Source organism: Canis aureus, chromosome 5 (assembly GCF_053574225.1).
Source record: "Canis aureus isolate CA01 chromosome 5, VMU_Caureus_v.1.0, whole genome shotgun sequence".
NCBI classification, from domain to species: domain Eukaryota; kingdom Metazoa; phylum Chordata; class Mammalia; order Carnivora; family Canidae; genus Canis; species Canis aureus.
The window spans coordinates 69,204,133-69,425,837 of record NC_135615.1 but is presented as its reverse complement, the minus strand read 5'-3'; the positions used below and the strand labels follow the sequence as shown (position 1 = coordinate 69,425,837).

Sequence of the window (221,705 nt, the reverse complement as noted above, 5' to 3'; positions counted from 1 at the left end):
TGCTCACAAGCCGAAGGGTGAGCGTCCCCTGGGCCTGGGGCCTGCAGCCGGGCTCATTAATCCGTGTGTTTGGGTGTGCTGCCTTCAGCTGTATATTTATATCTCTCTGTCTAATGCAAGGGGTTGGGAGATTAACACCCAGGGTAGCCACATACACCCTTGTAAGGCATGCACGAGAAAAAGCTGGGTTTTAAGGAGGCAGCTGGTCATTTTCTGACTTACCCCTAAAATATTCCAGGGGAGGATGTTGGCAGGATCTCAGCTGCTGGTCACTTGACAGCTGCTGCCAGTCGGAGGGTAGCTGAGGGAGCAAGGGCTAGGCCGGCCCAAAGCCCTGTTTGCTGTGGGTGCTAGGCAACAGGTGGCAAAGGTGGCATTAAGAAGGGCTGTCCCTGCCCCTCCACCTCCCCAGCCTGAGAGCTGGCCCTGGGCTGTCCCCGAGACTGAAGAGACTGAATTCCTCACCCCCTGGGACCTCCCCTAAGGCTCTCTTTGGGCTGCAAACTCTGGATCTCCCAGGGTCCCAGAGGCACTTCCACCTACATACCTTAGTTTTGCTGTTCCATCTCTGCCTTGAACACCTTTGCAGCCCTTCACGTCCCTGTTTCTACTCTTTTTTATTTTTATTTTTTTAATTTTATTTAGGGATCCCTGGGTGGTGCAGAGGTTTAGTGCCTGTCTTTGGCCCAGGGCGTGATCCTGGAGTCCTGGGATCGAGTCCCACGTCGGGCTCCCTGCATGGAGCCTGTTTCTCCCTTTGCCTGTGTCTCGGCCTCTCTATCTCTGTGTCTCTTATGAGTAAATAAAATCTTTTTTTTTAAAAAGATTTTATTTATTTATTTATTCATGAGAGACAGAGAGACGTGTCATCTCCTCAGAAATGATGTCCCTGCCCCCTGGCATAAACAACTATCCATTTACTATTTTTGGTCCAGCACTTATCACAACCCACAATAATAATGTTTGCTTTCTATTCTCTCCTGTTCTACTTTCCCCACTAGAATGGAAGCCCCATGAGAGTAGGGACTTTGCATGTCTTGTTGACCTCTGTGTCCCCAGGGTCCAGCATGGGGCCTGGCACATAATAGGATCTCAAATACATAAGTAAAGATTGTTGGGGATCCCTGGGTGGCGCAGCGGTTTGGCGCCTGCCTTTGGCCCAGGGCGCGATCCTGGAGACCCGGGATCGAATCCCACGTCGGGCTCCCGGTGCATGGAGCCTGCTTCTCCCTCTGCCTGTGTCTCTGTCTCATTCTCTCTCTCTCTCTATGACTATCATAAATAAAAATTAAAAAAAAAAAAATTAAAAGATTGTTGGATGAGGGAAAGAAAGAAGAACGGTCCCATCTAGGCCAATTCAGACAACATTTGATGCCTGCTATGTGCCAGGCCTATGCTGCTCGCCACCAAGGAGCCTGGGTGTACTCAGGGAAACAGTCACATGTGCTCAGATTGTGTATACCAAGGCAGAGCAAGGTATGTGAGGACACGGGACTCAGGTCGGCCTGTGCTAGGCCCTGTATCAGAGCATTTGGCCCTATTGGGTCAAGGCCCCTGCCTGCAAAGAGCTCACAATGTAGAGGATGCAAGCACTCCTGTCTAGGGAGACAAACCCATGCAGAGAATAGTGTTAAGTCAGGGAGCTGAGTGATATGGCAGGCAGTGAGAACCGGGGAGGTCAGGGGTGGGAGGAATTCCAGGACTGAGACAACCTCACAGACAGAGCAACCTAGGTCTGGAAGGAGGGTGCCTGTGTCCGGTACAAGAAAAGCATGGCTACTCTGTCTCTCAGCCTCTCCACAAAGCCAAGTCCAGGAAGAAGGCCCTGGGCTGGCTGCTCTTTGCCTGACCTCCACCCTCCATGCTTCTCTGCTTGGCTGCAGGTCCTGAGGCTGCCTCGTGCTCGCTGTCTCACCTTATAGTTTCAGAAGAGTTTGGCCAATAGGAGACATTATAGGAGATCAGTGCAAAGGAAGATAGTTAGGCTGAGATATTTCTACTACCCACCTCCCCCTGTGATTTTGGCAGTTACTGTGTTCCTCCACCAAAAGCCACACAGCTCTTGTGGGGCAGGCTGCACCCACAGGTACCACTCTCTCCAGGTTCATTAACAAAGTTTCCTCCCCTTGCCCTTCAGATCCCTGGGGACGATTCCACCCCAGTGCTGTGAGCCCCAAGATGCTTCACCATTCCTGCCCACACCTCTGTGAATAGTTCCTTCATTAATCCCTCTTCTGGCTGATGGTTTGTGTTTACTTTTTCCTGCTGAAACCCCTAAGGTAAGAACTAAACCAAGGTGGGCGCCTGGGTGGCTCAGTCTGTTAAGCATCTGCCTTCAGCTCAGGTCATGATCCCAGGGTTCTGGGATCCAGCCCCACCTTGTCAGGCTCTCTGCTCAGTGGAGAGTCTGCTTCTCCCTCTCCCTCTGCCCCTCCTCTCTGCTCATGCGCTCTCTCTCTCTCTCAAATAAGTAAATAAATAAAATCTAAACAAACAAACAAAAAAACTAAACCAAGAGAAGGTGAGCCCTCAGTAGAGAATTCAGGAAGACCCTCATTTTTTTTTTTTTAAGATTTTTATTTATTTTTTCATTAGAGACAGAGAAACAGAGGCAGAGACACAGGCCGAGGGAGAAGCAGACTCCATGCAGGGATCCCAATGTGGGACTTGATCCTTGAACCCCGCGATCACACCCTGAGCCAAAGGCAGCCGCTCAACTGCTGAGCCAGCCAGGCTTCCCAGGAAGAACTTCTTTCTAAATTGCCACAAAATTGGAATCAGAAAAGTTGTAAACTGATCAAATCCCATCCTAGGTGAGCAGTGACCTCCTGGCCACCACTCTGGGCAGGAGCCCAATCTAAGAGGTTCCTCTCAGCTCATTTTACCCAGGCTTATGCCTACAGTTGCCCTGGCCAAGACAGTGGGGCAGGGAGGGTGCCAGTAGGGGAGGGATGGGCAGGGGCGGTGATGACTGGCAGAGGGAGGAGCTTGGTAGTGGATACACACAGGGAGTGGAGCCTTAGGAGCAGCCTCTGTCATATTCCAGAGCATGCCCTATAGGACCTTGGGACGCCAACCTCCCTGAACCTCAGTTCTCTGTCCGTGAAATGGGCAATTAATACCCTCGTCACAGGATTGTTGTATAAAGCAATCAAATGTGAGGTTCAGCACATGAGCGAGTGGAGTGAACTTGCTCCAAAAGCTGAGCATAGCGCATTCCTCATTATTACTGGTGCAGGTAGAGGCCATTCTGCTGAGTTTCTGTGTGCCAAGAGCACCCATCTAGAGGTGGGAGGAGGATAGGAAGAGCTCGCCCTGCTTCAAGGGAGCCAGGGCACAAATCCAAGCCTAAACCCTGCCTCTGCAATTCATCACCTTAGGAAAAGCACTCCACCTCACTAGTTGTTTTTTTTCTCTGTAAAATCAGATAACACTTTTAACCTCATAGGTTTGCTGTGAGGATGAACTGAGAGAACACAAAAAGCACTGTCGAGTACCTGATGCGTTCTAAGTGCCCAAGAAACAGTAACTATTATTTTAAAAACTTTTCTCCCCCTTACTCTCCCCAAAACTGAAACCAGGGCTGACTTACTGCAGTATCTTCCTTCCTTCCTTCTTTCCTTCCTTCCCTCCTTCCGTCATGCCTTTATTCATTCATTTCAACATTTAAAAAAATATTTTATTTACTTAGAGAGAGAAAGAGAGCATGCATGGGGAGGGGCAGAGGAAGAAGAAAAGAGAGAAACCCAAACAGGCTCCACACTGAGCATGGAGCTGATGAGGGGCTCGACCTCACGACCCAGAGATCATGACCTGAGCTGAAATCAAGTCAGTCGCTTAACCAACTGAACCACCTAGGCACCCTGTTTCAACATTTATTAAGCCAGACAATGTGCTAGATCCCAAGAACACAGACTAGGAAGTCGTTAAAGCAAAAACAGTATCATATTTCTTTCTTGTTTTACCTCTAGTCCTTAGATTTTCAATAAAGGCCAAATTAGTAAATTGTATCAGTTATTTTCTTGAGCACCCACTACATGCTAGTGCCTAGTAGTTCATTTTATCTCCATTATTGCAATGGATCCTCAGAACGACAGCCCCCAAACAGAAGGCCTGTAATAAAGCTCATTGACTAATGGTAAGACTGAGGCTCAGATCGATTAGCACTTAGTTGACTAAAATCACACAGGCAAGAAATGGTGGCACTCCAATTCACTATACTGCCTTGGCTAATGATTGAATCATTTTAATCATCATGGTTGTCACTATGCATGACTTCCTCGGGCTTATTTTATAGTCTAGTGAGGGTTCGGTGGCCTTTTCCTCCTCAGACTTACCCACGAGGGGCCCTGGCAAAGCTCAGACTTGGGTTCGAATCCAGTTCTGCAAGGCTGGGCTTTATTTAACCTATTTTTTTTTTATTTTTTTTTATTTAACCTATTTGAACCTCAGCTTCCACTGCTGGGAACTGAGGTTGGGTGGGTGTTCCACGAGAACATGCGGAGGGAAGGCCCAGCACCTTGCTCCATAAATGTTCTCTTTATTTCCTCCTCCCTCCCTGCCCGCTGTGGCCACTGTCTGGGGGTCTTTGGCCTGAAGCTGTCCTGACCTACCGCAGAGGACCCCTCACTCGGCGGTCGGGCTCTCGCGGCGATTCCGACCGCTGCCTCCAGGGGGCGCCACCACACCGACCCCCCCGCATCTCGGGGGTGGCTGTTCCCACCGCCGCCACGCGGGGCCGCCTGGGCCCGGAGTTTTGGGGGAGGAGGGCGGCAGGGCGGCAGGGAGGTCTGAACAGCTGGACCAGAGATGTCTTCGGCATCACAGTCATAATTAATAATAAACAATAATAATAGTAATAGCAGGGGATCCACGGGGAACCGGGGGTGACCGAGACAAGAGGCGTATTCGCTCGCGGGAGGCTGTGGGACTCCAGGGAAGGAGCCAGGCTTAAACTCAGACCCGGTTCCAATCTAGTCCTGCGACCCTGGCCCTCTCTGAACCTGCTTCCTCAGCTTTAAAAGGGAAAGTATGATAATATTCTTGGGGGCAGCCTAGATGGCTCAGCGGTTTAGCGCCGCCTTCAGCCCCGGGCGTGATCCTGGAGACCTGGGATCCAGTCCCACGTCAGGCTCCCTGCATGGAGCCTGCTTCTCCCTGTGTCTCTGTCTCTCTCTCTGCGTGTGTGTGTCAAAAATAAAACAAAAAACAAAAAAATAAATAAATAAATAAATAAATAAATAAATAAATAAATAAAACAAAAAACAAAAAACAAAAAACATCGTTCTTGGGAGAAATAAGTGAGCTTCTGGAATGCTCAGTGAGAGCAACTTGGGAAAGTGCATTTATTGCAATCCTTACCTCTCCCTTGTAAGAGAACTATTGTCAGATCCTCCTGGGGCTTTCCCCAGGCTCCCCGGCCTACCTGTCACTCTCTCTCTCCCCCCACCAGCACAGCACAGAGACTGGTCCAGGAGCTCATCCCTAAACCGACCGACCACCCAGTACCACTCTTCTCCCTGGAGTTGCCCCTTCACCTTCAGAACTGTAGGCTTCTCTGGACACTGTCCCATCCATCCCCAGGGGCAGGCCCCGGCCAGAAAACTTCCCCTGGCTATCCCACTACACTCCACCCCAACCCTCACCTTGAAGTTATGACCCCCATGCAGTCACCTCATCCAAAAAACCTTTCCTGCACACCCTTTCCCCAGCCCAAAAGCCTGCTATTCAGGGCCCAGCTTAAATAGCCTATCTTCCAGAAAGTCCCCCTCCCTTCTCTTCCTGCTGCCCCCTGGACTTCCTTTAACTAGGTCACAGCATAAAGGAATTGCTTGTTTAAGTGCATCTAGCCCCAGCACATAGGGATGCCCTGGAAGCCACAGCTGCCACACCTGTGGAGGGCTCCGCGGTGTCACAGAGCTGAGCCTGGGGACCTGAACAAAGTGCACACTCCATAAATGCATGTCCTGTGAATGAGTGATCCACCCAGCTGGGTCTGCTCACTGAGCCTCCTCCTCGGCAGCCACAGCTCCCAGGCATATGCACACAGAAACAGAAGCACATACTCAGAGGCAACAGTCAGAGTCACATGCACACACGGTCGCAAGGAGTCCTATGCAGAAAGCTGAATTCATCCATTGCTCATTTCTGCGTCTCTGTGTTTATGCACCTTTGTGTCATTCGCTCCTTTCTTTTGTGACTTGAGGGGCCTGAGAACAGTGCTGTGTCTCCTTATCAGCCCGGTAGCCCCTTAAGAGAGGGCGAACTGCTCCCTTCAGACCAGGAATCCCAAGGGAAGTCTTATAGCTCCTCAACCGGTTTGGGGGGTTGGGCCAGGAAGTCTCTTCCCCACCAGCCTTAGAGCTTTAGAAATAGTCTGTCTCCCACATCAGACTCAGAATCCTTGGGGACAAGGCCCTTATCTCTCCCCACTAACTAGCATTGAGGACCCAAGGTCAGAACGGATCTGACTATGCTGGGTATTCCAGGAGCAGACCTGAGCTTGATCTCCCCTATCAGACTGGTGACTCCTTGGAGGCAGCAGGATCAGACCGGCTCCAGCAGGGGGTGAGCTGGCTTGGGCCAGTTTGTCCTGGCAACTCATTCATATGTCTTCCATTCACTCCCAAACCTGTCCGAGTCCCTGGGCCTGGCTCTGCAGTATGCAGCCTCTATTATGTTCCTTAGTTCCCTCGCCAGTCCAATCTGGGGGGACCTGAGGCTCAGGCAGCAAGTGACTTGCTATGAGTCACATGGCTGGGAAGTAGCAAAGCCAGGCCTCACCCTGCAAAGGCCACCTTCCAATCAGGTTTGAGGAACGCAGGGGAGATCAGTCTGACAGGGAGCAATGACTGCGTGGGGGCGTGTGTGTGGCTGTTGGAGGCAAGGACTGCCAGAGGATGGGGGTGCCTGCTGGGCAGACTGGGAATACCGAGGAGGGCAGGCTGGACAAGCAGCCAGCCAGGGCAGGCAGAAGGAAGGCCTGGAGCCCAATCTTTCCTGTCCCAGTTCCCAGCACGAGCATCCTCTGGCACTGGAGTCCTGAGTTCAAGTCCCATTCACCCTCGGACCCCTCTGTGGGCCTCACTTTCCCCATCTGAGTACAAGAGCAGAGACCTGATGAGGTCAGCGCTTGGGATTCCCACTTCTTTAAGCTGTTCTTGGCAAGGGTGCAGCCAGCAGCAGGTGAGCGAGTTGCCACATCAGCAGGGCGAACCCCGCCCCCTTCTCCCCCCCAGCTCCGGAGGGAGGCCCCAGAGGCCCCAGAGGACAGTGGGAAGTGGGTGGGGAGAGAGGGCTGAGCCTCGTTGGCTGCAGATTGGGGGAATGGCCGCAGGGGTGGGTGAGGGAGGCGGTGTGTGAGTATACCTGGCTGTACTAGCCTGTGTGTATCTGTGACGATGTCTGGATGTCCCGGAGTATACAGGAGTGTGTACACAATAAATGGGTGTCTTTGTGAGGATGTACTCGAGTGTACAAGCTGGTGTATAAGAGTGTGTGAATGTTTCAGAGCACATCTTTGTGTCCGTCCGTGTGTCTGTGTGGGTGGCCCTGGATGGGCAGGAGGGCGTACGATTGTGTCTGAGTGTGCTCCTCTGGGTATCTACGTGAATGCACTTGAGAGTACAAGGGAGTGTGTCTGTGCATTTGCCCTTTTGTCTGTGGATGTTGTGTACAGGATTGAGTGTGAATACATCTGAATGCGTGTCTTGTGTGTGGATGCACTTGAGTGTAAAATGCATGTGGATGCATTTGCCAACGTCTCTGAGTATGTCTTTGTGTCTATGGGTGACTGTGTGGATGTTCCTGAGTGTACAGGAGTGTGTGAACATGTCCGTGTGTTTTCCAGAGTGCCTTTGTGTGACCATGTGGACAAGTGTGTGTGTGACTATGTGTGGCTGGCAGGGTCCTCTCAGAAGAGGTGTGAGCCTTTGAGAATCCACCTCTAGCAGACCCCTCCAGCTGACCACAGGCCCCTGGAGGCATAAGGCCTGCCCCAGGCCTCAGAGCAGCCCAGCCCCTGCCCGCCCGCCCCCCCTCACTTCCTGGTGACTCACCTCCCTGCTGTCTCTGTCCCCTCCAGCCTCCTGCCTTCAAGGGCAGTCCCCCCTTGCTTAGTTTATCCTTCACCCACCCACAGGGAGTCTGAGTCCTTTCTTCCAGTCAGCCTGCTGGGACCCGAGAAGGGGGACCCAACACTAGTGATGCATGTTCTGTTGAACCCTCCTCACCTGACAGATGAAAACAGGCTCAAAGCACCGTGGTGACCCACTGAGATCATGCTGTGAGTACAGGTGTTTAATCCCATGACTCCAAAAGCTGAGGGTAGAAGCCCTGGCCTCCTCCAACCCCACAGATGGCCCCAGCCCAGGCCCTGAACCTGAGAAGGAGAAAGAGAACTGACATTCAGGGAACCCTCCAGCCATATGCTTGGCCCTTCCCGTGCTGTCATTTTTAAGGTGTTTTTTAAAATTAGTTTATTTTAGAGAGAGAGAACAAATAGGGTAGGGGACAGAGGAAGAGATAGAACCTTAAGCAGACTCTGCACTGAGCATGGAGCCTAACATGGGGCTTGATCTTACAACCCTGCCCTGAGATTACCACTTGAGCTAAGATCAAGAGTCAGATGCTGGGGATCCCTGGGTGGTGCAGCGGTTTGGCGCCTGCCTTTGGCCCAGGGCATGATCCTGGAGACCCGGGATCGAATCCCACGTCGGGCTCCTGGTGCATGGAGCCTGCTTCTCCCTCTGCCTATGTCTCTGCCTCTCTGTGTGTGTGTGTGACTATCATAAATAAATAAAAATTAAAAAAAAAAGAGTCAGATGCTTAACTCACTGCCCCACCCAGGCACCCCTCATGCTGTCATTTTGTTCACTCCTGTCTTGCTCAGAGAGGTGAGGCAGCTCGTCCAGGGTCAGGAAGCAGCTGAGGGGATCCCTGGGTGGCGCAGCGGTTTAGCGCCTGCCTTTGGCCCAGGGCGTGATCCTGGAGATCCAGGATCGAATCCCACATCAGGCTCCCGGTGCATGGAGCCTGCTTCTCTCTCTCTCTCTCTCTCTCTCTCTCTCTCTCTCTGTGTGTGTGTGTGACTATCATAAATAAATAAAAAATTAAAAAAAAAAAAAGGAAGCAGCTGAGGCAGGATTTGAACCCAGGTCTCTCTAGCTTCAGATGCATGTTACTAGGGGCAGGGTTGGAGTCGAGGGTGACTGGCCACCTGTCCTCAAAAGAAAGGTAGAAAGATGAAAAGGTATGGGTAAAAATGAGGAAAGGTGGCTCGAGATAGTTTCCATGCAGCATCACACCAAGAGCTGAGGTGACACAGCCTCATGTGAGTGCCAACGACAGCCTGATAGGACTTCCTGTTCTAACCAGAGTCCGGCTCCCTGCCTGGGCCCCTTCCCCTGGATTCAGGCACTGGGTGGACTGAAAATGTGACTAAGTGGGCCCAGGCTTAAGCAGCCTCCCTACCGGCTGGTCACAAGTGTTTGGAATTCCACAATGCCACTGACCTTTGTCCCTCAGAGGCTCTTCTTTTATTTTTTTATTTTTTTTCTTCTTTTACTGTTTATTTTTTAAGACTTTATTTTTTTTATTCATGAGAGACACACAGAGAGAGGCAGAGACATAGGCAGAGGGAGAAGCAGGCTCCCTGCAGAGAGCCTGATATGGGACTCGATCCCAGGACCCTGGGATCATGGCCTGAGCCGAAGGCAGATGCTCAACCACTGAGCCACCCCGGTGCCCCTTATTTTATTATTATTTTTTAAAGATTTTATTTATTTATTTGACAAAGAGAGAGACCACAAGCAGGGGGACCAGAAGAGGGAGAGGGAGAAGCAAACTCCCTGACGAGCGGGGAGCCTGATACGGAACTGGATCCCAGGACCCTGGGATCACAACCTGAGCTGAAGGCAGACGCTTAACTGACCGCTTACCTGACCAAGCCACCCAGGCACCCCTCAGAGGCTCCTCTTTTAGATCAAAACCCCACCCAGGCTCCTGGGGAGGTGACTTGAGCCCCCAACTCAGCCTAAAGGAGTCTGGTTGGAGCCAGGGATCCCAGCTGGATGGGATGCCCTTCTGGAGTAGGGAGGGCAGCAGGGAAAATCAGATGGAGGGCCAGAGGGAGCATGAAGGGTGGACCCCAGGGGGAGGCTGGAGTGGCCTCTTGTCATCCACCATCTCATGTCATTCTTGCAGCAGCCTCTGGGGCTGAGGGCATCACTCCCATTTCTGATGAGCAGCTCTGAAAGGCAGATACGTGCTAAGAGCGGGACTTGAATCTCATCTCTGGACTCGAGTCCAGGCCTCTTGCTACCATATGTGGCTCCCTCTGGATCCCAGGGCTGGCTTGGCTGGGAGGAGGCCAGAGAGGCAGGGATGCGAGAGACAGTGTTCCTTTGGCTCTTCTGGATGACAAGCGCCACAGAAATGCTTATGCAAGAGCTCAAGGAGACGGGACTTGTAGTGAGTCTACATGGGGAAGTGAGGAAGGCAGGGACGGTGCCCCACTTCTCCGAGCCTCACAGCACCCCCTGGGTGGTCAGGAAGCAGAACACTCACATTGACCTGGACTTCTGGTCTTTGCCTTGGTTGCAGGTGCCCGACGCTGTGGCTGTGCAGTGGGGCCTGGGAATCCTGCATCCTTGTCCAGGGCACTTCAGGGTCATCTTTACCTCCAAAATCAATCAACCTTCCAGCTTCTAGGCCTGTGGGCTTGGGTATCTCTCACATGCGTCTGTTCCTCTGTGTCCTGGAGATGTCTAGAACCCCTGGTGGTCAGCCCTGCCATTCCAGACTCAGGGGTGTGAGCACACAGCCTCTCTCTGCCTGCAGGTCGGACACTACCCCTGACCCTGGAACTCAAAGCCTGTTTCCCTTGCTCCTTGCTGCCTGGGTGTCCTTCTGTTTCCGGCCTCCATGGGTGGCCCTGCCTGACCCTGTCCTGGCCTGAGGGGTAGGGTGGGGGAATGGGAAGGGTGTGCACAGTGCTGCTCTTGTTCAGGGGATCAGGGAGGGACCAGTGCCCGCTCTTGTGTTCCAGCCCCTGGCTTGGTCTTGGCAAGCCGGAGGGTGAGCTGCAGCTCTACCTGCAGCATCATCTCAACATCCTTCCTGCCGGCAGAGCAGGCCCAGAGCCACTATGGAATCTGACCAAGAAGGCCCTTAGCTGGGCTCTCATTTCAGGCTATTACTGATCCCTCTGCCTCTAGCTGCTCTGCCTCATGACCTGTGCCACATGATGAAGACAGGATGTGGGTGGTATGGATATGTCCAGAGACACAGTGGACGCAACACTGGTCCCAGGGCTGCAGTTTCAAGTGTCCCATCTGGGAACTGGAGGTTTGCAAACAAGGTTTAGATTCGGGAGATAGGAAATCAGCCAGAGGGTGGGGCCCAGTGAGGAGGTGGGGCCCAGTGAGGGGGAATAGAGGCTCAGTGGGGGGGGATGGGGCTCAGTGAGGGGGGTGGGGGCCAAGTGAGGGGGGTAGGGTCCCTGTGAGGGAGATGGGGGCTCAGTGAGGGGGATGGGGGCTCAGTGAGGAGATGGGGCTCAGTGAGGGGGGTGGGGGCCCAGTGAGGGGGATGGGGACCCAGTGAGGGGGATGGAGACCCAGTGAAAAGATGGGGGCTCAGGGGATGGGGGCCCAATGAGAGGGTAGAATTCAGTGAGGGGATGGGGGTCAGTGAGGGGGTTGGGCTCAGTGAAGAGATAGGGGTTCAGTGAGAGGACAGAGGTTCAGTGAGGACTTGAAGTAAAAGAAATGAGTAGATAAGGCTCTGGGGACATTAACTCAATGATCCTTTCCTAACTGAGCTTAGATACCTGAGCCTACCCTGGGGTCTACAATAAGCATGACTGTTAGGGACATGGCTGGGCACCTTGGTGTCAGGCACTCCTCCTAACAGTTGGAGGGAAACTGAGACCTGGAGGGAAACTGAGACCTGTGTCTGCTGGGGAAGGACTCAGACAGACAACACTGCAGTTCTGAGCAGTGAGGACTCTAGGAGCTAGGAAGCTAGGTATGGCTTGGTGCCATGGAGGTCAAGGGAGACTTTCCTGGGAGCTCCCTCCTACCTCTGGGGTCCTGTAGGCTGCACGCAACCTCCAGCAAGGCATTTGGAATCCTGGGATGGCCCTGCCCAGGGATCTGGAGGAGTGCCCCTCTTTGCCCCTCAGGTTACAGCCCTTGGCAAGCTTCCAGAATGGAGGGGGAGAAAAGGATGGGCATTGGGAAGATAACAGGGCAGATTCCTAAGACCTCTCTTGGGTAAACTCTCACCTTTCCTCCCCTTCCCCAACGCGCTCCTCATCGCGGAGTCCTCATCTCTTTTACAGAGGCCCCCTTGCCCTTGATTGAGTCCATCCCTCTCCCTAGAGAGTCCCTAGCTCTTTCTGGATCTGCGTTCCCTGACTGAGCTCAGATTCCCCCTCACATAGCTGTCATACCAGAACTAAAGCCAGTTTTAAATTTTTTACTTGAGTGTTTTAGGCACTGTCCTTTCTCACTAGCAAGGAGGGCTGGATTGACCCTGGGCCCATTCACTCAGGCCCTATTGTCTGAAAAACTGAAGGGGGGCAGCCCTGGTGGCTCAGAGGTTTAGTTCCGCCTTCAGCCCAGGCCCTGATCCTGGGATGGAGTCCCCTACTGGGCTCCCTGCAGGGAGCCTGCTTCTCCTTCTGCCTGTGTCTCTGCCTCTCTCTCTCTCTCTCTCTCTCTCTCTCTCTCTATGTCTCTCATGAATAAATAAATTTTAAAAAAATCTAAAAAAAAAAACAACACACAAACCTGAAGGGGCTGCTAATGGTAATGCCCTCATTTGTGTAGCATCATTTAATATTCAAATATCTGAGCCTGGGCTGGTGAGGAATGGCTGCTGGTATGCATACTATTTGCATGCTTCCCTTTTAGTGAGGAAAAACTCAAACTCTCCTCCCCCTCCAGCTCCCCTGTTTGGAGTCTGACTTGAGGAGAGTCCCAGTTGGGCCCTACAGAGAAGGTACAACAATGCAGAATGTTAAATGGGAGTTGTTTGGGTACTAGACCGCAGATGTTTGCTAAGGCCAGGCCCAAGGTGGGAGAATACGCAAGGATTCTCTCCCCATTTGCCAGAGGAAGCCAGGTTCTAGAACAGGGAGTAGAATGAGAAGAGGAGATGTTCTTATGATGCTAAAAACTGAAGTGATTCTTAGGGGTTTCTTAGACCGTACACAGTGGCTTCACAGGATCTACAACTACCAGCCCTTCTGCATCTATGCCAGACATGATTAGTTAAGCATGGCACTCTGAGCCCAGAGCCACTTCATTTGAGGCAGCAGTTAGCATGTGCAATTATATTTGTCTTTCCTGAGGAGTTCAACCCTTCCTTTCCAAACAGGGAGACTGAGGCCCAGAGAGGATACAGGAAATGTAGGTTATATCCACCTTCACACTACCTGCTCATCCTGGAAGCACATGGGTTAATCCTCTGGAGGGTGGGGAGGGCGGTTCTATTATGTGTAAGAAAATCATCACAAGGGATACCTGGGTGGCTCAGTGGTTGAGCATCTGCCTTTGGCTCAGGTCACAATCCTGGAGTCCTGGGCTCGAGTTCCACATCAGGCTCCCCACAGGGAGCCTGTTTTTCTGTCTGCCTGTGTCTCTGCCTCTCTCTCTGTGTGTCTCTCATGAATAAATAAATCTTTTTTAAAAAAGAAAGCAAATCATCACAAAAAAGTCCTTCTGGGTGGAATTACAGGTGATTTTTATAGATGACTTTGTGTTTTTCTACATTTCCCAAATTCACTTTGAGCATGAATTCATTTTGTAATCAGAAATCTCTCAGGGGATCCCTGGGTGGCGCAGCGGTTTGGCGCCTGCCTTTGGCCCAGGGTGCGATCCTGGAGACCCGGGATCGAATCCCACATCAGGCTCCCGGTGCATGGAGCCTGCTTCTCCCTCTGCCTGTTGTGTCTCTGCCTCTCTCTCTCTCTCTCTGTATGACTATCATAAATAAATTTTAAAAAATGTTTAAAAAAAAAAAAAAAAAAGAAATCTCTCAATAGGGACGCCTGGGTGGCTCAGTGGTTTAGTGCCTGCCTTTGGCCCAGGGTGTGATCCTGAAGTCCTGGGATTGAGTCCCACGTCAGGCTCCCTGCATGGAGCCTGCTTCTGCCTCTGTCTTTCTCTCTCTCTGTCTCTCATGAATAAATAAAATCTTAAAAAAAAAAAAAAAAAAGAAAGAAATCTCTCAATAGCAATACTAGCTTTTTTGGGGGTAAACACTATGTGGTACTTGCTTTAGGCATTATCTAAATCTCAACCCTGACATGGGGCACCAGGCTGGCTCAGTCAGTGAAGCATGTGACTCTTGATCTCAGGGTTGTGAGTTCAAGCTTCACATTGGGTGCGGAGATTACTTACAAATAAAATCTTTAAAATAAATAAATAAATAAATAATCTTGACAACCACCCTGGGAGGGAGGTAACATTATTGTTGTTATTCCCAATTTAAAGAAGAAGACAAGACTTAGGGAAGTCCAAAAATGTGCCCCAAGATCACATAGTGAGCGGCACAGCTCTGACTCTAGCCACATTAAATACAATTAAATAAATTAAAAGTCAATATCAGTGATGATCTGGGTCTATGGAAGAATGCTGGTTTGCATGCTCTTCTGAATAATAGAAGTGGAAAGCCCATTTGGGAGAGGGAAGTAACTTGCCCAAGGTCACACCGGATGTGCCTGAAGAAACGACCTGTGCCCCAAAGAAAGCTTCTGAGTAGCCTAGGACAAGAGCAGAGGTCTGGCATGGTCCTCTCGCCTCTCCTCGGGACCTGGACACCTCTCTGCTCAGGACAGTGGGAACACTATGCCCCAGCAGAGTGCAGAATGGCAGGACACCTCCTGCTAAGGCTCCTGCTATTCCTCTCAGCACAGTGGAGTGAAGAGACAATGAAAGACACTGAGGAATGAGAGGGATGGCTCAGAGCTGAGCCAACAACAGCAAAGCCAGAGCAGGGTGTGGGTGAGAAAGGAGGGTCTTCCCTCCACTGGGACTTTGGGAAGAGACCATTTATTTATTTTTAAGGGTTCTGGGTTTTTTTATTTAAATTTTGTTTTGGTAATCTCTACACTCAACCTGGGGCTTGAACTTACAACCCCGAGATGAGTCACATGCTCCTCTGACTGAGCCAGCCAGGCGCCCCCCGGGAAGGGGCCGTTTTAGCAGAAGCATGGGCCAAGTGCCTTCCCGCACTTAGCTTTGCAGTGATCACCCACTGGTATGCCAGGGCCCCTTGGCACTGTCTCCAGACACCACCAACTTCTGTGTGACCAGAGCATGGGATGAGGACACCAATAGACCAGCTCTCCATATCTGTGTGGCCTTGGCCAAGCCATTTTGTGTCTGAGTTTTCTCACCTGTGAAATAGAGGTGATAAACCCTATGTTTCAGGGCTGTTCTGAGCATAAAAGGTGGCCACAGAAGCAAAGGAGCCCCACTGGAGTGGGAGAAGCAGCCTGCCAAATTCTGGTCGTTAATAAAGCCTGCCCCTCCCAGCGGGCAGTGTCAGGACTGCCCAGGGAGCTTGTGGGGGAGGAGCCTCTTCCTTCCTACCCCTTCCAGCTGGGTATCAAGATCTGAGACCAGATGTGTGGCTGAGTGACTCAGCCCTTTCCTGCCTGGAAACTCCTCCCTGCCTGCCTCACCAGGCTGGGCCAGGGACGGTGAGACAGCACATTGGAGGTGGGGGTGGCTGGTCCTGAACAAACTCAGGGGAGCAGTGGGGGGCAGAGTGGGGGAGGGAGAGGGAAGGAGGAATGAGGATAACATGGCTTGGCCTGCAAGATGGGATGGAGGAGGAGGGAAAATGTCGGGACAGTCCTGGAAGAGATTGAGAGTGTCCTTGAGTTGAGTGGCTGGCTCAGCCTGAAATGCTCACCCCCTCCTCCTCCCAGCTGCTCGCATCCTTTCCCCAATATTTCAAAGCCAGCCCCAACCCCTTTGCCCTGCCCTCTTAAGTCCACATACCCTTAGGGTGCTCCCTTCTTTCCCGTTCTCTCTTCCTCCTCTCAGCCAACCACCTCCACTTCCTCACCTGCCACTCAGCAGGCCCCTTTACTGACTCCTCGCTGCACATAGAAGCAGCAATCTGGATGGTTGACTCTTGGTTGCAAAATCTTAAACCCAACCCAGCTTGATCCCTCAGGGACAATAGGCCCTGCTGACCCAGGCCCTGCTTGGAGCTCTTTTCTTCTCCTGACACACCACCCTGCTGGTTTCCCTTCTATCTCTTGGACACTTCCCTCTCTCATCTGGGCTTCCTACTCCCAACCTTGTAAATGTATGTGTCTTATAAGATCAGTCCTTTCTAGTCTACTGTATGGAAAAGGGATAAAGTGCATGGACTTTGGCATTATATGGACCTGGATTCAACTCCTGGCTCTGCCCTTTACTAGCAGTGTAATTTTGGAAAAATTAATTTAATTCTCTCAGTTTCAGGGATGCCTGGGTGGTTCAGCGGTTGCACATCTGTCTTCAGCTCAGGGCGTGATCCCAGAGTCCAGGGATGAATGGAGTCTCGCATTGGGATCCCTGTGGGGTGTGGGCTTCTCCTGTGTCTTTGCCTCTCTGTGTGAATAAATAAATAAATAAAATCTTTAAAAAAAATTCTCTGAGTTTCAACTTTCTCTTCCACCAAATGGATTAGTATTACCTACGTCTTGGGGATGAAATGGGATAATACCAATGATGCATTATCTGGCAAACGGCAGGTATCAGTTACTAGTTGGGTTTTTTTAAGTTGTATTTATCTAAGTAATCTCCACACCCAACATGGGGCTCGAACTCATGACTCTGAGATCAAGCGTTGCATGCTCCACCCCAGGTGCCCCCTCAGTTACTGTTAATATCCTTTCTTCCTGGATACCAGTTTACCTCCCCACTCCACTCCCAACTCCTACCTACTGAGCACATCCACCTGCATGTCCTAGTGGCACCTGATCTGCAAATGGTCAAAAGCAAAGTTTCATCCCTTCATTTTCCTCCCCACACACTAGGTTTTCCTCTTGATGCTCCTATTTCTGTTAATGCTCCACCATTCAATGTCATTCCATTCACTTAGCAAGTGCTTTCTGAGACAGCAAAGCCAGGTGCAGCAAAAAGACTTGAAAAAGAATCATTGTTTTTGCCCTTAAGGAGCTCACAGTCTGGTGAGGGAGACAGACAAGCAATTAACTATAATGAGATAATTGCTCTATTAGAGGTTTGCATGAAGGAAGCCAATCCAGGAAGCCTTCCTAGAGAAGGTAGCATTTGAATTGGCACTTGTCGGCTGAATAGGAGATTGCTAAGGTGGACAAATTAGGAAGAGCCAGGAATCATTTCTGGGCAAGGGTGTGGCCATGTGGGTATGAGAGGGCAGGTCCTCAGAGCCAGAAGCTCCCATTTGTGATTGAGAGTTCCCTTGGAGCAGCACAGGGGTCTGCTGGAAGGAGGCGGAAGTGGAAGAGACTGGGAGACCCAGCAGGAGGATAAGGGTTCAAAAGTTGCCATACACAGGCTGTGCAACCTTGGGAAAATCACCTGACCTCACTGAGCCTCCATCCCTCATCTGTCGAATGGAGACAATTATAGGCACCCAAGGGGATGCTGGAGAGGGCAGAGTGAGCTAATGGAAGGGAAAGTGCTGCACAGATGCAAGCTGTTGTTATTGTAGAAAATCTGCCAGGCAGTCTTCCAGCCACAGCCCCACCTCAAAAATGGCCTCCTTGAGTCTACTCTGAGCTGGGCCCACATCCTCCCTGCTGGGGGTGGGGCGCCGGGAACATGTGTATACACCTGACTCTGGATCCTGGCTCATAGGATGTGTGATCTGGGACCAGCATCTTCCCCCTCTGAGCCTCGGCTCTCCAGCTGCAAAAATCAGGCTGAGAACCCAAGGTGCAGGGCTGTTGGGAGAATTCTGTGCCACCTGGTAGGTGATCATTAATTGTAAACATTTTCCCATCCCCTGCTCTCTGGTCCCCTTCTCCCGGACCTGGCACCAAGCTAAGCAGAGTGGGAAACAGTAAATATTTAATAACATACTGGCTCAGAGCTCCTGACTAAAGGGACGTGTGGAGAGCTAGAGGACACCTGCCCCCCAGCAGGGTCTGTGCAGATGTCCCTGGGCTCAGGGACAGCCCCTGCCAGATCCTGAGGAAACTCTTGCTTCAGTGACTTCTTGGGGAATCCTGATTAGCAGAGGGGGTCCCCATCCCCCAACATGTCTCTCCTATCCTCTCTTATTCACTGGGGGGGGGCAGCAAATGGATGGGCACCCCATTCAACAACCACTCAGTGAGTCCTTCTCCACTCTGCCAAGCTTGTGTAGCCACCAGAGATTCAGAGATGAACATGTTCACCCTAATGTGATGGTATGTGGCTTGATCAAAGACTGACTTTCAAGAAAATCAGACTGAGAGGAAGGGACTGAATCTCTCTAGGCCTCCATTTAACCCTCTGTAAAATGGGGACAATGGTTCTTATCTCTTCAGGGCTGTTGTAATGACTAAGGGAGACGATTATATAATGCACTTAGGGCAAGTTCTGGAAGTTCATCAGTCTATCAGTGATGATGATTTTAAGTCTTTTTTAAAAAAGATTATTTATTTATTCATGAGAGACACACAGAGAGAGGCATGGATGCCGGCAGAGGGAGAAGTAGACTCCCCATGGGGAGCCTGATGTAGAACTCAATCCCAGGACTCCGGGATCACCACCTGAGCCAAAGGCAGATGCTCAACCACTGAGCAACCCAGCCATCCCTGATGATTTTGTCTTTTTTTTTTTCTTAAAGATTTTATTTATTCATGAGAGAGGCAGAGACATAGGCAGAGAGAAGCAGGCTTCTTGCAGGGAGCCCGGCGTGGGACTCGATCCTGGGATCAGGATCACACCCAGAGCCAAAGGCAGATACTCAACTGCTGAGCCACCCAGGCGTCCCTGATATCAAGTCTTGAGGTGGATGTCTGCTGGGCAAACTCTGTGGAGTGGGAGTAGGAGTAGGGGTGGGGGTGGGGGCCCGGAGGCAGGGAGGGAGTCTGCCTGGGGAGTTGGGAAAAGTTCAACAAGAGGAGAATGTGAGCCGGTCCTAGAAGGAGAAGTACTTGACCAAATGGAAAAATGGGGGAGAGGCAGGCTGGGGCCGGGAAATGAAGGGCTCTATGTGTCTGAGAGGCTGGGATTTATCCTGGAGACAACAGGAAGGGATTTAAGCAGTGGAAGGACAATGTCCAGATTTAGTCTTAGGAGAGGTTCCCCTGGGGCCTGTGGAGCAGGATTGGGAGGGCAAGAGGGGTCAGGGGACTGGCAGGAGCTGGTGTGATAGTCTGAGTGTTGGAGCTGTATGTGGATCACTTAGTCACCTGCATGGTACGTACCTGGGGTCAATGATTCAAAGGTTCCAGTCCCAGGAAATACTTTTACTCCTTAACAGAAACTTACAGGGACAACGCCTGTAGCCAGAGGAGCCACCCGAGAGACCCAGAGCAGTCAGGCAGAGAGGCTGTTGGGCCTCCCTTCCTCTCCAGCGCAGAGGTGCGGCCCCTCCCCCGGCCCCTGGGCCTGGGCCTCCCCTTTGTGAATCTGTCTGTGAACGTGTGGTTGTCTGTGGGCTGAGGCAGCAGAAAGAGCATTTTGGAGAGGACCAGAGCTAAATCCACATCCTGATTCTGCCACCAATTAGCTCTATGATCTTGGTCAAATTTCTTAACCTCTCTGCTTTGGTTCTGTGGAAAATGTTTGGATTTGTAGTGTCTTTACATGCTTATGTGTAAATGCATAGAAAAAGTATATACTGCCCACTAGCACTGAGGACTGAGAACATTCTCCTTGGAAAGCAGTGAGCCCTGTGTATCTTGGGTCAGGAAATTAAGGTTTGGGTGGTCAGAGGACTGTGGGTGAAGAGTCACTGCCCCATTTTATCCTGTTTCCTTCTGTATCATTTGGGCCTATTACAGGCGTGGGTATATCTACATTGTCACATTTGTAAGGAGCAGGGATACTGCTACCAACTTCACAGATTGTCCCAAAGATTTTTTTTTTTTTTTAAGATTTTATTTATTTGTTCATGAAAGACACAGAGACAGGCAGAGACACAGGCAGAGGGAGAAGCAGGCTCCGTGCAAGGAACCCGACGTGGGACTCGATCCTGGGTCTCCAGGATCACCCTGGGCCAAAGGCAGGCGCTAAACCACTGCACCACCCAGGGATCCCCCGTCCCAAGGATTTTTAAAGGATCGTACAGATAAAACTGCTTTCCTGAGACCTGTGCAGAATTGAGCGTCAGCAGGTTTTAGCTCCTTTCTCCCCTGCACCTGGATCTGTGTTAGGTATTTGTGTGTCTGTGTTTCTAGCTGTAATCATTTATCTCTTTACATCTGTGTTTGTGTAACAGGCCTTCTGGATACCTCTCCCTGACTTATGGGTCCCTGAGTACCTGTGTTGTTCTTATGTCGGTGGGTGTCTGTAGATGAGGGTCTGTGCATCTAGGAATGTATATATTTGCATATCACGTGGGTCTGTGAATTGGCATGTCCGTATATGTGTTTGGAAGTGTTAGTAGTGTGTGTGTATGTGTGTGTCATACATCTGTGGATGAGTTTGTGTTTCAATATGACCCCATATCTATGTGTGTTTATTTTTTTATTTTTATTTTTTTTTAATTTTTATTTATTTATGATAGTCACAGAGAGAGAGAGAGAGAGAGAGAGAGGCAGAGATATAGGCAGAGGGAGAAGCAGGCTCCATGCACCGGGAGCCCGACGTGGGATTTGATCCCGGGTCTCCAGGATTGTGCCCTGGGCCAAAGGCAGGCGCCAAACCGCTGCGCCACCCAGGGATCCCTCTATGTGTGTTTAGATGTCAGTCTGATGTGCACCTGTGTATTTATGGGTATCTAGATATGTCGATGTGTGTCTGGGTATGTGTTTTAGTATGTGTGTCCATATATCTGGGTCTGCCAGAGTGAACTGGTGTCAACCTGTGTTGGTGTCTCAGTGTGTTTGTATAGGCTTCTGTGTGGATTGTGGGAGGTTTCCCTGACAATCCACATCCAACTGTTTCCCTCTGATCGTGGGCAGGGAGCTCTGCCCACAGATCTTGACCCTACTCCCAGCTTCTCGAAGGCCCTAAGCGTGGGTGTTTCCCTCCTAGCCCTGCCCTTGGGCACAGGGCCAGGCTTGCCGCCAAGGACTGGTGGAGTGGGTATCTGTAGCAGCCCCCTACACAAGTCTCATCAGCTGGCCAGTCAGGCTGGTGACTCTTCTGGGGGTGAGAACTGAGAATGTTCTTCTTGGAAAGCAGTGAGCCCTGTGGACCTTGGGTCAGGAAATCCCTGGTCTCTTGGTCTAGGTCAGTGTCCATCTGGCCTGGCTTTTTTGTGCTTGTCAGAGGCAGCCAGACAGTTGGGAAACAAAACACGTCTCCATGGCAACCCGCCTCTGCCTTAGAACTTGGGCAGTTCAGTGGTTTTGCGGACCCTCCTCAGGCCCAGTGCTGGGATGGGGGTAGGCGGTGAGGATGAGTAATGAAGTTTCCACTTATGTGCACTGTACCACCCCCCCCCCCCACCACCACCACACACACACTCAACACGCTCAGATATCTCCACATGCTCACTGCTTTCCCAGGTGAAATCAGATGCTCAGGTGTGGAACCTGGTGCCCAGAAAGGGCAAGTGTCTCACCCAAGGACACCCAGCAAGTTAGTGGCAGAATTGAGATGAGAACCAGGTTAGGCTAACTTTTTGACAGACCGTTAGGGGCCATCTGCATAAGTCATTTTTGGGTAGACCTCAGAATAAAGCTTCTCGGGACATTTTTACTGAGTTGTTAAAATTCTTACCATGTGACCCCACTTGTCTGTGAGTGCAGTATTTTCTAATTACCTATTAAAACAAACTGCCAGGGGGCAGCCGGGTGGCTCAGCGGTTTAGCACCGCCTTCAGCCCAGGGTGTGATCCTGGAGGCCTGGGATCGAGTCCCATGTCAGGCTCCCCGTATGGAGACTGCTTCTCTCCTCTTCCTGTGTCTCTGCCTCTCTCTCCCTCTGTATCTCTCATGAATAAATAAATAAAATCTTAAAAAAATAATAAACCGCCACAGAAACAACTTGAAGGCTGGTTCTCAGGTAAAAGCCAAACCATCACTTATAACTCAGCTTTCAAATCTGTAGTCCATCCCCACTGACTTACTTTGTGGCAAGTAAAGGTTACAAGTTGATTTATAAACTATGTGTACATGTAGGAAACGTTTTTATCCATTTTCTCTCTCAGATAAAAGGCAGGTAGGTAGCTTTTGTATCAGAGGAAAAAGAAAATTCTACTGCTAAAGGAAAGTTTGAAAACACCTTTTCTACAGTGTGTACAGTTAAGAGAGTGACAGTCAGATCACAGAATAACTGGTCCATCTGGGGGCCTGGAGCACAGAGCTGGTGCTCAGGAGATGTTTGCTGAAGGGAATTAGAATTCGTTTCACACTGGAGACTGGGCAGTGGCAAGAGCTACCTCTCCTTTCTCACTTGCTCTCCTGCTCCCTCCCCTCTTCCCTCTCCTGTCTGTCTCTGTCTCCCCTTCCCTCTCAGCCTCCTAGGAGCTGGCACCAGTTCAGAGCTGGGAGCCCAAGGCTCCATCTCATTCTGGATCCTCCCCACCTCAAGCACCTTGGATGCTTTTTCACCTCTCAACCCAGCAGGGGAAATGGGTGCAACTAGGCTCAGGACTTGATTCTAGGAGGGGCCTGGATGATTTAAGAAGACCTCAGCAGGTGTTGTTTGCCATGTTAACCTGCTGCCTCAGATGCCAGCAGCCAGGGCAGGAGACAAGAGAATGCTCACAGTGGGGATGGGACCTGTATGCTTCCTCCCACCCCCACCCCCAGGTTAAGAAGGAGGGAGGAGGAGGGCATCCTGCAAGGGCCTTTTTCTATCATATCCTCCCATTGAAAAGGATCAAAGGGTTGATTTTTAGTTGGTTCTGAAATAGGGACACCTTTGGTAATCTGGCTAAAGCTATGGAACTTTCCCTCCCAAAATGCATACAAGTGCATTCAAATTTAAGCAGAACATTCAGGAGTCCCCAGGAGAAGGACTTTCTTTCCCCAGGATCTTCACTGTCTACCCTTTAAAGCAGCTGGCGTAGGGTAGAGAGGCTTGACCCAAAGCAAGTGCACAGTTAGGAAACACACACAAACACATGCGTGAACACAAGCCATTTTTAAATTCCACCTCTGTCCAGAGGTAACTGTGTGACTGTTGGCAAATTGCTCCACTTCTTCTGAGGTATCTTCTTAGGAATACTATTAATCACTCAGTATCTCAACTTCGCAGAACTGCTCCTCCCTGCACTATACTTTCAGCCCCTCCAATTGGTCTAAGAACTGAGGGGAGTCACAGGTGCTCTTACCCTCGGCTCTGTGATTTATGGGCTCTTCTCCTTCCTGGTGTTCCCCGTAAAATGAGGGAGGCTCAGCCACACCCTGGCTTGGCTGCCCAGTTTGGAGTTTGTGAGAAGGCCAGGCCCAGCAGAGGACAAAACTGGAGCCCATGGGAGGCAGGTCTCCTTGGAAGTGGGAGGTGGGGGAATCTTGGCTGGGTATGGGGGCAACATCAGGGTGGCCCTAGGTTTTCCAGAAAGAGAGAGTCAAAGCTGGAGGGCTTGGGGGCTTCTGCTCCAAGCCTGGTTGCTGCTGGTCTATCTCTGGGGCGGCAGCTTCCTGCCTGGTCAGGTGACAGCCTGGTTCCAGGATGGACTTTGGGCCCTGTTGACACGGGCCACTGGAAAGTCTGTTTCCTTAGCTGCCCACAGGGCCAGCAGAGAAATATAGCTGAGCTGAGTAGTCATGAATCTAGAGGACAGAGTTGCAGGCTAGCCCTTCCCAGGCTAGCCCTCTCTGGGTGTCTTGGAAGTATGTCTGTCCGTTAGGTCAGGGGACAGGAGGGAACCTGGGGCTGCTGGTCTGAGGGTGAGCCAGGTTGGAGTTGGAAGGTGAGAATGTCTGGCTGTTGGGAGTTAGAAGCAGTGAAGGGAAAACCCTGATCTCGCCCCACTTCCCTCCTTCCCCACCTCCAAATCAGGGGACCTGATCTCTGAGCTGACTCCTGGAGATTGCGAGTTTTTTTTTTTTTTTTTTTTTTTCATTTTTTAAAAAAAGATTTTGGGATGCCTGAGTGGCTCAGTGGTTGAGCATCTGTCTTTGGCTCAGGTGGTGATCCCAGGTCTAGGATTGAGTCCTGCATCAGGCTCCCTGTAGGGAGCCTACTTCTCCCTCTATGTCTCTGCCTCTCTCTATCTCTCCTGAATAAATAAATAAAATCTTTAAAAAAAGAGGTTTTATTTTTAAGTAATCTCTACACCCACAATGGGTTTCCAACACACAACCCTGAGATTGAGAGTCACACACTCCACCAACTGAGCCAGCCAGACGCCCTTCAGTTTTTTTTTTTTTTAATTAAGTAAGCTCTATGTCCAGGGTGGAGCTTAAAGTCAGGACCCCAAGAGCAAGAGGTGCATACTCTACCAACTGAGCCAGCCAGATGCACCTGGGGGGGATTGTCATTTGAGGGGAACTTTTGCTAAGGAATTATATAAGCCACCGGCAGGGCCAACTTCATAGGCCCAGTCACCCCTGACCCTGATGTCAGAAAGGCCCCCACACTTGGTTGAATGCTCTGCTGTTGTCTTCTTGAATTTTTTTTTTTTTAAAGTAGGCTTTAGGCCTAGCATGGGGCTCAAACTCATGACCCTGGGATCTAGAGTCTCATGCCCTACCTACTGAGCCAGCCAGGGGCTTGTCTTCTTGAAAATCTTAATAATTTTTATCTATCTATCATCTATCATTTAAGAGAGCATGGAGGAGGGGCCGAAAGAGAGAAAGAAGCAGACTCCCTGCAGAGCAGGGAGCCTAAGCAAAGCAGTCGATCCCAAGACCCCCAGATCATGATCTGAAGCCAGATACTTAACCAGCTGAGCCACCCAGACACCCAAAATTTTTAATAATTTTTGAACAAAAGGCCCTGCATTTTCATTTTACACTAGGCCCTGCAAATTATGTAGTCAGTCCTGGCCACTGGGAAGAAGGAAATGCTGAAAGGGTTGGTGGGGGGTGAGACTGACCAATATTCCTCTCCTGATGGCTCCTTCCAAAAGCCAGAGTATGTTTGCTTTCCTCTCCTCCCTACCCAGTGCTTCCAGACTATCCACCAGGCCAAGGTCCTGCACATTGCTCTTTCTCTGAGTCTTAGCCTAGTCTATAATACTTCTCCTTTGATACTTACCAGGTGAGGAAGAGGAAGCGTCCCTAAGGCTAGTGCTGGCCCCGGTAGAGAGGACATGAAACAGAACCCATTGAGATCCTTATGTCTGGCCCAGTGCCTAAACCAGAAGGGTACTTTGGGATGTGGGCTAGACCTGAATGAATGGTGTAGAGCATCTCAGCGGGGGGAATCCGGGCCCAGGCAGAGGTGCCCTGGGGCCTGACAGGTGCCAAGGGTAAACTGAGGCACGACTCCCCTCATCTTCCTCACTAAAGGGTGAAGCGGGAACGCAGGAAGCACGGATCCCAGCTCCACACTGAGCGTTGACACTGGGGGAGGGTTAGGAGTGATGGGGAGACTCGGAATCGCCAGACTGGAGAGAAGGCCCACGGGCGGGCTCGAGTCTCAGGTGCGTCAGTCAGCAGCCTCCCCTCCGTCTCCGTCTCCAGAGCAAACCTCCGATTCCGTCCGGGTCCTGGGAAGAATTTTCTCAGAATTCCCTTATTCCAGGAGAAGAATGCCGGAACCCCCGTGTCTTCCCAGGCTGCACTCGGGATGCCTCGCTGTCCCGGGCCCAGCCCCAGCAGGTCTCCGCCCCTTCCCCGTACCTCTGACCGCCAGGCGAGCTCCCTTCCGCGCCCCCGCGGCCCCGACCCCCGGAGGCCCCGCCCGCCCGCGCCCCCGCCCTCCCGGCCCCCGAGCCCCGGAGCCCGGCAGGGGCCGGAGGCGGCGGGGAGGGCGGCAGGCGGCGCCGCCCCAGCCCCGCGGCCGCTCCCTCCCCGGCTGCCGGCTCCGCGCCCCGCCCGCCGCCCGCCCCTCCCGCGCCGCTCCCGCCGCCCGGCCGCTCCCCGCGGCTCCGCTTCCGCCGCCCAAACTTTTCTCCGGCGCGTCTCCCCGCGGCGGCCGCCGGCCCGCGCGTCCGCTCCGCGCATGGGTGCCCGGCCGCAGGGGGCCTGAGCGCCCCCGGCCCGGAGGTCCGCCCGCCGCGCCATGGCGGCCCGCGCGCCCCCCGCCGCACCTGCGGCCGACGACCCGGGGGGCCCGGGAGGCCCGGGAGGCGCCCCGCGCAGGAAGAAGTCCCGCTCCGGCGCGTCCGGCCTCCGCCGCGCCTTCAGCTGGCTGCGGGGCAAGCGGCGCAAGAAGAAGGCGGCGGGGGCCGAGGGCGCCGAATCGGCCGCCCCCCGGGCCAAGAAGGCGGACGACAAGGCCAAGAGGGCCAAGGGTAAAGGCCGAGGTAAGGCGGCCGGGCACCTGGGCTGCGCGCCGGGCGGCGCCGAGGGTGCGGCCCGGGTGGCTCCCGGGGCGCGCGGCGTGTGGGAGCGCTGAGCCCCGAGGCGCCGGCACCGAGGCCGCGGGAGCCCCGGCTCGGGCCGCTCCCCCGCTTCTCCGCCGCCGCCCCCTCCCCCAGCAGTTCCCAGACTCTGCCCGGCCCCATTCTAGGGGGAAGGGACCCCGGCTGGGGCAGGAATCTCCTGGCTGAAGCAGGAAGTGCTGGCCGTCTGGCTCTTGGGACGGTGAGGCAACCCCCCTCCCCCAGGCTCCACCAGGTTCTGCCCTCTGCTGAGTCAGGGGGTCAGAGACTTGCGTCCGGCCTGGGGCCCGTAGGAGAGGCAAGTGGCCTTGCGACTCTGGTGGGGATTGCTCCAGGTCCGGAAGGTCAGCTGCACCCAAAAGGTGTTTCAGCCCCACAGAGGACCCAGCGTGGGCCATAGCACGCTTTGGGCTCCTAACGAGGTTAGCCTTTCCCACCCAGCCCCCCTTATCGCTCCCCTGGGCCAAACCGCAAAACTACATCTCCTGGGGGTGGAGAGCTCTCCGGTGAGAACCAACCAAACGTGGCGCCCCTCCCCATCACTCCTTCTCCCAGTCCTGGTAGAAACATGCCAGCGTTGGAAGTGTGTTTACAGATGGGGGAAACTGAGGCCCAAATTAATGGAGACGCTGTACCTGGGCTGCGATGGGTACTTAAAATACTATCGCCAATTCCCTGTCTCTGGGCTCCCTCTGGCCTGATGGGGACAAGATGCTTCTGTCTGAGGGGACGGAAGGGGTGGCTGACTTGGCCCATCCCTGCTGGGGCCACTTTCCTTTTGGGCACTTGCTTGGTTCTTTTCTCATTTTCCCCCTGTTTCTGTCACCGGTTTGAGAGGCAGGGCATGAGTGTCTCTGCAAGAGGGTGGGGCTCCCTTGGGGCTTGCCCTGCTCCGAAGTCTACCTTTCCCGATGGCCTGAGCTGCAGTGCCAGAGGTGAGGAAATGGCGGTGTGTGCAGGCCCATCCCATTTTGTGTTTACCCTCCCAGTGTCCTTTAACCACCTCCTCTGCAAGAGAATTGGAAGGAACATTTGAGGGGTCAGGAAGAGGGTGAAAAGCCTCTTGTGTGATTGCATCCGGCCTGATCTTCCTTTTGGATGAGGGCCTTTGGCCCAGGTACAAATAGAAGTCAGGGTGCTAGGGCCAGGATGGCTGGGACAAGCCCTGAGGGAGGGTTTTGGGTGAGAGGTGTTTCTGAGGGCTCTATGCTCCCAACTGGATGCAGAGTCACTCCTAAGGCTGTCCCATGGGGTTCAGTCTGAAGTCATCCCCATCTCAAGAGGGCATGGGTCATAATTGCAGCAGGATGGAATCTGGTCCGATTGTCAGGATTGGAGATAGAAGGCGAGTGGTGTACTCCAGGGCAGTGGACCCTTTCCCTTTGGAGACCACCCTGGAGGCAGGGGCTGGAAAATCTGACCCTGTAGGTCCCTGCTCCAACAGCCTGGGTTGGGGTCATGGGGTCAGTGGCTAGGCCTCCCCCTGCATTGTGTTAGGTATCTGGTAGCACTGGGCTCTCTGGGCAGCAGGTCGGCCTAACTTGAGTCCACGTGCATAGGAAACACCTCCCTGCCCCTGGCTGTTGTTTCTCCATGTCTGGGGGTGGCCCCAGGTACAACTAGAGGAAGTCCTGCTCCCTTTCGCTCCAGCCTCCTATTATTCCAATTGTTTCCTTGTCACCTGCCTGGCCCAACTTCTCTTCTGTTTATTAAGAGAAATAAATCCAATCTCTCTAATCTTCATTGGCACTGCTGGTCAGGAAGGGGAAGGCCAAAGAAGGCTTAACTCTTTCTGGGGAAAATGTTCAGAATGGAGACTGGAGGAGACGGGAAGAAGGAATATACAGACAATTTCTAAGAGGTCAAGGGCCTTTGCTGGGAAGCTCCCCAATCCCAGTCTTTGAGATGCAGGGTGTGGCTCCCTTAATCTGACTCCCCTACAGTACAATGGGGAAACTGAAATTGTAGTAGAATTTTGAGCACAGACCTAGAAAGAGAGGAAATCTGACAGTTATTGATTATTCTGAATGTGCCAGGAGCTGTGTATCCATTAGCTCACTTGAGCCCATTTGCAAATGGAAAAATTGAGGGTCGGGGACAGTGTGTGCTTCGTTTGCCCAAACTGGGATTCGAACTCACACTATCTGCTCCAAAACTGGTACTGTTGTCATGAATAGGACATGGGGGTGGGACACAGGCCATCGGGTCAGGCTGAAAGATCTCATCCAACCCATTCTATGGGTGGCAGGAGACCCCAGAGAGAAGTGAGGGAAGCTGACAGAGTGGGAGGAGTAGGAAAGTCAGGCAAATTAGAGCTGGGATCTTGGCTCAGTCACTAGCAAGCCCCATGACATTGGGCAGCAACTTCTCTGTGGCCCTATTGATTCCATTACTGTCTCAGGAAAGGGAGGAGACCTTCTCACAGGGGTGACCCTCTGGCTAACATTGCCTTGGTGGGTCTGTGAACTCCCAAGATTTCTGTGTCCATAAGATTCTCTCAAGAGTGGCAGGGCATGAGTCCTGGGTGGTTCAGTGGTTAAGCATCTGCCTTTGGCTCAGGGTCCTGGGATCCAGCCCCAAGTCAGGCTCCCTGCTCAGTGGGGAGCCTGCTTCTTCCTCTCTGCCACTCCCCCCAGCTCATGCTTTCTCTCTCTCTCTCTCTCTCTCAGCTGTCTCTGTTTCTGTCTCAAATAAATAAATAAAATCTTAAAAAAAAAAAAAGATTCTCTCAGGAGTGAATGTGGAAATCAGGAATGTGAAATCACCACAGAAATGCAAGGGCTTAATACTATTTATCACCTTTACCTGAGCTCTAAAGACTCAGCCTGGAGGGAATGGGCTCAGAGGCTGACAGGACAACTCTGCTCCCCCTCCCAGGCCACATGATACCAGCAGATTGTGAACCCCTCTGAGCCTCAGTTTCCTTATCTATAAAATAGGAAGAATAAATCCTGGCTTTACAGGGGTGTCCTGGGGGTCAAATCAGATAATAGACAAGCAAGTGCCTTGTGAACTGTGGAGAATGGTCTAGATGGGAGCAGGTTTCTGTAGTTGTGATGCTAAGGACTTGGACATTGGCTGATCCATATTCAGAAATCAGGTCTTGGTTACACCCCAGGAACTCATAGCAGGGGTGATGATGATTGAGGGGGGCAGCCACAGAAGCTGGAATCGACCTTTGTCCAATGGAAGATTCAGGCATAAGGAAAGGTAAACAAATAAGAATCCATATTTTCCAGAAATATTACCTGGACTCTAGACAAGTATGTGGGGAGGAAGTGTTTCTGGGACAGATGCCAAGACCAGAGCCCAACAGATAACCAGGGGAGGCTTTCTGTAGGAGGTGAGCAGAGTGTAGAAGGAGGGCAGGGTGCTGGCTAATTTAATTATTTATTTGAGAGAGAGAGAGAGAGAGAGAGAGAGAGGAGGGGGAGAAAGAGGAGAGAGAATCTCAAGCAGCCTGCACTGAGGAGGGAGCCAGAAGCAGGGCTCAATCCCACAACCCTGAGATCATGACCTGAGCCAAATCAACAGTCTACCGCTCAACTGACTTGAACCACCCAGGTACTCCAGATGCTGGCTAATTTGAAAAAGTAACATGACGGCTGCTATGTGTCAGACCTATGTTGGACATTTTCACAAATATTTTCCTTTGTCCTCACAATAACCTGGGAGGAGGTAGTTATTACCATTTATAGGTGAGAAAACAGACCCAGAAGGTGAGAGTAAGTTGATCAAGGTCACTCAGCTTCATTGAAAAAGACATACTCTGTATTACTCAATGTCAGGCACTGTTTAGGGTAATGTGAATACCTGGGATGAGACGGGCAAGGTCCCCACCTGCATGGAAATCATGTTCACAGCACGGCAATGACAGAAGCAGTCTGCCTCCAGAGGCCATACTCTCGAAACAAAGCAATATGAGGCTAGGTGTGTTTCTGACTCTGGAGAGGAGTACCCACTGTAGGAGTGTATGGTGTGTAGCCCTCCCAAAGGTTGCTCTTGGGCAGTGGCAGTGGCCAGGCTGAGGCTGGGGTGTGTGTGTCAGAGTGCGGGTAGCTTCAGTTCTGAAAGAATTCAGGTCCAGTAGATTTGACCTGAAGAACTCTGGCCACTCAGGAAGAATGGTCCTTGGTGTGGGGTTGTGGAGAGACTTCTGAGTTTGAGTTCTGCCCCACTATGAGCCACACATGCCCTGTCTTGACAAAGATGGGGTTTTATGGGCTCTGAGAGCCTTTCTGGTTCTAGAATTCTGGTTTGCGAATGGGCTGGGACCACAAGAGTGGGAGCTATGCTCAAGAAAGGAAAGTCTGCCCTTTGGCCAGTCATTGACAAGACATTGGGATCCAAGGGCACCTGGATGGCTCAGTGGTTGAGCATCTGCCTTTGGCTCAGGTCATGATCCTGGAGTCCTGGGATTAAGTTCCACGTCAGGCTCCCACAGGGAACCTGCTTTTCCCTCTGCCTATGTGTCTGCCTTTCTCTGTGTGTCTCTTGTGAATAAGTAAATAAAGTCTAAAAAAAAAAAAAAAAAAAGACATTGGGACCTGGTGGGCTACAGGGTATAGTAAGGTGGGCAAGGAGAATCTGTGTGAATGATGCCATCTCTCTCTGAGGGAGGGGCCTGTGTAGCTCTCTTAAAGCAAAGTGAGGACCCAAAGGGACTTTGGGTAATGGACACCTTGCTTATTTAAGGGCAGGATAGTGTCTGTTTCCCTCCCTCCCTCCCTCCCTCCCTCCCTCCCTCCCTCCCTCCCTTCCTTCCTTCCTTCCTTCCTTCCTTCCTTCCTTCCTTCCTTCCTTCCTTCCTTCTTTGAGGGTCGAGAGGGACAGTGGGAGTGGGAGAGAATCTTAAGCAGGCTCCACACCTGACCCAAAGCCCTCATAGGGTTCAATCTCACAAACCCTGAGGTCATGCCATGAGCTGAAATCAAGAGTCAGATACTTAACTGACTGTACCACCCAGGCACCTCTCTATTTGCTCTTCAATAAACACTCCATGTAGTTCCACATTCTGTGCCATTGTGTGCACTGTTTCCCCTATTTAGGGTGTGCTTCTCTTTATTTTTCTATCCACTGAACTCATTCATCTCTCAAGGCCTGGTGCCAGTGTCATCATCTCTGTGATAGCCCCCAGAGAGATTACTGCCTCCAGACTAGAGCAGGGTGCTTACAGGATTTGGAATTGGACAGTCTGTTTTTCTGGCTACCTTCTTGGGTAGGACATCTCAGTGTCCTTAGCCTGGGGTCTGGACCAATGTGATAGGGGTAGGGTTCCCTCTGCTGTGGGATACATCCAATGCGGGAGTGACTTTCATAGAGGAATCTGCATCCACTTCCTTTAGGCCCCTGCGAAGGGATGGGCATTATCTGCCTTGAGTCCAGGTGGGAGAGGGAGCCTCACTAATGTACTTCAAAATACTTAGTAAGTGTTTAGGTAATAAGTACTTTGTGCCAGACATGGTCCTGGGGATGAATGAGACACAAGGTCCTAGTCCTCATGAACCTCACAATCTGAGGAAGGAACCAGACATTGAACAGGTAATTAAGGGTCAAGAAGTGTGACAAAGGAGGGAGCACAGTGATCCCAGAGGGGAGACCAGGGATGGCTTCCAGGAGGTAACATATGAGCTAAAGTGGAAGGATGAGGGGAAGCTGGGGTTGAGGGATTTGTAGTGCTGGAATCAGGCATGGCACCTGCAAGGCGCTGGAGCCAGCTGGCTGTCTGGGTTCTGTGAGCACAGGAATCGCCCTACCCCACTGTTTTTGAATACCTGGAGGGTGGGAGCTGGGTTGGTGGTCCTTTCTCTCTGCCCTGCCCAAAGTGCCTGGCACTTTGGGCCTGGCACAAAGTGCCTTTGTGTTGTAGGTGGGTGATCCGAAATGGGCCCCAGAGCATGGGCATCTGCTGGTCCTAGATGCTCAGAGTTGATGGCCTGAGCTGCCACAGGCTGCCCTCATGCCACATACAGACAAGCAGTGGAGGCCCAGAGGACGAAGTGTTTTGCTCAAGGTCATACAGCCAGCCAGCATTAGAGGTGGAGCAGGAGCCCTCACCTGCCAGGTTGCCCTCAGCTTCCCTACTCCTTTGTTCAGACTTCAAATGGAAAATCCCATCCCAGAGAGTTGCCTCTACCAGGAGTGGGATGAGCTGAGCAGGAAGCTGAGGCCCAGAAGGCCTCCATCCCCTCCCTTACCTCCAGCACCTTCAGGGGCTCATTCCAGCTGCCTCTCCCTCTCCCTCCTCTTGGAGGCCCCAAATCCCCACCCATGGCACACATCCCAGCATTCTGGAAATCCCCTTCAGGCTAGGATGGGCCCTCCTCCCACTCTTCTGTCCCTTTCCTGCCCCTGGAGCAGGGCCACCAGCAAGGTTTGCTGAACGGGGGTGGCCAAAAAAATCTCCACTCTTGTCAGAAGAGGGCAGAGGGAGAGCCTCCCCTTATTCAGCTGTCCCCCAAGAAATCCCCTTCTCCCCAGCCCTCAAAGCTGTCTCAGCTGCTCCTGGCCTGTCACATGCTGATGAAAACTAATGAGAGGAGGCATTGTATATTGTTTGGGCTACAGTGAAAGTGGTGGGGTGGGGAGAGCAGGTATTCACACCTCCACCTTCCTCCTGCCTGTCTGCAGACCCAGCAGACCCCTTGACCTCCTCTAGTCCCTTGGCCAACTTGGGGGAGAAGTAGGTGGCAGCAGCTTCCTGGGGCAGGAGGGGTGAAATCGTCCATCTCTCCCATTTTTATATTCCACTGTCTCTCTGCTTTTGTGTCTCCTGCCCTCAGGGGCCGGTTCATCAAAGGCTGTCAGCTCTCTCTCTGGGTGCCCAGCCCTATGACTGGCACGGAGGGGAGACAGAGACAGCTCAGCTTGCAAAGGGTTTCAACCCCGATTCTTCTGGCAAAGTGCATAATTCCCAGAAGGCTGCTGCTGGGGTCTGCTCCAAGTGGGGCGTCTTGTCTGCTTAGGACACCCCCTCCTCCAAGCCCCTGGCTAGGCGAGGTCTTCCCCACCGTTCAGGGGAGTCACGAGGCACTCAAGCCCTGTGTTGTGGTTGCCAGGAGTTCTGGTCTTCTATCCCATCTACTTCTTCCCACGGTCCTACCCCAGGCTCTCATGCTCTTGGCTGCAGGCAGTACTCTTCCTCCTGGATCCTGGAGCAAGCACAGCCTCTGTAGTGAATGAACGTGAGACTGGGACTCTCCTGCCTGTGCCTCTTCACCTCTCCCAGTACTTAAGTGCCATCATCACCACCTATGTCAGCAGCCAAACCCCACCAGGCAAGCCCACTGTTTTTTGCCTCCACCAGTTCCTGTTCAACACCCACGGCACTCCTGCTGTGTGCCCAACACTATGCTGCTCTGCTTCAGATTACTAAAGGGAGGGAGGCGATCACTGTCTTGAGGAACTGGTTGGAAAGATACTAAAACAAACTGCTGTCTTGAGACAAGTGTTGGGATGGTGTTACACAGGGTGCTGGGGGGCCCTGAGGTATGATCCATTCTATCAGAGAGCCATACTACTGCCTGTGGGAGCACAGGGGGCTGAGCTAGGGGAGGAGGGATGCAAGGAGGACTTCCTGGAGGAACAGACTGTCCAGCAGGGTGTTGCGAATGAGGAATCTTCCAGGCAAAGGTGGAAGAGGAAGCAGCACGTGGAAAGGCCTGGAAGTGTGTAGTTGGTGGTGTGAGGGTGGGTTGGGGTGGTGGTGGTGGTAAGCAGGGTTGTGCAGCTGGAGCTCTGAGAATGAGAGGGGTGTGGTGGGAGATGAGGTTGAGCTGGGGACAGGACAGTTGCTGGAAGGCCTCCTACAAAGGCTAAGGCACCTGCTACCTTCCAGACATCCCTTGAAGCTCTTTGCATACCTGCCATCGCTCAACTCATGCCAAGGGATCTGGATGTTATCATTGAGCGTTGTCTCCGTTCCTCCACACCAGCTTTCTCCGTTATGGGCTCCATCTGTAAATTAAGGGAATTGGGCTAGCAGATACTAGCTCTCTTCCAACACTAGGACCCCCTTCTTTGTGCAAAGCGGGAGCCTGATGCACGCAGCTTGGTATATAGTGCATGCTTGACAAGAGTATTTTCTGGTTGGATGAATAAAATATAACCCCTCAGGGGCTGTACTGTTGTTAACCTCAGACTCTCAGCAAGACATAGGCCTCAAGGAGGGTGAGGTTCAGCTTTGACTCTCCAGTTTTGCAGGGAGGGACGGGGTGCCCTGGAGCCACTGAGCATAAGATGCAGCATGGTGTAGTGGAGGGGCTTGCCCAGGTGGCAGAAAGGATGAGCAATATGGGGATTAGAACTGATGGCTCTGGACTCCCAGCCAAACAGTCTCTCTGCTACACCAGGCTGCCCCTAGTTGGAGAGATGGGGCAGAGCAATGGTAAAGGAGAGGCTCTGGGCCCTGGGCATAAGGGCACCTGTAAGGACACAGAGGTGAGGACAGCCTGGAAAGTTTTTGGAAAAGGTGAAGCTTGGCCTAGGTTTGAGAAATTGTATCAGGGGAGCTGAGTGAGGGGCACACAGACATGGGTGGCTTCACGTACATTTACCTATACACTCCATTACTTCCAGTCACAGGCACAATGTGACAGAACCAGTCACAATTAGGCAGATACACAAAAGCACACATCCAGACATTTGAAAACAGGCTCCATATGGATACAGACACACAGTCACACACACACATGATTACACAGAGGGATCCAAGTGTTCAGGATAACAGGCATAGATACAGGTACACAACTACACAGCCACATTCAAGCATACAATTATCAATGCCCAGTTTACACGCAGAGGCACAGATAAACTAGAGGGGTCAGTGGTTGTCGCAGGGTCAGTGGGTGTCGGAGTCAGTCTGGGTTTGAGTCCTAGCTCTGTAGCTTACTGCTCGACTTTGGGCTAGTCAGCTGACTAGCTGACTTCATGGAACCTCAACTTCCCCATCTGCAAAATGGAGATGATAAAACTACCTACCTCGTAGAATTGTTAGGTGGCATGAAAGCAGTTATCAGAGCGCCTGGCACACAGTAAGCGCTATATAAAAGGGTGCTGTTATTTTGGACACGGAAATACAGAAATACGGTCAGATCGATACATTTGTACGCACAGGCACAGCGACGGGAGATACACAGACACGTGACACTCACAGGGTGGTGACTGGGGGGCCCTAGCAGCCGCGGGGCTCCGGACCCCGCCCGCCTGGGGCCCTGCTCCGAGTTCTCTGGGCTCCACTGCAGTCCTCAGAGAGGCGGCCCCGCGGCTGGGAGAGCCCGCCGCCCGCCTGCCTCACCTGGACGCACCGGCCTTCCCGAGCGCCCTGGGTGGGGTGGCTCAGCTGGTCTCCCAGGTCCCGGGAGGGGCGGAGCCTGCGGGACGCGCGCCAGGCCCCGCCCCCCGGCCGGCCCCGCCCCCGGCCCGGCCATTGGCCGCGGGGCCCGGAGGCGTGGCTGAGCTGGGGCCGGGGGCGCCTGCGGTGGCCGCCCGCGCGTCTCTCTGCCTCCCTCCCGGGGCTGCGGGCCCGGCGGCCCGGCTGGTTGGGCTGCGCTAGGCTTTCCGCGCCGGCTCCCGCGCCCGCCATGGGCAACTCACACCACAAGAGGAAGGCCCCCAGCGGCCCCCGGGCCCGCAGCTTCTGGCGGTTCGGGCGGTCGGCGAAGCGGCCGGCAGGTAGGGGCCGGGGGTGGGGGCGGGGCAGGCGGGAGGAGGGTCTCCCTGCCGCAGCCGCCGCCACCGCTGCTGCCCCCTCCCGGGGCTTGGTGGGTGTGAGTGTGGGGGGCCGGGAATCCCTCGCACAGACCCCACCCCTCACATGCGCAAAGAGGCACACGTACATACTAATACCCACGGGCGGGCGCACGTACATGTTCACAATTCACACGGCCACACACAACACCCACTCACATGTACGGACATGGAGACACAAGATCGCATACACACAGCCACAGCATCGCCGTAGGACGCACAGACCCTGAGGCAGGTACAGCTACCTAGGTATACGGTTTGTACAGCCCCGCGAATCATACCCCACGCGCAGGTTCACACAACCGCACACACACATCAGTCCTGTAGGGACAGTTGCCCGTGGCTTAGGCACACAGATGTACACACGGGTTAAGAACTGCACGGCCAGCCAGACTCCCACACTCGGGCTGAAAGACAGACCCTCAGGCACTTGTGTACACACACACTCACACTTGTTAGCCCCCAACAGGCTGAAAGTTTGCAGGAGGGAGGGGAGACAAAGGTACAAGGGAGAAGCAGGAAACCAGGGGCTGGAGACTCCGGGGCCGCCTCCATCAGGCGTGATCGGGAGTCGGACTGGTTCTCTGGGCTCCCTCCCCACCCCCACCTGCGTCGCCGCTGCCTCTCCTCCCCCTTTCCCCCACCCGCGGTCCCCGTGGTCGCTGCCGCATGTCCCCCCTTTCAGTGCAGCCACCGAGCTGGAACGCAGCCCTTCCCAGCTTGCTGCGGGATCTCTCCGCGGGGTCACATTCCAGCCTCCAAGTGGGGGGTGGGTGGAGGGGGAGAATGGAGAAGGCCTCCAATCCTAGGGCTGGGAGATGGGATTCCTGGTTTCCCCCAGAAGGTGCGATAGTTCAGGGTATCCCCCAGAGTCCCAGGGGGTGCTGGAGGAGGGGCTGTGGGGGGTGGCTAGTTCCCTTACCTGGTGAATCCAGAGATGGGGTAGGGACATGGAGGTAGATCTACCCCTGGAGAAGATAAGGGGTCTTCCAACAGAGACAGGTGTTCCTTCTGGTCTTTGGGAGTGAAAGAATTCTGGAGAAGGTGGGGTGGGGTTCCTTCTCTTGTGGTGAGGGAATCCACCCATATCTTCCTAGGGTGGCCCACATTCCTCGAGGTTCTGAAATGATCCTGATGATCTCATCCCTCCTCACAGGGGGTGACAGGAAGAACCTGGGTTGGGAATGAGGGGATCTGGGTTTTCAGTGTGGCTCTGGTATGGGCTCTGGTGACCTTGAGCAGATTGCTTTCATGTCTCTGGACCTCTTGGCTCCTACAGAGGGGTCTGTTGGTGGATTGGGGGGGGTGGCACATAGCTTAGGTGACCTCTGGGACCCTTACAGTCTGCCTAGCCATTTTGTGGATAAAGAGACTGAGGTCTACCCAGGGCGCGATCCTGGAGACCCGGGATTGAATCCCACGTCGGGCTCCCGGTGCATGGAGCCTGCTTCTCTCTCTGCCTGTGTCTCTGCCTCTCTCTCTCTCTCTCTCTCCCCCCTCCGTGTGACTATCATAAATAAAAAAAAAAAAATAAAAAAAAAAAGAGACTGAGGTCTAGAGAAGGTGGGCTTGTCCAAGGTCGTTTGCTAGTAGCGGTTTGAAGAATAATTATGATAATCAAAATAACAGCAAGAAAGGGTTAATTACGTTCTGGTGGGCTCTCTGAGGATTCCTCAGAAGGTAGATTGATGAGAGACTCCAGGACCTTCCAGGAGTCCCTTTGTCCCAGCAATTCTGAAATCCTGGATGTGTCCACCTGTCTTTCCTCTCGGATTCTGCACCGAGGGGTGGGGCTGGGGCTCTTCCCCTGCCTTCCTGTGGCCACTCTAATCTGATGGTTTCCTGAGAACCAACTGTGGGTCTGGACTTGTGACCATTTGTGGTGGAGAGAGAGAGAGATGAAGAGGCCTGTGTTCACTGTCTCTTGCCCACTAGCCCTGTGCTTACAGTTCCTGCTGCTGTTCAGGGACTAAGCAGGCTTTAAAGTGGCCCTACAAAACCAGAAAGCAATGTCAAGGCAACGCAGAAGTAAGTGTGGGGGCTGAGGTATATTCAAAGGCTTTTGGGTTGGGGTCAGTTTTAGAAGATGGAGAGGGGGTGGTGGTCTTAAATTTTGGTCTTTGAAGTATCTATAGGGTTAGAATGAGTCCTGAACTGTTGAGTAAACCAGAGAGATGACCAGGGATGCATTTCATCTCTGGGAAGATGGTCATCAGCAAAGGCAAATTGTTGAGCCTGAGTGTGGAGGCTGGAGAGAAATGTAGTTGAGACTCCTTCCTTTGCTTGAGAAGAGAACGAGTTCCATTGTGAATGCAGGCTCCAGTCCCTTTGGTCTCACCTCTGCTGAGGATTCTAAGGCTTCCCCAGCCTGGGCCTCTGCTGTTACATGCCTAGGTATGGGACTGGGGTTTGAGTACTTATCCATTTGATTCATCTGTGAGAAGATGAGGGAAGGAATGCAAGGCAAACAGAGAGGGATAGAGTCTATAGACCATAGGGAGCCAGTGATGGTGTTTGAGCAAGGGAGGAGCCTATGAAAGTGGTGTGTAAGGAAGATGGCGCCAAAACAGGGGCAGGTGCAGGCAGGACAGGTTGGGAGGTGGAGTGGTGAGAGTGGAAACTTAAGAGAGCAGTCTGGAGGCTATTGCAGTAATCCAGGGGAGAGGTGGTGAGGAGGTGACGGCTGGGGACAGGGTGGAGGCTGTGGGAGTGGGGAGGAGTGGCAGCTGCAGAGATACTGCAGAGGAGGTGCCAGAAGTGATAGGACCTGGGATTAACCAGATGTTGGGAATAAGTGCTAGAGAGGGGCTGCGAAGGCTCTGTGCTCAAGGCTGATTGGCTGGGGGACAGGGACAGAGATGATAACTCAGAGCTAAAAATAAGGGCCTATGCTAAACCCTTTACGTTGGTTAAATCATTCATCCCTCAACAGTCTTACAGGCTAGAAGCCATTATCGTCCCCATTTTACAGATGAGGAAGCTGGAGCTTGGAGAAGCAAAGTCACTTAATCGTGGCCACTCAGCAGGAGGTAGCTGAACAGAGATTCAAAACCAAGCCTGTCACATTCTAAAGCCTGTGCCCTTTATCACTTTGGGAATAGACGGGTTTCTTCTTATGATTGAGGTGCCTGCAGATCCTCTGGGCAAAGAAAGCTTGAGGTCCTGGGGGTTTGGACTCCAGGGAGCACAAGTGGAGGAAGCGCTGTGGGAGAGGGGCAGGTTTGAGGACAACGCGTTGAAGCCCCCCCAGGGCTCAGAGAGGGAGCAGGTGGGAAATGGAAGGAGACCTGAGATTTAAGGAACTGTTGGTCCATTGGATCAATCAATGCCCTTGGATGAAAGGGAAGGATGAAGGGGGACAGGGAGAGGCCTTCTCACTGCTGGAAAGATACTGTAACCTGCTGGCATTGTTTGGCCTTCAATCTCAGGAATCCAACCCCACCATACCCTCCCTGGGTCCACTGGGCATCTCTGGTCCTGGGCAGTTTGAGGGATTGGTGGAGGATGTGAATTGGGAGCCCAGGGAGCATCGCCCACCATACCGCCTTCTTTTTCCGAGACATTGTACTGTCAGATTTATACACATGGATGGATCCTCCCCCTCCCCTGCGCCCCCCCCCCCCCCCCCCCCCCCCCCCCCCCCCCCGCAGATGAGGAGATTGAGGGAATGGACTTAAGTCATTGGTGGAGTCAGACCATCTGGAATTCTTTTCATCCCTCCCCCTATCTCTGTACCTGGAGTGCCAGGGTCTTTTGTAGGTCCCAAACCTGGGAAAAGTCTGCTCCTCTTACTTCCTACCCCAGCATCTTGCTGTCTCCCCCATTTGTATGTCTGGACTTGGTTGTGGAAACCCTGGGCTTCCAGACAAGGGGCTGACCCAGCCCTCTCTGGTCTGAGGGATCAGAGATCCCTTGCTGCCCCAGGCCCTGACCCACAGCGGGGACCACTACCCTCAGAGGGGCAGAGCTCTACATGCTGAGGGATCTTTAGAAATGGCTCGCCAACCCTCCCATCTCACAGATGAAGACACTGAGGCTCGGAAAAGACACAATCTGGCTCAGCATCAGGCTGCAGTTGAGGTTCAGGGAGAGCTCAAACCTGAGGCTCCTGACTCCCAGGGCTGTGGGGTCTCTGGTCTGGCCTTAAAGCTCCCTACCCTCCAGAGCAGAAGGGTTAGGGCTAGGTCACTAACGGGCCCATAGGGAACTCATGTGAAGTGTCCCTTATCAGACCTTATCTTAATAATGGTCCTTAATGCCACTTGGGATTTGAAGAGAGCTCCAGAAGTGGGTGGGAGAGGAGGCCTCTGGTAGCATGGGAAGAGCAAGATTTTGCAGCCCGTCAGAGCTGGGCTCATATACCCCGACTTTGCCAGTTACTAGCCGTGTGACCTTAGGTTGGTCACAACCCTGAGAGGGTGCCTCTGTGGGGTGAGGGGGGATTTCATGAGACCACGCATAAATGCCAGTTGTGAGTAGAAAGGCAGAGGGGCCCCGAGAGGGACCTTTACCCATCCCTCCACCCTTGAGAGGCAGAGGCTCCCTCTGAGCACACCACTTTGTGTTTGTACTTGGTAGTGTGATTTTGGCTTTCCCAGGCACTTGGTGAGGCAGGTGTGAGTCCTACTTTACAGATGAGACTGAGGCCCAGAGAGGCTGATTCATTCGTCCGAGGCCAGACCTCCTGACTCCTGGGCTATTCCTCTCTCGACTTCATTGTGGCTGCCTCTCTACCATCTAGAAAATAGGAATAATCGTGCCTTGAAGGAACAAAGGAAAGAGCTCTTGGGAATTCAGACTCGCACCCTGGCCGAAAGAGATTATTATGTCATTGTCAGGAGCAGAGACTGACCCGGAAACTCATTATGACATTTATTAATATTATTGTAGCTAATTCCTCCCTGCACTGCTGCTGGTTCCCCCAGGTGCCTGAGGCATGGGATCCTCCTCTCCTTGTCAGGGGCACTCCCTGCTCCCCCATATTTACCTTAGAACCGGCCTGTCAGCTCTGCAGCTCTGCAGCTCAGCTCTAGGGCAGCTCAGCTCTAGGGCGGGTCTTCCACTGAGGGAAGGAAGGAGGGGGATTTCCCTTCTGCAGAGGTGGGGTGTAGAGCTCCCCCTCTTTGGGCAGGAACTGAGGTTGCGCCCCCCCCCCCCATCCCTTAACTTCTTCAGACTTAGGACCATGAAAGTGTTGGAGACCCAGGTTTGAATGTGGGCTCAGCCACTTCCTGGTTGGGTGACCTTGAGCAAGTCACTTTCCCTGGACTCGTTCCCTTGTACTCATTTGTGAAAAAGAAAGCCATACACACCTTTCAGGTTTCTTGTTAGGTGTTCTGTGAGACAGAAGAGAGAGAAACCTTCACTGGGAAGTTTTTGTGATATTCATGTCCCTTTGTCTTATCTCTAAGAGAATAAAATCTCCGTGTGTTCTGAGGTCTGCCCCTATTAGAGGGCCCTGGTTTGTTCACCAGTACAGAGTTTGAGACTTAAGACCTCTGAACACTCTGAATCTTGGCTTCTGGGTTGGCCTGCGGTCAGGTCAGATGTGGTGGTGGGGGAGCAGGGTCAGGCCCAGGCCCAGGCCCAGAGGGTTCCAGCTCCTGAGCAAGGCCACCTGGCCAGCTGTGCCCTCCCCCCTCATTCCTCTCCCCTGAGTCAGGCCTGCCTGGTTGTGGGCGCGCCACCACCCCCGCCCCTTGCTCTGGAATGGGGCAGGTTGAGGCCTCACCCCATGCAGGATGTTGCCAAGACAGTGTGTACGCGTGCGCACAAATGTACACTTGGCCTTGGGGGTTGGGGGCTCCCTCCCTCTTTCCTCCCTGTCCCTAGGCTCAGGAAAGCCCCAGAGTGGGGGGTACAGGCACCTGCCTTTGTGTACACACAGCCACCTGACTGGGTCCTGTGTGAGTCTGTAGTCTTGTTCGTGTGTGAGGAGGACCTGGAGTAGGGTGGCCTGGGTGTACTTTGTGGATGTGGTCCTGAGAGCACACACCTGTGGGTGGGCCCCCAGGGGGACATTTTGGAGGTCCTTGCGCACATATCCTCTGCTGGTGGACTTTCTCTGAGTTCCTGAACTTGGCTTGTGTGCTTCCTGGTGTGACCTTCATGTTAGGGGTGTGGCCAAGAGCAAGGTGTCTTCTATCCCGGAAGCTTCCTTCCTCAGGCAGGTGGGGGAGGAGGGGAGGTAGAGGCTGCTGGTGAGCTTCTGCCCCAGGCTGTACCTCTGGACTGTGCTAGGGCAGAAGGTCCTGGAACAAGAACTCTAAATGTGGCCCGGGGCAAGGTCCTTCCACTCTCTGGGCCCCAGTTTTTTTGTGAGGCGCCTGCCGTCCACCTGAGACACAGGTTGCTGAGCCCCTCCCTAAGCAAGTCACAGGTGTGTGGACCCGAGCCTTGGGTGGCTCAGAGAGACCTCATGCTCTGGCCAAGCTGTGGGTGGGTGGGGGGAGGGGTGTTGCTGGAGCAACCAGATGTTATCAAGTGTGAGAGCCTTGAATCCTCTGGGAATTTGCAGCTGTGGCCCTGACCACCAGCTGGGGGTCTGGGACCTTGAGCTGATGTTCCTCCAACACCGCCACCCCTCATCCCGAGTTTCCCTGGCCGCAGAGGCAGGGGGGGGAGCTGAGGATGACTGTCCTGCGTGGTTAAAGGCCTCAGTCTTGGAGCCAGCCAGAGCTTGGGAAGTTACCTAGCCCTCTGAGCCTCACAGGTTCAGGATCAGTTACTGGAGAGTATGTTCGAGAACCTGCATTGAAGGGCCGTTGTCAGATGCACGAGGGAAGAGACTGTTTGCCTTTCTCCAGCAGCTGGCATGAATCGCCCTGCAAGTGTGAGGCTACTGCTCTCCTCTGCCTGAGCTGGGCGCATTAGGGGGCAGATGGGTCTGGCCTAAGAGGGGGGTGAGTGGAGGATTTGGCAGAGAAACCTCGAATCTCTGGGGATGATAGGGTCCCTCAGCCCTTCTTCAGAGGGGAGATCAGGTCTGTGGCTGGCATGGTAGACAGAGCATAGCTTTCAGGTTCAAGTTGTCGTGAGGGCAAATGCCACCTTGCCCTTCCCAGCTTGCCCTTTCTGGCCTCCATTTCCTCATCTGTCAAGTGGGGATAATTAAAGTACCAACTTAGGTTTGTTGTTCATATTTAAATGATCTGTGGATGTACAGATGGTACAGCTGCACAAAAGTTTGTTCTCCAGAGAGCGAGGGCTCAGCCTCTGCTTGAGTGGTCTCTGAGAGGTGGGGTAGCAGATGGGGAAGGGGCTGCAGAGGGGTCTTGCAGCGGGGGAGCCATTGTGAATTCTTAGACCCCTCGTGACTCCGCGAGAAAGATGCTGTGAGAGACGGGTATCCTGAGGTGAGTTTGGGGACAGTCTTCACACAGTTTCTTGCCCATAGCCTCAGCTACTCTTTCTGGATTGCCCAAAGGGATCTCTTAACACTGTCATTAGCCAGTTTAACCTTCCATGCTGACCTGTGGGGCCCCACCCGTCCTGGCTCCTGCCATTCTCTCCCTGGCTCCTGCCATTCTCTCCCTTGCTCACCGTGTTTCCACCCCATGGCCCTCTGTTCTGTTCTGGGAGACCCTCCCACCACCCCCAACTTCCACCACTCCTGCCTTGAGGCCTTTACACTTGCTACTGTCTGTCCAGAAGTCTCCATGCCCACACTTGCCCTGGCTGGCTCTTCCGCTTTCTGCAGGTTTTGCTTCCAATGGTCTTTCCTTGATGCCCTCTGGAGGCACCCCCTTCCCTGTCACAGCTCCTCAGTCTTCACTGATCTAAAATTGTATTGTTAGTTTACCTCACTCATGTATTTTTTTTTGTATTTGTCAAATGTTTATTGAATCCACAATATGACAGGCACCGATTTAGGTCTAGGGTGAACAAGTTAAAGTTTTCCTCCTTTCGCTGTAATCTCAGGTTCTAGCTTAATAAATACTTGCTGATTGAATGAATGGGCATAGCAGTCTTATAAAGAGAAGTTCATTGGTCATGTTTCCATATGAAGTCATGACTTGTGTGTGACGGAGGTGAGTTTGAACTTGGAGCTGACTTCCCTCCAGTTACCTCCTCCCACTCCCTTCCCTATGACCGGGTTTCTTGGCTAATTCCGTTCTCTCTGCCTGGTGAGCCAGCAGAGTCACCAAGTCACAGTGAGGCCAGTGGGAAGGATCCTGGGCTGGAGGAGCAGGAGGTATACGATGAAGCCTGCCTCTGCTGTGTGACCTTGGAGACTTCACGGTGCTTCTCTGGGCTACTTCCCAGAAGACCAAAATGGGAAGAAAGTCCTTTGGAAAGCATGGGTCTGTACATACACATGAGGAGTTGTTCCCACCAGCCACTGTGTTTCTACTCTGGGCATCTCCCTGGCTTCCCAGGGTCCCTGGGTCCTGGCTGGCTGTCACCCCTCCACGGGCCTTTGCCAATGGCCTTGCCATGGCAGGCAGTCCTGGGCCTCTGCCTGGATTCTCCACCTCTGAGTTCCTTCCCCAGAGAATTACCCTCACCAGCCAGGAGGACTTGGGGATGGGCATCATGCCAAGTGTAGTCTGGTGGCTCTTCCACCCACCATCTGGCAGCCGGGGACCCCTGCCATGGCTTTGGCTCCTGACTGTTGAGGAAAGGACTTTGGGGACGGGATAGTGGTCTGACCCCGGGACTGAGTATTTTCAGCCCTGCCGGTCATACTCTCCACCGGAGCCAAGCGTCCGCAGGTTCCGGGCCTCAGTTTCCCCGTCAGAATGTGGGAAGGTTCCTGCTCTGCACTCCACTTGAGGGGCGGGGTCGGCGGGGGGCGGGATCAGTGGCGCAGGTGGGAGGAGGACCTGGGGAGCAGCCCCTCCCCCCGCCTGGCGCCGGCTCTGCAGCTGGGCGGGCGACTCGCTCCGCTCGGGCCGGTTCCGGTGAAGGCGGCGCCCGGCGTCGGGAGAGGTCGGCCTAGGGGACGGCCCGAGTGGCGCCCGCGGTCATGGTGGTGTTCCTGGGCCGCCGCCTGCCGGCCCTCCTCGGGCTCTTTAAGAAGAAGGGTGAGTGGGTGTGGCTGGGGAGGGGGAGAGGAGGGACCCCGACACCTCGGTTTGCCAGACCTTTTCCTAAAAAGGGGGATCGAGGCTGGGGAGGGGTCATGGGTGGGGGAGGGGAGCAGTAATGAGGCCAGGCCGCCCTGCCCTCCGCTGCGCCTTTGTCCAGCGGCTTTTCCGCTGCCTTTGTCTGCTTGGTTGGGTTTGGGCGGCTGGATGCAGGTGTCTCTGACCTTGAAGCCTGCAGCGCTTGGGTGAGACTGCTCCCGCCAGGGCTGCCCACACTATGCTGGGTACACCCCAGTACCTCAGTTCTGAGAGGCAGGGCACCCCCTCCCAGGTCAGCCAGCCCCACAGTGTGTGGGGAGCAGAGTAGAGAGGAAAGTAGTGTCCCTGGAATTTGGGGCGTGATCACCGAAATGCTGTTTAGAGGCTGAGGGCGGGGCGGTGGAGAAGTTTTGGAGGGAGGGTTCTATACCTGCTTTCTGCTTCTGGAACTGGGCTTTTAGGCCTGGATTAAGACATGGGCCACCGTTCATTGGACTTTTGATGGGGAAGGAAGGTCCTCAGGTTTTTTTTTTTTTAAGATTTTATTTATTCATGAGACACACACACACAGAGGCAGAGATACAGGCAGAGGGAGAAGCAGCTTCCATGCAGGAAGCCTGATGTGGGACTCGATCCCTGGACTCCAGGATCACACCCTGGGCAGAAGGCAGACGCTAAACCGCTGAGCCACCCAGGGATCCCCAGGTCCTCAGTTTTGAGTGTGATCCAGGAGTCCCCTCCAGGAACCTGGAGCTTGGTCCTGGCATTGACTCTGATTTGCTGGATGACCTTAGGCAAGCCCTTTCCTTTTCTATCCTGTTTCCCCAGCTTGTAAAATTCAGGGATAAGGCAAGACTCCATGGGTTGGGCTGTTAGGAGACCCAGGAGCTCTGACCTTGTAGGGTTCCTGCAGGTTCCTGGGGCAGGAGCTGGCTGTTGAAGAATGGGCCAAGGAGGGAGGAATGGGCAGGTGTCTAAGCTGAAGACCCTGATCCTGGGGTGTGGCTTGTTTTGTTCCTGCCTCTCTACAAGGTGCTGCCAAGGTCACATGACCCTCCCAGTGCTTTTGCTTATGTTGTGGGTTCCATTTAAAGGGGGGCTGGGGCTGCAGAGTGCTGACACAGCCCCCAATTCCCAGGATTAGATGACCAGCTTCCCCATGGGCGGGGCCGGTAACAGGATCCTTTGTAATGGATCCCTGGCTCCTGTGCACTGGGGGCTGGGGCCTCCAGGAGTGGGGGAATGCCTGGGACTGTTCTCCCAAGAGAGGCTAGAGCTGCCTTGTCTGGGGGTAGAAGGCCCCAGGGGCCTTCTCCTCTCCCCTGCCCATCCTTCCACTAAGGGACAGCCACATGGGTGAGTATGGGACACAGAGGCCATGTCCCTGGTTTGTCCCTCCTCCCAGGACTTCCTGGGAATTCTGGTCATGACCCCTGCTGGCCTCTACCCCTTTCTAGTGTCCCACAGTGTCTTCCTGGGCCTGGGCCAAGGGGGTATAGGAAGGGGGTTGTTTGTTTTCCATAAAGTGGAGCTTGGCATGTGCGAGACAAGAGAAATATACTTGCTATGGGCCATACGTATATGGGGTGCTTTGCGTCAGGCCCTGAGTGATGTGCCAGTACAGTTGTGTGTATATCTGGGTACTGTTTGAGTATGTACAGAATGGGGACTGTGGATATTGTGTATATATGTAGGGGCTAGGTGTGTTCTGTGGGACCCCCTGTTTGATGTTGGTTTCCAGATGTATTTATACTTGGGTGCTGTTTATTTGTGTACATCCTGAAACCTGTGGGTGTTGTGTGCATATATGGTGGGCTGGTGTGCCCTGGGTATATGACCTGTATGGGGTCCTTTGTGTGGTGTGGGTACTCAGATAAAAGTGTGCTTGGGGATAGTTTGTATGTGTATGCAGGGGTTGTGTGTACTGAGTGTGTAACTGAGAACTGTGAGTTGTGTGTACAGATTGGGGGAAGTAGTCTTTGCCTGTCTGTGCAGGGCTGTGTGCAGTCTCAGGATCAGGGGTGCCGTTGTTGTGGTGCCTGGTACCTCCAGGACCCAGATGCCCTCGGGCCTCACTTGTCTTCCTTCTTCATTCCACTAGGCTCTGCCAAGGCTGAGAGTGACAAACGTCTAAGTGCAGGGCCTGGCCAGGGGCCAGGGTCTATCGTGGATGAGCACCAGGACAATGTCTTCTTCCCCAGTGGGCGACCGCCTCACCTGGAAGAGCTGCACACACAGGCCCAGGAGGGGCTCCGTTCCCTCCAACACCAAGGTAACCTCCTTCCCTCCAGTACAGCTCTTGGCTCCCAAGGTCAGGGGCCTGGCTCAACACACTTTTCTGGTGTCTTCCAGAAAAACAGAAACTGAATAAGGGTGGCTGGGACCATGGAGACACCCAGAGCATCCAGGTGAGCCCTGCCCCCAGCTCAGTCCTGACTCTGCTTTTCCCTCCATGGTTAATTTCTGGCAAATAGGTCTCTGAACCCTTTTGGATTTCCATTTCCTTCTTGTATCCTGAAGGGCTAGACTAGATGACTCCTAAGGGCCAGGCCAGCTGATGTCTGCTCAGTGCTAGGTGAGGCCAGGGAGAGTTGGAGTCAAAAGCTGCCCCAAAGGGGCAAAAGCAAGAGGCCTACATAGGCTTCTGGGCTGGTCTGATACCGGGGCCTCATCTCCTTCCACCAACAGTCTTCCCGGATCGGGCAGGATGAGGATAGCATCTCCTTCTGCAGTCAGACCACATCCTACACAGCCGAGAGCTCCACAGCAGAGGATGCGCTCTCCATCCGCTCGGAGATGATCCAGCGCAAAGGTGTCTGCTCACCAGCCCACATTCTTGGACAAGGCGGGGTGGGGTGGGGTGGGTGGGCATGATCTGGGGTCCTAGCCCCTGCAGCTTTCCTCTTTTCCTCCTAATCTGGCACCCTCCTGTCCAGGCTCTGTGAGTCAGTGAATTCAGGAAACGCAGTATCCTGCGTCTTCTTGGAGACTCATGACACACACACACAGACCACAAAGCTGGACAGTTAGGAGTCAGGAAACCTGGGTTTGAGCCTGATGTTGCTACGTCGCAGCTGGGTGACCTGGGGCCAACCTATAACCACTCTGATCTTCCGTTTGATGTTCTATAAAAATGAGAATAAGAGTACTTGCATTAGCAGAATGAATGCCAAATATTTGGCATGCTAACACATAATAATTGTTCACTAAATGGAAATTATCCTTGGCCTAGTAAAGCCTTCCAGCAGTCTTACAGTAAAGAAGTGTCTAGCTTTGTTTAACCTAGCTTTGCCCACGCCTACTTGATTATGGAAATCTTTTTTTGCAGAGCTCTTGTTAGTTATTCTGCGAAAGCAGTGCTCTGCAAAATGTGCCCTGAGACCTGCTCTCTAATGGTTTCTCTCCCCTGGACTGGCCCCCAGGCTCTACCTTCCGACCTCATGACTCATTTTCCAAATCATCCGGGAAGTCAGGGCGGCGGCGGCGTGAGAGACGGAGCACGGTCCTGGGGCTGCCTCAGCACGTGCAGAAGGAACTCGGTGAGCCCCAGAGTAGGAGGGTCGCGGGGGGTGTGGGGACCTCCGGCCCAACCCTCTGCTGACTCATATGTCCTCCCTGTCCCATGCAGGCCTGCGGAATGAGCGTGAGGCACCGGGTACCCCTCGGCCTCCTGGTCCCCGGGATGCCGTCCGCATCCCCACAGTGGATGGCCGCCCAGCAGGCCCAGCCTCGGGGACAGGGGCCCGGGTGTCCCTGCAGGCGCTGGAGGCACAGGCTGAGGCTGGTGCCGAGGCAGAGGCCATGCTGCAGCGCCACATTGACCGTATCTACCGGGATGACACCCTCGTTGGTCGGTCCACGGGGGCCCGGCCCCCACCGGTGACCCGGCCCATGTCCTTAGCGGTGCCTGGACTCACAGGAGGGGCAGGGCCTCCAGAGCCCCTGAGCCCAGCCATGTCCATCTCGCCCCAGGCCACCTACTTGTCAAAACTGATCCCAGATGCTGTCCTGCCGCCCACAGTGGACGTGGTGGCCCTGGGCCGCTGCAGCCTGCGCACATTGAGCCGCTGCAGCTTGCTGTCAGCCAGCCCTGCCTCTGTCCGCTCGCTGGGCCGCTTCTCCTCGGCCTCCAGTCCGCGGCCCCGCAGCCGCCACCCTTCCTCCTCCAGTGACACTTGGAGCCACTCTCAGTCCTCTGAGACGATCGTGTCTGATGGCTCCACCCTCTCCTCCAAGGGTGGCTCTGAGGGTGGGCTTGAGGGCTCTGTGGGTTGCAATAGTGCAGCCCCCCCTCCACAGGGGGGCAGTGGGAGGGGCTCCCCCAGTGGGGGCAGCACTGCTGAGGCCTCAGATACAGTCAGCATTCGGAGCAGTGGGCAGTTGTCTGGCCGGAGTGTGTCCCTACGTAAGCTGAAGCGGCCCCCGCCTCCTCCCCGCCGGACCTACTCACTCCATCAGCGGGGCTTGGCCTCACCTGATGGGCCCTTGGGGTTGCCACCCAAGCCTGAGCGGAAGCAGCAGCCGCAGGTGCCCCGGCCGCCCACCACTGGTGGGTCAGAGGGGGTGGGGTCAGCCCCCTGTCCCCCCAACTCAGCAGGCCCCTGGGTGCCTGGCTTGTCTCCAGGTGGCTCCCGGCGTCCCCCACGCTCCCCAGAACGGACGCTCTCACCCTCCAGCGGGTACTCGAGCCAAAGCGGTACCCCTACCCTCCCTCCCAAGGGCCTAGCAGGGGCCCCTGCTTCCCCAGGCAAGGCCCAGCCCCCTAAGCCAGAGCGGGTCACTTCCCTTCGGTCTCCTGGGGCCTCTGTCTCCTCCTCCCTCACGTCCCTCTGTTCCTCATCCTCTGACCCAGCCCCCTCAGATCGTTCTGGTACACAGATGTCGACCGCTCTGGGTGACAGGTTTGCCATACCTCCTCACCCCAAGGTGCCTGCCCCCTTCTCTCCACCCCCTTCCAAGTCCAAGAGCCCTAACCAAGCTGCCCCGGCTCCCGTTCCTCCTGCTGCGGTCCCTGGGCCTGTCTCTACCACTGATGGGAGTCCCGAGCCCCTGCCAGCTCTGCAGACAGCTCTGGTCCCACCACCGGGGGCTCCCACTGCCTCTAAAGACAAGTCCCCCCCACCCTCCCCACCCCCATCTTATCATCCTCCCCCCCCACCCACTAAGAAGCCAGAGGTGGTTGAGGCCCTGTCTGCCCCCGAGACTGCTGAGGAGTCCCTCCAAGACCCCCACTGGCCCCCACCCCCGCCTCCTGTACCTGAGGAGCAGGACCTGTCCATGGCTGACTTCCCCCCACCCGAGGAGGCATTTTTCTCTGTGGCTGCCCCTGAGCCTGCAGGCCCTTCAGACCCCCCAGGGCCTGTCAGATCCCTGGCTGCTTCGTCCTCTTCGGGTACCTCTTCAGGTACCGTCTCTTCCCAGAGCCAGCTCCTCAGTTCCCCAGACCCTCCTCCAGCTCCACCGGCCCCACCTCCTGCTGGTTCTGTCCCAGGGCTTTTGGCCAAGGCCCCGCGGAAGGAACCCGTGGGCTGCAGCAAAGGTAGTGGGGCTCCCAGGGAGGATGCTGCTGCACCCCTGGTCACGCCCTCCCTCCTGCAGATGGTGCGGCTGCGCTCCGTGGGCACTTCTGGGGTAGCTCCGAGCTCGGCATCAGGGCCATCGGCCCCCCAGAAGCCCCTACGAAGGGCCCTGTCGGGCCGGGCCAGCCCCGCGCCAGCCCCCTCCTCGGGGCTCCATGCTGCTGTCCGACTCAAGGCCTCCGGTCTGGCTGCCAGCCAGGACCCCGCGAGTGTCCAGCCCAATGGACCACCTGAGGCGGAGCCGCGCTCTCCCCAATCCCCTGCCTCTATGGCCAGCTTCATCTTCTCCAAGGGCACCAAGAAGCTGCAGCTGGAGCGGCCCGTGTCCCCAGAGACCCAGGCTGACCTCCAGCGGAATCTGGTGGCTGAACTTCGGAACATCTCAGAGCAGCGGCCACCCCAAGCCCCAAAGAAGCCACCTAAAGCTCCCCCACCCGTGGCCCGCAAGCCCTCTGGGGGGGTCCCATCACCCAGCTCCCCCGCCTTTCATCGGGCTGAGTCCCTTCCTGCTCCTCCCACCAACGGGCTCCATTCCGAGGACAGGACTAAGGGGGAACTGGCGGAGAATGGAAGTGTCGTGCAGCTGGTGGGCCCTGGGGAGCAGAAGCTGGGCCCGCCTGGCTCAGGTACAGTGGACAGTGTGTGTGTGGGGGGGAGGGGGGTACCCATCACTGGTGATGGGAAATAGCTGTCTGAAGTCCCACTACTAGGGATTTGTTACTGGGTCTTTAAGATTTTTCTGGTCTCTGGCTCTGGGAAGGGTGAGCTGTCACCCTGGATAAGCTAGTGAAGCAGTGTGGTGTGTGGGACTTTGAAGTCAGACCTACTGGGTTCCAACTCCAACTTTGCCATTTTCTCTGCACGTTCTGGCTTTAAGTTGCTCACCATAAAGTGCAGGGCAGTGGTTCCCACGTGAGCGTGCTAGAGGTACTGTTTGTAAAGCATCCAGCTGGTGCTGCCTGTGGCTGGTCAGTTGAGGGGGTGAGGATGTGTTTGGGGCATCCAGAACCAAGCTGGGAGGCCCCATGCTGAACGTCCCTTTCTCCCCCCACCCCCTGCAGACCCACAGAAAGAGCTGGTCTGACCACCAGGCACCTTGCTGGCACTGCTGACCCATCCCAGGAATACAATCTCAGGGACCTGAGCAGCTCCAAGGACGAGAGGATACGGCAGACACTTCATCTAGTAGGGAGGATGCCTGCAGCCTTAACCTTCACAGCCTTCGATATTTATGCAAGCCTGGTGTTGATCTGTCCTCCAAGTCATCCAGCTCCTGCCTCTCCCCGCGCCCCCAATGGATTTCCCTCTGGCAGCTGCTGCTTGTCTTGGCCTTAGCCTCATTTTGAAGGAGGTAGCTAGTGGGAGCGGGTGGCTGCGCCCCCTGCTGGCCTCGAGGCCACACAGTTGGGAGCAGAGCACCTCACTTGTTTCTTTCCCTTGCCCCCCACCCCATGTTCAAATCATGCACATACTGTAGTCCAGAATCAAAGCACTTTTGAAAAGTGGCTGCATGTCCATCCTCCAGGGCCCGTGAAGCCACATTCCAGGGGCCTGTTTACATGGCAGCAGCATCAGTCCACAGTAGCTGGCCCCTAGCTGGGACCAATCTGTCCCCTCCCTCCGATCCAGTGTGCCCATTCCTTAGTTCTTGGAGGTGGGCGAGTCACTGTATCCCCACAGGCTTCTCCAGGCTGGAGGCAGGAGCGGGGCTGTGGAATTCCAAAGCACAAAAGGTGCAGCAGGGGTTAGCCCTCTTGTGCCTCAACTTACCACCAACCACCCTCCTTGCCTTCCAGTTTTGCCAGGTGCTCCATGTGGGGGACAAGTGGGAGATTGCCAGGGTCCCGGTGGGGTGGGGGAAAAGAACCAGGTGTCTCCGGAGAGTAGGAGAATGGAATAGGTTGACATCTCAGTAGACGCTTTGGTGATGCCAAACATCCGCCCCTTGTTTCACTTGTACAGGTTGGGGTGGGCAGGCGGGCACAACACTTCAGAGCCCATGGGCTGTGGCAAAGCTGTGTCCTTTTCAGCTGGGCAGGAAGTCCTGAGGAGGTGGGTGGAGGGGTCTGGCAAGGGGAGTGCTTATTTGGGCAATGGGCCCAGACCTAGCCCTATAGATTACATTCTGTGACCTTTCTCTTTACTTGGTGCATGTTCTTTCTGCAGCTGCCTTTCAGCGCAGGTGGTTTCACAGGGGGGAGCTGACACTGAGTGACAAGGATGGGAAACCAAAGGTGCACTCTATTCCAGGCTCTTTCCTAGTCCGTGTGTGTGTGGGGGGTGTTCAGTGCTCCTAGGGAGCAGGCTGGGTGATTGCCCCCTAGCCATCAGCCTCTGCTACTGATCTCTCCTCTAGGAATTTTAATGACCTATTTTCAGCCTGTGCCACCTATCTAGGTAAGCTGACTTCCCCACTGGCCCTGGTACCTCCCTCCACAGTCGTGTGGCTGCCACCAGGGTCACCCCTTCTGTCTTGATCCTCTTTCCTCAACAGTGATTTGGGCTTGAGCCTGGCAAAGAACCTCACTTTTAGCTGCTTCTCTGGAGAGACTGAACCCCTCCCAGAACAAGAGCTGGGAATATAGGGGATGTGGTACGAGAGCCCAGGTCCCTCTGGCCCTCCCTCATGACTGTCTTCTCCCTGTAGCTCTAAACCAAGGCTGCTCCCTTGCCCCGTGGGTTAGGGAGAGCCGCTCCTGGGTACTTGTCACACCTGCCCAGTGAGCTGAGGAAAGAGGATAGTCCGTATGCATGGCTCTGCTCAGAGCTCCTGACCAAACCCCCTGGGAGCCAAGACCAGGTTGAAGACTCCATGAAACAGGCCCTGGCAGCAGCTCTGGAGCTGCTGGAGGTAGGAGGGAGCCCAACTTCTGTATTTCTTTCCCTCCCCTCCCCTCTCAATGTTACTTGAGCTCCTTATCCTCAGCTAGAATCTTCTGAGCTTGTTTCCCCACTGGGTGGGACAGAGTACAAAGGAGAAAGGAGGATCTAGAAGAGGCAGCCCTTCTTTGTCCTCTGGGGGAAATGAGCTTGACCTAGTGCAAATGGAGAGACCAAAAGCCTCTGATTTTTAATTTCCACAAAAATGTTAGAGAGAGAAGTATATATATATATTTCTTTAAATTTTTGAGTCTTTGATATGTCTATACAAACAATCCATTCCCTCTGCCCTGAAGCCTGAGTGAGACACATGATAAAGCTCTCTGTGTGTTTCATTCAAAGGTGTTAATTAAATGATTAAAACTTGGCTGTGGTTTGCTGCTGCTTAACTGGAGAGGGACAGGGGTTGGGAAAATGTTCTTTCTGCCTGCTCTAAGTATTGGACCCCAAAATGGGCCTCTTCTGCTTTATCTTTTTTTGAGAGAGCGAGAGAATATCTTAAGCAGGCTCTGTGCTCTGGGCATGGAGCCCAACGCAAGGCTTGATCTTACAACCCTGGGATCATGACCTGAGCCCGAAATCAAGTCTGGTGTTCGACTGAGCCACCAGGCGCCCCAGGCCTCTTTTATCGTCAAAGGAAAAGTCAGTGTCTGTGATCCATCCAATTCATCACAGTCCCTGCTCCTGCTAACATTACAGGGTCAAAAGTCCAAGATACAAGCAGCCTATGCTGGGTGAGGGGCCCGGCAGCTGCTCCACACTTGTGTTTCTCCCTCCTGAGATGGTCCAGCTCACAGTCCCCATCCAGACACTCTTGTTCAGACAGTTTATTTGAATTCATGACAGTGATAGTGATTCTGATTGATGCCTTATGGAGAAGTACCCCACCCTCTCTGAAGAAAGATTCAGGCTGCACATCTGCCGTACTTCTGATATTAACCCACAGCTGGTTTAGGGAATGTCCCAACCCAGCAGGATCAAGGGAAAAAAATCACAGGAGCCCCAGGGCAGGCCCTGCCCCCAGTGCCAAGCCTCAAGCCTCACGGTTGGCAGGCACTGGGGAAAGCTGCCCACCACTTGGTAGACCACTGGGTTCTCTGTCTTCCCCTCCCTTTCCTTTTCGAATCCCACAATTTCCTGTTGGGGAAAGGCTGTAATTACCCCAGTTCAGGCACCAGATCCCAGACAGAGGCACAGCTGCTGGGATAACTCTAGGAAAACATGGGAACCAATATTTTTCCAATTAGAAGGACTGTGGCAGAAACCTTTTCTATGAGTTATATTGAAACCAGGTTTCTCCAGTCAGCTGCCAGGGGAAGAAGGTAGAGCTGGACTCCCTGCTGCTGCCCCGACCTCAATACTACCCAGGAGATCAGTGGCTCACCACAGCAGCCCCGACAGGATGTTTCTGGATTCTGGGGAGATTGAGCTGCCACTTACTGAGTTCCACACCTAATAAAGTCCCAAACTTCCTGCTTTGGTGTCCTGGGAGATGGGGAAACGGGGTGAAGGACGGAACAAACTGAGACAGCAGATGACTCAGGGTGACAGGAGAAGGGAGCAGGATGCTGGATTAGCTAGCTGATGTTCCCTCCTTTCAGTGATTTACAGGAGACGCACCCCAGCTTGGTCATGAAGTTGGTTTGCTTCCACTGTGCGATGCAATCCTCAGAGGTTTTAAAATCAGCCTGCACAAAAGAAACAAAAGCAGTGAATGTGGTGGCCACGGGGCTGCAGGAGAGCAGGCTCTTACGCTCCAGTGGTGCGGACAGACCTGCTGGACAGACCAAACTGCTCTGCCAGTGGCTCACCATGGTCTCTCAGATCCAAACAAGCACATCTGAGGCATTTAGTTTAGGAAAACAGTCTCGAGTAAGTGCAAAGAACTATGTATCAAGATATCTATTGAATAGTGAAAACCTGAGAACCTCAGTGTCTTACATTAAAGATTAAATAATTTTGTTACATTATGGTAATTATGATATAATACTATGCAATCAGATACCCCCTCTCAGTGTTTAAGAAGATGGGGAAGTTTTTCTGGCATCAAGTTAAATAAAAAAATAAACCTATAGCAGGACTCAAAGTATAAATACATTATTTCCATACATAGAGTCCACAAAGAAATCCTCACTGATGCTATTTTCTGGTACCTCTAGGCAGCAGGACTATGGATATTTTGTTTTCTTCATGTCCCCTATATTTTGGACATTTCTGCATGGGAAATTTATTTTATAGCCAGATAAAATAAATGATTCAAAAAAGCAGCCTGGAAATGTAGTAAAGAGGAAATGGATAAAACCACCAGCCTGCCACACGCAGGAGGACAGTGGTAGAAAGCACTCTGAACACCTCCCAGAAACACCTGGCGGAGCGAGGATGTGAGGGATTAACTAGGGAAAGCCACAGGTGTAATGTTAGTGCCACGAGGACAGTGAACTGTTGTCGTTTTATTCCCTGATGCAGCCTGAACCCCTAGGGCGATAGCTGCCCCATCTATCGGGCTCAGTATCTGTGGGAAGAAGGAACACATTCAGGGGTTCCAGGGACGGGCTGTATGTGAGTCCATGCCCCAGAGGGCAGAGAATGAGTGCTCTAAGACCAAGGTGGGCGGGGGGATCCCCGCTCCATCACTTCTGGTGACCCTGTGTGGCCCTGGCTAATATCCTGCCAGACAAAATAGGGATAATCCTCTGATCATGGACTGAGGATCAGAAGAGGAAATGTCTAAGTCCCTCACACCCCCTCAAATAGTCTATCCACTCTCAGTAGGTGCCAGAGCTCCCGTGCTCTGCAGGCACCTCCTCTAGAAAGGTCTGGACTCAGGAAGGGAGGGGCTTAGAGGCAGGAAAGCCCAGCGTGGGAGCAAAGGCCATGGTGGACTCAGTAGCAAAGCAGTCTGGGGACACAGCACAGGTGGCCCAGGCAGGAGCCAGGGCATTGCCACCTACTTACCTGCAACTTCTCAAAGACTTTCTTCTTGGGCTTGAGCTCTTCATCTGGTTGGCCCTTCTCATAGCCCTTCACAAACACTCGCTCCCCAGGAGCAGAGCCTGGCGGAGGGTCCAGAGGCTCAACTTTGCGGTTTACTCCTTCCCTGAGAAGACACACAGGACGAGGACACGGTGAGGCTGTGGACTGCCCACAGCGGCCCTGGAAGCCAAGGCATCAGGGCCTGTATGGAGGGGCCACAATGCTGGAGGCCCAGGAGATCCTCAGCACTGAGTTACATTTCTGGACGGTATCAGCGTTGCCTTGACCCTCTGTTGGGAGAGATACCAAAATCTGGGCTTTTGGAGGAGGAAGTAGGACAGAACAGAGACAGCAAGGCCCGGACAGCTAGTCAGAATTAGGTTTGACTCCTGGCTCCATCTCTCACTGGTAGAGGGACTTGGGCATGCACAATACTGCTTTGAGCCTTCAACTTCTGTCTTAATAAAACTGACTTTGGGTAAAGTGCTTCACGCACAGTACTTGTACAATAAATAATTCCTTCATGCATCATCTTTTGGATAGTGCTTGCAGGGTTTCCACTTGGCGCATGGAAGGGCACCATGTAGGCTGATTCCCTCCTCTCCCCCCACACCCCCTTCTTGCACTCCGCCCCAAGTTCTCACTTACATAGAGGCACAAAGAAGCATGCCTTGGGACTCGATGCCTCTCATCTTCTGGGGTTTCAGATTGCACAGCACCACCACCAGCCTATCCTGCAATTCCTCCTTGGGCACAAACTGTACCAGGCCGCTCACGATAGTCCGGGGTTCAGCTTCTCCCACATCAATCTTCTCCACATACAGGCTGTCTGCATCTGGGTGCTGCCAGCAAGAGACATTAGTCCCAGACAGTGTCATATGGAATGGATCACGGGCGGGGCCCGATGAGCCCTCTGACTGCTGAAGTGGGCGTCCATTCCTCAGCAGAGGCTCCTAAGGGACCCTCTGGGGCAAACTCTTTCCAGGTCCCGACGACAGTAGAATGGGTTGTAAAGGTACATTTTAGCCTCCACCAAGAGGCAGGCTTTGAGTAGAATGAGGCGTGCAAGGAGTGTCCTCCAGGGGTGAAGACAGGCCTGGACTGTCTGGGTGGCTACATGCTGCGCCAGCCTGGTGGATGGGTGGGGGACAACGCTGGCCGCACCATCTCAAAGAGCACTGGCAGCTATCTCAAGGTTGTTTCAGTAGTTGGGTCTACAGTGAAAAACATTGCTGAGAGAGGGAAAAAAAGCCACAGCAATGGTCCCAGGTCACATAACCTTCTGTCTCTGGGAAAAAGGAAGTCCCTTCCCCATTTTCAGGGGTGGGTGGGATGGGACAGGGCGACAAAGTGCTCATCCAAGATAAGGCCTGCAGCTAAGTCCAGACAAACTGGTAGAGACCAGAGGAGTCTATGGGACCGGATTTAGCGGATAAGCAAGCTCCCTCTGACTAATATCTTCCCCCTCTATGAGTTCCTGGCTGTGGTTGGTTGCATAAGGTCCAGAGGCAGCAAAGGGAAAAGCCTGACACCTGGAGTTAGGCGCCTGTGTTCTGACTTGCAATATGACCTCAGGGATGTTACTTCCCATCCCTGGCCAGGTTTCCTCCAGACGGAAACAGACAAATGTGACCCCTATCTGCCTCTCTGGGATGTGATGAGAAATGAGTACCTTGTCCACACTAATGACTTTCCCCACACGGATATCCAGCCGGGATGGGATGACCTCCTCTGGTTCTGAATTTTTGGCAAGGCCTTTGGCAACTGGCTCTGGGAATGAGAAGAACCCGAGGGGTCAGAACTCTCCTCCTTCACCATGACAGGTCAACCGCTGAGCCCACCCAATGAGGACACCAGCAGGGGTTTAGCGCAGAATGCCCAGAACATACCCACTTTTTTATTTACTTACTTACTTTACTTATTTAAAGATTTTATTTATTTACTCATGAGGGACAGAGAGAGAGAAGCAGAGGCACAGGCAGAGAGAGAAGCAGGCTCCATGCAAAGATCCCGACGTGGGACTCGATCCCAAGTCTCCAGGATCACGCCCTGGGCTGAAAGCAGGCACTAAACCGCTGAGCCATCTGGGCTGCCCCAGAACATACCCCTTTAGTTATATCTTCTTTTTTTTCTTTTTAAAATAATCTCTACACCCAATATGGGGCTCATACTTATGACCCCAAGCTCAGGAGTCATGGGCTTTTACCAAATGAGCCAGCCAGGTGCCCCTAGTTACATCTTTAAAACAGGATCAGCAACCTTTTAGAAGTGACATGCCAGATTTTCATCTATTCTCTCCCTCAGTTATTAGCTGGAGAGGAGGGAAGAAGAGGGATGGTAGTAGTTTTGCTACCTTTAGGTATTTCCATTCATGCACTCCACATACATTTTTCGAGTCTGGAAGGTCACACAAAACCATCAATGTTAATATCTCAGCATCATGGATAAGTGGATGGCTAACTAAGAGCCACTCAGAAGCATATGGAAAGGTATTAGACAAAGCTGAAGATGAGCTTCCCTAAGGAGCTGTACAAGCTCTGCCTGAACAGCTGTGTTACCTCATGGTCTAACCCAGCTGGTCTCTAACCAAAGAACATTTAGTGAAGCATCATAGTATGTATCTCACACCAGGAGACTTCATACAACAGGATGTAATCACTTCACAGTATCGCCCAGACCTAGATCAAGATGACTCAAGTTCCATTCCAGGAGTTAATGGGGTAGGATATCCTTGCACTTCAGACCCCCTGGCTTCTAGGGCTCTCAGTTTGAGACCGACCTTTCCCTGAAGCCCACTGACAGGCTCTCTGTCTGATGTCATGCACCCGTTGGCCCTTCCCCGCTCCCTGGCTGGCCTTACTCTGCTTCGAGGGATCTGGGTAGGCAGCACTGGCCAGTTTCTTCAGTGCAGGAGTATTAAACTTTTCCCGGATAGGATCCAACAACTTGTTCAGGGCGACTTCGACAGAATTCTTGAGGTCTCCAGGGTGTACAACCTGCAGAAGTGTACAAAGGCCCAGTGGAAGGAGGTATCAGAGTGGGGCACAGGATATCTGAGTCTACTAAAGATAATGTGTATGTAGAGTACAGGCTGTTGATCCTCAGAATCACCTTAGGAAGCTGACAAAGCCAAGAGGGGGGAGAAAGGTTTAGGAAGATTATTTTACCTGTCTGAGATTTAGGTTTTTTGACTCTGAATTCCATACTAAATTGAGGATTTTTATTTTATTTTTTTTTAAAGATTTATTTATTTGAGAGAGAGAGAGAGAGAGAGAGAGCGCATGCAGGGGCAGAGGGAGAGAGTGAATCTCAAGCAGCCTCCATGCCCACTGTGGAGCTCCATCTCATGACCTGGAGATCATGACCTGAGCCAAAGTAACTTGAATGTTTTTATTAATCAAATTCTTCTAGTCCCTCCATTCATGCTTAGAGTAGTGGCATGAACCAGGTGTCATTTGCAGGCGGAGAAACAGAGAGGCAACCCAAGGAGACAGCCTGGCGGGTAGCTAAGTAAGTGAGAAGAGCGAGCAAGTGCGTTGGAGTTGAACCAGGGTTAGAGTCCCTGCTAGCTGTGTGAGCCCTGGACCAGGCACTTAATAACCTTCTAAGCTTTAGAGGGTTATTAAGATGCTTTACTTAAGAACTGAAGAGAATATCTATACCTCAGAGAGTCAGAATGAGGATTCAATCCCACAATGTGGGTAAATATGGTGAGTGATTCTAGTGCGTGGTAGGAGCTCAGCAATTCAATTTTTCTTGTGTCCTGTGACTAGTACTTTTATACTTTTCAAATCTGCCCTGAAAGGCTCTGCTAGATATTCTAAGGGGTATCTCTTAGCCATGAATACCTGTAATACAACAGTGCCTACATTTTAGTTTCTGATGATATTCCTTCATTTCCTTAGGAATTTTTTTTTTTAAAGATTTATTTATTCATGAAAGACACACAGAGAGAGAGGCAGAGACACAGGCAGAGGGAGAAGCAGGCTCCACGCAGGGAGCCTGATGTGGGACTCGATCCCTGGCCTGCAGGATCATGCCCTGGGCCAAAGGCAGGCTCTAAACCGCTGAGCCACCCAGGGATTCCCCCTTAGGAATTTTAAAAGTGCTACTGGCTAGTCATTTATTGGAATAATAAGAAGGATAGAAGAAACATATCTGAAAAAAGAGCCTGAAGTAGCACTAGCCAGTAGCACTTTCTGTGACAGTGGACATGTTCTGTATGTGCTGTGTCACATAGGTGCCACTGGCTGTGTGTGGCAGGTAAGCCTTACTATGTGCCCAGGGCAACTGAGGAACTGAATTGTAGTTTACATTTAAACAGCCACATGAGGCTAGTGGCTATCATACTGGACAGAGGAAGCCTAAAGCTTTTCTATTATTAAAATATGGGGTTTGTGGCCTGCCTCAGGCTGGAGGGAGAGGGTTTCAGGGCAATGGCTGTGAAAATCATCCAAAAAATAGGCCACAGAGTTCATAGGTCTTTTCCTCTATTTGATGTTCAAACCCCCACACTAGGTTGCCTGCAGTGGGCTTCTGGTCTCTGCTTGAACACCTCAGTGATGAGGTCACAAAGTTAAGTGAGGCAGTCCAGCTTGTTGTCATACAACAAAGGTTGCTGCACAGCTCTCCCTGATGTTGATTCTGAACATGTTTCACTATGGTCCCCACCTGTAGACCTGGCTTAGCCCTCTGGGGCCACAGGAAGAAACCCAACCCTTCTCCCATGAGTCGGTCATGTTATCTGAGGAGGATTGGACACAGGCCTGATTCCCAGCCAAACATCCCCAGTTCTTTCAACTGTGCTTCCGTGACAAGGGTTTTGGTCTATTCCCTATCACAGCCTCCTTCCTCTCCCCACCAACACACCCCAGACTATCAAATAAACCTCATAAAACTGAAGTCCAGGGCTGAAGGCACAACTCCAAATGTACTCACAACAGTCGAGAACTGAATGGACTATTGGCTCCCTGGTTCCAGACTCCACATTTCTGATGTCTTACACCAAGGCTTAACATTTCTGATCATCCAATCACACTGATTCAACCCAAAGTCAGAGTCAACCAAAAGCCCCCATTCCAGTCCCCATATGCACCACTATCACATCTTCCCTTTATGACCTGGCCCCTCCTGTCTTGCCCACAATAATTCATGCCTCACCTTTTAGATTCATGTCAGACCATGCCATTTTGCGATTCCACATCATGCTATTTCACCTTCTGTGTCTTTTGGATGTTGTCCCCTCTGCAAAGCTTTGCCGGACAGCCAGGTAATCACTTCCCCCTATTTTACCTTTGGACTGTGTATACATCATCATCATATAGTCACACAGCAATACTATTTGTTTATACGTCTGCCTCTCTTTCTGGACCATGAGCTTCACAAGGATTTAATCCTCTGGTGCCTAACTCATGGGTACCTAGTAGTTCTTTTGTGAAGCTGTCTGTTGAGATCAGCAGGATCCTCTATGCTGTCCTTTCCTAGATGTTTCTTTTTTAAACCTTGACTATGCACCTCTCCCTAAAATGGTTCATCTTGCTGGGTTTGGTCCTTTATTCCAGGTTAAATCCTTTGCAGAGTGAATAGGATACTAATATATTAGTTTTGTGCCATTTGCTTGCCTAACCTGTGAACCACCCAAATCCTCATTAAGCCATTACTCACAATACACAGCCCTGGAAAGCATCAAGCAGAAACTTGGGGCAGGTACTAGAAATCTGCCTAGGCCAAGAAGGAGAGGTCCATCAGAAGGAATTCAGTGGGGATTACTCCTCCTTTGGGATTACCTCATCAGCAAAGTCCTTTTCTAGGTCCAAGTAAACGGTATAGGTTTTGTTTCCACCCCATTTCTCATCTCGAAGGATCACAAACTCTGTAAGACAAAGGATCCATGCCAACAAACTCATCAATAATGGCAGAGTCAGCATTCCTAGCTCAATGTTATGGATATTTAGAGTTTTTGTTGTATATTTTAAACTTTATTATATGGCATTTTATTGTTCTTAAATCAGATGGGCTAGCAACCCAGCGGCATCCAAGCTCAAGGGAAAGGATCGTGCATTACATTTCTTCCATACTTCTCTAATTCAGCATGCCTGTGCCCACCCTCATTTCTACAACCCCTGCCCACCCTATCACCCTATGTAGAGTAACCCAGTGACAATCTCATGGGCAATGAAATGATATCCCAACTGCAAATGTACACTGGTGTATTAGAAGTCAGAGCACAGAATCAGGGAAGCCCATCTCTGAAGGAAGACTCCTGACAAACCACAAGTATGATCACAATACTAGTTTTGCTACTTTGGCCTGGCCTCTGGGAAGCAACCAAGGAGTGTCTTACCGGACTTGAGAGGAAAGAGGACATGCTTGATGAAAGACAAAACTCCATTGTTCTCCACATTTCCTGGCTCACAGAAGGCCTTCTTCAATTTTTTCTTCACATCTTCCTTCCGGTCAAGGAGATCAATCTTGGACTCCTAGAAGCCACGGAGGAGAAAGGACCTCTTATGGTGAGAAATGAGATATGCTCAAATACTCTGTGTATTTTAATGTTTTTTTTTTAAATAGTTAAACATTAACAACTTTAATAAAAGCAGAATTAATCAGAGTCAAGAACCACTCACAACATTGCCAAAAATAATGATTTCAATGTTCCTGTGTTCTTCTAAGGCCTTCAACACAGAACATTGTTACAAATTTATAGTTCTTACAAACTTCTAGTTGGAGAACAAATGTCTACCCTTTGCTTTTTCACTTGAGACTATATTGTAAGTATTTCTGAGTGGCTACCTAGTCTTTCCTTATAATTTTTATGCTGTATCATATTCCCAATTATTAGTGACAATATACTTTCTAAATTGTTAAATTATTTTCTAATTTTTGTAAATTATATGCAATATTACAATGAACATCTCTGCAGAGGTTTTTTTGTTTTTGTTTTTGCTCTCTCTAGGATTCTTTCCTTAAGCTACCTAAAACTGCTAGGCCCAAAACTATTTTCTCAAAGGAGCATACTAATCGTTACTGCCCAAAACAGTGTGTGAGAGGACTTGCTACATGGCAACCCCCAATACCAGGTACTGTCTAGTATCTAGAGCCGTTTTCCCTTTCAGGGTAATAGGTATTGTTTCTTATTTTGCAGTGAGTAAGCGCATGGTTCTTGGTGTTCAGTGGTTACCAAATTCTGGTCCATGTATGTCTGTATATGAATCATCTGGAGTGCTTTTAAAAAAAAGTAAATCACTGGGAGATGAATCAAAATCTCTTGAGGCTGGGCCAGGAATCTGTATTTTTAAAAAGCTCTCTGAGTGATTCTGATGTAGTCATGTTCAGAAACTGCTACTAACTCTGATTTCCAGGGTTAACATACAGTGAATGTTACTAAATGGTGTGAGTGGTATGATAGTTTGTCAAAGAAATAACTAATACATGGAGCATTTTAACACAGAGAAAAACAAATGAGTATATTATTCTAAAAACTCTAAGTTTCCATGCATAAATTTACTGATCTCTGTTCAAAAAACTGAGAAGCCAGACTGAAGCTAGATGAACACCCAACCATGACTTTAATCAGAATCACCTGGTAAAATATGAAAGTAAATACAGATTCCTGATATTGTCCAGAACTACTTTATCAGAATCTCTAAAAACAGTCTAATCGATGCTTTTTTTTTTTTTTTTTTTTTTTTTTTTTTTTTAATTCCCTAGGTATTGCTGAAGCTCAGCTGTGTTTGGGAATCCAGAATTCAACCTTTCACATCTTTGGGTTCCACTAAGGCCCCCATTCTGTACCCTTAGGGATCAAAACAAAAGTGTACTTTTCCTAAGCAGGACTTTTAAATGTTAAAAGATACTGAAAAAAAAAAAAAAAAAAAGATATTGCAGTTATCATATTAGTTATGTCAAACATCACCTGAGAATTAAGATGCTATTTGGTAAAATGCAACCCTAGCCTCATTAACCTCATTAAGAAGGCTGAATTTTATCACAGTTCTATGAATGAAGAAATTACTTTTGCTTGTGCGTTTTATCAGCAGCAATAAAACTGTTAAAATTATGATTGGATCCCATCAGGACTGCTTCTTGGTCCTTTAGTAGTCAAGAACCACTGAAATTAATTGGATGACTTTAGGTTCCTCATAACTCAAATTTACAAGAATTCTAGTTAGCCGGGTGACTCTTTTCTCGAGCCCGCAATCTCTTCATCTCTTGCTGAAGATTTCTGAACTCAAGTCAGAGCTAGCAAACCCACCTCTTCTGAGGAACTCATTTTGCTGCCAGTTAATCCCGGAACCATAGGATTCATCAGATGGACCCGTTTTGAGTAGCCAAGTGCAGGGAGATACTGAGGAGTTAGAAAGAAATGCACAAACCAAGTATTAGTATAAATTTCTCCTAAGTGCTCCAATCTCATCTAATTTGGCCAGCAACTTAATAGTTTGATACAGTCCTTCCAATCTTTTTTTCTACCAAATATACAACCTTTCCTTCTTTCTTTTTTAAAGTTTCTTTTTAAACTTAGTTAACATACTGTATAATATTAGTTCAGGAGTAGAATTTAGTGATTCTGCACTTCCATACAATGCCCGGTGCTCATCACAAGTGCCCTCCCTCCTTAATCCCCATCACCTATTTCACCCCTCCCTTACCTCCTTCCCGCCTCTGGTAACCAGCAGTTTGTCCTCTATAGAGTTAAGAGTCTGTTTCTTGGTTTGCCTTTTTCTCTTTTTCCTCCCTTCATTCATTTGTGTTTTGTTTCTTAAATTCCACATATCAGTGAAATCATATGGTATCTTTCTCTGAGTGACCTATTCTGCTTAGCACTATACTCTCTACCTCCGTCTGTGTCATTGCAAATAGCAGGATTTCATTCTTTTTTTTTTTTTTTTTTTTTTGTCGCTGAAAAATATTCCATTGTGTTGAATATACAACCTTTTGATGGTGTATATATAAAGTTAGGGACATCTCGGTGGCTCAGTGGTTGAGCGTCTGCCTTTGGCTCAGGTTATGATCCTGGGGTCCTGGGATGGAGTCCTACATCAGGCTCACTGCAGGGAGCCTGCTTCTCCCTCTGCCTATGTCTCTGCTTCTCTGTGTGTCTCTCTCATGAATAAATAAATAAAATCTTTAAAAAATTATTTTTTTCTCAACCACTTTTCTATTAGTATTACAGTGTGATTTTTACATTACGATGGATTTACTCTGCCACCAGAAACAACCATAAAAGGTAAGGTGGAAATATATAAAATGACCATTTGTAGGCATTCAATAGCAATAGGTGTACACTATAAATCTTGACAGGAGGGAAAGCAAAGGTGACCCACACTCACCCTTACTTTCTCCTTGAGGGCTCTTTTCCCAAACCAGGTGTTGAGAAAAAGAGAACAGATGTCTGATGAAGCAGAGGAGACAGAGATTGGGGTTCAGGGCTCCCAGGAGGCTAGGATTTGGGAAGGGTTCCAGAGTGAAGTGAGCACCTTACCCCCAAATCTAAGTCAAAACTCCCCACTATTTCTGTGCTAACTCCTAGCTATGTGTGCATACAGAAGGATGCCAGGGAGCCTAGCAGATAACAGGTGCTGGGAGGCTGGAGATCTGCACAGAGATTTTAAACACCATATAGTGCTGGGGAAACAGAGGTTGAAGTTTAGATCCACTCAGAGTGGAGAGGTCTTTGTGAACACCCTAAGATTTGGGTTTGAGACTCCAGAAAAGTCATATAACAGGAATACGGACCACATCACAGGAGGAAGGGCAAAATTGAAATAGACCTGTTCTGACAAAGCCTAGAACCAGCCCCATGACAGGATCAAGGTGATAAGGCAGTAATTTAACAGTCTACAGAAAGCACAGCACACTATAAACATAATCCAGAGTCTCTACAACATATCTACAATGTCTTTGATATAAAAAAAAGTATTAGAAACGAGAAACAGAAAAAAAATGGCTGATAGTTAAAACAGTCAATAAAAGCAGACCTAGGAATAATCCAGATATTGGAATAAAGATCATAAAAAAGATCTATAAATAAAGATCTATAAAAGAGAACCAACTGGAAGCTCTAAAATGGCATGATATGATTTAACAGAGGACAGGATTGGTGAACTTGAAGAAATGTCAGTAGAGAATAATCAAACTAAAGCACAGACAGGACGAAAAAAAAAAAAGGGAAACAACAGAATATAAGAGATGTGTGGGACATAGTCAGGAGGTCGACCCTATGTATAATTAGGGTCCCAGAGCAGGAGAGAGAATATGACAGAAGCAATATTTAAGGAAATAATAGGGGACAATTTCCCAAAACTGCTGAAAACACTCAGGAAGCTCAGCAAAATCCAAGTAGGATAAATACCAAGAAAACTATATCCAAGAACACCATAGTCAAATGCTGAAAATCAGAGACAAAATGCTAAGAACAGCTGGAGAAAAGCTGTATTATCTATAAAAGAGACACAATAATATTTACAGGTGATTTCTCAATGAAAACTAAGGAAACCAGAGGCAATGGGATAGCTCTTTAAAGTGGTAAAAGAAAAATAACCGCCAACCTAGAATTTGATATCCAGGGAAAACAAAAGAAAGATGTTTTCAGACAAAAGATAGCTGAAAGAACTCATTATTTATGACCCGTGCTACCAATGGCAATATTGGGGCAGAGGGGAGGAGGCATTCTTTAGGTTGAAGGAAAATGATCCCAGATGGAAGCCCAGAGCCACTGGAGTGCTGGAAGGAGTCAAGAGTACCAGGAAAGGTGAGTAGGGCTAAGTATATACATGAAAATTGATTGTTTAAAAAGGAATTTATAATAAAGTCTTGGGACTTAAAATACATGTAAAAGTGAACTATATGACAATAGCACAAATAGCAAGAAGGACTTAGATAGAAAAAATTGTAGGAAAAAAAAAAAGAAAAAATATTAGGTTTTTACATCATTGAGATGTGGCAAAAATATCTAATTTAAACTATAACACATTACAAAGACCCATGTTGTAATCTCTAGAGCATGGGTGGGCAAACTTTTCTGAAAAGGACCAAATAATATTTTAGACTTTGGGACTTGGCACACACATGGTCTCTCCATACACACACATACCATTTTTTTTTTTTTTCACACATACCATTCTTTGAGCTTGTGAGTTTCACAAAAATAAACCATGGGCCATCTCTGCTAGAATAATAAAAGTAGATTCAACTAAAAAGTTAACAGAGGAGGGCAGCCCAGGTGGCTCAGAGGTTTAGCGCTGCCTTCAGCCCAGGGCGTGATCCTAGAGACCCAGGATCCAGTCCCACTGTCAGGCTCCCTCTGGGGAGCCTGCTTCTCCCTTTGCCTGTGTGTCTCTGCCTCTCTCTCTCTATCTCTCATGAATAAATAAAATCTTAAAAAAAAAATAAGTTAATGGAGGAGATAATATGAAATACTTAATCAAAAAATTTACATTTTAAGCATTCCTCATTCATTAAATATACCCCAACACCATAAGCCAGTCTGAAAAAGATATGACCTCACTCATATGTGGAATTTAAGAAAAAAACAAAGTAGCAAAGGGAAAAAAAGAGAGAGAGAGATAAACCAAGACATAGACTCAATTCTAGAGAACAAACTGATAGTTACCAGAGGGGAGGGGGATGAGAGGATGAGGGAAATAAGGGATAGGGATTAGACGCACACTTGTCCTGATGAGCATTGAGTAATGTAAAGAACTGGTGAACCAGTATATTGTACACCTGAAACTAATATAACACTGTATGTTAACTATACTGGAAATAAAATTAAAACAATAAAAAGAAAATCCAAAAGCCATTTAAAAAATACTATATAACATTTCATCGTGATGAGTTATCATAACATATATCATTTAACAATCCCTTGCCATTGGATGTGGGTTTATTTCTAGATTTTTAAAAAATATTTTATTTAAGTATTTTTTCTTTTTTTTAAGATTTAATTAATTTATTCATGAGAGACAGAGAGGGAGAGAGGTAGAGACACAGGCAGAGGGAGAAGCAGGCTCCATGCTGGGAACCCAACGTGGGACTCCATCCAAGGTCTCCAGGATCACGCCCTGGGCTGAAGGCGGCGCTAAAACACTGAGCCACCTGGACTGCCCAAAAGATTTTATTTTTAAAAAGACTTTATTTTTAAGTAATATCTATACCCAGTGTGGGGCTCAAACTCATAAGCCTGAGATCAAGAGTTGTATGCTCTACCCACTGAACCAGCAAGGCATCCCTATTTCTAGATTTTACCTTTAAACTGATAATGTGATAAAATAGTTTCATACATAACTGAAGTTGCACTTTTAAGATTATGTCCTTAGCACCAATTTGTATAATTATTATGGCAAACTACCCTCCAGAAATTGACATTTCCGCTAACAGTGTTTTCTCCATACTCTTGCCAAGATGAGGTTTTGAGAAGCTTTCAGAAATAACAACCATTTCTCAGTAGCCCTTTCTATTTTTTTTATTTTATTTTATTTTATTTTATTTTATTTTATTTTATTTTATTTATTTTATTTTATTTTATTTTATTTTATTTTATTTTCAGTAGCCCTTTCTAACTTACTCAAGTTCTTCCCCCAAAAAGAACTATTAAGGGTATGCTCTGATTTCCTCCTTTAAACCTTGTTAAAGGGCAGCCCCAGTGGCACAGCAGTTTAGCGCAGCCTGCAGCCCAGGGTGTGATCCTGGAGACCAGGGATCAAGTCCCACGTCAGGCTCCCTGCATGGAGCCTGCTTCTCCCTCTGCCTGTGTCTATGCCTCTTCCTCTTTGTGTCTCTCATGAATAAGTAAATAAAATCTTAAAATAAATAAATAAATAAATAAATAAATAAATAAATAAATAAATAAACCTTGTTAAAGAGTTTCTCAGAAATGAGTGGTTTATGTGAGATCCAGAGCAATACGGGCTGAATGCTCTGGGAAAGGCCAGTAGTTCTGACTGGTGGTCCTTGTCCCTAGAAATTATTAGGAAAGAGCAAATCCAACAGGTCTGGGGACAGCTTCCTAGTAGCAGCAAGAGCATGGGCTATTTGAGTTAGATAGGTTTGAGTGCTAATTTCTGCTCAGTCACTAGCAGTGTGACAACTGACAACTTTCTTTCTTGACACTTAGTTTTCTTGTCTGCAAACCAGGGAGAACAATACCTACCAAACAATATAGTTATGAGTAGTGGGACTGGCATATTCAAAAAAATTTAATTGCATACCCGAGGTACAAAAGGAAAAAATATAGGAAAGAGGATACGTACCTTCTCTGCAAAGGTAAAAATCTTTCTCTGATCAACACCTCCAAATTGGGCATCTACTTTCAAATACTCTTCATCTAATGCCTGTGGAAAAAAACACATGAGCATAAACTCCTACTGTATTTCTTCTATATGGATCTGAGATACCAGAAAGTTTTGAAAATCATACTTTTTTTTTTTTTTTTCCAGAAAGTAGAGCCAGGAAGCAAATATAGCATCCAGCCTCCTTGTAGGCCTCAAGAGTGGCATAAACATTTGCTGAGTGCCTGAGGTGAACCGTACTCCATGTAGATGTCATGAAGGAAAATGTTAACAGCCCCTGCCTTCAGGAAGCTCACAGACTAGTGGGGCAGGGAGGGAAGAAGACACACCACAGTCATGTCAAAGGTACCCAGTGAATAAGGCAGCCTGTGACAAATGTCAAATAATGGCATAAGAGGGCCCCCTGGGTGGTTCAGTTGGTTAAGCATCTGCCTTTGGCTCAGGTCATGATCCCAAGGTCCTAGATGGAGCCCTACATTGGGCTCCCTGCTCCTCAGGTAGCCTGCTTTTCCCTCTTCCTCTGCCCCCTCTTGTCCTCTCTCTCTCTCTTTCCCTCAAATAAATAAAATCTTTTTTAAAAATGGCATAAGAAGAATGTGCTGTGAGAGCTCAGAAACAAAAAGCAAGACTAAACTGGTAAACAAACAGGTATTATCACATACTACATGCCAGGCCTAGTGCCAGCCCTTTGGATGCAGAGTTGAATTGGATCCAAACTCAGCCTTCAAGAAGCCCATTATTCAGTTGAAAAAAGAGGCATATAAACATAATTTCAGTACAGTGTGTAAAGGGCTATCCCAGATGTTCATTTAACGAACAGTGCTAGTAGCTGGTCAGACAGGTGGCAGTGAAGGCTTCCTGGAATCAGACTGTGGGCTGAGCTTGGTTTTGAAGAATATATAGATGTTTTTCACCATGGAGAGGAAACAGATGTCAGAAGGCAGGGAGGTGTGAAATGTTTAGGGAAATTATGAGTGATTTAGTTTGCAAAAGCACAAACGTAAGCGGATGGAGGAAGTGGTTAGTGAAGGCATCAGAGAAGTAAGGATCCTGAATACCACACTAGGGTGTCTAGCATCATCCTGGCCCACACTGTAGAAAGATCATACCAGTCAGAGGGCAGGGCACAGAGTGGAGGCCTTTGGACTGGAGACAAAGAGAACGGTGAGGAGGCTGCTGTGAGTCCAGGTAAGAAACGATGCTGAACGATGTCAGTGGGAATGGAGAACAAGAATATATGTAAGAGATTTTAAAAGTAGAATTGATAAGATTTCATGTCTGATTGAATGGAGGGAAGAGGAAGAAGGAGAGGAAGAGAAAGGTGAGCAAGCAGGAACAATCTAGAAGAGCACTGTCCACTAGAATATTCTGGAATGATGAATATGTTCTATGTCTGTGCTGTCCCAATAGGTTAGCCACTAGGTGCATGTGGCCTGTGAACACTTGAAATATAGCCAATGTGACTGAAACCTAAAAACTTTAATTGTAATTTTTTTTTTTTTTATTTTTTATGATAGTCAGAGAGAGAGAGAGAGAGGCAGAGACACAGGCAGAGGGAGAAGCAGGCTCCATGCACCGGGAGCCCAATGTGGGATTCGATCCTGGGTCTCCAGGATCACGCCCTGGGCCAAAGGCAGGCGCCAAACCGCTGCGCCACCCAGGGATCCCTGTAATTATTTTTAATAGCCATATATGACCGTAACTAGAGGAGAGGCTGCCATAGGGGACAGTGCAGATCTAAATGTCTCCAGGCTTAACACATAGAAAGCTCTTTTGGAAGTGATAAGGGAAGACTTGATATTCTTATACCAAATATATTTTTTAAAGAGTTTATTTATTTATTTATTAGAGAGAAAGAGAGAGTGTTTGTGCTCAAGCGGGAGAAGCAAAGGGAGAGGGACAAGCAGACTCCCTGCTGAGCATAGAGCCTGATGCAGGGTACCATCCCATGACCCTGAGATCATGATGTGAGCCAAAATCAAGAGTTGGACGCTCAACTGACTAAGTCATCTAGGCGCTTCTCTTATACTAAACATTATAGAAATACACAAAGAGGGGCACCTGGGTGGCTCAGTCTGACTCGGTTTTGGCTCAGGTCATTATTTTCGGGTCATGAGATGGAGCCCTGCATTGGGCTCCAAGTTCAATATGGAGTCTGCTTGAGGATTCTGTCCTTTCTCTCTATCCAGCCCCCCACTTGAGAGTGCACATGCTCTCTCTCTCACATACACAAATAAAAATCTAAAAAAATATATACAAAGAAAAAGTTAAGTCTATTATCATTTTTGTGATACCTTTTGTCCTACCTTTTGAGCTAGTAACCAGTATTAACAACTTGGTTTGAATTTTTCTATCTTCTCCTTGCTCAACAAATACATATGAAATATGATATGTTTTGTTTAATGGAAACTATTTTCCATTAAACCTAAAAAATATATATATTTTGTTTTATTTTTGTTAAAGATTTACTTTTTTTTTTTTTTTAATTTTTTAATTTATTTATGATAGTCACACTGGGGGAGGGGGGCAGAGACACAGGCAGAGGGAGAAGCAGGCTCCATGCACCAGGAGCCCGACATGGGATTTGATCCCAGGCCTCCAGGATCACACCCTGGGCCAAAGGCAGGCGCCAAACCACTTCGCCACCCAGGGATCCCAAGATTTACTTATTTTAAAGAGAGACAGAATATGCCTGTGGGGTGTGTGTGGTGAAGGGAGGGACAGAGGGCGAGAGAGAAAATCTCAAGCAGACTCCCCACTGAGTGTGGAGCCTAATGCGGAGCTCGATCTCATAACCCTGAGATCATGACCTGAGCCGAAATCAAGAGTCAGCTGCTTAACTGAGCTACCCAGGCACCCCACCAAAAATTTATCTTTACACATCACTCTGAAATTTTCTTCATTTCAGAGATCATGATCAATATAAAGAAGATGTGTGACGTTGCACAGCATTCTCTGGGAGAACTGGCTTCCATGTGTGTACTGTATTCTGCAGACATGAAAAAAAAATCCATTTACTATTTATGTGTAAATAGCCTGGTTATCAGGCCATTTTCAGCCAATAGTTACATCCAGTGTACCTTTGCACAAAAGACTTAAGGTGTGGTATGCCAGTATGATCTGTAAATAACTGGTGTGAATTCCGTGTATACCTATGTAAATACATTTGTTAACTGAAATGAACATAAAGAAAATATAAAATCTGGGGGCACCAGGCTGGCTCAGTCAGTGGAAGGTGTGGCTCTTAATCTCAGGGTTGTGAGTTCAAACCCCACACTGGGATATAGGGTTTACTAAAAAACAAACAAACAAACAAACAAAAAAACCAAAAAAAAAAAAAAAAAAAACCAAAAAACAAAAAAACCCGAAAACATAAAATCTGCAAATAAGCTGATTTATAAATTAAAAAAAAGATGTGTGAGACGAGCAGTGTTTTAAAGGGCAGATAGATAGGGGAGGACCTACAGCTGAAAAAGTCAAAAGGCTTGCCAGAAAGGGGGAGGGAGACCAGAAGGCCTGCAGCACAGGGAAGGAACAGCAAGTACTTGGGCTTCATTACAACTGAGAGACGGATTTGTGACCCGTGGTTAGAAACAGAGTAGAAAAGGTCATTGGGCAACTCCACCCCTCCTGAGTACCTGTAATCCGGGGTACAGCAGACCACTCAGCAAAGGGTGCTCCACCTGCTTTACCACCTCAGCCCCAGCTTTCTTGGCATCGTGCTGTGTGACCACAGAGGAGAGTCTGTACACATCTAGTGTGTACTCTCTGAAGACGAAAGGAAGTGGGGAAGGCGTGAGACTGGGCCGAGACCTCACTTGATCGTAAAGCATTAATTCATTCTCCCAATCTTAAGACAATCCAAGACAACTCTGCTGCCTGGTAGCTTCTAAAATGTGACTGGTTCTTCCTTTTATACAAAATACCACTTTATTTTTATGTCTTTTTCTTTTTTACAGATTTTATTTATTTGAGAGCAAGAGAGACAGAGGGAGCACAAACTGGGGTGGGGGGGCAACAGAGGGGAGAGGGAAAAGCAGACTCCCAGGTGAACAAGAAGCCCACAACGTGGGGCTTGACTCCAGGAACCTGAGATTATAACCTGAGCCAAAGGAAGACACTCAATTGCCTGCGCCAGTTAGGTGCCCCTGTGTCTTTTCTTTTTAAACATAGCTTCAATTAATCTTCTTCACTTATTTCTTGAAATACTGCTTCTTTACCCTTCCATTCTCTTTTTCTGGAATGCCTGTTAAATAAATATCAGATTTTGCTATCTTCCATGTCTTTTTTTTTTTTTAAACTGAAATACATATAAGGAATACTGTACCCATTGTTCAGTTTAAGAAAGAGGACTTAATTACTTCTGAAGTAATTAAGCTCCTATGAAGTTTAGAAGCTTCACAGCTTTAGAAGCTCCTGTGCTCTACCACCTGCCATAATCCTATACTACTTCCTCTTCTTCCAGAGTAACTACTATCCTGAACTTTTGAGTTTCTTTCCAGTTTTATATATTTGTATCTATAAACAATGTGTTAAAAATATTGTGTGTATAACCTGGTATACAAATGCAAGTTTCTTTCTACATGCCTAGGAATAAAATTTCTGGATCATAGGTAATTTGCATCTTGAGCTTTGGTTATTAATTTTATTACCTAATATTATCTTTATTTTAAATTTTGCCAACTTGATAAGCATGAGTGGTTTTTTTTAAGATTTTTTTTTTAGGGCAGCCTGGGTGGCTCAGTGCCTTCAGCCTGGGGCATGGTACTGGAGTTCTGGGGTTCAGTCCCACGTCAGGCTCCTAGCATGAAGCCTGCTCCTCCCTCTGCCTGTGTCTCTGCCTCTCTCTCTCAAGAATAAATAAAATAAAATAAAATAAAATAGGAATTGCCTTAAAAATTTATTTATTTATTTATTCATGAGACAGAGAGAGAGAGAGAGGCAGAGACATAGGCAGAGGGAGAAGCAGGCTCTTCCCAGGAGCCCGATGTGGGACTTGGTCTTGGATCCCGGGATCACAACCTGAGCCCAAGGCAGCCACCCAACCGCTGAGCCACCTAGGCGTCCCAACATGAGTGGTTTCTTACTGAAGTTTTAATCTAATTTTCTTTGAATAATCAAGGAGGTTCATTTCCATATATTTATTGGTCATTTGATTTCTTCTGTGAAATGCCTATTTGTCTTTTTCTACTGGACTAATTTTTTTGACAGTTGAATTTGTAGTTTTTGACAAATACAGGATGTTAATATTTGCCAGTTATGTGTTTTAAATATTTTCTCCCTGTTGGTTGCTTGCCTTTTTACTTTATTTTACTTTTGATTTACTGAAGGTCTTAATTTCTTTTTTCTTTTTTAGATTTTATTTATTTATTCATGAGAGACACAGTGAGGCAGAGACACAGGCAGAGGGAGAAGCAGGCTCCATGCCAGCAGCCTGACGTGGGACTCGATCCCGGGTCTCCAGATCACACCCTGGGCTGAAGGCGGCGCTAAACTGCCGAGCCACCCAGGCTGCCCCTGAAAGTCTTAATTTTAATTTGAATTCATCAGTCTTTTCCTGTAGTTTGTGCTTTTGGTGTGTTTTGTTGAATTTTCCATGCCTTGAGATTAAAAGATAGCTTTGTGTATGTACGGTCTTTTAAATGTTTCATAGTTTGGCCTTTACAGTTAAATCTTTAATCCACTTAGAACGAAGGGATCATTTTTTTCCCATATGGATAACTAATGGTCTTTGCACCATATTTTCTTAAAAAGTTCATTCTTTCTCTGCTGATCTGTAATGCTGGCTCTGTCATAAATTAAATTTCCATATTTATGAGGATCTATTTCTGAATTTTCTAGTCTGTTTCAATGGTTAATGCTCTATCCCTATACCATATAAATGAGAAAGGATTTGCTTGCTATCTAGGATACATATAAGGAACTCAAAAAAAAAAAAAGAAAGAAGAAAAATGGGCTACTTGCATAGATACTTCACAGACAAGGATACATAAATGACCAATAAAAACATGAAAATAATTTTTTTAGATAAATATTTTCAGGTAATTTACTCTTACACTTGAATGGTAGTTTAGGTGGGCATAATTGTTTTCCTTTAGAATTTTATTTTCTTTTTTCTGATTATTTTTTTTGTAAAGAATTTTTATTTATTTATGAGAGACACAGAGAGAGAGAGAGAGGCAGAGACACAGGCAGAGGGAGAAGCAGGCTCCATGCAGGGAGCTGGACGTGGGACTCGATCCCGGGTCTCCAGGATCACACTCCGGGCTTCAGGCGGCGCTAAACCGCTGCGCCAACCGGGGCTGCCCTATTTTTTCTTTTAAAGATTCTTTTTTTTTTTTTTTTCTTTTAAAGATTCTATTTTTAGGACGCCTGGGTGGTTCAGTGGTTGAGTGTCTGCCTTGGGCTCAGGAAGTGATCCTCAGGTCCTGGGATCCAACCCCACTTCTCCTTCTGCCTATGTCTCTGCCTCTCTCTGTGTCTCTCATGAATAAATAAACAAATCTTTAAAAAAATAAATAAAGATTGTATTTTTAAGTAATCTCTACACCCAACATGGGGCTTGAGCCTGTATGACTGAGATCAAGAGACCAAGCCAGCCACGCATCCCTCCCTCAGAAGTTTAAAGGCTTTGCATCATCACCCTTTGGTTGTCAGTGTTCCTTTTCAGAAATGCAAAGCCATCTTGATTCCTGAAATTTTGTATGTGACTTCTTTTGTCCTTTTGGAACTTTGTAATACACTTTATTTATTGTTCCTAGTGTTGTGAAATTTCAAGATAGTGCACTTTAGCATGGGTTTATTTTCATCCATTGTGCCAGGCACTTGATGGGTCCCTTCACTCTGGAAACTCAAGTCATTTACTTGTTCTATAAATTATTTCATTGATGATTTCCTTCCCTGATTCTTTGTCCTCTTTTCTGGAACAATTATTATTCAAATATTGGACCTCCTGGCCTAGTACTCCAATTTTCTTTCTTTCTTTTTTTTTCCTACTATGTTCTGTGAGGCCATAGAAACCAAAGTTCAATCCCATATAATTCAATGAGGTCTCTTGAGGTGCTACTAGTCTTAGTGTTCTATTAATTATATCTTACAGATTATAAAATCCATTTTTTGCATTTTATTTATTTATTTTTTTAAGATTTCATTTATTTATTCATGAGAGACAGAGAGAGAGAGGCAGAGACATAGGTAGAGGGAGAAGCAGGCTCCATGCCGGGAGCCCAATGTGGGACTCCATCTCAGGATTCCAGGATCATGCCCTGAGGTGGAAGGCAGACGCTCAACCATGGAGCCATCCAGGCATCCCCCAAGATTTTATTTAATTTTTTAAAATTTTTAAAAAAGATTTTATTTATTTAATCATGAGTATACACAGAGAGAAGAGAGAGAGAGGCAGAGACACAGGCAGAGGGAGAAGCAGGCCCCACGCAGGGAGCCCAACGTGGGACTCGATCCAGGGTCTCCAGGATCACACCGTGGGCTGCAGGCGGCGCTAAACCGCTGAGCCACCGGGGCTGCCCTATTTTTTTAATTTTTAAAAAAGATTTTATTTATTCATTCATGAGAGACACAGAGAGAGAGAGAGAGAGAGAGAGGCAGAGACACAGGCAGAGGGAGAAGCAAGCCCCATGCAGGGAGCCCGATGCGGGACTCCATCCCAGGACTCCAAGATTATGCCCTGGGCCGAAGACAGGCACTAAACTGCTGAGCCATCTAAGGATACCCCCCCAAGATTGATTGATTGATTGATTGATTGATTTAAAGATTTTATTTATTTATTCATGAGAGACACAGAGAGAGAGAGAGAGAGAGAGAGAGAGAGAGAGGCAGAGGGAGAAGCAGGCTCCATGCAGGGAGTCCAACGTGGGACTCCATCACAGGTCCCCAGGATCAGGCCCTGGGCTGAAGGCGGCGCTAAACCACTGAGCCACCGGGGCTGCCCCCCAAATTTTATTTTATTTATTTATTTATTTTTTATTTTTATTTTTTTCCAAAATTTTATTTTTAAGTAATCTTTACACTCAACGTGGGGCTCAAACTTAAATCCCTGAGATAAAAAAAAGTTGCATGCTCTACTGATTGAGCCAGCCATGCGCCTCTGAAATAAATACCTCTGTATTCCCACTTTTGTTTGGTTTCCAGCCACTGAGTATTCTTGACTAATTTATCAATTGACTGATTTGAAGCATTCAGAAAGTTTAAAAAATATTTTATCCAGCATTTTTAATTGTTTCCCGTAGTAGGTCTGGTTAGAATACCCACTGTGCCAGACTGCTGGAAGCAAAAAGTTCTTATTTACATCTCAAATACTCTTACAGTTTTTTTGTCCATCTCTCTGGGTTGCATTCTGGGTGAATCTCTTAGTACTATCTCTCACATCTACAGTTTTATTTTCAACTTTGTTCAGTCTAGAGTTGATGCCATCTATCAGTTTGTGGGTTTTTTTGCTTTTTTGTTTTAAAGTTTATAATATTATTTATAATTGTGTTTTGTTTATAATGTCTACACCTAAGGTGGGGCTCGAACTCACAACCCTAAAATCAAGAGCCATGAGCTCTTCTGAGCCAGCCAGGTGCCCCTGTAGTGTTTTTTCGTTTGGTTTGGTTTGGCTTTAATGACTGAGTTTTACATTTCCAAGATTTGTAAACGATTCTTTTTATTTCTATATATTCATGTTTCATTTTTGCCCCTCTCTCTTCTATCATTTCTTTTTAAAACATGGATGCTATTGCTTGGCATGTTAGAACTTATGTCTTTTTGGTAATATCATGGATATAACACTCATGAATGGTGGGCAGCTTGGTTTAATTCTTGGTATGCATACAGCTGAGTCTCCACAGGCCAAAGCTTGATAAAAGTCCCTAATGACCCAAGCAGTTGACTAATAGTGCCCCCACTCCCTGGCTCTACTTTCCTTGAGGGGTAGGAATGGGAATGAGAAGAGGGTAAAAAAGCCCTACTTTATCCTCTGGCTTTAAGCAGTAAGCCTGGTTTGTCTCCACCATTGGCTTCCTGATTAGAGCCCAGCAAACCTGTAACTTCAGCCCAACTCACCAATTTGCATTTCAATTCTGTTTCTCTTACCACAGAGATGTTATGCTTGTCTTTTGAATCTGGCTAGGTCCTCTGTTTCTTTAATGTTTTTATCTATCATTGCTGTTGTTTAGAACAGAGGTAGTATATCAAAGTGTATACTTACAAAGCTATCTTCCTTTGAAGTCACTTTTGTATATATAAAAATATCAAGTCACTTTGAAGTAAGGTAGCTTTATGTATCCCATCTTCCCATACCCCAAATTCTGTTCAGTTCTGGGAGAATAAAAGCCTTCCCTGAATCATTTACTGTTATAATCCCAGTACCTAGAACAGAATCTGGCACATAGTAAAAACTCAGTAAGTGTTTGCATGACTCAATCCCTTACCTTCAGGTCTCAGTCTAATATCTTCTTATCATGGAGGTCTTCTCTAGCCACCCTATCTACATAGAAACCCCCCACTCCTCAAGAACTTTCTCTCCTCTGCCTGCCTGCTTTGTAGCACCTGTCACCATCTGACACAGTGTGTGTGTGTGTGTGTATACACACACATATATAAAGTAATTGATATATACATATATAGATAGATAGATAGATAACTTTTCATTTGTTTCCTTTGGCCATATTCCTTTGCTGAAATGTAAGCCCCATTATGATAGGGGTTTTTGTTTTCAGTAGGTATTGTTTTTTTTTTTTTTAATTTTTATTTATTTATGATAGTCACAGAGAGAGAGAGAGAGAGAGGCAGAGACATAGGCAGAGGGAGAAACAGGCTCCATGCACCGGGAGCCCGATGTGGGATTCGATCCCGGGTCTCCAGGATCGCGCCCTGGGCCAAAGGCAGGCGCCAAACCGCTGCGCCACCCAGGGATCCCCGGGGTTTTTGTTTTCATTTATTTTTGTATACCCAGGACCTAGATGGTGCTTACCATCTAGTAAGTGCTCCGTAATATCTGTAGAACAAATGTAAAAAATAAATGAATTGCAGGCACTCTACTGAGGCTGTGGATTCAAACACCTGTTTATGTAAGAAAGTTATGTGCCTTATTTAAAACTCTAAATGTCCAACAGTGAGGAATGCTAAATAAAATTATGATCGGGGTGCCTGGGTGGCTCAGTTGGTTAATTGTCCGACTCATGGTATTGGCTCAGGTCATAGTCTCGGGGTTGTGGGATCAAGCACGCATCAGGTTCTGTGCTTAGTGCAGAGTCTGCTTGTCCCTCTCCCTCTGCACCTCTCCCAACCCACTCGCTTGTTCTCTCTCAAATAAATAAATAAAATCTTAAAAAACAAAAGATAGGGATCCCTGGGTGGCTCAGCGGTTTAGCACCTGCCTTTGGCCCGGGGTGCGATCCTGGAGTCCCGGGATCGAGTCCTGCATCGGACTCCCTGCATGGAGCCTGCTTCTCCCTCTGCCTGTGTCTCTGCCTCTCTCTCTCCCTATCATAAATAAATAAATAAATAAATCTTAAAAAAAAAACAAAAAACAAAAACAAAAAACCAAAAGATAATTATGATCAATGAAGTTAAAAAAAAATGAACTTGTAGGCAAGAGATCTGGGTTCACATCCTGGCTCTTCTGTTTACCGCAAGTACGAACCTGAGAAAGTTACATCTGAATCTGTTTCCTTATCTGTGAAATAGGACACACCAATGCTTACCTTAAAAAGTTGTTCTAAGGGTTTACGTGAAAAAGTGACCAGTAGTGATGCATGGCTTAACTGAGGTTTTAAAAGTCAAACAATGTGAAGACTATGAGGCAGCATGGAGGAATTATTTAGGAAATTACTGAAGTTAAAAAAATCAGAACACAAAATCGCATCTATGCTAATATTACAAATGTGAATAAAATTGATAAAGATATGAAGCAATAAATTGTTGGGGAGGTGAGAAACAAGTGAAATATTTTTCTTTCACATTTCTTATTTTTTTTATATATTCATTCATTCATTCATTCATTCATTCATTCATTCATTCATGAGACACAGAGAGAGAAAGGCAGAGACACAGGCAGAGGCAGAACAGACTCCATGCAGGAAGCCCAATGTGGCACTTGATCCCAGGACTCCAGCATCATTCCCTGGGCCAAAGGTAGGCGCTAAACCACTGAGCCACCCAGAGATCCCACTTTCACATTTCTTTTTTTTTTTTTTTTTTCTTTCACATTTCTTTGATCATTATTTGCTGAGGCTGGAAGGAAGAAGGGAGCTGAATTGTTTATCATCTTTCTCCCATATGATGTGGGCTCTGCAAGGCCAAGGACTTTGTTTTGGTTACATTCTTATCTCTAGCAAAATGGATAGTACACAGGCATTTACTAGTCAGTACATTTTTGATGGATGACTTAAAAGGACAAAGAATATAAATTTTTTAATAGTTTTTAATTGGTAGGGCCAAAGCACTTCTAAATCCAAATTTAAGGAGTGCCTAAATTCCACAGACCTGTAATTAGTTAGGAGCATAAGAGTCACAAGGAGCGTGGATGATTTAGAACTTACTTGCTGAGCTGGTAATCAGTGCCTTTGATGAACTTGAGCTTTTCCAAGGGCACACCAATGCTTTCCAGCATTGCCTTGATCACATTCTCATAGTAGCTGGTTCGGAGTTCTAGAAGTTCCCATGGAGCTTTCATGTTATCCAAATATGCATGAAGGTCCGCAAATAGAATCGTTACCTGGACATTAAGAGATAAGGCACCACCAAATGTAAATTTGTCCAAGTACCTCCGAACCCGCCTCTCTGCCCTGCCCTTGTTAAATCTCTTTTTTGGCCATTCCCCAAGGAATGCTTGTTTATAGAACATTATTTCTTACCTCACATCCTGCTTTCAGGAAGTCTGCAATCTTAGACATAGGCACGAAGTAAGCCACATGTGGCTTGCCTGTGGTTGCTGTTCCCCAGTAAACTTTAAGTTCCCGCTCTTTGAGTATCTCCTTCAGCTTCTCTTCCCCTAGAACCTCCTGTTGTGGAAGCAGAAGAGCTGGTTTAATGCTGGTGCCCCACCTTGCTCATCCTTTACCTTGTGACAAGGCAAACAAAGGCATGTGTCACTGAGGGTCTAAGGTCAGAGCCAGGAGGGAGGTCCAGCCATGTTCTCAGTGCTGAGGGAGAGCCAGCCTAAGTTGGTGCTGTTGCTAGTACCACTCCAGTGATATGCCACTGATGTTAGGGAATGGGACATGTCCCTACCTGCATCTTCCCCTCCATCCACTAGAACTCATGTTCCTTCCTTTCAGAGCCAATTCTTGAAATAGCTGTCACTTCTTCTGGTCTTTATTCCTCATCTCCCACTCCAGTTGAATTCCATACAGCATCACACCACTGAAAATGCTCTGGCTAAGATCACAGATGACTCTCATTGTTGCTAAATTCAATGAAAATTTTTAATTTTTTAAAATTTTAAAAAAGATTTTATTTATTTATTCATGAGAGACAGAGAGAGAGAGGGGCAGAGACATAGGCAGAGGGATAAGCAGACTCCATGCAGGGAGCCCGAAGTGGGACTCGATCGCCAGACCCTTGAATCACGCCCTGAGCCAAAGGCAGATGCCCAACCGCTGAGCCACCCAGCCATCCCTCAATGAAAATTTTTTAGTCCTCACTTTCTTACTCCATCCCTAAATACTCCCCTCTTTTGGTCCTTCATTTTTCTATTCTCTTAAGTTTTCCTCCTGTTTCTCTGGCTGCTGCTTCAGCGTCCTTTGCAGCTGTACTTCCTAATCATTAAATATTAGCAATCCTTGCAGCCCTCTCTCTTCTCTTTACATTCTCCCTAACTGATCCCTTTCACGTTGCTTCAATTATTACTTATAAGTTAGTAACTACCAAGTCTCCTGCTCACATCCATATATGGAACAATGTACTTGTTATCAACCCAGTTAATTCAAAATCAACTTGTTCGAAATTAACCTCCTGCTCTCACCTTCCCGCCTCACTCCCCACCCATCTTTTTCACTTACAGTTTCACCCAAGTGCAGTAAATGGTACTGTCATTTACCAAGTTGCCAAAGTTACCAAAGCTCCTACCTAAATCCTCCTCCTTCTCTCTGCCTCCATACCACCACCCTAGTCTAGGTCACTATCAGATCCCACCAGGACCTACTACTACCCACCTAATAGGACTCCTGTTATCTATTCTTGCTCCCTCCAGTCTATGTTCCAGAAGGCAGCCAGAGAGATCTCTAAAATCCAAAACTTGATTAACTCATTCACCTATTTAATACTTTAATGGTTTCCTTTTGCCAGAAGACAATATTGGAAAAATCCTAATAGCTCAGTATGCTGCTAATAAAAGAGATTTTAGTGATTCTTCAAGTGAAAGCCATGAAAGGCCATGAAAGGCAGAAACTGTTTTGCTGGATTGAATCATCTATTAGCAGGACTTGTTAAAATCTGTTTCGAGGCAGCTGGAGTCTGGATCCTGCACTTCCAAGCCCCTGACTATTTGGAACTTGGGGGAATTCTTGCCACTCAAGGAAAGGTCACATCACTTACCCTTTAAAACCTGAGTCAACACCATTAGCTTTTTGTATCTTTTGTCCCCAACCAGCATTATTTTTGTGGAAAGAGACTAGGATAAAGAATCTGGCTAAGAGGAAGCACGTAAAAATTACTCGTTAAGATCAAGTTATGAGTGGAAAGAACCCAAATGTCCACCAACTGATGAATGCAGAAACAAAATCTAATATATTCATATAATCATAAATATTTTTCAGCCGTAAGGAATAAAGTTTGGTAGATGTGACAGCATGGATGAAACTTGAAAACATGCTAAGTGAAAGAAATGAGACATAAAACCCACACATTACATGATTCTATTCATATGAAATGTTCAGAATAGGCAAATTAAAGACAGCAAGTAGATTAGTGTTCCCCTAGGGCTGCAGGGAGGGGGGAAATGGGCAGTGATTGTCAAATGGGTACAGGTTTTATTTTGGTGATGAAAATGTTCTGGAATCAGATAGTGGTGCTAACTGTACAATCTTGTGACTATACTAAAACCCACAGAAATGCACTTTCTTTTTCTTTTTCTTCTTAAGATTTAACCTATTTATTTGAGAGAGAGACAGCACGAGCATGAGAGAGCACAAGTGGTGGAGAGGGAGAAGCAGGGTGCCCATCAAGCAGGGAGCCTGATGCGGGGGGGGGGGGGGGGCAATCTCAGGACGGTGGGATCACGACCTGAACCAAAGGCAGATGCTTAACCAACTGAGCCACCCAGGCACCCCAAAATGTACACTTTAAAGGGATGAATTTTTTGGTACGTGAATTGTATCTCAAAAAAGGATTAAAAAAAAAAAACAAAACCCAAGCTGTGGCCTAACCAACGTGTATATCACTGCTCTTAGAATAAACTTCACTTTTAAACACAGCCTGAAAGGCCCTCATGACCTGGTTCCTGCCTACTCCTTTTCAACAAACAAGTAAAACACATAGTATCAGATGGTGGTACTTCAGCAGACAAACAACAGTGAAAAAGACTATAGAGGAAATGAGACAGTTCTGGTGGCAGGGGGTTTGTTATTTAAATAAAGTCGTCAGGAAAGGCCTTCTCTATATTGTGACAATAGAGGCCAGAAAGAGGTAAGGAAAGGAGCAATATAAATATTTATTAATATTTGATCTGCACTTTGCTCACTCTACTCCAGCCCAATTAGCCTTCTCTCTGAACCAGTGTTCTTTCTCCGCTCTAGGTCTTGACTTGGCTTCCTTCTACCTAAAATGACCCCCCAACTCACTCTTCTTCAGGTTAACTTCTACTCCTGCAGTTCCCGGAGACGGTAAGAACAGATGTGGAGTGAAGTGATTTGCATCATCTAGGCGCAGTTTCGAGGTTACTTCCTCAGCCTTCCCTGACACTCCCTCCAGTCCTCGCCCCTAAATTCTTTCCAAAGCCCCACGGATAGTACTTTGCAGTACTTGTTTCAAAATGTAACCAAGTTTTCGAATTAGGGGGTCTTTCTTAACGTCCAGTTCCCTCCAGACAAGCCCTGGGAGGGCAGGGCTCTGACGTATCCCCAGTGCCATGCACCACGCCTGGCACATAATAGGGTGGGTGGGGTGGGAGTCCTGGATTCAAGGCTCGACCAACACAAGGTAACTGCACACAGGAGGTGAGCCCACTGTCATTTTTGTGCGACCGACATATCGCGGCTTGACTGGCTGACCGACCGACCAACCAGCAGCGAGGGCTGTAGCCTCTGGGCTGCCGCAGCGCGGAGTCCCCCGACCCTACACACTCAGGACCCGACAGTGAGGCTCAGGGTCACTGGACCTCGAGCCCCCAGTCCCCCCCAACAGCGTAGTTCCAACCCTGAGGCCCGACCTGCAGGTTCCGGGTGATAAGGTGCAGCTTCTCTTCAGGGCTCGGAGCGTCCCCCATGGCTCCGCCGCCCCTATCTCCCGCGCTTAGCCCGGCACCGCGCCGCTTCCTCGGTCGCCGCCGCCGCCGCGTGCCGGGAACTGTCACGCGGGCCGAGTTAGGTTGCATCAGCTGAACTCGTCGCTCGGCTTGCTCGGCCTGAACCCTTCGCCTAAGAGTGGCGAGGAGAGTCCGGAGCAACTGAGAGTCGAGCGGGTCGATGAGACGGGAAAGGGGCGGAGCCAGTAGGCAGGCGAGGCGGTACGGAGGGCGGGGTTGCGGCGCCTGCGCGGGGCACAACCCCCCGAGGGGCGGGGTGGTTTCCTGCCAATCACTGCCCGTTTGCCCGCCCCCTTGCGCTGGCCCGACAGCCTCGGGTGGGGGAGGTCGGGGAGGGGGCGATAAAATGGCGCAGGGGGCGGAGTGAGGCGCAGTCGTTCGCCCAGGCTTCGGCCCCGCTTCCGGAGGTGAAGAGCGGGAGGGATGAGGGGGTCTTCGTTCCCGGCTGGGAGGGGGATGGGGGCGCCTGTTGCGTCTCCAGGGGGCCGTACATGCCCGTCCACCCCGTTGAAGGGTTGGGAGGCCTTTGCCCTGCTGGGAGAGGGCTGGTTGTCGTTCCTCAGGTGATGGCGGCGGGAGGGGGAGTGTCCCTGCGCCCCACCTCCCGTCGGCGGGCGGTAGATGAGGAAGAGGAAGGCTGTGGGGTCACCTGCGAGGCAGGGACCTCCGCCAGTCTCCCTGCCCAGCGAGGGTGGAGGAGGAGGAGTGTGTCGGGGGTGCTGGCGGTGCCGCTGTCCCGGCCCCAAGGGGGGGCTGTTGCTGGGGAGAGGATCGCGGTCTTCCCGCCGCGGCTGGCGGGTGGGGGAGGGAGAGGATGACCCACCCCTGGGGCTGGCGGGGCCGCGGTCCCGCTGAGTTGTGGGTGTGAGTGACCACCCTCGGGGGGAGGGGTGCACCACGCAGGCCTGCTGAGGGGTCAGTTGGGCCCCTGCGGGGGGAGGGGCGGGAGCAAGCCCGCGCTTCTCCCGCCTTCCGCGGGGAGGCGGGAATTCTTGGTATTTTGGGGGGAGGGAGTAGGGAAGTGCGAAGGCCCAGCCCCGAGGGCGAAGCCGTTCTGAGGCCGTCGCATTGCTAGGGGAGAGCAGGGGGGAGCCCAAGCAGTATTCTACGGAGGGTGGACATGGGTTACCCTTACTCTTGGCTCTCAGGGCTGGAGGTGCCACCGGTTCCTGCCTGGGCCGGAGGGAAGGCGGCTGGCACCGCCGGGTTGACCCCCGGAGAGGGGAAAGATGTGATTGAATTGCCCACCTGCTGATCTCCAGTTTCTTGTGGATTTGTGAGAGGCTGCAAGCTTTAGCAATCCTGTCTAAATTATTTTTGAAACCTTTCCTTTTTAAAAAGAAACCTGTTGCTGCAGCTTAGTAGTATTTAGTTTCTGTGCCCCCGTGAGATGAGGGTCCTGGAATCCTTATCTAGTGAAATGCTCAGCTAAAGCAGAGATTTCCACCCCAGGTGGTTTTTCTGTCCTACAGTAGTATTTCCATTTCAAAGGAAGTTGCAGAATTCTTACAGATAATTCCAGTTCACTTTGATTTTGTTTAAATGTTATGCCCATTTTTATGGAGTGATAAAAGCCTAGTGAGTGAGTGTCTTTTGTGCTATGTGCCGCCTTACCTGTGGAGAAGGTTGGAAATCAAAGGCTTGGAAATAATCTTTGCCCTTGGCCATTCATATCAGATCTAGCTTGGTAATGGTCTTGGTTTTAGAACCTTGAAAGGAATATGGGATTGTATCTGGTGTTGCAATTTTAGTGGCCTGAATAAAATAAGACTTCGTGTTCTAAGGCAATAGGTTTTCTTAGGTAGGATAAAAATAGCAAGGGAACCAGTTTCTGAGGTTGCAGCTAGGTGGTTAGAGAACAGAGCGAGGGGGTGGTAAACTGAAGTGTGAAGAAGGGGGTGGACAGGTGAGAGAGATGTGGAAGGACAGAATAGGGTCACAGAAGGGATGGGGAGCAGAAGAATTAAGAGATAGACTTGGGAGATGGGAAAAATATTCCTCCCTTAAAGAGATCCTCATTTTAGGTGGAAGTTACAAAGCAAGTGCCAAGAAAGGCAGTTAACAGTAAAATGGTAGAGAAGTGCCGAGGCTGTCTTATGGAACTTCACTTTAGAACTTAATTTTATCTGAGATTTTTTTCCCACCCTCTGGCAAATTGATTAAATATCAACTTTCATTAGTATATGGCTTTTAGGTTTAGAATACTTTTGTGAACATCCCCTCATTTGATTCTCATGATAATCTCTGTTTCAAGTTAACAGTGTATAATTATCCCCCATTTTTCAGATGAGTGTTCTCATCTGAATTGAGGTCCAGCGACTTTAAGTGACTTGTGAGGTCTCTGAATTTTAGTTCAGTCCCTCTATACAGGATACTTCAGTAACTATTAGTTCAAAGGATTTGCCTGATATATTTTTATTTATTTATTTTTATTTTCTTAAAGATTTTATTTATTTATTCATGAGAGACACACAGAGAGAGGCAGAGACACAGGCAGAGGGAGAAGCAGGCTCCATGCAGGGAGCCGGACGCGGGACTGGATCCTGGGTCTCCAGGATCAGGCCCTGGGCTGAAGGAGGTGCTAAACCGCTGAGCCACCTGGACTGCCCCTGCCTGATACTTTAGATGTCCACACAGCCTGGCCTTTAATTCAGTGGCAATATGGTTGAATGCTTGGTTAAATTAGAAGAGATTAGAGTATACTATTTCTTAACAAGCAAGGAACTAGATTAGTATTCTTTCCTGCCATTGCTATGCTTCATTAAGACTTTAGAGGGCAGAGAGGTGATGCTGGTGGGGTGAAGTAGAAACTATAACCACTACTTACTGAGCTTTTCCATTGTGCTTGCAGTAATAAGTGGTTTATGTTCATGGTCTCATTTAATTCTGGCAACACGTTGAGGTAGCTGCTGTGATGGTCCCTATTGTATAGGAGAGGACATTTGAAACTACAGAATGTAATCATTGCCTTTCTCTGCTGACTTCTTAATTAAAAAATATTTTTATTATTAATTTTTTTAAAGATTTATTTATTTATTCATGAGAGACAGAGGGAGAGAGGCAGAGACATAGGTGGAGGGAAAAGCAGGCTCCCCGCAGGGAGCCCGACGAGGGACTCTATCCCGGATCCTGGGATCATGCCCTGAGCAGAAGGCAGACGCTCAACTGCTGAGCCACCCAGGCGTCCCTATTATTAAATATTTTAAACATATGAATTTATCGGAAGTAACGTAATGATACCATTATATACATCATTCAGCTTTATCTTATTGATGTAGGCAGGCTGAATCTGAAGGGGTCTCTCAGATACCAGCTGACAGGGTCCTTGGCTTCGCACAGGATGGAAATCAAATGGGAACCAGGAGCAAGTGAGCAGAGTTCATTGAATAGTGTGATAGAGGGGATCCCTGGGTGGCGCAGTGGTTTGGTGCCTGCCTTTCGCCCAGGGCGTGATCCTGGAGACCCGGGATCGAGTCCCACATCGGGCTCCCAGTGCATGGAGCCTGCTTCTCCCTCCTCCTGTGTCTCTGCCTCTCTCTCTCTCTCTCTCTCTCTGTGACTATCATAAATAAATAAAAATTAAAAAAAAAAAAGAAAGAAAAAGAATGAATAGTGTGATAGAGTATAGCAGATGAACTGTCTGGGAGACCCAGGAAATGAAAAGTTAAGTCTGTCACTTGAGGTTGTGGATTTATATTGGAAAGAGATCCAGGGTAAATATTCCTTCAGGAACCCAAGGTAGCCTCTGACCAAAGGTGAGTGTCAGGTGATCAATAGGTGTTATTACATTTATCACTGAAGGTAGGGTGCCAGTGTCAGCCATGGTTTGTTTGAAGCTAATGTCTAAGAACATGTTTGGGATCTGGTTCTTGGATGTTATCAGGTGTTTGGGGCCTAGGATAGAACTTAGAGAATGATTAACTTTCTTGTCTCCCCTTAGAGGGGCAACATAGCTTTGTTTTACTCAGATGCAAAATATAGAACATGAATAAATGGGACTTAGCAGAGAAACAGGAGAAATGTAATCTTTCTAACATGGTTTCTCGGTCTCATTATGTTGCTCCTCCCTCCCCCCTTTTAGCCCCGGCACAGGGCTTGAACTCAAAACGCTGAGGTTGAGACCTGAGCTGATATCAAGAGACAGTTGCTTAACCAACTGAGCCACCCAGGCGCCCTGCCACGTATATCTATTTTTAAAGTAATTTCTATGTGCCCAATATGGGGCTAAAAACAACCTCAGGGTCAAGAGTCCCAGCCAGGTACCCCTTGGCATCTTTCATATAGGTCTTTAAAAAAAAATTTAAGAAATGAAACATTACAGATATAATTGAAGTTAATCATGCCTCCTTGCCATTTCTCTTCCCCTCTCCACCACCAGAGGTAACCATTATCCTGAATTTTGAGCTTCTTATTCCCATGCACGTTTTTATAATTTAATGATACATATATGTATCCATACACTATATGGTATTGTTTCTCTAACAAATTGCAAGAAAAAAGAAAGATGAGGAATCTATAGATTAGAATATAAAACATATCAGCCAGTTGTAGTGTGTAGATTTATTTGGATGCTGATTTTTTTTTAATCCTTAAAAAGTAAGATGTTAAAATAATTGGGATACCCGAACCATGTATTTTATCGTAAGGAATCCTTGTTACTTACAGGTGAAATGATGTGGTACCTGGGATTTGCTTCAGTATAATCCAGTAAAGTGGAGGAGTAGATGGGACAAGATTTGCTATAGGTTGATAGTTGTTGGGGTTGAGTGATAGGCATGTGGGGTTTGTTTTACTGTTATTCTTGTATATCCTTTAAGTTATGTGTAATAAAAGGCATTTTCTTAAATGAGGAATTAAAATTGTGGAGAGAATGATTTGTACAAGGTAAAAATTGTATTGTTTTGCATGCTTTTGCTCCCAAGCATGTTGGAACATTCCCTGAAAGAAGCTCAGGAAAGCCAGCTCTGTGCCTCTGGTTGTTATGTAGGAATTCTTTCACTTGTTATGAAGGATATTGATCATGTGTATATAGTCAAGTTTGCAAGTAACGATGTTTTTCTTCCAGTGAGACTTGGCCACATTTCTCATGTTCTTCCCTGGGAATTCAAGGGAAGCCTGTGTATAATAAAGTGGCTTAAATTATTTTTGCCAAGGGATCAGAGCCCTCTTCAGTATCTTTATCTTTCATAGTATATTAGAGAATGTACTGAAATTAGAAGGCTCTGCCATTTGCTGACCAACCCTGGGCAAATCAATGACAAGGGTAGCAGAAAAGACATTACCTTTGGAATTAGAACTGGGTTTAGATCCTTGTTCTAGTATTAATTGGTCTGTGTGCTTGTTAAAGTGACTTAGTGCCTCTTAACTTTAGTTCCTAAGAGTGAACATTTATTGAACTCTTCATTTGTTCATGTCAGCTGCTTGAACTAGACTTTTTGGAAGGAGTTTGGATGAGAGTGGGGATAGTGACTCAGAAAGGGCTTTTCAGAAATATAGGTCCTTAACTTCAGTGCCTGTGATACTTGTGCTTGACACCTAAAACTTTAAGTAGAATTTTTCTTAGTGCAGCCTAAAGAAATAATATAAAATAATCCCGTCACTGGGCAGAGAAAATTACTTTTCTCTTCATAGAGGCACCTACTTCAATGCCTGCAGTACCTGGAACTCTCTCATACAATGCTGGAATATTGGTAAAATAAGATAAAAAGTCTTAGCAGCCTAAGTTTAAATACAACAGAAAGCTTAGTTTATTTGGTAAGGTCTATGTTACAGAGTTATGTTGAGGAGTTAAATTTGAAGTTTTAAAATGTTTCACAGTGCTTGATTTATAATAGGTATTTAATATTTCTTTCTGTCCCATCTCATAAGATGAGTAAATTTAAGTTTCTTTTTAAAATTTTTTATTTATTTATCCCCCAGTTTTATTGAGATAAAATTGATGTATAATAGTGCATATTATTTTAAGACATATGATATAATGATAAATGTACATATTACTAAATCATTACCACAGTAAGAGAAGTTATCATACATCACCTCACGTAGTTACAATTTTTTTTTCTCGTGATGAGAACTTTTAAAATCTATTCTCTTAGCAATTTTCAAATATAAAATACAGTATGGTTAACTATAGTCACCATGTTGTACATTATATAAATCCTAACTCTAAAGTTCTATAATTCCTCTCCTTTCCTTCTCTTTCTCCAGTACTTTATTGTCCATACCATTTTGTTTTCTCATATTGGTGCATAACTTTCAATGTTATCTCCCTAGGAGGATTATACATTTTTTTTAAGTAGGCCCCACACCCAGCATGGAGCCAAATGTGGGGCTCAAATTCACAACCACAAGATCAAGACCTGAGCAGAGATCAAGAGTTGGACACTTGACTGAGCCACCCAGGAGCTGCATTATACATTCTTTAATGGTGGAAACCATATCTTTATTTTTAAGAAGTCCTATAGAAACATATTATCTTGTTCAGTGCTATATGATGATATTAGCTCAGAAAATGTTTTCTGAAAGAATGCATGAAATAAATATAAAATTCAGGATATGGAGGGAAAGTGGGGTGGGGGGAAATTTACAGTTAGAATGCTAATAAGGAATTTTCCAAATTATTAAGTTTAGTGTTTAAGCATTTCTTACAGCTTCTCAGATGTTGACATGATATGTGAAATGGAAGTTTTTATCACCTTTCCTATCTAGAAAATTATTTATTTTTAAGATTTTATCTATTTATTCATGGGAGACAGAGAGAGAGAGAGAGGCAGAGACACAGGCAGAGGGAGAAGCAGGCTCCATGCTGGGATCCCGGGTCTCCAGGATCATGACCTGGGCTGAAGGCAGTGCTAAACTGCTGATTAGATTAGGTCCATCATTGACTGTTTAAAAGCTAGGTTTTAAAGTAATATACAAATATTCAAGTAGAAAAGTAGAATGACCCTGAAGTCTCCCCTTGATAGCTCTTGGTCCAGAGGATATAATAGTCATCAGTTTTGTGTTTATATTTTTCTGGATATGTTCTTGCATTTATTATATAAATTGAAAATGAGACTTTAGCATGTGTGATCATGATTAACTAGTAGATCTTGGTGGACTTTTAGACATTGCCTAGTCCCCCTTCTCCATCCTGTCCCCATTTTATAAATGAGGAAACAAGTCCAAATGGTTAAGTGGCTTACCCAACTAATTGCAGCTGGTTAGTGACAGAACCAGGACTGCAAGCAAGGTCTCAGTACTCCCAAGCCAGTATTCATCTTTGGAGCAATGATATTCTGAAGAAAGTACAAAATTGTTGGGAGGAACAAAACTAGTTCCTTAGTTGCATAATTTTTCCTCTAAAGGTTTTTCTTTGATGTTCTTGACTCAAAATCCAACTTTCTGGTATTTAAAAAAAAATCAAGATCAAAATTAATAGGTGGAGCACCTTAAAGCATAATACAGTTGACTTTGTAATTAGCAGAGTTGAAAGTGATGAGAAGATCCTCTAATTTTCTTTGTGCCTGCAGGAAGGTGGGAGTCAATCATTTTGACAAGTCTCCTGAAAGGAACAGCTAGCGGGAGCTGAAACCTTTTTCCATTTGGTCTCGTGGCAAAGAGATCACACCAGCAGCTCCACACAGTATGGAAGACAATTCTTGTATTCTTAAAGTTTTTTTTTTTTTGTCTAATTTCAAATTATACATTTGTTTTTCTATACATTTCTATACATCCAAACACTTTACATAATATATATTTGTTTTGTTTGTATGTTGTGGATATCATTCCATCTGTGATAGTATATACTGACCTATTTCATTATGTTTAAAATAGTTGTAAAGTATTCCATAGTATGAATGTACCATTATTTCCCTGAGCAGTTCTGGTGATGGACTTAGACTGTCTAAGTCCATGGATGGATTTAGATTGTCTCCAATTTTGAGTAATGCTGCTTTGAACATTCTTATAAATGTATCCATGTGCATTTGTGTAGATATTGCTGTGGGAAAAATTCACAGAATTGAAGTTGTGGGGTCAAATGGTATTGCAGGTTACTCTCCACAAAATATTGTGCTGACTTAACACTCTTATACTGATAGTGTGTAAGGGTGCTTATTTCCTATACCCATACCAACTTAGATACTATGACATCTTAATTTTCACTATTTTGTTAGAAAAAAAGTATGTAATTATTCTAATGTGTATTTCCATGATTCTAGTAAGGTTAAATATCTTAAAATTATTTCTCATCTTACAAGTCACAGTGCAAAGAATTCAAAATATCAGGATATCACCACTGTAAAACAAATAGAAGTTTAAGGGTATTTAAATAAGGGTATTTCCTGTTCCTCAGTGAAATTGCCTCTTCTTTTTCCAGATATGACGTGCTCACTAGTGCCCTCTGAACAGTCTTCTGGAACTTCTCTCTTGCCTAAAGACAATGCCCCATTTTCTTGGGGTTCCTTGGATGAGGATGGATTGGATGACTCCTTGCTGGATCTGTCTGAGGGAGAAGAAGATGATGGCCATTTCAGTTTCACAGAGGAAGATATTCAGGAGCTCCTGAAGGATGATGACCTATCAAATGAGCACTTTTCTTGGGGAGGAGGGTTGCTTAAAGATAATAGGCATGTTGAGAAGGGAGGGAAAGGGAATGAAATTCTATTGGACACTTCCCAAGAGAAAAATTCATTGTACAGCTTGGGACCAGTAGCCGAGACCCCTGGCCTCTTAAAACTACCTCAACTAAGCACATCAGTTGGTAATGGACCAACTCCTACTAAACCATTAAACAGACACTTTGCACTAGAAAAGAATCTTATAAAAATAACAGTTGTTGCACCATTTGATCCAACAGTTTGTGATGCTGTGCTTGATAAGGACAAGACTGATTCATCCAAAGATACTGAAAAACCCTCCTCCCTTGGGGAAGAGATGAGAAAAGGTGGTCTTAGTCCAAATGAGAACAAACTCTGCAGTGAGTCTGAAGGGATCAGTCCCAGTAATTCTGCTTGGGATGCACCCCCACTCTCTTCTCCTTCAGACAATGACTTTGAACAAACTGTGTCTGATAAAAATATGCCTGACAGTAAGAGACCTACACCTGTATTCTCTCAGATCTTAGACCATTCAGAGACTCCTAATACGGGGTCATCCTGGAAAAATGGATCACATAAATCAAATTGTGAAGTGAGGTTTCCAGTTGTTTCCAGTTCATCAAACAAAGTAAGTATATTTTTTTCAAGGTAAAGAGAAAAATTATTTTCATTCATAAGCTGTATAGCAGAGCTTTGTATTCCTCAAACAAATTGGGATTTAGGTCCCAACTAGAACTATGAACTTGGGAAAATTATTTAGCCTCCGCGTTTTGTCATATTTCTTCCCTATAAATTATACTAAATAAATGCTTCATAGTATAGAAAGGATTAATGAAATAATGTATTTATAGTAACTGGTATATAAAATTACTACTTACTGAATAATTACTAAGATAATGGTGATTTTACTATTCTATTTCCTTTCTTTAGGTTTTAGCTTAAAATCTCAATCTTTGGTTGCCATGCTAAATGAGATACAGCACCTGATCAGCTACTGAAGAGCTGAAAAATCTTGGGCAATTTACTTAACTCCTTTGAGCCTGATTCCCCCTCTATTCAATGGGTGTACCACTTAGAATTTCTTTCTTTTCCTTAAAATTGCAGTCACTATGTCACTTAAAGCATCTGTCATAGTGCCTAGCACACAGGAGGGTTCAAGAATATGCCTCTGTAGCCTTTAGTTTAAGAATATGTCCATAAATAGTGTTGTCAGCTTTTTCCTTATAATTATCTTTCCTTCTACTCTGAATGAAAGCAGGATGTTCTTGACAAGGATTCTGGGAAACTGAAAGTCAATGAGAGAAGACTGGGCAAAGTCATTCCTGTTCTGCAAGCCAAAAGAAGGTAACAGTATGATAATATTCCAGTCTCTATTGATTCTCTTCAATATCTTTCTTCCCTCCTCAGTTTTCCCTTAGTGTAGAAAAAACAAAAAACAAAAACAGGTATAAACGTACTTTTAAGTTCTGGGACCACTAACATGTAGCTGTGTGACCTTGGACAAATCAAATGATCTGTGACTTCCAATTTATTTGTCAACAAAACGAGACTAATGAAGCCTTCTCTGCTGCCTCCACAAGGTTATTTTGAAAACGTAAAAAAGACATATTTGAAAGCACTGTGTAAATGTAAAATTGCTTTTCCTCTGTGTGGGGAAGCCTGGTCACAGATATGACAGGAGGTTAGAATAATTTTAACAAAAATATTAAAATACAATTATGTAGAAAATACTTTTGTCATCTCTCCCAACTGGAGTACAACTGTCCTTGGGGAAAGATTCTAGTGGAGGTTGCAGATTTGGGTACCTTTTCAATCTGTTCTCTTGTTGCCAGAAGATGGCAGTGTCTCTACATGGGTTTCTTAATTAGGAAAGCTATTTTTTAGGTTGAGTCAGACTAGCTTCCTTATAATGAGATTAAAAAAATTGTTTTGATTACAAAGATCCTAAGTCTGCTTTAAATTTTTTTTAAGGATGTTATTTATTTATTCATGAGAGACACAGAGAGGGGCAGAGACACAGGCAGAGGATGAAGCAGGCCCCCTGCAGGGAACCGGATGTGGGACTCCATCCTGGACCCCAGGATCACACCCTGAGCCAAAGGCAGACAGATGCTCAACCACTGAGCCACCCAGGCATCCCCTGCTTTAAATTTTTAAAAATATATTAAAAATAAAGCTAAAGTCCCCTTTGACTACTATCCCTAATCCCAGTTTTTTGGGTTTTTTGTTTTTTGTTTTATTTGCATATTTGAAGGAAACTTTGTGACTGACTTACAATGAAAATTATACCAAGGAGCCAAGTTAGGCCACTTGGAACAGTTGTGTATTTACTATCTCAATATTCTCATCCACTGACTCCATAGTACAATGCAATCAGGATGAGCAAAGGCCAAACATTGTTCTTGTCAAGGTCACCAATGTTCTGATTGCCACATCCAGCTGGTTCTTTTTGGTCTTTATCTCATTCAGTTTTTCTGTGGCTCTGTCAAGTTAGTTGTGTCCTGATTAACCTTAAATGACTAAGTGCTTTCTTTCTCCAGGGACTAGGTAACCTTCACTTTCTTATGCCTTGTTTATAGAGGTTGTATCTATTTCACATCTTCCCTTTTTTTTGTTACCTCCATACTCTATTTCAGCTTTATTATGTGACTAATACTGTCTTCTGTCACTGGATCTTAAAGACTTTTTGCTTCTGAAAGTTAGTTCTAACTGATCAGCAGTATATAACTTCTCCCTGCAAAGCACCATACTCATGGTTCTAATAAACTGTTTTTCCTCCTTCTGGTTTGCTTTGTTCAAGGACTAATGTTCCGACGTTTTCACAATCAGATCTAGAAAAGCAGAAGGAAAGTTATCTCAAGGAAGTCATTGCTCATATAGAACACCCAAAGGACACTAACCAAGGTAACATGGTAACCAAAGAATGGCATGTAAAAGATGTGATGGGATTTTTTTTCCAGTGTAATACAGATTAAACTGGGAGATTATTTTGAATTTTCTTAAATTGATGTGAAAGAGAACTTTCTTACCCAAAGATTTTTACTTAAAGGGATTGCCTAATTGAATAATATCCAAAGTGGTTTGGCTAACTGGTATTAGAGGGGGATCCAAGGAGACTTATACCAGTATATGAAGAGTGCCTTCCCCATGGTTGAGGGCTGTGTCCAGACCCATAGTTTTTAGATGGGGAATTTTTTGTCTGAAAAAATAGAAATGGATGACCAGGGGTTACTTAGTAAGTGTTAGTTTTTTTATTTATAATTACTTATTTTCCCTGTTTCCTTTAGGATATAAGTGTAAAAGGCAGGCATTTCAAATACCATTCTGCCTCTTGATATTTGAATAAAAGCTCTTAAAAGGTTTTGACTACCTTCCAAATTATTCGAGCTGAGTTCTCCCTGGTTCATTAAAGGCTCTTACAAACCAATATGGCTGGATTCTTTCTCCAACTCTCAAGAGATTATAGTCTGTGTTATTATTCATCCTGGACTAGTAGCTGATGGAAAAACTCCTAAAGGGAGGGGAACTTGTGGACTATACTGAAGATATGAAGATAAGAAAAAAAAATCCCTTGTCATAAAGATTGCTCTGTATTCGGTCATCTCTAGCTTCTTTGTTCACTTAGCAAACCTTTCTCAACACTTTCAGTGGTGTTAGGTTTGAATATTAGGGATTGGAAATGTAAAGAGGACCAGAGTAGTGTCTTGGCTCTCTAGGAATTGATAGCCCAGAGACAGAAAAGATCATCACACCACAATACTAATGAGAGTATCTCTAATCAATGGAGATATAATTCTAATAGAGTTATGTCTAAAGTACATTAGGAACAGGGAGGAGCACTTCTGTTTGTGTTTGGGGAAAGTAGAAGATGGGGAAGGAGGAAGATGCCCTAGGTAGGCTTCATGGGAAAGATAATTCTGTTATTCTAAGATCTGTCATAAATCACTGGGAAGAGTTTTAGAGGAATTTTTGGCCAGAGATTTGGAAGAGACTCCTTTTCTTTACAAATCTTTAATTATTTAGTGGTTTTACAACTGAGGCATCAACCAGAAGGCTTGTTACAGGTCCTTTTATTTTTTAGTCAAAGATTTCGTTAAGCATTCAAATACTACTTGTACTAATTGCTCAGCCTTTTGCTTGTAAGCCCTCTTTGTATGAACTATTTTAAAGGTCTGGTGGAACTAGAGACACTCCCTCCCACCAGCCTGGACCCCCCTCATCTGGGTCATTGACTAGAGGGGCAGGTTAAAAGAAGTTTGTGTATATGTAACTTCTGTGGAAGAGACTTGAGCATTGCTTTTTCCTCTACCAGGTGACTTTCTTTTATGTCTTTGGCACTTTATACTGATGATATCCAATTATATTTTCCTTTCTCATTTGGGACATTTAGAAAATTTCACAAGAAAAGCAGTGAAAAGCTGCTCATGTTGTAGTATCTTTTCCATTCTCTTTCACATCCAGGAGTCCTTCTCACACTTTACCGTAATAATCTATATCCCACAAGGAACAGCTAGAATAATGCATGTAGAGGAAAGATAACATACTTTGTGGTTGGGAAAGTAAACTCTAGTCTAGCGTTAACATCTGGGTTTATACCCTAGCTCCACTGCTTCCTGGGTGTGTGATCTTGAGCCAATAAAAATTCAGTTTTCTCATTTGCAAAATGGGTATAATAATGAGCCTTAGCTTATGTGAATATTTTAGTACAAGTGTAAGGCATAGAATAGTACTTAGCCATAGCAGCCAGCATTTATTGAATATTTGGTATTATTCACAAGAAAGGATATCCTTTCAAACTGAAATTTTTATAGGTAAAATAGTATGAATGTCAGGTGTTTGTTTTCAAATCTTGGAAAAAAAGCCAAAACCCTAGAAAATTAGAGAAAACAGCTTTAATGAAATGTTGATGAATGAAGCTTGAGTAATAGTTATGGGGTTCATTATATTATTTTCTACTTTTGTGTGTATTTGAAAATATTCCTTTTGACATCTAAGAATTGTCAACATCAATTGTTCTAAAAATTTCACAGACCTCCAGTGCTTGCTTCTACTTTCCGGGAACCCAGTGTGATATCATGTTCTTATTACTTCCGACTGCCCACTATTCATGCATCTGAAGTTGAAAGATAATATACTAAATTGCAGAGGAGATTGGGGGGGCATATTCCTTTTCTTATCTATTTAGATATGAAGTAAAGAGCAACCAGAAGCAAACAGGAAGCATATAGTGCCTCCTGTCCTTTTTGATATGTATAGTGTTATATCACCTTAAACAAGTATAACTTTTCAGATTCTTTGTCAGATACATAGAAATTAAAATTAGTAGATTCAAATGCAGTTCCTGCCAATTCAGTTTGAGTCCTCTCCATTGGGTTAATCATCTTTCACTTTATCAGTGGTGTATATATTATTGGTATAGAATATGATAATGTAAATCATCCTTCACCTTCATTATTCTAATATACATATGATCTCTTTTTAGTTTAGTGCCACATGAATCTCTAATAGCATTAAAAGAAATACCAATAACTTCCTTTCTGACATTCCAGCTCCTGGAAAGCTTTTAATGAATCACATGTTCCTAGAGTAGAAAAGGATCATTAATATCTTCTCTTTAATCTCCTAACATATAAATCTGTCCCTATATCTTTGCCAAGTGACCATTCAGCCATTACTTAGAATTCTAATACAAAACTCATTAAATCATGAAGCAGGCCATTCATTGCTTAAAAATTTTAGTGAGAAGTTTTGCATTAAGCCAAACTCTGCATCCCTGTAGTTTCCAGTAGTAGTTTCTAGTTCTGCCCTCTGGAATCACAAAAAATAACTTATCTTCCAAATACTTAATGTATTCTAAGGACCTCTTCACATTACATATCTCAAGATTTGTAATGATTACAAAGTATTATATAATTTATTATTCCATCTTGGATAAGTAGGTTGTGCCCATTTTCATTTTAGTAATGCTGCAGTGAACATTCTGGTCAACAAATATTTATGTACAACTCTTATTTCTATAGGATGAATACCTAGAAGTGGAATTGCTGGGTAAAGTATAATAAATATTTTAAAAACCTCTGTTACATGTTACCAGATTGTCCTGCCCCCCAAAATTGTATTAATTTTTATTGTCACCAATCGATAGGTATATTTTAATATATTTTATTTTAATAATTAGTGAGGTTAAGCATTTTTATTTATGTTTATTGGAAATATATATTAAATCATAATTATTAAAAATCATCTAATATCTAGTTTATATTTCAGTTTTCCCAGTTGTCCCAAAAATGTCTTCTGTAAATTGTTCAAACAGGATCTAATCAAGGTTCTGGTGTTTAATTATTGTTTCCTTAGTCTCTCTTAATCTAGGTCACTTGTTTTGTAGATTGTCTCACATTCTTAATTGTGTTTAATTGTTTCCATGTGGTGTCATTTAACTTGTTCTTCTATCTCCCTATATTTCCAAATAAACTGGAAATTGGATCTAGAGGAGGGATTAGATTCAGAGTAAGCAGTTTTGGCTGGTACAATTCAAAAGTACTGTTATGTATTCATCCTGTATCAGATTAGGAGGCATCATCTAACAGCAGGGTGTTCTAATAGGGATGCTAAGTTTGATTACTTTATTAAAGTGTTAACTGCCACATCTTTCCATTGTAAGGCACATGTAATCCCCCCTTGTAATTAGTAAGTCATCTGTGGGGTGTTGCTTCAGTATCATTTGAATACCTTGTTCCATAGCAGTTGTTAATTATTTAAGCATTCATCAATAATCCTTACCTAAATCAGCTACTACTTCATAGAGAGTTGTATAGAAAGTATTTTCTGAATATGTAATTTCTTTTACAATGATTATCTACCATTTTTCTATAAAGATTTTTTTTAGTATCACTATTACCTCACAGATTTTTAAAAATTAACGTGTTGGGATCCCTGGGTGGCGCAGCGGTTTGGCACCTGCCTTTGGCCCAGGGCGGATCCTGGAGACCCGGGATCGAGTCCCACATTGGGCTCCCGGTGCATGGAGCCTGCTTCTCCCTCTGCCTGTGTCTCTGCCTCCCTCTCTCTCTCTCTCTCTCTCTGTGATGACTATCATAAATAAATTTAAAAAAATTAAAAAAAATTAATGTGTTATAGTTGATAATAATCATTGCTTTTTTTTAAATGTATTTGTCTCAAATTTGACCAATGGGAACTCCTTCCTTCAAGTGGGCTCCTGTGTCTACTGACAGGACCCCATTAATCCTTTTTTTAAAAATTCTGGTAAGAAAACATTCTTGCCATAAACATGGCAAGAAAACAATTGGTTTAATTGACCAATTAAACCATATTTATTTATTAAGATTTTATTTATTCATGAGAGACACACAGAGAGAGGCAGAGACATAGGCAGAGGGAGAAGCAGGCTCCCTGTGGGGAGCCTGATGCAGGACTTGATCCCAGGACCCTAGGATGACGACCTGAGCCAAAGGTAGACGCTCAACCACTGAGCCACCCAAGTGCCCCCAATTAAACCACTTTTAATGCATGCAATTCACTAGTGTTAAGTTTATTCACATTAATATTTTTAATCTTGCAAATCTCATACTCTGTATCCATTGGAAAAAAACTAGTCTTTTCCCCTTACCCGTAGGGGAACTACCATGCTACTTTCTGTTTCTGTGAATTTGCCTATTATAGATGCTTCATATGAGTGGAATCAAACAGTACTTGTCTTTTTGTGACTGGCTTATTTCATTTAGCATAATGCCCTCAAGGTTCATCTGTGTTGTAGCATGTGCCAGAATTTCCTTCATTTTTATGACTGAGTAATAGTCCATTGTATGTATATACTACAGTCTGTTTATCCATTTATCCTTCAGTGGACATTTGGGTTGCTTCTACTTCTTGGCTGTTGTGAATGATACTGCTATGAACATGGTTGTGCAGATACCTCCTCAAGACCCTGCTTTCAGTTCTTTTGGATATGTACCCAGAAGTATCGTTAGATCATATGGTAGTTCTACTTTGAATTTTTTGAGGAACCTCCTTACTGTTTGACACAGTGGTTGCACTATTTTACAATTGTACTGATAGTGCTCAGGGGTTCTACATCCCCACCAACACTTTTTATTTTTTGCTTTCTGGTAGTAGCTGCCTTAATGGTTGGTTATATCAGTATCCATCAATATTATAGCTATGTAAATATTGCCCACTGCAAAATCAAATAGTATACTATGGTTTTATTTTCTTTGAATCATTTGTTTTTCTGGAGTGGTTAATTCACTTGTTTTTTTTAAACAATGAATTAATTTATCCTTATTTTTATTTACTTATTTATTTATTTTTTAGAAATAAAGAAAGAAAGATCTCATTCTTTTTTATGGGTAACTAAGTTGCAAATGCAACTTCTAATCTTTATGTTGTCTGTGTATCTGTATTGTGCCCTCCCCCCCTCAAATGCTCAGACATACCCAGTAATCTATCAGTTCCTTTAAGAAATTTTTCTGGAGGCCTTCCTAGAGCATTGTGTCCTTCTGCTCCAATCTGTACTGCTTGTTCTTTTTTTTTTTTTTTTTTTTTTTAAGATTTTATTTATTCACTCGAGAGACACAGAGAGACAGAGAGAGAAGCAGAGACACAGGCAGAGGGAGAAGCAGGCTCCATGCAGGGAGTCCGACGTGGGACTCGATTCCCGGTCTCCAGGATCACACACCCTGGGCTGAAGGCGGCACCAAACCGCTGAGCGACCCGGGCTGCCCAATGTACTGCTTGTTCTCTATCCTTGCTGCAGAGCTGTCATCCTAGTGTTTCCCTTTGCTGCCCTCCTGGATTGAATCCTGTTCCTGGATCCTCGTTTCTTCCTCTTGATCTGTTTTAGTGGAGCACGTTCTTTGAGAATTTCTAAGAAAGGCTGATAGATAAATTTGGGTGGCTCCTTCATATCTGAAAATGTCTTTATCTTCATACTTGATTGGTAGTTTGGTATAGAATTCTTTTTTTTTTTAAGATTTTATTCATTTATTCATGAGAGACACAGAGAGTGACAGAGACATAGGCAGAGGGAGAATCAGGCTTCATGCAGGAAGCCTGATGTGGGACTTGATCCCAAAGTCCTTCAAAGTCATTTTTTTTTTTTTTTTTTGGATTTTGAAGTTATTCATCTAGTGTTCTTGTTAAGTCTGTTATTCATTTAATTTTTATTCCTTTTAGTGTAACCTGCCTTTTTCTCTTTGGAAGTTCTTAATCTTCTCTTCATCCATTATTTTATGCAAATTATCCGCTTCCTGGAATAATTTCCTTCTTCTTGACTTCATTATTTTTATATTCATATTTATGATTTCTAAGTTTTTTTCTTTTTCTTCCCTTTGTATATTCTTATTTTATGAACTAATTATCAAGATTTTTTGAGTAATTCAAATATAGTAATCTGCACAAATTGAACGTGTTTAACTTGAGTTTTAACATTTCTTTTTAAGATTTTATTTATTCATGAAAGACATAGAGAGGCAGAGACATAGGCAGAGGGAGAGGCAGGCTCCCTGTAGGGATCCTGATGCAGGACTCGATCCCAGGACCCCGGGATGACGACCTGGGCCAAAGGCAAACACTCAACCACTGAGCCACCCAGGTGCCCAGAATTTTAACATTTCTAAACACCCATGAAACTCACTGCAATTAAGATAAATATACCACACCACATCTTCTGCTTCCTTGTAATTCCTCCCTCCTGCCTTTCCTTGTCCCCTTCAATTCCCAGGTAATCACTGGTCTGCTGTAACTATAGTTTGTAGCTTATAGAATTTTATGTTGATGGACCCATACAGTACATATACTAGCTTCTATCCTGAAGCATAATTATTTTGAAATTCATCATTTTGTTGATAGTTTATTCCTTTTCATTGCTGAGTAGTATTCTATTATAGAAATATACAGCAATTTGTTTATCCATACCCAGATGCCCACGGCAATTGGGTTGTTTCCAAATTTTGGCTATTACAGATAAATCTGTTACGAACATTTGTGTACAAATCTTTGTATGGATATGCTTTCATTTTTCTTGAGTAAAAATCTAGGGATAAAGTGATTGGGACATATGGTAGGTATCTATTTAATTTTTTAAGAAACTATCAAACGCAGGATACCTGGGTGGCTAGGTTGGTCAAGCATCTGACTCTTGATTTCATCTCAGGTCATGACCTCAAGGTTATGAGATCGAGTCCTGAGTTGGGCTCCAAGCTCAGCAGAGAGTCTGCTGGAGATTTTTTTTTCTCTCCCCCCCTGTCCCCCTACACCCTCCCCACTCATGCATGTACTCTCTGTCTTTCAAATAAATAAATAGATCTTAAAAAAACAAACAAACAAACTTTTCCAAAGTGGTTGTATTATTTTGTATTCTTACCATCTGTATGCATTCCAGATGCTCCCATCCTTACAAAGGATTGTTTGTTGCCAGTATATAGAAATTCAAGTGATTTTCGTGCATTGACAGTTCACTTGTTGGTTTTGATACCTTTTTTGTATATTGCATCAATTTCTATATCTATGATCGTGTCATGAGCAAATAAACACATTTTTTACTTGTCCTTTCCAATTTAGATGCCTTTTATTTACTTTTTTTTTTAGCCATATTGCACTGACTAGAACCTCCAGTGTAATTTTAATACAAGTAACTTATTGCTGATCTTAGGAGGAAAACATTTAGTCTTTCACTGTTAATAACTACTATGTTAGCTGTATCTCCTAGATACCCTTTGTCAACTTTACAGTGTTCTCTATTTATAGCTTGTTGAGTTTTTTTTTTTTTTTAAAGATTTTATTTATTTATTCATGAGAGACACACAGAGAGAGAGAGAGGCGCAGAGACACAGGCAGAGGGAGAAGCAGGTTCCATGCAAGGAGCCCGATGTGGGACTCGATCCTGAGTCTACAGGATCACACCCCGGGCTGCAGGCGGCGCTAAACCGCTGCGCCACCAGGGCTGCCCTGCTTGTTGAGTTTTATTAAAAATGGAGTTTTATTGGAAATGGATGTTAGCTACTTTCTCTGCATCTGTTGAGATGATCATATGGTATTGTGTGTTTTTTAAAGTCCATTAATTAGAAAATTATATAATTTGATTTTCCATCATTAATCCTGTTTTGCATTTCTTGGTCTTAAAGTATTATCCATTGCATTGATTTGCTAAATTTTGTTATGCATTTTTGCATCTGCCTTAATTAGGGACATTGGTTTATACTTTTAATTTCTTGATCTAGTCTTGATATTAGAATAATGTTGGCCTCAGAATGAATTGGGATTTTCTACCTCTTCGAATTTTCTGGAAGAGTTTGTATAGAAGAATTCGTATCTCTTTTTAGTTAAGCTTTGGTGATCTTTCAAGGAATTTTGACCATTTCATCTATGTTGTTACATTTATTAGCATGAAGTTAATAACATTCCCTTATTAGCGTTTTACTTATTTATTTTAAAGATTTTTTTAAAAAGATTTTATTTATTCATGAGAGACACAGAGAGAGAGGCAGAGACAGGCAGAGGGAGAAATAGGCTCCCTGCAGTGAGCCTGATGGAGGACTTGATCCCAGGGCTGAATGACCTGAGCCAAAGACAGACATTCAACCACTGAGCCACCCAGGCATCCCAACATGTTTGTTTGTTTATTTATACATATATATATAGAGAGAGCGCGTGTGTGCGCACGCTTGTGTGCACGCACAAGTGAACACGTGAGCAGGAAAAGGGGGAAAGAGAGAGTATCCCAAGTAGACTCCATTCTGAGCACAAAATCCAATGCGGCCTTGAACTCATGACCCCAAGACCTGAGCCGAAATCAAGAGTCAGGCGATTAACAACTGAGCCACCCAGGCACCCTGGCAAAGTTTATATAGTATTCCATAGTGATGTCATCATTCCCATTGTTAGTATTAGTAATTTGTATTTTTTTCTTTTCTAATCAGTCTGGCTAAAAGTTTATTAACACTATTATGTAATACTATCTTTAAAAAGAACTCAGCTTTTGTTTTACTGATTTTTCTTTGTTTTTCTGTTTCAATGATTTCCATTCTGATATTTATTATGTCCATTTTTCTGCTTATTTGGAGTTTCATTTGCTCTTTTTCTAGTTTCTTTAGTAGACCTTTTTTTTTTTTTTTTTTAAGATTTTATTTATTTATTTATGAGAGACAGAGAGAGAGGAAGAGACCTAGGTAGAGGGAAAAGCAGGCTCCATGCAGGGAGCCTGATACGGGACTCGATCCCAGGACTCCAGGATCATGTGCTGAGCCAAAGGCAGACGCTTAATCGCTGAGCCACCCAGACGATTAAGAGACCCAAGAGACCTTTCTTTTCTAATTTAGTAAGAGATGTTAGGAGCAAGAAGAGATAAATTCTGGCGGTCATTCTGTTTCTCTGGATGTATGCCTTGACCTTTTTCAAAAATCAACTTTATTGGTATGTCTGGGTGGCTCAGTGGTTGAGTGTCTGCCTTTAGCTAGGGTAATGGTCCTGAGATTAGTCCCGCATTGAGCTCCCAATGGGGAGCTTACTTCTCCCTCTGCCTAGGTCTCTGTGTCTCTCATAAATAAATAAATAAAATCTTTAAAAAATAAAAAAATAAAAATCAACTTTATTGAGGTATATTTTCATGCAATAAAATGCACCCATTTTTAGGGTACATTTTGCTGAGATTTTTAGGGTAATTTTTTCTGAAATTTGTGCACCTGTGAAATCATCACAACAATCAAGATTGATAGAATATTCCTAGTATCCCCAGAATTTCCCTTATGCTCCATTTCAGTCATTCTGTCCCTATCCAGCTCTTGCACTTGGGAAAGCACTGATTTCTTTTTGGTAATTAGACTTGTCTTTTCTAGAGTTTCATATAAATGGAATCATCCTTTATGTTTGACTTGTTTTACTTGGATAATTTTTTAATATTTACCCATGTTGTGTGTATCAGTAGTTCTGTAGTTTATTGCTGAACTTTTCCTTGCGTTGATGTACTTTAGTCATTTGTTGAAAGACATTTGTGTTTCTAGTAGTTGGCTGTTATGAATAAAGTATCTATGAACATTCATATATGGGTTTTGTATGGGTGAGTGTTTTCATTTCTTCAAGGTAATTAGGAGTGGAATTGCTGAATCATAGTGTTCACATAACTTTCCCAAGTGATCATCCTATTTATTGTGTGAGTTTTGTGTCACAAAGGCTTAGGTTGTTTTTTGTATATGCCTGTCTAGTTTTTCTACCACCATTTGTTGAAAAGATTATCGTTTCTATGGGTTTCTGAATTCTCTCTTCTATTCCATTGATATATGTCTATTCTCATGCCAATATTATACTATTGATTACTGTAACTCTATAGCAAGTCTTGAAATTGTTTTTATTTCTATAATTTTTTTGAAGATTATTTATTTGAGAGAGGGAGCATGAGGAGAAGGGATGGGCAGAGGGAGAAGGAGAAGCAGACTCCTTCCTGAGCAGGAAGCCTGTTACAGACTTGGTCCCAGGACCCCCAGATCATGACCCGAGCCAAAGGCAGAGGCTTAACTGACTGAGCCACCTAGGTGCCCGATGTCTATAATTTTTTTAAAAATTAACTTCAGTTTGTCAGTTTGTCTGAAAACACCTGTTGGGTATTTCATTGAGATTGTGTTGAATCTATAATAGATCAGTTTGGGGAGAACTGACATAACAATAGTGAGCCTTCTAATATGTGAACAGTATATATTTCTCCATTTATTTGTGGTCTTGTTAATTTGTCAGTAAATTTTGTAGTTTTTGTACTGATCTTGCACATATATTGTTGAATTCATTCATCTTAGTGCTTTTTTTGTAATTTCATAAATGGTCACCACCGTAAGTGTAGTCACCATCTGTCACCATATAATGTTATTGACAATACTGTATATGCTGTACTTTTTTTTTATGCTGTACTTTTTATCTCCATGACTGATTTATTTTATAACCTGAAATTTGTTACCTCTTAATTTCCTTTATCTACTTCACCCATTCTCGCCCTCGCCTTCCTGCTAGCAACCACCAGTTTGTTCTCTTTAAGAGTCTGTTTGAGCCTTTTTTGTTTATTTGTTCATTTGTTTTGTTTTTTTAGATTCTACATATAAGTGAACTCATATGGTATTTGTTCTCTGACTTATTTTCGCTTAGCATTATACCACTTAGGCTCATCCATGTTGGTTGCAAGTCATGAGATCTCATTCTTTTTTATGGGTAACTAAGATTCCTCTCTGTGTGCAACATCTTCTTCTTCTTCTTCTTTTTTTTTTTTTTTTGACATCTTCTTTATCCGTTCATCTATAATAGACAATTAGGTTGCTTCCGTATCTTGGCTATTGTAAATAATGTTGCAATAAACATAAAGGTACATTTATCTTTTCAAATTAGTGTTTTCCTTTTCTTTGGGTAAATACCCAGTAGTGGAATTACTGGATCATATGGTATATCTATTTTAAATTTTTTGAGAAACCTCCATACTATTTTACATAGTGGCTGCACCAGTTTATATTCCCACCAATAGTCCACAAAGGTTCCCTTTTCTCCACATCCTCACCAATACTTGTTATTTTTTGTTGTTTTGATACTAGCCATTCTGACTGATGTGAGGTGACGTCTCATTGTGGTTTTGATACTTTTGGTAACTTTTTAATAAATCCATTGGGCAGCCCCAGGTGGCTTAGCAGTTTAGCACCACCTTCAGCCCGGGGTGTGATCCTGGAGACCCAGGATCGAGTCCCACATCGGGCTCCCTGCATGGAGCCTGCTTCTCCCTCTGCCTGTGTCTCCGTCTCTCTCTGTCTGTCTCCGTGATAAATAAAATCTTTAAAAAAAAAAAAAAATCCCTTAGGATTTTTTGTACCAACATGATAATAACTACAAATAAGGACAGTTTATTTCTTCCTTTCCAGTCTGTGGGCCTTTTGTTTCTTTTGCCTTGCTGCACTGGCTGCGACCTCTAGTACATTAAGTATGATACTAGCTGTAGGCTTATCGTAGATATCCTTTATCAGGTTTGAAGAAGTTCCCCTTCTACTGGTAGTTTGGTTGAGGAAGTTACCATTCAGTTTTTAGTTTGGTGGGAATTATTAGGATTGAATGGTGAATTTTGTCATTTGAATTTTCTGCATTTATTTAGAAGGTCATATGGTATTTCTTCTTTATTCTGTAATGTGTATTACATTTATTGATTTTTGATTGTTAGGCCAACTTGCATTCCTGGGATAAACTCACTGGCCTTAATGACTTACCCTTACTTCAATATGCTAATATTTTAAAGAGTTTTTATGTCTTGTTTATAGGGTTATTGGTTTTTAGGGTTTTGTTTTGTTTTTTTGTATTGCCCTGTAAGTATCATGGTAATACTGGCTTCATAAAATGAGTAGGGAAGTGTTGTTTCAGTTTATGTAGGTTTGGTGTCATCCTTTATTTTTTTATTTTTATTTTTTAAAGATTTTATTTGACAGAGAGAACACAAGCAGAAAGAGTAGAAGAAGGAGAAGCAGGTGCCCTGCTGAGCAGGGAGTCTGATGCAGGGCTCTATCCCAGGACCTTGGAACATGACCTGAGCCAAAGGCAGACACTTAAGCAATTGAGCCACCCAGGCACCCCTCATTTCTTCCTTTAATTGTTTGATGAAGGGGATCCCTGGGAGGCTCAGCGGTTTAGCACCTGCCTTTGGCCCAGGGCTTGATCCTGGAGTCCCGAGATCGATTCCCAGATCAGGCTCCCGGCATGGAGCCTGCTTATCCCTCTGTGTGTCTCTGCCTCTTTCTCTCTCTCTCTCTCTCTCTCTCTCTCTCTGTGTGTGTCTCTCATGAATAAATAAAATCTTTTTTAAAAAATTTTTAAAAAAGTTTGATGAAATATATCAGTGAAGCCATCTAATCCTGGAGGTTTTTTTCAGAATTTCTTTATCCTTCAGTCCATTTTGATAATTTGTGTCTTTTTTTTTTTAGATTTTAATTTATTTATTCATGAGAGAGAGAGAGACAGAGACACAGGCAAAGGGAGAAGCAGGCTCCATGCAGGGAGCCTGACATGTGGGACTCGATCCTGGGTCTCCAGGATCAGGCCCTGGGCTGAAGGCAGCGCTAAACTGCTGGGCCACCTGGGCTGCCCAATAATTTGTATCTTATAAGGAATTTGTCCATTTCTGTCTAAATTGATGAATTTATTGGCATAAAATTATTCATAATGTTCCCTTATTGTTCCTTTAATTTCTGTAGGTTCTGTAGTGATGGTCACCATTTCATTTCTAATATTGATAATTTGTCTTGTTTTCTTGGATAATCTAGTTAAAGTTTTATCACTTCTACTGATTTTTTGCCCCCAAAGTAAATTTTTAGTTTCATATTTCTGTATTGTTTTTGGTTATTAACATTTTTGTCTTCACTTTGTTGCTTCTCTTCCACTTGCTCTGGGTTTAATTTGCTCTTGTTTTCTAGCTTTTTAATGTGGAAGATTAGATCACTGATGTGAGATCTTTCTATTTTCTGTAAGCATTTAAAGCCATAGGTTTTCCTTTAAGTTCTGCTTAGATGCATCCCACAAATTTTGATATATTTTCATTTGGCTCAAAGCAATTTCTAGTTTCCCTTGTGATTACTTCTTTGACTTATGGGTTTTTTAGAAGTGTGTTAATTTCCAAATATTTAGGAGTTATCAGCTATATTCTAAATATTTCCAGCTTAATTCTGTTGTGGTCAGAGAATATTCTCGGTATGAATTCAATTCTTTTAAATATACTAAGATTTATTTTTATAGCCCAGCATATGGTCTGTTTTGGTGAACGTTCCATGTGCACTTGAAAGTGTATATTCTGATGTTGTTGGAGTGTTCTATACATTTCAGTGAGGTTTTATAGGTTGCTGGTGGTGTTCAATTCTATATCGTTACAGATTTCCTTACTAAAAGGAGTGTTCATATCTCCAACTCTAATTGTGGATTTTCCTGTTTCGCCTTTCAGTTCTGTCAGTTTTTGCTTCCTATATTTTGAAATTCTGCTGTTGGATGCATATACTTTTAGGAACGTTATATCCTCTTGATAAATTGACCCTTTGACCATCATGAACATTTTTTTACTCTTAGTAACACTCAATATTTACAGTCTTTTTCTTTCTTTTTAAAAATTTTAATTTATTTATTCATGAGAGACGCACAGAGAGAGAGGCAGAGACCTAGGCAGTGAGAGAAGTAGGCTCCCTGAAGGGACCCCTATGTGGGACTTGATCCTGGTTCCTGGGATAACGCCCTGAGCCAAAGGCAGACACTCAACTCCTGAGCCACCCAGGAGTCCCAGTATTTACAGTCTTAGTAATAATTTTGATTGGGAGTCTACTTTATTTCATATTAACGTAGCGATTCCAGTCTTCTCACTACTATGTGCATGATGTATTTTTTTTAATCTTTGTACTTTTAATCTATCAATATCTTTTTCTTTAAAGATTTTATTTATTTATTTGAGAGAGAGCACAAGTGGGGTGAGCGACGGAGGGAGAAGCAGATTCCCCGCTGAGCAGGGAGCTCAATGTGGGGCTTGATCCTGGGACTCCAGGATCATGACCTGAGCCAAAGGCAGACACAACGATGTGAGCCAACCAGGTACCCCCATATCTTTGTGTTTTAAAGTATATGTCTTGTGGTTCCTAGGTGGCTCAGTTGGTTAAGCATGTGACTCTTTATTTCAGCTGAGGTCATGATCTCAGGGTTGTGAGGTCAAGGCCTGTGTTGGTCCCAGGTGCTGGGTGTGAAGTCTGCTTAAGATTCTCTCTCTTGAGATTCCTGGATTGCTCAGTGGTTTAACACCTGCCTTGGGCCCAGGACGTGATCCTCGATCCCAGGATCAAGTCCTGCATCAGACTTCCTGCATGGAGCCTGCTTCTTCCTCTACCTATGTCTCTGCCTTTCTCTCTGTGTCTCTCATGAATAAATAAAATCTTTAAAAAAAAAAAAAAAAGATTCTTTCAGGACGCCTGGGTGGCTCATGGGAGGCTCAGCATTTGGGCGTGTGCCTTTGGCTCAGGGCGTGATCCTGCGGTCCCAGGATGGAGTTCTACATACGGGCTCCCTGTGTGGATCCTGCTTCTCCTTCTGCCTCTGTCTTTGCCTTTCTCTCTGTGTCTCTCATAAATAAATAAATAAAATCTTTTAAGAAAAAAAAATTCTCTCTCCCTTCTCCTCTCCCTCTGTCCCCCTCCACTCCGAAATAAAATAAAACAAAATAAAGTGGATTTCTGGGAGACACTATATAGTTGAATCTAGCTTTCTTTTTCCAGTCTTCCAGTCTCAGTCTTTTATTTTTTTTTTTTAATTTTTTTTTTTTTAAAGATTTTATTTATTTATTCATGATAGTCACAGAGAGAGAGAGAGGCAGAGACACAGGCAGAGGGAGAAGCAGGCTCCATGCACCGGGAGCCCGATGTGGGATTCGATCCCGGGTCTCCAGGATCGCGCCCTGGGCCAAAGGCAGGCGCCAAACCGCTGCGCCACCCAGGGATCCCTGGTCTCAGTCTTTTAATTTGAATGTTAGTCCAGTTAGTATGGCTGGTTTTATTTATTTTTATTTTATTTTTTTAAAGATTTTATTTACTTATTCATGATAGACACACATGTGAGAGAGAGAGAGAAAGAGAGAGAGAGAGAGGCAGAGAGGAAGAGACACAGGCAGAGGGAGAAGCAGGCTCCATGCAGGGAGCCTGACCTGGGACTCCATCGATCCCAGGACTCCAGGATCACTCCCTGGGCCAAAGGCAGGCGCTAAACCGCTCAGTCACCCAGGGATCCCCAGTATGGCTGGTTTTAAATCTGCCATCCTATTGCTTGTCTTCTATTTGTTTATTTGTTCTTTGTGTCTTCTTTCATCTTTTCCTGGCTTTTTAAATTTTTTTTTTTTTTTTTTTAACTTTTATTTATTTATGATAGTCACAGAGAGAGAGAGAGAGGCAGAGACACAGGCAGAGGGAGAAGCAGGCTCCATGCACCGGGAGCCCGACGTGGGATTCGATCCCGGGTCTCCAGGATCGTGCCCCGGGCCAAAGGCAGGCGCCAAACTGCTGCGCCACCCAGGGATCCCTTTTCCTGGCTTTTTAAAGTATTTTTTAGTATTCCATTTTGTTTCCATGGTTGTTTTATTACCTATATCTCTTTTATTTTTAGTGGTTGTTCTAAGGTAGTAGTTCTCAAAGTGTTTGGCATCAGGACCCATTTACAGTCTCACAAATTCAGGACCCTAAAGTTTTTGTTTATGTGGGTTACACCTATCTTTACTCCTATTGAAAGAACTGAAAAATGTCTCTCTTTTTTTAAGATTTTATTTATTTATTCATGAGAGACACACAGAGAGAGACAGAGACGCAGGCAGAGGGAGAAGCAGGCTCCCTGCAGGGAGCCTGTTGTGGGAATTGATCCCGGGTCTCCAGGATTACACTCTGGGCCGAAGGCAGGCGCCAAACCGTTAAGCCACCCAGACGTCCCTTAAGTCTTTATTAATATATTTAAAAATAAGCTCATTGCATGTTAATATAAATTTTTAATAAAAATAAATATTTTTTAAAAAGTAGACTCTGTTCCCAACATGGGGCTTGAACTCATGACCCAGAGACCATGGCAGGCTCCACTGACAAATCCAGCCAGGCACCTCTACGAATTTTTTTTTTTTAAGAGAAAGGGAGGGTCAGAGGGAGAGAGAATCCTAAGCATGCTTCACACCCAGTGCAGAGCTTGACACAGGGCTTAATCTCACAACTCTGAGATCATGACCTGAGCCAAGATCAAGAGTCCAACGCTTAACTGACAGAGCCATCCAGGCACCCCTAAAAATAACTTTTTTAAAACAAAACCAAAAATTGAGGGAGAAGAATGGCATTCAGATTTTCATAAGTCTCTTGTAATGCCTGGCTAGATCCTTACATGTAGTTCTGTGCTCTGTATCATGTCAGATAGCCTCTTGAGAATTCCATAGCAGGCTTTTGAGAGAATGCAAGTGGAAAGAACAAATAACATCTTAATGTTGTTACGAAAATGATTTTGACCTTGTAAAGCCTCAGAAGGGTGTTGAGAGACTCTCAGGGACTCTTGAATACACCTTGAGAACTACATTTCTATTGTTTACCAGTCTGCCTTCAAATAATACACCACTTAACATATAAAATAAGGCCCTAATAACAGTACACTTCCAAATCTCCAGGAGTTTTTTGTTGTTGTTTATTAATTTATTTAAGTACTCTCTACAGTCAACGTGGGGCTTGAATTCATGACCCGAAGACCAAGAATGCGTGTTGTTCCAACTGAGCCAGCCAGGCACCTCTCCATTCTGTTTTTTTTATGCTATTGTTTTTATACATTTTACACATACACATATTTTTAACCCTTCAATACATTATTTTCACTTTAAACAGTTATCTTGTAAAGACTTTTTTAAATGAAAAAAGTTATATTAACTCACATATTTACCATTTTCGGTGCTTTTTGCTTTTGTTTTATTTACGAAGTGTGTGTTTTGCCTTCATTTTTAAACTTTTTATTTTGAAAAGTTAGAGACTCAGAGACAAGTTTCCAGGTTCACCTCCAGGTTCAGGTTTCCCTTCTCACAGGAATAATGAGTCTGAGCAGTCTGAAAACAGTTGTTTCACATATTTTGTCCAGTTTCTAGTTACTTACAATGGGGCGTAAGCCCATTCATCTTGCCTAAAAGTAGAAGTCTCTGCTTTGATTGTTAAAGGAGATCATAAGCAGTGATGGTTACTATATACATTCTGCTTCTGCATTTGGCATTATTGTTGAGAACATTCATATGTAGCCCCATCTAATACATCACTTCAGAAATTAGTTATAAATGTAATAATGCCTATTTTTTCTTTTTCTTTCTTTCTTTCTTTCTTTTTTTTTTTGCCCTGTCTGCAAGGAAAATAAGTCAAGATTTGCACTAGACCATCGCAGTTTTGTTGGCCTAGAGGTGACACATTTGCATTCTTGTTTTCCAGTTAATCTTTTTTCCTTTTTATTCGTGTATTTATAAAAGCAGTAGCTTGCACCCCTATAACACAGTTTTTTTTTTCTTTCTTTCCCTTCTCTGTTTTAGGTATTTTTTTGATTGCAAGGAATAGAGACCTTGTGATTGCCTTTAAGTAATTGAGTTTAAGGATTTACAGGAGAAGATGGAGATTAGGCACTTAAGAACATAGTTAGTTCTTACAGTAAAAAGAATCAGCCATGGATCCAGGCCCCATTCCCCCTCAGAAATAGGTGCCTTTGTTCCCTGTTCAGGTTTTCCTTGCTAAGTTATTCTCATTCTTCTAATCCTTCTCTGTGACCAGTGCTTCTACTGCTCTCCATTAGCTGCCTCATGTGTCTGTTGTCTCCTGGAGCCCTGTGTGTTGTTCTCTCTCATTCTCATTACTAAAGCCGACAGTCACATTCCAAAAGAGAGTGTCTGATTGATTGACTTAATGACCTGTTGATGTCAGGCTAGCTCTTATGTCATTAGCGAGCTAAGAGATTCTCTGTTTGTGGGTCATGTGACAATTAAACAGGGTCATGTACAAAGTATGGTGGCATCTAAAACCTGTCAGAAGGGCCGTTGGCAGAGCAAGCATACAGCATCTTCCATTCTTCCTTTGTAACAATTGATTGACCTAACTTATTAAGGACAGTTATTAGACTGGATTGTCCCCAAAACTAGCCAGCTACTATTTATAGACTAAGGTTTAGATGAATTGCTTATCTCATTCCTGTAATGTTAAGGGTTTTTTTCCTTTTACTTTCATTCTTAGATGAATTTCATTCTTAGGCACAAAACAAAGGACAGTCTTCGCCACCTTTTAGCCACAACTTAAAATAAACCCATGGTACTGATTGTTGGTCCAAGAAAGCCCATCTGTTAGAGACTGTGAAGAGAAAATTCAGACGTTTCCATTCTTGTCAGCATCTTTAAATTTGGCAGAAGAGATAGGAATTATGAGCTGAAGTAGGGTTTTGGATTATTAGCTCCACCTGGGTTTGAATCCTGGCCTTCCCATTTACTAGATGATAGATGAGTATCTTTTCTAAACTTCAATCACTAATAAAATGGAGATCATGTTATTCGCCTCATGTGGTGGTTAGAATTGATAGGGTGAATGCAAAGCAGTTAGCAGAGTGCCTGGCATGTAATAAATGCTTGGAATGTAGCTCACATTATCTCTAGATCATTAAGTTTTATTAAAAAGAGGTTATACGAGTCCATCAGTAAGTTCTTATTGCTAAGGAAAACTAACATTTCTTGGTGTATGGGCAGAGACCTGATTATTGAATACTTGTTTACACAGTGCTGTGCAAGGTACCAACTGGTTATATACAGAGACATACTGTGATATGATTCTTGCTTTCTAATCTCCACTATGAAATATCAGTCCCAGAAAAATTTTTAAGGGAACTCCACTCAATGGTATTGTTGGAATTCAGGTTCTGTTACTGTGTGACCTTGGGCAAATTATTTCTCTGTGCCTCAGTTTCTTCATCTGTGAAACAGGGAAAACACCTCATAGGATTACTATAACAGTGAACAAGTGAGTTAATATATGTAAAGCTCGGGACGCCTGGGTGGCTCAGCGGTCGAGTGTCTGCCTTTGGCTCAGGACATGATCCTGGATTCCCGGGATCCAGTTCTGCATCGGGCTCCTTGCATGGAGCCTGCTTCTCCTCCCTCTGCCTGTGTCTCTGCCCCTCTCTCTGTGTCTCTCATGAATAAATAAATAAAATCTTAAAAAATATATATATATATATATATGTAAAGCTCGTAGGACAATGTCTGATAACATGGTAAGTGCTATGTATAAGTTGCTACTGCTAGATTGTGCTAGATTGTGTAGAGAGAGAGGCAGAGACACAGGCAGAGGGAGAAGCAGGCTCCATGCACCGGGAGCCCGACGTGGGATTCGATCCCGGCTCTCCAGGATCGCGCCCTGGGCCAAAGGCAGGCGCCAAACCACTGCGCCACCCAGGGATCCCCCCCCTTTAGTTTAAAGTGAATTTATGTATGTATGTATGTATGTATGTATTTATTTGACAGAAAATTCAAGCAGGGGGAGGGGCAGAGGGAGAAGCAGACTCTCCTCTGAGCGGGTATCCCCCGCCCCGCCCCCCGGGGCTCAATCCTAGAACCCTGGGATCATGACCTGAGCCGAAGGCAGACGCTTAACCAACTGAGCCACCTAGGTGCCCCAGGATAGGTTTCTTTGTTAGGGGGCTTACAGTATATCTTTAGCCTCTATCATCAAGGCAATTGTATAGGATCTAGCTGGTAAGAGATGAGCGAGCTGAAGGGCATGGTCTACAGATAATCTCATTCCATTTTGAGATTGGACACCACGATACGTGTGTCTTGCAACCCCTCCTTTGGTGATGCTTTGGCAGGAAAAACATATCTCGAAAGTCTTACAAAGCTGATTTTTCACTCACTGAAACTTTTTTTTTTTTTTACAGGCCTAGAATGAATAGGGTGCTAGTGATTTGAATGTAGGATATCGGAAAGGCAATCTGAATTGAAACCTTTGATTTTAGCTTAACATATCCAGCAGGCAAGGGGTTTTCTAATCTAAAGCTACTTCCCTTTCCTTTTTTTTTTTCTTTTTAAAGATTTTATTTATTTATTCTTAAGAGACACACAGAGAGAGAGGCAGAGACATAGGAAGAGGGAAAAGCAGGCTCCCTGCAAGGAGCCTGATGTGGGACTTGACTGCAGATTCCAGAATCACCCCCTGAACGGAAGGCAGATGCTCAACCACTGAGCCACCCAGGCGTCCTGCTACTTCCCTTATTAAAGGAGAATTTTTTTTTTTTTTTTTTAAGATTTTATTTATTCACCAAAGACACAGAGAGGCAGAGACACAGGCAGAGGGAGAAGCAGGCTCCATGCAGGGAGCTCGACGCGGGACTTGATCCGGGGTCTCCAGGATCACGCCCTGGGCTGAAGGCAGCACTAAACCGCTGAGCCACCTGGGCTGCCCTTAAAGGAGAAATTCTTTTGTGGTTTTATATTTCCTTCTCAAGAAGTGAGATTAATATGTTTTCTTCCCATATTAGTAAGATAAAACATCTTTTCATTATGTTTATTGATCATTTGTATTACTTTTGTGAATTGCCTACTTGTGTCCTTTGACCTCTTTTGTTTATGAAGAGATTACTTCTGTAGAATAAGGGCGTTAAAACTTTGCCAGCTCTGTTTCAAATATATTTTTCATTTTGTTAATTGTCTTCTTTTACCTTAGGTTGTAATTTTTTTATTTTAACTGCACAGAAGTTTGTAATCTATAAATTTTTCCTGAAGTATGCCATCTTATTCTGGTTAGAGAATTTCTGTTGGGTGTTATAAAACATGTCATAGTTTATGTGTAGACTGATCCACTTAATAAACACTTTTCCCTACAGAGAGAGAGGTGATTGTCACATGATTTGAAAAGTCTTTGCAAACTAACATAGGCTTGTGGCTGTAACACCATAACAGTAGCTAGCACATACTGCACAATAGCTTTTGTCAGGCACTATGCTAAATCTTATATATACTGTGTTCGTAATATTCAGCTTCATGCTGGATAGTATTAATGTCTATATTTCATAGATGAGTCAGGTGGGCCTAGAAGAAGTAAAATGATTTGCCCAGGGTCACAGAGCTAGTTAGTGGCAGGATTGGAATTTAATTTAACTCTGTCTAATTTTAAAGTGTATACTTTCTCTACAAAGCTTGACTTCTTGAGGCTTCCAATAATTAGAGTGGTCCTAAAAGTTAAGTAAATATCTTTCACCAGAACTTGAAAAGATGGTACGTTAGCCTAGATGAACTACTTTTGATTTCTGAGAGTGTAGTGGAGAAGGTAATGAGAAGTATGTAAGCTAGTCGAAAGAAAAGTCTCTACTGTCCAGGGTAGTAGTTTTCAACGTGTGGTTCCCAGGCCAGCAGCATCAGCATCACATGGACATTTATTAATGCAAATTCTTAGGTCCCACTGGAGACATACAAAATCCAAAACCTCTGGGGTTGGGATCCAGTAATCTGTTTTATAATACTTCTGCTGATTATGATGCATGTTAAAATTTGAGAACCACTGGTCTAGGGAAATTATGTTGTTCTCTCTGATCATAATTTCTGTTTTTGTGAGCTTTAGCCCAAGTCTCAGCCCTTATGTGCAAAATTGGCATTATTGGATGGTGGCAAAAGCATGGAGTCAAACAGGGGCTAGTTTTGAGATTGGTTTAATTAGCACTTAAGGCAAGTCCACCTCTGTGAGCCACAGTTTGCCATCTCCAAAAAGATGTTCATAACATCTATCTCTATATGAGATATTTATTAGAATTAAATGAGATAGTTTGAAAAGTGCATAGCATCTTGCCAGGCTCCCAGGGGTTTCAGAAATTGCCTCCAACAATTGTTCTTGTTTAGCAAAAAGCCCCAGCTGCCTTCTATTCTCAACTTCTCTTGTTTTTTTAATGTATTTTGCTGTCTTGTATCTCCGGGCCTTTGCATTAGCTCTTTCTCTTGGATACCTGCACCCCCACCCCTCTTAACCTCACTAACTTCTAGACATCCTTTTGATCACTGCTTCTGGTTTACTTCCCCTGGAGAGGGCTTTCTCAAATCCCCACCCTCCAGTCTCTGTGCTCACATAGCAGCCTATGTTTCTCCTGTCACTGCACTCATCACAAGATTTGGAATCGCCAGTCTCCTCTATAAACCTAATTGAGGGCAGGTACAGTGCCTTGTCTACCACCATATTCTAGGGACCAGTAAAGTTCCTCATATACTGTGGGAGCTAGTAAGTGTTGAATGAATGAATGGTGGCTGTCATTATTGCTGCTCCATCATCATCATCATTATCATCATCATCATCATCATCATCATCTGAAAGCAAGCTCCCCTCTCTGGCTTATAGTTTTTGTGCTGACTGCTTGTGATAATCATAGATAGTATCAGGACCAGTGCCTGTTTTCTCTTTCCCTGAAAACACATGCTTTGATCTAGGCTGACATGGTAGTTCACTGAGCTGCTTCCTAACCACGATCCCTCTGTGTCACAGGTGCCTTGGGGGAACTGTATGCCTTGATGGGTCAAGTTCATCATATGCAGAACCCAAAATGGCAGCATCCTTCGGACCTCACCATGCGGTGAGTGGGTGATTAGGAGGAGGAGGGCAAGGGTAGAATTTGGCTACAAGAGGAATGTGGTGGGTAGTTCGGGTGTAATTGTTTAATTCCAGAGGTGGGAAAAGAAACAGAGTATAATGGAATAAGAAGTGAGCTGAAATTCAGGAAATGGGTTCTGTTCTAGCTTTGCAGTTTATAATGTAGCTATATGATTTTGATCAAGTCATGCCACCTCTTTGGTCCTTACATCACTACAACTAATAAGTTGGACTTACTGATGTCAGAGGGCCTTTCTATTTTGAAATCTTCTAGATTCTTGATGTAGTATGGCTTTACAGATTTATTCAGTTACTTTGATCCAGATACTGAGAAACTTTGGAGTCACCTTGACTCCTTTCTCACCCCATATTCAACCTATTAGCAAATTTGTAAGCCCTACATATAAAATATATCCCAAATCTGATAATTTCTCATCATTTTCACTCGAACTGTTGCAAGTCTCCTACATGATCTCCCTGCTTCTGCCTTTGCCTGTCTACTATTTTCAATTCAGCAGCCAGAGATTCAGATTCTCTTCTTTGCTCAGAATGTTCCAGTGGCTTTCCATGTCACATTTCCCATCTTCATGATCCCCTAGAAGGACCATGGCCTGGGCTGACATGGTTAGCTTGCTGACTGCATCTCCTACTACTCTTCTTCTTGCACATTCTGCTCTAGTCCCTCTGGCTTTGCTATTTTTCGAATGTCACACATGCTCCTACCTCAGGGCCTTTATACTCAGTGTTTCCTCTAGAGTTGCCAAAATTATAGCATCATTTTTTTGGTAGGATTGTTATTAGCATTAAATGAGGTGAAGTATTTAAAGAATTCAGTAAGTACTTGCATATAGGGTTAGATAAATGTCATAAAATGTTTAAATTATTTTTAACTTTGGCTGTTCACAATCACTTTTGGAGATGTCTAAAAATGAAGATGTCGAGACCCTGCCTCAAGGGATTCTAAGTCATTATGTCAGGGAGTAGGGGCAAGAATCTACCTTTAGAAAGCTTCCCAGGTGGTTATTAGGAATAGCTGGAGTTGAGAATGAGATCACATTACTTCAGAGGGTCTTATGCAGAATCCCAGCCTAAAGGACTGGTGGTGACTAAAGATCAAGAAAGTTTACTTTGATTCCGTGCTATTAATTATTTAGTCTCTAAACTTGCAGTGTGATACTCACATGATGACTTACCTTCTCTGGGAATTTTATTCTAATTTTAACTCCTGTGTCCTGAGCAACCTTGAGCTGTGTCAGACAATGAAGTCCTGATGCAAGCAATGAAATATAGATCCTGTTTTAAATGTTCCTTGAGGGAGAAAATATTTTTTCACTACTAAAACATTATTATACATCATATATTAGGTTTTCTTAATATTTGTGAATATGGCACACTTCACCATAATACCTGTGCAGCAACTGGTTTTAGAGTTAGAAAGAAATAGCACTTACTCTGTGCCTTTCTTTTCTTTTAATTTTTTTTTTTTTATTTATTCATGTGAGAGACAGAGTGAATGAGAGCATGAGTGAGGGGGAAGGAGAGAGAGAGAGGGAGAAGCAGGCTCCCCACTGGCAGGGAGCCTGACGTGGGGCTCGATCCTAGGGCCCTGAGTTCATGACCTGAGCCGAAGGCAGGCGCTTAGCCCACTGAGCCACCCAGGTGTCCCACATTGTGACTTTCATATAAATAAAATAGTATAAAAATTCTAAAATTAAGATTGAAAGGTAAAATCAATATCTGATATCCAAAAATAAATTCTTAAGATAGTTGTCTAGGCCATTTTCTGTGTACAAATAGCCATTCCAGCTGAAACTCTCATCTTGTTTTTATTTTCCTTCTCTCCTAATAGAAACTACGCTCGGTTCCGGCAGAAACCTTTGCAAAGATACAGTCTGACTCAGTGGGTCGACAGGAACATGCGAACCCACCATCGTTTCCAGCGTCTCCCGGACTTCCCAGCGAGTCCATTTGTCTCATCCCATCAGCAGTGAAGGTCCCTATCCAGGGTCTTGTTCAGAGCAGCATCTCATCTTTTGCTCTTTTGTGCTTAGTAGATTTTGAATTTTATTTTTCACAAGATTTTTATTTAAAGAACTTGTCACCTTTGGAAATTCCCATTGCTGACTTGAGAATTTTTTTTTTTGTATAAGGTCCTTCTTGTTTGTCTGTGTGCATGCATTTAAGCACTGTTATTTTTTATTTTTTTAATTTAAATCAAAGGTGGCCACTTCTTGAAAGCCAGCATTAAGCCAGAATACCTAGGCTCAAGCCAAACCCCAAATGCAAACCCCCACCTCTACACAGAGGTGAAGTCTACTTCTGGTGCCCAAAAGAAATCATCTTGTAATCTCTTGTAAGGAAGAGATTACCAGGCTGCAAGCCAGTGTGAATTATTGCTGATGACTTATAAATGGACATAAGTCACTTTTATCAACCCCTCTTACTTTTTTATTTGAATCTCCGAGTACTTGTCAGTATTTTAAAGTTGGTAATCCAGGACATTTGAAGTAGGATGGAACAGGACAAAAATCCTGTTGAAAGGACAAGTTAAAAGTGTAAATGTTCTCTCCTTTTTGTACTTACTAGCTGCCTTTATTTATTTATTTTTGCTCCCCCACCCCCATTCTTTATTAAATTTGTTTTGCACAATAGATTTATAAATCTTACACATCTTAGCTCTGACATAGGACTGCTGACTAACCCTTGTTAATCTGTGGTCTTGTGACTGATTGTCTTTTCTGCCTTTACTCAAGGATTTTCCTTCTTTTTTCCCTGGCGACCATTGTGCTCCTTAGGTTCTGTTGATGTGTTCCTGTATCCTGTTAGACCCAGTTATGCCTCTTAAGAACGCCTCCCTGCTCTCTTCATCAAGGAGCTTCCCACATAGTCTTAACTCCAGGAGGGTTAGAAAGCCAGTACTACTGAGGTGTGAGTTGCTCTTCAGTTTCATCCACTCAGCTCCACCTTCAGTCTTGAGTTGATGTGTCAGTCCGTAAGCTCCATCCTGTGGGAGAGACTTGGGAGAGGTGTTCTTTTGTCTCTGATTAGTTAACAAGCAGTGCCTCTAGCTTCTGGATGTTACCATTTTCTTTGGTCATACTCCTGGGACACAGTTTGACAGAACTGCTCCTGTGGGTCTAATGTATTTGTGATTAAGCCTATGTACAAAAGCATTACCTGATCTTAAGGTTTGGTATTCTAACTTAAGTTGATGGACTTTGTGCAGCCAGCCTGGTGGATGTCTGAGGAGTTTGTTCTCCTTTCTTTACAGACGGCTTTAGATGTCTTTCGGAAGATCTTGCAGTCGGGCATTCATGCTGTTGCTCACCCTCTTTGAAGGCTGGGACATAGTTATCAGCATCGCCTGTGGTGCTGGGCTAGCAGCCTCTCTTGGGTTTTGTTGGTTCATCAGCCCCACCTTTGTATGTGAGAACCCCATCTTAAATACCCTACCCTGCTTTAGAAACTGACTTGGTGAAGGTTTGGTCATTCAAGCCACCAATAAACTTAGATGGATGTCCCTAAGTGTTTACTGTTTTTACCTAGGTGAGGATTCTCTTCCTTGGACATTAGGTTTAGATTCTGGGACCAAATGCAAAGTTCTGTTCAAAGGCAAGAGTCAAAATCTATTATTTTAGTTGGCATAATGGACATTTACTACATTATTCACTTTTCCAGATTTCCCTAAATTAGCAAGATGGAGTAAGAGAAGCAGACATCTACCTTTGGAATGACAGCATAATAAAAATTAATTGTAGCTGGAATAACTAGCACTGTAGCTGTCTAGTTCTCCACAGACAACCCAAGGAGTGAAAGGACAGCATTTCGCTTAGGCTCATGTTCCTGCATTCCTGGTACAGGAGGGTTTAAGTCTGAATGTGTGATGGCAGCATTGCCTTTGCCAAATCAAATGAGTGACGGGTTAACTAGAAAATGTGACAATCACATTTCCTCTTTGCTCAAATAATTCTGTTTTTCCAAAGCGTTAGCAGCTTAATTAAATCTGTTGGACTGGGGGAGGAGAGAACTGTTCTCTAGCGGTTAACATGGTATTCTTGAAGAAGAAAAAAAACAAAGCCAAAGAAAACTCATTATCAGGCATGTTTGCCTTAGAAATGGTAGTGGGTAAAATCTGGAGTTCTAATCTGTTTTTAAAGCTGCATATCTCATATGTGGTCTTGGGCTCACAGTCTAGTATTTCCTGAGTTCTTGAGTAAGGGTTATGTGCATTTAACTGCCTACCTAGCTTTCTTCCTTCAGGAGACATTTCTCACCACAGTGGTCTTGACAAAGAGTAACAATGTGCTATTTACAGAAGTTTACTTATAAGAGCCTGCAATAACCTATAGCTTTGCATCTCTCACAGGCCTGATTGACTTGAGTTGTCAGGATCAATTACGAAACCGAAGTTTGGTGCCTCCTCTTTATCATGTTTTTCCCTTGTACCAGTTGTGTTTAATGTCATTAAAAAGAAATAAAAGTTCTTGTCGTGGCACATGTACTGCGGCCGTCTGTTGCAGGCTTTGAAAGGAGGGTTCCATCCTTTTCTTGTGTAGGCAGGTTAGTGGGGTCTGGGCGGGGGTGGCAGTTAGTAGAATGTGGTACTGGGGAGGCGAGGGTGCACGCTCCCTATTCTTTTGAGGGTAAATTACAGTGTTGAGAAAGGCTTTCTAGCAGTCAAGAAATGTTGAAATTGATTGGGATTTGCAGCTACATATAGTGCATGTCAGGAGCCTGACATAGGGGAAGCCTGAAATATCACTGTGCTGCTGTTTTTGCAGAAGGGGGAGACGGCTCAGCCCGATCAGACAAACACTGCCTCACATTCCTTCCCATGGCTGTGTGGTTGACCCCTGTCTGCCTCTCCCAAACTGGTGCTGATCAGGGAAGAAGCTGAGTTAACCCAGAGCATTCTCCCTTTGAAGAAAGGGATATGGCAAACCAGAACTGATCATCCAAAATTGATGGTAGTTCTTAATCCAACTTCTCCAGAAACTGACTGCTCCTGAACCTGGGATGCAGGTGGAATAAGTGTGGGTAGATAGGGGAGACATAGCGTTCCTTACATCCCTTTTGTGAACCTAAGCTTCTTAGATTTACCCCAGGAAACAGGATGAAGGCAATAAAAGCTTGTCACCTATATTAGCCAATGCTTATAAAATCTCAACTCATGCTGAGTAAATAAGTACCAACATGTTTGGACAGACTCTGTCTTGCTGTTACATAAGTTTTGTCTAATGGCTGTTCTGTAGTCCAGGCAAAAGCTTCAATACAAATTTGCTAAACACTCAGCTATTTGATACTGTCTCACTCTGAGGTACTCCTAACCTATACATACCCATTTTGTTTCTCTCAGGTGCAGATCCTTTGTCTAGTAGTTGCTTATTTCCTTTTTAGCAATATGTTACTGCAGACATCAAAGGTTTCAGGGACCAGGCTGCATTCTCTGAAGTGGTGGTGTTCCTTACTTACCCTTAGTTCATTTTTATGTTATGGAAAAGTGAGGAGGAGGAGAAATGGACCTTCTCTCAAAAGAATGGGGTCATTCTCTAGCTTGTTTGGAGCTTTTTACAGGAAGAAAAAAAAAAAAAAAACCCAACCATCTAAAACTAGAAAGCAGAGTTCCCTGCTTTTCTTTGTGTTGTCCTGCTTTTCTAAGAGAAAACAATTATTCCTAAGCTGGTCCTAAGGTATGCTTGCTTTGTATGTCAGAACACCTGTCAGGAAAAAAATTTCCACTTGTCACAGGAAATATCAGCTGGTCAGCAGTGGAATTCCTTAATGAACAAGCTGCGCCTTTTCAATCCTCCCCACCTGTCCTCCTCTAATGACAACTGGAACATGTCACAGACAGAAAATCTGACCTTCCCCCAGCACCCATTGAGATGGGGGTGGAATGTAACCTTTTGGACAACCTGTAAAACTCCCCATGTAGTAGTCCAGAATCATTATAGTTATCATTAAAGGAACTATTTGTATATGAGGATCTCCTCCGACTTAGCTTCAAGTGACACTTGAGGGTTTGGAAATATTGTACTGATGGAGTTTGGTGGGGCTGGAGCCAGGGCGTGTGTCCCATTTATGGAAGCAACTTGTTCTTGGAGGCCACTTAAAAGCAAAATCCTAAAACTCAAAAAGATTTCAAGAAGGTGAAAAGTAACATAACAGTCTGAAATGTCACATGCCTGGAATGGTACGATACTACATGTTTTTATAAAGGGCTGAATTTAAATAAATAAATAAATAAATAAATAAATAAATAAAGGGCTGAATTAGAGTTCTTAAAAGTAGATTCTAGAAGAGGCCACTCTGAAAAGCCTGGTTTGAAGGAACAGGATCAGAAAGGGGAAAGGACTCTTGGCCCACACAAACAGGGTTCTTCTTCCTCTCCCAGACCCTGGGGCTTTCCCTCTTGTTGCTGGGAGGAAGGCCCCCTGGCACCTACTCCAGGTGGTCAGTAGGCTCTGGGGTCCTGTTCTTAACCTTTTTCTTGACAGATAAGGAAACCCACCCCCCCCCCAGAAGTAGCTGGCCTGAGGGGTCACTTGGGGTCAAGGCAGAGTCCCGCCTCTGTCCAGCATCTTCCCACAGGCCCTGTGTGGCCTGCAGGTCAGGCCTCAGTCTCTCAAGAACTTGCCCACCCCTGTTCCAAGTCACAGTTATAGGGTTCTACTGTATACGATGGCTGGTCCAAGAAAAACTCAGTTGTAGAACTTGGGGTTTTAGGGAGGTAACTAAAGGGAATAGGGTTTATCTAAACCAGAAGTGTTCATTAGTCTCCCGTCCCCCTTAACCCTCTGCTGATGTGCTACCGGCACTGCTAAATTTCCATTAGCAGTGGAAATTGTCAGAACACCTATCAGTGTTCTGCTAAATTTCCATTAGCAGTGCTTGCTGGCCCCATATGGCTATCTGTAGGTAACTGCTGCTGACTCAGGGGTGTCTCCACCAGGTGGCACTAGATGGGCACACAAGACAGAGGGCCCAGCAAGTACCTCTCTTGGGTTTAGAGTTCTGGGTGCTGGCAGATTTCCACTTTCCCACCCAGCCTTTAAGACTTGCTTTCCTTGGGGATCCCTGGGTGGCTCAGCGGTTTAGTGCTGCCTTCAGCCCTAAAATCGAGTCCCACATCAGGCTCCCTGCGTGGAGCCTGCTTCTCCCTCTGCCTGTGTCTCTGCCTGTGTCTCTGTGTGTGTCTCTCATGAATAAATAAAAATCTTTAAAAAAAAAAATAGACTTGCTTTTCTCTTGGAACCTTCCAGAACAGTCTACCCTAAGTCCTGCTCATCTGACCTTTTCTCTCCAACCTCTTGCTGGCTCTGGACAGGAGTGTTCGAGGTGTACCATTTACTTACTGGTTTGCTCACTGGCTAATGACATCATTACTCCACCCTTCAGCCTGCTATTGGGATCCTAATGATGTTCCTTTAACCGCCTCAGACAGCATGCTGGGAACACTGGGCTGCAGCAAGCAGCTTCTGCAGTTCCTCTTCCTTTCCCTCCCCACCCTGGGGAGAAACTAGAATTGCATTCCTTCGGTCAGGGAAATCACCCAGCCCCATCCAGAGGGGAAAACCCTTCGTTCTAAAAACTGAGCACCAGCCTGTGTACCTGTGCAGCGAGGCAGCCCAAGCTTGAATTTGGGGGCCTCAGTAATAGGATGATGGAGGAGCTATTTTCTCCTCCTACACGTGCACCCCCATCTGTTCGAGATTTCCCTTCCAACTCCAGCTTGGCTGGCAGGCATGTCCCTAAGAAGCTGCAGGCCAAAATGGAGAGAGAGAATTGACTCCCTCCTCCACACATCCTGACTTGCTGCCAATTGCCAGAAAAAGAGGGCAACATTTGGGCATTTACCAGAAGACAAGGATGTGCCTTTTCATTTGTCTTTTATTTTCCATTTAAAAAGAGGTTATTGCTCTAACTGGATCAGAGGTAAGGACCTCTCCCCTAAGGAGCTTTGGCCTTGCAGCCCCATTCAGCAGGGATGGAAGTCACAAGACAATGAGTGGAGCCTCATGCCCTCCCATGAGGAAGCCCTTAGTATTGCTGACATCTGCCTTTCACCCTGTCTCTCCTCCCTCCCTGTGCTGTCACACCGGGGCGAAGCAGAGTCGTGGCTGACCGAGCCAGGAGAGCTCTTGTAGACCGGAAGGAAGGGGCGGTCATTGGGTGATGGCTTTCAGCTCTCTGGCTTGGGGGCCACTGCTCTCATCATTCAGTTCAACAGGTGTTCACTGAGCGCCTACTGTGTGCCAGGCTTGTGCTAGGCGCAGTCCTCCCACACGCCCATCCTTAGCCACCAGCGGAAGACGCAGAGGCCCATCTCTTCCCATGCAGGCATTCAGCAGCCATAACTTGTCAGTCCTAGGGAAGAGTCTGCCTTCCCTTATCAAGCACCATTTTTGTTTTGTTTTGTTTTGTTTTGTTTTGTTTACCAGAAAGGGGCAGTGGAGAGAGAGACCTGTCACCTCACACCACTCAGGCTCTAGGGAAGGACATGAGGACCCTGGGGAGCTTTCACAGAACCCTGGATGAGATGGCAAGATATGGAGACCCCAGGGGCCAGGGCTGCTCTGACTGTCCACGGTAATGGCCCAGGCCTGCCTTCCAACAGCTTCTACTCCAGAGTTGGTGATTCAGCTGCCCACGTGGACATACCTTTTCAGTTGTGTAAGCCGGCATTGTTACAACTCCAACAGCCTCTTCCGAAAGAAATGGGGCCAGTACCTTCCAGGTCTCTTTCCCACTTCGTCTTCTTAAGACTCCAAACTGAGGATGTTACAGTCCAGATGAGGGCCAAAGAAGACAGAGGCCTCAGGCAATCAGCTCTGGGAATTCCTCTGCCCTCTGGAGTGAAGCCCTTCAGTTGTGTTTTCCAGAGAGATAAGACATACCATCTTACACACTCGCAAAGTTGTGCATCACACCACAAACAAGTCCTTGATGGCTGGATCCAGAAAAAGGCTTGCTGGCAGCCATGACCCTGCCCCATGGCTTCCCTGATGGCTCTCGGTCTGAAAGACACAGCTGGAGTCGGTCTGGGTGCTTGTCATCTCCCAGGAACTTTGTGCATTTTCTCAGGGAGGAAGCCAGTCCAGGAGAGGCAAGGAGGCAGAAAGAAGGCTGTGTCTCATGCAGCTTTGCCTTTTCCAGAATGGGGCCAGGCCTTTTAGTTTTGTGGCTTATTTTTTTTGCAGAATTTGGGTTTGTAGTTCAGCCTCCTTCACCAGACTAGGATGGGGAAGAGGGAGAGTTGTGCCTTCCCCCACCGCAGTCCCTGTCCCTGTGCCCATGGACCTGGGGACCAGCAGAGAAGAAAAATGAAATCCTTCTCCCTGCAGACAGGCAGTCATGCTTCGATGATGTTCACCGAGGGCTTGTTTGGAAACTGGGAGGGAAAAAATGAGAGAAGCAGCCAGGGCTAATTGAATAGACTTCTTGCAAGGTTGGAGATGGGGGAGGGCACGAGAAGAAAGGAAGGAAGGGCTGCCTCCTAAAAGCCCGGCTCTTGTCCCGCGTGGAAGGGAAGGAGTGGCCCTGCCTGCACGTCTCATCTCTCTGCCTTCTCAGACCCAGCCTTCGGCCTCACTCACTTAGCAGCCAAGACTGGGTGCCAGGCCCCCAGTTCCCCCCAGCAGAGCCATCCAGCCGGCTGGTTCTCTCACATCCTGCAGACCCGCCTCAGAGCGCGGCCCCGGCCACTGACACTGTCGAGGTGCTTCTGGAGATGGGGATTACTAAGAGGCTTCGGGAAAATGCCCCAGAAAGAGAGAAGCCAAGAGAGAGGACAGTAAGCCAGGGGGTGTGAGGAGATGGAGGGAGGAGGAAATGTGGAGAGGGCCAGATGTTTGTTTGTTGGATAATCATCGTCAGAACCATGAGATCCTCCCACTTCTCTACCGTCTCTTCTGAGCTGCTCAGAGCAAGCACTGACAAGGTTGTCATATCTGTTTTGCAGAAGAGGAAATGAAGGTAGAAAGAGGTGAAGCACCTGCTCAAGGTCACACAGCACGGCAGGGACAGAAATAAGCCCAGAACCCCCTCTTTGTGCTGTCCCATACCAACCAAGAATTCTCCCCTCCTCAGTCACGCTGCATTCTGTTAACCACACTGGCCCCTGGCACCCGGCAAGAGGAGAAGGTCCAAAATCAATTTGCAGCGTCCCTGGTGTCACACAGGCTGCAGAGGCCAAGCTTGGCTCTGCTGGGCTGCAGCCCGTCCAGCCCTCAGCTGACCCTGCTACAGCCCCGGGGCCACCCACCCAGACCCGAGACGTGCCCTCACCTTGCTGCGGAGAAGACCTCCCCCTTGGTGCTCCGGGGTGCTGTTTTCTGATGCGCTCTTGGTTTTCTCCTTGTTGTTATTGGGTTCATTGTCCTTGATAATGTCATACTGGCGGCAGAAGAGAGCAATGACACCTAGGGGGGTGGGAGGAGGATGAGGAGAGCAGTGAGAGGCCAGAGTCCCGCCTGCCCGCTTCATTCCCACTGGCACCTGCCGAGCTCCTGTTAGATACTGAGCTCCAGATGGCCTCTCCCCTACACCACTGCAACGGCCTGCCTCTGGTTCCCATGTCCACCTGTCCCCCACCAGCCGTCTCCTTCGCTGCTGCTGGGCTGATCTTCCCACGATGCCCATCTGATCCCATCTCCCCTCTCCCCTACAGCTCTCCTTTCCAGTTAGGGGAAATAGAAACAGTAACGTTTGCTGAGCGTGTGCCAGGCCCTATGCCGTGCACTGACAATGCCCATGCCACTGAGTCCTCATTATCACCTCCAGGTTGCCAGTGAGGACACTGATGCAGAGAGCCTAGGAACCTACTCAAGGTCCTGAGGCGGGAGAGCTGGGAGAGCTGGGACGTGCACGACAGGGCCTACGCTCTGCTAAATGTTTACTGTTAGCAGACAAAGAATATGTGAGTGTAATAGTTTTTGAAAGTCAGATACAATTATGGAAGCCAGCTCCAATTCTGGTAGGTGTCTTCTCCATTTTTACCTCTATGCTTTATTTATAGTGCTATTTCTTGATCTATCTGTTTTAGATACGATTTTGACTTTCTTTTTTTTTTTTTTTTTTCTATTTTGACTTTCTATCGTAGGTACAGGGTAACACCTCCCCCCTACTTCCTTTCTCGTCACCCTGACAGACTCACATCATAATCTTGGGTTGGTCCACTATGTTTACATCGTTACGATTATGTAGATACTGTCTGCACCAAGTCTGATAACATACCTTATATAAACCTCTTTTGTACAATCCTTTGTTTTTTCTGCCTTTTGTTTTTACAAGTGTCTGTTTTTCGATGTGTCTACACAACATTTTTTCCAAATGCTTCTCCAATACAGCCTGCCCTCTCAACCACCATGCTAATACAGCTCTGGCATGGTGTTCAGGTCCCTCAAAATGGGCTCCAGCCTACTTTAAAGCCTCACCATCCTTGACTGTCCCCATTTCTACTTCTTCTCTTGGGTCATAGCTGCACTGAACCAGACTGTGCTGAATTTGTTCCTTATTTTATTTATTTGAGAGGAAGAGAGAGCATAAGAGCAGGGGGAGGGAGAAGCAGACTCTTGGCTGAGCAGGGAGCCCGACGTGGGGCTTGATCCCAGGACCCTGAGATCATGACCTGAGCCAAAGGCAGACACTTAACTGACTGAGCCACCCAGGTGCCCCTGAATTTGTTTCTTATACATGCTGTCATCAGAACACTGTTCCTTTTTTGGCTGTCTGGTGACTTCCTATTCATCCTTCAAAGCTCAATCCCCATGTTTCCTCCTCTCTGTGTTTTTCCTGATTTCTACTCCTAGCTCTAGAATTAATTCCCTCTCCCATGCCCCCATACGTGGCACTTATCACATTGAATTATAGTTAAGTATGGGCCTGGCTTCTCCTAGACCCAGTTCCTTGCAAGCCCAGGGCTCTTTAGTCATGACTATAGTACTATTACCTGGAACAGAATGGCCATTCAGAAAATGCTGGTTGAGTACAGAGATGAAATTTGTTCTTTATCAGAGGGTAGCTCACAGACAAGTGGGAACAGGGAGCCCCATGGGCCCAATGACCTCAGCTGGGAGGAGCTAAAGGGAGGGATGAGCAGTACACTGTGAGAGTAGTAGGCAAAACAACCTTTCTCATGGATGGATGGGGGAGACCTAATGGAGGTGGTCACAGAACCAGAGCTAGAAGGATGAGCAGCGTAAGAGGGTCCCAAGCCTGGAGCACCTGGAGGCCCAGCAGCCCAGAAGGAGGCATGCTCCTGCAGCCATGGCCAGAAGGTACGAGTCCGCCCAGGTGTCCAAACTATTCCGGAGGGAATGAAGGGCAAGCGCTCAAATAATCCGAGGCAGCTCTCAATCGGCTAAATTCTTTGTGAGACGTAAATTAGAGAATGGGTCCATCTCTCAGCTGTCTCCACTTCCAGGAGAGAAGGGGCCCAGCCAGGGGCCTCCGCTGCCCAGAGGCCAAGCGAGGAGGGGCCTGGAGGCACTCACCGGCCCACATGAACAGGACCACGACGATGATGAGCACCTCGCCGGTCCGCAGCTGTTGGCTCCCTGCCATCTCCTTCATGGTTACCTCATCTGCAGGGAGGGAGACACTAGGTCCGAGGCTCTTCTCATCCCCAGCCACCCCTCCAGGGCCAGCCCATGAGCTTAAATGTTTATCTCTATAAGTACCCAGACACCTAATAAAGAGATTCGAGAACATGCCGATGGGTACTTGGGGCGGCAGCAACATGGCTTGACCCAACGCTGAGAGTTGATATGCCCACTGTCTCAGGGACTAGGGTGACAGCCTCTCTTGGCCACTGCTTTACTAGACAACAGGGGCTTGGGGGCACTGGTGCTTTCCTCCAGCCACCCCCTACTCTGGCCCTGACCACAGCTCACGCCACCCCCGCTAACAGTGCCCCGGCCTGCCTTTGTTCTTGGATGCCATCTTCTCAGCCTCGCGCGGGGTCTTGAAGAGCACTGGCTCGCTGGCGGGGCTCTGGCCCTGAATGGAGATGGCCTGCACGTGCACAATGTACTCGGTGTCCTCTTCCAGGTCCCAGAGGGCACACGAGCGGGTGGTGGTGTTCACCTCCTGGATGAAGCGCAGCATCCGCACATCCTTCTTCTGCCAAGGCAAACCCCAGGCCCGCTGCAGTCAGCGCCCTGTCACCGACCCCGCCCTGCCCACCTCTCTGGCGGTGACCGGGCTCACCGGGCCGCTAGCTCAAGCCTTTACACACACAGGCTTCCCCACGCACCCCTCATCTCCATGGGCAGCTATGGCTCTTGCCACTCCATGTTACAGAGAGGGAGACAGTGCGGGTGCAGAGAGCTTGGAAGAGTTGCCCGAGGCTGTCTCCCCAGTGAGGTCTTGCACCGCGCCCGAAACTCAGGTCTGTGTAAGATCCAAACCAGGTCTTTGATTCCCAGTTTCCAGTCAAAGGCCTGGGAGCCCTCCTCACTGATCGTTCCCCTCTGGGGTCCCTATTCTAAGCCATATGTGCAGTTCTTCTGCCTCTGTCTCTCTTGCTCTCTGCTCCTTTTCCCTTTCTACTTCTGCACACCCCCCTCCGCATCCCCTGCTACTATCCCGATGTGTCCTGCCCTCCCAGACCCTCGAGGGCTACCTGCTGAGATATGGCAAATCCGATGACCACCTCATCCTCCAGGACGTCCCAGCTCACCACCGCAGAGTTGGCCTTGAGGTGCCTGACAGTGACATTCACTGGGGCCGAGGGACTGTCTGGGGGTGGGGAGGCACCTGAGCCTCAGCACCCCTTGCCGCGAGGCCCAGGCCCACTGTCTCCTAAGTGGGAACCTAGGGAAGGCCGCACGGTGGGGGAAGGAAGAACGCAAGGCCTCCGATGGCACTGACACACGGGTCTCAGTTCGTTAGTGATTGAAGAGCTATAGCCCGAGAGGCCCCGGGCTGTGCGTGTCCAGGGTGAGGAGCCCCCACTGGTCACATTGGCCCTATTAGGGGTCCAGGCTAAAACAGATGGGCCTGGGCTGGGGCCAGATCTAATGGAAGGGTGTTAAGAGGTTGGGGGGGCGGGGGTGCAGGCACAAGGGAGGCATCGGTGGCCAGGGCTGCGAGAGCTGAAAGTTAGTCTGATGAAAAGCAGTCAAAAGGACTCCCAGTCCAGTGCTCTTTCTACAAGACCACACTGTCAAGTGAGTGACCTTGAGGGAAGGAGAAAGACCCAGAGGTGGAGGAGCCAGGCTAGGGTGAGGCCTGGGTTGGGAGTGAGGATCAAGGGTTGGGAGTGAGGTTCAAGAGAGGAACCCCCATACTGTAGTGAGGCAGACAGATGAAGACGGGGAGGGGTCTCTGTGAGCCTGTTCTCCACATTCTGCCAGCCCCTGGAGGCAGGGGGGAGGTCACTCAGAGCAGGATCTGGGTGGGGGAACCATGAGTATAGGGCAGGTAGTGTCTTCTGCATGTGGGAAGGAGATGAGAGCGGGTCAGTTGGGAAGGGAGTAGGAGAGAGAGTGAGGCACAGAGATGGTGGAGGGCAGGAAGAAGGGCTCCAGGAGAGGGGCCTTGTGTCTGCGACCCCAGGGGGCGAGTGCTGCAAGGGGAAGACCTGGCCCTGAGCAGCACCCTGCACCCCACAGAGGAGTGGACCCGAGGCCCCAGGGGCTGGGCCTGGGGCAACAAAGCCATCCCTGGAGACAGAGAGAGACAGAGGGACACAGACAGGTGGCAGCAGACACAGAACCAGAAAACAGACAAGTGGGCTATCAGGGACAGACGTAGAGGAAGCAGGGGGGCGGGGGAGAGGGAGGGAGGGAGGGAGAGAAGCACTGAGCCACAGAGGGATGGGTAGAGGGAGTGATGAGTGAGGCGCCAGAAGCCAAAGGGACAGATACGGAGCCTCAGGAGAGGCTGGGCTGGGTGAGGATGAGGCCGGCACTCGGGGCAGGCCGGACCCTGACTGCAGCAGGCTCAGGGGTCCACCCCACCCGCCCCGAACCCGGGGGTGCCAGTTCCCATCCCCCTCACACATGCTCACGCAGACTGGGACCCCATCCTGCTCCGACCTGCAGAGTTGTCCTGCAGGGCTTTGGGGACAGGGAGGGAGGCCCAAGGTGGGGGGACTGGTGTCCTCAGCTGCTCCCCGGGCCCGAGGAGGGAGCTCAGCTCGGGTACCTGAGGCAAAGGCCTGGGGTCAGGGCAATGGGATGGGGGGGCCTGCGGACCACAAGACCCCAGACCCAGGGCTGGGGCGGCGGGGCCGGGGTCGGGGCCGGAGGTGGGGCCTGGGGGTCCGGAGGCGGGGAAGAGGCCGGGGACGGGGGGCAGGAAGGGGCCCGAGGACTCCCGCCCGCCCGGCCCGGGCCCCCTTACCCGCCTGCACCAGCGCGAGGCAGACGCAGCCCAGCCACAGGCGGAGCGCGGCGCGGGGCGGCCCGGGGTGCATGGCGGCTCCTCCCGCCGGCCGGCCCGGGGCGGCGCAGGGGGACGCGGCTCCGGCGCCCGGCGGCCGCTGGCGCTCGCGCTCCGGCCCGCGGCCCGGCCGCCCCGCGCCGCCCCGCGCCGCCTGCATGTCGGCTCCGCGGACAGCGACTCCCGCGCGGCGGCGGCGGCGGCGGCGGCGGCGGCGGCGGCGGCGGCCGCGTCCACGTCGGGCGCCCGGGGGGCGGGGCGCCCCCGCTGCGGGGAGAGGCGCGGGGCGGGGTGAGGGCGGAGGGCGCCCCCGCAGCCGCCCCTCCCGGCCCTCGGGCCGCCCCGGCTCCCAGCGCTCGCCCGCGCGCCGCCCGCGCCCCCGCACCCACCCCGGCCCCCAGCGCTGCCCTTCCCGGGGGGGGGGGAAGGCGCCCCGAGACACTCAGCGGGTCCCCCGGCGCCCAGCGCTGGCCCGCCTGCCCTCGGCCGGGGCTCCCCCCCCCACCCCGCCCGGACCCGAGGCCTTGGCGGCCCGGACGGACGTGAGCAGCGGGGAGTGTCACCGCAGGGACGGGGAGTGGGGGCCAGAGCGCCGAGGAGGTGCTGGGGTGCATACAGCAGGTGCTCGGTGTTGCCGCGGCCGGCCGCGAGGAGGACACTCAGACTCACTGGAGACTTAGCTCGGGGACCCCGGCCAGCCCTTCCCCCCCTTTGGGCCTCCATTTTTGTCTCCATGAGAGTAACAACCCGCACCTTCCAGGTCCCAGACACTGCCAGGAGCTTGACTTGCATCTTGCCCCTCCTTCTCACGGGGCCCCTTAAGGGGTGCTCCGGGCCCCCCGTTTTGCACGGGAGACCGCAGCTCGGAGAGGTCACTTGACTTGCCCCACGACTCGCGGCAGAGCCAGGATCTGAACACAGGCTGATCGGACTCCCACGCGTGTGCTTGACTCGATTGTGTCCCCACCCAGAGTGAACTCACCCACCCCACCATCCCTGAGATCCTAGAACCTGCGTGTGCCAGCTTGCTCCTCAGAGAACAATCTGGAACAATCTTCCCAACAGCCAAGGGTGGCTCCAGCCCCCTCCCCCACCGTTCTAGTCCCGCCGGTGCAGCGAGCCGGGAAGGAGCTAATGACTCTAAAGTGCAGGGGGCTTTGGGGACTTGGCAAGTAACCGCGGTTCAGAAAGGGCGCGGATGGCTCCTTCCCACCACCCTGGGCACACCCATATGCCTCCTGCTGTGCCCACCTCAGTCTCGCCCCCTCTTCTGCCCAATTCACCCCTTTTCTGTCCTTGAAGAGGCAGAGAGCTGCACCTGCCCCGGTCTCCCTAACCAGGGAACCTCCGGGCCAGCAGGCAGCGAGGGAAGCCCCCCCCCCCCCCCCCCCCCCACCTGGGGCACTTTCCAGCCCGAGTCCCAGTCAGAGAAACAAGGCTGAGGAGGGAAGCACAGACCGGGCCCTCGCATCTCCAAATGGGCCCCCTCCCCCTCATCTGAAATTCTACCATTAGGGGGCATTCCTTTGGCTCTTAGAGGCCTTTTTGGTCTTCCAGAAGCTCCTGGAAGGGGCTAATCCTTTTTGAAAAGGGACACTTTGCAGAGTTATCCCACCAGAATGTCTTCAAAATCTCCCACGCCCACCATTTGAGATTGAGAAACTGAGGTCAGAGATGGAAAGAGCTCCCCGATCGGGAGCAGCAGTGGGCCCTCTCCTCCCGGTGCCCACCCCAGGACTCTTGCACTGACCCCCAAAGTTTCTGTGGGTCACCTTGGAAAGGGCAGGGTGAGAGGAGGCTCCGGGGTTCTTACTGGCCCCTCAGGACCGCCAGGCCTGCTCTGCGTGCCAAGCTGAAACCCCCGGCCCCACGGGCTTCCCCAGCCACATACCTGTGCTGAGGGGAGGCTCAGTTGGGACCTCCACCTGTTTGGGGCAGGAGCCAAGGAACCAAAGCACCTCTCTCCTCTCTCTCTCTTCTTTCTCTCTCTCTCTCTCTCTCTTCCCCGGCAGCTGCCTTCGGCCCCACCCCGCCCGGCCCCGCCCCACCAGCTGCAGCTTGGCCCCTAGGGACCCCCAACCCCAGCAGGCAGGAAAAGACAGCCCGGGGCTCGCAGGAGCAGCTGGAGGCTCCTTAGGCCTCACGCGGGAGCCAGCAGGAAGGAGAGGGGTCACTTAGAGGTCACGGAGTCCACTCTTGTCCCCGTTAGGGCGAAAAAGAGAGAAGGGAGAGGGTCCGGGGGGCTCTGGAGTCCAGTGTAGCGCGGGGGAAGGGGGAGTCTCGGCGCCACCTGCTGGCCTCTCTCGGTATAACCCCGGGTAGATGTAGGGCACCGGGAGGGGGGGTGGCAGTGTCTAAGGCTTTGAGAGGGAGGGGGAAGGTGGTTGAAGGAGGGCGTGAAAGACAGGGAGGATTCAGAGAGTCGTGCCTGTGGGGGTGCAGCCCTCTCAGGCCCCAGGATGCATGGGGTGCTTGGGCATTACCACCGTTCCGGGAAAAGCCTCGATGCCTGGAGTCTGGCATTCAGGGGAAGCTGGGCAGGAGACAGGAAAAGTTGGGAGGATTTAGAGCCCCCTGGTGATCTTGGGAGGGGGCTCTCAGGACCAGTTACTGTATGGGCACCATCTGTACACCATCTCTTAGCACAGGGCTACAAGCAGTAGGCACTCAATAAATGTGTGTTGAATTTATGGAATAAATTCTCTCTTGCAACATATATCTATTGAGCACCAATTATGTACCAGGCTCCGTGCAACATTCTGGAAATACAGCCTTAGAAGAATGAACGAATGCATGAGTGATGGGCCTCCGTCTTCCCAGGCAGCGCTGGACTCCATTCGGGGAGGACTCCACAGGCATCTCCCAGGGGGCTGGCTAGTCCTGAGCACTTGGATCCTCCAGAGTCCAGAGCTGCCCAGAGTCCTAGTACCTAATTCAGGCTGCAGGTGCCCAAGCCAGACCACCCAGGTAACCATTTAGAATGGGAAAGCTCCTCTTCACAGCCTAGAATGGTCATGACCCTGTCTAGGGAGTTCCCTAGATACGTATATACCCCCAAAATCACAGGAAAAATCAGAAGGGCAGGAGATTGCTTTGGGTATATAAATAATCAAGCACCTACCAAGAGCTTAACTTTTTGTCCATGTTATTCTGAGTCTCAGGCTGGATGGAATGTGTTCTTAGCTCCTGTTCCAGATCCAGAAGCGGAGGCTCAGAATGGTGTGAGAACCTGCCCTGGATCATACAGCCGGTGAATTATGGAGGTTGATCCAGTCTGCCTCCCTCCTCCCCTCACCTCTAGGATCCTTAGAGTAGGGATCCCGGCCAGGGTCCACTGAAGGACATTCATTTTCCTCTCCTGGAGGGCATAAGGGGGCTTGCTGCTTGCAGAGGCAGTTGCTAACCCCAAGACCACACCAGGGAAGGAACCTACCACTCACCCGATATTTTCCACATGCTAGCACATTACATATATGACAGAAGCTGCTTTTGAATCCTCACAACCCTGAGAAGTCAAGATTGTTATACTCATTTTACAGATGGAACTGAGGCTCCAAGTGAGGAAGTGGCTTGCCGTGGGAAACCCTGGTCTGACCTGTCTAGTCCCCAAAGCCCCCATCACAGCAGTGATGATGCTAGCCCAGCTCTCTGTTTCCCGAGTGCTTGTGCCAGGGCAGCCTGGGCCTGGGTGCTGAAGACACAGTGAAGAACCAGATCGATCCTAGCCCTTGAAGAGCTCCAGTGGTAGAGGAAAGCGGCATGCTTAAAATGCAGAGAGAACATGACCCTCTGTACCAGAAGGATCTAAAGAGGTCAGAAGGGAGCATTAATTTAAAAGGAAAACAGGGAGGCCCCCTGGAAGGAGGTGATGCCTGAGGTTAACTAGTACTTGAGAGTCAGGTGGCAATTAGTCAAATGAGGGTCAAGGGGCAGAGGGAAAAAGGAATCTTTGGCCCTGAAGCCCCGGAGAGCATAGTGTTCATGGTGTGGGGATGCAGAGGAGACAGAGGAGGCTGGCAGGGAAGGGTGCGGGGCGGGGTGGTGGTGGGGGTTGCTACAAGCTCTGGGCTGTAATGATGGGAGCAGGGAAAACAGCCCTGGATTTGACAGACTGTTGCAAGCTGCAGAAGTTGGGCTAGGGAGGGCTCTATTCATGCAACAAATATGTAGGAACACCTACAAGTACCAGGTCCTCAGCTAGATTCCAGGGACACAGCCGTGACCAAGCTGGTAAGATTTCCGCCCTCGTGGATCTCACATTCCAGTGGGGGAGCCAGGAGATAAACAGTGAGCTAATGACTAAATAAAATCCCATCAGGGACTCCCAGGGGGTACGAAAAAGATGGAGTGATGTGGTAGGGAATGGCTGGGTGGGGTAATGTTAGCTGGTGTGCTGTAAGGGGCGAGCCAAGGCTTCCTGACTGGGCAAAAGAGACCTCCTCAATTTTCTTCAGTTCTTCAGAATCTACAAAGGAACTAACTTCTATCTGACAGGACCCAGAGAGGTTAAGAATCTTGCCCAACCCCACACAGCCAGGCAATGCCTCAAATTGCCTCAAACCCCGGGGCCCATTTTGCTTTGGGAGACGTTCTCAGCTACAAACTGCGGTTCCCCAAGGTCCCTCGAGGGTAGGAGGGCCAGAAGCCCTGTTTTCAGGGCCCAGATGTGGAGGGGGCTACAGTAGGAAGTGGAGGCAGCTGGAGTAAAACCTCTTGCTCACCAGGGAGGGCAGAAGGACAAGAGCCTGGCAATCAGACGGCCCTTAGACTCCAACCTTAGCTCAACCTTAACCAGCTGGGTGACCTCAGGTACCCCCATCTGAAATGAGGATCCAAGGCCCCAGGGCCTGCCCACGCCTCACATCCCAGGGCCTAGAGGGCCTCCCCTGGCCTGAGGGAACAGGGTTCTGCAGAGCCAGAAATGGCCAGCAGAGGGCGCCTCATTGGCCATAGTGAAGCCAATGTTGCCCAGAATAGGAACTGGCTCCAGGACCTGGGAGCCCTGACCCAGGGGAGGCTGTCCTGCTTTGCCCAGGAGGCCAGCTGTGGGGTCGGCGGACCACAAACTCAGCAGCCAAGCACAACATAGGTCTTGCTGTCCCTGCCCGTGCATGAATCACTGACATTTTTTTTTTTTAAGATTTTTTATTCATTCATGAGAGACACAGAGAGAGAAGCAGAGACACAGGCAGAGGGAGAAGCAGGCTCCATGCAGGGAGCCCGACACCAGACTCCATCCCAGGTTTCCAGGATCAGGCCCCCGACTGAAGGTGGCGCCAAACCGCTGAGCCACCCGGGCTGCCCCAAGTCACTGACCTTTCTGAGCCTTGGTTTCCTCATCTGTAAACGGGCCTAACAATAGCGCCCGCCTCTTAGGTCCCTATGAGGAGTCAGCGGAAGAGCAACCACACAAGGGCTGAATATGTAGGGGCTGCTATTTTTATTAGCAGTAGTGGCAGTCGTATTTTAAGTGCCTACGCGAAGGATATCCAATCAGTGGTGGCTCTGACAAAGACAATGATGATGACAATGATGCAGGGCTCAGTCACTGTTTATTTTGAATTGCCTAAGCAGGGGGCACCAGCACCTCCTGATCTGGGATGCCTGCAGTGACAGGGAGCTCACTATCTCCTCAGCAGCCTATTTGCACTGCCAATGCATCTTCCTGCCGACAGCTCCTTCCTGGATGATGCCCCCCTGCCAACTCCTTGCTCAGGTTGACCTGGCTGGCTTGGCCTCCAAACTCAGGCTCCCTCACTTCTGAGGGGTCTGCCTGAGAGGCCCATGAGGTTGGAGAGCCAGGACCTCAGCAGCTAGATTCCTACCTTTGCTGGAAGGGCAGGGAGCTCACAAGTGAACCCGGTGGCTTCACCAGCAAGAGGTTCCTGGTGGGTCTTGGTGTTCAAAATTCCTTGTCTGCTGCCTGGGAGAAGTAAGTGGAAGGCAAGTGCTGCTGTCCCTTGGACCTCCCTTCACTCCCCAGTCTCAAGAATGGCTGGGGGCTGGAGAGGGAATCTCATGACTCTCATGAGCCACAAGTCCAGGAACCCTGCATTCTAGTTTGGAGGCCCCAGTTCCTGTCCTACCTACTATGAGGCCTCCCCATCTGTTTGTGGGTCCCAGGCAAGTGCTCATGGGTCTGGCACCAACAGGTCTGGGGGAGGTAAGGTAGGAGCCAAACAACCCTGGACTCAAACTTTGGCTTGGCCCACATCTACTGTGACAACACCCCCCTTCTACTCCCAACGAGCCTGTTTCCTCACTGGGCACCTGTCTCAGAGTGGCACTGTGGAGAGTACAGATGTTATACGTGAAAAGGAAAATGCAGTACCGGGCGCATAGTAAGCATCTATATATGTCTCAGTGGGTATTATACAGTGGAAGTCCCTCATTTCCCTAAGACCCTCCCTGTGCCTGAGTGGGCCAGGGTGTAGGTTGTGTCAGGCATGGTCATATCCTGATCCGTTTCTTGGTTAATGGGCACCTGGCACATGCACCTGCTTGTACTGACATGTGCAAGGATGTGCACGGGTGTTCACAAGGGGGGCATGGGGGTGTGCACATGTACATTGGGTGTGCATGCGTGTGCAAGCAAGTGAGCCAGTATGCATGGGTCTATGTGCTTGTCCTTAAAGCTATCCATCCCAGGGATTCCCAGGCACATGCATACTGGCAGATACCCGTGCAGTATCCCTGCACTGATTCAGGAGACCCCTCTGTTCACTGTTACTATGGAAACAAAGAGGCAATCCCCAGCTTCAGGGAGAGTCTAAGGTGCCAGAAATGAGAGCTGACCCCATCTTCCCAGTGAGGGAGAAAGATCGGGAGCATGAGGTCTTCAGCTTCTGAGGGCTGGGTTGTGAGACTCTAGGTCCCTGGGAACCCTCTGGGAAGCCTGTACTACTCCAAGGCATCCTGGCCCACTGGAAAGAGCTCAGGAAACAGAGCTGGGTCCCTTCCTGATCTGGCTCCCATCCCAGGCACAGTCTCAGGCAGGGAACTCCATTTCTTTGTGCCTCTGCTTCTTCATCTCTAAAATGGGAACAGTAGTGGGTGCCAGCAGAAGCCTTGAGCGAGGATGTCACCTTTCTTCTCCCTGGAGCACCTACCCTCCAGGCTGTAGGAGGGTGCACCCGTGAGCCCTGCAGTGTCACAGAGCAGCCTCCTTCATGTGCACTACCCTGCAGTGTCTTGTGGGCTCCTCACAGCAGCTCTAGGAAGGAGGCTGTTTACAGCGGAACTGAAACTGCAGGAGAACACAGCTGGCCGTGGAATCAGATCAGCTGCCCCCACTCCTGGGGGCCCAGCCCTGCAGCGCGTGTGCAATCCTTCAGGCCGTGGAGCCACTGCAGAGGTGACTGGGGATTCCATCAGCTCTTCTGGGTTGGGCATGGCAGCGGGGGTGGGATGGGGTGGGGGTGGGGGTGCAGGAAAGTCATCATGTGGCCCTGGGCAAACCCCCAGGGCAGAGCTGGGCTGCTGGAAGGCTTCTGGGAGACAGATCACAGTGTAGGAAGGACTTTAAAAAATATTTTTGGGGACACCTGGCTGGCTCAGTCAGAGGAGCTCGAGACTTTTGATCTTGGGGTCGTGAGTTCAAGCCTCACATTGGGCATAGAGATTACTTAAATAAAAAACTTAACAAAATGCTTTGACTCTAGATTCTGACTCAAGTTGTGAATGCAGTTGAGTGTGTGCATGCAGGTTGTAGACATGCACACAGAATTGTGTCTACAGTTACAAGTGAACACTCAGCCTCCTGCCTTTTATCCCACTTCCAAGGGTGACCATTGCATTTGTGATGACCCCAGGAGCAATTTTCAAACAGTTAGTGATACACCAAGAATTGCTGCAGGAGCAAACTGAATGTGTAATGCAGTAAAAATGTGCAAGAAAGATCCAAATGCTTATTTGCCAGAAAAGGTGCCACAAAAGGGGCCATTTTCTCATTTGAGGTGGAGGAAGAATGGGCCCAGAGGGAGGACCTAAGGCAAGCCATCAAGCCTGAGGCCCTTTCCAGCTAAGAGTTGCTTTTACCTGCAGAGGGAAGAGGGAATATTGTGCCAACAAGGGGTGGCTGGGATGTGACCCCAGCTGCCTGCATCACTTCACCCAGGTTAAAACCCATATGCAGGGATATGGGGGTCAGAGGGGTCCTTTTCCCCAGCCTTGACTCCAGATCCCTTCTTCAGCCTAGGGGAGATCCTGGTCATCTGTAGAGGAGGTATTGGCCCTTGGGGCATTTATCAGAGGAAGGTGGAGAGCAGGAGCTGGAGTGGGAAGCAAGGGTTGGGCATGTCATGGAGAGTCTCCATGCCCACTTACTTTGGTAGGCAGTGGGGAGCCATGGAAGATGGCTGGAATATTAAGCAGGGAGGAAGGGGATTAGAGGTGGAGGAACCAAAGGCTGGGGAGCTGTAAGAGGACCAGGACAGGGTAGGCCCAAGAGGCATCCTTTGGTTGAACTCTGACTTGGGAAGGAAAGAAGGGTGGGATGAAGAGGAGGGAGGGTCCCCTCCAGGGGGGGAGGGGACCCAGTCACAGTGCAGGCTTGGTGGAGGGCCATGAGTTGGATACCGGCTGGCTTGAGTCTGAGGTGCCTGTGTGCTTCTGACAGCAAGTCCAGGAAGTGGCTGGAAATACTGGCTTTACTAAGAAGAAGCAGTCAGTGGGGTGGTTTTTGTCAACTTTCCCAAAGTTGGGAAGGAGCCACATCAAGATCTGAACCTGGGTCTGTTTCCCTCTGATGTCTGTAGGTTCACGCTGAGGGACCAGTAAAGGTGTGCCTTTGGGTCCTGGATTCTGAGCTTGGCAGACAGATCAGCTGCTCTTACCCGGGAGGGAGTTGGTGCTTTTCCTGGGAGCTCTGCAGAGGCCGGCAACCTCAAGGGCTCCGCACGCAGGATCTTCAAGCCCAAATTTCTGCTCTGTGAAGGGGCCATTTCTAAGCAGCCCCACCTTCCCAATCCCCCAACACCAAGCTCCACCTTCCCAATCCCCACCTTCCCAATCCCCCAACATCCCCCTGGAGCTGACATTAACTGTGTACAGCCCAGTGTCCCCTACTTCATAGGCTTCCTCTCACTCAATCCTCACAAAGACCCTTCAGGAAGGCGTTAATATTCTTGTTTCCATTTTATAGATGAAGGAACCAACAGAACCTTCCAGAGGTGAAGGGCCTTGCCCCCACTCCACTGTGGTGACCAGGGGCTGGAGCTCAGGGTGAGGCTGTTGTGTGACGTGGCCCAGCAGCTCTCTGAGCACCATCTGTATAGTGAAGCTTGCTGGAAGGGCCCCACCCCACCCTGATTTCAAGTCTACAGTCCCAGCTCCCAGGACATTCCCGACACCCCCACCGCCCCCATTCTGTTCTTCATGGCCCAGCTCCCTTGGGAACAGCCAGACCTACCCCCTCCCCCTCCCGGGCTGTGCTCTTGGCAGCTCTGCCGCCCTGGGCTCTGGTCCGGGGGTGGTCCCCGTTGGTGAGAGGGGCGGGTGGGCAGATGCTGGGATCAGTTGGACTAAGACTGGGGTATCCGGAGCCCCTCCAGGCCCCCACCTCTGGGTCCATGGTGCTCCAGGCAGGGGTGGGCAGGGCCCTTTGGAAAGGGGTGGCTTGAGGTTTAATCACTTTATCAATGTTTGTTTGTGTAATTCAGCCCTGAGATGCTTTTCCTTCCATCTGTCCCCACCATCTGCTCCCATCAGGATTTTCCAAACCATTTGGGACCTGAGAGAAGAGGGTGGGGGCTGTGTCTCTGAGGGGGCTGGGGAGGGGCTGCCTCCACCTACCTCACTTGAAGCTCTCCAGGGGAAAGCCTGGGCTCCTGAGTCACATGGAACTGGGTTCACAATTCTGACATTGTTACTTGTATTACCTCTAGCAGGTGACCTTACTTCTCTGAGCCTCAGTCTCCACATCTGTGAAATGGCAGTAACACTATTGACCCCTCAGGATTAGTTCAGATCAAAGGAGGTGATACATGCAAAGTACTCTGCATACAGCAGGTGCTCAAGAGATACGCAATCCCTCTCCATTCATTCCCCACTGGCTTCTCCCTCTGGCATCCCTCTTTAATGCTAGGGGAAGGTAGCGGCCTCTTTCTATACCCCAGCCCTTTTCCTCAGATCCTGGGGACATCCCTCCCCTGGGACTTGCTCTTTCTTCCATCCCCCTTGGGTCCTGCCCATTGCTCAGTTCTCTCAATGACCCCACTCAACAGCTACGCTAAGCTGTGCCTCTCCTTCCCTCCTAGATGCCTCAGTGTGGGGTGGAAGGGGGATGAGCGTCATCAGTAAGGACACCCGCCACCCTCACCCTGACCACAGGCCTTCATAGAGCCTTCCAAATCTACAGGGTTCCAGGGCCACTGGGGCCTCATCTCTACTATGCTCAGGTAGGCCTCTTGACAGCTGCCCCTCTGGGCCCTTTTCTGGGCTCTCTCTCAGGGCGCTAGGTTTTGGGCCAAGGGCCTTGGGGTGCAGTGTGAGGGAGCCCCAAGCCTTCTGTTTTGGCTCAGAGGGGTGCTCCCAGTTCTTCCTAGGACCCCCAAGAGGGGAAAGGTGGCTGATGGGTCCAAACTCGGCCCCCAGATCTACCCTACTGACTCAGGGAAAGTCAAAGGGAGGTGAGGCCTCAAGGTAGAGAAGACATGGTCCTGCCTTCAGAAGCCCCATCTCCTGGGAAGACAGGATTCAGACTAGGGGTCCTGAGGGCAGGGCATCAGAGTTTCTCTCGCAGGGAAGAAAAAACGGTGGAGATAGAAGGTTCCTGAGGGGTTAAGCCAAGAAGTCAGCCTGGGGGAGGTGAGGCTGGGTAAGGAAGTGAGAGGACAGAGAGAGTGGCTGAGCAGCACCCAGTGAGGGTAAACTGAGACCTCACGAGGAGGGAGAAGAAGATCCAGACCAGCCTGGGAAGATTCTCTGGCTTCAGGCCGAGAGAGAAGAAGGAGGAAGAGTGGGAGAAGCTCAGGCAGTGAATGCAGGGCTGTCCCCTCATCCAGTCCCAAACAGAGCAGACTCTCCAAGTCTAGTGGGAAGGAAGTAGGGAGCTTGTTGCTCCAGGGCCCTGGGGTGGGAGCTGAGTGGCAGCTGGCTCCCTGCCCCCAGGGCCTCACACAGGAGACAGCTGGGAATCACCCACGCATGTCTGGCATTTCTCACGCCTCCACTGGGGGTCCCAACACCAGAGCCAAGACACACAGATGAACTGATGTTCTAGAGGGCCCAATTGGCCCCCATCCCTCCGCCTGGCTCCCCAGCTCCTACAGCTGAGACCTCCCCATGCTCATGCAGGAAGTACTAAGGCTAGACTTCTAACACCTAAACTGCCTGGTCTAGGACCTGGAGGTGGAGCTTTGGTCTGAGCCCTGGAGAGCCGGGGGTCTCCCAGCTGCTGCCACTGAACTGGCAGGAGCTATGCGGTCAGAACGCAAATGCTGTGGGCTCACCTTCAAAATAACCAGACCCATCTCTCTCACCCTGAAATGGTCCCCTGCTTCTACCCTGGCCCCCACTCCTCAAAGTCTGTTCTTGACAGAATGCCCGAGTTAAGCTTGACCTGAAAGTCAGACCCTCACTCTGCTCAAAGCCCCAAGAGCTTTCCATCTCACCTGGAATAAAATCTAAAGTCTCTGGGATGGTCCTAAGCAGCACCACCACCCCAACCTCTGAACACCAACTTTTCCCCAAACACTTATCTAATACATCATAGGATTGACTTGTCTATTCTGTCCATTGTTTACTGCCCGCTTCTGTAACCCCACTGCCTAGAACAATGCTGGGCACAGAAATAGTGCCTGATGAACATTTGTGCCATGAATGGATGAGGCCATATGGAGTCAAGCCCAAGCCTTCCACTCACCAGCTGTGAGACATGGGGAAAAATCATTTAACCCCTCTGAGGGGTTGCTCATTTGTGAAGAGGGGACAGTAAGGACCACCTCCTAAAAATAAAGGAAAAACTCAAGCCAAGGATGTGGGGATTGTTGCAGAAGCTGGGGGAAGGAGGATGCAGCCTCCATCCTGGCAGGAGGAGCTGTGATGGGGGTCAGGGACTCGGGAGAAGGGCTGTCCTGTCTACAGGTGAGGTCCCTACGCACTTCAGAACCCCTCCAGACTGAAGATGCTCCCCAGTCCTCACCTAGGACCAGAGGCGGGGGAGGAAGGGTATGGGAGGAGCAATTTAGATCAATGTTGGGAGGTGGGATTCATTCTGAGAGGAGCCCAGGTAGGAGATCCCGGGCGGTGGGCAGGAGATGGGGGCGGGGCTCTCTAAGGCCGAGGTAGGGTAGGGGGCGTGTCTTTCCCCCGAAGACCTCCGGGACCGGAGGAGTGGGCGCTGCCCCTCGCGGAAGAGCCCCCAGCTCAATTAGTTCCCGAGTTGAGGCGCGGGGGCAGGGAAGGTGCCTATCCAACCGCCCAGGCTCCGGATTCCGCCCGCGGAGCGACGTGCAGCTCCGCGCCCAGGTAGGGATGGGGCAGGAAGGCGGGCGGAGCTGCCGGGGTTGTCCCCGGTTCGGAAAGAGGTCTCTGGGCAGTGACCCCCCCGACCCCATTCGGGCTACCTGATCGAGATGCTGAGGAGATGGAAACCTCTGTCCTCCCCCGGCGGGCGCTCCCTCACGAGGGGGCCAGGGAAGTGAGGGCGTCCCTTCCCCTCTCCCGGGCAGGGGCGGGGCGGAGCCAAGCGCACCGCCCCCTCCCCCCTCCGGGGCTGCAGGGGAAGGGGAGGAACGGGGACCCCCCCAGGGGAGGGGCTCCGGGCGAACGCCGCGGGGCGTCTCCCTGGCAGTCCCTCCCCCCGCCCCCCGCCCGCCCCTCCGGCCGCCTCTGCCGCCGCGCGCCGCAGCAGCGCCGCCTTCCCTGCGCAGTCGGTGTCTCCGCGTCGCTGGGTGAGTGGGGGCCGCTCCGGCCGGGGCCGGGGGGTGCAGGGAGGGGGCAGCCCAGAGGGAGGGGGCCCCGTCGAACCTCTCCAGCCCCGCCGCTCGCGCGCCTCCCGGGAAGCCTCCCGCCCAGGGCGCGGGGGGGAAGGGGGCTCCCCCGGGGAAGGAGCGCGGCGCTCTCCAGGGTCCTGACCGCCGAGTGGCCAGCGGGGAGGAGTCGCGTTCTGGTCGCCTCGGAGCGCCCCCTCCAGGAGGGGCCCCGCGTCCGGCGCTCTGAAGCGTGGGCTCAGGGCGAGAGCTGGGGAGAGGTTTGGAGAGGATCCCCGGGGTGAGTTGCTCAGGTCGAGCCGTGGGTCCTTCCCATCTGGGGGACGAGGGAGTCTTTGCGGAGACAACAGATTCTCCTACCACCCTCGTTTCCAAGTCTCCCGATTGGGAGGGGCAGCTCTGAGGGTGGCAGGGAGGAGGGGGCACTGGAGGATCTCTCCTGCTCAATGCATCTCTCAGCCCCCGCCCCGATGACCCAGTTCCTTGGACCTTGAGGAGGGGACTAAGGGACACACTCCTCCGCCCCAGCCCAACGCATTTCCTCAGTCCCCTCCCCCCCCCCACACACTTGTTCATTGGGTCCTCAGTCTGGGGCAGAAGAGGCTGCTTTAGAAAGGAGGGTCATCAACTTACAAAAACATGCATGTGACACACTGCTGAGGACACACACAAGTCCCCCAAATGGCCATTCAGGCACATCCCCCTCATACTGTGATGGGTGCATACCTAGTCACATGCACATGTATGGACTGAAACACACGGGAGTCAAAGGCAATGCAGAAACCAGGGGCATATGTGCATACATGAACGCTAGCACTCACACAGATACTCATCCACATGTGCACAGAGCTTCATGCAGATGCACACACAAGGAACCCCTTCATCCTGTCTCACTCCCAGTGCCAGGCTGCGAGGAGGGAGTCACCTGCATGCTCCCCTACATCCCTGCCTGGAACTGCCTGGCTGTCTCCTCTCCCTTGCCTTCCCCTCAGCCATCCACACCCTAAACTCCTACATGAAAAGGTAAGTGTTGGGGGAGGGTTGGCTGGCCGGGGCTCTCCCTGGAAGAGAGGCCCCCCAGTAGGTCTGAGAAGGGTTGCGGCTCCCTCTCCTGGGACCTAGAAGCACCCCTGGGAAAAGAAAGATGGCAAGGGTTCCTGAGGGTTCCACGTGCAGCTGGCCATGTGAGAGGTGTCGGCATGGGAGTTGGCTTGTGATGGCATGTGTGAGACATGTGGGGTCGTGGGCTGGTGTCTTGATGCATAGGGTATGGGAGCTGTTCGTGAGTGGTGCCGTGTGTCAGAACATGTGAGTTGTGGAGCAGAGGGAATGCTGTCATGTGTGGAGGCATGGTGACCCATGGGTGGCTGTGCGCTGGTGTGTGAGTGGCATGGGAGCCAGTGTGTGGATTTGGTGAGTTGTGTACCACAATTTGTGTGTGTATTCATTTGTATATTGTTGTGCATAAGTCTTGTGGCACCTGGGTCCATGTAAATCATTTTTATTTAACACTTACATAGCACATATATGTGCAGGCATCACTGTAAGTGCTTCACATGTATTAACTAATTCAATCCCCATAATAATGAGGTAGGTACTATTACCCTCACTTTACAGATGGGGCAGAGAGAGTATAAGAAACTCGTCTAAGGCCACCTAGCTGGTAAGAGGCAGAGCTGAGGTTTAAACCCAGGTGGTCTGGTTCTGTTGCCTAGGTTAACATCTACCTTACTTGGGCCTTTGTCAGGCACACATGTGTGGAAGAGAGAACAGGATAATAGGTCAGTGCCTGGGCTGCAGGTGTATTTTGTAGTGAGCAGACATATGTGAAGCAAAGAAGGAGCAGGAGGGAGGAGGGAGGACCAGAAGGCCTATTGCACCTCCCTGGGCAACTCTGGGAGTCAGCCCTATCACTCCATGGCTATGTGACCTGGGCCAGATCTCCTTACTTCCTTGAGTCTGTCTTCCCATCTGTAAAGTGGGGCTAATCTCCAGGCTTCACTTTGTGAGGGTGAAATGGTACACACCTGTGATGGCTCAGTGGCTGGCACTGAGCAGGCCCTCAGTGAATGGGAGCCCCCTTCCCTTCCTCTGTCTCCTGGTCTGTTCCCTGGGAAAGTATAAGCTCTGGGGAGATGATGTGGAGCTGGTCACAGAGGCAGGATGCTGACTTTGGGCCAGCTCCTCTCTTTCCCTGGGTCAAATGAGAGGCCAGGTGGCTGGTGTCTGGGGCCTCCCTGGAGAGGTGTCAAGGGGCCAAGAGGGTCTGACCATTCCTCTCTGCCCCTTGACCCCCTCGGGATCCAGGTGGGACTTGGCTTGGTGGCCATGGGCAAGCAGAACAGCAAGCTGCGGCCGGAGATGCTGCAGGACCTGCGGGAGAACACGGAGTTCTCGGAGCTGGAGCTTCAGGAGTGGTACAAGGGCTTCCTCAAGGACTGTCCCACGGGCATCCTCAACGTGGACGAGTTCAAGAAGATCTACGCCAACTTCTTCCCCTATGGTGACGCCTCTAAATTTGCTGAGCACGTCTTCCGTACGTTCGACACCAACAGCGATGGCACCATTGACTTCCGGGAGTTCATCATTGCGCTGAGTGTGACCTCACGTGGCCGCCTGGAGCAGAAGCTCATGTGGGCCTTCAGCATGTATGACCTGGATGGCAACGGCTACATCAGCCGCGAGGAGATGCTCGAGATTGTGCAGGTGGGCCCCTGGGCCCCTCAGAATGCCAGGAGCAGGGCCCAGCCGCTGGCACCCGTCATCCCTTTTTATCCTCTCAGCAGCCCTTGTGGGTAGGTAGTGGCAGGTGCTACTCTTGTGACCCATTTGAAAAACCATTAGGAAATAATTTCCAATTTAAGGAAAAGTTGAGAAAACTCCCATATACCCTTTACCCAGATTCACCAATTAACTTTGGCCATATTTGCTTTATCATTATATGTGTGCGTGTGTGTAATGCTTTGTTGTTGTTCCGAACATGGCCCTCTAACCCTGACTATATCAGGATATATTTCCTAATAACAGGGACATACTCTTATATAACCCATAATATGATTATCAAACTCAGGACATTTAATGTAGAAACAATGCTATTATCTAACTTACAGACCATATTCCAATTTTGCCAACTGTCTCAGAATGTTCTTTATAGCCCTTTTTACCCAGGTCCGGATCACACGTTGCATTTCGTTGTCATGTCTCTTTAGCTGCCTTTAATCTGTAGCAGATTCTCAGCCTTTGTCTTTCAAAACTTGACATTTCTTCAGGGTACAGGCCAGTTATGTTTCTTTGATCTCCATTTCCTAGTACTAACCAAGATGTTTATATATATCCTTACAATAACTCCATGAGGCTCAGAGAGGTGAAGTGACTCGCTCAAGGTCACACAGCATGTAAGTGGCGTTAAGTTCAAGCTGGCCACTACTCAGAGCTGCCCCTAGAGAGGGGTCTGGCTTCCAGTTCTGGAGTTGGCTTCAACTCCTAGATTTCTCATTTCAATTTCCATGATTTCTCATTTCTCATCTCAAATGAAGATGATGAGACTGACCTCACAGGGAGATTTAAGGACCTGATATGAATGCCCATTCTTTTTTTTTAAGAGTTTATTTATTCATTCATGAGAGACACACAGAAAGAGAGAGAGAGAGAGGCAGAGACACAGGCAGAGGGAGAAGCAGGCTCCATGCAGGGAGCCCGATGTGGGACTCGAACCCGGATCCCCAGGATCTGCCCTGGGCTGAAGGCGGCGCTAAACTGCTGAGCCACCTGGGCTGCCTGAATGCCCTTTCTTAGTACAAGTTTAAGTGTAACACATGTTAGCTCTACCTCAGAAACCTTCCAGAGTGCCCATCCCTTCAGCCTGTCATTGAAGTCCATCAGGGCTCTGGTTCCATTTTTTTTTTTAAGATTTTATTTATTTATTCATGAGAGACACAGAGAGGCAGAGACATAGGCAGAGAGAGAAGCAGGCTGCATGCAGGGAGCCTGATGTGGGACCCAATCCCGGGACTCAGGGATCATGCCCTGAGTCAAAGGCAGATGCTCAACTGCCAACCCACCCAGGTGTCCCTGGTTCTATTTATCCAGTTCCAAGTTCACTTTTTGCCTAAGCCTGTGTTTCTTTACCCATATAGTAGGGGTGTTAGCCCCCAACATCACCAGGCTATTGTTGGTAAAGAGAGTGGGATAGGGGCTCCAGCAGAGGATCCAGCATATACTTGTTACTTGGTTAATGTTAGCAGTCGTCACTTAGTATTGTCTCCTCTGCACATTCTCTACTCTAGCCAGAATGGCCTTTTCAGCATCCTTCGGATATGCCCTGAATAATCCCACTGCACAGCTCTGCACAAGCTCTTGTCCTGTTTCCTTTTGCCTCTCTGAATCCTTTCTCTCTGGTTCCCCAGCTTTGCTGCTTCCCCCTCCACCTCATCCAGACCCTACTGGATTCTTGCTTTGGCTTCTCTCTTGCTAAGCATTGGGGTCTGCTCTTGAGCTAGAGTAGAATGGGCTGCTTTGGAATGTGGTGCCCTCTCTGTACCTATCATTAGGGTAAAGCCTTAATGTTTGTCTGTGACTCCCATGGGTCAGGCATTAACTCTCTAGTTGATGGATAGTGGGAAGTTCTGGGGGTCCTAGTGGAAGGGTTGGGGCAGGTGGGGTGATAGCAGATCCCTCAGGGATTGGGCAGCAGCTGGATACCAACCAATATGAGGGATGTTCACGTTTTACCAGTTAGGGTGGTTGCACTGGTATATACTGATACATATCAGCCCTATTGGAGGCACCAAGCCCGACATCAGTCAAGCTAGCCTCATTCCTTAGACATCCTTAGGACCTCTGCTCCCCAGGCCCTGATTTCCTTTACGGCATCCGGGTGGCCTGAGATGGCCAGTGCTGTCAGAGCTCTGCAAACCCCAGTGACATTAATTACAAGTCGGCTCAAGTGAAACAATGAGTGCACAGCAATTCCAGACAATTAATTAGGAGGCCCAGGAGAGGGGTGTCATGAGGGGAGCAATCATTCTCTAAATCACTCGCCCATCCTTCTAAAGATCCAACCCTGCGGTCAGGTGTGGGCACATTGCAAGGGAAAAAAAACGCTGCATCTTGGCCTCTTAGGACTCCCACTCTGGTGGGAGGGAACAAGTGTTCAGCCCACACTGATGAGCTAAATGTGGCATCTGAGAGTCTAGGGGACTGAAAGGCAGGGAAGACCTGAGGATGTGATGGATGAGTAATGATTATAATATGAGCTGCTGTTTACTGACCACCTACTCTAGCCAGCTACTATTCTAACTATACACACTGTCTCATTCAATCCTCTAGATAGTCTTCATGAGGGAGACATGAGAAACTGAGGTTCACAGAGGTAAAGGACTTGTCCAGTAAAGTGATTAGTGGAACCAGGAAGCCACCGCAGGTGCACCTTCCTTCGAAGTCCCGGCTGGTCATCACCACCCACAAGCATCTATCCAGCAGCTAGGAGGGAACAGATCCTAATTCAGTCTCTGCCATCAATTCCCTTCCAAGCCTCTGTTTCTTATCTGGAAAATTGGGATGATACCTGCTTTTCAGGCTGTTGTAAACTCGAGAAATAATGCATGTAAAGTACCTGGCACATAGCAGGTGCCTGATAAGTAGTAGCTAGTAGTATTATTCCAAGTGGAAGCTGTCCATTCTGGGAAACCTGAAAGGCATGGAAGTGTTTGGTTGTGGTGGGGTCACCCACCAGGGGAGGCCTGATAATGGAGAGGTCAGTAAGGAGCAGAGCACCAAGTCCCTTGAATTCCTAGGACTGAATGGTTTGGACTCAGTAGAGAGGACAGTGGGAGGTGCCAAAGGCTTTTAAACAGTGGAGTCCCTGCCAGATGCCAGACACTGTGCTAAGTTCTGAGGATATGGACACTAGCTAGGTGTCCATGATCTTTATCTGTATGCTGGGGACTAGGAGCAATCCTACAAAGGCAAAATAACTTACAAAGAGGTGTCCCCAAAGGAAAAGCCCAGGAGACTCTGGGCCAGCATGGGGGCCTTGACCCAGCTGGGATCGGAGAAGGCCTCCCTAAAAAAGTGCCATGTAAGTTGAGTCCCAAGGAAGAGTGGGAGGCAGCAGAAGGAGCGTGGGGCAGCATCCAGAAGGAGCTGGGTGCATGGTGGGCCTGGAGGGAAGCCTGCGTGTGTGATGGGAACGAGGGGGTGGCCCATTGGGCTGTGGACAGGGCGGTGATCTGTGTTTGGAAAGCTTTCAGAGGCAGTATAGGGGACAGACCTGAGGGAGAGAGGCCTGAAGAGACCAGTACGCAGGCTGCGGCCGGATCTAAGGCAAGGGAAGTTTTTGGGATGGGAAGAAGGGAGGCTTCTGGGCGGAGGTGTCAGTAGCAAAAAGCTGGAGGATTGGGGTGATCGATTTAGTCCTTGAGCTGTGGGGCGCTGGGACCCAGCCTATCCCACAAGCCAAGCCTTACGTGCTCTGTGTACATGTAGCACAAATACCCTACCCTCCCTCGCGTTGCCTCCAGAGCTCCTGCACGTGGCAGCTGCAGTTCTGGGCACCACGGAGCGCATACTGGCCCCGCCCCCGGCAGATGCTCTTTTGAGTTTATTTGCATAACGTCTCCGCCCCCTCTGAGCCCAGCTGCCTCGGGCCTTCAGCCCTCAGAGAGACCCTGCGCCCCCTGCCGGCCACAGAGGCCCCGCAGCCCAGCGTCGCCTCCTCTGCCCAGCGCCCCCTGCAGGCCCCCGAGCGCTGGCCGCCCAGAGCCCCCAAGTTCCAGAAGAGCAGCGCCTGGCCCGTACTTACCCTGCAGCCTGCGGCGCCAGGTGTTCTAGTCCCTTCGCTATCCGGGCCCTGATAGCCTCCAGCATCTCCTCTGGTCCCCTGCACTCAGACACCCCAAATTCTCGGCGCCGACTCCGAGCTTCCCGCCGCGGGGCCTCCGTACGTGCAGGCTGCTCTGCCTGCAATGCCTTTCCCGCCTGGCGCGCCAAAGGAACTTGGTCAGGGCCCACTCCAATAGCCCCCTCTTCTGGGAAGCCTTCCTGAACATCCCCCCCCCGCCCTCCCGCTTCTCCGCGACCACCTCTCCGCCTCCCCCAGGAGCTGCGATCTTCCGCGTCGCTGCGGGCGGCTTGGGATGGGGGGGTGGGGGGCTCGGGCAGGCTCCTCTCACTCCCTGCCTCCCCCTCCCGCCCCTCAGGCCATTTACAAGATGGTTTCGTCCGTAATGAAGATGCCGGAGGACGAGTCGACCCCAGAAAAGAGGACCGAGAAGATCTTCCGCCAAATGGACACGAACAACGACGGTGAGGGGCAGGGGCGGGGCGGGGCGGGGCGGGGCGGGGCGGGCGCCACACCCCGTCGCTCTCCCGCGGCCTCCTCCCGCTCACTGCCCCCCTCGCCCCGCAGGCAAGCTGTCCCTGGAGGAGTTCATCCGCGGAGCCAAAAGCGACCCGTCCATCGTGCGTCTGCTGCAGTGCGACCCCAGCAGCGCCTCCCAGTTCTGAGCGAGAGGACCCAGGTTCCCCCTCCTCCCTGCCTTCACTGGCCCTCTCCCGGCTCTCAGCTTCCTCTCCCTTGTGTCTGTCCAGCCTGGGGGTCAGACTGGGCTCCCCCAGGGCCTGCATTCCGGGGTCTATGGAGAAGGGAACCCCGCGGTAGCCCCAATGCCCAAGCAAGCAAGCGGTCAGCACCTCCCGTCGAGGCAGTAGCTCCCTGAGGCCGTGGTTGAGACGCAGGCTCTGGCTGGGTCAGCCTTCTCTTACCATTCTCCTGCCCCCCCCCCCACCCCGCCCCTACCCGCAGCCTCAAGCTCCTCCCCGAGCCCCCACCCAGCTCTAGTAGCTCTCCGTTAGGGTGGAGGGGGAATCATGCCCAGGTGAGGAGGCTGTCTTCATTTGGAAAGAAGAGAAGGATTCCAGAGGTGTTTGAGGAAAAAGCTTCCTTGAGCAGTCCTTCCCTGCAGGAAGGCCTCAACTTTTCCTGTTCCGCTGCTTTTGTCGGGCCTGGAGGCCAGGATGCAAAGGAGAACCTCCCAGTCCAGCCTCCCAGCTGTGGGTCCCATGAACCCCTACCTGCCTTTCAGCACTTGGATGAACACAGACCCACTGATCCTTCTGTGTAGTTTTCCTCTCTCAAACACACACATGCACACACACACACACACACACACACACAGGCCCACGGATGGGCAGACACACCCAGAGCCCCACCCACAGCATCCTGTGTGGGAAAGAAGCACAGGCCCCCTGGCCAAGTCCCCGCCCCTGCTGCATGCATCCATGTGGAGCATCTCTGTTCTTTTTAATAACTTCAGAATAAAGTCTCATTTCAGCGCAGTGGGCTGGGTAGCTGAAGGAGGGGGTGGAAAGCCCCAGTGGGGTCCCTGAGTGACCAGTGAGCCTCTCGGGTCTGCTCCAGGAATCCTGGCCTGGTCACAGTGCAGACTTGGTTGTAGGGCCATAGTGGTCATGGGGCCTGGACCGGACATCAGCTCTCAGAGAGTCAGCGGCTCAGAACTGGTACAGCTCAGCAGGTCACGGCCCTCCACAGGCTCTGGGCTCTCCTGCATCTGCAGAGGCACAAGAGGGTGCTGGGGTCTGAGTCTGCTCCTCCAGGACACCTAGGGGATGGGAGGAGGGGAGGGCTGCGAGGATCTCTGGGGCAAAGAGGCATCACTACTCCCTCCCATATAAAATACTCCTGCTTCTCCCTCAAGACTCATCCTGGCCCTTGGGGGAGCCACGTTTCAGCTGTGTGACTTAGCTGGGAGATCTGACCTCTCTAAGCCTCCAAGCTTCTCCCTTTTGTCCTGGGGGAAAAGCTTTTGCCCCAGTTCTCACGGCAAGCACCCCATACAGAGGAGTAGGGGAAGACCAGCCTAGCTCCCCAGCAAGTGCTCCCAGAAACATGGGGAGTCGGGCTGAAAGAGGGGATAGGAGGCCTTACCATGCGGTGGCTGCTTTTTCCCCACCACGGCCTCAGTTCCAGCAGCTGGTGGGTGAGCTGGGCACAGCGTACAGCAAACACACTCTCTGCCACGCAGAGAACTAGCGAAATGCCCCAGAGGCACAGGCTGGAGCTCTGTGGGGGCACAAGGCACAGGATGAGGGGGGGGTCTCCAAGAACCCTTCCTGCCTCTGATGAGCACCCCCCACTCTCCTACCCCAGCCCCGCACTCCCTGCAATCCCAAGGCCTAAGCACTCACATAAATGCGTGTGGGGTCGAAGGGACAGTCAGGCACCAGTACTAGCAATTCGGGGCTTCCAAAAGTGCAGGCAGCCAGCAGTGCACGGCCCTGGGTGGCAAACGTCACAGCGATCGAGGCCAAGAGGCCCAGAGCACAGGTCAGAGACAGAAGGGCACATGCCACACTCGAGCTAAACACTGTCCAGCGCTAGATGGGGGAGGAGAGGTGGGTACTGGTCAATGGATGTCATGAAGTCGTCCTCGCTCCCTCCAGGCAGACCAGGCCCTTGGGGGTGGCCACTGCCCCTGTGCTACCCCTACAGCCCCTCCCAGGAGGAGCCGCATACCAGGGGGACGCTGGGGAGGTAGCGTGACAACACGATGGCTGCAATGCCTGATGTGATGACCTGTGGGGGAAGGAGAGTGGGTAGGGGGTCAGGGCCACTCTTGGACAAAGACTCCACTAAGGCTAACTCTAGCCCTCCCAGCCCCCAGCCCCTCAACCTGGCTTGGCTTTGGCCTCATTACTTCCATCTGCACAGAGGCACTGACTCCTCATGTCCAGCCCTGAAGACATGTTTCTAATACCCAGTAATTCCCTGCCTGCAACCTTCCATGACTCCCACTGCACATAGTTGTATATCTCAAACAGGCCCCTGTGTAGCACAGGGCTGCAGGGTCATGTCACAGGGTATATCCGACAAGCCTCCCTGGAGTGGAAAAGATTTTGGAAGAAACTAAGTAGCTCAACTGGCAAGGAACTAAAAACAAAATTGTTATTTTAACAAGTCAGAAAACTTTATGGAGTAGGGGTGCCTGGGTGGCTCAGTCGGTTAAGCATTCAATTCCAGCTCAGCTCAGGTCTGGATCTCAAGGATGTGAGTTCAAGACCCCTGTTCAAGACTCCACACCTAGCATGGAGCCTACTTAAAGAAAAAAAGAAAAGAAAAAAGAGAAAACTTTAGGAGTAGAATTCTATGGGCTGGGCGCATGGGAGGCAGGTTGTCTGATGGGGATCCAGCAATGTCTTTAATTCACCAAGCAGACTCAAGTAAGTGCCTCAGCCTCTTGGGGCTAAGTCCTACTCTGAAGGCTGAGCTCACAGAGAGGACACTAGCTTTGGTGTCATACACAAGTCGTTTCAAATCCAGCTTGGTTTCTTTCTATCAGCAGGACATTGGGCTCGCCCTCGGTGTGGCCCATGTTGCCGGAAGCAATGAGGATTAGCTGAGAAAATGAGGGCAAAGCTGAAGGGGTGTGGCCCGGAGCCCATCCCCAGTGGACCTCCAAACCCGGAGCTCACTGCTTTCTCTGACTTCCTTGCAAGGCAGGTGAGAGGAAGGAACCCACTAACACCGGGGGACACTACACACATCTGCACCGCCCAGCCCTGTCCCATTGACTGAGGCTCTCCTGCCAGCTGAGGCCTGAGATCTTCATTCACCCCAGCCTTGGGGCCAGCAGGCTGTTTGAGCTTCACTTTGTAGAGGACAGAATAGGCTTTAGAGACAGAAATAAGTCCCTCAGGCAGGAGGCAGCAGAGGTGGAACTCCAGAATTTGAGGTATGGATGTTGTCCAACAGCTGTCACCACCTCTGCTAACAGGTGGGAAAGAGCTTTATGACCTTGAGAATACCAGTCTCCTTCACTCATGTATTCCTCAAACAGGTATTGACATCTGGTCCTAACCATGGCCACCATTAATCGAGCACCTACCATAGACCAGGCCAGTGCTGAGTTCCTGACAAGTCGGTTTTTTCAGCATCTCCAGAATAGATTTTAGCTAATCCCACCTCCACACCTTTGCCTCTGCCATTCTCTGTATCTGGAATGTCATCCCAGCTTCCCCTCCTACCTGCTGGCCCCAGCATGCCTCCTATCTGGGTTGTGGTAATTACAGCCTATCTTTGAACTCCTACTCATCCATCAATACCCAGCTCAGGGGCCTCCACCTCTGTGAACACTACTGGACCCTCCCAAGCTGAGCTGATGCTCCTTCCTTTCGTCCAGCACTGCTTGACTACTTCCTTATTGTAATAATAATCCTAGCTCGCAGTAGTCAGCACTACCCGTGTGCTAGATACTGGGACAAACACTTGATGTGGATGATCTCATTAGTACTCACCAGGACCCTCTGAGGTGGACACTTGTTACCTTCCCCATGTTATAGACAAGGCAGCTGAGGCAGACAGAGAGGTTGAGAGACATGAACAGTTGGTAAGGGGCAGAGCAGAGGGCATGGGGATCTCTACGTGCCCACCCCAGGCTCGGGGTAGGGACTCATCAAAGACCTTTCAAGCCCCCTCCACTCGCTCTCGCCGGTCACCCTCCCAGCCTGGCCATACCACGATGGCAGAAGTGACAGAGACGATGTTGACCACGCAGTACTGCAGGGCCACAGCATCGTGCGGGGCAGTCACGTAGCGCAGCACGGTGCCATGGAGTAGAGCGGCTGCAATGAAGCTCACGTGGCCCAGCACCACCAGCACCAGCCCTGTCTTCATCAGCACCTTCCGGAAGTCAGCCACATTCAGGCCACCTGTTGGGGACAGCCACGTCAGGGCTACGGGTAGGGCTCATCCTCTGGCAGAGGAGAAAACTGAGGCCCTGGCAGGAGTAAGGGACAGTGGGCTCTAAGTCTGTTTCTGTTTCTGGATGACTTGGAGTTGGTAACTTGTCTTGAGCCTCGGTTTTCTCATTCAGAAAAGGGGTTCATAATGCCTTCATGAGAGACTTTGGAACTCTAAGGCTGGAAACTTGAGTCTCTAGCTCTAGATCCATGATCTTTCTACTAAACTCCCCATTCACTGACTTATTCATTCAGGAGTTTATTACACAAATGTTCACGGAGTGTCTGCTCTGTGCCAGGCCCTGAGGTACCACGGTGAGTTTGACAGTGTCCAGGCCCCAGGATCCCCTAGTACATGGAGCAAGGATCAGGTCCTGCTCAGAATTCAGTTTGGTGTATAGAGCCAGGCACACAGTAGATAATCAACTCACAATTACTGAACTGACTTGGGGCAAGAAACTCAGTCTCTGAGTATCCATTTCCTCATCTTTAAAATGAGAAGAATAACCCTTGTCTCCCAGTGGAGAAGGAGGGTCCCACGAGGACACAGATGGGAAGGTGGGGGGCATACCCTGGGGGTGTTGGGAAAAGCCAGCTCTTGGTGCAGGGGCACCGGACAGGGCCAGGGCCAGTGGGGGAGGCTGGGATCAAAAGAACATCAGAGACTTGTATGCAAATTCCCTCTGAGTGGCCAAGTGGCTTCCCAGCCCCTACCTGCACACCCCAGGAACAAGGAACTCTCCTCTTTGGACAGCCCAGGCTGCTCCATATATCCCTCTGGAATGTTCCCTGTGGATCCTGGCTCTGCCCCTGAGGATACACACCTTGCTAGCCCTTTGGCCCTCTCAGCCCCCTCATTCCAGCCAGCTCTGGGAGACTGGCCAGGCCCCTGAACCAAGCAACCCCTTTCTTTGTTTAGCTCTTTCCAGTGGGACCTGTGAGTCCCTTCTTAGACCTCAGTTTCCCCATCTGTGGCAGAAAGGGTTGGATCATATTTCATTTATGGGAGCCCTGTAGCTAAAAGAGATAAAGAAAAAGATAGAGAGGGATGGGGGAATCCCTGGGTGGCTCAGCGGTTTAGCGCCTGCCTTCGGGCCAGGGCGTGATCCTGGAGTCCCCGGATCGAGTCCCACGTCGAGCTCCTTGCATGGAGCCTGCTTCTCCCTCTGCCTGTGTCTCTGCCTCAAGCTCTCTCTCATGAATAAATAAATAAAATTTAAAAAAAAAAAAAAAAAAAAGAAGGATGCCTGGGTGACTGCCTTTGGCTCAGGGCATGATCCTGGGATCCAGAATCAAGTCCCACATTGGGGTCCCTGAGGGGAGCCTGCTTCTCCCTCTGCCTCTCTCTCTCTCTCTCTCTCTCTCTCTCTCTCTCTCTCGTCTCTCATGAATAAATGAATAAATCTTAAAAAAAAGAGAGAGAGAGAGAGGAAGGAAAGAAGGAGAGAAGGAAGGAAGGAAGGAAGGAAGGAAGGAAGGAAGGAAGGAAGGAAGGAAGGAATCACTAGGTTGGATGTTCTTGGGGGCCCTGTGCCAAGAGGCAGTTCCTAGGGAGCAGGGAGGATAGGGTCACTGTCACAGCCCTTCTGCCTGACCTTGCCATATGTAAAATGGGGAGGGGCTGGTCCAGTGGTCTCTGAGACCAGCACGGTCCTCTGCAGCTGGACCAGGTCTAGGAGCAGAGGGCAGATAATGAGCTGGACAGGAACTGTGGAACTGGAATGACATTGTGAAGCTTAATTGCAGGCCAAACAGGAAGCTTCCTCCCAGGGACCTGACCCACCACCCCATCCACCCACCTACCTGGCAGCCCAGACACCATCTGGCTCAGGGTTGGGCTCATGAACAACAACAACGTCCTAGGACCAAGACTTGGTCAAACAGGAGGTGCTGTGCCAGAGCAGCGCTGTGCCCAGGCCGAGGGGGCCTGGCCTCTCTTAGTTTCTAAGTGACCATTCTTAGAGCACTTAGCAATGTGGCTCACTTCACTCTTAGGAGCGAACTTCCTTCTCACAGTAGTCCTAGGAGGTGGGGCTGCCATCCCCATTTTACAGATGAGGAAACTGAGGTTCCCAAGGTCTCTTGGCTGAGAGTGGGGAGTCCTCAGGTCTGTCTGATGCCCAAGGGCAGCATCCCCGTGCCCAGGGAGTGAGGGGAGAGGACGCACGGGTCCTACTGTGTCCCGCTGTTTGCGAGCGGCCCTTCCATCCCCGCCTGGTGGGCGGCGTGGAGCGGGGTGAAGGGGGAGCTTTTTGCAAGGCCTCGGGCTCAGAACCCCCCGGGCCCTGGCTCTCTCTCCCTCCCGCTCTCTCCAGCGACTCTCCTCCTCCCGCCAGGGGCGGGGAGGTCCTCTCCTCGGTAAGAAAGGAAAGTAGGGGCGAGGGGCGGCGGCGCTACGCCATCCCCCCTCCACCTCCCCGCCGGGGAAACTGAGGCCGAGAGCGGAGAGCGGCGCGGGAGGAGGCGGCGCGGACCCCGGGGCTCGGGGCTCGGGCTCGGGCGCCAGCGCTCCGCCGCGGGGGATCTGGGGCGGCGGGGGCCTCCGGGCCGTCCCGCCGCGGCTCACCCAGGCGCAGACACATCTCGGCTCCCGCGCGGGCTCCCCGCGGCCGCTTCAGCGGGGCTCCGGGTGCGGCGGCCGGCGGGGCCCCGCTCGCATCCCCGTCCGCAGCCCTCGCGCCGCCCGCGCCTCCGTCCCGCCCGCGCCCGGCCGGCCTCCCTTCCCGTCACCCCCCGGGCGGCCCAGCCCCGGGAGGGCCCCGGCGGCTCCTTTGCACCCCGGCCGGTCCGACCGGCTGGGCAGCCCTTCCCGGCCCGCCCGGCTGAGTCACGGCCCTGGCCCCACCCCCCGCCCGCCTCTCCCAGCCCTGCACCCCCTGCACCCCCCCCCCCCCGCAGCGGTCCCACTGCTGATGACCCCTGAGGCTCCGGGAGCCGCCGTGCTGGGGTGGGGGCCGTGTGCCTGGTGGCTGCGGTGCCGCGACCTCGTGGGCACCCGGACGGGGCCGCCCCAGGGTGAAGGTTGCGAATCCCCTTCTTTCTAGACGATGCGGAGGGGCAGCCGTGGTGGTGCAGGAGCACTGCTTGGGGAACCAGAGTCTGTCCCTGACTTACTGCGTGACCTCAGGCAAATCACTTTCTCTCCCTGGACCTCACTTAGTTTTACGGGGCAGAGAACTGGCCCTTCCATCCTCCGTGCCGAGCAAGCCGCTTTCTTTCTCTGTCTTGGGCGTCTCGGTTGTCTCACACTGGAAAAACAGGAATAATAACTGGTGTCCTTAAAGGCTGTGGTGGGACCAAAAGAGATACCAAAATGAGATAAGAACATTTGGAAAATTCGCTGGAGTACCTTCAAAGTGTAAACCTAGTGGGAACACACAGTGGGAGCTTTAGGCATCCTGGCTGTTGGCTACTGAGCTGCTTTAATGAGACAGGATGGACCCCTGCCCTCCCTTGGTTCCTTCTCAGCGTCTGGACAGGGCCTTACCAAGAGCTCCCAGCAGGAAGTGGTGGAGTAAGTGGGAACCCAGACTCCCATTCAGGTCTTGGCGCCCATGTCCCCCACTGTGGCCCTGCCATGGTTGCCTCCCTGGGCTTTCTCAGCAATCAGAGCAGGCCTCTGGGAGGCACTTGTGTGGCATCTGGGCAGCAGCGGTTCATGGTCTGCACCCCCACCCCACTTGTCAGTGGTCTTTTTTTTTTTAATTTTTTTTTAAATTTATTTATGATAGTCACACAGAGAGAGGGAGAGGCAGAGACACAGGCAGAGGGAGAAGCAGGCTCCTTGCACCGGGAGCCCGATGTGGGATTCGATCCCGGGTCTCCAGGATCACGCCCTGGGCCAAAGGCAGGCGCCAAACCACTGCGCCACCCAGGGATCCCTGTCAGTGGTCTTAAGGGCAGGGGCTGGCTTGGTACATGGAATGCCGGTGTCCACCAATGTGTGCCCTCCAGCATACAGAGCCTCTGGAGTCTAGATTTTTTTTAAATTTTTATTTATTTATGATAGTCACACAGAGAGAGAGAGAGAAAGAGAGAGAGAGGCAGAGACACAGGCAGAGGGAGAAGCAGGCTCCGTGCACCGGGAGCCCGATGTGGGATTCGATTCCGGGTCTCTAGGATCGCGCCCTGGGCCAAAGGCAGGTGCCAAACCGCTGCGCCACCCAGGGATCCCGAGCCTCTGGAGTCTAGAGGACAATAATACCAGGTGGGAGTGGAGCCGTGTGAACCCGACTGGGAAGTCCCCTGGAGTGTAGGCAGACCACCACCATCAGGCAGGCTGGTCTGATAACCCCTCAGCAGATACATCTCCCAGTTAGCTTCTGTCTGTGGGGGGACCATGCATGGCAGGGACAGAGTGGGGAGAAAGACTTTCAGGGTGGAAGGCAAGATACTGACTTCATGACCATGAAGCCATTGGGCTCATGCCCTCCCAGGCTGGCATTTAATTTTTTATGTCCTTAGAGACCACCTTTTAGTATGGCAGGTGGGCAGTACTTACCTGCATCGTAATGGTCAAACACTTGTATTTGTGACCAAGCAATTCGATTTCTAGATCTCTATCTTACACATCAGAAAGTGCAAAGATAGGGCAGCCCCGGTGGCGAAGCGGTTTGGTGCCACCTGCAGCCTGGGGTGTGATCTTGGAGACCCGGGATCGAGTCCCACGTCGGGCTCCCTGCATGGAGCTTGCTTCTCCCTCTCCCTCTGCCTGTGTCTCTGCCTCTCTTTCTGAGTCTATGAATAAATAAATAAAATCTTTAAAAAAAAAGTGCAAAGATAGGCATGCGTTTAATGATGGTTATGGGCGGGCTGTTCCTGATAGCAAGCAATAACACCAAAGTGGCAACCAAGGAGAGGGAAGGAAGGATTTTGCTTTTTGTTGTAGGTATGGCTATATCATAGGAGTCTTACAGGCATATTTATTCATGTCTTGCTTTTGTTACAAAGAGAGAAAGAAAAGGCCCTCTTACCACTGCCCTGCCCCACTCCACTCCGACACCAACTTTCTGCTGACAAAGGCCACCTCCCAGGGAGAGTACATGTGGTCACTGCAAAGCCGATGCCAAATCTCAGGTGTGCCTGTGGCTTGTCCCTCAGTGTCAGGCGGTTGGTTATCTTGACACTGAGCCCATCTGGGGCCTTCTGGGAATTAGGCCGGGGACCCAGACCTCTTAAATGTCTCTGCCTTCGATGCATAAGTGAGGATTCTCTCTTTTTATCCTTGGAACAATACTGAGTTCACGGTTATTACCCTGTTTTAAAGATGAGGACATTGAGGCCCAGACAGGGAAAAGGCTTCTCAAAGATCACACAGCATTTATCAGTGGTAGGGCTGAGCCTTGTGTACCTGTGAAGCTGTTCCGGAGTGTGTGTGGGGGGTGGGGAGGGGAGCCCCAGCCTCCAGGGATGGGCTTGCTCTCTGAGATCTCTGAGGAGGGTGAACTGCCCATATGTTTCTCACCAGTTTCCCAGCCATGGCCCAGCCTTAGCTCCCTGAAGTTATTTCCATTTTTCTTCCTTATTGCCAAGTGGCCAAAGTCCAAGCTGCCAGGTGTTCCTTGCCTCTACCCCACCCTTCTGCATACTGGCCTAGGCTTCTTTTTTTTTTTTTTTTTTTAAACTTTTTTTTTTAATTTAATTTTATTTATGATAAGCACACAGTGAGAGAGAGAGAGAGAGAGAGAGAGGCAGAGACACAGACAGAGGGAGAAGCAGGCTCCATACACCGGGAGCCCGACGTGGGATTCGATCCCGGGTCTCCAGGATCGCGCCCTGGGCCAAAGGCAGGCGCCAAACCGCTGCGCCACCCAGGGATCCCCTGGCCTAGGCTTCTGGGAAGAAACCTAAGCCAAGCTCTGATCCCTTATCCTCTACCAACTCACTGTGACATTCTGGCAGCTGCCTGCCATTCCCTGGGCCTCAGTGTTCCCATCTGTCAAATGGAGATGATGATTGACTTCCTTGGCTCCCAGCTCTCTGAGGTGTAAATGACTTGTGAGATATGAGAGTGGGTGGAAACCTAACCAGGGAGGGGCACCTGGGTGGCTCAGTTATTGAGCGTCTGTCTGCCTTTGGCTCAGGTTGTCATCCAGGGTCCTGGGATGGAGTCCCACATCAGGCTCCCTAAAGGGAGCCTGCTTCTCCCTCTGCTGATGATGTCTCTGCCTCTCTCTGTGTCTCTCATGAATAAATAAATAAAATCTTAAAAAAAAAAAAAACACCTGCCCAGGGAAATAAAAACAGTAATTCCCCCTCTTCCTGGAACATTTAACAGCCAGGTGTGGCCCAGCACATCAGCTGAAGGCTGTGGCTTTCCAGGTCACGGCCTTCCGCTGGGCTGCGCAGCTGGAGAGGGGGTTTGGGCCCCTTGAGTCCCTGTGCAATTCCTCCTCACCTTAAAAATCTCCTTCCCCCTAATTATTCGAACACTTCCTCCATGTAAACTCAATAGTCATGCACAAACCATTTTCTATTTTAGGTGTGTATGTGCACAAACCTACCCTAGGTGTGTATATGTGTGTGCATAAAACGAAAGACCTATTGATCATGCTCCTCTGAGAGGAGGAGGTACTCAGAGGGGACTCAGGCAAGTTTACTATGACAAATTCTAGATGCTGTGAACGGAGGAGTTTGTTATTTGAATTTTTTCCTTATCTTTTACATTTCTACAAAAAATATCATTGTAGGAAACGGGGGGAATAACAGGAAAGTGTAAAAAAGAGATCAGAATGACCCATGATCCTCCTAGCCCTTGTGGACACCTGTGGAGGGTTTTCTCCTGTGTACATACATTTTCTTCCTCTCTGAGACTCCTGCCACCTGGCTCTACTCTGCCCCCACTTCTCATCACCCTGACTTCTTGCCCTCCTGGTTACTCCCTCCTTCCAGCAAGGACTTGGGTTTCAGAATTTCCTTTGGGTGATCTGTCCTCTTGTCCTGCTCCTGCATGTAAATGACCCTCCCACACCCTTCCCTGACCTGCATCATGACCTTGCCTCTCGGGGGCCATGCCTTGAATAGGCCCCTGGAACCCCAGCCTCAAGGGTCCCACAAGGGCCCCTCCTGCAACATGCCTGTCTTCTAACTTCCCTGCCTCATCCCCTGACTTCACAGAGGTTGGTGTCTCATTCTATTTCCTTCTTCACTCAACCCCTCCTGGCCACTTGTCCAGGGAGCCTACACCCAAAGGCTGAGCAACTGAAGGCCAGTGGCAGAATGATTGGGGTGAGGAATGCAAAGCTGGGACTTGATTTGGGGAGGAGAGGAGACATTTGAGATATGTGATTGGTGCACACATCCACATTTGAAAAGCACTATTCCAGGGCAGCGTGGGTGGCTCAGCGGTTTAGCACCTGCCTTTGGCCCAGGGCGTGATCCTGGAGACCCAGGATCAAGTCCCACATTGGGATCCCTGCATGGAGCCTGCTTCTCCCTCTGCCTGTGTCTCTGCCTCTCTCTCTCTCTCTCTGTGTCTCTCCCGAAAAAATAAATAAAATCTTAAAGAAAAAAAAAGAAAAGAAAAGCCCTATTCCAGAGTTCCGGGGAGGAGGGGGAAACTCAGTTGGTTAAGCTCTTCCTTCAGCTCAGGTCATGATCTCAGGGTCCTGGGGTGGAGCCCCCATCTGGCTCCTTGCTCAGTGGGGAATCTTTTTCTCCCCGCTTGTGCTCTCTCTCTCACTAATATCTGTCTTTTTCAAATAAATAAATAAAGTCTTTAAAAAGAAAGAAAAGCACCATTCCCAACCCACTCCCTTGCTTTCTTCTCCTCCTGCTTCTCATGAACCCCACTCCCTCCCTCATCCTCCCCCTTTCAGCTAACCCTCCCCACCAGCCCAGAAACACTCCCAAGTCTCTTCTGTCCTAAGACCCCATGCTTTTCCCTTGACTCCCTTTCGTTTTCTAGTTACTTCTTTTTCATGTCCTTTTCCTTCCCCTCCAAACTTCTGGAATGAATTATCCTTCTATGCTGCCTCCATCTTCTCAACTACCCCCTGCTCCTCATCCACAGCAATGTGGTTCAGCCTTCTGCTGGAAGAGCCCAGTCCAGGTCACTAGCACCTTCTAACTCAGCCCAACCCAATGGAAGTGGTTCAGCACATGGCTGGTCATTATTAGCCGCTCCCCTTGCACTCAGAGAGCAGCACACTGGTTGTTCCTGGCTGGTCCTTCTGTCTTCTTTGTGCCCTTCATTTTTCTTTATTTTATTTTAATTCCAGTAGAGTTAACATATGGTATTCTATTAGTTTCAGATGTACTATATAATGATTCAACAATTCTATACATTACTCAGTGCTCATCAAGGTAAGCATATGCTTAATTCCTCACTTATTTCACCCATCTCCCCACTTACCTCCTCCTCTGGCAACCACTAGTTTGTTCTCTAAAGCTGTGAGTCTGTTTTTTGGTTTGTCTTTTTTTCTTTGCTTTGTCTCTTAAATTCCACATATGAGTGACATCACACTTTATTCGGTGTTTCTTTGACTGGCTTATTTCACTTGGCATTATACTCTCTAGGTCCATCCATGCTGTTATGAATGGTCCTTTGGGGACTTTTTGTGATCTGCTTTACCTTTATTTATTTTTTAAGATCGATTTAATTATTTATTTATTTATTGATTGATTGATTGATGAGAGGGAGAGATTGAAAGGGAGCACACAAAGGAAGGGGCAGAGGGAGAGGGAGAGAGAGAATCCCAATCAGACTCCTCACTGAACACAGACCCTCATATGGGGCTGGATCTCATGACCCTGAGATTATGACCTGAGCTGAAATCAAGACAGGGACGCTTAATCAACTGAACCACCCAGGCACCTCCTGCTCTACCTTTAAATATTGACAGTCCTTTGCATCCTTTCTGCTTCCTTTATTGTTGCCAGTGGTTGGTTCATGTCATCCCTTGGCTCTCCTTTTATGTGATGGTCCTCAAATCACCATTGCCAGGCTACACTCTCCTGAGCATTAGACTCAAATATTCAGTCACCTGACCTTTCTGCCATGTGCCCCAGTCATCTCAAGCTGGACATGTACCAACTGATCATTTCCCCTTTTCTCTCAAACTGCTCCTTGTGTATTTTCTGTCTCAGTTGGTGGCATCACCAAGCCAAAACCCTGGGAGTCATTCTTTATACTTTCCTCTCTTTCTACGCAGGATCAATCATCAAGTCCCGCTGAGTTACATCATAGATGATTCTGTAACAAGTACTTTCCTCTTTGTCCCTGCTACTATTGCCCTTGTTCATGTAGCATCTCTTACCCACCAATTGTTGTTCCACACACTACTGAGTTTATCATCCTAAAGTATAAATCAGATTATGTCACTCTTCTGCTTAAAATCTGTAACATAAAGAAAATGTGAGAGACATACATAAATGGAAAGCCATCCTGGTTTTGTGGATTGTAAGACTTAATATTGTTAGGATGGCAATTCTCCCCAGCTGATCTGTAGATTCATTGCAATCCCTATCAATCCAAGCTTCCCCTGCCCTTCTTCTGCAGAAGTTAACAAGATGATCCTAAAATTCATATGGAAATGCAAAGGATCCAAAATAGCCAAAACAATCTTGAAAAAGCAGTCAGTTGGGAGACTCATACTTTCCAACTTCAAAATATACTGCAAAGCCGCAGTAATCAAGACATGATACTAGGCATAAGGATAGACATATAGGCCAATGGAATGGATTTGAGAGTAAAAACATATAAGGAAACCAGAAATAAATCAGAAATAAAAACATAGGTCAATTAGGTTTTGACAAGGGTACCAAGGTGATTTAAAGAATAAACAGTGGGGTACATGGATGGCTCAGTTGGTTAAGCACCCAACTATTTATTTATTTATTTATTTATTTATTTATTTATTTATTCATTTATTTATTTATTTATTTATTTTTGAGACACACACAGAGAGGCAGAGACACAGGCAGAGGGAGAAGCAGGCTCCATAAGGAGCCCGATGTGGGACTCAATCCCAGGACTCCGGGATCATGCCCTGAGCCAAGGACAGACGCCCAATGGCTGAGCCACCCAAGTGTCCCAAACACCCAACTCTTGATCTCCCCTCAGGTCTTGATCTCAGGGTGATGAGTTTAAGTCCTGCATTGGGCTCCACGCTGTGTGTGGAGCCTACTTTAAAAAAAAAAAAATCAGTGCTTCCCAAAGTGTGATCTACAAACCCCTGAGCATCCCCAAGAGCTTTTCCAAGGCTCTGTGAAGTCAAAACTATTTTCATAATAATAGTAAGATTTTTTTTTAAGTTGATTTATTTTTTTAAAAATTTATTTATGATAGTCACACACAGAAAGAGAGAGGCAGAAGGAGAAGCAGGCTCCATGCACCGGGAGCCCGACGTGGGATTCAATCCCGGATCTCCAGGATCACACCCTGGGCCAAAGGCAGGCGCCAAACCGCTGTGCCACCCAGGGATCCCATAATGGTAAGATCTTATTTTGTCTTTTGATGGTGGGAAAGTGATGGTGGGTAGTATAGCCGGCTCCTTAGAGTAAAGTGAAGCTCGGCTCCAGACTACATTTGAGGTCATTGTATTCCTCGTTGCCCTGTTTACACTGCAAAGGAAATAAATAAAGCAGTTTCACTTAAGACCGACTTGATAAGGGGCGCCTGGGTGGCTCAGTCAGTTAAGCGTCTGCCATCAGCTCAGGTCATGCCCAGGGTCATGGGGTTGAACCCTGCATCAGGCTCCTTGCTCAGCCAGGAGCCTGCTTCTCCCTCTCCCTCTGCTCCTCCCTCTGCTTGTGCTTGCTCTCTCTCAAATAAATAAAATCTGAAAAAAAAAAAAAGTTGAGGGCAGCCCGGGTGGCTCAGCGGTTTAGCACCGCCTTCAGCCCAGGGTGTGATCCTGGAGTCCCGGGACCGAGTCCCACGTTGGGTTCCCGGCATGGAGCCTGCTTCTCCCTCTGCCTGTGTCTCTGTGTCTCTCATGAATAAATAAATAAAATCTTAAAAAAAAAAAGATTGACTTAATAAAACAGTAAAAATTATTAACTTTATTAAGTCTCTACCCTTGAGTATACATCTTTTAAATATTTTGACAGAGTGAGAAAAATTCTGCTAGATACCTAAGTACCATGATTGTCTCAGGAAAAGTACTTGTATTGTTTGAGTTGCAAACAGAACTAGCTGCTAGTTGCAAGTTCAACACCATCTCTACCCGAAAAAAGGATTGATAGACCATGATTATGCAAATATACATATATTTTTTGTTCTCTAAAATAAGTGAGCTGATCGATTCAGGGGGAAAATTGACAATATTTGCTGCTAATAATACAATTTCAGTTTTTGAGTGAAAATTCGCCTTTTGAAATATTTGTATCTACCACTATGGGCTTAATAGCTTCCCAATACTAAAAAAAAAAAAAAAAAAAAAAAAAAAAAAATATTAGCTTCCCAATACTTAAAGACCCTCTGATAAGATCAATGGTGACATTAATGAACATGATTTTTAAAATATTGTATAATAACATGTGTGACATTTGGAAGACCTGTATAGTATAGCTCAGTGAACCCTATGTTCCAAGTGTTACAAAATCACTCGTGGGTAAAAGATACATTCAAAATGCGAGATAGACCAATGAATTTTAATTAATGAAACATTGATTTCAGATTCCACACTGAAACTAAATTTTACAAAACTGTCATTTGTTAAGTTTTGGTGTAGTATCAAAGAGGAATATCCACATACTTATCTGGATGGGGATAACCATGATCATGAAGATGATTTTCCCAGGGCGAGGCCCATCCATGGCACTCTGGGTGTGCTACCCTTTTTGATTACTCCAAATGTAGGAGACTTGGCTGTGTAATTTATGGTGATAGGGAACTGTGTCCAGTCTCTTCCCTTATAAACAAAAGAGGAGGGAGCATCTGAGTGGCTAGGTGGTGAGTGTCTGCCTTTGGCTCAGGGTGTGATCTCAGGGTCCTGGGAACGAGTCCCATAATGGGCTCCCTAGAGGGAGCCTGCTTCTCCCTCTGCCTATGTCTCTGCCTCTCTATCTCTCATGAATAAATAAATAAAATCTTTTTTTTTTTAAGAGGAATATCTATAGTTATCTGAAAAGTCTTTTAAAAATAATCCTTTTTCCACTTTTATATCTTTATGAGTTTGAATTTTATTCATATACTTCAACTAAAACAACATAGCTCAACAGATTGAATAAAGAAGCAAATATGGGAATCTAGCTGCCTTTTATTAAGCCAGATATTTAAAGAGGCTTGCAAAACTATCAAACAATGTCATTCTTTCCACTGATAATTTTGATTTGAAAAATGTAGTTATTTTTCATTAAAAAGGGTGTTATTTTGGGATCCCTGGGTGGCACAGCGGTTTGGCGCCTGCCTTTGGCCCAGGGCGCGATCCTGGAGACCCGGGATCGAATCCCACGTCGGGCTCCCGGTGTATGGAGCCTGCTTCTCCCTCTGCCTATGTCTCTGCCTCTCTCTCTCTGTGACTATCATAAATAAATAAAAATTAAAAAAAAAAATAAAGCAGGGTTAGTTTTAAAAAAAAAAAGGGTGTTATTTTTAAAAAAGGGTGTTATTTATGTTAGGATTAGTGAGTTTATTGTTTTTATTTTTTAAAATATTTTATTTATTTATTTGACACAGAGGGAGACAGAGAGTGAGAGATGGTCAGAGAGAGAGCATAAGCAGGCAGAGCAGCAGGTAGAGGGAGAGGGAAAAGCAGACTCCCCACTAGGCAGGGAGCCCAACACGGGTTTTATCCCAGGACCTGAGATCATGACCTGAGCCAAATGCAGATGCTTAATGACTCAGCCACCCAGGCACCCCTATTATTGTTATTTTTAAATAAATAAATGTATTTTTTAACTCTTAATTTTACTTTATTTATGTATGTATGTTGTTAAAGATTTTATTTATTTATTCATGAGACACACACACACAGAGGCAGAGACACAGGCTGAGGGAGAAGCAGGCTCCATGTAGGGAGCCTGATGCGGGACTCGATCCCAGGTCTCCAGGATCAGGCCCTGGGCCAAAGGCGGCGCTAAACCGCTGAGCCACCCGGGCTGCCGTAAACTCTTAATTTTAATTTAAATATGGCAAATATCAGGGGGATCCCTGGGTGGCTCAGCAGTTTAGCGCCTGCCTTTGGCCCAGGGCGTGATCTTGGAGACCTGGGATCGAGTCCCACATCAGGCTCCTGGCATGGAGCCTGCTTCTCCCTCCTCCTGTGTCTCTGCCTCTCTCCCTCTCTATGTCTATCATAAATAAATAAATCTTAAAAAAAATAAAAAATAAATAAATATGGCAAATATCAGTAATTTACCCCATATAAACAAAAGCTCTTTCAGGCCTTCAATTTTTCAGAATATAAAGGGATCTTGAGGCCAAAAGTTTGGAAATTACTACTATAGATAAACAATGAAGTTAATCAGCCCCATACGTAGTACTTTAGTGCACTGGTAAAGGTTACACCAGATAATTATAAATAAACATGCCTATTTGGAAGAGGAGAGGAGACAAAACAGCACCCAATGGCCTGTGGTGTGTGTTGTACCCAACAAGGTCGAGAATAGGAAGGATTCCTTGCCTTGGTAGAGTGAAGCCAGGCTGTCTACTTTCCCATGTTGGTGGGTCTCCCCTATTTGTTGTTACTGTGTGGCCACATAACCCCCACATAGGGGGATTTTGAAGATGTCCCTTAGTGTTTGTGGAACCAAAACATGGCCTTGAGTGTTGATCAATTGCAGGCTTCCTGGTGCTAGGATTTGGGTTTCTCTGGCAAAACCACTCCCTTAGAAGAGAAGTTTCTGACCACTCCTATTTGGATAACTCTACGAGTTAAGAACCAAGGGGCAGCCCGGGTGGCTCAGCGATTTAGCGCCGCTTTCAGCCCAGGGCCTGATCTTGGAGACCCAGGATCGAGTCCCACATCTGGCTCCCTGTGTGGAGCCTGCTTCTCCCTCTGCCTGTCTCTCTCTCTCTCTCTCTCATGAATAAATAAATAAACATCTTAAAAAAAAAAAAAAGAACCAAGTCAGAAGAATTGTGAATTATGGTCTCTGAATCTAGACCAGAGGAGTCTGTCAGCAACTGGACCTCCAGTCCCTTGGCCCATCATCACCTCTGCCTTGGAGCAACCCTGACCACTAGGCTGCATCCCAGTGGAAGGTTCTTTACATTGGGTAACCATTCTATTAGTGGGGACAGGCAGGAAGGGCTTGGGTGGGGCTGTGTTTCCTGCCTTCCTGCCTTTGTTCTACTCACTTTAGCTTTGGCTTTTTCGATCCTGCAAGGCGTGTGACCTGCAAAGCACGCGATGGTCAGACTGTGCTGGTTACAGGCAGGCTGTCTTGGCAAAGCTGTAGGCACGCAAGATTGGGGGCCAGGCTGCCTGGATGCAAGTTATAGCTCTCGCTTGTGTAGCTTCGTGACCTTGGGCAAATTGTTCTGTGCCTCAGCTCCCCTAATGTAAAATGGGGAATGACAGTGCTACCTATTTCTTCGTGTTATTGTGAAGATTCAGTGACTTCGTAAGTGTAAAGGTCTTAGACCCGGCACAGGATGGGTGCCGCGGAAATATGAGCTTTTATTATTCATTATTCTGTCTGCAAAATTTGTGTCTTTGACTGCAAACTAAAGGCTTGGGAAATTATTTTTTTTTAAGATTTTATTTATTTATTCATGACAGACACACAGAGAGGGAGAGAGAGAGGCAGAGACACAGGCAGAGGGAGAAGCAGGTTCCATGCAGGGAGCCCGATGTGGGACTTGATCCCAGGTCTCCAGGATCCGCGCTAAACCGCTGAGCCACCCGGGCTGCCCAGGCTTGGGAAATTAGCCAACACATACAACCTCCTGACAGATTCCTACTGAGTCCCGGAGCTCCCACCTGTGTTAGGTACCTGGTCTCAGGAGCTGCGCTGCAGGGCATGCTGCCCTCCCTGCCTAGGATGAGGAAAACCTCACTGCCTGTACCCTACCTCAACCCTGCCAGTCCTGTGGGCTAGGGATCATCACCAGCAACACCTCACTTCCATCAGTTACAGGTGACAGAGGCCTAACAGAAATGGCCATTGGATAAGGGGAAATAATTTGTTGAATTATGGTACATGAACGTTCAGGGGCTTCATGCATGGTTAGATCCTGGCCCTAAAACAATGTCATCTGATATCTTCACATGGTGACCCTGTCTCTTGCCTTCCATTTCTCAGTTCTGCCTTGCTCTGCATGGTTTCAGTATCAGGAAGTCTGTCCCCATAGTGGAAGATCCACACTTCCATCTTCCCAGCTGAGGAGCCTCAGGAGAAAGCAGCCTCCACTCCTCTGAAATTCCAGCAAAGTTTGGGGATGCCTTGAATTTCTCCAGCTCTGGCTGTGTTTTTTAGTCTTGTAATAGCCCCAAGTGATATCACATGTGGCTTCAAAGGACTGGGACCACGCAGCCAGGGAAGGGAGGAGACTGGCATTTATTTATCAGCCATCCATTCTGTCTGTAAGCATTATAATCTTCTCAGAGTGAAGATTAGCCCCTTTGGGAAGGACACTAAATATCCTGGTCTTCATGTCCCTCCAAGCTGAGAGAGGAAGGGCCTGGTCCCCTTCTTGTGTCCACAGCCAACCCCTCTGCCTGCGCCTGATTTCGTCTCTCTGACGTCCAGACGCAGAGCACAATGAAATGGCTTCCTCTCTTTTTCTATTTTCTCCTGAGTCTCCAACCTTTCATGAGCCTCTCCTACTGAAAAAAAAAAAAAATCTGGGCAGCCCTGGGCAGCCCTGGTGGCCCAGCGGTTTAGCGCCACCTTCAGCCCAGGGCTCAATCCTGGAAACCAGTGATCAAGTCCCACATAGGGCTCCCTGCATGGAGCCTGCTTCTCCCTCTGCCTGTGTCTCTGACTCTCTCTCTCTCTGTGTCTCTCATGAATAAATAAATAAAATCTTAAAAAACAACCAAATCTCCTTTTCTTAAGAGAGAATTGTCTACCATCTCTACCTCCTCCCCATCCACTCACACCTCAACTAAATGAAATCCGTTCCAATTCTCAGCCAGCTTGACCTATCCCACATGTCAGTGAACCATGCTTTCCTTCTTGGACTTCTTACCCCACTTGGCCTCCAGTATTCTGTTCCTTCCTGGCTCCCCTTTCCCTCCCTTTCTGTTGCTCCTTTTGCTGCTCTCATTAGTGGAAGGTTTATGAGAAGAGAAAGCCAGTCCTCCTCTCATTCACATCTGGTGCCATTTTTTCCCTTGATGATTTCCCATCTGCACGGCCTGGGTCTGTCTCCGGGTGTCAGCTCCTATGGTCAAGCACAGAGTCTGGGCAGAGCTCCTGTCCATGTATAGTGAGCAACGAATGAATTTCCTCAAAGGCAGGGGCTTCAGGAATGGCCAAGCGGTATGTGCGTCTAGAACTCTATCCCAAGCCAGTGGCAAAGGCAGAGCCACAGGAGTAAAGTGAAGCAGCATCTCCAGTGCAGGCTAAGAGGAGGGACAGTTATCCTGCCCTTGCTGGATCCCTCTAATGACAGTTCAGGCCTCAGAATTCAACCCCTCAGAGCCAATAGCCTTCTCTAGTCTCCCCACACTCAGGAAGCCCCCACTTTCATGTTGCATGTGACCCAGTCTTGTCAGAGTGGAAAGAGCATAAGGTCTGCAATTCCAGATCTGGGGTTATGGGCTGCTTTTTTTTTTTTTTAATCTGTCTGTGATCCCCAGAAAACGAGTGGCCATGTCTGGGTATATTCACGAGCTTCTTCAGGTGGGCAAGGAAGAGCCGCGCTCAGGTGACTTTCAGTAATGGGAGTGAGTGGAAAGGACAGAGATGAAGTAAGGTTGGCAGGGGAAGCTGTGTCAGCAGCCCACCTAAATCCCTGGAGAACAGGAACAGTGATGTGGTGATGTGTTCTATCAGGTTCTATCTTCTAGCACTTATGTCTCCATACCAGGCATCTCACACAGGCGATTGGCCTCTATCACATCTAGGTTGTTCACAGCGGCATTTGGCTTGGGCCCAAAGCCTGTGTCCAATCAGCCACAGGAAGGTTGGAAGGGCTGGCCTCATTGGATTTACGTGACCTAGATCACAGATTTCATGAAGCAAGAAGATCAGCTCAGGTCCACTGGCCTTGGGAGAAGGCTGAGGGAACTGTGGGCCCTTGGCTTCATGGGTTGTGTGTCTTGTCTTCCTCATTGCATCTCATTTTCTTTTTCCATTTGACAAATGAAAAGGTTGGACCAGTTGATCTTCAGAGGTGCTTCCAAATCTAGACTTTCCAGTAATTTATTATTACAATGTAATCATACATCAGCTCTAGCAAAATGGTATGTCCTATTCCTGCTGGAAGGTTTCAAGCTGTCTTATTTATCAGTCAGGGGTCAGTTGCAGGAAACAAAATTGCTCTAATTATTTTAAGCAGCAAAGGACTTCATGCAGAGAATCCAATGTTAAGAGAAACAGATGGAAGGGCTGGAGTGCGTTCTGGACAAACCTCCAGGCATGACTCCTAGAACAAGACCCCAGAATAGCTGCTAACTCTGGCACAACATGAAGGTGATGAGTCAGGAGGCCACTACTAGAATTCTGGCATTGAAGAACGTACCAAGTGAAAAGACAACCCACAGAATGGAGGAAAGAACTTGGGAATCAGATGTTTGTTAAGGGAATTTTATTTTTTAATTTTTAATTTTTAAAAGATTTTATTTATTCACGAAAGACACACAGAGAGAGGCAGAGACATAGGTAGACAGAGATTCAGGCTTCCCTGTGGGGAGCCTGATGTGGGACTCGATCCCAGGACCCTGGGATCATGATCTGAGCCGAAGGCAGAAGCTCAACCACTGAGCCACCCAGGTGCCCCTGTTAAGAGAATTTTAACTAGAATATATAAACCAGTCTTTTGACTCAACAATACAAAAGGCAAATAACCCAGTTTAAAAATAAGCAAAGGATTTAAATAGGTATTTTTTCAAATAAGACTTACCAAGGTATAAGTGAAAAGATGCTCAATATATTAGTCATTAGAGAAATGCAAATTGTAACCACAGTGAGTTAACACTTCATGCCCACAAGGGTGGCTACCATGAAAATGACAGACAGTAACAAGGATTGGCAGGAATGTGGAGAAATTGGAACTCTCGTGTATTGCTGGTGGGTAAAATGGTATAGCCTCTGTGGAAACAGGATGGTGATCCCTCAAAAAATTAAATGTAGAACTTCCATATGATTCCTTAATTCCATGTCTAGTTATATACCCAAAAGAATTGAAAGCAGGGACTTGAGCAGATTTTCATACACCAATATTCATAGCAGCATTGGTCACAATAGCCAAAAAGTAGAAAGCACTTAAATGTCCATCAGTTGATGAATGGGTAAACAAAATATGGTATATCTGTACAATATACCGTGGAATATTATTTAACCATAAAAAGGAATGTGTTCTGATACATGCTACAATGTAGAGGGACCTTGAAAACCTTGTGTCAAGTGAAAGAAGCCAGACACGGAAGGTTATCTATTGCATGATTCCATTTATACAGAATGTCCAGAGCAGGCAAGGTCATAGAGACAGAAAGTAGATTAGTAGTTGCCAGGCTTGGGGGAACAAGAGAATTGAGGATGACTACTAATAGGGTGTGTTGAGGGTGATGGAAATGTTTTGGAATTAGATAGTCGTGATAGTTGCACAACTTTATGAATATATTTAAAATCTACTGAGCAGGAGAGTTTATTTTTTGCTGAGTTGTACAGTTTAAAATGGTGAAAGGATGGTTAACACACACACACCCTTGTGGCAGCAATCTCAGGCTCAGAAGGCCACCCCTGCTGCTGCCACCACTGCTTTTCAACCTCATGAAGCTAGTGATTGGACCCTGACATGCTGCTGAAGAGTAACCCAAGTTTGCCATGAACATAAAGCAATAACCACACAGCTGGGAGGTGACCTTGGCCTTACTTTCTCCTCCCACCTCTCATAGAAATAGATGAAATTTATAGACCCTAATTTGCGTGCAGAGTGTTAACCGTCAAGGATTTGGTGAAATACAGTGTTTAACTTTTCAGCCTCGGCAGTATGACAAAGAGATTGGAATGGATGCTGATGGCCAATTGACCATCATTTACCCTTTGACCTTTTTGGAGCCTAAATTTGCTCCCTAAAAGGAGATATCCAAAGTCCCATTAGTCATGTATCCATCTCTGGGTGATATTCATCATCCTAGTTCAGTTGGAATTCTGCTTCAACAACTTAAGGATCCCATGATCAAATTAGCAACAATAACACACCTTATAATGGTAGGGAAAATGGAGGTAGGAAAGAAATGGGTTGATATTTATAAATGTATACACAATAGAGCAAGGAAAAAATATGAAATGCTAACATAGCCCTCATTTCTCAACTTTTCATTAATTAGTTATTTATATTCATACATTTCTTTAAAAAAAACTTTTAAAGATTTATTTGGGAAAGAAAGCAAGCATGAGCTGGGGTGGGTGGGGAGAGGGAAGGGCAGAGGGAGAGGGAGAGGGAGAAGTAGGCTCCCTGCTGAGCAGGGAATGTGATGCAGGGCTTGATCCCAGGACCCCAGGATCATGAGCTGAGTCAAAATCAGAGTCAGGGCAGCCCCGGTGGTGCAGCGGTTTAGCATTGTCTGCAGCCCAGGGTATGATCCTGGAGACCCAGGATTGAGTCCCACGTCAGGCTCCCTGCATGGAGCCTGCTTCTCCCTCTGCCTATGTCTCTGCCTCTCTCTCTTTCTCTCTCTGAATTAAAAAAAAAAAAAATCTTTAAAAAGAAATCAAGAGTCAGATGCTTAACTGAGGTGCCTCAATACATTTCTTTTAGAAATTTGAGTCCTAAATATGGCAGGACTGGAAATAGCCTTGGAGGGTCCTTTAAGTTCCAGACATACACCTTCTTGCTCCCACTGAGCAACAGCAAACCCATCTCCCTCAAAAATCAAGAACAGTCAATGTACCTAACACAGTCGCCCCCTTTTGGCTATTGGTTCAGTGGATGAGGAGCCCAAATTGGTCAGAAAGCTTTCAGATCAATGGTCTCATTGTTGTGTGCTCTGGTGGAAGTATTCCTCCCCTGGCTATTGAGGTAATGAAGTATTGGAAGTATGGAAGTATTTCTCCTCTGGGTCTTCTTCTCCTTCTTCGAGTGAGTGAGCGAGGGAGGGGTAGAGGGAGAGGGCGAGAGAATCTCAAGCAGGCTCCATGCCCAGCGCAGAGCCCAAGGCAGTGCTCCATCCCACAACCCTGAGATCATGACATGAGCCAAAATCAAGAGCCAGATGCTTAACTGCCTGAGCCACCCAAGTGCCCCTGGGTATTGAGACTTCTAAACTAACAAAGACCAAAGTCACGGGGACAAGCAGTATAGCTTTTGTGGTCACTGCTTCAGAACATATACCTCATCCTGTGGGACAGAACTTCCCTCACAAGATGTTTTCCAGTAGTCCTCAGTAAGCCATTTGACTGTTCTCTGGGGCCACGGGTCTTAGCCCATTGGCCCTAGCTCACCTGATGAGAGGCAGTATGTGGAATACTACACAATGAATACGACATTCAGTAAGTTCATGGATGATAAATGAAAATAATATTAGCTAATACATGTAGCACTAACTATAGGCTAGGCACTGTTACATGTACTCAATCCTCACAGTCTCAAATGATGAAAATGAGATAGAGAGGTTAAATAATTTGCCCAAGGTCATAAGCTACTTAAATGGTGGAGTTAGAAATTCCTATCCAGGCATTCTGGCTCTGGAGTTTATCCTCTTAACCACTATGCTTCTCAAAGTGAACGTACAATCAGATTTACAATCAAATTTAGAATAGTGGAAAGGGGGGGATATCTTTGGTTTCATAATTGAAATTTTATTTAAAATTTGTGAATAGGGCAGCCCCGGTGGCTCAGCGGTTTGGCGCCACCTTCAGCCCAGGGCCTGATCCTGGAGACCCGGGATGGAGTCCCATGTAAGGCTCCTTGAATGGAGCCTGCTTTTCCCTCTGCCTGTGTCTCTGCCTCTCTTTCTCTCTCCCCCTCTCTCTGTGTGTGTCTCTCATGAATAAATATTCTTTAAAAATAAAAAAATAAAATTTGTGAATATTGTAGGTTTGACATTCATGGAAACAATCCATATCTTGAATGTGTGTCTTTTCCAGTGAGGACAATCCCTGTGTTCTCTGTGATGGAAGGGATCTGATCTGCTAGTATGGAGAAGAGCTCAGTAGTAAGCCACCATCAGCTTCTCAAAAGGAGACATTGCCAAAATTAGCACAACTTGACTCCAAAATCTTATGGCCCGGTACTGTGGTTCTTTTATGGAAGTTTGGTGTGTACGTATATACAGTATCCTCATTTGCTAAAGGACTTTGCACACCCCTGGATCTGTTGGGTCATAAAACCCAAACTGGTTACATTTCAGCCTATAGCAACTGGTGACCATTCTCTTTTTCTTGGCTCACCAAAGTCGATAGCCGTATGACTTAGTTGGTAAACAGGTCAGCACAGCATAACCCAAGGTGGCATGTTACCTCCAATATCAAAAGAGATTAAATTCTCAGGATTTTTCTCAGTGGTGGCAGGTGTACAGTGCAATAGCTTATCTTTCACTGTAAATAACCTACTATGCTCCAGGCTACTGCTCTGGATTCCTAAAAACTTCACGGAGGTGGAAGTACCCTTAATCTCCACAGGGATTACTTCCTATCCTCTAGAACACATGTGTTTTACCAAGGCATTCAGACACCTGCTACTTCCTACTAGGTCCAAAAACATGATGTTATCACATGTAGAGTGGTGTTCCGGGAAATGAGATGATTTAAGTGCCTACAGCTTGGATTTTAACAGAGTTGGAGAGGTGATATAACCCAGATGTAGGACAGTATGATGGACTGTTGACCTTGGCAGGTGAAAGTAATCTGCTTCTGGTGTTTTCTGCTCATAGGGCTAGAGGAAAAAGCATCTTCCAGGTCACCAGTTGTGTGGCTGCAGGTGCTGGGGCAGGTGCTAACCTGCTTCGTGAAGAGATTGTATCTGAAATAGCAGCTGCGAGTCAAGTCCTGTACAGGGCAAACAAATACTTTAAATGTGGATAAGATAGGGATCAGTCAGCACTCCTGAATTTCTCAGCCTTTGATGGTGGCAATAATATCTATCATGCCCTCAGGGATGCACTTACTGCTTTTGAATTATGATTCTGATGGGAAGGACAGTTCCAGGTGCTTTCTTTTGCTCTTCTTACCACAGTAGCTTTCACTCTGCAGGTCAATGTGAAGATCCTGCCAGTTGCCAAGTATGTCTATTACACCTGTGCCCACTCCAACTGGGAAATAACCCACAGGATGAATATATGAGATAGATCTGGGCCAAAACTCCTTTTAAATTACTCGATCCCTATGTATTTGTCTGGTAGATATGCTATACCAAGTGCCACACACTTAAACACCACACTTAAACACTTAAACACCACACATTGATGGAGTAGAAATCTGAGATCAAGGTATTGGTGGGTTTGGTTCCTTCGGAGGGGCTGTGAGAGAGAATCTGTTTCAGGCCTCTCCCCTAGTTTCTGGTTTGCTGGGAATCTTTGCAATTCTTTTGCTTCTGCTGCATCATCCTCATCTCTGGCTTCATCTTCACATGACACTGTTTTTGTGCCTCTGGTACAAATTTTCCCTTTATAGATGACTCCAGTCATCTTGGATTAGGGGCCTTACCCTACTCGAGTATGACCTCATTTTAATGCAACTACCTCTGTAACAGCCCTATTTCCAAATAAGGTCACATTCTGAGGCATTATAGGTTAGGAATCCAACATATACAATTTGAAGGACACAATTCAACCTGTAACACCCCATAAACCTCTAACTAGTGGGCTACAAAGATCTTTTAGGTCAGTTGAGATTACTGCTAGCCTAGGGCTAGTTTCTAAGTATTCCCTGAAGCCTCAGGTGTTTCCATTTCCCAAGCACAGGAACATAGATAAATGGCTTAAGGTTCCTTGGGGGAACACTAAAAGATTTATGAATACAGTTATGGTGATATTGTTTGGTGCTTCCTCCAGGGTACTAAGCACCCCCTTTATTCCAGGGCCTTGGTTCTGAGAATTTAATGAGAGTTCATAACTTTCCATTTGGTAACTCATAACAGGCCTTTCTTTGCTAGATCTGGCATCTTGCTTTGGGTTATACAAACCAAATAGAACCATCACCCCAGCTCTGTTGCCTTGGTACTGACCCTTGGGCCCTGCCACTTCAGGCTCCCATCATACCCACTGTCAGGGATTCCATTTCGACAACAGCATCTCTTAGCCTCAATCCTAGCCTATTAAGGATATAAACTACAGCATTTTCCCAGATAAGCTGTTTCTCTTATCTGTGTACTTTCCAACTCCTTAGTGAAAGGAATATCCTCTGAGCAATTCACATGTAAGTCACACATATGATAAATCTGCATCAACATTTCTATCTTCATGTTTCTGGATTCATCTTCTAAAATCTTTTTTTTTTATTTTTTTTATTTTTTTTTAACATTTTTATTTATTTATGATAGTCACAGAGAGAGAGAGAGGCAGAGACATAGGCAGAGGGAGAAGCAGGCTCCATGCACCAAGAGCCCGACGTGGGATTTGATCCCGGGTCTCCAGGATCGCGCCCTGGGCCAAAGGCAGGCGCCAAACCGCTGCGCCACCCAGGGATCCCTGGATTCATCTTCTAATGCTATATACTAATGCATTTCAGTCTGAGTAGAGACCACTATTCAGTCCAGGCTTCATCTAACCAACCAGCTAAGAGGCACTCTTAGCTGCTAAAGCCAATATATTATCTAATATCTCTAGAATTTGTTAATAAATTCAACCCAAATGAAAATAATGTTTTCTTCCTGGTTTAAAATCCAGGCTTCTGCTGATTCAAATTAATAAAATCTTACAATTCTCCTATACACCTTCTCTCAGATACTTTGTGTTTGCTTCCAAAAGCATACTGGGATCTGACCCTAGTTACAGATCTGGTGGCAATACGAGGTAGTGAGTGGGACATAAGTACTGGCATTCCCTTTCAAAGCAGGTACCCAAAGAACTCTGAGTAAGACAGGACCATCCGTATCAGTGAGGGGAAGAAAGGCTGTTTCTGCTGGTAGGGAAGACTAAGGGGAATCTGGATTCAGAACACTGGAATTTGTCCAAATCCACTCAAATGTCCCCATTTCTCATTTTACGGTCCCACTCTCTCTCAAATAATGCTGTAATTTTCACATGAGAGACATGGTAAGACTATGAATTTAACTTATGTTGTAATTCTATAACCCAGAATCTCCTTTTGATTTTCATGTACATCAGCCTTGTAGTCGCAAGAGATGAAATTCTTCTGGGGCTCTCCTATACATGCCTTGAGCTGAAAACTTAAAGCTCTTGAGCCTTTGGTTTTCTTTCCTTTCTAAAATTTATTTATTTAAGAGAGTGCATGCATATGCAAGTGCACCCGTGTATGTGTGTGAAGGAGGGGTGGCAGGAGAGGGAGACGGAGAGGGAATCCCAAACCAACTCCACAGCTTAACATGGAGCCCAATGCGGGGCTTGATCCTAAGATACTGAGATTATGACCCCAGCCAAAACCAAGAGTCAGATAGACACTTAACCAACTGAGCCATCCAGGCACCCCCTCATTCCTTTACTTCTTTAGCAGAGCCACCACCATCTAGGCCCTCGTTTCTTATATAATGGCCTGTAATGGCAGCCATTTGGTCTGCCAAAGTCCTCCAAAAGACATTTCAAATTACCACAAATGTAAATAATCTTCATCTATTTCCTTCCAATGGCAATTTTATCCTCATTTCCTTCAAATCCAGCATAGTCATAACTAATCTAAGAGTCCCATCTGGGATCCCTGGGTGGCGTAGCGGTTTAGCGCCTGCCTTTGGCCCAGGGCGCGATCCTGGAGACCCAGGATCGAATCCCACATCGGGCTCCTGGTGCATGGAGTCTGCTTCTCTCTCTGCCTGTGTCTCTGCCTCTCTCTCTCTCACTGTGTGCCTATCATAAGTAAATAAAAAAAAAAAATAAGAGTCCCATCTTTGAGGGCCTATTGCCTATAACCACTTTTGGAACCAAATACCATTATCAGCATTTAGTAGTTGTAGGAAACAAAACCCTTCTATCTATTTTATAAGTAGATAAGGATTCAATACAAGTAAATTAGGTGCTTACAGGAATTGGAAAGCTTGAGCTAATGGGCTCTAGGCTGGATCTCCAAGAAAACTCAGATTGGTTCTACACTGGTAGCTGTTACCTCTGCGACTATCGAGATAAGGTATCAGGAGGCAACCATAGGCTAACTACAGGAACACACATCACTGTTATTTATGGATCAGGAAGCCCTTCAACACTTACAAAACTAAGGATGGATATTGGAATACTGTTGAAGAGAAATCCAAGGTCTCTATATCCTTGCAGTAGCAACCAGCCAAAGTTGCTGAAGATGATGCCTCAATCACTCCCTCCTTCCACATCTTGCTTGCATAGTTAATTAGCAAAACTTAAGTTATATTCAGAATCTTGGTTTAAGAAAGTTTAAGACACATAGTCCTTAGCTTCCCAGCCTCTGGAGTACAAGAAAGTATATTGAAAAGGGTCGGAATACGTTAGTACCCATTTACTATATCTGTGAGTTTCTTTACATCATTTCAAGTAGGACTGGTGAACAGACAAATCCTACCCCAATCTTAGCCTTTTTGAAAGTTGACTACAAGCATCCCGTCTGTCTGGATTTCAAGATTACCTCTCTTCTTGGCCTGAGAGAAACGTAAAATTTGTCTGCAGAGTGGTTTTGCTAAATCTATACAATCTCATCCCCAGCCACCTCTCCAACCTCCTTGGTCCACATAGGTCAAGACATATAGGCATGTAAGCTGTGTGTGTGTGTGTGTGTGTGTGTGTGTGTTAATCAGACTAAGGATGTTCCACCAAAGAAACTTTTGTCTGGTATGTTATTCCCCTAGATATCCACTGGTTCCTTCTCATTCCCCTTAGGACTCTGATAAAATGTACCTTTATCAAAGAAGCCTACACCACCATCTGAAGTAGAATCATCTACCATTCTCTCTTCCCTGCTTTGTTTTCTTCAGTGTATTTACCCTCATCCAGATTATAGATCTGATCGTCTTTCCCCCTAAAGCCTTAGTTTCACAGGGACAATAATTTTGTGTTTTCTTTACTGCTGAATTCTATACTTGAAATGTGGTAGGCATTTCAAAATGAATGCTGTACAAAGAGGAAGTTAAACTTTCACCATATTTTAAAGGGAGAACTTTTCCAACGCATTACTCATGTTCTTGTCCAGGTGGCGCCGAAGGGCCTTTTCATCAGCTAATGTCTAGGATCTACAACAGGACTACAACAGGAGTGTTACAAAGGATTAGAGTAAGCTTAGTTTTTCATAGCCTCTGGTGTAGAGTTCTGTTGTTTTTTTTCCCTTAGATGACACCCATCATCTCCCCTTACTTTTTCTCATTCCTGCAGGAGGAAAAAACATGGGTCTTTACCAAAAGCATTTCAGTACAACATCTCACTCAATCTTTACGACCACAGTTAAGGATTGTTTTCCCCATGTTGCCTAAGTGAAAGCAGACTCAGAGGCAACTGCCCAAGTCTCACAGTGGGAAGAAGTGGAACCCAGATAACAACACAGGTTTGGCTGCCAACTCTTGCCCCTCCAAAGACTTCTTCGATTTTATCCAAGTTAACTGCTATCTGGTGAGGCTTCAAGAGAATTGCAATCTTGAGTTGATTATTTGCATTTCAGAGATTTCCAGACTGTCTGCCCCCTTTTCCAACAGGTCCCCCTTTTCACACAAGGACATTAGGGCACTTTCTTCCAGAGACCTTAAGTCCACCAAGAGCATTTCCTGTTCCAGGCACAGGGAAATGTGCTAAATCTAGCTGCAGTGCCCAAGAGATAATCATCTTCCAAGTTGTTGTCCAGACTCCTCCTCATTGTGGTAAAGCACAGGCCAGGAAGACAAGGAGCAGGCATCTGTGAAAGGAAACAGAAAGCCATCTGGTCCTCAGGGAAAGGATGACAACTCTTCCTCTGGGCCCAGGGCTAAGGTGCTAGAGAAGTTTGGCACTGGAAGCTCCTTAAATATTGTCTAAGAATTGGGGAAATTAGGGGCATGAGACAGAAACTGACTCACAGTCACAAAGTTACTGCCAGATTTAGAATCTTACATCAGGTTTCATGAATCTTTTAGTTTTTCTGCTATACTATGTATGAACTTTCATTTCTAAGGCCATTATTCTAGACAGAGCCAAAATCCTAAGTAGTACTAACTTAGCTCAATTCGGATGAATTTATAAGAGCAGATAAAATTAAATGCTGAGATTTTGATGGCATGTCTCCTCTCTCCTTTCAATATGAATTTTAGTCAGATTCCTTAGCCACTCTCACTTACATGACGTTGGCAAAACAGAGAAAGCTTTTAGGAGCAGGGAATGCATACCTGAGAATATAACAAACACTTGGGCTATTGCTTGGTGATTATGCAAAATCGGTACCTTTCCTTCTCCAGCAAGAATACTCTGTCCCCAACTTGTAACCCTGTACCATTCACTGGGATCTCTCTGAAGAGCCACTGGGAACAGCCACCCCTCGCCTCTTCTGAACCACATTTCTCCTAGTGACTACAAACAACTCGGAGAAGTAAAGCTTTAACAGGAAAACTGCACAGTTGCCTCTAGAGGGCAAACAAGGTTCATTTTAATCCACAGCTTCTCCATACGGCTGACTCAGCTAATTCTTCAGTCTGACTACACAGTCCAAAACAAGCCTACCTTTACTTCCTGTCAGGCTAGGAGTCGTGGGTTTATAGAGGACTCCACTGCAGTCCTAGTTAGAATACAATCCTTCATTCCTGGGAATGGGAAAACTCCAATCTAGAGACTGTTAGAGATGTAAGTGGTCTACTCAAACACTTGGCTCTGTAGGACTACCCAAGCCAAGGAAAATGAGATTGAATTGAATTACGACAGAAATCTTTATTAAAATGTGTCCTTCAGTAATATGTTAGCATACATACAATATACACACATACATCTGTACACTCTTTGACACATCTCACGGATTGCCACCATCAATTTAACCAATAAATTAAAACTAAAAAAAGGAGGGAGGGGTTGGGGGGTAGGACTAAGGGCAAAAATCTCCATGTTTTATCTGGTAAGAAACTGCAAATTTCTCAGAATTTCCCTGGGGAAAACCTGTGACCAGAGAATCTTTGAAATAAAATACATAAGTCCCCGCCTCCCCAAAAAAAGATTCCAAAAGATGCAGTTACAACAAGTGTGCTTCTCAGAACAGCATTCATTCCACTTCATACTCTGGCTTCTGCACCTTCTGGCTTCAAGATAGTCTTCCCCTCGGCTGGGGCAGAGAGGTTCATATGGGCACTTGGGCTCGGTGCACCTGGGGCTCTGGGAGTCGAGGGGCAGGCTGCCGTATGGGAGCGAGGGGAGCCACACTCATCTGAGGTGATGTCTGGCACATCGTCTGACTGTGTATCAGAGCTCTCCAGGTCACTACGGATACTCTCAGGCTGGGCCAGGCTGATATCCCAAACTTTGCTGGCCAGGCAGTCTTTCTGTTCACAGCTTTGGTGTTTGCAGGAAGGATCCTCTTCATTGCTGCCACTGCCACCACGACCACTACCTTCTTCTTCATTCTCTGCCATCTGAGCATGAACATGGAGCGAGTCCTCCGTGCTGCTTCCACTCACCAGCTGATAGTGGCTCGGTTTGGCTTCAATGTCCACTTGGATTTCCATATTGTTGCATTCTCTGTGGAGACAAAATCCACTTTGCTGAATCATGAATGGGTCATGCTATACCTGTTGGTACAAGCAGTTTGTGGGATCAGGATTAGAAAGTTCAAAGCATAGGTAAACTGTAGACTGAAACTCACTTTTAGCAAAAATAAAAATTTAACTTAATTCTCAAATAAGAGAAGAACTAGAATGCTTTTGATGATTAAGAACACACATACCTCTGCCAATTTCTTTACACAACTAAAAAAGAGCTTTCAAAATTCAACTAAGGGTCAGACCCTCACACTATCTTACTCAAAATACAAAAATGAAAGAAGATTCGTAGTGTCTTACTACTATGTCACAATTAGAAGAAACCAGAACCTCTCCTGTAGGGAATGCTGCAATCACACCATTATCAGTTACACTAGCTTCTCAAAAATAAAGAGAACTAGGTGACAGGAGACACCTCAAGCAAAGGGCGACCTAAGAGCAAAAGCCACAGACCCACAGACATCAGTGAACAGCAATCTAGCTCCTTAAGTTCCGTGAATAATTATACAATAGCCAAAAAAGACCTGAAAAAGTGGGGAGAGGGAAGAAAAGGAAGAAAGAAACCCCTAAAAATCAAGGGCTAACAAGAAGAATCAATCAAAAGATCCTAAATACCCCTATACCAAGAACCTGCCCAGTGAGCTCACAGGGCACACACTATATACCCTATCTGATGGTACACACAGCCCTGACATGAGGCATTGAAAATCTGAAGGCCTAGGACCCGACCACAAACTGTTAACCTCTCCTGGGCATCTCTGACTGTTCACATACCTGTCCTGTGGGTTGTAGGAACTGATTATGGAACCGGCCATAGCACGAGTACTTGCGTTGTCACTAATTGCACCAAGACTGGCTGTGTCTTTGGGGAAAATTTCCTTTTGGACATCGGCTTGGACTTCTAACCTGTGTAAAGAGGGGACGTTCAAGTTAATACAAGACCTGGGTATTCCGAGACAGTCTGCTTCCTGGAACACATCTATTGTTATCTTGCAAATTGAGTTGATCTGATCTTTTCCAATTGTCAAATAGCTCAAATAGATGCCCACACATTTCTCTCTCTTGAATATCTACTGAAATCGTCCCCTCCTTTCTCTCCCCATTGCTACTACGTAACTTTAGGTGCTCAACAGCTCCTGCCTGGAAAATTGCAATTAGGTTCTCTCTCCAGCAGCCCTAAGTCCAAGTCCAACACCTTACATATCAGTGCCAATGTGGACCAAGACCCGATCACTCTAACAGTCCTCTCTTGGCTCTCTACTACCAACAGGCATTTAAGGTCTTCATGATCTGCCTTCAAGCTCTCTCTCCAGTTCCATCTCTCACCGTAGGTCCTAAATCATAATCACTCTGAATTCTTTCTTTCCTTATACACACATATACATTGTATACCTCCATAACTTGGCACATACTACGTCCTCTCTCTGGAAGTTTCCTTTCCTTATGTGTTCAGTCCTTAACAACAAAAGAAGTACCTCCCCTCACTCTCCCAGCAAACCAGTCATTTCCTGTTAAATGCTCCCATAGCATCTACCTACTTAATCAATTTATGCATCTCTCCCCCACTCATCTGTGAACTCCAAAAAAAAAAAAAGGAGAGACTACATCTCATTTATACTTTACCCTCTGTGTCTTGCAATAGGAACTCAAACACTTAGCAATCAAATTACCCCCAGGCTACGAGACTGAAGGACATAGAGGATCCAACCTCCCACAAGAGTAGCAAAATTTCCCGATGGTGTCTCAAAGTTGAGAACCTAATAACTATTTCCTTCCTTGGCTCTAACACCAGTTTGCTACACACCTAAGTATTTCCTCTTAATAGGTTTCACAGACAAACCCATCTGACTCATCTACTTCCTATAAAAGGCTTTCACAGAACTGGAACAGCTGGACTGGCTAAGCTGCAGTTTCAGCAAGTCAGTCTCCAATTATGTCTGTCTGCTTATTTACAACAGTGATGGTTTTAAGAAAGCCCAGCAGTGAGTTCTCTGGCATGTGGGGGGGGATCCCCTAACAAGAGATGACCAGAGTCATGAGACACAGATTGGTCAGCAGCAGCCTCCAGCTGCACATTCGAGCAACCCCCATTGTACAGCCTATGCCTTTACTCTGCAGCTCCAGGCTTAGATACCCTTTAAGAATATGCCATGCTCCAGGAAGATGAGGCAGTGTAATGGAAAGTGCACTGAATCAGAGACCTGGGTTCTAGGTTCAGATCTTTCATAGAATCTCAGAATTGGAAGAGGATGTTCACAAACGCCATTGTTTAGGTGCTTCTCAGATGCTAGCTTGTACAATGACTATGCTAGAATCACCTGGGGAGCCTTTTCAAAACACAGATTCCTTAGGTCCTACTCCAGGAGATTCAATTTATTAATTTTGGGATAGGGCCCTGAAATCTATTTTTAAGAGGCTCCCAGGTGACTGACAGGCACTCAGGTGTGGGATCCAGTCCATCTGTCATCTGTTGCTTGACTCCTTCTAATAGCCAAATGGCCATCTGGTCTTACTTTAAACACTTCAGGGATAAGCAGCTCAGTATCTTCTGAAGTAATTCAGTTCTTCCTTGGACTTTTATATAGATTTTCCCTATATTCTCTATAATGAAACAAAATTAGGTTTCCCTCTAGCTTCTGCCAAATTGTCTCAATCTACCTCTTGGCATGAGTCAGAATCCTTTCTTCCTATTTAAGGCCCTTCAGATATCTGAAGGCAACCATTTCTCTTACCTCCCTATCCTGTTTTGCCCCATCTGCAGGCCTCTCTTCTCAAGTGCATTCAATTAACTGCTTCTCATATTAACACCTGTTATGCTCCTCCGAATATGTTCTGCTTTTCCTAACTGGTAAAATGAGCAAGTCAAACATTTTTAGTCACAAAGCTTTATAGCTTCTCAACACAAATTCGTAGAATTGATCTTCCTTATCTATCAAATGGGAATAAGAAGGTAATAAGGATCGTAGCATCAAAAGCCAATAAGATACAGTATAGATGCTATTCAATTGAAGGTCAGTGAAAAGCCTCATGGGGAGCACAGCCCTGGGAACTCTACAAAAATGCACGCATTCCCTTCCAGAAGCAGGCAGCCTAATGTAGTAGAGAGGATATCTGAACTCAGGATTATTCTTTATAGGAAGCCACTATGGTGCAGTAGAAAGAACACTGAACTTTGTGTAAGTCATTTAGCGTTTTAGAAACTTGTTTTCTCATTGTAAAATTAAAAACAACAATAACAAAAGACCCAAACCACGATGATTACACCAAAATCAGATGATATATGAGATGTGCCTAGCACAGGGAAATGGCTCGATACAGGTATGTTACTTCTTACCATTCTAACTGGTTCTATCAGAAATTATCTATTGCTTACCTGCTATATTTTCCCTTGCCACTGGAAAGAATGCCACCACTCAGAGTGCCCCCTGAGAGGGCTGCAAAGCTGGCTGTTTCGCTGTATGGACCCTGCATAACACTGAGTCCATCTGTAGGGCTTCCACTTGTGCTCAATACACTAGTCAGACCTTCAATGCTGCTTTCCCCAATGCTGGGATTCTTGAGGGCTCGCCAGGCATCGGCCACTGGAGATGGAACCAAACATTTCAATTCAAAATAATATAGCATCAATAATAGAGTCTGTTATTTTCCTGTAATGACTCTTCAGAGTGGAGAATATTCATGAAAATACTCATTTACTCACTTAATAACTACTATATGTAGCCACCACACATTAGGTGTTCTAACATATTGTTAATATTTAATCTTCCCAGTAACTAGGCAATAACAGTCCCAACTTTAGAAGAGAAAGCAAAAGCTTAGAACTAAATGACATGTTCGAGTCATGCCTGGTCACATGAAACTATACTTCCAACTCCAAGTCCACTATGCTGCCCATTTTACCATAGATGTCATCTAATCAAACATGAAGACTTCAAAAATATATTTAGGTCATGTTAGGTGTTGATTCTGGTAGAAAGCTTCCAAAACTTGTGAGACTCTCTGTGCCCCAGCTTAGTTTTCACTTTAATATGGTAAAGTGAAAACATCAAAGTAGAAGGTGGGGGGAAAAAAAGAAGCTAGAAGACTTGCTCTAGTCCCAGCTCTGCAGAAGCTCTTAAACCCATTTAACAGATGTTGAGACAAAAGTTTAAAGAAGTTCCCATTAAACAGGGATAATAATAGCCCCTGCCCTTCCTATTCAGAGAGCTGTTGTAAAAACCAGGTGAGATAATAACTGTGTGAATTCCTCTGAAAATTATAAAGTACTATGTAGATATAAGACTTTATTATAATCACTACTATTACCAGCATACTTGGAGTTACTTGGAATCCTACTAGTTTGTACCTGTCACACAGAGCCAAGTACCAGAGGAATTAACCTAATAACTCTGGAACAAAGAAATGAAAAGCTAAAAATACTTTACCCCCTACAAAGCTCATTATCCAAAATAATCCAATGACAATCTCTCTGTAAAATGTGCTGAATTCTACTGATTTTTATCTTCTGTCCCATAAATTTAAGGGAAATGAAAATCCTCTCTTTACCTGTGATTGGACCATCATCTTCATCAAATTCAATTTTCACCCCCTTTCCGTTGGCCGTGCTAACTCCACAGCCACCTCCACGACAGAGAGAAATGGGCACAACCCCATACACATAAGCCAGCATAATGGGGACACCAATACCTGGGGGAGGAGAAGGAAACAAATCAGCAGGCCATCGGGTTGCAACTGCCCTAAATTCTCCTTCCCAGCCTAAGCACAGACACACCACTTTATAAAGGGCCAAAGACACCTAAAACATGGCTATCCTAAAGAGATAGCTAGGGCTAACAGAATGACTGGACTTAGAATTAGAAAGCCCTGGATTAGAACCCTGGCTCCAATTTACTAGCAGTATAACCTCACATATCTCTTCCCAGGGTTGTCAAAGATCAAAAGAGAAGGCATACAGTGCCCAGCACAGTGAGTATATGTTGCTTTCATTTTCCCTCTTCTACTCACTGTTGACATGTCAATGCAAGAACCAATCAATACTCAAACATTAAATAAGTGACTCCTGGGGTTTAGGATCCCCCCACAGTGTTAATTCCAAAATCTTACTGCTGTGTGAGGCAGAATGGCTTAGTTATTAAGAGTACAAGCTCTGAAGTCAGACTGCCTTGAAAATCCCATTTCAGCTAAGTGACCTTGGGCAAATTACAACACCTTTCTATTACAATTGTGCTGCTGTAAGGATTAAATGAATTAATACATGCAAAATACTCAGAACTACTACTGGTACTGGTACATGGAGAGCCTTAATAAATGTTAGTTACAATATTCTTCTTTTTTAAGATTTTATTTATTTCAGAGAGAGAGTAAGCACACAGTCCATCTGTCATCTGTTGCCATTCAGTTGTCATTCACTAAGTAACTCAATGTTTGCACGAGAGAGAAAGAGAGAGAGAAAAAGAGAGAGAAAGAGAGAACATAAGGGGGAGGGGGGAGAGGGAGAAGCAGATTGCCCACTGAGCAGAGAGCCTGACATGAGGCTCTATCATGGGACTCCAGGATCATGACCTGAGCTAAAGGCAGATGTTTAACTGACTGAGCCACCTAGGTGCCCCTTGTTATAATATTCTTATCCTAAAACAAACCATCATGTCTCCCAAAATACTTTGAGACATTAAGCAAATAAAAATAAAAGTAATTTGGGTAGTCCGGGTGGCTCCGTGGTTTAGCGCCGCCTTCGGCCCAGGGTGTGATCCTGGAGATCTAGGATGGAGTCCCACATCAGGCTCCCTGCATGGAGCCTGCTTCTCCCTCTGCCTATGTCTCTGCCTCTCTCTCTACTGTGTCTCTCATGAATAAATAAAATCTTTAAAAAAATAAAATAAAAGTAATTTCATTTTGTGGGTTCCATAGCAAGTGGAGAAGGAAGATAAAAGGTGAAAAACTAGGCCTTAAAGTAATATTCTTTTTTTTTTTTTAAGATTTTATTTATTTATTCCTGAGACAGAGAGAGAGAGAGAGAGAGAGAGAGAGAGAGGGAGAGAGGCAGAGACACAGGCAGAGGGAGAAGCAGGCTCCATGCAAGGAGCCCAACGTGGGACTCGATCCCGGGCCTCCAGGATCACACCCTGGGCTGAAGGCGGCGCTAAACCGCTGAGCCACCTGGGCTGCCCTTAAAGTAATATTCTTTAATTCAATTTATGTGCCAGAGTTCTATTAATTTAAGAACCAAAGATCCCAAACTGACAATTTTGTGTGGCTGATATTCATTACAATAGTGCCTAATAGAGTTAACTCCCAAGATAGGTTTGTTTTTTTTTTTTTTTTTTTTTTTTAAAGATTTATTTATTTGTTTATTCATGATAGACACAGAGATTGAGAAAGAGGCAGAGACACAGGAGGAGGGAGAAGCGGGCCCCATGCCGGGAGCCCGACGTGGGACTCGATCCCGGGACTCCAGGATCGCGCCCTGGGCCAAAGGCAGGCGCCAAACCGCTGAGCCACCCAGGGATCCCATCCAAGATAGGTTTGACATGAAACGTAGAGAGCCTCCCAGGGTGGCCATCTGGCCACATCTGGCCAGCTGGCTACACTGCTATCATCAGAAAGCTGGGAAGAGGGATATGGTAGAAGAAAAGAAAGGGAGGGAAGGAGAAGAGACACAGTCCAGGCTTGCTTACCCACACTAACCGCAGCAATAACTGGGGATGCAATGACTGACAAAGTCACTCCTCCTGTGATAGCCAAATTCCTCTTATGTTTGGAGGTTTTCCTTCCTTCATATCTGCTGTGTATCTAAGAATAAGAAAGAAAATCCAGGTCAGCAGGTTACATATCAATCTTTTTGCCAGGGTGGAAAAAGAGAAGCGAATATTCTATCTATATTAAAGTCTATCCCCCACCTACCAAGAAGCCATCTTTCTCAATTTTTAACCTAACTCAGATCAGGGTGACATAAACTAATACAGAAAAAGTTAGTCCAAGAAGAGACAAAATAACTCAGGGCTAGTGAGGAAAGTATTTCACCTTTAAGTCACTGAGACAAACCAGGCCCAGGATGCTAATAAGAACTTTTAGATCTCTTGGGGTTTGTGAAGATCCATTTAAGAAATTAAGGTTATTTTTATCTACGAACTAGTTGGTTCTCAATAAGTTCTGAAATATAAGCTCTTCCCTATTTCCTTCCAAACTTTACCTGGGGATGGAACACACACAGAACTCATTATGTCTTACCTTCCTGCCAACATAAACAGGAATGCCGATGACCATGGCAGGAATGGCAATGCCAGCAATGAGGGAAATCCCCACTGGAGCACCAATCAGTGTTCCCAGCTGCCAAAGAATTTTCTTCTTACGGCTCCACGGCTTCTTGCCCCAGAATGTGCAGCCAGAGGGGCTGCAGAGGAAACATGTTAAAGTTACTACCAATATTACAAATGCAGCTGTTGTCACCAGAGGGCTTGATAAGAGCAAGAGCCTTTTTTTTTTTTTCCAATAAGAATAATTAACAGTTACAAGAGGTTACAGGAAATGAATATAGAGGGGGGGAGCAAAAGACAAGGTCAGATTATTAGACCTCTGGGCCCTTTACTTTTTGGTTGTAAAGATAGGCTTCCAGACTTGAAACTTCTTTCCTTTCTTTGCTACTGAACTCTGTCCTCCCTAACCCAACACTGATCCAGCTTCCTTGACTGATATACTACTTGGGATCCCAACCTACACACTTGACATCTCATCCAAAAGCACTGTGCCCTGCAGCTAGTGAACACTGATTTGCATAGTTTTCTTGGCATATGTTCTACCCATATTCAATAGATAGTGTAAACCATGTTCCTGGGAAAGGATTTAAAAAGACTTGTCACACTCTTTATGCTAGTTTCATACCCTTAGTTTGCCTACTTTTATACTTAATGGTTTTGTGTTCAACCATTTTTCTTCACTCCCTTTGTCCTGTCTTCTCTACTATATAGGATAAGCAATTTTGAAAGTAGGGATCACGTCTTACACATCCTTGTGTCCCTGATTAATTGGTACAGTGTAAGTAACTCAATGTTTGCTATATTGGAAATAAAAATGTTGCATTCAAACAACGAATTTTAAGTTTACAAATATTAACTCCTTCAGGACAATATTTTAATATTCACTTTGAATTCTTTGAAAAATGATTACATGCCAGGAACTGTAAAAAGGTTAACTCTGACCTTAATAAACTTATGCAGTTTACCAAATTAGACATGTATATGAAGTAAAAGTAGTGATATTTATACATTTAAGGAATGTCAATACAGAAGAACGAGGCAGAAAAAGCTGGGAAGGCATCATAGATAAAATGGCATTTAAGTGGCTCCTGAAGGGTGAATAAGAACTGAACAAGTTGAGATAAAAGGGGATTGCTGGGAGGGTGATGTTATCAGAAAGCATTCTGGGCAAAGGAAAGAGCATGAACAATTATGAAAGAACATGAACAAGTAAGATAGCCAGAGGAGAGAGAGGAAATAGCAAGCCCAGGTTACCCGGAATATAACATGTATAAAAGCAACATGAAAAAAGCTAGAGAAGTAGATTAGGGCCAGACTGTTGGAAAGCTATGCGAGGGAAACTGAACTCTATCTGGAAGGTAATGAAAACAGTCCCTGGAAGTTTCTGTACTGAAGAAAAACATGGTCACAGGAGTGCTTCAGAAGAACTTTTTACAGGAGATCCCTGGGTGGCTCAGTGGTTTAGCGCCTGCTTTCGGCCCAGGGTGTGATCCTGGAGTCCTGGGATCGAGTCCCAGGATCAAGTCCCACATCAGGCTCCCTGCATGGAGCCTGCTTCTCCCTCTGCCTATGTCTCTGCCTCTCTCTCTCTCTGTGTCTCTCATGAATAAATAAAATCTTCAAAAAAAAAAAAAAAAAAAACCTTTTTACAGCTTTCTTATACTGTAATGCGAGGATAGACAACTAAGTCTCTTTGACAACCTTTTTCCTAAATCAGTAAAAGAACAAGACTATAAAGCAAAGGACACATTTCCCATCTCACCTGAGGTAATGCAAGTCTGAGATCTCTTTCATGCAAAGCCAACAGAATTCACAGCCACACACTGCACAGGTCATATGATTACAGCTTCCATCATTCATCTTGATAATGTAAGCGCTACATCGTGGGCATGGCTTGATGTCATCTGCTAAGGGGGGGAAGGAAGATTGGGTAGAAAAATACCCCCAGTTAAACCTAATTTGACTTATTATTCCTAGGAATATATATTAAAAAAATGAAGAGGCAGTCAAGAACTCTTGGCTGAGAATTCCAAATTGTGCAACCCATTTCACTGGAAGGTTGGCTATGTCTAGACCTCAGGAATTTTCATAAAATGGATCCTGTCTCATATTGAGCTGCCTATCCCCCAAACTGGCATCGTACACAGCACTTACGCCACACTCCGAACAAGAAAACTTCCCTAGAGACAAAAATGGTTCCAAGGAAAATGGAATTTCACCAGCCAATAAGCGGTGTCCTGCAGGAAGAATAGTCTGCAGCTTGGGATTGGCTTTAAGTTTTGAAAAACTTTAGCTCAGGAAATTCATTTCTCTGGCTCAGCAAGTATCATTGTGATGTGCTGTTAACACAACCCACAGACCCCTCCCATGATACTTTCAAATTCAAAACCTAAAGATAATTGGGTATGTTATGTAGCACACACCTAGTAATTTTCACAGCAAGCTAGGAACTATCCTATTAAAATGACAATTTAGGAGATTATGCTGTGCCAGGAAAAAGTGAATGGTAAAATCTTTCCTACCAGCCTCTCCCAAATGACATCAGTGAAATAAAATACATTTATAAAAGGCAATAAACTCACTGACATTTTCAAATAGATTTACTCTGACTTGCCAAGGTTCCTCCTTTTAAGGTTAATCATTAACCCACACTAATATTTTTTCCTTTCCTTAACTCTGTATCCTATTTCCAAAAGCTGTGATGTACTTAAAGCTAATAGGAAGATAGTAGAGGTTTAATACCCATTAAATGTCTTTCTGCTCACAATGAAAGTTTTGAAAAAGTCCCTTGCAAAAGGATCTAATTACTCTCCAATATGAGACATATTATTAAAAAGGTAGAAATTAGAGAATTCAATTTTGTTTTATTCCAATTTTACCAAGTTATAGGTTGGAAAACCTATAATTGTCAGAGAGAGAAGTTACATGTCAAATAGAATATTGAAAGTATTACCAAGTATTTTTTGCTCTCTGATCCCAAGAAATACTTGGTTATACAGTAAAATAATCTCTTCCAGCTTTAGGCTCACATTATGAAGTATAAAATAAAGAGAAAAACGAGACAATGCCAACATACCTGGTCCAGATTCTTGTCCATAACTGAGACCTGAAGTGTGCTTGGTCCGTACTCGCAAAGTCTGTGCCCTCTGTTGACGGGCCATATCGCATGTCTGATTTGGATGCCATATTTGTTTGCAGTGGTAGCAGAACTCTGTTTGGCAGCCTTCCCTCTCACAGGTCAGCTTTGGGCAGCTGGCACAGCCATAGGCAATAACAGCATAACTGAGTAAGGAAATAAGAAGAGATAGGAGTAGAGTGAGATTGACTGGAACAAGACAGACATTATTCATCAGTTTCGGTGGGGTAACTGATACTCCTCCCCCCTACATGTGATATAGAGAAAAAAGTACATATATAACACATAAAATACACACAAGCATGACTAACAAAACTGTAAAAACATATTCTGTGTGAGAAAGTAAATTTCTTCTTGAGATTCTAAAAACAGCGATGCCTGGTGGCTCAGTGGTTGAGTGTCTGCCTTTGGCTCAGGGCGTGATCCCAGAGACCCGGGATTGAATCCCACATCAGGCTCCTTGCATGCAGCCTGCTTCTCCTCCCTCTGCCTCTCTTTCTGGGTCTCTCATAAATAAATAAATAAAATCTTTAAAAAAAGAGAGAGAGATTCTAAAAACACAAATCATTTACCTTTGAAAAAACAGGGAAAAATACCATATTTAGGCTGAATTCTAGCATGTATTCTAGCTTCCTTAAGAGCAGTTTACCACAGCAAGTTTCATAAATAACAGAGTACAAAACTATTCCTTTTGATGGTTTGCTGTATTTTTAAAGATTAGAATTTGTTTATATTAAGGATAGAACATTTGTAAAACAAAGGTATTATGAAAACTAAAGTATACTTTTTCATTTTAAGTTCCACAGTGAAGGGATGCCTGGGTGGCTCGGTGATCTGCCTTTGGCTCAGGAACTGATCCTGGGGTCCTGGCATAGAGTTCCGCGTCAGGCTCCCCACCGGGAGCCTGCTTCTCCCTCTGCCTATGTCTCTGCCTCTCTCTCTGTTTCTCTTATAAATAAATAAATAATTTTTTTTAAATAAATAAATTTTTAAAAAAAAGTTACACAGTGAATCTGGTCTCAGCACATATAGTCTGAAACAATTGTCATAGATGGATTTGTGATCAACTTCTCCTACTGAAAGCTCATTTTATCTTTCAAACATTTTTTTAAACTCAAATCTATACCTTGAAATATCTACTTCCTTGATAGACTCCAGAATCTAAGAATACCACTCATCTACTTTACTAATTAATACATAATAAGGCTATTATCTCCCTCCCCTTCCTTCTCTCTTCTGACACATATTCTTAGTAAAGATGGGCAACTCAGAACCCATCTGTACCAACATCAACTGTTTCTTATAATTCACATTTATTTTCTTAGAATTACTCTCTCACAATCGAATATATTTACAACTATTAGCCTCTCTCTGACTAGTTCTAAATGTCAACTAAATGTTTAGATAACCCCCAATAAGTGAACACTTTTTAAAAAAAATTTTTAAAGTAAAGAAACAAGGAAGGGGAAATAGTTGTGAACGTTCAAACAATTTTTAAATAGGTCAATGAATGCAGGTTTAGGTGTTGCCATTGGGCTTTGTTGTCTTCTAGTCCACTTTCTCCTTCAATAGCCAAAGATTTCACACAAACTTATAAAAAAAGCTAATAACATTTTCTTGGATTTATTCTCCTGTTTATTTGAATGTACATTGATGTTTATAGCAGCAACTCAAGTTCTCAGTTTATTATAGAATCTGCAAGTTGATTTGAGAATGACACTGAAAATATCAATGACATATCATCTATGTTATATAATACAATCTGTACTAAAACTCTTCTCAGAAAGAGCAAAGTGAGAATAGGTCAATGTATGAATGCAAATGATTCATATCCTGTAGGAGTTCTGAGTAAATTCACCCTACCTAACTGCAAAATAGCTACTACAGATAAACAATGTTTCTCCTGAAGAAAGTGACTTGCTTGTTATTTTGTGTTAAATGGGAAAGGTACTGGATGACCTCCCTGCCTTAACACAATTGCTGATGATAAAAATTACATACTCAGGAAACCTTGATAATTTCCTGATCCATTCCTACCTTACCTGGTGGGAATAAATACTTATTAACAGATTCTTTTATTTATTTTAAAGAAGAACATTTAACAAAATTGAAAATGTCAATTTTGGATGTGTAAATTGGTTCCAAGGAAGTAAAATAACCCCAAATACTCATGAACCCACAGTGATCTATTACCATGACACAGAATTACTCAGGGCACGAGACTTGGTATTCCTGTTTTGGAGCGCCTGGTCTGAGCTCCTTGCTCCTGACTCATACTGCATGACACTGAGCTAATTTAAATTGCCAAGCCTTAACCTCTATCTCAAAAATGGAGCTTGCCACCTCCAAGTGTAACTAAACATATTCTAAAACTGCATTTGAGATCTTGCCCTGAAAGGTATGGTATAACAATATAGCACATTTTATCCTACTTCCTGGCCTTTGCATAATCTACTCCTTCTGCCTAGAAATGTTCTTTCCTTTCTTCTTGATCTGGCAAATAGTTATCTATTTAAGAACCAGCTCAAATGTCATCTTCCCTATAAAATCCACTTAACCTCTCCAGGTAGCTGGTTGCCTACTTTATGCCTATGTACAATAACTTTATATTACTTATTATATTATATTGTAATTATCTGTTTATACGTGTATTTCTCCAGCCAGACTAGACTCAAGGAAAAGTACTATCCATTTTTTAATCTTCGGGTCTAGCATACTGGTTCATGCTCAAAATACTTGTGTTGAATGAATAATAGAGACTCTCTCCTGTTTAGGTGTTTTACTTTCCCCAGGCCATTATAACTCTTCTCCTGGCCCATTACTCTATCACAAAGCAATCTTTAAACCTTATCCATGTATCTATTGGTTTACTATATGCCAGATACTATAACTTAATTCTAAAATTTTGTCTAGGGATGCCTGGGTGGCTCAGCGGTTGAGCGTCTGCCTTTGGCTCAGGGCGTGATCTAGGGATCAGGGATGGAGTCCCACATCAGGCTCCCTGCAAGGAGCCTGCTTCTCCCTCTGCCGAATGTCTCTAGCTCTTTCTGTGTCTCTCATGAATAAATAAATAAAATCTTTAAAAAAATTTTTGTCTAAACCCATTTTAGGAGCAAATTCCTAAATTCTGAATAGGGTAATCTTCTTCCCTAGGTAGTTGAAAAAAACTTCATCCTTGAGACCAAATCCACCTTGACAATCTTGTTTCTTCTCTTCCATGTCCTACAATGGAGCTTTTCTCCTACCCTGCTCTTTGCTTAGCCAAGAATTCAGGGTTGCTAATTAGAAGCTACATGGGGGAGAGGTGGGGAAGCAGCAGCAGCTAAATAGAAGGTGATGGAAATTACATGGTGCTAAGAAAACAGATGTATCCTTCCCCCTCTCCTTAAGTTTATATAAGTTTACTAATTTTGTTAATTTCCTAAGTCTTCAGAAATATAATAATATGTGACAGGCTAGATAGACTACAGCATTACCTAACTTCAGCCTTGGAGAAGAAAATCCCAATATTATGAATTTGGTTATGCTCCAACAGACCCTAGTAGTTAAAGGAATGTGTTCCTCTATTATGTTCAAACTTTCTAGCTCCAGGCCACATAACTTTTTTTTAAAGATTTTTTATCTTTAAGTCTACCTTTTCAGATTGATCTCTAGTTAACTTTCCAGATCATGCTCTCCATATTGTGCATCCAGAGGCTGACCAAACTAGATTCCAGACTTAGTATTGTATTTTTATACCTCTATGCACTTGCTCAAAACACTCTGGTTTAAGATGTTTTTTTTTTTCTCTACTCACATCAGTTTGCCTCGTATGAATTCCTACTCACATTCTTCAAGGCCCAGATCAAATATTACCTCCTCTATGAAGTTTTTCTTGACACCATCATACAAAAATCTTTTATCTATCCTCTAAGAGCATTTGCGTTTTCTTTAGTATGTATTGCATTGCGTTTATAATTTTATCTATATCTATTTATCTATCTAATCTCTTCTAACAGGTCAAACACTCTGTCAAGAGGACCATGTCTGAGTCCTTTTTGTAATACCCAATATCACCTAAGGTTCAACACTGCATAATTCTCAAAAGTGTCTACTGAAGGATCATCAGTCTGTCCTCTTCTTGACCCTCCCATCCCCATTATCTGTTTCTCTTTCAAAAACTGTGCTGTTGGGATCCCTGGGTGGCGCAGCGGTTTGGCGCCTGCCTTTGGCCCAGGGCGCGATCCTGGAGACCAGGGATCGAATCCCACGTCGGGCTCCCGGTGCATGGAGCCTGCTTCTCCCTCTGCCTGTGTCTCTGCCTCTCTCTCTCTCTCTCTGTGTGTGACTATCATTAAAAAAAAAAAAAAAAAAAAAAAAAACTGTGCTGTTCATCTTCTTTATCTTATCAAAATTCAACTATCTCATTCTTCTGGGATCTAATTGAAAAATTTTGTTTGTAGAGTTGTAGAATAAGTTGGAATATGGCTATCCTAGGCTAGAGAAACTCTCAATCTATTCAGAGCACAAAATTCATTGTTAAATCAGGACACTAACAGAAGACAGAGTAACACTGTACAGAGTAACTGTTAAAGAAGCTTAGAAAACTGCTCATAGGGGCACCTGGGTGGCTCAGTGGTTGAGCATCTGCCTTTGGTTCAGGGATCCTGGGATTGAGTCCCACATCAGGCTCCCCAGAGGGAGCCTGCTTCTCCCTCTGCCTATGTCTCTTGTGAATAAATAAATAAAATCTTAAAAAAAAAAAAATAGAAAACTGCATATAGGGAAAGTGTCAGTTAAAGATGTCATAGAAAAAAACAAAAACAGGGCATCTGGGTGGCTCACTTGGTTAAGCCACTTTTCTCTGCTCAAGTCATGATCTCAGGGTCCTGGGATTGAGCCCCCACCCTGCATCAGGCTCCCTGCTCAGTGGGGAGCCTGCTTCTCCCTCTTCTTCTGCCCCTCCCCCCTTCTTGTGCATGCAAGCGCTCTCAAATAAATAAAATCTTTTTTTAAAAAAAAAGGAACTTTAAAACAAACCAACATGTTTCCTGTTGATCTAAATTTGGAGAAATTACACCAGATTGAAGATGTACTGTATATTAGCATTAGCAAACTTTACAGTGTATATTAGCATGTTTAAAGGGTCTAAAAAGTTCAGAAATAAATTTTGTTCAATCCAATACTTCCCAAGCTTATTTGATCAAAAAGGTTTTCAGTAATACCTATGATATACATTGGAAAATACTGATGTAGGTGAAAAACAGAAAATAAGATGAAAAGATGGTGGGAGACTGTAAAGGGACTTAAATTATAAGGGTAGATCATAAAAATAATCAGTTCTTGAAGATATAAGTCATTTTATAGGTTAGGTACTAACAGTTGGAAGCAGGAGAGTGATATAAAATGTTCCACTTTAGAATGAGTACTTTGACAAATATGGGAAAAATGTATGGAGCTGGGTGCAGATGGGAAGATGGGGGGCAGAGGATAGGATAGAATGAGGAGTTGTGAAATAGAAGGTACAGAGCTAAATTAAGAGAAGACGTACCCGTGAGCTATATCTCAATTTTTAAAATGTCATACCAGAGAGAAAGAGAGAGAGAGAGAGAGAGAGAGAGAGAGATAAAGATGTAGAAAGGCTTCAGAGAGGAAAAAAAAAAAATCCTTCACTGAGAAATTTGTCAAGGAGTTTAATTCCCTCATAAATGTGCTAGAGATGAACAGAATCTTCCTATTTATGGGATGGTCCAGTTCAGTTGTCCAGGAAGGCCAACAGCTCACACCTGTTGGGTCCAGGTAGGAGGGGGGACTCTGCAGGAGAGAGCGCCAGCAATGTGGACCTACACAAAGAATTTAGGTCAAGACAGCCTTATCTCCTATTCATCTGTACAGAAGATCTGCTGCTGCACACCAGGAAATTTTGTTGCCTCCTTTGCTCACCTCTCAATCTTCTAGAGATTCTGAAAGGGTTTAAAGATTGGCAACAAGGTACTTGAGAGGAAAAATTATATATTTACATGATGTAGGGGTGTCTGAGAAGACCTCATGCTTAAGCAGAGACTCTAAGGGGTTATATAGATCAACCGCACTATTTATTAGCCTGAGACATTGAAGCCCACACTTAAACTTCTACGAACTGGTTTCTCCTTTATAAAATAAGCTTACCACCATCCTCCACTTTAATGAAATTAAAATTATTCCTGAATGAGCTTATAGTCTGAAGATTATAAAGAACTATAAAAATGGTTATTTATATATTGAGTTAATTTAATCTCATTTAAAAATATGTTTTAAATATGCTTGGTAATATAGTACTTAATAATATTAAAAAATAATGTAAACGCTTCCCTACTGACATTGGTTCTCTTATTCATGAATAAAATAAAATCATATTCAAGTGTGGGAAAAGAAAAATTCAAGACTCTGCTCTACAAATATTTTGTAAACAAATAATCTTTTAATATATGATGTTCTCATTATCATAATCATAGTGAAACTAATGATCAGAAAGAACTCTGTGAGACCGCTTACATGCCCCCTTCACCCTGCCAAATACATAGACATATACACACACAGAGCGAAGGGAGAACTTGATAAATTTGGCTCTAAGAACTTGATCTGTTAGTAGTAAAGATAGTCAGGTACAAGAAAAGATAACTAGGGACTACACTTAATCCTCTCCATAATTTTTACCAGACACAGAAGAATAGAACAGTTTGATCAAAACAAAACAAACTGTTTTTCTTCCGGCATTAAAAAGAAGTGGCAAAACCATTGGCGACATCCCCAGGGAACTCAGACACCTGTTTGGGAAGTGACAGAATTTTAAAGTTACTCCCTGTTTATCTAACACCTCCAACTGCAGACCTCAAAATACTCTGCAAACATTAATTAAGCTTCTCAAGTCAGGAAAGGATTAGGCCTATTTCAGAGAAGAAAAATAAAGTATATAAGAGGCTGTTCACAAAAAAAGAATCAGAAAAGAAACTAGATTCTTGGCTCTCTCAAAGTTGTCCTTAGGCCACAACTGACAAAATGGTCCAAATAGTAGCATCCCCAGTAGTGCATGCTTTTTAAAAAGAAAAGGTTGAGAGGAAAGAATATTGGCCTTGGTTGGAGTTAAGACCAGTGTTTCAAGCCTGGTTCCATCACCCAATAGGTATGACCCTGAACAAGCCACTTAATTTATTTAAATTTCAGTTTTCTCATCTACAAGACTAAATCAATCTTACAATGTTGTAAGGATCAAATTAAATTATGTATGCCTGGCACATGGATACTCAGATGCCAGCTTGCTTGCTTTCAGCAGACTTCACCTCCTTTAAACCCACAGATAACACATTACGATAAATACATAAATATAATTTTTATAATTCTTTTAACTAATTAAAAAGAGCTCTACATGATACTAACCCAATACTTGGCTAAAGTAAGAAATGGCCTTAATTCTTTAATAACTTTCAGTAATGGTTCACAGTTGTCACCATAAAGATTGTAAATTAATTCATGTCCATTTTTATTGTTGTGAGCAAAAACAGTCATTGACTTCAGAGAAATAAAAACAAAAAGGGAACTTTCCCAGAAAGATAATCAGCCATGCCACATTTCTCAGTTAAAATTCAAGGAAAGACATCTCAAAAAGGAGTTGATATACTATTCCAAAATTAGCCATGCAGCGTTCTTTTAAGTAAATATCCCTTTGGTTCAGAAAATAGATTAACAGTATCTATAAAAGTTGCCTATCATATATATTAGCCTCTTAGGCTAGTGAGATCACCAGACCACCAGATATAAGAGCCTACAACATTCTTTCCGACATTTATGAATTCAAAGTGAAAGTGATCTACCATAGACAAACACCATACCTTTGACCACAACACTTCAAAGTAATTTAGAAACTCCAACTCAGTGAGGTTAGATGGCACACCCATCTTTAGAGATAGTAGAATAGAAAGACAGAAGTTAACTCTTCCTACTTGACCCCTAGACACTCTTAAGACAGCTTCTTTTGAAGGGGACAAATAGCAGCATCATGGAAATCTTAAAACAGTCTTGGTATACAGGCTACAATTAAAAGCCCTTTTAAACTCCTTTGAAGTAAAGGCCCATGCAGCTTTTTTACTAGCATTATGTTCACACACTGCAAGGAGTCCCTAGCATCTTTTTGTCCCCAAAACATAACACACGAGAACATAATGATCTGCTCAAGGTCACAGAACTGGTAAACGGCACAGTCTGACTCCCAATCACTCCCTATCACTCCCTAGATAAGCGCTCTGCTGCATGCAGCCATTCATGGGATGTACAGACAGTAACACACAGATTTGTTTTACGTGGTGGGAGGGTGGTCTCCATTGAGTACTTTATAGATAGTAAAATCTGGTGGCATTCTATCTCTGCACGTACTGCATATTTTCTCACTGGCCTTAAAAATCCAGGATACATGGTACCTTCCTTAATAGACAGTCATCAAGAACTCAAGATCAGAAGGGCTGGATAACACACTTTCTCCTACCGTGTCAGCCTCTGGGCATCCTTCTTCTCAGTGTTGCTTCTCTGGACAAAGAAAGGGTCCGTCCACTCCTCACCCTGCCCGAGGCAGCGGTGTAAGAACCACAGGGGGCCTCCCAACAGCTTGGCACACAAGGAACACAATGCCCAAGATGCACCGGAGCTGCCAGTGAGCTGTCCTTTCCCCCCAGTGCCATTTCCATCACCTTCATCCCAACTTTCGCAGCTGTGGTCAGCTGCAGTGCCGCTAAGTCTGTCACTGGCCAAAGGGACACGCCCCTCCGAATGCTGTGAGCCCCTCCGAATGATATGCTAATTCCGTCCTTCGCCAGTTACCCGCTCCCCGCCCTCCTTAAGACGTGGCCCCTACCTCTGGACAGAGGGGCGTGCACCCGACCTGAAGGCCTCTCCCTGCCTCCTGACTTGATGGACAGCTCCCTCGCCCTCCCCGACTGCTCAGCCCCCACCTCGAGGCCTCGGGCAGGGCAGGTGGCGGGTGCCTTCCCCCACCCGTCCGGGCTCGGGGACCGTGACGGGTTACCGGCCCGCCGCGGTTGCCGCCTTCTCCTCCTTCCCGCTGCGGGGCCCTCACCCGCTGCTCGGCGCTGGGCCGCGCACACGCACGCACGCACCAGCCGCACCGAGGACCCAGTGGGGTCCAGCCCCGGGGGCCCTGGCGGCCCCGGCGGCCCCGGCGGCCACGCCCCCGCGCTCACCCGCAGTCCGGGGCCGGGCACCAGCGGCAGTCGGGGTCCGAGGCCAGGTAGCGGCGCAGCATGAACTCCTCGTACTTGTGCATGAGCGGGGGGTCGGCGAGCAGCAGGCGGATGTCGTGCGGGTTGAGTCGCTCGCTGCACTCGGGGCAGCTGATGGGCACCCGGCTCTCGCTGATCTCCAGGCGCAGGTAGTGGCGGAGGCAGTCCCGGCACGAGCGGTGCGGGCAACTGAGGAGGCGCGGGGCCCGCTCGGGAGGCAGCCGCACCAGGCAGAGCGGGCACTCCACCTCCTCCGGGCCCGAGCCGCCGCCCTCCGCCGCCTCCTCATCGTCGAACCCCGGCCCGGCCGCCGCCGCCGCCGCCGCCGCCGCCGCCGCGGCCTCCGCCTCCGCCTCGGCTGCCGGCTCCGCGGGCAGCGCCTCGGGCGGCGGGGCCTGGGCCGCGGCCGGGACCGGGGCGGGCGGCGGCGGGGCGGCCGGGGGCGGCGGCTCGGCCTGCGGCTTGGCCCGGGCGCGGCGGCCGCGGGCCGAGGCGGAGAAGACACTGTGGAAGGTGAGGCGCCGGCGCCGGCCGCCGCTGCGGCACTTGGGGTCGGGCGCGGCCGCGTGTAGAGATGTAGAGCGCGGCGACTCGGAGTCCTTCTCAGAGCCCATGGCCCCCAGAGCCCGAGGAGCGAGCGGCGCCCAGCGCCGCCACAGCTCCCGCCTCAGCGCCCCCCAACCGCCGCCGCGACCGCCGCCGCCTCGGCCGCCCTCCCCGAGCTAGAAGCCGAGCGGCCGCGTCGAAGTGGTTATAAAGCCTCCGCCCCGCGCGCCTCTGCTCACTGCGCAGGCGCCTCGCGGAGACACCTCACAACCCGCACCCCCCACCGCGGAGGGGCGCTGGGCGCTGGGCGCTGGGCGCTGGGCGGGGCCGGGCGGGGCGGGGCCGGGCGTGCTGGGGCGGAGCTCCGCCTCCTCCTGGTCATGGGGTTCCCGGGCAGCCATCTTGAGCGGGCGCTGACCCAACTGCGCTTCGTGACCCCCTCCCCCATCCCCGCCGCCCCGACCGCCTTCGCCGCTGAGGTGTTTTCCGTGAGCCTCTCCTGGCGGCTGGGCCGACTGCCCCTCACAGCAAGCGCTCCGAGGTTCCTTCGTCTGTAGAGCGTGGACGAGGGTAGATCACATGGTGATTCCCAGCTGGTCCACCTTCCAACACTCCTTTTGCTGTTCAAGTTAGCAGCGTTAATAAAGAAAATAGTCATTCATTAAGCATCTACAACCTGGAGGCATTACTACATAAGACGGTTTCCTATCAGCAAGGGATTTACAGAATAAAGCCCGAATTCCTTAATCCAGCTTTCAGTGCTCTGTGTGAGCTGAAAAACTGTATTCCCAGGCCCACCTCATACTCCACCCTCCTGGTAGCTTGGTTATTTACAATTTGTGGAAGGAGGCCTAGCACTTTTTTCCCTCCCGACATGGAACTTTTTTTTTTTTTTTTAGGTTCTTACTGATTTATTTTATTTTAGGTTTTTTTTAGGTTCTTACTGATTTATTTTATTTTAGGTTTTTTTTAGGTTCTTACTGATTTATTTATTTTTTTGTATTTTTTTTATTGGAGTTCGATTTGCCAACATATAGCATAACACCCAGTGCTCATCCCGTCCAGTGCCCCCCTCAGTGCCCTTCACTCGGTCACCCCATCCCCCCACCCACTCATTTGGGGAATATAAAGTATAGTGAAAGGGATTATAGGGGAGAGAAGATGAGTGGGAAAAATCAGAGAGGGTGAGGAACATGAGAGACTCCTAACTCTGGGAAACGAACAATGGAAGTGTCTTTCTTGTGCTGTATGCAGGCTTCCTGATGGGACGCAAGCGTGCAACTACAACAGCAACAGGAATGATCAGTTAGGGTGAGGTTTAGCTGCACATAACGAAAGAAAATAACTTACAATGGAAATTTGTTACTCTCTTCACAAAAAGGAAGTCCAGAGGTAGGAGCGCTGCTCTGCTACACTCAGCACTTGGTTTCCAATCTTAAGATCACCTCATTATGAGGATGCCTGGGTGGCTCAGTGGTTAAGCGTCTGCTTTCAGTTCAGGGTGTGATCCTGGAGACCCGGGATGGAGTCCCACCCACATTGGGCTCCCTGCATGGAGCCTGCTTCTCCCTCTGCCTATGTCTCTGCCTCTCTCTCTCTCTCTCTCTCTCTCTCTCTCGTGAATAAACAATTAAAATCTTTTTAAAAAAATAAAAGATCACCTCATTATGTCCCACCTTTGGAAGTAGGGAGGAGAAATGGGTAAGAGTGCACCCTTTTCTTTTTTAGGAGACTGCCTTGGAAGTCCCATACCTTTGTGCTTACATCTCATCTGCCAAAACATAGTCCCATGGCTCTACTGAGAAATGCAGTCTTTTAACTAGATACATGTGCCCTGCTTTAAAAAAAAAAAAAAAAAAAAAAAAAGGTCTCTGGGACTAATAGAGAATGGTTGAGTGAATACTGGAAGGTACCAGCTGTCTTTCTCATGGGTGGCAGGTAAAACCATGAGAAAGGTCCCCAGGAATAAGCCTTGAGAAACTTCAAACTTTTGAGGTAAAACAGTGGAAGAGGAGCCAGTGAAGGAAACTAAGAAGCAGAGGCTGTGAGAGAAGAAAAACCAGGCAGGTGTGATGTCACAGATGCCAAGATAAAATGTTTCCAGGAGGGAGTGGTCAATTATGACATGCTGCTGAGAAATCAGGAAAGAACAGAAAAGTGGCCACTGGATTTGGCAATACCATAAGGAGGGGGAATGTTCCTCCTCAAATAGGGAGGTCTGATACTGGATGGCTAAAACAATTAATTTCTATATGTTGGTCACAATAGGCTAGGCTTTGCTGTGGTAACACACAACCCAAATGGCTCAATGGCTTAACATAACAATGGTCTATTTTCCTTACTTGTGCAAGATGAGTGTTGATTTGGGTCAAGGCACTTTCCAAGACACGTATCCTCTACTCCACTGAGTACCTCAGGGATCCAGGCCACTTCCATCCTGGCTTCCACAACCTCAATGCAAGGCTTTCAGGATTGCCTCAATAAGGGAAAGATTGCTGTAGGGTTATACACTGGCAATTAAATACTCCAGCCTGAAAGGGCACTTATTACTTTTTTTTTTTTTAAGATTTTATTTATTTATTCACGAGTCAGGATTGCCTCAATAAGGGAAAGATTGCTGTAGGGTTATACACTGGCAATTAAATACTCCAGCCTGAAAGGGCACTTATTACTTTCTTTTTTTTTTTTTTTAAGATTTTATTTATTTATTCACGAGAGACACAGAAAGAGAAGCAGAGACATAGGCAGAGGGAGAAGTAGGTTCCCTGCAGGGAGCCTGATGTGGAACTCGATCCCAGGACCCCGGGATCATGATCTGAGTCAAAGGCAGAGACTCAATTGCTGAGCCACCCAGGTGCCCAGCACTCATTACTTCCATTCAGACTATTAACTGGAACTTGTCATGCAAGCCGAATTTAACTGTAAGGGAGGCTGGGAATTGTAGGAGGGAGTCATGGACTAGTTAGTAAGCAGTATTATCAAAGCCATGGTTCCCTGTAGTTATTTTTTACTCTGTCCTAAGTACCCAATGTCCTGAGAGGTTGCAGGGCTGCTTTCGAGGAGGTGTGTGCCTGTGGTAAGGACGAAGGGTGGGGGAAAGGGATGCCTTGTTTTTTGGGTTAGATTGTGTTGAAGGAGATGGGGACCCTTGATTCCAGGCAGCCCCAGATGGCTTTTAGGTGCTTCTCCCTGTGCAGCTGTCAGAATCCATGCTTGCTGAAAAGCTCAACGCACAGAATGTTTGCTTGTCTTGGTGCTGGCACCCAAACAAACTCTGCCTCAGCTCAAAGCTGCCACCATCCGGGATTTGGCAGAAAGCTGACCTCTCATAAATGCCATTGAACTTTGCAATGGCCCCGTTTCTTTCCTCCTGGATTTTCTTCCCTATGGATCCATCACTCTTGAATCGAGGGACTAAAGCAATTCCACCCACGTTTTTGTTTTTTTTTTCTGTGTCCTCACTTGGTAGAAACTGAAGAGTGACTCAGGGAGATGACATGAGAAAAAGAAGGATTTTTACTCATCTATTCACCCATTCAGTAAACATTTATGATAGTTTGTGCTAGGCTTTTTGTCAGGCATGAGGGTCATGGAAATGAACAGCATAGCCTAATGAGGGCTACAAACAAGAAAGCGGGTCTTTGGGATACTAGGTGACAAAGGCATGTACAGGAAGCTCTGACAGAGGAGGGCATGGCAAGCCCTGTGGTCAGGGATGGCTTTCCGAGGAAAAGCTCTTTCATTTTTTTTTTTTTTAAGATTTTATTTATTTATTCATGAGACACACAATCAGAGAGAGGCAGAGACACAGGCAGAGGGAGAAGCAGGCTCCCTGCAGGGAGCCTGATGCGAGACTTGATCCCAGGACCCCAGGATCACATCCTGGGCCGAAGGCAGGAGCTAAACTGCTGAGCCACCCAGGGATCCCCAGAAGAGCCCTCTCAGCCCAGTCTCAAAGGATGAGTAGGAGTTGACACTTGTAAGTAGGGGAAAGGGCAGAGGGAGTCTGGAGGAAAGGCATAGGGGTACAAATGCAGGATTGGTCTGAGGAACTGTGGGCAGCAGGCTGTGACAGGAGTAGAGAAAGTCTGAAAGGATGTGAGAGAAAAGAATGGAAAGATTCTGTGTTAGGACTCCATCAGATGCAAGGAAAAGAAGGCCAACATGAACTAGCCTATGCCAAAAGAGTAAATTTTTGACTCATAAACCACCCTTTGAGACAAGCATTACAGCAACAGGCCCAAAGATCGACCATATCCAGGGAGCCACCTGCACTCCTCCCTCATTCCATCTTTCCTCATCTGCCTGGCAGCTCTTCCTCCTCCTTCTTCTTTTAATTATGGTAAAGTGTAGGGGCGCCTGGTTGGCTCAGTGGTTGAGTGTCTGCCTTTGGCTCAGGTTGTGATCCTGGGGTCCTGGGATCAAGTCCCAAGTTGGGCTCCCTGCTGGGAACCTGCTTCTCCCTCTGCCTGTGTCTCCTCCTCTCTCTCTGTGTCTCTCATGAATAAATAAATAGAATCTTTAAAAAATAATTGTGGTAAAGTGTATATTACATAAAATACCATTTTAACCAATTTTAAGTGTGCAGTTGAATAACATTAAATATATTGACATTGTTTGTGTGAGCACCACCCATCTCCAGAACTTTTTTAAAAAAGATTTATTTATTTATTTATTTATTTATTTATTTATTTATTTATTTATTTATTTCAGAGAGACAGAACAAGCACACAGAAGGAGAGGGAGAAGCAGACTCCCCGCTGAGCAGGGAGCCCAGATCCCAGGACTTGATCCCAGGATCCCAGGATCATGACCTGAGCCCAAGACGGATGCTTAACCAACTGAGCCACCCAGGTGCCCCCATCTCCAGAACTTTTTTTTATCTCTCAGACTGAAACCCTATTAAACAATAATCCTCTCTTCTCCCTACTTTGGTTTTTTAGACCACTTTACTCTCCAGGCTGGAACTGTGCCCAACAGCAATCCCCAGCTCACGCCTCCTAGCTTCCTTACCAGAGAGATGAGAAATTTTCTTCCCTTTGTTCCAAATCTCCAAAATCCTTCAGGAGGATTCTGATTGACCAGGCTTGGTCACATGTGCACTCACACCCTTGATTATGGGGAATGGGATGCTAAAATTGATCGTCCCCACCTGGACTATATGGTTGGGCCAGGGGAGGAGCAATTCTTGTGTTTTCAGAAGGAAGGAGGGGCCAAACATGACCAGGTAAAATATGAACCATTCACCAGAGATAGTTTGGACCAGGTCACCAGAAGGCTTGAGTGCCAGGCTGAGGACCTCAGCTTTTATTCTGTTAGGCAGTGAGGCACTGTGGGAATATTTTGGTCAAGGAGAGCAATATATACAAAGAAGCTGGTCTGGAAAATCTGCTCTTTCTTTACTTGAGGCTCTACTTTTGAGTTTTCCCTTGCCTTTCAAGGTTGTTCTGAAAGCTAATTTTATTTATTTTTTCATGAGTCACACACACACACACACACAGAGAGAGAGAGAGAGAGAGAGGCAGAGACACAGAGGGAGAAGCAGGCTCCATACAGGGAGCCTGACGTGGGACTCCAGGACCACGCCCTGGGCTAAAGGCGGTGCTAAACCGCTGAGCCACCTGAGCTGCCCTGAAAGCTAATTTTAATCAGATGTCACCCGAATACTAACTGGGCCCCAGCTCCTTCCTCTGACCTTAGAAGTGACCTCTACCTCTTATGACCCCTACTTTTCCCCTCTGGATCAAGAGTGGTGAATGCCACAAGTCCAATCTGGATCACCTCCTGTCTCCGGGTTTCCTGGCCCTCTCATTTCCCCACCTGCTTCAGGGAATGGCCTCCTCATTCACCTGGAAGTCCTCCTGACCTGTCCTCCAGGCCTACATCCAAGTTCCGCTTACCTCTAAAGTACTTATAGAATCTTCTCCTGGCTTCAGGCTTCATTATTTCTCTTGCCTGGATTTTGGCCCGAACCCCTCCATTGGTCTCTTTTGTGAATCTGCTCATACCAATCCCTTCTACAGTTCCCACTGCCAGCCTCATCTCCTTCCATGCCTTTTGAATAGAGCCCTTTGGCCTTTTTCTGTTTTTGTTTTTGTTTTTGTTTTTTAAATAATCTCTGCACCCAATGTGGGACTTGAATTCATGACCACAAGATCAAAAGTCACATCCTCTACCAACTGAGCCAGCCAGGCACCCCTTAAAAATATGGAACACTTCACAAATTTGTATGTCATCCTTGTGCAGGAGCCATGCTAATCTTCTCTGTATCCTTCCAATTTTAGTGTATTTGCTGCCAAAGTGAGCACCATTGGGCCTTCTTAATATTATCTAAACATGCCTCAAATTACCAAATTTTGTTTCCTTTGCAAATGCAGGCCCCTCTGTCTGTTATGCCTTTCCTATCTCTTTTCACTTGGTGTAATCACATACATGCTTCCAGGCTCATTTCCATGATCACCACCCTCCTTTCTATAGTCAGCTCACCACCCTCCTACCTTTGTTGTCTCCAGGGCACAATGGGGATAACTCGTGTTACACCTGTGACTAGGATGACCACATAATTTACTGTCCAAACCCAGGACACTTCTGAGAATGAAAGGGAATGCTATTAATAATTGCCCTGGTTCAACAGGTGTCAGCTGGTCTGTTCCAGGCAAAGTAGGGGGGCATGATCACCTACCCACACACAACATTGTTGAAGAACCTGGCACTTGGTGTTTTCATTTATCTTGTTCGTATCTCTCAGCCCTTTTAGGAAGTACTGTTATCCCCCATTTTTAAGATGGAAAAATGGAGCCTCAGAGAGAGAAGAGACTTGTGGTCACACAGCCAGAAGGAGGCAAAGCTGGCCGGGGAAGCCAGATCATCAGATTCTAAGCCCTGGACTCTTCCGACTCTAGAGGTCATTCATTATATACCACCACAGCTAACATCTCCAATACCAAGGTTTATTATCTAGGTTGGACATGTGTGGTCCCTCCATATGAAGGGGAAAGGTGGAAATGGTGTCTTATCCATCTTGTGCACCAACCCTGCTCAGAGCTAGCCTAGAGAAGGATTCAGGGCATGTTTGTTACATAGATGACTTCTTGAGGATAGAACTGTGTGTCTCACCTTAAAATATGTATCCCCCTCCACACCTACTACCTAGCACAGGACCAGCCATGCATCTATTTATTTACTAAAAATTTATCAAGCACCTACTGTGTATTGGTGATATAACGATGAGCAAAAAGATAAGGTCCTTGTTCTCGCGGAGCTTACTATACAAAAAAGATCACAAATAAACATACAGGTACAGATTGGGATAAATGCTAAGGAAAAATACCGGATATTGAGTTTAAGACATAATTTGGAGGTAAATTTAATACATTTCAGTCATAGGGACACCTGGGTGGCTCAGTGATTGAGCGTCTGCCTTTGGCTCAGGGTGTGATCCAGGCTCCGGGGATGGGGTCCCACATCTTGGCTCATTATAGGGAGCCTGCTTCTCTTCTCTGCCTATGTCTCTGCCTCTCTCTGTCATGAATAAATAAATCTTAAAAATACGTTTCAGTCATAGATTTGATGGGGGACAGCAAGATGGACACGGCTATCAGGTTTTTGCTTAAAACAGAGATGGAGACAGAAAGAAGAAACAGTTTGGGTAGAAACTGGCTGGCTGGTTGGGCTGTGTGGGGCTTGAGGTGTCTGTGGGATTTCTATTTGATTCTTCCCCACCTCCAGCCAGGTTAAATGATTTCCCCAAAGCTGCAAAATTGTGGCAAGTAACGGAAACCTGCTTCGGCCAGTCCTAACAAAGCTGGCTTCAGGTAGCACAGTGGGAAGAGGGACACCTGGGGAAAGGCAGGAGAGAAGCAGAGAAAGGATGTGTTCACGGAGACAATAATCAGACCTCCCAAGCTGCGGCGAGGATCGCAGCGAGAAACCAGGGACCTGGCAGCGGTTAGCTGGGCAAGGAGAGCTCGGCCCCCGCCCTACCCAGCTCTGCGCGGGGCCAGAGCATCCCCTGCGCGCGGGGACGCGGCAGGGGCTGCTCGGTGCTTGGAAACCCGAGCAGCCGGGCAGGCTCGGCTGCGGGACCGCCAATCGGGGAGCGCCTGCTGGCGGCGCCACGTGACCGGCCTCCCTCCCCACCCCCTTCTCCAGCCTTCCAGGGAAGACGGGCATCCCCGCCACCCCGCGCCCCCGCCCCTCGCGTGCCGCAGCGGCGCGGGAGGGCGCAGAGGCGAGGGGCCGGGATTCCGCCGCAGTCCGCTGCGGCGCGGGGGTGGGGAAGGGGAGGAGGCAAGCGCTTTGCAGCTGCAGCGTCCGCAGTGTTTTCCGTCAAGGTCAAGCGTACCCATTCCCCGGCAACGCGGTCCCGGGAATCCCTCCCTTGTCATCCTCCCAGCCCTTCCCGCCGCCGCTGCCACGCGCCTGGCCCGCCTGGACCTCGGCCTCGGCCTCTCGGCCTCTCGGCCTCTCGGCCTCTCGCTGGGCTTTTCCGCGGGGACAGCGAGGGGGTGGGGGGTTCAATCCATCCTGCCCACAGCTTCCCAGCCTCTTTTGTCATAAGCACACCTCATTCTGTGTCCCTGTTTTAAACCCCACACTGGCTCCCAGTGCCCGCTAAGAGAGCGTTAAGGCCCTTTAGAACCGAGCCCCAGTTTAACCCTTTCCAGCTCCACCGCCCCCTCACACCAGAGACCCGGTCCCTCCGGACACTTTGCCCTTCCAGGAACGGTCACCGCTTGCATGCTTAAGTGACTATTGTTGCTGTATCTTTGGCCTAGCGTGCCCTTTGCGAACCTAGCAAATTCATAGAACCCAGTCTGATCGCAGGAATGCAGTGAAGGTGGAAACCCATGCTGAAATGCCCTTTGGCAAAGGTTCACAAAGTTGAAAGCCTACAGGGATCAAACAGGAGAAATAAGGCCAGTGGGCCAGGGCATAAGAAAAAATCTGTCTAAATTAGGGCAGGGACTGTGCTCTCCATTCAGGCCAACATGCTCCTTGAGGAGAAAGTGGGTCCCATGATGTCAGATTTTATGAGTTTACAAGAAAAGGCACAAGTCTAGATTTTCATGTGTAATGTCTCAATTTTCAAAAGTATTTTACTTATTCATGAAAGACACACAGAGAGAGGCAGAGACTAGGCAGAAGGAGAAGCAGGCTCTCCGTGGGGACACTGATAACTGGGCTCATCCAATGACCCTGGGATCATGATCACAACCTGAGCCAAAGGCAGATGCTCAACCACTGAGCCACCCAGGTACCCTTAATCTCTCAATTTTTTTTTGATCTCTCAATTTTTAAATGTTGTTTTAATTAAAAACAAAAACAAAAACATACCTGTGGACCAGATGCAGCTTGTAGATCCTCAGTGCATAACCTCCTGACCTAGGGAAGAGAATGGCTTTTGTTGGAAAAATACCCTGAAAAACTGTTGAAGGTGAAGGTTTGCTCTTGAAGCTCTGAGAGACAGCTGCTGTGGAGGCAACAAGGAAGTGGAGTAGGATTTGATTTTGTTCCTAACATGACACTGATGTTTTAAACTACCGGGCACTCAAGAGAATCTACCAGAAACTGGAGGACTGGGTTTGGGAAATGGGCAGGAATCAAGGGTGAGGAGTATAGGGGAGGCCTGTTGGGCAGCCACAGCCACCCACCAGCATCACCTACCATGAATGATAGCAAACATTTCCTCCTATCCTCGTGGGGGCTACCTGAAAGCCTGAGAAATACCCTGTGGTGCTTTACTGGTGGGGGTGGGGTAGGTGGATGAGGGAGAGATAGGAGGGAAAGCCAACCACCACCACACCGCCCCCCCCAACCTCTAAGGTTTCATACAGTGGAATAATGCCTGGAATGGAAATTGGAGAGCTCCTTAGAAAGAGAGAATTGGAGACAATAGCCAAACTATGGCAACTGTCCCAAGGTTGATGGGCTGCAGATAATGGAGAGAAAGCAGAAGAGCAGACTGAGGCCATCTTGGGAACCAGGTTACTTTTAGTTCACCCTGAGGTTTTTTGTACCTATGATGTGATCCCTTTCTCTGTCCCATCCCTGGAAACCTTAAAAAATAGTCTCCTATACCCACTGAGGCTACCTTGACTGGGGCGTTTGTGGAAATAGCAGAAGGGGCCAAGTTTTACATCTATTTTGGTATAGTATTGACCAAAGACAGTATATGCTGAAGCAGGAGCTGGATCAGGAGAAATCAAATTGCCCAGGAATTTCCAGTAATCTTGGAGAGGGTTTTGTAGTAGCTACTTGGGCTCATTCTGTGAAGATCTCAAGGGGTCAGGAGGCCCCTGGCTGATAGCTAAGTGACAGTAATCAAGAACCAGCTACAATTTACTGGATGCTTACTTGTGCCAGACACTATGCTACATATATATTATCACTTCCCCCATGCCCCCTGCAGTGATGACACTATCATCATAGTCCCCATTTTACACATGAAGAAATTAAGGCCGAGAGAAGTGCCCAAAGCCACACAGAAAAAGTGGAGTGGACCTGCTCTCCAGCCGATTGCTGCCAGCAAAAGAAATTAGCATCATGTCTGCACTTACCATGCACACAGTGGGTGCTACATACATATTAGATCAATTCATCTAAGGGAGGCCAAAAGCAGTGCCTTCAAGTCTCAGATCTCTGTGCCCTTGGGCAAGTCATACACCCTCTCTAGTTTCCATTTGTGGAATTATAATATAGACTTCAGAATTATTGTGGGATTTACATGAGACCAAGTCATAGAATTTCTATAACTTGCCATACATCCGGCAGCTGTTGTTGCTGCTAAAAATGATGATGATGATGGTGGTGATTGAGGAAGGAGCAGAGAAGGAATCCAGGATCTGGAAGCGCCCGCACTGTATCAACTCAGATGGGCGCTAGTTTGCAGTTTCTAAGAGTACTGCGTCTTTATTTGTTCATCATGCCTACCTACTATGTGCCAATGCTTGACCTCATTTCATTAAAAACTGTTTCAGGAGCTCCCAGTTCAGGGGGCCATCAGGTGGCCTTGAGGACAAGGCTATCTCACCCGCAGACGTGGGCCATGTGGGGTTCACAGAGCTACTTCTGGTGTGGTTCCAGTGCTGGGAGTGTCATGCATGGCACCAAGCATGTCTACTGGGCTGGCTGCAGGGTGTGCGCCATCAGGGCTCTTGTGCAGCAAATGTACCAGCCCTTCCAAGACTGTTGCACCTACTGGGCCATCTACAGGACTGCCTACTGCCCTGGCTGGAAGAGAACCAGCAGGCTCCCCAGGGCCCGTGGAGCAGCAATATGCCAGCCACCATGCCAGAATGGAGGGAGCTATGTCTAGCCAGGCTGCTGTCACCACCCTGCAGGATGGCAGGGTGACACCTGCCAGACAGACGTGGATGAATGTGGTGCTGGAGGGGGCACTTGTCCCCCGTACTGTGTGAACACCTCGAATAGTTACTGGTGCCAGTGTCGGGAAGGGTATAGCCCATCTGCTGATGCTATGCTCTGTCTGCCCAAGTGAAGGACCCCCAGGGTAGCCCCAAACCCTCTGACAGGAATGGACAGTACAGTAGAGGAGGAGGTGCAGAGGCTTTGGCCAAGAGTGGATGTGCTGGAGCAGAAGCTGAGTCCCTTGAGGGCCCTGGAGCACAGGCTGCCTGACCCCCGCAGCCTCCTGGCTCACTCCTTCCAGCAGCTGGACCGCATTGACTCTCTGAGTGAGTAGATCTCCTTCCTAGAGGAGCAGCTGGGGCCCTGTTCCTGCAAGAAGAAGCTGTGACAGACTTGGCCCAGGTCCCTGGCTATGGCCACTGAGAGCCGGTGCCCACTGTGCTGGCTAGCACCCCTGCCCCCCCACCAGGGGGCCCGTGCCTGAGGGAAGGGACGAGGGTCCAGCTAGCCAGGCAGCATGTCGGGGAGGGGCATTTTATTCTGATCTGTGTCAGAATAAAATGAGGGTTCAGGGGAGAGGGAAAAAGCTCTGTTTCATTATGAATAGATACTCAGTTATTTTCATTTTACAAGCAAGAAAGGAGGTTAGAGAGATGATGTGACTTCCCCAAAGGGAACACAGCTGGAAAGTGGCAGCGGCAGGATTTGAACTTGGGTCTAGATTCCTCCGAAACCTTGTTCTTTCTGTTTTCTAGTCAGTCTTTCCTCCGTTCACCAGAACATTTATCGAGCATCGACTAAGTGCCAGGTCTTCTGTACAGGCAGGGGATACAAGACCCAGACAATGTGAAAGAAGTTCCAGGTCAAGCTGGGGAAGCAGACAACTCAGTAGACACTCACATTTCACCATGACAAGCTC

At 47.5% G+C, this 221,705-nt stretch overlaps 7 protein-coding genes, 3 long non-coding RNA genes, 2 other non-coding genes and 1 pseudogene across 38 annotated transcripts; 7 read left to right on the top strand and 6 right to left on the bottom strand.

Moving 5' to 3' along the window:
• Positions 1-2,601: 2,601 nt before the first annotated feature.
• On the bottom strand, positions 2,602-37,483 carry LOC144314482 (uncharacterized). The gene is made up of 5 exons (XR_013380391.1): positions 37,262-37,483; positions 34,455-34,548; positions 16,017-16,616; positions 8,232-8,380; positions 2,602-2,755 (listed from the first exon to the last, which is right to left on the bottom strand). It is a non-coding gene; the product is annotated as an uncharacterized LOC144314482 (long non-coding RNA).
• LOC144314483 (uncharacterized) lies at positions 5,893-16,620 on the top strand. Its single transcript, XR_013380392.1, has 3 exons — positions 5,893-7,185; positions 8,141-8,284; positions 16,482-16,620. It is a non-coding gene; the product is annotated as an uncharacterized LOC144314483 (long non-coding RNA).
• On the top strand, positions 26,256-54,233 carry NHSL3 (NHS like 3). 3 transcript variants are annotated; one of them, XM_077898615.1, is made up of 7 exons: positions 26,256-26,514; positions 47,509-47,679; positions 47,760-47,815; positions 48,096-48,219; positions 48,830-48,946; positions 49,036-51,612; positions 52,048-54,233. In XM_077898615.1, the coding sequence occupies exons 1-7, from the start codon at positions 26,271-26,273 to the stop codon at positions 52,068-52,070; spliced, it is 3,312 nt and encodes a 1,103-aa protein (XP_077754741.1). In that variant the 5' UTR covers positions 26,256-26,270; the 3' UTR covers positions 52,071-54,233. The 3 variants fall into 3 exon arrangements, with proteins under 3 accessions (XP_077754741.1, XP_077754743.1, XP_077754744.1); XM_077898617.1 differs by lacking the exon at positions 26,256-26,514 and adding an exon at positions 36,075-36,264; XM_077898618.1 differs by lacking the exon at positions 26,256-26,514 and adding an exon at positions 45,213-45,365.
• Positions 54,234-54,678: 445 nt separating this feature from the next.
• YARS1 (tyrosyl-tRNA synthetase 1) lies at positions 54,679-85,733 on the bottom strand. 4 transcript variants are annotated; one of them, XM_077898620.1, is made up of 14 exons: positions 85,499-85,638; positions 82,363-82,537; positions 81,987-82,133; positions 81,672-81,847; positions 73,770-73,899; positions 70,093-70,173; positions 65,094-65,186; positions 63,183-63,318; positions 62,626-62,711; positions 59,700-59,835; positions 58,512-58,609; positions 57,488-57,681; positions 56,822-56,963; positions 54,679-55,554 (listed from the first exon to the last, which is right to left on the bottom strand). In XM_077898620.1, the coding sequence occupies exons 2-14, from the start codon at positions 82,378-82,380 to the stop codon at positions 55,444-55,446; spliced, it is 1,548 nt and encodes a 515-aa protein (XP_077754746.1). In that variant the 5' UTR covers positions 82,381-82,537; positions 85,499-85,638; the 3' UTR covers positions 54,679-55,443. The 4 variants fall into 4 exon arrangements, with proteins under 4 accessions (XP_077754746.1, XP_077754748.1, XP_077754747.1 ...); XM_077898622.1 differs by having other exon boundaries at positions 82,363-82,509; positions 85,499-85,625; XM_077898621.1 differs by lacking the exon at positions 85,499-85,638 and adding an exon at positions 84,912-85,164.
• On the top strand, positions 63,394-65,979 carry LOC144314481 (uncharacterized). Its single transcript, XR_013380390.1, has 3 exons — positions 63,394-63,609; positions 63,795-63,918; positions 64,550-65,979. It is a non-coding gene; the product is annotated as an uncharacterized LOC144314481 (long non-coding RNA).
• On the top strand, positions 71,189-124,803 carry S100PBP (S100P binding protein). 11 transcript variants are annotated; one of them, XM_077898635.1, is made up of 8 exons: positions 85,843-86,001; positions 93,106-93,218; positions 93,954-94,801; positions 95,429-95,517; positions 96,974-97,077; positions 120,216-120,303; positions 122,170-122,313; positions 124,687-124,803. In XM_077898635.1, the coding sequence occupies exons 3-7, from the start codon at positions 93,956-93,958 to the stop codon at positions 122,309-122,311; spliced, it is 1,269 nt and encodes a 422-aa protein (XP_077754761.1). In that variant the 5' UTR covers positions 85,843-86,001; positions 93,106-93,218; positions 93,954-93,955; the 3' UTR covers positions 122,312-122,313; positions 124,687-124,803. The 11 variants fall into 11 exon arrangements, with proteins under 11 accessions (XP_077754764.1, XP_077754759.1, XP_077754760.1 ...); XM_077898638.1 differs by lacking the exons at positions 85,843-86,001; positions 93,106-93,218 and adding exons at positions 71,189-71,319; positions 84,867-84,953 and having other exon boundaries at positions 122,170-124,803; XM_077898633.1 differs by lacking the exon at positions 85,843-86,001 and adding an exon at positions 85,263-85,286 and having other exon boundaries at positions 122,170-124,803.
• Positions 124,804-128,192: 3,389 nt separating this feature from the next.
• Positions 128,193-135,867, bottom strand: FNDC5 (fibronectin type III domain containing 5). 4 transcript variants are annotated; one of them, XM_077898644.1, is made up of 7 exons: positions 135,669-135,743; positions 135,324-135,470; positions 133,945-134,060; positions 133,244-133,442; positions 132,815-132,904; positions 130,608-130,741; positions 128,193-129,711 (listed from the first exon to the last, which is right to left on the bottom strand). In XM_077898644.1, the coding sequence occupies exons 1-7, from the start codon at positions 135,739-135,741 to the stop codon at positions 129,673-129,675; spliced, it is 798 nt and encodes a 265-aa protein (XP_077754770.1). In that variant the 5' UTR covers positions 135,742-135,743; the 3' UTR covers positions 128,193-129,672. The 4 variants fall into 4 exon arrangements, with proteins under 4 accessions (XP_077754770.1, XP_077754774.1, XP_077754773.1 ...); XM_077898648.1 differs by having other exon boundaries at positions 135,362-135,470; XM_077898647.1 differs by having other exon boundaries at positions 128,193-130,270; positions 135,669-135,741.
• A 12,166-nt stretch (positions 135,868-148,033) lies between these two features.
• On the top strand, positions 148,034-156,976 carry HPCA (hippocalcin). 2 transcript variants are annotated; one of them, XM_077898614.1, is made up of 4 exons: positions 148,034-148,175; positions 150,947-151,345; positions 155,839-155,944; positions 156,048-156,976. In XM_077898614.1, the coding sequence occupies exons 2-4, from the start codon at positions 150,968-150,970 to the stop codon at positions 156,143-156,145; spliced, it is 582 nt and encodes a 193-aa protein (XP_077754740.1). In that variant the 5' UTR covers positions 148,034-148,175; positions 150,947-150,967; the 3' UTR covers positions 156,146-156,976. The 2 variants fall into 2 exon arrangements, with proteins under 2 accessions (XP_077754740.1, XP_077754739.1); XM_077898613.1 differs by lacking the exon at positions 148,034-148,175 and adding an exon at positions 148,465-148,600.
• On the bottom strand, positions 156,923-163,115 carry TMEM54 (transmembrane protein 54). Of its 4 annotated transcripts, none has more exons than XM_077898611.1 (6): positions 162,963-163,115; positions 160,173-160,366; positions 158,175-158,234; positions 157,847-158,035; positions 157,587-157,721; positions 156,923-157,209 (listed from the first exon to the last, which is right to left on the bottom strand). In XM_077898611.1, the coding sequence occupies exons 1-6, from the start codon at positions 162,976-162,978 to the stop codon at positions 157,135-157,137; spliced, it is 669 nt and encodes a 222-aa protein (XP_077754737.1). In that variant the 5' UTR covers positions 162,979-163,115; the 3' UTR covers positions 156,923-157,134. The 4 variants fall into 4 exon arrangements, with proteins under 4 accessions (XP_077754737.1, XP_077754736.1, XP_077754735.1 ...); XM_077898610.1 differs by lacking the exon at positions 162,963-163,115 and adding an exon at positions 162,200-162,644; XM_077898609.1 differs by lacking the exon at positions 162,963-163,115 and adding an exon at positions 161,111-161,391.
• Positions 163,116-172,091: 8,976 nt separating this feature from the next.
• LOC144314994 (U1 spliceosomal RNA) lies at positions 172,092-172,254 on the top strand. Its single transcript, XR_013380817.1, has one exon. It is a non-coding gene; the product is annotated as a U1 spliceosomal RNA (small nuclear RNA).
• Positions 172,255-186,658: 14,404 nt separating this feature from the next.
• On the bottom strand, positions 186,659-209,579 carry RNF19B (ring finger protein 19B). Of its 5 annotated transcripts, none has more exons than XM_077898601.1 (10): positions 208,832-209,569; positions 199,563-199,768; positions 198,249-198,393; positions 196,461-196,623; positions 195,908-196,022; positions 193,779-193,919; positions 192,607-192,814; positions 190,008-190,139; positions 188,771-189,213; positions 186,659-187,414 (listed from the first exon to the last, which is right to left on the bottom strand). In XM_077898601.1, the coding sequence occupies exons 1-10, from the start codon at positions 209,482-209,484 to the stop codon at positions 187,341-187,343; spliced, it is 2,280 nt and encodes a 759-aa protein (XP_077754727.1). In that variant the 5' UTR covers positions 209,485-209,569; the 3' UTR covers positions 186,659-187,340. The 5 variants fall into 5 exon arrangements, with proteins under 5 accessions (XP_077754727.1, XP_077754730.1, XP_077754728.1 ...); XM_077898604.1 differs by having other exon boundaries at positions 188,715-189,213; positions 208,832-209,566; XM_077898602.1 differs by having other exon boundaries at positions 198,249-198,390; positions 208,832-209,566.
• A 6,038-nt stretch (positions 209,580-215,617) lies between these two features.
• On the bottom strand, positions 215,618-215,724 carry LOC144315058 (U6 spliceosomal RNA). Its single transcript, XR_013380861.1, has one exon. It is a non-coding gene; the product is annotated as a U6 spliceosomal RNA (small nuclear RNA).
• A 4,790-nt stretch (positions 215,725-220,514) lies between these two features.
• On the top strand, positions 220,515-221,174 carry LOC144313574 (epidermal growth factor-like protein 7 pseudogene; annotated as a pseudogene).
• The last annotated feature ends 531 nt before the right edge of the window (positions 221,175-221,705 follow it).

Bases quoted from the DNA above. Each gene is read 5' to 3' on its own strand.
- NHSL3 (XM_077898615.1), top strand. From the start codon at position 26,271: ATGGCGGCCCGCGCGCCCCCCGCCGCACCTGCGGCCGACGACCCGGGG. The intron at 47,816-48,095 runs GTGAGCCCTGCC...TTCCACCAACAG, and splicing joins GAGACACCCAGAGCATCCAG to TCTTCCCGGATCGGGCAGGA. The intron at 51,613-52,047 runs GTACAGTGGACA...CACCCCCTGCAG, and splicing joins GCTGGGCCCGCCTGGCTCAG to ACCCACAGAAAGAGCTGGTC.
- YARS1 (XM_077898619.1), bottom strand. From the start codon at position 85,663: ATGCAACCTAACTCGGCCCGCGTGACAGTTCCCGGCACGCGGCGGCGG. The intron at 73,900-81,671 runs GTAAGTTCTAAA...TTTCGTCTTCAG, and splicing joins ACTGATTACCAGCTCAGCAA to AGAGTACACACTAGATGTGT. The intron at 57,682-58,511 runs GTACTCATTTCT...TCTTGCTGGCAG, and splicing joins AAGTCATTAGTGTGGACAAG to CACCCAGATGCAGACAGCCT.
- S100PBP (XM_077898638.1), top strand. From the start codon at position 93,956: ATGACGTGCTCACTAGTGCCCTCTGAACAGTCTTCTGGAACTTCTCTC. The intron at 95,518-96,973 runs GTAACAGTATGA...GCTTTGTTCAAG, and splicing joins GTTCTGCAAGCCAAAAGAAG to GACTAATGTTCCGACGTTTT. The intron at 120,304-122,169 runs GTGAGTGGGTGA...CTCTCCTAATAG, and splicing joins CCTTCGGACCTCACCATGCG to AAACTACGCTCGGTTCCGGC.
- FNDC5 (XM_077898644.1), bottom strand. From the start codon at position 135,741: ATGCACCCCGGGCCGCCCCGCGCCGCGCTCCGCCTGTGGCTGGGCTGC. The intron at 133,443-133,944 runs GTAGCCCTCGAG...TTGCCTTGGCAG, and splicing joins GATTTGCCATATCTCAGCAG to AAGAAGGATGTGCGGATGCT. The intron at 130,742-132,814 runs GTGAGTGCCTCC...CCACCCCCCTAG, and splicing joins GGTCCTGTTCATGTGGGCCG to GTGTCATTGCTCTCTTCTGC.
- HPCA (XM_077898614.1), top strand. From the start codon at position 150,968: ATGGGCAAGCAGAACAGCAAGCTGCGGCCGGAGATGCTGCAGGACCTG. The intron at 151,346-155,838 runs GTGGGCCCCTGG...CCCGCCCCTCAG, and splicing joins AGATGCTCGAGATTGTGCAG to GCCATTTACAAGATGGTTTC. The intron at 155,945-156,047 runs GTGAGGGGCAGG...CTCGCCCCGCAG, and splicing joins AATGGACACGAACAACGACG to GCAAGCTGTCCCTGGAGGAG.
- TMEM54 (XM_077898609.1), bottom strand. From the start codon at position 161,165: ATGGAGCAGCCTGGGCTGTCCAAAGAGGAGAGTTCCTTGTTCCTGGGG. The intron at 160,367-161,110 runs GTAGGGGCTGGG...TGTCCCCAACAG, and splicing joins CTTGTTCCTGGGGTGTGCAG to GTGGCCTGAATGTGGCTGAC. The intron at 157,210-157,586 runs GTAAGGCCTCCT...GTGCCTCTGCAG, and splicing joins GAAAAAGCAGCCACCGCATG to ATGCAGGAGAGCCCAGAGCC.
- RNF19B (XM_077898601.1), bottom strand. From the start codon at position 209,484: ATGGGCTCTGAGAAGGACTCCGAGTCGCCGCGCTCTACATCTCTACAC. The intron at 196,624-198,248 runs GTGAGATGGGAA...TTTCCTCTGCAG, and splicing joins TCAGACTTGCATTACCTCAG to CCCCTCTGGCTGCACATTCT. The intron at 189,214-190,007 runs GTATGTGAACAG...TTGTCTCCACAG, and splicing joins TCCTACAACCCACAGGACAG to AGAATGCAACAATATGGAAA.